Source organism: Lissotriton helveticus, chromosome 3_1 (assembly GCF_964261635.1).
Source record: "Lissotriton helveticus chromosome 3_1, aLisHel1.1, whole genome shotgun sequence".
In the NCBI taxonomy this organism is placed as follows: domain Eukaryota; kingdom Metazoa; phylum Chordata; class Amphibia; order Caudata; family Salamandridae; genus Lissotriton; species Lissotriton helveticus.
In genome coordinates, this window is record NC_136061.1 from 1,722,609,874 (window position 1) to 1,722,888,482 (window position 278,609).

Consider the following 278,609-nt stretch of genomic DNA (forward strand, 5'->3'; position numbering starts at 1 on the left):
TGGCATTGTTATTTGCAATGCCACTAGCTTTATCTTTCGCAAATGACACCCACAAACACCTACAGAGAGCCCCCCAACACACACACACACAGAGGATGGATGTATGGATGGAAAGATGCAAGGGTGGATGGATGAAGGATGGATGAATGAAAGTGTGGATGAAAGGATGCATGGAAGGATAAAAGGGTGGACGGATGAAGGACGGATGGAAGAAAAGGTGGCTGGATGTATGGATGGATAAAACGTTGCATGGATGAATGATGTATGGATGTGTGAAAAGGTGGTGGGATGAATGATGGGTGGATGGATGAAAGGGTGGGCATATGGATGTATAGATCAAAGGGTGGATGGATGAAGGATGGATGTATGGATGGGAGGATGAAAGGATGGATGGATAGATAAAACGTTGCATGGATGGATGTGTGAAAAGGTAAGTGGATGAATGATGGATGAAAGGGTGGGTGGATGGATGTATAGATGGGAGAATGAAATGTTAGATGGATGTATGGATGGAGAAAATGTTGCATGGATGAATGATGGATGGATGTCTGAAAAGGTGGGAGGACGAATGATGGGTGGATGGATAGAAGGGTGGATGGGTAAAGGATAGATGTATGGATGGAAAGATGAAAGTGTGGGTGGATGGATGTATAGTTAGGAGAAAGAAATGGTAGATGGATGGATAAAAGGTTGCATGGATGAATGATGGATGGATGTGTGAAAAGGTGGGTGGCTGTATGATGGGTGCATGGATAGAAGGGTGGATGTGTAAAGTATGGATGTATGGATGGAAAGAAGAAAAGGTGGATGAAGGATAGATGGATGGAAGGATGAAAGGATGGATGGATGGATGTGTGAAAGTTTGAGTGGATGAATGGTGGCTGGATGTGATGAGGTCTAACAGGCGCATTTATGGTTGTCAAAAGTTGATGAGGAGTACCAGTTTCTAGAAACTTTTGTTGGAAGGGGGTCCTTATGCCAAAAAATGTTTTACAAGTGTGTCTCGGCATCAAAAAGTTTGAAGACCTCTGCCCTACACACACTCACACAGAGCTCCTCACACACCCACACAGAGCTCTTTTCACACTGTGAGCTTTTTCCATACACTGTGAGGCACACACACTGTGATGTACTCTCACACACTGCGAGCTCCTCTCACATACGGGGAGTCTCCACACACATTGCGAGCTCTACAGACTGCAAGCTCTACAGACTGCAAGCCCTACACTCTGCAAGTCGTACACACTGCAAGCTCAACACACTGTTTGGCATTGTACATGAGGCCCTCAGAGTCTATACAGCTTTGGAGAGTTATTTTGCAACTGTTTATTATAAAGAATAGATTCTTTCGTAATTTTACAATAAAATGATATTGAAAGACACTTTCAGTTGTAAGTCTTTTTGAAGTAACTTTTTTTCCGACTATTTTCTTTCGAAGCTCACAATGCTTATTGTTGACTTGAATTGCCCATATTACAAATGTAATGTGAGACAATATATCTTATAGGAGTTCCAATGAACTTGTGATTTGTAAATTTTGTTACTATTCACTCAGAAGTTAGAAGACAGATGAACTTGCTATAGGATATACAATGAGTGCATTTGTTATAGCTTAAAATAAAATATGTTTGCACAGTAACATATCTTATGCAGTTCGTAAATAGATATGGACTGTAAGTGTTCCAATGTAATACTATGGCAATTATTTGCGTCACGTTACTGGTTTGTATGTGAGTTTAAAAATATAGAAATCTGCGCATGCACTTAGTGAAAATAAAACAAGGAATGTTGTCAGTGTTTTATTTCATTTCTCGCATCGTCCAAAGCACAGTTTGTGAACTAAAGTTGTAACTAAACATATATAAATGTGAAAGATTAGTCTTACCTGGACATATGGCCTTTTGTCTATCCCCAAAACTATGTAAAAGACATAAAGCTCCCCACGGTACTAAGACGCTTCCGTTTTTGGATATCTTGGTATGGTATAATTGTCGCTTATAGTCATCATTTCAAATTTCTCCTTGTAAAGACATTAACAATGCGACTATATTCTTACATAGACATTTTTTTCTAACTTCAAGCGTCTTATATTCCAAACGCTTAATAGAAGTACTCCGCAGCAGACTGCGCGCGGATAGCTCTTCTATTACGACTACATTTTGCACATCCTGCGGTTCACCGCCAACTCCAAGGAGTAATTAATGGGCAAGTGCCGCGAGCCACCTTACTCTTGAACTCGGCTGCACAGAGTTATTTTAATATGCCCGTAAAGCTAGCAATGTTAGAATCTGCCAGGCCCAAGATCGAAGCACAAAAAAAATAAATATAGCTTCGCACAGAACGTCGCCGGATGTCACTTTATCATAACAGACTTTCATGCTCTCACTAACTCTAGAGTTGACACGAACACATGCGTGTGCCCAGCTGACTCTTAGCCCCACGATTAAAACACGAGAAAAGAAACAGGTCGGGTGTCGCCTTATCATAACACACTTTCTTGCTCTCACTAAATTTGAGTATAGTAAAGGTAAACTAAGCAATGTTAAAAAGAATGTCTAACTACATTTTGCGTTGACATGCATGCAATGTTTAAGACTACAAAGCTTACATGCGCAAACATTAACATCTTAAATGCACAGTTTGCCGATGTCAAATAAATTACCCAAACGCCATAACAAAAACTATTGAAGTCTATAAAGCTTACATGCGCAAACATTTACACCCTAAATGTACATATTGACGATTTACAATAAATAACAGAAAGGCCTTAAAATGTAAGCATTTGTTAAAATCTGCCAGCCCCAGGATCTAAGCACAATAAAAGAAATATAACTTTGCACTGAAAGTCGTCGGATGTCACCTTATCGTAACGGACCTTCATGCTCTCACTAAATCTAGAGTTGACACGAACACATGCTTGTGCTCAGCTGACTCTCAGCCCCACGATTAAAGCACGATAAAAAAAAATCTGGCATCGCACAGAAACAGGGCATCCTAAATGTACATATTGACGAATTACAATAAATAACAGAAAGGCCTAAAGCTTACATGCGCAAACATTTTCATCTTAAATGCACAGTTTACCGATGTATAACTTTGCACTGAAAGTCGTCGGGTCTGACCTTATCCTAGCACCACGGAGACGGAGACAGCGAGCCAAAGGGACAGTATTATTTTATTTACAAAAGACAAAATCGCTTACCTGAAAGTCCTTACGCCACGGAGAAGGAGACCCGACACGTCACGGCAGGATCAAAATTCCACCAATAGCAGCGCGTCCCGAGCAGGAAGGCAGGTGCCGGCAATGCCGTACCAGATTCAGGGGCGTTCCCGAGAATTTTTGGCTTTCGGCTGACGTAGCGTGACGTAGCCAAAAGCCAAAAATTCTCGGGAACGCCCCCGAATCTGGTCCGGCATTGACGGACAAGCCCGTCTTCCAATGGCTAGCCTCCATTTATGGAGCTAGCCAATGATAGACGGGGGCCGTTCCTGTCTCCCCTACTATAGTCATTAGGATTTCGCCTGCGCGAAAAAGCTGCGCAGAGCGCAGCTTTCGCCAGGCAAAACCTAAAAAAGAGCAAAGATATCTACACCTCATTTACTGAGAATGAGATCCTGATGACACCTTGGTCCTCACACGTAGAAACTTGGTCGGATTTCAGCCCCGAAAACTTGTTTAATCTACTGCAAAGAATTCAATCCGCTCCCCCTTGGATCCCCTCCCGGCTAGATTCTTTAAAATATTGGCCCACCTGCTTAACCCCTAAGTAAATGTGCTAGGGAATGCTTCATTGAAAACCGGCACTTATCCGTCTGTGTGGAAAACAGCTCTCATCCAACCCATCCTCAAAAAAGAAAATGCAGATCCGGCCATTCTAAAGAATTTTAGACCCATTTCCCTTCTGCCAGCCTCAGCCAAGGTTCTTTAGAAGGAGGTACAAAAATGGCTATCTAACTTCCTGGAAACCAACAAGGTTCTGCATGATACGCAGTCCGGATTCAGAGCTGGCTACAGCACTGAGACGGTACTATTAGAAGTTACGGAAACTATCCGAGAAACCCTGGACAAAGGGTGCTGTGCAATGCTGGTGCTGCTTGACTTGTCAGCAGTATTTGACACGGTGTCCCATAAGATTCTTCTCTATCAGACTCGGGCAACTAGGGATTTTGGGGACAGTGTTAGCTAGGCTTCACTCCTTCCTTGAAGGACGAGTCCAAAGAATAACGTTGCAACCGTACGTTTCATCGCTCCGCCCTTTGATCTGCGGAGTCCCCCAGGGTACGGCCCTCAGCCCCACCCTTTTTAATATCTACCATGCCCCCCTGGCCCCACTTATTGAGCAACACGACGTCAGTGTCATTTCATATGCTGATGACACACAGCTGATGTTCTCCTTTAAAGATCATTCAGAGGCAGCTTTCACCAAATGTCAGCATTGTCTGACAGATATCTCCACCTGGATGACTACCAACTGCTTACGGCTTAACGCCAATAAAACTGAAGTATTTTTTTTAATCAACCTTCACCCCCTAGAACTGACCTTTAATGGCCTTCAGTGCTCAATCCACCCACTTGCCCTGTGACATCAGCTAGGAATCTGGGATTTAAAATCGACAATACATTGTCGTGCAAAACCCAGATAGGACATGTTTCCTCTACATGTTTCTGGAAACTAAAGGTACTGCGTAAATTCCTCTACCTACTACCTATGGAGTGCAGAAAAACCATTGTCCACGCATTAGTGACATCCCAACTAGACTATGCTAATAGTCTATATTTGGGCCTACCTGCCTATCTGTTCATAAAGCTGCAAACAATACAGAACGCAGCTGCAAGGCTTATAAGAAATATCACCCTAAGACATCACATTTCACTACATTTACGCAGCCTTCATTGGCTACCAGTGAGAAAACGAACGGAATTCAAGGCACTCACCCTTGCTTACAGAGCGATAAATGGCACCGGCCCCCATTACCTAAGGAAAAGAATTAAAAATCACACCACACAAGAAATCTAAGGTCAAATCACCAAGAACTTCTTGTCACCCCCGTTTTGCCAAGGCCAGACTGGGTGGACACTCATTCTCAGTCAAAGCAGCCATCCTCTGGAATTCCCTACCCCTACAAATCAGGAAGGCCCCATCGGAGCCTAGCTTTCGTAAGTTACTGAAAACATAGCTCTACAGTCTCCCGTAGATTCTCGTGGGCCCCACAGTGCTGATTCACTCACTCCATCTTCTTCGCTTAGCGCCAGGACACTCCCATTGGGGGTAGCCGCACGCTCTATAAGATACATAATAATAATAATCAATTGTCAATTACACCTATACTCGGCCCCCTGACTTCGTAGAAGTAAAAGGAGTATTTGGGTTTGGCTATCCAGATCCTTGTCTATATCACAGAAAGCCACGAGGCATGGGTTATCCAGGTTGTGATAACAACACTTATTGTGATAACTTCTATATGGAAAAATAGAATGTAACTCTGGTGGGTTACCAGTATAAGGAGTTGACAGTTCCCAGAGAAGCTGGTTATTACCCTGCTTGTTGTCAATTCTCAATTTTACTAACCTCATATTGTATGTCAATTGTTCAGGGATAGTATTGCGTAACGGAATGCACTCTTTGGTAGATCCAAAGGACCCTAGTACCTTTGAGAGGAATTCCAAGTATTCTGCTGTGGATTATGATAGACCGATTTATGCACACCCTGGATTTTTCTTCTTGTCTAATGGGACTTACTTGAATGTCCATAATGGTACACAGGATGTGGTACTTGGGATGGTGCTGACTTTAGGTGTGCCTTGCAAACACACGAAGCCTAAAGTGAGATGGGTTAAAAGGACATTGACTGGAATTACAGATCTCAAAGTCAATAATTATAGCAATGGTATTACTTTTGGATATATTCCTTCCTCCGTAATTACATTTGGGGGAAATGCTACGCCCAGGGGCGAGGGAGCTAGAGAATATTTTGGATGTAAGCTACAAGTATTGTCTAACTCCACAGAAGCAGCTTTGAGTGACATCACAACCCATTTGGAAAGTTTGCGAACTATTCAGAGCAGACTAGATATGCAGTTGATTTCATCTTAGCTAAGAGTGGTGATGGGTGCGCAGTAGTAGGGGACCAGTGTGTAGTCGGGATCACAAATATGGAAAAGAATATCACCCAACACATTTTAGACATCCTGGAAAATGTTAAAGGAATGGAAAGTGGGAACTGGAGTTGGTCCATTTTTGGCAGCTGGGGTTGGATCTTTGAAAAGGTGATTTATTTAATCTTGATTTTGGTCTCTTGGTTGTGTTTTGGTTCAATGCCTTCCCTTCTGTTGTTCTTATTGCACCACTCTTCTCACTCCTAAGAGGAAAATATAAATTTATGACACCAATGCTGCAATTATGATCCAGAATGAAATTGATGACCTAATGCAGATAGATGAGGGCATCTTAGAAACTTCTTCCCTCCCTACGGTCTCTCTTGCTGATGCTGAAAGTATGGAGTGTTCCTAAAAAAGTCACCTATGATCTTATTGATTTATATGTTCTTTGCTATCAATCAATCAATCAAGACATTTATATAGCGCACTACTCACCCGTAGGGTCTCAAGGCGCTAAGGGGGGGGGAGGGGGGGTGCCGTTACTGCTCGAACAACCAGGTCTTGAGCTTCTTCCTGAAGGCGAGGTGGTCTTGGGTCAGGCGCAGGTCGGTCGGGAGGGAGTTCCAGGTCTTGGCGGCCAGGTAGGAGAAGGACCTTCCTCCTGTTGTCGCTCTTCGGATGCGGGGGACGGCGGCGAGGGCGTGGCTGGTTGATCTGAGGTGGCGCTTGGGAGCGTAGAAGTTGATTCGGTTGTTGAGGTAGCTCGGGCCTTGGTCGTGTAGGGCTTTGTGTGCGTGGGTGAGGAGACGGAAGGTGATTCTTTTGTTGACGGGGAGCCAGTGCAGGTCTCTCAGATGTCCGGAGATGTGGCTGTTTCGTGGGATGTCGAGGATGAGTCTGGCTGAGGCGTTCTGGATCCGCTGGAGTCTCTTCTGGAGCTTGGCGGTGGTTCCGGCGTAAAGGGCGTTGCCGTAGTCCAGTCGGCTAGTGACGAGGGCCTGGGTGACAGTCTTCCTGGTCTCGGTGGGGATCCACCAGAAGATCTTCCGTAGCATGCGTAGGATGTTGAAGCATGACGAGGAGACGGCGTTGACTTGTCTGGTCATGGAGAGGGAGGAGTCCAGGATGAAGCCCAGGTTGCGTGCGTGGTCCGTCGGTTTGGGTGCGGTGCCCAGGGCGGGGGGCCACCAGGAGTCGTCCCAGGCGGAGGGAGAGGAGCCCAGGATGAGGACCTCCGTCTTGTCTGAGTTCAGTTTCAGGCGGCTGGTCGTCATCCACTCGGCTACATCTCTCATCCCTTCGTGCAGGTTGGCTCTGGTGGCGGCGGGGTCGTTGGTCAGGGAGAGGATCAGCTGGGTGTCGTCGGCGTAGGAGATTATGTTGAGGTTGTGTTGGCGTGCGATGGCCGCGAGGGGGCTCATGTAGACGTTGAAGAGGGTGGGACTCAGCGAGGATCCTTGAGGGACGCCGCAGATGACTTTGGTGGCCTCTGACTTGTACGGCGGTAGGCGGACTCTCTGTGTTCTTCCGTCGAGGAAGGAGGTGATCCATTCCAGTGCCTTCTCCTGGATTCCGATGTTGCCGAGGCGCTGCACTAGGGTGCGGTGGCAGACAGTGTCGAATGCCGCGGAGAGGTCCAGGAGGATGAGGGCCCCTGTTTCTCCGTTGTCCATCAGGGTTCGGATGTCATCGGTGGCCGCGATGAGGGCGGTCTCGGTGCTGTGGTTGGCTCGGAAGCCAGACTGTGAGGGGTCGAGGGATCCATTTGTCTCGAGGAAGGCGGCCAGCTGTTTGTTGACGGTCTTTTCGATGACTTTGGCCGGGAACGGGAGGAGCGAGATGGGACGGTAATTCTTGAGTTCGGTGGGGTCCGCTGTAGGTTTCTTGGGAAGAGCGCTGAGTTCTGCGTGCTTCCAGCTCTCCGGGAAGGTGGCGGTGTCGAAGGAGGTGTTGATAATGTCCCACAGGTGGGGTGCGATGACAGCGTCGGCCTTGTTGAAGATGTGGTGAGGGCAGGGGTCAGTCGGAGATCCGGAGTGGACGGAGTTCATTGTGCGGATGGTGTCTTCGGTGCTGATCGGAGTCCAGGCGCGGAGGGTGGTGGTGGGTGGCGTCGCTGCGGTTGTGGCGTGCGTTGGTTGGATGCTGAAGCTGTTGTGTATGTCCGCGATCTTGTTGTGGAAGTAGGACGCGAGGGAGTTGCAGAGGTCTTGCGACGGGGTGATGTTGTTGTTTCCGGCGTTGGGGTTGGAGAGCTCTTTCACGATGTTGAAGAGTTCCTTGCAGTTGTGTGCGTTGTTGTCCAGCCGGTCCTTGCATGTGTTTTTCTTGGTGGCGCGGATCAGTTGGTGGTGTTTCCGGGTGGCGAGCTTGAGGGTGGTCATGTTGTCCGTTGTTGGTTCCCTGCTTCACACTTTCTCGAGGGCTCGGCAGTTCTTCTTGGAGCTCTTGAGTTCGTCGGTGAACCATGGGGTTTTTCTGCTGCCGGGTCTGCTGGGCGGGGTCCTCAGAGGGGCGAGTTCGTCCGCGCAGTTGCTGATCCATTTCGTGAGGTTGTCGGCGGCCTGGCTGGGGTTCGCTGAGCCGGCAGGAGGGTGCTGGCTCAGGGAGGCGGTGAGCTGGTCGGCTGTGATCTTGTTCCAGCTTCTTCGGGCAACCTGTTGCTGGTGGTGGTGGATCGTCGTTCTTTTGAAGGTGAAGTGGACGCAGCTGTGGTCCGTCCAGTGGAGTCCTGTTGCGTGGCTGAATTATTAAAAAATGTGTAGCTCATGCTAAACGGAGGATCTGTTAGAATTGAAAAATTCATGTTTGCGCATTGTTCTATGTATGTTAGCATTCACGGCGCCATTTTGTGTTATAAACAAAACTTATACTACGCTATTTCTGAGAAAAGGCATCTGTTAGGTTATGTTTCTCCAAGGCCAGGTTTTGCTTTGCTAATGAATACACTGTTCTTATTAGTGCATACCTTTCCCTCTAGATAGAGGCCTTCTCACACTTGTCTAGTGGCGGGCACGGGCAGAACGACCTTGGATAGTAGATAGTGTATGCCCGGCCTCAGAATCGAAACTTAATTTTTTGTACTTCACTGTTTTGCTTCATCTGCTTGGAAAATTCCATTGTGGGCGTGCCTTTGTTGGTTCTGAAAAGTACATAATGTATCTTTATGCTTGCTGATGTCAGTCCCTCTGCAACACTCCTAGTGACTGGGAAAACTGGGCTCCACTCTGAGTGTAACTGAATATACAGATATTGGTTTGTATTCTCCACTGTCTGACCGACTCTTCATTTGGTATGGAAGGCTGAGAGGTGGTCGTGAGTGACCATAAATGGGCCACTTCCCTCACATATGTCTAATTTGTATCTACCAGTTGTTAAATATACTAGTGCCATGCATAGGTCTATTCATTAGGTCTTTATGAACCTGAACTCTGCTTTTGACAGAGTTAACAGATTGAATAGGCAAAGATGAATCCATTGTTAACTTATTACGTCAGTTGCAAAAGGATTTCATAACTAGGGTGGGATATTGTCCCAGAGCTGAGTGTACAGATCATTTTAATTTAAGCAGGGGGTTCCAGCAAGGCTCTATTTTAGTACCTTTTCTTTTTACTTCAAATATTAGTGGTCTAAGTCATATTTTGGCCAACCAAGGAAAGAATATACTTTTAGTAGGTTTGCACCCCTAATCCTGTGTTGCTTTATGCTAATAACATGGCCTTAATATGCTTTTGGATTGCTTTGTTGCTTTTATGGCCCAGCTTGAACTCTCCGCCAATTTTACAAAAAATGTTACTATGGTATGTTGGACACATTCTAGTAAAACTAGATTATACAGACCCAGTGAGAACGTTATCAGTAAGATTAATGCATTCTCCGATTTGGTAATTGCTTTTTATACTCAAGACGAATGGAATCATCATCTCTCCATAAGAAGACAAGAGTTTGCAAAGGTGTTTGGGGTTGTTTTTGACTTTGTATCCAAATTATCCAAATTAGGTATAAAGCCTTTATTGACTATGCTACGCTATGAGAGGCTCTGCAACGCCAGTCAGAACCAGCACTTTTTGCCACTGACCCTACCCACGGTTACCAGACAGCTGCACTTTCTTACGGCCCCTGGAGGTGGGCAGATAAGAACACAGAGCTGGTCACGCATCACGGCAGACCGCTCTGCAACATCAGCCAGCACCAGCACTTTTTCCACTGTCCCTGCCGTCGGCCACCGGACAGCTGCACTTTCTCACGGCCCCTGGAGGTGGGCAGATAAAAACACAGAGCCGGTCCCGCATCGCGAGTGTGGTATCTTGGCTGTGAGGCATCCATCTGGTCCCATGGTAACTGGATGATGCCCCACAGTAGGATTCCAGAATGATGTGTACAATGTCAGTTGGTGGAGAGTTGTAGGAGAAGTGAGATGTTACTGCTTGCTTGGCAATAAAGAATACTTTATCTTCAACTGGTATCCTTCTCATTTTTACATTTTGGCGACGAGGATGGGATTCGAGAGACAAGCAAGCAGAGGATTATATTTAACCCACGCAAGTTTATTCATATTTTTTTTTATTTCCTTACTCTGTAATTGGAATTTTAATTTCTACTTTCTAGACTGATAAAATTCTCACTTTCTCCACATGGTTACAATCTCCTCGAACATGTCTCTGGGCTCATTTCAACTTTCTTGGAAATTTTTTCTTGTGGAAATCTTAATTAGACTCTGGACCCTGTTGCTACGCCTGTGAAGTCCTATCTTTCATTTTCTCTGGAATTTAAATACTGTACAGCGCCAGCGCTACACTGGCTGAGTGGTGATCGACTGATCTATCGTTGGTTCCGTCGAGTATTTCTCCCTGTGTGCACAAGAGTATTGTTTTGGAAGACTATACTGCCCATGCTTTGGAGAGTTGATCGGATTTGCCTTTGTGTCGAATCCTCCATTCAGCGCACCTTTCATTTTTCAAACTGTGTTTATACAACTCGGATCATTTTTCGGCTCTGTCCGCTGTCTTAACGCTTTCAACGGCTCCCCTGCATTTTTCGAGGAGCGCCATCAATCTAGCCTCGAGGCACGCTGCATTTTTTGAGGCTGCTGGACGAAGTAGACAAAGAGTTCTTGGACAAAATTGTTAAGCAGTTTCCTAGAGTCTTTTCTGGTGAAATTGGAAAACTTATTGGGTTTTCTCACAAAATTGTTCTTAAAGATGATTCTCAACCAATTTGCCTCAAAGCTAGAAATATTCCATTAAGAGTTACGGATGATGTAATGAATGAATTAGATATCTTGGAAAAGAAGGGTGTCATTGAGCCGATAGAAAGTGCTGAGTGGTTGGCCCCATTGGTCGTAGCGAGGAAATGGGACGGCCGTCTCCGCCTATGTGTGGATTTGAGGGACCTTAATAAGAACATTTTAATTGACAAATTTCCTCTTCGCAAAATTGATGAACTTTTATCACACACCTGTGGTGTAAACTGGTTTTCAACAATTGGCTTAACATCGGCTTACCACCAGATTCCTCTGCATGAGTCCAGCAAATGCCTGACAGCCTTCATCACCCCCTTCGGATGTTATCACTTTGTCAGGATGCCGTTTGGACTGGCTTCAGCGGCTGCTGTCTTTCAACGACTTATGCACAGGTTATTCAAGAACATCAAAGGAGTCACCTATTTCCAGGACGATATTCTTATTATGGGAAAAATCAGGGAGGAACATGATGAAAAACTTTTTTAAGTGTTGAGTGTGATTGAAGAGAAAGGGTTAACCGCTGAGCTAAAAAAATGTAAATTAGGCATGAATTCCTTAACCTACTTAGGTCATGAGGTGAGCAGTTCAGGCATTTCCCCTAAGAATAAATGAATTTGTGCAATTGAAAACGCTCCTATCCCAAAGTCTAAGGATGACTTAAGGTCATTCTTGGGTATGGTTGAGTGCTATTCTAAATTTATAAAAAAAATTGCAAGTAAGACTTTTAATTTAAGGCAACTTCTGAAAGATAGACAGGATTTTCAGTGGAATGAAATTTTGCAGTGTGATATTGACAGCATAGGAAGGGATCTGGTTTCTGCTTTACCCTTGCACGCTTTGATTGCAGAGCTCATAGTGTCATCACTACTGATGCTGATACTGAAGACTTTGCACCCCAACCCCCGCCGCGGACAGCATCAACTTCCTCATGCAGACTGACGACCACCCACACAAGATCACCTCACAGAACCCCCTCACAGAGAAGGAAACAGTGACCATCATGAGATCCATCCAGTCCACAGCCCCTGCAGACCCCTGCTCGCACCACACTGTCAACCTCAGCAATCAACTCACCAGCAATCACCACAACAAGGTCCTCAACTCCTCGATCAACACAGCTCACTTTTCCCAGAATTGGAAACATGCCAATGTGAAGCCTTTGGTGAAGAAACCAACTGCGGAACCAGGAGAACTGAAGAACTACTTTCCCATCTCTTTGCTCACCTTCCCAGCCAAGGTCATTGTTAAGGCAATCAATAGCCCTCTCACTAGATATCTGGAGAACCATGACCTCCTAGACCCTCCCAATCCAGCTTCAAAACAAACCATAGCATGGAGACAGCTCTAGTTACAGCCACAGATGGCATCCACATGCTGCTAGACCAGGAAGAAACAGTGGACCTCATCCTTCTCAAACTCTCTGCATCTTTCAACACTGTATCCCACCACACAACTATCAACAGGCTCCACCAGATTGGAATCCAAGGAGCAGCCCTCAAGTGGACTGCATCATACCTCACAGGAAGAACGTAGAAAACCATTCTCCCTCCCTACTCCTTGCTCCCTAAGAACATCACCGGCGGTGTACCTCAAGGCTCGTTCCTCAGCCCAACCCTCTTTAACACATACATGACCTACCCACCCCCAGCCAACATCGTCACAAATCACAGACTCAACATCCTCTCCTACGCCGACGACACCAACTCATCCTCTCACTGACTAACAATCCAAGAACCATCACAGACGAGTTCCAATGATGCATGAAAGAGCTTGACAACTGGATGAACAATAACTGTCTCAAACTCAACAAGGTAAGGATTACTGCTTTTACTTCTCCCGAGGCGGAAGCCGGGAGACTTTTAATCGAACTGCGCTTTTAAACTTTGTACTCTGCTTTTGCTGTTGCCCCTCTGTGTCCCCTCCCCCCCCCATTGTCTGTCATCAAGAGCCTGACACCTAGAGCTCACGGATTTTAGCGTGACGCTTTATTCATTATCGTTTACCTTTCCTTGCCATGACACGGACCCCCTAGCACCTTGCACTTTCCGCCGACTATTACCATTATTTCCCCTACTCACACACCTCAGGCGGTTCTCGGCCGATTGAAGGGCTGAGGCTCCGGGGCTGTGTGGATCGGCGGCGGCCATCTTTCATTGGGCATTCTTCGGTCGGCGCTCTAGTCGCCAGTACTTAAGCAGCCCTCGGAGTGCAGGCGAGAGATTACTGCTTTTACTTCTCCTGAGGCGGAAGCCGGGAGACTTTTAATCGAACTGCGCTTTTAAACTTTGCACTCTGCTTTTGCTGTTGCCCCTCTGTGTCCGCTCCCCCCCTTGTCTGTCATCAAGAGCCTGACACCTAGAGCTCACGGATTTTAGCGTGACGCTTTATTCATTATCGCTTACCTTTCCTTGCCGTGTCACGGACCCCCTAGCACCTTGCACTTTCCGCCGACTATTACCAATATTTCCCCTACTCACACACCTCAGGCGGTTCTCGGCCGATTGAAGGGCTGAGGCTCCGGGGCTGTGTGGATCGTCGGCGGCCATCTTTCATTGGGCATTCTTCGGTCGGCGCTCTAGTCGCCAGTACTTAAGCAACTAGTCATGACTCCGCGGATGCGTTCAACGGGCGCGCCGCATTCGCGCTGGAGTCGTGCCAGAGTCCTGCCCGTCTGCGCTCGTCCGCGGCCAAACGGGGCGAGGGGCCGGACCCCCTGATCCTCATGCTCTCATTGATAGTGATAACAACAATAGAGAAAAATTCCACTATACTACTAATGATCTACTTGCCCTCCGTCCAGATTTCAAAGACAGCTGTTGTCACACACTGTCAGCGGACCTACCATCGCTTCACTGCACGCCTTGCAATTTTTTCACCCGAGGGAGGAAGAGCGATGAACGAATGTCGATTAATACAAAAATGACATTATTAAACTGCAGATCCATGAAAAAGCACAAACTAGAGATACACAATCTGCTGCAAGAAGGGGGCCCTGATGTGCTCTTTCTAACAGAGACATGGTTAGATGAAGCCTCGATGCCCGAAATTCTGGAAGCGGTTCCCCCTGGTTACTGCCTGCTTAGAATTGACAGAGTAGGGCAGAAAGGCGGGGGACTGGCACTTATCTATAAAAGTGATCTACAATGCACTTTGGAGAAGGTAACACTGCCCAACAGTGAGAGTGGCTTTTTTACGATAAAAGTCAACCCTACAAATATCATCAGTGGGTTCCTTCTATACCGCCCCCCAGGCAGGAATACACAGTTCTGTAACCATTTGATTGAACTGGTTACTCAGCCGGCACTCCGGTACAAAAAATTTCTCATCTTGGGAGACTTCAACCTCCATTTTGAGGACATTAACTGCGGGGAGGCAACGGCTGTGGCTGATGCATTGAAATCCCTGGCGCTTAACCTTCAATCAATGTCCCAGTCGCATCAACTGGGTCATCTCCTGGATCCCGTATTCGCCAATTGGGAGGGTATCAAAGTTTCCCCTCCGATCAGAATAACATGGTCGGATCATTTTATCATTCCCTTTGAGATAGTAGATGTCCTACAGGATATCAGGATAATCAAGCCCAGGCCCCAGAAACGTAGAGACTGGAAGAAGTTCAATCAGGATACCTTTAAAGCCGCCTTGCTTAAGGAACCTCCCCCTCGTAGCGACACTCTGTTGAAGGCGTGGGACGGCTACGAAAAATGGATGTCCAGGGCTCTGGACACAGTCGCGCCATGGACACTTAACCCCCCCCGCCAGAAAAAACAAAAACGCTCCTTGGTTTTCCAAAGAGCTTAAGGAAGCTAAAGTCAAATGCAAAAACCTCGAACGAGGCTGGAGGAAAAATTACCACCCAGATTGTAAGCTCAAATATAAAAGTGAGTTAAAAATATACCACAAACTCGTGAGAGCAGCAAAGGGCGCTCATTTTAGGAAACGCATACAAACCGCTAATAATCCCACTAAATAACTTTTCTCCATTTACAGAGAGCTCACGGTCCCCTTCAGACTGGAGGCCCAAGACACCTTCTCCAATGAGCTATGTGATGACATTGCAGATTACTTTGTAAACAAAGTGGACATAATACATTCCACTTTTACAGGCAGCACGGACTTGCCGATTAAACTCACGGAAGTGGGAAATGACTCTACCATCAAACCCCACCTGACTTGCTTTAAAGTACCTGATAGGCAAGATCTGCTTACTATTGCGAACAGCATCCAGTCTGGCTCTCCCAATGATGTGATTTCTCCTAATCGCTGCAAGGGAATCCTAGAATGCATGATCGATCAGATTGAACATCTGATCACCCTTTCCTTTCACGAGTGTCATGTGCTTGACGCTTGAAAAATGGCCCAAGTCATCCCCTTGAAGAAAAAATCCAACGTACATATCTCCCAATTACAGAACCTCCGCCCCATTTCCCTTCTGTGGGAAAGTGGTGGAGAAGGTGGTTAACAGCCAACTCACGAAATACCTGGAGGAGGAATCCCTTCTCCATCCCACACAGTCAGGGTTCAGAGCAGGCTCCTCGACGGAGTCTGCTGTTCTCTTTTCCACAGAATGCCTCAGACAACTAGCGGATGAAGGGCAGACAGCAGCGTTGGTTTTATTAGATCTTAGTGCAGCTTTCGACACTGTGCTGCACACGACGCTGCTGTCTCGCCTCTCAGATATGGGAGTGGAGGGATCTGCCTATGAATGGATAAAATATTTCCTAGAAAACAGGAGTTTTCAGATGCACTGCCCTCCTTATAAATCCTCCCCCCGTAAGCTGAGATATGGGGTTCCACAGGGCTCTAGCTTGAGCCAACCCTGTTTAATCTTTACATGGAACCCCTTGCCCACATTGTGGAAGCTTTCGGAGTGGATATCGTCACATATGCTGACGATACCCAACTGATGATTAAACTTACACACAATCAGTTGAAAGATGCCACCAATTTTTCCAACTGTATGCTGGCTGTGGCAAGGTGGATGAACGACAACTGCCTGCGCCTTAACGGCGACAAAACTGAACTGATGGTTGTCGGCAAATCCCCCTCTGCCTTATCACATGCATGGTGGCCCAATGAATTGGGCGCGATTCCCTCCCCGGCGGAATCCGTCAGAAATTTGGGAATCATGCTTGACACGCAGCTCTCTTTTAAACAACATGTCAGTAAAATCACGGGAAGATGTTTTGGCATACTCAAAACTCTTCGCAAAGTCCTTGACCTTCTCCCCATCAGCGCCAGGAAGACACTTATTCATGCCCTAGTCACACCACATCTGGACTACGGCAATGCCCTACTCTTAGGCTTAAGCAAAAAAGGTATACACCAACTGCAGGGCGTTCAAAATGCTGCCGCTCGCCTGGTACTCAACCTTCCGCGTAGAGCATCAGGAAAGACGGCACTATCTAAACTTCACTGGCTCCCTATTGAAGAACGCATTAAGTTTAAAGCGCTCTGCTTTGCACATCGCATTGCCCAGGGAAAAGGCCCAGGTTACTTGCGAAAACATCTTACCATCCATCGCCCTATCCGGAATTTAAGATCGGCCGGAGCGATGCTGTTTCAACTTCCTCGCATTTGCAAGGCCAGGATGGGAGGTCGCTCCTTCAGACTTTTAGCAAGTAAACATTGGAACAAACTTCCACTAGATCTACGTATGGAACCTTCTGAAACCAGATTCAGACTGAAACTGAAAACCCATCTTTTCCCACGGGAATAAAGCTTCCAGGTTCCTTCGACCCAGGCCATCCACTGCTGGTCCTCTGTCTCCTGGGGAGTAGCAGTAATTTTAGCGCGGGGACACACTGTCTTGAGTGTAACCAGACGCTCTAAAAATGGTTTTATTATTATTATTATTTTTTACACACACTGGAATAACGTATGGTAGCCCCGGAGCTGGGCCCAACCCCAATACCCACAGAACACGCCCGCCACCTCTGCATCATCCTCGACAGCCAGCTATCCATGAAGAAGCAAATCTGCATCGTCTCCACTGCCTGCTTCTTCACGCTCTGAATGCTCAGGAAGGTTTTCAGATGGCTCCCAACCAACACCAGGCATTCTATCACGCAGGCTCTCGTACCCACCAGACTCAACTATGGCAACTCCCTCTACATAAGACTAACAGTCCAACTAATGAAGAAACTCCAGAGAATCCAGAACACATTGGCCAGACTTCTCCTCGACCTATCGAGATGGACACACATAACCTCTCACCTAAGGAAATTCCTCTGGCTACCAGTCATGAAGAGATGCCTATATAAGCTACTCATCCATGCATACAAGGCACTGCACAACGAAGGACCTGCATACTTCAACCAACGTGTGACTTTTCACCAGCCCACAAGGAAACTCAGATCCAGGTCCACCCCGTACCTGCCACCCGTCACATCATCCGGACTAGCAGCGGAGGCTGCTCTGTCTCCCATCTGGCAGCCTCCCTCTGCACCTCAGAGCCTTACTATCGCTCCAACAATTCAGGAAGGACCTCAAGACCGGAATGTTCAACCAACAGGAGAACAAGCAGCATGGTCTGACAGCACCACAAGACCCTCACGGTCTCGTGGTGCTGTCAGATCAGCATTGTCAGTGCAATACAAATCCTGATTGATTGAAAACATAGGGCAGTTTAAAACGCTAAACTGGATTTTCAGATAACATGTAGTGACAACTCCTTCTGTCACATAAGGTTTCTGGAAAAAAAGCCTTTGCATCCCTTTTAAAGTTTTTGCTAGATACAGTGCAAGCATTCACTGTTTTGGTCCTACCTAGAGTGGACATTCCCAGTGGAGTCTGCCTGTCACTCCCTAATTGATTTCTTTAGACAGCTTCACCGACTAAAAAATGCTGTCTTGCGCTCCCTAAACTGATTGCCAGTGCACTAAATGATTAATTGCTAGGAATAAGTATAATTCTGAGATCTTGGTTATCTAACTTTAATATGTCAGAATGTTTACCAATATTGTCCAGGTGACCCATGACATTGGCAGACCTCCTGACTTGATGATTCCATTGCCGAAAAAATCCCATGCAGGAAGTCGTCCTCTCCTGTTCTTGCCCTTCAAGCACAGAATGCTCTACCGGAGGACTCGGAATGAAGTGCTTCCTAGCGATAGTCTTCTTGGCTCCCTCTATCAAGATTTGTGAGCCAGTCTGGGTTCTGGAAAATACACCAACTGGCAGGAAATTAGATCTCTTTGGATCCTCACAGATGGTGCATATTTACAAGCAACTTGCGAAGCCTGTGTGTCACTTTTATTGCCGTACTGGCAGCATAGGCTGCAGGTCCATATCTACGAGGCCACGCAAAGCCACTTTGAATGGCTTTTGTTGGCCTAGTACATAAGGCTCCCTTTCACAAATTACTCTGCGTGAAAGGGGCATTTCAAGGGTGCTGCTGTGGGTGTTACCAAGCAACACTCACGGATTGTGACGCATTCCCAGATTTGCAAGGTTTCATAAATCTGGTAATGCATCCGATTCCTACGCCTCCCAGGGGAGGGGAAAGGGAGGCGCAACAAGGAGAAATACCTTTATTTCTTCCCAATTTTTCCTTTTTAGTTCAGGCCTAGGCAGCATGCATGCGCTGTCTGCAAGAACTGTTGTAATCCTAAAAAAGGACTTTGTACCCGCCTGCTGCTTACCATAGGTTCACGCTAGTGTTGCTCTTCATTCTTGCCTCCTAACTTGGTGATACCTCACTTCCATTCGAGGCTGAGGAGCACCGGCCAAGTACAGTTTCCAAACTCTTTTTTTAATTGTTACTTTCTGCCTGTCGCTGCTTGTTCTCATTAGCCTGTCCCACTATTAATTTAGTTTTGCTGCTTGTTTTCATTAGTCCGTCCCTCTTTGAATTTGCTTTGTCCATCATTGGTTGAGCATAGAGCTTGGCCCGCTTTTCATTTGCTTTTGCTGCTTGTTTTCATTAGCCCATTCCACTTGTCATTTTGTTCGTATGCTCCTTTGTGTGCACTTGTTTTTTTTTATTTCCCTCAGTTCATGTATCAACACAGCACGCCACCCACTTCATGGATGCCACGCTTCATGTTTGGCCTAGCAGGAATGTTTTATTTATTTGTATAAGTTTGCTCACAATGCACGTCTTGTTTCCACTCTTAAAAAATTCAACCAATCACATGGATTTATCTGCCTCACCACGGTGTAAGGGCCCTGTTCTGAATATGACGGAGCGCACCACACTTATCTTACACCCTACAGTGTTCACTCCTCCTGCTCTGCCACCTGCATCCCCCTCTCTTTCTTCCGCTTCCTCTTATTCCCTCTCTTTCTGTCTCTGTCTCGCTCCTCCTCATTTGCTGAAAACCGTGACTTCAACAAACAGTTCCTACTCTCTCTTTCTTCTCCTTTCCTTTATTTGTTCCCCTCCGAAATTGATCCAAAAAACAAAGAAACAGTTTTGAAGCAAATGTCATCTTTTTCTGACACTTTTCTATTTCAAAGTGCAGCCTCAGGAAGGAGAGAAAAAAAGGTTAAAAAAACAAAAAATAAATAAAGCAAGACTGTGTGGTTGCAAAGTTGCCAGATTGGTTTTATTCACATTTACACCCACACACATTAGCGCCACTTTAGTTTTCTCGTCTTTCTTTGAACAACATTGTTTTCCCTGGGTGGGGAAATGCACCAGTCCTGGAGCCACTGCAATACTTGGTGGATGCATTGAGTGGAAAAGGTTTAATGTGATCCATATCAGCTGCTTTCCTTTAGCGTTTGTGAAATGTGTTACGACAATCTGCTTACTTAATGTTCCCTGATCTGCACAAGCTTGAAGCTCTGAACACCCTCATGCTGCATACATGCAGTAATCCCCTCACTTTGAAACAGTAAGATGAGTTTTAGGCACTGCTTCAACAGCGCCACAGAAATGAGGACTTATGCCTTCTCCATCCCCAACCCCGCCTTCTCTACAGCGTTAGATTTTTTTTTTTTTAAGGCTGTGTCGTGGTAACAAATGAAAAGGGTGCTGTAACCGTTGTTATTCCCCCCAAAATGTACATGTGACTCGTTAACAGAAAAAAAGAGGCAGAAACTCTTAAATCCACAAGCAAGAATGTTTTATTTATTTATTTATTTAATATTTATCTACCTCACCACAGTGTAGGGGCCCTTCTAAATAATTTGAGCCCCACTTCCTTCTCCTCACCACACTCATCTTACACAGCTCACCTCCCGACAGTGTTCACTTCTATTCTGCCGCTGCCCCCCTCTTTCTTACTCTAATTCCTTCTCTTTCTGTCTCTCTCTGGCTCCTAATCACTTGCTGAAAACAGTGATTTCAACAAACTGCTCTTACTCTCTCTTGCCTCTCCTTTCATTTATTTGTTCCCATGTGAAATGGATCCAAAAAAGAAAAATATATTGCAAATGTCGGCTTTTTCTGACATTTTTGTATTCCATAATGCAGATTCTATTATTTTTAATGTTTTGCTAGAATCAAAGTTCTGTATAAATCAATATTCGCTTCCAATCCCAACACAGTTCTTCCTTTGTGAGCCTATCACATTATGGCACCTGATGACTCAACAACCAATCCCAGCGCAATCCTTCATACCAGTTGACCTATTTCAGTGCAGTACTCTCTGCTGAAATTCTCACTCCTCGCAGTGATTCACCCTTCTTTACTATATTCACGTACACTACATTTCACAACTTTAAGCAAGCACAATAAACAAATAACTTGTCTGCTCCACTAAGGAATTCGAAGTAACTCATTCACACAAGGAGCAGTCCGAAATATCACCTTGTACCTTCTGCACACACACAGGGATGAAATCATGACCAGCAGGAAGTCACCCTGACTGATATAGTTTCCCCTTTGTGCAATATGTTCACTTACAACCAATCACTATTAGTACAATCACAACAATTGTGTGATCGGTATACCTCACAAACTGATACCACAAAACCTCAGCAGACAATTAATACCGCAATATTTCTTATTTATCTATGTTATCTTCTCATAGGATCTGGGCCTGCACCGAGTCCGATAACAACTTAAACGGCTCAACAACTAGCACATATGCAAATGTTTACAACTAAACCATAGACATTTGTGGTAACTGGTAATTTATTAATTCACCCTCCTCATTAGAATGTATTTGGCAGCAGCTGTTCCAATTAAGAATGTTATGTTTTGAAATGGTACCGAGGAGTTGGAGCAGCTGCGAGGACGACGGCTGGGTTTTTCTCCTGACTCAATAAACTACATGAAAATCTCCACTAAAGTATTGGTGATTTCTGAAGGCGGTATCCTGCTTTATTTCACTGGGGGCAAGGAAAACAAAGACTTATCAGAAAAACATATTCTTATCGAGATGAAGCAGTTTGGGAGTAATTCTGACGAGATCCTTGTGTGGAGCCTAGAGTCTGAGATGCAGCGTGAGCAAATCCTGTAGTTCCAGTGGTGTCCCTGGTGTAGTGTAGCGTTACAAACATCCCTTTATTTATATTAGTATTCAAGGGGAGAAAACCCGTGCACTACTAGCCCTCTTGTGCTACAAAGCTTACAGCCACCTATCACACGCACTCCTCACGCTGCAGCAGCTGCACCTGAAAGATACAGTTACCTGCTGAACGCTTTCCCTGTGCTACAGAGACTACCTCAGGTGGAAAGTTCACAGGCTTTCATCCTTGCGGGTGCAAATGTGTGCTGGTTGATAAATATCACGTTCCTAAGATTGCTGATATGTTGACTTCTTTGAGTGGTGCTGAGATATTTTCGTCTATTGACCTCAAGTCAGCTTATCACCAGATTAAATTGGATGAAAAACCTGGAGAGTTGGCTGCTTTTGTTACACCACTTGTAATGTTTAGGTATAAAAGAATGTCTTTTGGGTTGGTATCATCAGCCTCAGTTTTCCAACGAGTAATGGAAAGAGTGTTGAAAGGTTTAAAAGGCATCAAGCTTTATCAGGACAAAGTGTTAATGTTTGGATGTGGCATGGAACACGATATATGGGTAAGGGAAGTTCTCAAGAGATTGAGTGAAGTTAAGTTTGGACATCTGTTTGAGTAGTTGGGACATAAGGTTTCAGCGGAAGACATTAAACCCAGGGCCAGCTTGGTGGATGAGTTCAGTAGGTTAACTTCACCCATGATCAAGGAGGAGCTCTTAAAGTTTTTGGGAATGACGGAATATGACAAGTTTGTTTCAAATTTTGCCGTAAAGAATCAAAGAAGGACATGTCTGTTGAAAAAGTGAGTGGAATTTGTGTAGGATGATGTATGTGAATGGGAGATTAAAGTAATTGTTATATGCTGCTTGCGTGCGTTCCAGCACGCGAGCTTCTGGAATATAGAATGTTCCACTCAGCTCTGGTCAGTTGGAGCTGGACTGTCCTTGTGGGCAGTTGGTGGTTGTCAAGCTGTTCTCCTTACTTGGAATAAACTTATCTGAAGACTGCGCTTGGTGTGGACCTCTCATCTTTATAACATACTGGCGACGTTGGGAGCAACCTTTAAGGAAAAACGAGAATTCAAGGAGAACAGCGTTCACATGAGTTCCAGCTGGAAGTAAGACTTTAAAATTTTCTTTGTTTACTAAAAGCGCACTGATAGCGCCAGCGGCGGGTTACGGAAGGCATTACGTGCACTGATAGCACCTGCGGCAGTATTAGTCGTTCGTGACAAATTTTAAGAGCGAGCGCCTGTGTCCGTGTTCAAAACGGGTGATGACAAGTGTTCACGTTTGAATTCAGCGGCGGTTTACAATCTGTGCACTTGATGGCACCCGCGGCTGGTTTTCGAGTGTAAAATCACTCAATAAGGGAACATTTAACTCTATGGGGAGTGCGCAATTGAAGAGGAAAAGAAGTTGCTACTCACTTGAAAGGCTCGAGCGCATAGATATTTTAACTGCGCAGTAGAACGTTGAAGTAGTCCATTCTCTCCCTACTCAACACGTCAGCATCAGCTCTCCGGACTATCGTCTCTGTCGAAGAGCATTCTGGGAGTGACGTGTCATATTTCCTTTGTCTTTCGGCCATTTTGGTTTGGGAGAGTTTGAGGAGCACACCGTGCAACATTTAATTATACAGTCAAAGGGTGTTTAAGTGACATATGCAGCAAATTCGAATTCCACAACGCAGTAGTGCCTAATAAGAAATATTTATCTATTTTAAGAAAAAAAAATTTTGCTTTAAAAAAAAAAAAAAAGGAAATTTATTTAATTATTTTGGTCCATAACTCTAATAGCAATGTCTAATATTATGGTTCCACCACATTTTTTACCAGTGGCAGGAGAGCCGAAAATGGATTGGGATTTGTGGTATCCCATGTTTCTGGCCTATGTCAGTGTTTTAGAGGAGGAAGGTTGTTCGGCCAAAAGAAAATTAGATTTATTACGCTTGTCTTTAGGTGGACAAGGACTAAAGGAGTTATCTGATTTGCCTCCCTTGGAAGACTCTGACTCTGAAACAGATGTTTTTGAAATTGCAGTCAAGCAACTTACCATTAGATTTGGGAAAAAGGTAAACACAGTAATGGAACGTTTCAAATTTTATTCAAGGGCGCAAAAGGATAACGAAACCATAGAGAACTATATTTCTGCGTTACGTGCTCTTGCTGGTTCCTGTGCCTTCGAAACAATTAATTATGAACAGGTGCTTAGGGACCAGATAATGATGAAGACTAAGAGCAAGAAGATACAGGAAAGATTGTGGTTAGGGACGGAAACTTCACTAAAAGCAGTAGTCAACATAGCCAAAGGGATCGAACAGTCAGAAAAGTTTGTGCCTGAAATAAGAGGTCAAAGTCAAGGCATGTCAGTCAAGATCCAAGAAGCCGTACCTGAAGTTTCCGTTGTCAGAGGTCAAGCATTTCAAAAGAAACCTGTTGTTTCCAATTTTAAAAGGGAAGGTTTCACGAGAGATAACAGGTTTAATGAAGGTTTCACGAAAGAAAATAGGTTCAACAATAGACGCTCTTTCATAATCTGTTACAGATGTGGAAGTTTTGAGCATGTGGGGAATTTTAAAAGTTGTCCTGCCTTAAATAAGATCTGTGTAAAATGTAAAAAGACTGGTCATTTTGGGAAAATGTGTCGTTCACCACAAAAAGTTAATTGTATTTCTGTAGACGAAGAAGAGTTTGATGCAGAATTTAGTGAGTTCAACTGTATTTCTTGTGTATCCTCTGACGAATGCAAAAGTTTTCCTTCTGCTTTATTTCATATAGACGGAAAAGAGATTTCCATGCTAGTAGATTCCTGTGCCTGGTATTCCATAATTGGGAGAGATGTGTTTGAAGAATTGTGGCCTAATAGAGAATTCACGAGTCCTGATATCAAACCTGGCAGCTATTCTGGTCACAAGATTGAATTAATCGGTTTCTTTTGGGCAAAGGTTGAATTTAAAGACAGATTCACTCAAGCCAAAATATATATTGCCAATAAAGGGGAATCGCTTTTAGGCTGGCCCCATCAGAAAGAGATGGGCATTAAATTAGATCCCAATGCCTCACCCCCTGTGTATATTGACCCAACCATTCCATGGCCAGTTTGCATGGTAGCCCCTAATGACAGTGAGTTTGTAGATAGCATCAAGAAGGAATTCCCAAAAGTATTTAATGAGAAGTTAGGCGAGTATGCCCAATTCAAACATAAGATCATTCTTAAGGATAATGCGGTACCTGTAAGGCATAGGGTTAGGAATGTACCCTTAGCCTATCGTAGTAAAATGAAAGGGATTCTTGATGATCTAGTCAAATCCAACATCATTGAACCTATTGAGTCTTCTCCTTGGGTTTCCCCTATTGTTTTGTCTTTAAAGGCCAATGGCGAGCTCCGCTTATGTGTGGACCTTAGAAGCCTTAATAAAGAGATATGGTCTGACATGCATCCCCTACCCAAAATCAATGAGCTTATTTCCACCCTCTCTGGTGCAAGTGTATTCTCAACATTAGACCTTGCGAGTGCATACCACCAGGTTGTCTTGCATGAGGATTCTAGGAATCTAACAGCCTTTGTCACGCCTGAGGGTATGTTTCGCTACTTACGGATGCCGTTTGGCCTTGCCAGTGCTGCATCAGTGTTTCAGCGCTTAATGAAGGAAGTGTTGAATGAATGTAAAGGGGCTATTGCATTCCAGGACGACATCTTGGTTTTTGGCAGTAATGTTCTGGAACATGATAAGAATCTCAAAGCTGTGTTGGGAGGGATACAATCTAAAGGTTTGACCCTCAAGTTGGCTAAGTGCAAATTCAGACAGGAGAAGGTAGATTATTTGGGACATGAGATTTCCAAGGAAGGAATAAGACCCAAATTTGATCATATTTCCAGCATTTCGAAGGCTCCTCCTCCTACCAATAGGGATCAATTGTTTTCTTTCCTTGGTTTAACTGAATATTTTAGCAAGTTTGTGAAGAACTATGCTTCCAAAGTGGCTGCTCTTCGACTGTTACTTAAAAAGGGTGCAAAATTTGTATGGGGAAATGAACAGCAACTGCAATTTGATGTGTTAAAAAAGGAAATTTGTTCTGCTCCTTTCTTGAAACCATTTGTTGTGGGTCAAGAATGCATTGTTTCTGTTGATGCATGCAATACTGGGTTGGGTGCAGTTCTGATGCAAAAATGTATGGGTGAAGAAAGTATTGTCTCTTATGCTTCAAGGACATTGAAAGGTGCTGAGTGTAACTATTCGACGATTGAAAAAGAGCTATTAGCGTGTACCTGGGCAGCCCAGCATTTCCGACAGTTTTTGTGGGGTACAAAATTTGTGCTTAGAACTGACCACAAGCCGCTAGTAAGTATGTTGGCTGCGGGTGGTGGAAGGATTCTTACAGCCCGTTTGGCCAGATTGGCGGCCAAACTACAGGAGTATCGATGTACCGTGGAGTATATCCCTGGTAGACTCAACGTGCATGCCGACTGCATGTCAAGGTTAGCTTTACCCCATCACGAAGTTGAACACTCTGATGAGTGTGACGTAGCCTACACCATGAAAGACATCAATGTGGATGATTCAGAGGTCATCAGTGAAAATCTTTGGGTGGAAGCAATGTCTGAAGATAATACTTTAGGTTTGGTCAACACTTATCTGAAATGTGGTTGGCCTGAAGAAAGGAAGTTGTCAGGTGATTTAAGTTCATTTTTTAAGGTTAAAGATGAGCTCATGTGTTCTAATAACATTATCACTAGGGGTGACAAAATCATTCCTCCTATGTCAGTCAGGGAAAAACTGATTAAGATTGCTCACGAGGGTCACATGGGCATGTCCACCACCAAGAGGAGGTTAAGGGAGTACTATTGGTGGCCCTCTTTAGATGCCTTTGTGGATAGGTGGGTCAGGAATTGCGTTTCTTGTTCCAATAGTGACAAAAGTGTTAAACCATTGTCTTCCTCGATCACTCCTATTGAGTATGCCGAAGGGCCGTGGAGGAGGTTAGGGATCGATATCATTGGTCCTTTTAAATTTGCCTGGTTGCAAGGAGGTCTACGGTTTAGTTCTAATAGACTATTTTTCGAAATGGCCAGAGGTCAAAATTGTTGAAAGAATCACCTCCAGGCAGGTCATTGATTTCCTTAACAATGTTTTTAGTCGGGAGGGTCTACCTTCTGAGGTTATTTCAGATAATGGAACGCAGTTTACCAGCAGTGAGATGGAAACATTTTTTAAAGATCATGGCATATCTCACAAGAGGGTTTCCAATTATAATCCTCAAGCCAATGGCCAGACCGAGCGCTTTAATAGAGTGGTCAGAGAGTCTATTCAGCTAGCGGTCAGGAATGATTTGAATTGGAGAAAAGCCTTAAGTGCCACCTTGCTTACATATCGCACGTCACCCAATTCGGTGACGGGTTGTTCCCCTTTCGAATTATTAAGAGGTCGCAAACCTGGTTCTAAGTTGTTACCTTGGTGGTTGAAATCCAATGGTCCCGTTGTGTCTGCTTTCAATGCCAAGGAAATGGGTGAACGGATCAGGATTTATCAAGAGAAAATGGGTAAATGTTCTATGAAAAGTGTTTCACACCACAAGGTCAAAGTTGGCGACCTTGTGCGTGTGAAATTTGGAAGTTCAACTGCCAGGAATTGGGCTAAGTGGTCGGATCCTGTCAGAGTGATTGAAGTTTTTAGTAAGGCTGTACGTGTTGAGGGGGGGAAAATTTTGAACTTCAGACGTGTCTCTGTTGTTAGATCTGAGAAGTTGTTGATGAATCATAGGAAATGTGTTTCTCATGCCTATGCTGAAGATAATGAACAATTGTTTTTGGATGAGTTCAATACTATGCAAAACTCACAGGTGTCCTTGCCTATTAATTCTGATGCACCGGTGGTTACCACTCTTGGTCCGCAGGAGAATTTTAATGACTCTGATTGTTTGGTGGATGTCGTTGATTTGGAACCTGCGGTTCAAGGTGAGTGTGTGCAAAGAACTGCAGACGCGGTACCCAGGAGGAGTGCACATGTCTCGCGTCCACCTGCAAAAATGAAAGATTATGTTTGTTCTTAGTTTTCTTTCTTTTGCGTTTGTGTGTTTGGGGGGGGGAGGTGTGTTATATGCTGCTTGCGTGCGTTCCAGCACGCGAGCTTCTGGAATATAGAATGTTCCACTCAGCTCTGGTCAGTTGGAGCTGGACTGTCCTTGTGGGCAGTTGGTGGTTGTCAAGCTGTTCTCCTTACTTGGAATAAACTTATCTGAAGACTGCGCTTGGTGTGGACCTCTCATCTTTATAACAGTAATAGAGGCTGAACTTGCTTCAGCCACTAATCTAAGATGTTTCACCCGGCTCAAAAATCTACCTTGTTTACTGACGCAAGTCTGAAAGGGGTGGGTGCAATTTTGGTGCAAGGTGAAGGAGAAACCGAAAGAACTATAACGTTTGCTTCACCCAGCTTAAAAGGACGAGAGATTAGCTATTCTGTTATTAAAAGGGACGCATTACCTAATGGACCCCGAGACGTTACACACTATTTTATACTCGGCGCGGTTGAGGAGGGGGCTGCCCAGGGCTACCCAAGTGGTCTTTCAGATCTGGCGACAGTCGTTGCGTCATATGGGATGGTGGGGTAGGCTTACGGAAGAGATCCCGCTCTGGCATAATGGGCGGCTGCCGGCACTGGCGGCGCTGCGGGGCTTCCGAGGCTGGGATTCTATAGGAATCTCCACACTTGGACACGTTCTGAAGGGCACGTCGCTTAAATCCTTTCAAGAGCTCATGAAGAATTTTGTATACCCCGAACGCAGTTCTTTAAGTACCTACAATTCCGCCATGCCCTTGCACCCACGTTGGAGGGACTGGACTCCTTGTCTGAGTTTAGTCCGATAGAGGCGAAGGTGTTCATGGGAGACCTAGAGGAGAAGAAAATATCCCGTATCTACCAAACACTAGTCACGCATTGCTCATCCTCTCTACAGACTCTGCGGGACTCCTGGGTAAGGGATGTGGGGGAGCTAGAGGAGGAAGACTGGCGAGAAGCCCTCGAGGCCCCTAGAGGAGCGGCTATTGCAATGCGCCTGAGATTCATCCAGTTCAAGTACCTGCACAGGGCCTATTACACCAGGGAGAGATTGTGGCGGGCTGGTCTGATTGAGTCCCCAGCATGCTTGAGGTGTGGGCATGAAGTGGGCACTTTCCTACATACGGTATGGGGATGTGGTAGTTTGACGAGATTCTGGACTGGGGTGTGGGACTGCTTGTCTGAGGTGCTGGGTTGGGACCTCCCTCGAACCCCCAAACTAGGGCTCCTTCACGTCGTCGAAGGAGTTGGTGGTAATATATATAAGCGACATTGCAAAGAGGGATGTGGCTCAGGCATGGAAAGACCCCCGGGCTCCCAAGGTGATGATGTGGAAAAAGGGCCTTGATTTATGTATGGCGTTAGAGCGGCCAGTTTTTGAGGCCAGGGGCTGCCCAGGAAACACTACAAAATATGGAAAAGATGGGCAGATTACAGGGGACTCTGGATGGAACCGCCAGCATTGTTAAGAGATGCAGAGGGGCAGACATGATGGGGACATGGGGGCGACCTGATACACACTGCTATATGTATGCAATTCTTTCCACAGGAATAAAGAGACATTGTGCTGGGTGGGCATGGGGGGGCCCTGGGTTGAGGGTGGGGAGGGGGGCTGGGGGGCTGGTGGGGGGGTTTGGGGTTATGTTTTAAGAAACTATATGGATCGCTGATTATGGTATGATATGCTTGTTGCAGTTCCTCTGGGGTACGGAGTGCTGTGTCTTCTGTGTGATCTATCAATAAAAAGAGTTTAAAAAAAAAAAAAGGGAGGCGTTGGCCATTTATTGAGCAATGAAGAAGATGAAAAAGTTCCTTTGGGATTGTGAATTTACAATTTAACCCGAGTGTGACCCTTTAAAGAAATATTTAGCAAGAAAGACATTGATGCTGTCTGGAGCAGGATCACTAAATGGATGATCGCATTACAGAAAGTTAGGTTTGGGCTACAGTACATTCCTGGAGATAAAAATCTAGTTGCGGATACTTTGTCAAGACTGGTATCTCATGATGATGATGGTGATGATGATTTGATAGTCGAGACTGAGATGGATCTGTGAGGTTGAGAGAGGGATGATTCCTGAAAGTAGGTGGAGAGTAGTGATTGAAGCAGATGGAGTAAGAATAAAAAAGTGTGGAGTGTGGAAAATGTTGGAATGTGAAGGATGAATTGTCTGAAAAACAGGGTTTGCTTTTCAGAGGAATGAGATTGGTTCACATGTATTGAAACCTTGGACTCAACCCATATTGGTTTTGAATTTGACTAAGGGGCTATGGGAAAAAGTACCTTTGGATATATCGGGTCCCATACATTCCACCGGCGAGTCAACATATACGATGGTTCGGATAGATATGTTTTTTTGGCAGCTGGCTATGGCTTTACCAGCAGGATTGCTTCTGACGAACCTTACAGGGAGAGGAGGAATACCTGAAGTTTCACTTACTGATAATGGAGTTCGATTAGTTTCTAAGGAGATGGAGTATTTTTGGGGGGAAAATGGTATCAAGCACAAGAAGTGAGCCTTGTCCCAACCCAACGGTATGGTACAGCGTTTTAATAGTATTGAAAGAAACTATACAGGTTGCCAACATTTGTGGTTGGAAATGGAAAGATGAAGTGAATAGATGAGTTAAAATGTACTGTTTGACGCCATGCTCAGCAACAGGTGTGACTCCCTTGGAGTTATTTAGGAGGAGGAAGCTGAACAGTGTAATGTCTCCTGCATGGGTGAATGTCAAATGTGAAAGGAGAGTTAGTAAATATGAGAACTGGTGAGAGAGAGAAATGAGAAAGGTAAACAAAATGGTTTGATGAGAAAAAGAAGGGTAAAGGTGACAAAAATGAAGGTTGGAAATTGGGTAAGAATTAGAAAACATGGAAATGTTCAAAGCGTAAAGCTATCAAGCCCTATGCAGATTCTCATGTTTGGAATTTGAGCAGGGTGAAGGTTGTGACATCTACGGAGGCAAGATAGCCGCGGACTGGTCAGAGGAGTGAGTCGCACTATCCTCTCTCTCCTAGCAGAACGGGAGAATGACTGCAGGATTTGGAAGAGATGCGGAAATTTGAAAGGATAAGAAACATTGTTACTTATGTTCTGGTGCGGATACAGTACACAGTTTATCGCAAGGCACTGCAGCAGTGCTCGTGGTTCGGTATAAAAAACTCAGTGAAAGCTGGTTGCAGTAACACGGGTAGCTTAGAAATGCCGCCGCGAGGGAACAAGCTGAAGGAAACTGTGAAGGAGACGCCAAAAGTGGTAGAAGATGTGGCGAAACAGCCCGGAGCCCAAAGTCATGCTATAACCAGGCAACAAACGGCAGTAAAAAACATGGGTTCAAAGGTGGACTCTGCAGCAAAAATGAAAGCTAAAGCGGTTAAAGAAGGAGAGGCCGGGCAGAGAGCAGAACAGAAAGCCGAGCAGAGAGCGGCTGTCAAGAAAATAAAAGATACAAGTTGTAAGACGCCCAGGGGCGCTAATTTGAGGCAACCTACCTTGATTGAGGCTTTTGCAGGTGGACCCGTGATCGATTCGGTTGTTGGTAGCAGCCCAGAGGGGTCGGTGCACAGCCAGAGCACTGCGGCAGAGGTCGGAGCATCTTCAATATCGGAAGCAGCGCGCACACACAGAGCGCTGAGCAGGGCAGCCCAGGATGAGCTACTGACAGAGCAGCTGCTACCAGAACAAGCCCCACTGACAGTAGAGGGGAGGAAACCGACGGACCAGAGCGACGGTTCGACAGGGGGCATGGAGGCGCGCAGTAAGGTAAGCCGCGCGGACAATCTGGCAGCAGACATTGGCAGTGAGACAGGTGGGAGTACGGCAGGAGCTGGAGGTGACACCGGCCCATTAAGAGAAGCCGCTGAGGGAGAAGGCCTACAGGACGGGCAAGTAGTCCAAGAGGCAGGCTTCAGGGGCAATGACTCCAGCGGGCAGGAAGTGAACACGCCTGCAACTATGTCCTCATTCAAGGACGGGCTAACAGTTACAGAAGATGGGACAAGGGACGAGGTGGCTGGCTCTTTGAATATTGTTGCGGAAGAAGCCCTTGCGATAGATCAAGAGCAGGGAGAGCCACAAGAAGGTCTAAGTGCCCACGGTGCATCAACTATGTTTATTGTAGAACCGGGGTTGATAGCAACTGGCTCCCCGAATGACAAGTGTTTTTTCTCGGTTAACGATGAAACGGAGGCATCGTCTGGGAGTGGGGGGGTCGGAAGAGAGCGCAGTAGAGAGCTCCGCTTTAACCACAGACTCAGATATATCAGTCTCAGAAGAGTCAGAGGCATCGGAGGAGACTGTTCAGCAGGGCTCTTCAAAACAAAGGAGACAACAGAAAAATCGCCAGAGACATAGCAAGAGAACCCCTATCAGCCCTGCACTAGGGGATATGGCCAAGAAACTAGTTTGGGACTATTCAGAAACCTCCAGCCTATATTACGAAGAAGGAGAGGTGAGAGAACAGCAGAACAGGCCGCGAGGCGCACAGGACCAAGCCCCCACAATGGATCTACTTTATGCTACCCTAAAGCAGATGCAGGGAGAAGCTAGAACTGAGAGTAAAAGAGCAAAGCAGGCCAACAAAAAAATTCAAGGCTCTCTCAGCAAAATGAATAAACTATACCCAGAAATGGCAGGAAGAGTGACAGAAGTGGAGGAGAGAGCAGGAAAATTGGAAGATGAGGTGACACGTTGGCAGGAATTTAAGGAGGCCCAACAGAAAGCCACAGAAGACATTCAATGGAAGCTCGAGGATTTCGTGAACAGGCAGAGGCGTACCAATATCAGACTCTTGGTGATTCCGGAGGGAGCAGAAGAGCAGGACGCCAGGGCTTTCGTGATCACGCTCCTGAAATGGGCATTTCCAGAGAACGAGAACTGGAACTGGGATAGTGAGGTACAGCGTGCACATAGATTCTCTCTGACACAAAAGAAGGTGTATGGTGCCTCACAGACAAGTCGGCCAAGAGCTATGCTGGTGTTCATTGGGAACTTTCTGGCCAGGCAGGAGATCATGGATAAATCTAGACCACAGGACCGTCGTACATTTAAAGGGATAACCTTTTTTGCACGTCCAGACTTCTGCCACGTTACCGTGGAGAGGAGGTAGAGGTTGAGGCAGATGATAGACCCTTTTAAAAGAATAGGATGTGAAGCATATCTGTTACTTCCGGCAAGGCTCAAGGTAATACTGGATGGACAGATTAGGATGTTCTTCTAAGAAATGAAGGCGCAGGCCTTCTTGAATGAGCTAAAGGCGGGAAAAAAGAGCCACAGATATGCCCGACCTGGCGTACTAAGACCTTGATAACGATAAACGTTTAATGTTGCACAGTTACGGACATAGTACACAATGTTTTAAGCAATAATGGTGTTAGGGTTTGAAGTTCTTTTTTATATTTTCTGTCTTTCTTTTTTCCGCACTAATAAGGTTGAAAATAGAGTCTAGAAATGTATTAGCTTCGATTTCATTGGGAGAGAGAGGGATGCGGCACTTCAGGGGCCAGGAAACAGCCACACATAGGTCAGGATTGAGCTATTTGCCTGTAAGGGGGGGGCGAAGGGTGGGGGGGTGGGGCACAGGGAGGGGGGGAGCACAGGACAGTAAGCAAGACCATGGGTACAACAGCACAACCGACAATACAGGAGAAATGGCCGATACAATTAGTCGAGGTGATCGCGGAAAGATTGGTGGGAAGACATGGTAGGGTCACTGTGGTTTTGTGGTGCCAGGCAAAAAGAAAGGAGCTATGAGTGCAGCTATTAAGATCCTAACGATAAATGTATGTGGGCTTAATGACCGGCTTAAAAGGCAAAGGGTGGCTTTACTGTTGAAAAACTCTCAAACAGATTTTATATGTCTCCAAGAGACGCATATAGAGGGGAACAAACCATTCCTTCTAGAAAAATTGGGGCTGCGGCTCTTGGCATATTCAAGACAAGGAGCTAAAACAAGAGGGCTATTCTAACAAAATTGTACAAAATCAACACAAGGAAAAGGCTTGAAGACCAATGGGGAAGGTGGGCCCTGATAGAATGTCAGATTGGGGAGGAATGGATCACAATAGGGTCAATATATGGCTCAACGGAGGATGACCCAGAACTGTTTGATTTTTTGGATTTAGAACTAGCCACATGTGCACCTAGGATAATTCTTGCAGGGGATTTTAATATAGATGGTACTACAGGCCTAGGTATGGATTCTATGAGACAATATCATGGAAGGAAGAAAAGGGTTTGTAGAGCCATACTGAGTATGGCAGGTAATAATGCACTGGTGGACGTATGGGGGAGATTAAAAACAGGAGAGACTGGTTTTACTTACTACTCGGCTCCACATAAAAAATGCGTCCGGCTTGATTATTTTTTTGTTTCAGGATCAATGCTAGCTAACCTAAAGGTGGAACGACTCCCACGCATCCTGTCAGATCACAACCCGTTGATTTTAACAATAATAGGCGGTGGGTTAAAGAGGCAGCCAAGATCATGGACATTTGAAAGAGCACTCCAGACAGATGAGGACTATATCACACACATGCACTCATGGATAAAGGGGTTTTGGGACATTAATAAGGGGGAGCACGACTGTAGGGAATGACTGAGACACTTTTAAGGCAGGAGTGCGGGGCGAGACACTTAGTTTTAGCATTACAAAACAAAAGAAGGAGAAGGTTAGGGTGGATCAGCTAAACAATGCCCTGATGGAAGCGGAGCAGAGGTTAGCCCAAGCCGCACTAGGAGGGAGCGGGGTGGAGCAACGGCTTAGGGAAGTTATTGTGGCCAAAGTGGCGGCAGAAGAAAACATAGCAGTAAAGGCGGCTAAAATATTCACTGGACAGAAAGAGAAGTGCTATGAATATAGCGAAAAGGTGGGTCATACGTTAGCAACACAAACTAGACAGAGGGCAGCAAAAGGGGAGATTAAGGAAGTAAGTGATAGCAATAGTAATTTGATCATGGATTCTGAGGGAGTTATGAATGTCTTCAATGGATTTTTACGAAAAACTGTATATGGAAGATCAAGAGAGAGATCAAGCAGACATACAAAGATACTTGCAGGATATTACCCGGTAAAGTATTACAGGAGGAAGATAGGATCGCGTTGGACGCCTCTCTAGGAGCAGAGGAAATTATGGAAGCTATGCTGGGCTTGCCATTAGGCAAGGCGGCTGGGCCAGACCTAATCCCAGGGGAATTCTATAAAGTTTTCTATACGTCTATTAAAGAGGACTTAGTAAGGACGATCAGAGAGGCACAGTTAGGATTATCTATCCCAGCCAGTTGTGGAGGGGCTGATATTATTCTAATTTTAAAAAAGGGGAAACCACCAATGCAGCCGGGTTCATACCGCCCAATAACACTTATTAACTCAGATTTGTAAAAAAATTCAAAAACTCTAGCCGCAAGACTTTCTAAGGTGATAGGGCATCTGGTGAGCAAAAACCAACATGGATTTATACCACACAGGGGCACTACACAACACATTAGGAAGATGATCACCTTATTTGACGCACAAGGGGTAGGGGGGAACCCGATGGCCGCCATGCTATTAGAAGCCGAAAAGGCATTTGATCGAGTAGCTTGGGAATTTTTATGGGCCATATTAAAAAGGAGTGGGGTTGGGGTAGGATTCACGACGGCAATACAGACATTATATAAGTTCCCCACTGCATGCATCAGGGTCAATGCTGCCCGCACGGCCCATATTGCAATCACCTGGGGAACTCGGCAAGGATGCCCATGCTCCCCTCTTCTTTTTGCAATGTATATAGACCCACTGATTTTTAAACTAGAACAAAACAATTTAATTTGGCCACTAGACACTACACATGGGCACCGTCAAAGTTCTAGCATATGCGGATGACGTGACGGTCATCACACCTTCTCCCACTGAGGCCATTGTGGCAATAGAGCAGGAGGCAGCACAGTTTGGACAGGTAGCAGGATACGCTATGAATAGGGCTAAGACACAGATTATAAAGAATGCTTATGCAATCTGTACAGATTCACGGGTGAGCATGGAGGGGGTTTATCTGGGGGTGGTTATTACAGCAGACCTGGATAGGTTGGTAGAAATAAACTTAAACCCAATAATAAAGAAAGCAAAGAAAGATCTGGACAGGGTCCATAACCTGCACATGTCAATAGTAGGTAGGGTAAATTACATAAAAATGAATCTGTTATCAAAATTTCTATACTTATTCAGAACAATCCCTTTGTTTTTTAATTGTATATGGTTTAGCACAATAGATCATCTGGCAGATGCATCAAGCAAAATATCTCTCGGTAAAATAGCGAATCGGTAAAACAGGTCGATACCGAACGCAAAACCTGAAAATGCAATGCATCGACCCAAAACCCTTAAAAAATAAAGAATCGCTAAATACCTCCCGCGGTAAAATACCGAATCGCATAATAGTGAATCGGTAATACCGAGAAAGAAACCAGCCTCCGGAAATACCGAATCGCTAATAAAGAATCGCAACGAAATGCATCAAAACTCGCAAATACCGAAAATGCACAAAATCGCGGGAATCACAAACTGGAGGTAAAGTCATTGAAAGGTAGAAAAAAGAAAAAAAAATCCAACACAGGTGCAGCCAATCATAAACCCTTCAAATATGCCTCTGGAGACCCTGTAGGTCTTCCAAAATGGCTGCCCCCTACGTGCTTGTCAGGAGGAGGAGAATCAACGCCCTTGCACAGCGCAGGAGGATGATCCAGGACAGAGTCTTCAGGGTGCGCATCACATTGCTGGGCCAGACAGAGGAACAGATCTATGACAAGTACAGGCTCGACAGGGCCATGATCATGCACCTCATTGCCGACCTTGAACCACTACTGCAGCACCAGACACGTAGGACCAACGCCATCCCAGCCCATGTCCAGGTCCTATGCAGCCTGCACATGCTGGCGTCAGGAAGCTTCCAGGGGGTCATAGCAGAAGCTGGAGGCGTGTCGCAAAGCACACTATCACGATTCTTCCACAAATTCCTAGATGCCATGCTGACATTGATACATCACCACATCACCTTCCCCACAACCCCACAGCAGTTGAACCGCACCAAACAGGAGTTCTACCAGGTGGCACAATTCCCCCATGTGATAGGGTGCGTGGACTGCACCCATGTCCCCATCTGTCCCCCCTCAGCCAACCAATACGTCTACCGCAACCGGAAGTCATACCATTCCATCAACGTCCAGGTTGTGTGCAATGCCAAGCACATCATTATGGACATCGTATCACAATTCCCAGGAAGCACCCACGTCGCATACATATTCAGACACAGTGGCATCCACAGGCGCCTGATCAACGGGGAATTTGGAGAGGAACACCTACTCGGTACATACAAATACGTCCAAATGAACACCATCCTCACATATGTAAATGTATCCATGCAACTAACCCTTTGCTCCCCTCCCTGCAGATGACAGCGCCTACGCCTTGCGTGAATATCTCCTCACTCCCTACCTCAACCCTGCAACACCTTAGGAGCAGCGGTACAACGCAGCACATATCAGTACCAGGAATGTGGTAGAGCGAACCTTTGGCATCCTCATACTACACAAGACAGGAGGTGCCTTGCAGTATGACCCAGTTACCTGCTGCCGGATAATAGCAGTCTGCGCCATGCTGCACAACATTGCCACACGAAGGGGGATACCAATAGAGGTGGACGGAGAGGACAACTTACGGGCGCAGCAACCCCCCCCAACACCAACAGGCACACGTGCCAAATACAACTGAGGGACAAAGGAGGCGGACATACATCACAAGACATCACTTCTGAGACAGATATGAAAGAGCCAACACAACATGTTTATGTTTGCAATTGTTTAATGCACATGAGTACCTGTCAGGTGCATATGTATGATACGCCAACATGACGCAGAATCAAATAAATGAATGGAAACATGTCCGTTGTCATCACGGGTATAACATGTTGCTGTATAGTTGGCCCATGGTTAGGTCACCATGGCCAGGGAGCCAATGAATCATGGCTATTTGCGCCTGCCCCGTACCCCCAGCCTCCTGTCCCGTGACTCGGCCACACTCCGCCATGTGTTTCTGTGGCTGTGGTGCTGCGAGCACTGCGCCTCCTCTCGCTGGCCTCCGGCACAGAGACGCTGCTCACGCTTGAGGCAGCCTCACTCCCCTCCTCCCCTCCCAAACTGCTGGCACTGAAAGTCCCAGACTACAGATGCTCCACTGCAGTGGTCACTCTCTCCAGGGACTTTGCGACATCTCTGCAATAATGGCCCAAATCGACCTGCAGGGACACAGATCTGCGCGACAGCACAGCTATGCCGTTGCACAGCTTAGTGATGGCTCTATTGGTGGCATTAGTACGGACCATGTTCTGCCGATGCCTACGGCGCTCGCTTAGCCTGCAATTACAGCACGTGTGAGTTCCTGCAGGCACAGTTTGATGTCTCTGTTGCCCTCAGCAACGGCTGTGGTCATCTCGTGCATTGCATATGTTATGGTGCCCATTTTGTTTATCAGTTTCGCAATGTTGATATTAATTGCACCCATGTGTCTCCCCTGCAGGCGCTGGACACGCAGCATCCGTGTCTCCACCACTCCGTATCCGTGTGCTGGATCATCTGCTCTCTCAACAGCTCTACCTAGGTCCCTGGCCCGCTGCCTGACTCAGACACGTGCTGCTGCTTGGGTGGTTGGAGCAACGACTGTCTGTCGTGGGACAATTGTGTCAGCTGGCCTCTGCTCTGACTCCATCACCTGCAGGGAGGGGACATTTGCCCTGCGGCTCTGTGTAGTTGGCCGTGGTGGTGGTGATGGCGGTGTTGTCCGCCGTGGTGGTGGTGGTGGTGATGTCCGCCGTGGTGGTGGTGATGTCTGCCGTGGTGGTGGTGGTGGTGATGGTGATGTCCGCCGTGGTGGTGGTGGCGGTGATGGTGGTGTTGTGGGTTCAGGTCCCTGCGGGGTCTCAACATCTGTCACCACTGGTGTCTCTGAGATGACGAGGCGTCCGCTGTCATCTGAGTCGAGGGGTGATGCATCTGTATGTGAAACAGTGCATAGTTATTATTTTGCCATGATGTATCTGTGTTGCATAATTTCAACTACATAAAGGAGATTTTGCACTGACATATCGCCATGGCAGCTGGTTTCATTTCTATTACATCAGGGGTCAGACATGCATTCATTCATGATATGACTACAACTCCCATGATGCACTACTCTGGTGATGGGATATGCATTAGGCACAGCTACATATGCACTGTGATTGGCCTGGGGGGATGGGCATAGGTGGACAACACACTGCATATCTGCGCTGGCATGCATCTTACCTTCTCCTCCTGCTGCTGCGCCGGATGTGTCCAATTGAGTGACCCCCAAAACAGCTTCCGGCTCAATTGTAGCCTCGACAAGGTCCTCAAGGGCTGTGTTTGGAGTCACGTTGGATGTTCCCCCTCCTGTGCCAGCTGCATCCCTCACCCTTTCGGCAATCCTCTCCTTTGCCCTCTTCCTGAGGTCATCCCACCTCTTCTTTAAATCGTCTATGCTGCGGTGGGTGACTCCTACAGCATTGACTCTGTCTTTAATGCGCAGCCACAATTTGCGCTTCTCTGCCTCTGGAACTTTGTGGGACTGCCTCCCAAACACCCTGTCGTGTTTGCTGCTCACCCCCTCGATGAGCAGTTCGAGTTCCTTATCTGAAAATTTTCGTTTTCTCTTCCTGGGTGCCTCCTTGTTCTGGGGTGCATCCTTCTCCATCCTAGTAGTCTGCTCTGAGTTTGTTTTGTGTTCTCACTGTCACAATCCTCTGCTCCTGTGCTCTGCCTCCTCCTCTGAGCTCCTCAGGGCACTGAATGAAGCATGGGCTGTGTTGCTTCCTGGTTGTGATGTCATCAGCCTGCTTCCGATGCAACTTTTCTTTTTTAGCGGAATCGCTATTACCGAAATCTCAAATACCGATTCGGTATTTGCTAATCTTTGAATTGGTGTCTCACAAACGTGTTTACCAGATATTTAACGATTTATAGCGATTCAATATTAAATACCGAATCTGTTGATGCCTCGCGGTATGCGACTCCTTATTAGCGATTCCTTATTTTTCGCTAATAAGGACTCGTTTTACCGATCTTTGATGCATATACCCACATATGATTAACCGGTTCGTCTGGTCACAGGGTAAAACAAGGAGAGAGGCAAGGTTTATGGCATTGCCAAGGGAAAGGGGGGGATGGGCGCTACCAGATCTAAGATTATACTATTGGGCAGCAGCACTACCGCAAATGGCAGGTCTGATGGGGGGAGTAGATATGGAGGTGGAGGTGCAACAGAGCTCTTTGGCTATATATGGATTGGTTCTCTGAGAAGAGGTTGAGAATGTTTTTTTGAAGTATACAGAACCAAGCTACTACAAGAGAACGAGATTTAAAACAGTAGATGCGGCATTTCGAGTATGGAAAGCATTTAAAAAAGTGTTGGTCTGGGTAGGTTTAACGCATACACTAGATTGGACAATAACCGTACATTACCACAAGAGATTTTTTCTGATTCAACATTTAAGGAATGGAACCGGCTCGGGTTGAAAAAAGTGGGAGACCTGATAGGACCAACTGGGGTGCGTCAATTCGCGGAAATACAACAGGAATTCGGTATTAGCTCAAGGAGCTTATTCAAGTACCTGCAGGTGAGACGTTTTTTAGCTAGTAAGACAGGAGGATTGCGAGGGTTTAAGGAGAATGCAATACTGAAAATATTTGAGGCGAGATTTGGTTGTACCATTAAAAGGCTATATGCGGAGCTCATAGCTAATAGAGAGGATGACATAGAAAAATGTGAATCAAAATGGATGAATAAACTAGGGATACAACAGGGAGTGTTTGAAAAGTCACTACGGCTAGGACAAGAGGTTCTATGTTCAGCAACCCTACAAGCCCAACACTACAAAACTATCTATAGGCTATATTATACTCCAGCTAGAATTGCACAGTGGGGGGGACACAGGGGATCACATGCCCACGATGTGATAGCACTGATGGTGATTTGGTACACATATTTGCGGAATGCCCTAACTTGAGCCCCCTATTGCGAGCTATTGAAGCCTTTTTGGATAGATCATTGCAATGTAGAGTAAAACTAACAGCGGAGTTGATATTATTAGGAGTGGGGTGGGGTACGGTAGAATCACAGTATGAATACTTCCTGTTTGTGGCCATGGCGGTGCTACATTTGTGTATCGCCTCGGCATGGCGTGATAGATCCCCACCCACTTTACAGCAATGGATGGCAAGATTGCTACATATCCATAACCTAGAGAAAGAGTTATATGCAAAAAAGGGGAAAAGAAAAGAATACTAGGGCTGCGTATATGGGATCCAATAGCAGAGTGGAAAAGTAGGGCTGAGAGGTCAGAATCCTTGGGGAAGGGGACCGTCCATAGTTTCGTCAAGTTTATATAGACTATGCATACATCTATGTGGGGAATGTATGTACATACTGTATTTATATATTGTGCCTATCTTCTCCTTTTTTTAATTTTTCTTTATACATATGTCAATTGTCCTGTGCCGGGGTGGGGGAATAAATGTTCTGAAAAATGGGAATAAAAAAAAAAAAAGGAATTTGAGCAGGGTGATGGTGGTTCAAAGTAATGGAGGATTGGGGACAATGAGTGATGGGAATAACAGTGATACAAAGGGTGATTGCAATGCAAAGGGAGGTTAGTTGGAAAGGAGGAAAAGCCAAAGAGTTGTAAAAGCACTGAGATATTTAGAAGCTACACTAGAATGTAGACAGGTGTTGTACTATTGGTTATAGTAAGAGAACTGTACTGCAGTTTTACTTGAATGGCCACGTTATGGTATTATTAAGTATTTTATAGTTCTGATTTAATATTTATATTGCACACTACTTTATCCTTGTTAGCTCTGGTGTATTGGCCTATGCTGTTCCACATATTATGAGTCAGAATTTAGCTGTAAGAAAGTCTAGGGAATGATAAATAAAGTTTTTTGTTTTGTTATTATAATTTTCTTTACTGGGTGTAGATAGGGGGCTTTTTTGTGTTTGGTAAAAGAGGGAGGTGTGTGGTAACTGGGAATTTATTATGTCATCTTCCTCATTAGAATGTGCTGGGCAGCAGCTGTTCCAATTAAGACATTTGTGTTTTAAATTGCGGAGGAGTTGGAGCAGCTACAAAGACAATGGCTGGGTTTGTTCTCCTAACTTTAAACTACATGAAAATCTCCACTGAAGTATTGGTGATTTCAGGAGGTGGTATCAAACTTTGTTACAACATTACTAAAATGCAAGACAAATAACGTCAACACCATAACGCAAGCTCAACATAAACAATTGTGATGCACAACCCTATTGATATACAGTCCTCTGCCACTGGAAACACCGTTGGTTCAGGCTATGGACTTTAGCGACAAGGGCAATTCTAAACTTTGGCAATTGCTTTAATTTTGAGCTCCTTTTCACCTGTGACATTAACCTTTACTCTACTACCACTTGCCGTAGAGGGGATTCTTGTATTTCAGTCTTTGAGCGTAATCATTAAATAACCCCCACCATTACCTTTTTTACCACTGACCTTTTTTCGTAAACAAGGAGAATTTAATCGAAGCAATCAATTTTATCACACACCATTAACGGTGAAGTCTATTTGGGCCTTAAAAAGAATCTAGAGACAGTTAGTGTGAGTTAAAGGGTTTATTAAGAATTAATTCAGATTGATTTATTGATTCAGTAACTATTAATAATTAGTCATCATCATTGCAGATTCAAATAATCCATTAGTTGGCATTTCACAACAAGAGAAAATACCACTTTAGTAAGGATTACAAATGAAATAAGAAAATACGAGTGTGTTCCATGAAGGAATTCCACAATTGAAGTTAATAGAAGCTTAGGCATGAAAATGGCAATTTCTTCAATAAGCAAGGAAAAGGTGTCAGTTTCAGAAATCTAAGGGAAAAGTTCTGATGAGAAAATTAAAATACATACACATTAAGCCTTCGCCCTTTAGCAATAGGAGAATTTCTTAGCTGGAAAGTATTCTGTGCTATAAATCAGCAGGCGCATATAGTCTCTGAATGTTAAAGGGATGGACTAAAAGGGGTCTCCAATTCAGTCCTGCTCCAACCTAAAACTAAAGAACACACACTAATATAATTCTGCGAAAGCAACTTTGGGAACAAATATTACAATCCCCGTACATGATAACCAATCAATTATCCACCAACTTCTTGGAGCCGGTGAACTCCCATGTCTCTCTCATCTTCACAATTCAGCCCAGTGTTGAGTCATTGAAATGATACTCTAGCAACGTCTTGCTATTCAGACAGTCCTTCCCACGAGTCACGTTTCCTGCCATCTCCTCTCCTCCTGGTGTGACCCACACTATCAGTTGTCTAATTCATAACAAATGCATATTCACTAGCTAATAGAAGGCTTCTTTAGAAAACACATCTTTTGGATGACAAAACTTTATTGCAAAAACAGGCCTTTTAACCCTAATGTGAAAAAGCAACATTAATAAGTAGTACATTATGTAACTTCGTTTGAGCTTACAATGCATGTGTATGATTAACTACAACAAAAATTGCATTTATTACACGTGTTATTTAGCATAACATTTTGCACTTTTAAATTAAATGTGACACAACTAGGAAATGGGCTCTATCAACTCCCCCCTCTGGTGGCTACAAGAGCCATCACAATGTAGCACAAACGAATCTCTAAGGTGCACTTTTCTTCTTTGCTGTGTCATCTAATTTACTCTCCTTCAACTCTTTGTAAGACTTGCTCTTTCTTTCTTCCATTTTTATTTCTTCTCTTCGTTACCCTTCTTTATTTTTCTTTCACATGACATAACATCTACATCCTTTACACATTGCTAATAAGCATATAAAACAAATGACAATAATCAATACAGGCTTTAACATACTGAGTAAAAATCCACAACTAATATGTCCAAGCCAGCTGCTTATAGCAAGAGCTCCTTTCTCAAAGGTTCCAAGCACACCAGTTGTTTCTAAGGTTTCTGAATCAGGCTTTAAGTCAGCAATTGTTTTTGCAATCCTCCTATCATCTTGCTCTTGTCAGGCATGTATGAACAACAATGTTGTACTTGCAACATCTTACAGAGTCTGCCTTTCTCTGCCAGCAATCTGTCTCATGCCAATCTATCATGCAAAACCATTGATCTAATGGCAACTCATTGTGTATGGACTGCCAGCAAAGCACCATATGTACAACAGGCTAACTTATCAATTACTGTCAAAAGCTTTCTGACTCATCATTCAGAACCACTTCAACTTGAGGGAATGATTGCATCAAAAATACCTTTTACTAATTGTGTCCCATCAATTGAATTTCATTTAGGTCTGTGAGATGGATTCATTGTTAGAGCATCTATACTATTTATGTAATACATTTTAGGAAACAATAAAGCTAAATAACAAACACTCTCCCAATCAACATGTAATTGGAAAAAAAATGCATCCTGTCCACAAATGAAATATACTTCAGGAATAAATGGGTCCTCCACAGTTAATATCTGAAAGGTCCTCCAAGAACTTCAAATTTATGTTTGCAATTACTTATCCCCATGAGTCTAGTTCTAATGTGATTTCTCCGTTTGTAAAAGTATGCTGCCTGTCTAATTTTAATTTGGGATATATAATTTTCTTTTTATATTCATCGTCTTCTTTTCACTCACTAAAAAACACAATGAGCTTACATATTGTAATTGCTGCCAAATAGCCATGGTGTGCGTGACACGTTATTCAGTCATGGCTTTTAAGTTCAAGGCACTCTACATAGAAGGATATCATGTAACTTTGTGTTTATAGTGTTTCCACCAGTCAACAACATACCATTTCACCAGGACACATATTTACATTCCTGGGCAATAACTGTTGGCATATACCATTGGTTACACTGAAGAGAACTCAAACCATACCCTACAAGACATTATGTTGTCAGAAGAATGCCCTGACTGAAAGTAGTGTAATTATGTGCTGACATGGAGAGATCTGACAAGGAGCAGAGGGCTTGTTTAATGTAGAAATTGTGGCATCCATAATAAGCAAGAGTTGTGGATGGTTCTTTGGAAAGGGAGATAGTGGTTCTCTATCTTCCAATATAATTTACATGATGTTGTATCCTATTGGTTGATTGCATAGCGTCTTTCTTTGAACCGAGTCTGCTTCTAGGCACTAAGAAAATGACAGGTGAGGACATGAGAGGGAACACAGGGTGTGAACCGATTTGATTTAGTCCTATGTTATCTTGCCAGGACTCCACGGTGTCACTTGTAAATGTTACTTCGCATGCACATTTGCATACCAGTGGATTATCAACTCTGCAGATCCATAGTTGGGGTAGGGTGGGAGTTACCTTTGCGTTAGGCAATTTGAGCCCCCAGAACGTTTAATTGAAATCCGACCATGGACATAACCAGCAAGTAGAACTAAGATTTGGCTTTTGTGCTGGGCAGTACACAGCCTATGAAGTAGCCCGATCTGGACAGAGGAGGGGGTATACCTTGATAAAGATTATCTAGACTTTCTGCCTCCAGTCGCAGGAGTCTGATGTTCCCTTTCCGTTAAAATTTTTCTGATTAGTCTGCAAACAAAAAACAGACAAAAGAGCAGGCTGGATTGTTTAGAGGTGGATCCTTCTCTAAAAATTGGCTTTGCATTTGGTGTTGAACTGACCTTCAAGGCAACTCACGAAACAAGATAATTCTAGTTAGGAGTCTGGGGCAGCCACACCACTACAATGTTATTAGTTTCAAGCAAAACATAGTTTGTATCGAGTTTCTGGTTTATTTCCCAAATCCTGCTGCATATGAAGCCAAATCTTTTCATTTCAGCTAACTTCCACATTATTATTTTAAAGTCTTGGAGTGTTAACTGCATGTTTACGCAGTCAATAAATCTTGTCAAGACAGTGGAGCCCAAAGTCACTTGAATCAAATTAGTGTTTCCTCCATTTCCTCTGTTATACTCGTGCATGGATAGTGCTGGGTCCTAAAGAGTTAAAAGGTATGAGCAACTGAGCAGTGTAAGATTTAAGCTGTGCCCAATGTTAATTGTCAAAAAAGCTGTAGCAACACAAAAAGGTGATGAAATGAAAGCAGTCGTTGAGTGGATGATGAACAGCCAACTGAAGCTAAACTCGGACAAGACGGAAGTCCTCATCCTCAACCCCACCCCCTCGGCTTGGGACAACTCCTGGTGGCCGACTGCACTGGGAATAGCTCTAACACCCACCGACCACGCACGCAACCTAGGGTTCATCCTCGACTCTACTCTCACCATGACAAAGCAGGTCAACGCCGTCTCGTCCTGCTTCAACACCCTCCGCATTGTCTGCAAGATCTACAGGTGGATCCCCACCGAAACAAGAAGAACTGTCACCCAGGCCCTAGTCAGCAGCAGGCTAGACTACAGAAATGCCCTCTACGCAGGAGCCTCGGCCAAGCTCCTGAAATGACTCCAGTGCATTCAAAACGCCTCTGCTCACCTGATCCTCAACATCCCTCGCTGCAGCCACAACACACCCCACCTGAGAGACCTGCACTGGCTCCCCGTCAACAAAAGGATCACCTTCAAGCACCTCACCCACGCACACAAGGCACTACATGACACCGGACCAGCATACCTTAACAGACGACTCAGATTCTACACCCCCAACTGCCAGCTCTGCTCCGCCGACCTTGCCCTCGCCACAGTTCCTTGCATTCCGAAGAGCGACATCCGGTGGCAGATCGTTCTCCCACCTCTCTGCCAAAGCCTGGAACACCCTCCTCATCCTCCTTCGGCAGACCCTGGACCTGCTAACCTTCAGAAGACTCCTCAAGGCCTGGCTATTCAAGCTGTAGCAGCTCCCCCCCCAAACCCCTCGCCCCCTTGCGTCTTGAGACCTTCACAGGTAAGTAGTGCGCTTTACAAATGTCTTGATTGAGTGATTGATGGACGGAGTGCTAAACATTGTCAAACATTCAACCCCAGTCACAGATCTGGGTAAAATTGATTGTTTTTCTGCTCACCTTGCCACCCCAGTTTGGACCCAGCCATATGCAAATCAGACTTGATCCTGCTCCCCATGGGAACAGTCCAGCCCGAACTGTCAGGCCAGGTCCTCCCTGAACCGGAAAGCAAGCATCCTGGGACCGGTTTTGGGATATCACCCCATATCAGCCAGGCTAGCTTGAATAAAGTAGCACGGGGCCCATGTCTGGACATACCCATGCTACTACTAGGGTGACTATAGCAATACAAAAATATGATGGATGGTATGCTGAACATTGTCAAACATTCACCCCCTGACTGGAAGTGAGTGTTCGAAATGTTTCAGCACTCTGCTCCTCCCTGTTCATCCATTCAGCCATTACTTGACAGCGTTCTCCGATTTCAGTACTCAGTATTTGCATTCTCGATTGCCTCAAGGGTATTGAGAGTACCCTAGCATTTTAAAGGAGTGGTGAAAAATGATTTGTCAAATTTCCAGTGTGACAGTACATTGTTGCAGTATGTCGATGACATATAAATCTGTAGTCACAGACAGCCGAAGTGCAAAAAAAGATATCCTATATCTTCTAATGACTCTTGCTCGGAGAGGATACAAAGTAGAGAGAGACAAAGTCCCGTATAGTCAGAAGGAAGTCCATTATTTGGGACAATTACTGTCAGATTCTGATCGACGAGTAACCCCTGAAAGAGCAGCATCCATACGTCAAGTGACTGAGCTAGAAACGGAATGCAAAAGTTTCTTGGCCTCTGTAATCATGTATGACTGGGTTTTTGCTTACAGCACTTTATTAACGCCTTTGCTCGCTTCTATCAACTAAGCAAAAGACAGAAATGACAAGATAACATGGACACCAGAGATGAGAGAGACTTTTCAAAAATTAAAGTCGGAGATAACAAATGCCCCAGTTTTGGGAACTCCTGATTACACCAAGGAGTTTTATCCCTTCTGTCATTGCAATGGTCAAGTGATGACAGCTGTCCTTAAGCAGAAATATCCTTTAGGACACAACCCATTGCTTATTTTAGTGGACTGTTGAATTCAGTAATGAGTGGACACAATCTTTGAAAGTAAGCTCTCACCACTGCAGCCTTTGCAGTGCAGAAGAGCACAAACATTGTTATGTGGGCACCATTGACACTCTATGCAGAGCATCAGTGTTTCCTATCATTCAGAAGGCTAAGACTACTCTAACTACATGAAGAATGGCAAGCTATGAGGTGATACTGTCACTAGCGTCTTTGAAGGTTGTGAAGTGTCATATAGTGAATCCTGCGACATTATTTGAACATCCTATATTAGACTCTAAGGATGATGCACATCACTGTCCAGAGATTGATGGGAAAAAATGGTACAAAGTACTGATATGGCAACATAGAGATATGTAGAAGTACAGTAAAACAGAAACGATGCAATGTCCGCCACTGAGTGGAAACCAACAATCAACAGGGTAACATACTAAGGGTAAGGGTTCAAGCGAAAGAAACCACCAAGCACAAGTGCAGTTGTACGTGACCTCAAATGCTGAGACTAGAAGTGTTCATAGAAAACGTAGTAAAAGGGCTACAGGCGGCAGTCGGAACAAAAGAGGGATTTTGTAGCAAATCAATCCGTAAGGTAATAAACTGGCATATATATATATATATATATATTGTATATATATTGTATATAGATATAGAGATCTACAAACACACCCACTACAGACATATATGGGGAGCAGCAATCGAGAAATGCAAGTCTCTGCTATTTCCTCGTAAGGACATGAAAAGAAAGGAAGTGTTACCAGAGGAACAGAACCTATTGAGAGAAGAAGAAATCCAGTGGCTTAGCCGGGAGGCATAATGCCTCAACCCTAAATACTAGTAAAATGTTTAATATCGACATTGAGGAGGGATATTGGATGATATGAATTGCATTGTTGTTTATCCTTCCCTAGCTAGGGAAAACCACTATAGCTGTTGTCAACATTGAAGATGAGATCGATTCGGGCCTGAAATTGAGTTGAAGAACTGGGTCAAGATTGGAGCCAGGATGTGGCAAAATGTTTTTTAAAAGAGAGCCTGGTATCCATCGGGTTCCGGTGACTTCAAGGGTTTCTGGCGGGAGATGGCGGAAATAATCTCCGTATTTCGGATTAGGAAGTCTAAGGAGGCTGCTTACTCCGAGGAAAGCCGCATCATGTCTGCCCCTGAAGATATTCGGTTGGATACTCCAAATCGTGGGTTTGCCCCAAATAAAGCTCTAAAGTGGAAGATATGTGGATCTTCTCCACTAACTCAGTGCCATTTGGGTCCCTGAAGAGCGTGTACTCCCTGCTGCTTGTCTTTGAATTCTCTATCTGTTGGTTAAAAGTCGACCGCTTTTGTCTCCCCTACACGTAAAAAAAGTGTCGGAGACGAAGTGCTGCGTATTCAGCTTTATCTAGGTAGATACCCGCCAACTGGGAATGGGCTGCCTCAAATTGCCTCCATACTCTCGGAGCGCCTGTGGATTGGTGAATGTGCTCAAGCTCTCTCACTTGTTAAGACAAGTGGTCTCTCTTTTCCTTACAGAGCTTATCGTCTGCAACAGAAACCATTGCCAATTCTTCTCTTATTACAGCCTTTAAAGCCTTCCACGGTGTAGTGATAGAGGTGTCAGGTTGTCATTCATTTCTAAGATGGTGAATATTGCTTTGTCTGTCTGGGTCAATACCTCTGGTCTATGAGGAATGGTTTCCCGCATCCTCCATGGCCCGGTGGGGCAACTTACTGGGAGAAGCGCAATAGAGAGGGACACTGCTGCATGATCAGATAAGGCTCATGGCCATATCTCAGATGCTGGAGTTGTTGTATAGCGTTTTAGGACCCTAGTGTAATTTTCCCAAATCATGCCCTTATATAGGTATAAAATATCGTATCCTTATATAGGCATAGAAATCATAACCATATTAAGACGTAGTTCAAGTAGTCCTAATACGGCTTGGCTACTTCCACTAGTTCCAAAAATCTACAACGATTTCTTGGAAACAGTCAGGGACGTCCCCCTGCATGAATAATAATTTATCCAAGAACTCATGGAGTTTTCAGAGAATTAAGTCTCTAATGACGTTAATATGTCCAATCTTACGTCAAACTCGGCACCTTCAAGGTATAAATATGCCCACACTTGTCCAAACAAACACATGGTGGTTTGGAGCAGTTCGCCTATCTACTTGCCCGTCGCGCCCTGCTGCAGCAAGTGCCGAAGGAAGCCGACCCTCCAGCTGACGCACTGAGAGACGCTGTACTTTCTCCTGCCGAGAAATCCAGCTCCAGTGTTTCCAGGCTACCCTTGATTAGATTATTGGCAAAGAATACTAAAACTAGGCTACACCTTACTTACTTCTTCCCTTGTACTAGACCTAGGTTAGGTACACCAGGGTAGGCGTATTTTAGAAGCACCAGTTGAGTACTTTTAGTCATTATTTATCACTGTATGTATTTGATGCATTTTAGATATTTTATGGCTTAGAAACCATATCATGCTTTTACAATATTATTTTATAATACTCTTCGTACTGTACGCTTTGTACTTTACCGCAAGTATTACGATTGCAGAAGTTCATTTCTTATGCTTGAGAAAGAAGACTGTTCAATAAATATATTTTATTGAAAAAGTCCGTCTCTCTGTTTCTCTGCACCTCTGGCGAAACGAAGCATGCACGATTGACTGAGTGAAATAACTATCTTTTGTTTCCGCAACTCTAGAGATATATTTCTTATTCTTGGGAAACAAAGTTGTCATGTTTTAAGCGGCTGTCAGAAACTAATCCCTTCTTGTTCATTCGAGAACGTTTCTAGTGACCTCTGAGCTAGCTGGAACACACACAATTAAGTCTAGTATATTCGGTAGAGACCTAGTCGACTTCAGTCCTACGTCTAAACTTCAGGATACACTATTCCAATGTGCAGAGCCTATTGGGAATATAGGAACTACACTACATGGCGCCCAATGTTTGGTAAGGCGATAATTTAAAGCTAGATACTAGAGTAACTCAGTCGTGCTTTTCACACAGACCCCTTTTTCCCGTAAAATACTCCAATAGACGTCTGGAGTGGGTTAAAGGATAAAATATCCGCTTTAAACTAAGTAGGACGGGAAAAAAATCCTATGTATTAGTTTTTAGTTTGTTGAACGTTGAAGGATACAGTGTTCCAAAATATTGTGCACCTAATCTTTGTTTCCTTGAAACTTGCTCTGCAAACTTTCGGTCAACAAAATGACGGAAAGTGAAGACGAAAGGGATAGAGCTGCAGCAGCAGATCAGGCACTTTTAGACGACACAAGTCTCCAACAAAATGACCCGGATGCTATACTCATCCCGGCAAATACAAGGAAAGCCATTACTATAAAACTTATAGAAAATGGGATATCACCAAGCGGGGGTAAAGTAATATTTGTAATAGAGGCACATGAATATCGGCAGACAGAGGTATTCTATTCATGGATTCTGTTTCCTGCAGCAAAAGCAACAACACACGAGTTCCACTACTATAAATTAGAGGAACCACCAACAGAATACGTTCCTTTCGAGGACGTTGAAATTCCACTAACTTACCAAAAGCATCAGCTCTGGTTTAATGGCGCCCTACAACATCAAAATTACATTACCAGGCTCGGTCCACTAGGTAGACCAGGAGCCACATGGCTGTTACTAGCCAGCTATACACCACAGGTAGAGATAGTTTGGGTGGGAAACCATTAAAACCCCAACTAACTGAAATTCCTGAAAAAGTTTCTATTAGAAATAATCTCACTACTCCAAAGAAGTGGGAAAACACCAAACAGACACTTCCTAGAGAGAAGCGTTCACAGTCCAGAGGAAGGGCTCCTCAACAGGAGCCCAGAAAAAAGATACAACCTTAGAAATAGGGATAATTTGAGAAAACCTGATAGATATCAAGATAATGATACACGTTCCTCTCGTACCTTTCAGACTTCCTCGCAGAAATCCGAAAGAAGAGGACGTTCAGAACAAAAAGAAGAACGAGTGAAGTCTAAAGACTAACAACACGTTCCAAAAAATAAGAAAACTCAATTCACCAAAAAGAAGGTAGCAAGTCTAAAGATCAGACATGCTGAGGATCTTGAGGACACAACTCAAGAACGGGGAGTGGGCCCAAACAATGCTAGACAGCGCAGCAGAGGTAACCATAGCTCGCAAGATCCTGAAGGATCATCTGGAGACAGTGGACTTGAATGAAAGCATCCAAGTTGAAACTGCAGATACCAGGGTTAGTGTACCACATACGTTATATGAAGTAACACTCCGGATGGAGGGTGTCAAACCAAGAAAAATTAGAGCACTCTTTTGGGAGAAGCTCTCTAAAGGTTATGTCATCCTTCTAGCTGAACAAGACTGGCCACCTGAATTTGTCAGGGAGTGCCCACATGGCGAAGATATAATTATGCCAGCCTTCTCAAATCACATTCCAATTCATAAAAAATACACATATGCCAGGAAATGGGCTGTGGCCCAGGCCCCAGCATTATACAAAAATCATGTAGGATATGATGAGGATTCCCCTCACCATAAAATCCAGTTGAAAACTCAACCAACAATGCAAAGGCAATATCCTGTAAAACAGGAAGCTAAAAAACAGGTCAGGGAGGTTTTAAATCAACTTGAATATCAAGGGGTGATTGAAACATGATATGATATGAAAAATATTTCTATAGCGCCTAACTACTCGGAGGCCTCGTAGCGCTGAGGAAAAGAAGAGCAGAGTGGAGTCAGTCCGCAAAGCTATGCAAGCATTCCAAACAGGTGGGTCTTTAGAAGCTTACGGAAGGCCAACAGATTGTTGTTCCCGCGCAAGGCATGGGGGAGGGAGTTCCACAATTTTGCAGCAGTAAATGAGAAGGAGCGTCCACCCCATCAATGAACAATCCTTTGTTTCCTGTCTCCAAACCAGACAATTCATATCATCTAGTTTTGGATTACAGACATCTAAACCCTTGTTGCAAAACTTTTGCAGTACAAAATGCACATAGTGCAGCACTGATGAATAACATTGTGCGCAAAAAATATAAAACTACATTAGATATCTCAAATGGTTTCTTTTGTCAAAACATTGCACCAGAAAGCAGGTATTTGACCGCTTTCTCCATAATGGAGACACATTGACAATTTTGCCGTCTCCCCCAGGGATTCAAGAATAGTCCAGGGTTATTTTCACTAAGAGTAACGGAGTTACTACAAATGTACGATGATGAGGCATTGTCCTATGTCGATGACATCTATCTTACAGATGATGATTTGGACGTACACTTGAAAAGAGTGAACACCATAATACTTGGATTCGCTTCTGAAGGGTACAAATTCAATTTTACGAAATCACAAATTGCCCACCTCAACGTCCTATTTTTGGGATATGAGTTATCAAGTGAAGGCAAAAGCCTGGCAGCAAACTTTTAGAGAAATGTGCGCTGCTCCATCCTCCAAAAACGATGAAAAACTTACAGTCAATTCTAGGTTTCCTGAATTTTGGAAGAACTTATGTTTTAAATCACGCAGAAAGGGTTAAACCTCTCTACGAACTAATCAAACCTGATTTCAAACCTACTAATTGGACACAAACACACACAGAAATGTTGCGTTCAGTGCAAACAGACATGTTAGCAAAAACACAGTTACAAACACGCGACAACGTGTGCAACCTAGTGATCCGAATCATCCCAGGGAGATGCGGATTCACATACCTAACCTTTAACGAAGATGAGACGGTACCAATAGCATACGAGTCACACTTGTACACACAAGCTGAAATGAAATTCACTTCAACAGAAAAGATACTGACAGCGGTTCAGACTGCTGTAGCAAAAGAAAGAGCCCTTGCACAGGGTAAACGCATTAAAATCCTTACACTTGTACCTGCCTTGGAGGCAGTGACAAAAGCAAGCATTCCAAATGCAAAAGCTCTACATCCGAGATGGATACAATGGGTTAATTCTCTTGCTGCAACAGACGTTGAATACATTTTTGACCCATATTTAAAAACACAAGAATTCCTACAATACGAATTAGAATGTCCTCTGCCGACTGAAATTCTGCCACTTGAACATTATGGCTGTATAATATATACAGACGGATCAGCACAACCCGCAATTGGGGGTAAACAGGCTTACAGTGCTGCGTGCGCGATTGTTAAAGGTCGCTGGCGCGAAGGCAAGTTTAGACCTACGGTCACTAAAACTCAATCACTCGGGGTCTGTACAGCTCAGCGAGCTGAGCTACAGGCTTTCAAGATGGCGCTTGAAAATACAGATCGCGAATTCCCCACACTGATAGTGTGTGATTTGTATTACTGCGTCCAATCTTACAATGAAAACTTGCAGAACTGGGTTCAGAACGGCTTCAAAGACGCTATAGGTGGCACAATTAAGCATAAACTGCTATGGGAACAAATAGTTCTTTTGCAAAAGACCCACAAAAGACTCATGTGATTCATACACTGAGTCATCAGCGTGATGGCGTTCACGTTGAAGGGAATTCATTTGCTGATGAGGCCACAAAGGCAGCTGTGCACACGGCTTCCGTAGCTGCAATCACTTGTTCAAAAACGAAAATAGACAGCGAAACAATGCAAGCTGTCACTGCTTTAATAAAAGACAGTGGTAAGACACTTCCGAAAGGCTTTCCAGTGAAGTACTCATATATAACTGATGCAAACAATGTTCCTTTTGCTCGAATGCCGGGAGTGGGGGTCAGGGCAATACCAAACATGGAACATAGACTAGGACTAAACTTAGCAGCACATGAAGGGCTTGCCTCTGCACACGCAGGAGTTTCCGCAACAGTATCATTGTTAAAACAGAGATACTGGTGGCCCGCATGAGGAAACAAACTAGAAACTATGTTCTAGAATGTGAAATCTGCCAAAAAATGAAAGTTTCTACAGTGAAACGACCTGCGCAGAGGCCCCTTCTAATTTCAGATAAACCATTAGCGTGTGTTTACCTGGACCACTGTGGTCCCTTACAGAGGGATGGTAACTATAAATATATCATGGTCGCAGTAGATTCCTGCAGAAGATTCATTTGGATGTGGCCCCAGCGCTCGGCTGACGCCAGAACTGTTATAAAAGATTTGCGAGTCTTTATCGGCACATACACAATCGGCACGCTACATTCTGACCAGGGTCCTGCGTTTAGCTCTCGAGCTTACAAGGAGGCCATGGCCAGCTTGGGCGTTGCATTGCGGTTTTCGAGTCCCTTCCATCCTGAGGGAAATGCGGTAGTGGAAAGAAAAAAACGTGACATAAAGCAATCTATAACAGCTAAGGTAATAGGTTCAGGTGACGGGTGGGTCAGACACCTAAATAGTGTCCAACGTAGTCTTAACAATCTGCCAAGAAATTCTTTGGGGGGAATCACTCCATATGAATTATTATTTGGTAATAGAATGCTTATCCAGGATCTTGATTGTCGAACTTCAGTGGTGGAACAGAAACCCTTTGATATCAAAGACCGTTTGGCTGTTTTACAGGACTTAAACTAAACGAGAAGAAGTCTGAGTAACACAACACAAAGCCCAACGATCACTGAAGAAAAACCACCTGTCCCAGCAAGACCTGTCTGGATTCCAAATATTGGGGATCTAGTCAGGGAAAAGATCGTGGTAAAGAAGGAATTTGGGCCTTCTTATAGAAAAGCAGTACCTGTCTTAGCAATTCTTGGAACATTATCAGTGTTACTACCGCCGCTTGCTGGAAAAAGGGAGAACAGAACAGTGTCAATAAGAGTAGGCCCTGTGGGGATCCCCGAGGCCGCCTACAGTGACTGCTTGGAAAGAGAGTCTGGACTGGTGCATGTTTCGAGAGAAAACAGTGTATATCGCAAGAGGCAGGCCCAAAAAATGGGGGAAGATTTGGAACCCTTGGAACTCATACCGTGGAGATATTTGTACGCCCCCGTTCACCGCTATCCCGAGTCCTTCCCAGTCGCCCTGACCTACATCCCTTCCAGCTGTGATATACTGTGCTATTCATATGCAACTCTGCCTCTGCCTCCCTCCCCTCTTCTGTATTCAAAGCATTTTTCTCCTGCTATCTTGTGTCTCCCGTCTTCCTTGAGCACAGACCTAATGGCTGTATTATTATTGTACTGCCTTGCTTGTTTGTTCGATGTTGTGTTTATTTATGTTTCAAATAATAAAAAGTAAAACAAAATAATAATAAGAGTAGGCCCAGTGGACTCCCAAGAAGTAGCAGATGACCAAATCTGGCTACTATTCAAGAGGTTCAAACTGAAAGACTTATCACCTTTGATAAACCTGCAGTGAGAAAAGAAGGACTTTGCAACACAGCCATGGAACTTGCCCCTCTTGATACCCAAATATCAGTTCGTCAAGAAACTCCTGTCTACAATGATGTAGCATTTGACTATACAAACATGTCTAAGGAGGAAGCAACTCCAGTGATCTCAAAAAATCCGGATGCAATACCAACTATTGACAGAACTGCCTCTGGCTAGTTTATCAACTTCGATAACTTTTCTGAGCATCCCAGTGAACCAGAAATAACTGCAGCAAATAAAGAATTTAAAGAAAAAATAACAGAACTCTATCATCAACTTGCTCCTGCAACCTTACAAGTCATCTCATTGTGAGTGAAGAGAGCTGTCATCAGTGAACATCACAGCCGTTCCTATACCTGGTGGTATGGCATGGGACACAACTGATTATGACATTTATGGCCCTGTGGAACTGCTGAAAAATCCACCCCAGTTCAAGGTCTATTTAAGTGATTTTGTTTCATCAAGCACCTTTTCTGATGATTGGGACTTTGAACACCTAGAAGGTTCAACAAGTTATGAAGAACTGTATTGTTATAATCATTATGGTCACCATTATTTGCACAAATCTGTAAATCCTAGAAATGTTTTTATTTACAATCAATGGGAACATTGTCCAAAGCCGCCAAAAGGCAGATCTAAGACATTTTATGACAAATTTCCATACTTTACAGGTTTTAATGTCACAAACCCAGAAACGTTTTATTTAAAAAATGTGAATAAGATAGGAATGAAAAACATGTTGACCAATACTAAACAAATTTATTCTGCAAACTTTTATGCTCAGCTGTCTACATTAGGGTACAACTTTTGGAGAGACAATATTGAGACAAAAACTGTCTGGGGCACAAAATAATGACAGGTGCAGGGTTTAGAAGCCTTGTTCAGAGCCTGCATTATACCAGAACAAATCATATTTTTGAATGACACTGTTCAACAAACATCATGCCTTGGCTTAGCTAAGATAAAAGATTTAAATAAACCGTCCATACCTAAGGCCACACCTGACAGTAATGGCACTGCAGATGAGGTGGTAGACGTGAAACAGATTTTAAAACACAACAGAACCAATCCTGATTGGAAACAATGGTTAATCTGGCCCATAGGCAGGAATAACTGTCAAGATAGATTCATGAACAAAACAGAAGGGTTCACAATGAATAGGCCAGATCCAAGATACTCCCAGAGACAACATCCAGGGATAGTCACCACATACAGTGAAGGAAAACTATGCGTTAATTGGCTACAGAAATCCACAATTGCAGAAATTAAACAACACTTGACTTTACTTAAAGAAGGCGTTGACTTACGAGACTTCTTACTTGGGCCTCGTAAACAACGTCAAAAATGTTTCATATACGCCGGTATATACTCTGCTTACTGTGGAAAAGTAAATTTTGCCATGTTCTGTGTCCCTACGTGTCATCCATCATATGTTATGTGTGCATGATTAATATGCATATGTTATTCCCCATGTTCGATTAAAGACGCAATTACAGTTGTGTCCACCTCTAGTATGCCAGTTTCCAGTTCTCGTGAATAATACGAGTATTAGGCCTATGTAAAGCTACGCTGCCACGTTTCTCAGTGAGCACGTTATTCCATTGTAAAGTCCCCGTTTCTAGGCCTCAAAAGGGCCCGGACACCAGATTCAGCTCCTGTCTCCTGAAGCCCTCGCTGAGGAGCGACACGGCCCCCACCTGTATCCTCGACCCTTCACTTACTTCCTGCCTCGCAGTGCCCGGTTCAGCCTGGCTCTGCCTCTGAGTCTGCCAAGACTATGTTATGATTCCAGTTATCAGTTCAGCCCTCCTTCCCTGCATTCCTAAGCTACTGAATCGCATCAATAGTTTCCGTCATTGTCTAGCTTTTACGTCTCCATGTAAGAGAAATACTGCATTTAATGGTCATTTAATATTCTTCATCACGCACTACATGTAGAATAATGCATGCTCCAGTCTTAGAGTCTGTTAGCCTTTCCCCTCCTGACTTCTAGTTTATATCAACATGTTCCCTAAACATCAGATACTAGATAGGGTTTAGGTACATGTCGCCCTGACTCTCCAGACTTCAGTCTCTGCTCCTAGCACAGAGTTCATAGCCCCCAGCTTCTCCTAGTAACACGTCATTGCCAGTTTGCGCGCACCATCAGGTAAGAGGTCCCGGCTCCTTAGGTAGCCCCCTCCATGGTTTCCGCCCCATTCATGACATATTCTGTTACGTTTGCATCACATGTCTATGTATACGCCCTGTTACACCTCTTTTCACCCTTATCTTTCGCGACTGCTACGCGTCACGCCTTCTGCTCCACCCACTGCTACGCCTATTGCAATGTAATGCTATGTGTTTGCGCTATGTATATATGCTCATGTACTGTTATTAAAAAGTTATCCGTCGTTCCAGATTCTGCCCCCGGCAGCTGCCGGGCCTTGCCATTCTGTTCCCGTGCAGGTTGTCCCGTTCCTGTCCTTATGGTGTATTAAACCTGCAAAACTCCTACTACCTCGAATCTTGACTCTTATTTATTGAGCTATCTGTTATTCATTTATGCATTCAAAAATAGGGTATTATTTATTTATTTACCACATAATGGCGCCCGAATAGGGACTTGCCCTTTCCCCACGCGTCGGTGAAGCCACGCCGACCCCCTGACCCTCTGCAGTCGTGACGGAACTCTTCTGCGCACCGGCAGATATTTCTGCTTCAAGTATCCCTCAGGCCCACGGAGGAGACGGAGGAGGCGGTCCAGCATCCAGACGAGACGGTGGAGGAACGCGGCGAGTCCCGACCAGAGCCCAAGCCGAGAGTCCAAGGTCCGAGGTATCCGGAGGTCCACCCGTAACTAAAGTCCGAAGTTCGTCGTCCGTCGTCGTAGCAGTCCAGTCCAGTCCGAGGCCTTCCGTTCTTGCTGCCCGGTGAGTACCATTACTGGGGTGGTATCTAGACAGGGTCAATCTAATTGACTCTGGTCTGTGGGTTGGTGGTACACAGACTCACAAACGAAGTGTCCTCTTCGGTGGATGCGGGTCCTGAACGTGTCTCTTTATGAGACCGGTAAGTTTCGTACTGTTTCAGCAGTGCATCTAGTCTCTGTTCTAGTCAGTTCTGTTCTCGAGAAAATTCATGTGTTCTGTTCTCAGTATTCCAGGTAGTATTCTGTTCGAACTGTTATTTTAAATGTTCTTCATGTATTTTAATGTCGTGGTATGAATGGGGAATAAGTATCGTGTTCATTGTGTATTGTATTGTGTCTAGATTACAGTTCAGTCATGCCCCTGTTTTCCAAGTTACGTCAGTTAAAAACTAGAAAGGGTCTGCTGGAAGCAGCAGTTCCCGTCCCGCCTAGGGACAGTCCAGGTCATTTTATGTATCAGAAGCATGGCATAAGTGCCATATTATATCTAGATTTATGGGTAGAGTATACCAAAGAGTTGGAAGAAAAGTATAGATGGCCCGTATCAGGTACGTGGGATGCCGAGTGCATCATGAGAGTAGAAGAGGCCTTATGGAAAAAGAAAGCCAGACAGTCACAGAAAGATGCCATCGAGTTATGGCGCAAAGAAGCTCATAAAAGAACCGAAAAAGAAATCAGAAAGTCAGAATTAAGTAGAGAATCCCAAGAGCGAGCCCAAGAAAAAGAACTAATCGAGATAGGCGAACAAGTTAAAACTGAACAGTCAGACAGACGGAGGAATGCCCTTATTAAGGGTATGTACCCTCTTCTTGCCGAGGGCTTGCCAAAAGCGACCCCGGAGGCATCCAGTAATTTCCCGCCACCATTGGTTCCGACCAAGCTATGTCATAAACCGACCGCAGCTGATATTTTTATTTCGTCCTATTTGGACGACACAGTCCCGGAATATGCAAATCCTGTTCACGCTCCGCCAGTCCCTGTAAATCAGGCCCTTCCTGCTCCTCCAGACACCGGGGCACCCCTTGCAGTACCTGCTACGGCCCCCCTGGTTCAGCCCGCCATGCCAGTTCAGCCCACATTTCAATTTCCCGCTACACTAGTACGAAGAGGATCAGTCGACGATTCTAGTTTAGGGGCCGCAGGAGGAGGTCCTCCTCAGACCCCGCCGCCACATAAGCGTTTAACGTCAGCCGAATTACATGCACAAGCGTCACAGCGTACGCCCAGACACCAGTCTGTTGCAGAAATCAGAAAATCCCTTGATGAATGCGGCTATGATCCAGTCCCAGGCGAGGATAATATGGTTTTATATTCATTACGCGTAAGAAGGGTGGCCGAGTATCTAGTCACCCTACCGAATATGAAAGAAGATCTAGACAGAATATATCGTTTCATCCGTACAGGGGATGATCCAGAAAGCATTGGCGAAGCCATGTCACAAAGGAAAGCTGAGATCCAGCTTATGTTATTGAAGTTTCTGATCAATTGTCTAATAAGAGAACAAGATTACCCGTCTAAAGATCCAGTCGAAATGAGGACCCTGACAAGGTGGAGTGATAATATAGCCGAGGGTAAGCACAGGACCATCAGTGCTATGGAGAGTATGTACAAGAAAATCCGTAAAGAAATAATAAAGTTACACGAACAGCGTAAAGCAGCACAAGTAAGCGAGAAAGAAAGTAACTCTGATCCTGAAGAGTTAGATGACGAGAATTCCGCCAGAATAGCGTATGTAGGAAAATCTAGGTTTCCAGATCGCCATTTACGCCTAGAACACAAGTCTACTTTCCATCATCCAGCACCAGAACAAGGTTCTCTAGAACAAGTGTTTCAAGCTACCGATCACATTCTGAAATCACGAATCGGTTACAGTGAGTTAAGTACTATGCATGAACAAGAACTAGCCCGATCAGCAGTCCGATGGGTTACTGATTCTACCACTTTTCCAGACGAAATAGTGGCACAAATGTTTCTGAAACTGCCCCCAGCCGAGCAGCGACTGGTGGGTATGTATATGATCCAGCACCTCATTACATTGTATGAGGGTCAACACTCTGATCCAGGTCCGTTACATGATATCCTGAACGAGCTACTCCAGTATAGATGGAAAGGTCTAGGTACCGATTTAATTAGTGTCATTCTAGAACAGCGCCACAAATATAGAACGTTTCTGAACCCGCATTTTGTTCATGTCTCACCCCCAGAAAGAAAACCCTTTTACATAGAGAGACAGAATCCGTTACGAGAAGTCCACCCAGTTAGAGGAACGGGTGGCGAAATGCAACGAGTGTTTGTTTACACTCCGATCACAAAGATGGAACTGTTAGAGATGAAAAAATTAATTCCCTGTCATGATAAAGATCCAGCAGGGTTCCATAGAGAATTAAAAGACATGCTCCGTATGGGAGAATACACGTATCCAGATATAATTAAAATGTTAAAAGTTTTGTTGCCCGCAGGGGTGTATGAAAAGCTCAAGGAAAAAGAGTGGGAGGTGGGGGAGAAAAAGATAGATTGGGCAGTTCTAGAAGCTGAAGATAAGATACGAGTACCAGGTACCGGTCTTGGAGATAAATGTAAAGAATTGCCAGAATTATTGATTCAAGTTTTACCCAGATTGTTAACGACGAAAAAGGAAGACTGGGATGCAATCTCAGCCTGTAAGCAGAAGCAAGATGAGGATATCAGTGATTTTTATTCTAGATTTGAGAAATGTTTTAGCATCAACAGTGGCCTCAAGACAAGTAGTGAGTCATACCCTCATCTTTTTGTTACTAAATTAGTCGAGAATTCAAGTCCACAAATTAAGAATCGAGTTTTGAAAGTCGAAAGTACCTGGCAAGCTAATACCCCGTCCCAGATGTTGCAGATGCTCCAATACCACCAGAATAGAATCAGGGAAGAACAAGAACACAAGAGAAAACGTATGAAAGACACGAAAATGAAAGTACTAGTTGCGCAATCTGTTCCTCAAGACAGTCAGAAGAGGGGTCCGAATCAAGCCAGTCATCCTGCAGCTCCCGTTAAAGGGAACTGCAATTATTGTAAACAGCCAGGTCATTTTATAAACGAGTGTGCAGTTCTGAAACACAACATAGCTACCGGTAAGACTAAAGAAAGACCACGTCCGCCTAGACAAGAACAAGTTTCACAGACTTCTCAGCCACAGAATGCACAACAGACAGTTACAGTACCGCAGCCTATCGCTGCAACACAGCATGTTACACAGCAAATGTACCAGTATGCACAGTCCGAGTATCCAGAGTACCAGCAGTATTCATGAAACAGCCTAGAGAGGGAGGTAGGCTTGCCTCTCATCGAGATACCTGTAGATCAAGAAGGTCCCTATGTTCATAGTCAAGTATTAGGGAAAGACAGAAAGTTTTTGATTGATACAGGGGCAAGTAGGACCACAATTAGCCACGCCGAAGTTCCAGGGGCTCCGCTCTCAGGCTCTAGAAATGTTTCCCTTGGATTTTCAGGAAAACCTATCGTAAATGAAATTTCAAGGCCAGTTACTCTAGAAGTAGGTCCATTGTCCCGTACTACTGATCTGCTACTTACTAAGTCATGTCCAGAAAATCTATTAGGCATTAAAACACTGAAAGAGTTAGGTGCAGTTATATGTTGTTCCCCAGAGGGAATACGTCTGTTCCTAGGTGCCTTTAAGGGTCACTATGTATTACGAGATTTTGATCCAAGATTGTCTAATGTTCCGCAGCATTTATGGGCGCAAGGTCCAACTGATGTAGGGTACATGCAAATCACACCACATCGTGTGACTCTCAAGCCAGGTGTAGTGTTACCACGAATCAGACAGTACAGATTACCACCTGAGGCTGTAGCAGCCTTATCCAAAATTATTGACGAGCTCATCGCTCAAGGAGTGGTTGTAGAAACTGACTCCAATGTATGCAATTCTCTGATCATTCCAGTCATGAAACGTACTGATCCAAATGCACCCCCAGTATATCGATTAGTGATTGACCTACGGGAACTTAATAAATGTATTATTCCTCAGTACCCAGTTGTCCCAGACATTTCATCACTATTGACAGCCATTGATTCCGAAGCCACATTCTTTACTGTAATAGACCTCAAGAACGCATTCTTCAGTGTTCCCATTCATCCAGACAGCCAGTTTCTTTTCGGATTCTGTTTAAATGGAAGGAGCTATATGTTCACACGAGCTCCTCAAGGTTTCACAGAAAGTCCTAGTATTTACAGTCAAGCACTTAAGAGACAACTTGATAATGTTCACATGCCAACTGACACTGCCCTGCTCCAGTATGTTGATGATCTACTGATCACAGCCCGTTCTGAACGTGACTGCGAGCGAGCGTCACTGACGGTTCTGTATTTTCTAGCCGAGATGGGGCATAAGGTGTCCCCTTCGAAGCTTCAATTCTGTGTCCAGCAAGTGGTATACTTAGGACACTTACTGTCCAAGAGGGGTAGGCAGTTGACACCAGACCGTATCCAGTTAATAGCGAGTCTTCCTCAGCCCAAGACCCAGAAGGAGGTACGTGCTTTTATCGGCCTTACTTCTTATTGTAGACAATGGATTCCTCAGTATGCATTTCTAGCCAAACCACTGATACAGTTAACGACACAGGAGGCAGCCGCACCGACTGTCCTCCCTTGGACGTCTGAACATACACTTAGTTTCAACGAGTTAAAGAAAGCTTTATGCCAAGCTCCAGTTCTAGCTACACCAAACTACAGTAAGCCTTTTACACTTTTCGTCACAGAACGTGAAGGTACAGCATTATCTGTTCTCACACAAGATCAAGCAGGACAATACAAGCCATGTGCTTATTTTTCGAGCACATTAGATCCAGTAGCCCAGGCTCTGCCTGCGTGCCTCAAGTCAGTTGCAGCCACAGCACTAGCTATCAGACAAAGTGATTCCATAGTATTAGGACACTCCCTGACAGTACAAGTTCCACACTCCGTGGAAGTTCTTTTAAACCGAACACAAACTCAGCACTTGACAATTGCACGTTTAACAGGTTATGAATTGACACTGTTTCAGCCACACATAGAAATCAGACGCTGCAACATCCTGAACCCTGCTACACTGTTACCATCAGTTAATTCAAATTCTGACACACACGACTGTGTGGAAGTAGTTAACATTACGACAAAGCCAAGACAAGATCTGACAGATATTCCGTTACCAGACCCCGACCTGACACTTTATGTGGATGGTTCATGCATGAGAACAAGTACAGGAGAACTAGTCGCCGCGTATGCAGTGACTACTGACACCGAAGTTATTGAGACACACCGTATTGATACCCTGTCCGCTCAAGCAGCAGAGCTAGTTGCTCTGACACAAGCCTGCATACATGCCAAGAACCTGAAAGTTAATGTTTACACAGATTCACGCTACGCATTTGGAGTCGTACACGACTTTGGAGTGCTCTGGCAGGAGAGAGGTTTCATGACTTCTCATGGAACCAGGATTCAGCATGGTCTCCTTATTCAAGCTCTGTTAGATGCCATACATTTACCGACATCCATTGCTATCATGAAATGCAAGGCACATACGAAAGTCACTGACATTATTTCCCAGGGTAACGATCTAGCAGATCGCACAGCCAAGCTCACAGCCCAGACTCCAGACATTCCAGTTAACACGACACTGATACACACTCCAGATCCGACTACATGTATGACAGTTAAGGACCCTACTCAAGATGTCATAGATATCCAGTTACATGCTACTCCTGAAGAAATCAAGAAATGGTCCGAACAAGGAGGGGTCCAGACAGATCAAGGATGGGTGACGAAGGGAAAAGCCACATGGTTTCTCCCCGACTCTATGGTTCAAGTCATTATCAATACCGCACATAGTCCAGCACATTTAGGGGAAAAAGCAATGAAAGACAGTATCCAGAACATTTGGTTCAACAAGCATTTACGAGCTGCAGCCAAGCAGAAAGTCCGTACCTGTATGATATGTTGTCAGTTTAATCCAGGTAAAAGTGTCCCGGTGGAACAAGGGGGATTCCAGCCTCCTGACCACCCTTTTGAAGTCCTCCAGATGGATTACATTCAGATGGAGCGATGTCGAGGTTTCAAGTATGTTCTTGTAGTTGTATGCGCTTTGTCCAGGTGGACAGAAGCATATCCAGTCCCAGATTACACAGCCGCGACCACTGCCAAGCAGCTGGTTCATGAGTTCTTCCCCCGTTACGGACTCCCTAGAGTCGTATATTCTGATAACGGCCAGCCATTCTCCTCAGAGTTAATGAAGCACGTTTCCCTCTTGTTAGGATACCAGTGGAAGTTCCATTGTGTACGCCACCCTGAAGCAGCAGGTCTCGTAGAGAGACATAACCAGACCCTGAAAATCCGCATCGCCAAAGTTTGTAAAGAGAAAGGTGTGGACTGGCTAGTAGCTCTGCCAGTCGCTTTATTCTATATGCGCATGGTCGCACATTCCAGATCAGGTCTATCCCCGTACGAGGTCGTTTTCGGCCGCCCCCCTAATATGTGGGGTACTCCTAGACCCCGAAGTATTACCGATGTTTCAAGTAATATGCTGACAGATTACCTAGCTTCCTTGATGTCTGCCCTCAATTCTTGTCGTTCACAGGTTGCCGCCGCATTTCCAGACAATACCGAGGTGGCACCGCATGAAATCGTTCCAGGATCCATGGTTTTAATTCGCAATTTTGACCGCTCAAGTCCGCTGGAGCCTCGTTGGAAGGAGCCCCGACAGGTCCTCCTCGCCACCCGTACAGCCGTGAAGTTGGAAGGTCGCAAAGGCTGGGTGCACCTTTCGCACGTGAAGAAGTTTTATGGACTGAAACCCGTCTCAAAGAACATTTCCCAGGATCTGAAGGATTGCCAAAGTACTATTTTTAAGGACTGTCCCGCAAAGAACAATGATACTACACCCCCCCCGTTAGAGAAAACTCCGCAGCAGGAGTATAAACTGAAACTCCGGTCTAGTAAAATAAGTCAGCCAGTTTGATTGTCTAAGTCCTCCCCTAGGTGAAACGGTTAGACTGTTTCTGACATGTATAAAATAGACCCCCATAGTGAGAGAGTTAGTCAAAACTCAATCCGATGTATCGTTTTTCTAAGTTTCGTTTTATTTCTCAGCATTATGATTTCCTGCACCAGTTATGCATTTTACCTGTATCTTCCAGTTCCTCATGTAAATAAGTCTTCTAATGTTACAGCAGAGCACACGTTTAGTGATCTGCCTCCTCATGAACTCTCTTACCGCCTCGCTATGCGAAATAATTCTTTTATCCGCATGTTACATTATTCACACCAGACCAGCAATGCCACTAATTGTTGGGTATGTGGTCGACTCCCCCCTTTCCAGACACCAAAGGGAGTTCTGCCACTCTTTCCTTATCCTTTTTCACATAATGGTTCGTGTGGAGCATGGTCCACGTTAACGTCATCCTCAACAGATATGTCTTTTCTTAACAATACATGTTTTCCAGACAAGCAAGGTCTTCCCCACAGAACCGGGTTAGATCTAGAGAATGAAGTTTACAATTTAGGTAATTATTCTTCGAATTTCATGGTCCTGAATGTTCAGTCTGATACTACTCCAGACTTACCTGCTATTTCAGTACTACCAGTCAAAGGCGAATTATGTGTCCGAAATAATGGTTCCGTACATGTAGGACATAGTGATTGTACTACTATTGTCAAGTATAGTGACAGTGGGAAATCTATTTTCAAAGCTTCACGTCATTCATATTTTATTTGTGGTCAGACCGCATATGTTCGTCTGCCCCTCGATTGGGAGGGAACCTGTTACATTGCCTTCCTACTGCCACCAGTTTTCCTAGCCCCATCTGATTATCATAGAAACACACATCTAGTACACATTAGACATAGAAGGGAGATCGAGTCCCCAATTGTCGATTATACTGAAACTGCTCTAGAACAGTATACAGATTTCAATAGAGGTTTCTTCTTCTTTATAGGACCTATCCAGAATAGTAAGCTAATCCGCAGGTTAACCAGAACCCTTGAAGCTGTAGTAAATGAGACTGCCTCTGCTCTAGGTAACTTAACCGAAGAGCAATCTGCTATGAGATTTGTAGTTTTGCAAAATCGTCTCGTCCTTGACGTCATACTGGCCGATAGGGGCGGGGCATGTAGAGTCATCGGATCTAGTTGCTGCATTTTCATTCCAAATAACGCGCCGTCTGTTTATTCAGCTATAACCAGACTTCATAAAATTGCCCATCTGTTACACCAAGATCCAGGCACCTGGACATGGTCCGGTTGGTTCTGGAACATAGTTTCCGCCTGGGGATGGAAAGTCTTGTCCTTTCTAGGTATTGCAGTAGCGATTATATTCAGCTGCTGCCTCTGTATACAATGTGGCCCTGCGATTTGCGGCATTTGTGCTACCTCTTGTATTCCCAGTCCCAAGCCCCGTTCTAAATCCCGTTCAAAAAGAATTCGAGACGAGCAAATGATACTGTATGAAATGATAGATGGTATCATGAATATTGATGTTTCCTGATGGAAACGTAGTGACAAGGAGGGAATGTGGAAAAGTAAATTTTGCCATGTTCTGTGTCCCTACGTGTCATCCATCATATGTTATGTGTGCATGATTAATATGCATATGTTATTCCCCATGTTCGATTAAAGACGCAATTACAGTTGTGTCCACCTCTAGTATGCCAGTTTCCAGTTCTCGTGAATAATACGAGTATTAGGCCTATGTAAAGCTACGCTGCCACGTTTCTCAGTGAGCACGTTATTCCATTGTAAAGTCCCCGTTTCTAGGCCTCAAAAGGGCCCGGACACCAGATTCAGCTCCTGTCTCCTGAAGCCCTCGCTGAGGAGCGACACGGCCCCCACCTGTATCCTCGACCCTTCACTTACTTCCTGCCTCGCAGTGCCCGGTTCAGCCTGGCTCTGCCTCTGAGTCTGCCAAGACTATGTTATGATTCCAGTTATCAGTTCAGCCCTCCTTCCCTGCATTCCTAAGCTACTGAATCGCATCAATAGTTTCCGTCATTGTCTAGCTTTTACGTCTCCATGTAAGAGAAATACTGCATTTAATGGTCATTTAATATTCTTCATCACGCACTACATGTAGAATAATGCATGCTCCAGTCTTAGAGTCTGTTAGCCTTTCCCCTCCTGACTTCTAGTTTATATCAACATGTTCCCTAAACATCAGATACTAGATAGGGTTTAGGTACATGTCGCCCTGACTCTCCAGACTTCAGTCTCTGCTCCTAGCACAGAGTTCATAGCCCCCAGCTTCTCCTAGTAACACGTCATTGCCAGTTTGCGCGCACCATCAGGTTAGAGGTCCCGGCTCCTTAGGTAGCCCCCTCCATGGTTTCCGCCCCATTCATGACATATTCTGTTACGTTTGCATCACATGTCTATGTATACGCCCTGTTACACCTCTTTTCACCCTTATCTTTCGCGACTGCTACGCGTCACGCCTTCTGCTCCACCCACTGCTACGCCTATTGCAATGTAATGCTATGTGTTTGCGCTATGTATATATGCTCATGTACTGTTATTAAAAAGTTATCCGTCGTTCCAGATTCTGCCCCCGGCAGCTGCCGGGCCTTGCCATTCTGTTCCCGTGCAGGTTGCCCCGTTCCTGTCCTTATGCTGTATTAAACCTGCAAAACTCCTACTACCTCGAATCTTGACTCTTATTTATTGAGCTATCTGTTATTCATTTATGCATTCAAAAATAGGGTATTATTTATTTATTTACCACATTACAATGAAGCTTGGAAAATAACACAAATGAAAACTGCAGAAAAAATACGAGAAATTGATCATATTAATTTCCCCTGCTGCCGCTGCTTTCGGACTGCCCTCACGGTGCCGGTTCCGTCCTCGGACGCTACATTGGCAGGTCCGAGTGTTAAAACGGGTAGTAGCTTGAGGAGAGAAAAGGGGTTTCTTATAAATGCGAGGTCATTGATTAAGAATAATCTCGCATGTAAGGATTTTGTTCTGGCCAGAAAACCCTCTTGGGTTTTTATTACGGAAACGTGGGCCAAAGATTCCTCGGGACCAGATCTGCTGGAAGCAGTACCAGAAGGCTATACGCTGGTGAGGGAGGACAGAGTGGGACGTACAGGTGGAGCGTTGGGTATCCTTTATAGAGACTGTTATTCCTGCCTCATCACTCCATTATCAGAGCCTCAAGACGCTTTTCAGGCCCTTCAGTTTTCGATTAACAGATCATATGTGGCTCCGTTCAGGGGCTTTCTCATTTATCGACCCCCGGGGACTAGAGTGGATTTTGGCCATCACATGCTCAACATTCTAGAGCCTCACTTTGGCTGTGAGCCCTTAACTGTTCTGGGGGACTTGAATTTCCATTTGGAAAATCTGGAGTCCAACGAAACTCTATCCCTATTGGATACTTTCTCTGCTTGTGGGATGAAACAGCTAGTCAAAGGTCCCACTCATCAGGCGGGTCATACGTTGGATGGGGTCTTTTCGAATGACACCCGGCTGACCATTGAGACTCCTATCCCTTTCTCCTGGTCGGACCATTACGCTGTTCCTGTAGAATTAATGTTAGCCACTGTTAATAGCAAGGGGCATGAGCCAAGCAAAATGGAACTGAGGCGTAACTTCAAGAGCATAACTAATGATGCGCTTGCCCCCAGATTGTCCAGTTTGGCCATCTCCTCGGAGGAGGATGTTGGTTCGGCAGTACTTAGGGTGGATAGTGCCATTTAAACAGCTGTTGACGAACTTGCCCCAGCCACACTGCGTTACTCCGCCAGGAAAAGTCCATCGGCCCCATGGTTCTCGGAACCGTTAAGACTTCTCAGGCAAGGAGTTCGGAGACAGGAACGTCTCTGGAGGACTAGTTGGGATTCGCGGGATAGGGAAAGTCATAAAACCCTCCTGAGGAATTATGAGGCGGAGGTGATAAGGACTAAGCAAGAGTATTTTACGATCCGTACTACCTCGCTCACCTCGCCGAAAGAGCTGTTTAAGATCGTAGACACGCTCACCTCTTTGAAGGTGCCAGATCCCGTTGTCAGCTCACAGCAGCTCTGCAATGATGTTGCACAATTCTTCCAGTCTAAAATTGTGGACATATATTCGGCGTTAGAGCTACAGAGGACTTTACTATCTACCTCTCTGTGTCTACCTATCCCCCCGTTAACATCATCTGAGAAGTTGCCTTTGGGGTGTTTGTCCAGTTTTCCACCCCTTTCCCTCCAGGAACTTGAAGCCCTTCTGAATAAGACTAGGTCTGGGTCTCCCCTAGACCCCTGTCCACTGAAACTCCTCAAACAATGTAAGGAGACTCTTTTGCCTCCGCTATTAGAGATCATGAATAGGGCAATGAGGGAGGGGATTTTCCCCTCACAATGGAAAAGAGCTGTGGTTAAGCCACTGTTAAAAAAGCCCACATTAGACCCTGGGGTTTTTAAAAACATCCGCCCCATTTTGCTGCTCCCAGCCCCTGCTAAGATGCTGGAAACCCATCTTAACCAGCATCTCGCAGCCTTTCTGGAAACCTCTGGCCTTTTGGATCATTCGCAGCATGGATTTCGGAGAGGGCATAGTACGGAGTCGGCCCTTGCCATAGTGCTTGATAACATCCGCACCAGAGTTGATAAGGGCCAGACTACCCTCCTTATCCTGTTAGATTTTACGGCTGCGTTTGATACTCTGTCTCCCTCGGTGTTAACATCTCGGCTGAGGGAGATAGGGGTGGAGGGGTCCGCGCTGAGTTTGCTGGCCTCTTTCCTGGACCAGAGGGAACAGAGAGTTAAGCTGGGGGAGTTCCTATCTCCATCCCTTCCTGTGCATTGTGGGGTCCCTCAGGGGTCGGCATGAAGTCCGACCCTTTTTAACATCTATGTGACCCCACTTGCCAGGCTTATTAGATCATATGGGATGGAGGTAGTCTCCTATGCTGATGACACTCAGATTCTGGTGTCTCTCGCCCAACCTGTCATTTCTGCTGCCTCCAATTTTAGACACTGTATGGAGGCAGTCGCTCAATGGATGATCTGCAATTCATTGTAGCTTAATGGCGAGAAGACAGAAATTCTGGTGTTTGGAGGAAAGTAGGATATTTGGTCTGTGGAATGGTGGCCTACATCTTTGGGAGTCTGTCCCGTACCCACTGCCCTGGCAAGGAACTTAGGAGTCATGATTGACCCTACCTTGGGGATGGGTCAGCAAGTTAACAGGACTATCTCCACATGTTGGGGTATAATAAATATCTTGCGGAAGATTTAGCACTATCTGTCCCCACAAGCCAGAAAGCAAGTTGTAGTAGCACTGATAGGTTCCAGACTTGACTATTGCAATGCCTTATATCTAGGTATAAACAAGGGCCTGTTACTGCGACTTCAAATGGTGCAGAACGCTGCGGCCAAGTTTGTACTGGATTTACCTAAGCGTGCCTCAGCCACTACTGCGAGAAAGACATTACATTGGCTTCCGATTGAGGCCAGGATCTCCTTCAAGTCCCTATGTTTGATCTATGGGGCTCTGGCTACAAATAGGTCTGGAGGCATAAGAGACCTGCTGGTCCCTTATACCCCTTCCAGAACTCTGCGCTCCGCCAATAAATCTCTGCTATCAGTCCCCCGCGTTCGTAGAGCCAAGTGGGGTGGCAGAGCTTTTTCGAGCCTTGCTCCGAAGTTGTGGAACACTTTGCCGGCGGAAATTAAGTCCCTACCCTCAATGCATGCTTTTAGGAGGGCTCTTAAGACCTGGCTATTTGCCAAAGCCTACCCTTAGCTCTGGATTTTGCCTTTTATGATTCCCTTTTTGGTTAGGCGCCTTGATGCCTTCGGGCTTAGTAGCGCGTTATAAGTTGCATTTTCATTTCATTTCATTTCATTTCAGAGAAAGCACTCTCTGTAGTGGACAATGGGTTAACGACTCTGTCCTCCAGAATTTATTCTTTGGACAGCATTGTACCATCTGCCATTGACATAATAGAACAGGATTTGCTAATGTTACAACGTGACCAGTCTCAGTTGCGTTCTGTAATGCTAGTATGCTGGATGTTGCAAAATCTCCGTTCAGGCTATGTGCCATGGCGTCTAATCAATACCACGTCATTGTTTACTGTCTTTAACCTTACAGATAAGCAAATCTTTCTGGCACAAAGAGGAGCAGACTATACGGTGCTGAGCATTGAAAAACTGGAAAGATTACCATTAACTGTTTCTGAGAAACCTGTTGTCGAATGGATAATACATGGGACCATCACGATACCAGTGACGATTTTCCAATTTCAGTACTGTCTACAGCATATACCAGCAGGCCTGTATGAAAGGTTGGGTAAAGGATACATTAAGTCAACCTGGAATTGACCATACACACACAAATGTTGGAGTGGGGTAAAGGAGGTATTTCTTAGTACAAACAATTGTAAAAATTCACTAAGCGGTACACTTTTATGTGAAGGTATTAATTTACATGGAGCCTGCGAAGGTTCTTTAAATACCCTTTCTTGCCACATGCACGGTAATCCAGCGGCCGTGATAGACTCGATTTTCAGGCAGCTTTCCAATGGGAGTTACGTTATGCTCAATGATCACAGCTGTTGTGGCATGTTGCCAGGAAAAGCCTATCTAGTTAGTGTGCTGGGCAAGGTCACTTGTTGTATGCAAGTATTGTATCCAAAAAGTAATACAGAGAGGGAGACGGCGTTATGGCCTTCACTGAATATCTCTTCTATATGAATTGATACTTTAAGCAGAATGAAAGGGGAAACACCCATTACATCGATGTCAAAACCTCGCGGTGCCATCGCACCGCGACTTTTACATCGCAGGATCGATGGCATCGCATGCATTCACAACGCATGCAACAACGGCGCGATGCCATTAACATCGCATGCGATTACAACGCTACAAATACACTACGGTGCGGACTTTCATGAAATGAAATGAAATGTAATGCCTGCTTTGTCAGCTTTGATGCAAAAATAAATGGTGCTACAGCCCGGACTTTCATAATAATGCCTGCTTTGTCAGCTTTGATGCAAAAATAAATGATGCTTCGGCCCGGACTTTCATAAAATGTAATGCCTGCTTTGTCATCTTTGACGCTCGGACTTCATAAAATAAATGATGCTACGGCCCGGACTTTAAAAAAATGTAATGCCTGCTTTGTCATCTTTGACGCTCGGACTTCATAAAATAAATGATGCTACGGCCCGGACTTTCATAAAATGTAATGCCTGCCCGGACTTCTTGTCTGCTTTGATAAAATGTGATAAAAACCAACGGCGCGATGCCCGGACACAAGCACGTACGATTACTTATGCCAAGAGGTTGGATTATGCAAACTAAATAAATGCCACCTAATTGTGCGTTGGATAACTCGCTTGCAGCTTGAAAGGGCTGCGGGGCTGGTGGTGTGTGGGTGGTGGATGTATGGGGGGATAGAAGCATGATGTGTGGGTGGTTGATGTATGGGGGGATGGATGCATGATGTGTGGGTGGATGGATGGGTGGATGAATGGATGCATGATGGATGGGTGCATGGATTGCTGGCTGGGTGGTGGATGCCTGATGGATGGGAGGCTGGTTGGTGGATGCATGATGGGTGGATGGATGAGTGGCTGGGTGGGTGGATGAATGGATGCATGATGGATGGGTGCATGGATTGCTGGCTGGGTGGGTGGATGTCTGATGGATGGGAGGCTGGGTGGTGGATGCATGATGGATGGGTGGATGGATGGATGAGTGGCTGGATGGATGGATGGGTGGGTGGATGTGTGGGTGGATGAATGGATGCATGATGGATGCGTGCATGGATTACTGGCTGGGTGGTGGATGCCTGATGGATGGGAGGCTGGGTGGTGGATGCGTGATGGATGGGTGGATGGATGGATGAGTGGCTGGGTGGGTGGATGGATGGATGGGTGGGTGGATGGGTGGATGGGTGGGTGGGTGGGTGGGTGGGTGGGTGGATGGATGGATGGGTGGGTGGGTGGGTGGATGGATGGATGGATGGATGGGTGGCTGCATGATGGATGGGTGGCTGGGGGTGGATGCATGATGGATGGGTGGATGGATGAGTGACTGGGTGGTGGATACATGATGAATGGGTGGGTGGATGGGTGGCCATTGAGTTGGATGACAACAAACATCTGTTACTCATCTCCAAGATACGTTATGTTGATGATTGGAGCAGGCAGTGTTTTTCCTGCTCCGGTGTGTATGCTGCACCAGACATGGTGGCACTGTATGACCCTGTGCTTTGTGTGGCACTGGCCTGCTGGTGTTTGTGGGCTGGGCAGCGGGTGCAGGATGTTTTTCCTTATATAGCCAGACATGAAAACCGTCCAGTCTAGCAGAAGAGCGCCGAACTGAAAGCAGGGTGGGCAGTGCCAGAGCAGGCCTCCTGGCAGGCGCCCCAGCCTGCAGTCCGTCTGCACCCCCAGGGTCCAGCTCTCTGCTCAGTCGGTATTGTCTTTGATGGAGTAAACGCTGAGTCAGTGCTGTTAATCCTGAGTTGGAGCAGGGAGTTAGCAGGTAAAGATTCTGTCAGGCTCGAAGCACTGCACAATACAAGCCCGCAGCACTACTGGAAGGACCGTGAATCCAACAGCAAAATCAGTGTTTTTTTAATTTACACAGATGAGTTCCCCTGAACCCCCGACCTGAGCCAAAGACATCTGCATATGGTCTCCCTACTCAATTATGCATCGTTTAATATTTTTTTCAGGATGCAGTGACTTAGTCCACGCATCCTGTAAAAGAAACCATAACATTTTTGCTGAAGTTGTGTGTGTGTCTCTCTGTGTCCGTGTCTGTGTGTGCTCACATAATACCTTTCAAAGCCTGCTGTATTTTATCAAAGTGTGCCCATGAACATTTGCATGCCTGTGTTTGTAAATGTGTTTGCCCGTCCTTCCCAGGGAACTTTTATTTCATATTTGTTCAGTGAGGGAAGGGGCAATGGGTCGCACTGTACTGATAACATTATCACTATGACGTCATCTGTTCAGCATCTGAGAAATGGGGAGTGCAGGTACTCACAGAATTAAGTTACCTGCAGACAAGAGCAGATACTCACTGTACCAGTGAGTTGCAAGCAGTCCATATTTCCAAATATAGGCGGCCCATGGCGAGCTTTGTATTTGATGTTAATAGTTTTAAATTATAATTACTTTTTGGGTATTATTTTTGTCACAGGTAGAGGTCTTATATTTTTTACATCCTAACACGTGTCAGAGTTTATAAGCATTGTCTCTCTGCTATCGAAAATATATTTTTTATACCCGTCAGAGCTGTGTTTTATAAAAAGGAGAAATCCCTGTAAAAGTGAGTGACTGCCTATTGGCTTTGCCAAATCTTGTTCGCCTTTGTTTTTTTTTTTTAAAATGCGCCATTGCAGGATGGCAAACGAGCAACTTGGCCCTGGCACGTTAAAGTAAAAGTAGCCAAAATGGTTTCAAAGGCGTCACGACGCACATATGCACTTGCATTGTGACACATGTGCACCTATGTCTGCACACAACGCACAAGCGTGCGTGCAAGACTGGCCAACAGCCATATTTTACTTAACCATTTCAACATTTCCGCCTGCCATATCCAAAGGGTTTGCTACAGATAACAAGATAATGCGCAGGGAGGGGGAGGGGGGGGGTTAATAGTAAAGAACGTGGCTGGTATAATTTTCCGTCTGACAGGCCCTGCAAAAAAACAAAACGTGACAAGAAAATGCAGGATGGGGACTGGTGCGCGTGGGAGATGGAGAGATTAGATCAGGACAGGTGGAGGCAGTGGAGAGAGAAACGCGTTGTTACAGCGTGCGATTTCAGGGTATGCGATGTGATGTTCTGCCCAATAGAAAGCAACGCATTGGCGTTGCAACAGCTCTCGGTGTAACAGTTGACGAGGTAATGTACCATGCGGGGTAAAAGACGCGTGGTAAACGCACGCGATGAAAAGGTGCGCGATGTATCGTCATACATCCAATGAAAGCCATTCTTTTACAACAAACTGTGCAACTGACCTCATCTAGAGAAACGTATGATCTGCAAGTTGCAAGGACTTCTGCAGAGATACATGCCTTATTATCAACAAACTGCGCAGTACATTTCACAGAAATGTTAGGTCAAATCTTAAACATGTCTGATACCATTGGCATCGCATTTGTATTTAAGACGATCTTTTCAGGACTGTTAACACCATTCGAAGCACTCCTTGGCATTTTTCTAAATTTCGTGCACTCTGTGTTCGGGTGGTCTGCCTCTATTTTTGGGACTCGTAGCAGGAATTCTATTTTTGTTTCTCCTGCTCCGATATGGCAAGTCCAGTCCCCGACGATACCCAGATTACATTGGAACGGGCTCTCTTGGCCATGCGGAATTGTGACAGAATTACACAGATTCTTGACTTGGCTCGTTTAAGAGATCTGAATACCACTTGGTTCCTTTCATTCAGACCAATCTGGCAAGATTGCATCTTACCTGTTCTACGATGCCTGCTTTGCAGAGAAGAATGCGTGTTAGACATCTGTCTTACACTTCCATCAGCACTGCCAACGGATGTTGACGCCTTGCTAGGTCCGGTAACGACTCATGCATCGTGTTGCCCCCAATGGCTGCCAATCCTGATGACGGCATTCATTGAGATCTCACCAGCGAATCCAGCTATTGGTGAGGTACGTGGAACAACAGGCACACAGGTACCATCTACATCGTACATTGCTAATGCGACTGACACTGACGGCGATGCTTCACATCTATTCACATTTGATCTACTTGATGAAGTAGTTCCACTTTAACCCACTGTGGTAGACGGTTTCTTTGCCAGCTTAGATGATTTGATGTTTTCTGCTGACACCGAGAATAACTTTTGAAAGTGCACACAGCGTTCCATGAACTCTGAAATTCGGCCTTCGGTTTTTCAAAACAAACCCTCTAACTTGGGAACTCTATGTTTCTACGATCTACATTTGCAAAAAAAAAATTCTCTCCATCCCAGAATAGAACTTTTTTTCAATTGGCACAACGTAATCTGCTTAAAGTAGAACTATTCTTAGAGAACAAGAAATTCATTTGACAAGTTAACAGTTTATATTTTATGCTAGGGAATGGTCTCGACCTTTTTTCTTCTGTAAATTTAGAGCTATTTCATGACTGTCATTTCATGTTTCATTTAGATAACATTTTTTAATGACAGCTATTGCTTATAAAATACGTGCAAGAAAAATACTCATGTATATGTATGTACCATATTTGATGTATTTCATGTATTTTGGGTGGGATTATGAACACATGCTTTAGTTATGTTTTATATGCTTATAGATTTAGTAATATTAGACATAATACGTGGAGTGAGTGTTGTATAGCGTTTTAGGACCCTAGTGTAATTTTCCCGATTCATGACCTTATATAGGTATAAAATATTGTATCCTTATATAGGCATAGAAATCATAACCATATTAAGACATAGCTCAAGTAGTCCTAATACGGCTTGGCTGCTTCCACTAGTTCCGAAAATCTACAACAATTTCTTGTAAAAACCCGCCTTCAGCAGTCAGAGATTTCCCCCTGCATGAATATTAATTTATCCAAGAACTCATGGAGTTTTCAGCGAATTAAGTCTCTAATGACGTTATTATGTCCAATCTTACGTCAATCTCGGCACCTTCAAGGTATAAATATGCCCACACTTGTCCAAACAAACACACGGTGGTTTGGAGCAGTTCGACTATCTACTTGCCCGACGCGCCCTGCTGCAGCAAGTGCCGAAGGAAGCCGACCCTCCAGCTGACGCATTGAGAGACGCTGTACTTTCTCCTGCCGAGAAATCCAGCTCCAGTGTTTCCAGGCTACCCTTGCGGGAGAGAGAGATACCAGACCTCCTACATTCTAAAAACCAAGGTACGGAGATGATTAGACCCTACGAAAATTATTGGATTAGATTCTTGGCAAAGAATACTAAAACTAGGCTACACCTTACTTACTTCTTCCCTTGTACTAGACCTAGGTTAGGTACACCGGGATAGGCGTATTTTAAAAGCACCAGTTGAGTACTTTTAGTCATTATTTATCACTGTATGTATTTTATGCATGTTAGGTATTTTATGGCTTAGAAACCATATCATGCTTTTATAATATTATTTTATAATACTCTTCGTAATGTACGCTTTGTACTTTACCACAAGTATTACGATTACAGCAGTTCATTTCTTATGCTTGAGAAAGAAGAATGTTCAATAAATATATTTTATTGAAAACGCCCGTCTCTCTATTTCTCTGCACCTCTGGTGAAACGAAGCATGCAAGATTGACTGAGTGAAATAACTATCTATTGTTTCCGCGACTCTAGAGATATATTTCTTATTCTTGGGGAAACAAAGTGGTAATGTTTTAAGCGGTTGTCAGAAACTAATCCCTTCTTGTTCATTCGAGAAAGTTTCTAGTGACCTCTGAGCTAGCTGGCACACACACAATTAAGTCTAGTATATTCGGTAGAGACCTAGTCGACTTCAGTCCTACGTCTAAACTACAGGATACACTATTCCAATGCGCATAGCCTATTGGGAATATAGGAACTACACTACAGAGTTAAAGCATGTAAGTCCCTTGTCTCTAGGAAATAGACCAGACAGGTGTACGTTTTATGAGCATGAGAGTAAAAGCTAAAGTCCTGGGTGTGCGGATGCTGTTCCCGCCATAGGACCCGTATCCCTATCTCTTGCAGCTACTATGTCCCTCCCCGTGATAATGCTTCCTTCTGATCATACAGCTGTGCTGATCTGTCTAGGCCATTGTTGCGTACCAAGTTGAGGGCCCCCCAACACAAGAGTATCAGCCGTTCCGATAGTGGAAAATACCTCTGACACCGCCCTGCACAAAAAGCTTTCCTGGGCTTTATTTGGGGTGTAAATAGAGCCCAGTGTAAAGGTTTAGTTATCGGTAGAGACAGTGTATGCAAGGAGTTTAACCTTTATTTCAGAGACCTTGATCCCACTTTGCCCTGACAGGGGCGGTACACTAATATGGATACTCCTGCTATCTTGGGAGAGGCAGAGGAATGAAATTGCGGAAGGAAGGCTTGTGATCTTAGCCGGTGCCAGTTACTAGTCCCCACATGCCAGTTATTAGTCACCAGGTGCATCTCCTGGAGGAGGCAGATATCTGCCCCAGATTGCCCAAGGGAGGATAGGATCACACTGTATTTTTTTTTATTTTATTTATGGCATATCAAAAAGAACAGGCAAAGAAAAACAAAAATGTTTTACAATCGGTTTGGCATTAACATCGACAGACACATCAGATTAAGGCAGTACTACGTTGCAGCCTTTGTGCAGTATTCTTGACAACAAACGACCTCTCACACTCAACATGCGCAGCAGTACCCAGCAAATCTGTTCTTCATGTGAAATGCAAGATATGCAGCTTCAGTGCACAGCCCTCCCGCCCATCCGACTCTAATTAGCTCCCCAGTCTGCCCTCCAAAAAGCAAGTGCAATCTACCACAGATAGTGTGACATTATTTCCTGCGGTAGGGGTCACTAAACATTGTCATGGCCTATTCACTCCTGTGACGAATGTGTCAGTGTGTCCGGTGTTCATATATTGTCCTCTTGCGCCTCTGTCCCCAAGTCTGATCGTGTGTCGGCAGTGTCAGCAGTGTCTGACACGGGCCTCTTCTCCAGATAAAGCGCCCAGTAGTTTTTTGGTCGATTTCGAGGGGGTAATACCTCACTATACAGGCCTGTTTGAGTGCAACAATATATCATATCCCTAGTCCACATATGTAATGTCGGAACGGGCCTCCTCATCCAGGTAAGTGCTATGCACCGCCTGGCCACTAGGAAGGCTATATCGATCAAACGGCGAAATTCCAGTGTAATATCTTTGGAATATCCCAGTAGCGCAAGCAGCGGATTAGGGGCCAACGATAACTCAGCAACTCTGTTTACTTCTGAGTAGACCTCTTGCCAAAAGGTAGCTACCTTCGGGCACGTCCAGGCCAGGTGGAAGAAATCAGCAGAGGGCGTTCTGCATCTTACACAACTGGGATTGTCTCGTAACCCATATCTGTGCAGGCGCTCAGGCGAGTAATATACCCTGTTTAAGAATTGAAAATGCAGTAATCGGTGTCTGCCATTTAGAGATACTCTCCTGACGTTGGCGCAGCAGTATTTCCATTTGTCCTCTGGGAGATCAATCTCCAAGTCAGACTGCCAGGCTAGTCTGGGTTTAGCGTAATGTGTTGTTCTCTCCGTAAGTGTGTCACTATAAAGACGCGATATTAGGCGCGTCGGAGATTTAGCTGTGACCACGTAGTCATATGTCTGTAACGTAGGTGGCTCCTCCATGTCTTCCCCAAGCAGCATTCTCAAGGCACTCCGCACCCTGTGGAACTGGAACCGAGCCAGAGGATGTGCACTTGGACCGTCCTCCGCATTCACCTCCTCCCACTTTCGGACCTTGCCGTCAAGGAAAAGATTCCCCATGGTGGTTAAGTTTAATTTTGCCAGTGCTGATAGCACACCCCTGTCTCTGCATGGGCCCAGCCATGAGCACCATTCTAGTTTGGCCCCTGGCGTATACAACAGTGAGCAGGCTTGAGCGTCCATAAGGTGGTACCAAGCGTGAGTGACCGCATTAAGGGAATCTAATAGGCCCGTACATCTCTCTCTGGGACGAGCCATAAGTGCCGGCAACGGGGTTGGGTCAGTCACTATACCCTCTATAAGGATGTGGGGGGCGTTAGCAGGGCCGTGCATCCAACAGTACGCATGTGCGCCCTGAGCGGCTCGGTAATATAGTTTTAGTTCAGGAGCCTGTAAACCCCCGTCCTCATAAGGTCGAATAAGGATATCCCAAGCTACTCTGGGTTGTTTACCGGCCCAAACCGGTCGTAATATCAGTGTATGCAGCTGCTTAAAAAACGTGCTAGATAACACCATGGGGATATTACTGAACAGGAATAAGAAGCGGGGGAGTACTATCATCTTAAGCAGCGAGATGCGGCCGACTAAGGAGAGGGGAAGGCCGATACATTTCTCCACATCGTCTTCCAGCTTGGAGACAGCAACACCATAATTTTCCCTTAGTACCACCTCCGGGTCCGTGTGGAGCTTTATGCCTAAATATCTGATGGAGTCTGTGGTCCATTGTATAGGGTAATCCGAGTCTACTCTGCTGGTGGCCGGGGTGAGAGGGAACATCACTGTTTTGTTCCAGTTCACCTTGATCCCGGATAATGATCCGAATAAGACTACCTCCCTCAAAACCCTCGAGAGTTTCGTATCTGGGTCTCGCACATATAGGAGAGTGTCGTCCGCGTATGTGGAGACTATTAGGTTGTAGCCAGGGAAACGGATACCTCGGTGTCCGTGGTATTCCCGTAGGGCGCACGCAAGGGGCTCCGCCACTAGGGCGTAAAGCAGAGGGGAGAGGGGGCAGCCCTGTCTGGTGCCACGCTCAATGCCAAAGGGTTCCGACGTAAACGATCCTATGCGGACACGCGCTGTTGGTGATGTATATAGTGTGCTTATTAGTTGTATGAACAGCTCTCCAAACCCCATGCATTGCAATACTGCACGCAGAAAAGGCCATTCGACAGAATCAAATGGCTTTTCCATATCCAGGAACACCGCAACCGCAGGCACTTCCTGTCTCGTGTGTTGAAAGGCCGCAAACACTGTGCGCAAATTGTAGGTCAAAGTGCGGTGGGGGATAAATCCCGCCTGTTCGGGGGCCACAAGTATCGATATCAGCGGACTAATACGATTAGCGACTATTTTCGCAAAGATCTTGGCATCCACATTAATAAGAGATAGTGGACGATAGGAGGCACAGTCCTCCGTAGGCTTACCCGCTTTTAGGAGAGCAATAATGACCTCCACACACATGGTCGGGGGTATCCGCCCGTCCTCTGCGACCTGTTCCACTAGTTTCAGCAGCTTAGGAATCAACAGCTCGGAGAATGTCTTATAAAATGAAGCAGGGAAACCGTCACTTCCCGGCGCGCTACATGCCCTCATAGACGACAACGCCCAGACAATCTCCTCCCTCTCCAATGGACGCGCCAGGAACTCGCGGTGAGTGTTGGTGAGCCAAGGTAATTGAATATGCGTAAGATAATCCATGATGTGCTCCTCCGACATCGGACCCCTCGAGGCGTACAGTGCAGCATAGTAGTCCCGGAAACGGGCCGCCGCCTCTGCATCGTCCATCCCTTCTCCAGTGAGAGGGGAGCTAAGAGCTGTCACCGTGCCATTCTGTCTGCGTTGTTTAGCCATCTGGGCCAGAACCGCACCCGGCCGTTCTCCCTCACCATAAGACCTGGCAATAGCATATTTACCAAGATACTTTACCTCGGCATCCGCTTCTTCGTTATATTCTCGAATCGTTTGCGCTAATTCCTGCGTCAGGTCTGCGGTATGATCAAGAAGCCGACGCATTTCGCTGTCTGTAAGTCTGCGCTCTAAAAGCGTCAGACGGTCACGAATAGATTTGAGGACTCCAGCGTGTTTAGAAATAAGGATACCGCGTATGTACGCCTTAGAGGCCTCCCAAACTGTAGGGAATGAGTCTACTGAACACTCGTTCCTATCAAAAAAGTCTCCTATTGCGGCAGCCACCTACTCTGAAAAGCATCGTCAAGCACTGCATATGGAGGTAGACGCCAGGAAAAAAGAGGCGGTCGGCGCGCCGGGCCGCAAACGGTGACCAGCACCGGGGAATGGTCTGAATAAGTACGTGGTAGTGTCCTGCACGCTCAAACCCTAGAGAGGAGGCATGCAGAGAAAAGCCAGTAATCGATGCGGGTATGTATGTCGTGTTGTGACGAGTAGTGTGTGTACCCCCTTGTGTTGGGTATTTAGTCTTCCAGACGTCCTGTAGTCCCAATCTAGTCATCTCCGCGTCTAGGACGCGAGAGGAGGCCGAGGGGCGTCTGCTAGGTCCATCCGACCGGTCCATGGCGGGGTCCCTTGTCAAGTTTAAGTCACCACCCCACAGAAAATTTTGGGGCCATATGTGTTAATCACATGAAATTTCATGCCTTTGCCGGTACATTTCGTAATCACATATCTCCCATCAGGGTCCGTTACAATCCGTTGAAATGTAATATTAGACTTTGGGTTCACCCATGTCAGCACTCCCCTGGCGCTAGACGTGAAGCCAGCGGCATGGACTCGGTTATGGAGACCCCTGTAGCGTAATGTCAAGCTATACGTCCGCAGGTGGGTCTCTTGCAACAGTGCAATGTCCACCGCATGTCTCGAAAGGTACTGAAGGACCTTTCGCACCTTTCTGTGGTCGTTCAGCCCCCTAACGTTCCAAGTCAATAAAGTGATAGTGTCACCATCTTGTGATCTTTGTGTCGTTCCAGGAGACTGTGGGCAAGGAGGACTCACGCCATCACCTCGTGCAAGATTGGTCATAGTGTGGGTAGTGTGGGTGTACATTAGCAAGCACTACACAATTTTCCATAAAGCATCGCACGTATTGGTCAACATCACTGCCAAATAGAATTACTGGTGGATACTGAACAAATAAGCATACAAACATTTGCATTAACGACAACAAGAAAAAATCCTGCAACCGCACCCATCCCCCAACCCACGCATGCCCAACCCCAACCTGGCCGCGTTCCGAGTTCCTGCTTCCCCCGACCCTCAACCCCTTTCCCAGCCCACCCAGAGATTTCCCCGCCACCCTCCCTCCCACCGCCCACATCCCCTATTCAAATGCAAAAAACAAATGACTTTAACTGCGCCAAAAATAAAAATGCCCTCAGAATGGAGCATAGGTAGCTAGCTCTCTCTTCACAAGTCTATGACAATAGATGAGAAAGAATCTAAAGAAATTCCCCCCGCTTCACACCGCCACCCGCCCGAACAAGTCTAGTATTAAGTGATAATCGGTGCCCTCCGGATTGTACATGGTATGTCCAGCATCAGTGATGAGTGCCACCTATTCGTCGTGGCTATCTTGACTTGCAGTTTAGCCCCTTCTCCCCATAACGCATGCAATAGAAGCATATATGCCCAGACTGGCGAATGACTTCTGAGTTTCTATCTGTAGCAGGGTCGCAGTTAGGCCACGCATGGTACAATAATGGGCAAATATTCCCCACAGCAATAAGACTCTATCACTTACCCACGTAGTGAAATTGAAAAAATGCCCCTTGCTCATATCACCGCCAACTCACTGCCGTTCTGCGGTGCCTCAGCAGGCCAACATATAGCCACTGTGCTGCCATTGTACAGTCCCATCGCCGCAAGGCAACGCCAGAGGCTACAGAAAGATAGCAAGACACATGACGGTTGCTGCAATAAATTTGTGCATTTGTGAATGGGTCTTAGGGTCAATCTTGTTTGTCCAAGGGACCTCCCGATGCCTCCTCCAATGGTTCATCTTCCGCCAAGCGTTGTCGGTCCTTCTTCCTGCCCGTCATAGCTTTCTGTAGTGCTTTCGGGTCTGTGAAAATAGTAGCTCTCCCCTGCCTGTTGATCCGTAGTTTTGCGGGGTACAGCATTGCGTAGTCTACCCCGAGCTCTCTCAGTTGACGCTTCATGGGGACAAATTGGCATCGTGCCTCCTGTACTCTTGGCGCGAAGTCAGGAAACAGGGAGAGAATGCTTCCTTCGTACTGCAGAGGTGCCTTCTCTCTAGCCAACTTTAGAGCCACGTCACGGTCTCTATAATTTAATAGTTTTGCTACAATTGGGCGGGGCGGAGCCCCCGGTTTCGGTCTTGGGCCCAGCGTGCGGTGCACCCTCTCCACCACGAACATCCCGGAGAATGCGGTGTCACCCAACAGTTTCTTCAGGAGGGCCTCCACAAAGAGTTCCATGTTGCCAGTAGGAGTGCTTTACGGCAGGCCAGTAATGCGTATATTACATCTTTGCGACCTCGCCTCCAGGTCCTCGGCCTTGTCCTGCAATAGTTGAATTACTTTACCTAGCTGTTTGTGCTCTGTGTCCAGTGTCGTTTGGGCCTCCTCCACTTCGCCAATGCGTCACTCCCACATATCAAGGCGTTCGGCATGTTTATCTAGTCTCTCCGCCATGCGATCCATGCGGTACGTTAAAGCATCCATCTTCGTACCCAGAGACGCAATGCCGCCCTGTAAGTTCTTTTCCACGGCGAGCGATATGTGGCGCAGATCCGGCTCGGCATCCGCACCCCCGACGCCCTTTCTAGTACAGCATCGTCTTCGTGGTGCGGGTTGTCCGCGGTTTTTGGTTTTCTACTAGTGTCAAATGAAATCTTAGGCTGTGTTCTATCAGGGCGACCCATCTGGGGTTTCTAGAGTCCCACCGCCGCCTCCGGCTGTGCCCAGTCAGGCCTCACAACGTCCGCAACAGTCACCAGGCGTTAAATGATGGCCAGCGCAGTAGCACTTCAGTCCCCTTCAGCTCGGGAGCCCACAGTCCCAAAGATGTAGACTCACAGCATCCGCCGCTCCAGTAGTAATAAGGTGCGGAGGGGATTGGTATCACACCAGCGGCCAGGCAAGCCCAACCGCAGGCAGCGTAGGGGCGCAATCTATACCTCCGGACACACTTCACCAGTCCAAAAAAAAGGGGAAATGGCGTTGCAAGGAATGCAGCACCCCGGGCCAGCTTGCCAACTTTCAAAGTGGTCAGCCAGTACTAGTACAGTGATGCGCCAGTCTGGTGTCTGAGAGGGAGGGAAGGGCGAAGGGGAAGAACCAGACCTCTCTCCTTGTCCGGGCGCACCGTGAGTACTCCGGTAGGCAACAGCACACTATCTGGGCCCAGTGGGGGCAAGTGTTGTGGACCCCCGGCGTGGGCAGTCTAAGGATTGCGTCTCGTGGCCCGGGGTGCCCCTCCCCCACAGCAGAATGGCGTCACAGGAGGCTCGCCTCTCCAGGTCGGGTCACTGATCCCCGTGTAGCCAGTCAGCCCCGTTGTGATGACGCTTCGGTACAATGCTGGTGATATAGAGTAATGGCAGAGTGGGGGGATCCAGATCTCGAGTGACTCACCCCTCCAAGGTCATGCTTCTCTTGAGTCACTACGGCAGTTAGAAATTTGCAGTCCGGGCACAGCAGGGGCAAGATCACAGCTCCCCCAGTGTCTACAGGCTTCTCCGCCCCACGGGGTGTGGAATCCGGTTCGTCATCCCTCATGGAGGCCAATCGGCCGCCAGCGCCCCCGCGGTCAGCAGCTGGCCCCATTTGGGATGTAGGGCCTAGCAGCCCCTCCGAAGCCGGGCGCTCGCGTGGATAGCCGGCGCCGCGGCAGGGCACCAGGGTCCGGCGCTGCCCAGCCAAGCAGCCGCTCCCCGCTCCTGAACTCGTCCGCTCACCACTCGATCGCCTGTGTTGCCGTGGGGGTGGAAAGGAACGCAGCCGCGGCACCTCCGGAGCGCCCTCCCCACCGCAGGTTACCAGGATACGGCGGCTTTGCCGCGCAGCTCCGCAGTAGGCCTCGGCTCCGCAGTAGGGACCGCACACAGAGGCGGTCCAGTAACAGCACTTCCCGGGCTTAGAGCCGGTCGGCTCCGAGCTGGTGTCTGCTCCTCACCGCCCGGATCGTTTTGCGGGTACGTGCAGCTCTCTTGGGCACCCTCACAAGAAGGATAATGTAATGAATATGTGATCGGGCAGAGGAGCAAGCGGTTCAGGTGGCCATCTTCGACGCCGGCTAGCTCCGCCCCCAATCACGCTGTATTTAACGGGGCTATTGCCCGTTCGCATTTAATGATAACCTTTAAGGTAGAACGTATCATATGGATAAAAGATATGCAATGACAGCCCTAAATCTCGGCCTCCAAGATGTACCCCCCCATGCCATCCCTGTCTAGAACTGAGTCACTGTATAGATGAGTCAATACTGTAGTGTGTCATCTCATATGGTGAGTACTCTCCTCCGATAACAACAACATGAAAGAGCAACAACATAGAAAACATAATTAAGTTCAAGGTTTCAAGACCAAACCTACTGTCCCTTCTGGAGGTAGAAATAATTGGTCAGAATTGTGGTTCAAGGCGGCCTCCGGCTCCCTGTCCCCATTCCCGCTCTGCCATATCAATAGAGAAAACAGTCCTCGGAGTCCCGCCGATATCACATATCGTATGTCTTGTCCAGCTCACGAGACAGCGACTCCAGCACAGCCTTTCTTTCCATTGCTATGGACTCTGGGCATGCCTCAATCTCCCAGCTTATGATGTTGCCACCATGGCGCTCTGCTGGTGCTTCGTTATTGTGAGCCAGGCTTTTGGTCTCCGGCAGCAGAGTCATCAATACCAAGTATCCGACATTCGTCTGCCAGCTTTAGTAGATGGTGCCGCTTACCATCCAGACAGAAGATGAGCCGGAATCGGTGGCCCCTGGAATAGGAGATGCTGATGCTTCACAGGTGGGAGGTCACAGGGCGAAAGTCACAGCGTTTTCAAAGTTATGGCTGCTAAGTCTTGGTATAACATAGGTGTGTGCCCTTTGAAGTGCACTGGATGTTTATCTCGAGCCCTGCACAGAATGTCTTCGTTCAACTGGTAGTTGTGAATGCAAACCAGGTTATGGGCTGGAGGGGCAGACTCTGGTCTCGGCAGGCCAACTCTATGCACTCAGTTGAGTTTGATATCTTTGTCTGGCAGGGCCTCTATTATGTGAAGGAAAATATCTCTGCCACAGAGCCTTAAATCTGTACCCTCCGCATTCGTCAACACACCTTTAATGTAGATGTTATTTCACCTTGACCTATTTTCAGGTCGTCTGCATGGGCTTGCAGATCAATCTGTTGCTCACGAAGGCGGAAGACCTCATGTTGCAGCTGTTTCATGATCGTCAAATGCTGAGACCAGTCTCCAACAGCTTCTAGGTCATGACGAACCTCTTTAAGGTCATTTGATAGATCACTCTTTACCGCATGTAAGTCGTCCTGGAGAGATGCAAACAGGTGCACAAGAAATGTGTGCGCTACCAGTCCCTCTGAGTCTTCAGTCTCAAGTTGGTTACCCGGGCCAGACGTCGATGGCTGCTCTTGGTGGGGTTCTAGGAGGTTTATATAGCATGTCCTTCAGATTGCAATATTTCTTAGCCGGGGCTGATGCCATATCCCTCGAAGTTCAGGGGAAGGCTCCATAGCCGCACTCCTACCCTGGTTGTTGGCAAATGCACTTCCGCGAGTGGGTATGTTACAAGGAGGTGGCGCTGTAGTTGTCTAGGGAGCCTCATTTACGTGCCAGCGGGTGCTGGTGAGTCTAATTGGCAGCATAAGCGGTTCAATGTCTGTTTCTCCCTGTGAGATCTCGCTGGTTTGTCTCAATGCCTGCTACCTCTGTGCCCTGTAGCTTTAGGTGGGCCTTGTGCAAGCTCTGGAGTCATCCCTGAGTATCTGAGTGCGTCCTGGTGCAGCTTCAGTGACCAATTGCCTTATGACGTGCATAGCAAACCTAAAGTGCTGAGCTAATAGACCAGCTGGTGATGTGAGGTAGCACTGGGGGATCGCAGTCTTCACCCCTCATGGCAGTGTAGTGTCTCCTTACTGACCCAGTCAGTTGTTCAGGGTTACTCCCTGCCTTGAATGCTAAGGTCCTTAAATGAGGCAGTCTATGTGGGGGGGTGACGCTCCCCCGCTGTCTATCTGACGTTGGTCGCTGCCCCAGGCAGTGTGTGAGATGCCGAAGGCCTCCAGTGTGGCACTGCAGGATGATTCGGGTGCAGGGCAAATCAGACCCTGCCCACTACCGCCTAAGTCAGATCAAACAGAGCAGTAGCTAAGTTTCAGGCCTTAGCTGCAAGGTAGTGGGGTAGGGTCGGTAGCAGCAGGTGCTGAGAAATGGCTGCAGATATCCCGGGCTGGGCGCGTTTAGGCTCACCTCCGATGCAGTCTTGAGGCGGGCGTAAGGCACTGAGCTCATGATGCCCAGCCCACTACAGGTGAAGCTGGAGCACAACTCAGGCACACGGAGCAGCTGCAGAGGTTCAGGGCCTGTTGGCAGGGGAAGCACGTCTGGGCCATGCTCAGCAGGTCTAAGATGTTAGCCGGTAGCAAGTCTGGGCCATGCTGATCAGGTCTCAGATGGCAGCTGGAAGGAGTTCACGTGTGACGCTGTTGGGCTCACCTCCAATGCAGCTGTATTGTAGGTGGCGGGTGCTTCAGCAATCGACCTCAGACCCCGCCCAGGACCCCCAGAAGGGAAAGCAGCATGGAGATCAGTGCCCAAGTCGTGCAGTGGAGGATTAAGGATGGGCCGATCTAGCCCTGCTCTTGGTGGCAGCCGCCATGTTGAGGCGTTCAGCTCTCCTGTAGTCCCGGCCCCTTGCCAAAGCTACGGCTCAAGTGTAGGGCTACTCCACCTCTCCATGTATGAGTGGCTTAGGCCAGTGGGGAGGATGGTGAGACAACAGGGCACATCCTACCCGTCCGCCATCTTGGCCATGCCCCAAGGAACTCACTTTAAAAGCGAGATTATGCAGCTACTATGTACATCCCAAGTGATTGACCAAATATTCTACTGTAGTTACAGACCAGAAGCATTAGGAACTGTAGAGCGGCTGAATGGGACAATCAAAGCTAAGATGCATAAAGCTTGTGCTTCCCATCACTTAAATGGCCTTTTTCTCTTCCTTTAGTGCTCCTGAGTATCCGAAGTGCCCCTTGTAAAGAACCAAAGTGTCTCCTCATGAAGTGTTGATGGATCTGGTGGCTCAGTGGACTAAAGCAGCCAATGCAGGGGCCTATGTTCGACCTCATGGTCACAGGTTCAAATCCCGGCAGGTCCACTCAGCCTTTCATCCATTTGAGGTCGATCAAGGAGTACAATTGACTTGGGTAACAATAAACATCTGTAATTCAGCACCAGGACACGTTCGGGTAATCGTGCGCTTTACAAATACACCTGTTATGTTATGGGAAGATCCATGCAAATAACTGTCCCGGCAGCTACCCATGTGAATATCACAGATGACATGGTCCTCAAGTACTGCAGGAAATTGCCTGATGTGGTGCGTTCGATCACTCAGCAGGTTGATATCGATATCCCAGATGTTCGAGAATCTCCAGGACACAGCTCAAACCCTGGTGACTGGGTCCACATCAAGAAGCAAGTTTGAAGTCTTGTGTGGAGGAGTGCTGGCATAGTCGCTACCAAGTGATCCTGGTTACCAGCACTGCTGTCAAGTGTGCTGGGCTGCAAAATTGGATTCACGCTTCTCATACCAAAAGGGTAAGGATCTAAGGGGAAGAAGCAGAGACAACATCTGCCAATTCTTTGGGACGCCCCAGGTTTGAGGTGCCAGAGGCTTCAGAAGAAGACTAAGAAGAGCAGAATGGAGATTTGAAATAACAATCGGAGGAAATGTATGCAGAACTAGAGACTAACAAAAACGCAACCATTCCAGCAACCTCTGTGATACCAACGACTGGATTGAGAGTACGCATTCATCTGGACAGTGAAAATTCATGGAAGGCCAAGACTAACCTGTCGCAGTCACTTCCCAAAGGAGTGGAATCTGGGACAGAAAACAAAATTCCTCATTGTAGAGTGAATTGGTCTCATCAAATGTAGAAATCTCAAGCACCTCTAAGGAGGTTTGGCCAACAACTACTGTCACTTGAAAAATGCTGTTGACACTCAAGACTAGACCAGAGACGAATAGGGAAGATAGTGAGTTAGAGGAACCAGAACAACTGGACCAGATTGACATGACAGACATACGTTTGAAGTTGAGCAACACAAAATGCCCCAAAAGAGAGAGAAAGATCAATCAAAATTATTCAGCTTGATACTGGGCATATCTCACAAAGATCAAGTTTGATGCTGATGACTGCTTGTCTGACTCTATTGAGCCCCCCTGAGATCATGGATTTGTGATGACAGGAACCTTCCTTACAATGACAGCTGACAAAAGTCCAAAGGAAGAATAGGTTAGGGTAACGGTCAGAGGATGATAGCACCCTTAGTTCTCTGGCTAACACAGAATAAAAAATCCAAGTAGACTTCGAGGTAGGGTTGCAACAATACGTTATTAATTAGAGGACTAACCCTTTAGAGATTTACTTGATCTGAATTAAGCTCAACATGGTACAACAATGCTATGGAGATATCATTGTAGGATTGGCAGTTATATTTTAGTTTCTTCATTTGGATGGCTGTTGGGTGTTTACTTGCTGGGTGGGAATGACATTTCCTTCTCACCTCATTTTACTATTACTCCTGGAGATAGGGTTCTCTCGCCTGAAAGGAAGTTCCTCACCTTCCACAGCATAAGAGTGCGTACAGCTATAATGTATACAATCAGATGTTATCTGAATAAGTAAAGGTCATGGAAGTAGAGGATTGCTACAGTTGCTCATATCTTCCCGCTTCAGCAGCTGTGGGAGCAGCATTCTTTCATTTGCCTATTCATTCTCCTGCTCAGTCTTCTTGAATCTATTTCACCAGCAGAATCTATTAAACTGTTTTATTCCGATTTTAATAATCCCAAATGTCAATGGGGAAAATCTGTATCTGTGTGCTACTAAACACATTTCTTGTTTTCACCAAGGGTCAATCAGCTTCAGTATATGATGAAATTCTTTACACCTGTGACTAACATGAGCAGTACTAACCATAGCCTACATGATGTAACTTGAAAAATTAACCAAGATGAGTGGATGTTTATAGACAATTTCAACGAAGGGATAAGCATAGATGAGGAAAGGGGAGAGGGAAAGACAAACACAGAACATATTTGGAAATGCAAGGAGATTTTGAAGGAACCGCCTCCAAAATTAAGTACAGAAGTCACAAAGAAGGGAAGTTTATGCATAATACAAGAGCCAGAGGGGAATAAGACAGTTGAGAAAAATTGTGACGGAGTGAATGTGAGCATAAATATTTAGTGATAGGGAAAATCCTTTCAAATTTAGAAGTTAGTATAAAATGTATATATTACGTGCATGGATTGTCAGCTTATTTTCAGCAACCACATAATTGGGTGGGTTGTTGCTGTGCAGCTTTAGTTTTCCCCAGGATCTACCATACTAATGAGTTAGACTTCCCCCTTGAACAATACATTACGTGAAGCAAGCACAGCTTTAAGCAGATTCTTAGCAATATCTTTGGAGCACTTATAACATCTATTGCCATAGCACTAAATGGCGTAAAGATTGGAAAACTCTCTACATTAGTCGATCGGCTTGCAACTAATACCTCAGGTTCACTGACTGTGATTAATAAGGAGTTGCTTGCAATGAGACTAATGATTATGCAAAATCGCCTTGCCTTGGTTTTGCTCCTCACAAAGGAAGGCAGTCATTCATGCTCTGGAATGCTGTGCATACCTTCCTCGCATAGATAAGCAGCTTGACAGCTAAATTATTAACATTACGAAGATAGCGCATGAATTAACTGAATTGGAAGAATCAGGTGCTGGAAAGGAGTAGGATCATTCTTTGGATCCATAGGTAAAGGGTTTCCCAAGATAGGAGAAGGATTTGGTAGTGTAGGAGGAGGAATCCTTAAGTTGATATTAACTCCTCTTTTGATTATACTATTCCGAATTGCATGTGGGTTTTTTTCGTTGAAGTTTTGCAAGATAATATCATTTCTGAAGGGGTTGAATTGTGGGTATAAGAAGCTGTCAGCAATGAAAGGAAGGAAGCAGAAAAGACTCAATGTCAAAGTTGAAGATGTTGATATTGATAAAATCGATGCCAATGCCTATAATGATACACTTAGTTATACGAAGGAAATCGCATCACTATTATCAAATTCCCCCATCTACATCAACCCTGACTCAGAAATACGTAGTCAGGCAGGCTCAGCAGCCTGGGTCCGAGTTAACTGATTGACAGGTCACAGGTGAGGTTGCACGTAGTCAGCAGACAAACACGAGAACATGAAACTCAGGTCCATCCCCCAGATAAGTGCAGTGACACCATAAAGGCCCAGGGAGATTGGCCCCAGTAAAGCACACATGGCTAGAGGGGTGCGCATATTCCCAAAACTTCAAGTCAGATGCCACTCAAAGTTAGGAACACATAGCAAATCAGGACACAGTACACGCAGTGATCACGTGCCCCTCATGTCGGACATCTGGACAAGTTACCCACTGGCCCATACTGTGTCCGTGCAAGGTTGAAGCCCACCTGCATTTATTATCAGGGGCCTTATTTATGACTCCACGGACAAGGCCCGCATTCTTTTACCAAACAAGGATCGGCTGAAGTATTTTTATGATATCCAAAACCTGTATAAAAACTCGTTCAGATTGATTGCATTTTGAGACAGTCCTCAGACCTGCTTCTGTAACCGTGCTCTGGGCCGAAGTGTTTAATTAAACCTACTGTTCCTGTTTTGCCAAACGCCTCTCGTCTTTTGTTTTTTCAAGGTAAATTCATATTCAAGCAACAAAGTGATGCAAAGCAATCTCTATAACACTCCAAAGAACTTGGGAGAGGACAAGCAAAAGAATCAAAAGTTGATGACGAATGTATTGTAGTAAAGAATTTAAGTGAGGATTAAAATCATCGGGGGGGACTTTGAGAGTTGATTTTCCGTTAATAAAGAGCATCGCTTATGCTAATGTTAGGTTGTGTTTACACTGTTCTCCATTTTTGCCTCAACGTAACAGTATACAACATAATGACTACTGCAGATTTCCGTTCTAAATAAAGTATTACTAATATTTGCATGACTTGGCAGAGAGTGTTTTAAAAGATGTTCCTCACCATACTGTATCATGGAGTATCCGATCGTCTCCCGCTATTGCCCAAACAATGTATCTGTTCACTTGTTCAACTACAAGTTGTGAGAACGACCGAATCTCAATGCATTCCTATCCTGAGAGAATTCTCGAATGCATTTTGTAGTAAAATGTTTCTTCTAGTCTGTTCCCTATTGGTACAAATCCTGAGAACCATATACTCCTACAGAATGTGTGTAAGTCTTTGACTGAAGCCCCATAAAAAGATATGGATTTCTGTAACAAGATAGAGACCCATTTCCTGACATTCAAAGGTGAAACTATGCTGGATTTTACTCCAAACTAAACTGAGTTCTATGTACTTAGGATTTATATCTTTGTTGCTAAATCTTGCTTATGGCATGCTCATTGTAATTTGCCTACCATTTTTAGGTGTCGCGTGGGCGTGGCAGCGAAGCTGCTCCGCCTATGCGAGAGATATTGCTAGAACATTTTTTGTAAAGGGGACTCTAAGCCCTGCCTCTCTTTTCCATTGGGTAGCGTCAGCGTTTATGGTACACGCTGGCTTCCCAATGGAAAGGAGTGTTTTTTGGGTGCCACCCTGTCAGTTTTTCAGACAGCCCCTCCTGACACCATGGCCTGGTTTGCGGCTGCCGTGAAGACTTTTCTTATCTGCTTGTTTATTTTAACAAGCAGATAAGAAAATTCTTCACCACAGCTGTGAAGCAGGCACGGAGCTAAGGCACACGGGTTCACAGGGAGAACAGTGGGATCCCGGCAGACTCTGTGTTTTCCTGCCAAGGCAGCAGCGTGTTCATTTTTGCATCCCGCTTTCACTTTAAAGCGCGATGCAAAAATAAACACGCTGCTGGGCTTTGGCAATTGCTGCGCGTGTTTATTTTTTGCATCACGCCGTGCCGCCATTGCCAAAGCCCCTGTCCCGCCTGCGCAGGTTGTCCTGTTGTTTTCTATTGGAAATGCCTAATAAAAGCATTTAAATAAAAAAAAACAGTGTCATCTGGATAGAAATGAACTTTATTTTTCTGAAGAGACTCTGAGGTAAAGTTAAAATAATCGGGGTTACTCAAGTTAGTCGGCTGTATTTTTTTTCTCGCAGTATTAAAAGGGGTAATGATTGATACGGGCTAAAATAAGTGTCGTTGTCTTGGGAAGTGTGGACTTCTGTAACATGCTCGAGAGGTCCTGTGGAGAGGGCAGTGGGCCCCTGCAGCTCCTCTAGTGCCTCGAGTGCGGACAGAAGCGCTCCTCAAACACCCCTAACTGTGAGGTGACAGTGCCCGGGCCCCCCTAAGGCAGCCCCTCCCACCCCCATTTGCATTTCATTTGTAGAATGTCTTGTTAACTCAGCTGAGGCCTCGAACGCCACTCAGCAAAGCAAACCTCAGCCAAGGGGAATTAGAAGGGCCTGCGAAGAGGGGGTGTCGTACACATCCCATAGGCTCGCTATGGCCTCAGATGTGAGGGTCCGTGCTGAGGGTCTGGAGGGCAAGTTTCGTAGCGCTTCACATGTGAGGGCAGAAAGGATTCCGTCTCGGAGAAGGGTCCGTGAAAGGGAAATAGCCAGCCCACCAGCCTGGGGCTGCCCTGCCCTCAGAAGTGAGGAGCCAGCCTGAGGGTCAGGAGGGCAAGCCTCGTAGCGCTTGAAATGTGAGGGCTGAGAGGAATCAGTCTCGGACTGAGGGTCGTGGACAGCCATCCTCATGGAGCTTACAATGTGTGTGCGAGAGGCCTGTGAAAGAGAAGATACAAAACCACTGCCAGGCGTGGGTTGCAGTACCCTCAGAAGTAAGGGTGCCTAGGGCTCACAAAAGAGAAACACATAGTATGTGCAGACAGCGGACACCTTCTGAGAGAATAGAAGCCTGTGAAAGGAAAAGTGCAAACTTCCAGCAGCATGAGGTGGATAGTGCCCTCAGGAGGGAGGGTCCCGGGAAGCAGAAGACAGTAGAATGCGGTGGCAGATAGGGACAGACTCTGGGAGGGCTCTGTGGAAGGACAGTGACCACCCCTCCCGCGCAGACAAGGGCCAGCCTCCGAGAAGGGTCTGTGAAACGGAGGGTGTCACACTTTCACCACCCTCGCGGTTAGCACTGCCCTCGGAAGTGAGGGTTGCGGTCAGCTGGAGGGTGCCACGTCATTACCAGCCTGGATGTTGGCACTGCCCTCAGAAGAGAGGGTTGCAGGCAGCTCGAGGGTGCCACATCATTACCAGCCTGAATGTTGGCACTGCCCTCGGAATTGAGGGTTGCGGGCAGCAGGAAAGTGCAAGGCATCGCCTGCCTGGATCTTGGCACTGCCCTCAGAAGTGAGGGTTGCGGGCAGCAGGAAAGTGCCAGACATCGCCTGCTTGGATCTTAGTACTGCCCTCAGAAGTGAGGGTTGCGGGCAGCAGCAAAGTACCAGACATCACCTGCTTGGATATTGGCACTGCCCTCAGAAGTGAGGGTTACGGGCAGCAGGAGAGTGCCAGACATCGCCTGCCTGGATCTTGGCACTGCCCTCAGAAGTGAGGGCTGCGGGCAGCAGGGTGCGAGCCCTACAGAATGGCAGGGCATGCATGGGCACCTCTTGAGAGTATTCTGTTAAAAAGAAGGTATAGACATCACCGGCCTGAGGTTAGCACTGCCCCAAGAAATGAGGGTTGCGGGCAGCAAGCAGGTGCCAGAAATTACCGGCCCAGTACTTAATTTGTGGAAAAAAAGTGCAAGGTCCGTCGTCAAGAAGCCACTGCAGCTTGCACCACACATTTGCCCGGGCAGCGCTGCCAATCCCAGTACCAACACAACTTCTACCATCAAATTCCTACAAGTGTGACAATTTCCACTATTCGATACTCCAAAGATATAAGGGTGAGTGGGAGGCAGGTGTTAGTCATTTTTCATGTATATTGAATTAGTAAACAGCTTTTGTGCTCGTCTCTAAATTGGACAAACGGTGCCACCATGTGAAAGACTGTCATAAGTGCTGACAATTAAGTGCTGGTCCCGAGCACCGGAAACCACTGGCTCAAATTAAGCACTGTGGCAGGCTTGAGGGTTGGTGCTGACCCTCAGGAGTGTAAGTCCAGGACTGTGCCCTCCGTGGCTTTTGTAGTTTGGTTTGCCCTGTTCCCATCATGCACTGGGACAGGAACAGACTAATTTGCATACAGCCAGGTTCTGAAACTGGGATGGTGCATTGAGCTAAAAAACGGTGTTGGATCTAGCCCTGATCTCTTGACTGGGTGAGAGTATTCTGCTTAATTCAGAGACTCTGTCCCTCACCACCCCTTGTTGTAAATATTTTTGTCCACCCTAAGCGTGGAAGGGTATACTCAGACATGAGTCCCTTGCTCATTGCACCATCAGGATTCAAGCAAGCCGGGCCGAAGACGGCTGTAATGCCAGAAACCGGTCCCCGGAAGCTTGTTTCCTTCCCAGTGTAAGAATTGGCTTTCGTAGTTTGGTTTGCCCTGTTCCCATCATGCACTGGGACAGGAACAGACTAATTTGCATACAGCCACGTTCTGAAACTGGGATGGTGTATTGAGCTAAAAAACGGTGTTGGATCTAGCCCTGATCTCTTGACTGGGTGAGAGTATTCTGCTTAATTCAGAGACTCTGTCCCTCACCACCCCTTGTTGTAAATATTTTTGTCCACCCTAAGCGTGGAAGGGTATACTCAGACATGAGTCCCTTGCTCATTGCACCATCAGGATTCAAGCAAGCCGGGCCGAAGACGGCTGTAATGCCAGAAACCGGTCCCCGGAAGCTTGTTTCCTTCCCAGTGTAAGAATTGGCTTTTGTAGTTTGGTTTGCCCTGTTCCCATCATGCACTGGGACAGGAACAGACTAATTTGCATACAGCCAGGTTCTGAAACTGGGATGGTGCATTGAGCTAAAAAACGGTTTTGGATCTAGCCCTGATCTCTTGACTGGGTGAGAGTATTCTGCTTAATTCAGAGACTCTGTCCCTCATCACCCCTTGTTGTAAATATTTTTGTCCACCCTAAGCGTGGAAGGGTATACTCAGACATGAGTCCCTTGCTCATTGCACCATCAGGATTCAAGCAAGCCGGGCCGAAGACGGCTGTAATGCCAGAAACCGGTCCCCGGAAGCTTGTTTCCTTCCCAGTGTAAGAATTGGCTTTTGTAGTTTGGTTTGCCCTGTTCCCATCATGCACTGGGACAGGAACAGACTAATTTGCATACAGCCAGGTTCTGAAACTGGGATGGTGCATTGAGCTAAAAAACGGTGTTGGATCTAGCCCTGATCTCTTGACTGGGTGAGAGTATTCTGCTTAATTCAGAGACTCTGTCCCTCACCACCCCTTGTTGTAAATATTTTTGTCCACCCTAAGCGTGGAAGGGTATACTCAGACATGAGTCCCTTGCTCATTGCACCATCAGGATTCAAGCAAGCCGGGCCGAAGACGGCTGTAATGCCAGAAACCGGTCCCCGGAAGCTTGTTTCCTTCCCAGTGTAAGAATTGGCTTTTGTAGTTTGGTTTGCCCTGTTCCCATCATGCACTGGGACAGGAACAGACTAATTTGCATACAGCCAGGTTCTGAAACTGGGATGGTGCATTGAGCTAAAAAACGGTGTTGGATCTAGCCCTGATCTCTTGACTGGGTGAGAGTATTCTGCTTAATTCAGAGACTCTGTCCCTCACCACCCCTTGTTGTAAATATTTTTGTCCACCCTAAGCGTGGAAGGGTATACTCAGACATGAGTCCCTTGCTCATTGCACCATCAGGATTCAAGCAAGCCGGGCCGAAGACGGCTGTAATGCCAGAAACCGGTCCCCGGAAGCTTGTTTCCTTCCCAGTGTAAGAATTGGCTTTTGTAGTTTGGTTTGCCCTGTTCCCATCATGCACTGGGACAGGAACAGACTAATTTGCATACAGCCAGGTTCTGAAACTGGGATGGTGCATTGAGCTAAAAAACGGTGTTGGATCTAGTCCTGATCTCTTGACTGGGTGAGAGTATTCTGCTTAATTCAGAGACTCTGTCCCTCACCACCCCTTGTTGTAAATATTTTTGTCCACCCTAAGCGTGGAAGGGTATACTCAGACATGAGTCCCTTGCTCATTGCACCATCAGGATTCAAGCAAGCCGGGCCGAAGACGGCTGTAATGCCAGAAACCGGTCCCCGGAAGCTTGTTTCCTTCCCAGTGTAAGAATTGGCTTTTGTAGTTTGGTTTGCCCTGTTCCCATCATGCACTGGGACAGGAACAGACTAATTTGCCTACAGCCAGGTTCTGAAACTGGGATGGTGCATTGAGCTAAAAAACGGTGTTGGATCTAGCCCTGATCTCTTGACTGGGTGAGAGTATTCTGCTTAATTCAGAGACTCTGTCCCTCACCACCCCTTGTTGTAAATATTTTTGTCCACCCTAAGCGTGGAAGGGTATACTCAGACATGAGTCCCTTGCTCATTGCACCATCAGGATTCAAGCAAGCCGGGCCGAAGACGGCTGTAATGCCAGAAACCGGTCCCCGGAAGCTTGTTTCCTTCCCAGTGTAAGAATTGGCTTTTGTAGTTTGGTTTGCCCTGTTCCCATCATGCACTGGGACAGGAACAGACTAATTTGCATACAGCCAGGTTCTGAAACTGGGATGGTGCATTGAGCTAAAAAACGGTGTTGGATCTAGCCCTGATCTCTTGACTGGGTGAGAGTATTCTGCTTAATTCAGAGACTCTGTCCCTCACCACCCCTTGTTGTAAATATTTTTGTCCACCCTAAGCGTGGAAGGGTATACTCAGACATGAGTCCCTTGCTCATTGCACCATCAGGATTCAAGCAAGCCGGGCCGAAGATGGCTGTAATGCCAGAAACCGGTCCCCGGAAGCTTGTTTCCTTCCCAGTGTAAGAATTGGCTTTTGTAGTTTGGTTTGCCCTGTTCCCATCATGCACTGGGACAGGAACAGACTAATTTGCATACAGCCAGGTTCTGAAACTGGGATGGTGCATTGAGCTAAAAAACGGTGTTGGATCTAGCCCTGATCTCTTGACTGGGTGAGAGTATTCTGCTTAATTCAGAGACTCTGTCCCTCACCACCCCTTGTTGTAAATACTCCGTGGGGCTAAGGCACAGAATGTGAGGGCAGAAAAGACTGTGCTTCCCAGCCCAGCCAGTTCATACTGGCCAAGTCTGTAAGCACTATTTTCTGTAATGCGTTTCTCCTACTGCAAGCATAAAATGCTTTCCTGCAACATTCAGCACACCATGAGCGCTTTCACTTTCTAGGCAGCCGGGAACAATGGTGGCTGCTTCTTTGAATAGGTCTCTCATTTATATGAGTTTGAGCTATTGGCATTGTACATGATAATGCCTTTTATTTATGTGTTAATTATCAAAACATATAAATAAAAGGCATTTTCATTTACAATGCCAATAGCCTAAACTCTCGCAAATGCGAGACCTATTGCATTGCAAATGCTTGTTTATATAAAGCTTTCAAATGTCAATCTTTGGCATTCTTCAGAGAATATTTGGCAGATTCATATGAAATTAACTAATCAGAGAGACGGCTTCAGTTGGTGAGCGCCAAAGCCCTATCGGGACTACACCACTGCCGTTCCTAGTCGTTGGCGTGCTGTAGTGACTTCAAACTCGATTAAGCTGTGCGAATTCCTTCTTTATTGAGCAACCTCATACAGCTTGAAGAACTAGTGCAGGAACCAAAAAGCACAGCATCATCTGCCTTCAACATTCTACTATATATACCGAGAACCTACTAACCCACCTAGTTATACATTCTACATGACACACTACAATTCTACAAGCAAAGTTCAATAGATAAACCTTCCGATTACTACATATCCCTCCCCTTTGATAAAAATAAACATATTACTACAATGATAAATGAATTACATATAAAACATAACAATGTAAACAAACCTACATTATACAGATAAACAATCTTGTATGTACTATAAAGATAATCCTCTAACTTTCTATGTTTCCTAATGTATCTGCTAAAGGGACTTTTACTCATTGTACTCATACCCTCTACACAACGACTATAACGGTCATTGCACACATTATAATTTTCAGCAACAAGACTCGCACTCCTAATATCACTCTGTTTCTTCTCCCTTCTTACACACATCAGTCCCTTCCTGCATGTTCTGGTTCACAACTTCTTCAGTCACACTGGCTAGATCAATATTTTACCACTAATGTTGGTGATCCAATCACTTTCGCCATATCCCCCTTCCACTTTACTATTACCATTGCACCTAGACATTGCCTATCTTCTCATATGACAACTGGTGCCATCATCCAACTCCACAGTATTGGTCATCACTTTCACAATTTGTTTGGAGTTGCTGAACTTGCTTTTTCCCTGAGCAACTTTCCTAGCAGATTTTACCTGTACCCATTGCCCTACCACCAATTTTACATTACATGATCCATGCTTGGAATCAAAAGTAAATGTTTTTCTTCTCCTGTGATGCCAAAATGCATTTTTTTACTTCTTCTACATCCCACAGTACTTTCTTTCCCTTTTCATACACCTGGGATTGGCTTTGGAATGTGGAAAGCAACCCCTCATTATTTCAAATGGGCGTTCCCCTACAGAATCATGGGAAGCCACTCTATATGTCCAACCATCTTCCTCAACTCCATTTCCAAATTCTTCTTTCCTTGACTTGCTAGGTGCCGAATACCCTTTATAACCCACACATTCAATGACATTTTTCATCTCCTCAGACTTGAAATGAACTCCATTATCTGTGACCAAGGATTTAGGAAAACCCTCTCAAAAATATGTCATCTAAGAACCTAATTACAGTCTTAGTGTCCGATTTTCCAACCACTTCTACTTCAAGCCACATTGAAAAGAAATCCATCATCACTAAGATACCTATGTTCCCCGTCACTACACATAATGGGTCCCATTACGTCCAATGCCACATCTTCCCACGGCAAATCAGGACATCCTAGAGAACTAAATGGAGGATTGAGCGTTTTCTGGGATTTACCGGCCCACACACACACTCCATGCATGATCTGACAACCCTTTCAGTTTCAGTGTCTAATTTGGCCACCAATACAATGCTTTGACATTCTGCTTGGTGCGTGCTATTCCTGCATGCCCCTCATGGCAAAGAGAGATACAATTTTACTCCTCATTTTGCATGGCAGTATCACTTTATCACCTCTCACCATAAACATTTCTTCTACTACCAACTCATCTCTGACCTCCCAGTATGCCTGTATCTCCCAAAGCAGCTCCGCCTTAACACAATCCACCCAACAATTTGCAACTTTTTTCTTTTACACTTTTTAAAATATCATCCCTATCATGTGCTGTCATCCACTGCTCCTTTGGACCACACTGTTTGTAAAGATACCTGAAACACATACATCATTCCATGGACTATTAAACACCTCCGTAAGAGGCACTGATAACCTGCTTATCTGTCATTACATTTTTTTTCCAGGCACATACAGGATTTCATAGAGAAAATTCTGTAAGCAAATGAATAATCTCTCAATTTTTGCAGAAGCTCTGGATAAGCCTTCCGTAGTTAAAAGTTTGGTCAAAGGCTTATTGTCCGATCTTATAATAATTTCCTTCCCCAAAAGAATTTGCAATATGCTCCAGCACCTAAACACATGCCAATGTTTCTCTTTCTATCACAGAGTATTTTTCCACTGTAGGTGATAATGATTGTGAGGCAAAAGGTATAACAATTTCACCACCTTTTGAGTGTACACACTCCCCAAACCTTTCCCACTGGCATCCATGGTAACAAAATTCTCAGCAGTGGAGACAAAACCTTGCAAAGCAGGAGGTCTGCCGATAGCTTACTTAATTTCAAAAATGGAGTTTTAGCACTGACTGGACCACTCAAATGTACTTTCGTTTTTTGACAAAGTATCCATCTCATGTGTTTTTCAGAGAATTTATCAACAAACTTTGAATAGGATTCAATTCAATTCAATATTTATTAAAGATTTGGGACTCCAAGGAGGTCCACATAAAATGCAAGCATATTATTACAAGTAATAAAACAAGACAAGCACAATCCATACACCATCATTAAAAATCAAAATCTGAAAATTCAATTTCAGCTAGAAAATCAATTTAGAAATAGCAGCAAGAGAATGGGAGTAACAGAACATCACCTAAACAGTATAAAAGGCAGAATGAAATCACCACGTCATATGCAATAAACACCAGAATTCAAATTCAAAAGAGATATTCGATTTGGAGTTAGAAAAAGAAGAGGAAGACTAGGCATATCCAAACCTGTGCACAAAGCAATTCAATAGCAGCCAGTTCATGTGCAAAGTGCCTCCTGGATCCCACTGCAGTTGAGTTTACAGATTATCAACAGACACATAGTGGGAAACCATCGCAACCCGACCCTAATGTAAAAATAGCTGTAAATAGCTGCCTATCAATGTGCAGATTATGAAATTACTAAAAAGCTGGAAACTGGTAGTTCATATAAGAAAAGACAGGCTAAAAGGATAGCTGCCCAATTTTAAAAAGTAGCTAGAAAAGTTTTAAATAATTACATAAACTTCTTAAAGTAATTAAAAAGTTTTACACACACTGCTTGGTTTTTTGGACAAAGAAGATAGTCTCGGGCTGATACTACGTTTTTCACACTGTTTTGCAAAAACATTGGTCGAAGCCAAAAACGACGGCTCAGTACCAATGCTGGACAGACAAACAAAACATTGTCCAGGGTTTGAGAGCTCAGCATGCACAAATTGCAAGTTTTTCCATTGTTCAAATTCTGGGACCAGTTTGCAGTAAGGTCATTTAAAGGCAGAAGGTTCATATGACCTAAAATGAGGAAACGTCAGATTCCATGTTCTAAATTCCAAAACAACGTCTTTTTGCGCAATTCTCAGAGTTTGTCCTGGTTATTAGCTGTAATCTTTTTTTTAGGTTGTTTTTTTTGTAAACAGAACAATAGTAAGCTATTCCATTAACTAAATATAATCTGGGTGAAAATAAGCAATAACCACGTGCTATAACATTATTCAAAATAGGAAAGACCACATGACTTTAGAGAAATATATTTTCAATTTATTTTTTATGTATGTAAAAAAAAGTTTTATATTTTGCTCAAGACATAGTCAAGATATTTGTGATTACCAAAAAAGTATGTAACAAATTCGATACATACAATTAGATATTAACAATAGAAAAATAAATATCCTGATATCCTGTATCCTTTTCTTGATCATACGTTGATTTTGATAAAATACGCAGAAGATGATAACTTGATGAGGGCAAGCGGTCGATGGGAACTACGCGTGTTTCGGCACTACTGCCTTCATCAGGGAACCGTCTATTGCAAAAGAATGTGATGCTTCTAAACTAAACAGTTGGTATGTGATGTTGACTGTTGCTCGACAGTATAGTCAAAAGTACTGAAACTTCAATGAGGCGAGTTATATAAGGATCCTGCTGATGACAGAATTTTTGGGCTACCGCTGCAGAGACAATTGGTTTTGAAAAGTGGGACAGGAAATGAGATGGGGCAGACCCCAAATTCCAAGATGGTCATTGGTAGTCCCACGCAAAGGTGTCCACCATCTTGTGCAACATATACTAGAGTTTGATTAATTCTATCATTACCCCCACCCTGGCACACGTGTGAAACTACAGTCAGACATGCAAGCACCATTTATTCATGTGCAAATACCTTGAAGGCAAGGGAGCACAGCTATGGGAGACTTTGAAGACTTTGGGTCTTATTACGACTTTGGTGGTTCTACAGCAGATGGTAAAACACACCATCCTCTGTAGGACCGCCAAAGCTGTGGTTCAATCCTGGATCGGGAGCTCCTAATCTCACTTGTTGTGATGGAAAACGAATTTTCTCCCACAAGCGGATGAGCGTGCCCGGTATGTGCTCTATGCGGAAATCGGTTTAAATCCTAGGCTCAAAATTGAGGGGAAAGCGCTGTTTTACGCGATACCTAATCTGGTGACGATAGTGTACTATAATGCAGGAATAATCTTCACCACGGCGAGGTTAATGCTTCGTGATGCTAAAGCTTAATGTTTTTGAAGATCCCAGTCATGGTAAAAACGATATGCGTCTCGACCTTAAAACGCCATCCGTCTCATAATCATTTTTTAGAGTTGCAGGATTTTATGTCTCTATGAAAACTAATTTTGCCACTTAACGTTTTTAAAAGAGACTTAAATCATGATGACGGAAGGGTAAACGCTAGTTCTTCTTGTAAACCAAAGGTTTTTAGTGCCAATGAAAAGTCACGAAAGAAAGAGTAATTGCCTGCCTTAGCGCCAAAGATTTCATGGCACAAGACCCCTCTTAGTGAATCTGGCTCGCTACGTTTTAGCAGAAAACCCCAACTTAAAACCCTGGACAAGTCTTGAATATAGGAGCTTATCAGACCGAATTCCAGTCTAATTGCTGCCAATGGAACTAATGTGTTAAAATTACATATTTTACGTAGTATCTGACCTTCAGACCTATCCAAAAAACTCCATTCCTTAACAGGAATTGATTCAATTGCATAGAGCAGGGTTGGAGGAATTTTTGCCTTAAAAACTGTCAGTAAGTGTAAAAAATGTCTTCTACCCATAGCACTGTAAAAGATACGCAAACCATCGGCGTGGAATGTAGCTTTACTAGTGCAGTGTGCGATATGAGGTTTGATCTTCGAACTGCCTGTTAAAAGTTTCCCAAAGTAAAGGTATGAGTCTACCACCTCCAACCTTTCAAGACCAATTTGCCAATTAAAGTTATTTGATTTTCTACTTTTAACGCTTTTCATTTTTTGTTTGAATATGTTTATTGTAGTTTGTCATAGTACAGAATACACATATGCGGTCATTGCGAATAAACAGTGCTGTTACATAAGACAGGAAGCCCCAGGCTCCGCAAATCACCACCCCCGTGGAGGTATGACAGCAAAGGGGCAACTTAACAGGAGCACGGGTAAACAGCATGACAGATTCATATATCTCCAGCACATGCACAATATATTAACATCCAGTAGTGGCAGTGTCTAACGTTGATGCGAAGAACCCCTGAGCAGTAGCTACATAGCCCAGTTCCATTCCATATAGCACTCAAGGCATACCATGACTGGAAAAGTAGGTCAATTGTTTATATTGTCAAGTAATTGCACATTCAAAATTGTAATCGAAAACTATCAACCATAAGGAACAACCCTAAACATATAGGGAACCATTAACCAGGCGGTGCTTAACTGTGATCGCGTGTGTGCGTGTGGAGCTTGGGATACTGAGAGGAGTGTGCCTAAGTATGACGTAGTGACGGGAACATGGTGAGCTCTGTAGACTTCTCATGTATGGCAGGGCATGTGGGAAATGCCGTGGTGAGAAAAAGGGGGGGGGAAAGGGAGCAAGGGGGGAGGCAGCATAAGGGGAGGGGGGGGCGGGCGCGAGAGCAATGACAACAATGGCGTTGGAGAGCATGGGGAAGTCACTCATGCAATCTCATTCTGCAAAGACACTTGGTGATAGGTCGTCAGGATACCATCCCACTCCAGCGCAATAGGATAAATCCTGAGCCCTGCCGTTTCCTCTCGGTGCAATGCCACACTCTCAGCTCTCGCCCAATTATCCAGCGAGTGCCGCCACTGCACCGTTTGAGGGGGCACATGATGCTTCCAACGCCTAGTAATAAGACGTTTCGCCGTGATCAACCCCAGATCCCAGAATCTCATTTGCACCCTCGTCTGTTTCGTTCTCCTAAATAACCCCAACAGACAAGCTTCCCAGGTGGTCGGCAGTGCGCCCCCCGTCGCTTTCGCCAAGGTAGTCGACACTGCAGACCAGTAGGGCCGTAGCGATACGCAGGACCAAAGGACATGTAAAAACTGTGCGTCCACAAGGCCACATCTAGGGCATGCTGTCTCAGTAAGTCCGAAGTACCTAATAATTTTGTCCGGGGACAGATATGCTCGGTGGATCACGTAGTATTGTATAATCTTAAAACGTGCATTACGCGGGACATGCTGCGATCCAGCCAGTACTCTCGCCCATTCTTTGTCAGTCCAGTCCCGTCCCCTGTCAGTCGTCCATTTGTCCCGCAGGCGTTGAGGGGAGACATGTGTATGTGCTTGCAACGCTTGAGCAATCCAGTGTACAAGATGAGAGCCGTGTCCCATCACATGCAAGTATTGGATAAGCAGGTGAATCGGTGGTTCCTCCGCCAGGGGCCCCCAAGCTCTTGTCAAAGTACTTTTAACGCTTTTCATAATTAAAATTTTACTTTTGGAGACGTTTATTTTCAAAAAGTGGCCCACAGTATATTTTTGTAGGGAAGCCAACTTTCTATTCAACCCAAAAGGAGTTAAATCCATTACAACTATATCATCTGCATATAGTAAACACGCAAAAGAGTGGGTACTTATTTTGGGATTATCTCCATCAAATTGAGAAAAGCAGTCAGGTAAATCTGCTATATATGGAGAGAATAGCAGCAGTGCTAGCAAGCAGCCTTGTTTAAGTCCATTTTCAGTAAGGATTACATTTGATAATTCTTGATTTCCACCCATTAGAATCTGGCACCAAGTTTGCGAATGAAGTGCTATAATTAGGGATAGCAGGGGGAAGGCAAACCCATTTTTTGCAGTTTTCTCCATAAAAGAGGTTGATCCACCTTAGCGAAGGCTGTAGCGAAATCATTGAAACCAATAAATACATTAGAATTACAATAGAGTGTATATTTTTCCTCAATTAATTTTAACATTGAGATATTATCTAGCGTAGAATACTTTTTTCTAAAACCTGCTTGCTCTAAGGGAAGGACTTTCTTCTCTACAACCCATTCCGTAAGGTGATCAAGGATAGTATGTGCAAATATGTTTCCATCACGTCTAATAAAGCTATTTGCCGGTAGTTCCCAGGGTGTGATCTAAGACCCTTTTTATAAAGAGGAATTCAAATACTCCCCGACAAAGATGGAGGGATCTTCCCATTGGAGTAGCAAAAATTAAATAGTGGGGCTAAATAAGAGGCCCACAAAAAAGGCTCCTTTTTGATTACCAACATGGGAATTTCTTCGGGCCCATTGCTCCGGAGGATCTCATTTTTTTAATAGCCACGATCACATCGTCGATAGAATGGACATAGTTGGACACTGAAATTGTCGACTGATTCAGTGCCACAAAATCAAATCTGCAAGAATTAGAATTCGCAGAATATAATTCCAGTAAAAAAAGTTTCCATTTCTTTTCATTTATGGTTATTGGGAGTGATTTCACCCTAGTGCCACAGCAATCGGCTATTATTTCCCAATACCTTTTGGAGGTATTTTTTTAGGCTGCCTCTTTTAGCTGAATCCATACGCCATCTTCCTTTATTTGCCTTAGGGAGTGTTTTTTCCCCTGTCTAATCCTCTTTAGCAAGTTTATTAAATTACATCGCTCATACGAGAAGTACCGAAATTGAGCCCCCTCTGATTTATTTCCCTATTTAAGGTAAGCAGAGGATTAAAATGTGATCTCAGATTAACAGGAGCGTTGGTTGATTTGCCAGAAATAGCCAGGAGGCCAATGTTATGGGAGAAGGCTTCAAGTATATTGCAGCGTTGAGATTGGCAGAGGAGTCTGGGAGCTTCCTGTTCCTTCCTGCTCCTGGAGTGATGAAGAGGACTGAGAGGCGGAGGACGGCCGTCATGCAGGTAAGTGGTATTTTTTTTTCATTTACCCCCCCCTTCCCACTACCCATGTTACGTAGCGGCTGCCACTAGCTGACGTGCACCTCGACGAGCATGACGCTGACAAAAAGGCATCTTTAAACAAAGGCCTGCAACTTGAATTCTCTTCATGTGGCGATGCCGCGACTTTCAAAAGCGGAACGGAAATGGCATGGAGTTGCTCCTCTTCACACAGCAACTTTCACCAGTGGGGTCACATGATGACAAATATTAGAGAAAAAATGCCCAAATCCTTAACTTATCCCCACAAATAGACTTACGCGAAAGTAGGTTATGTGAGTCAATACATGCCACGGCAGGTACACAAGCTTCTCTTCTCTTCACACGGCAATGCCACGACTTGATGGAGGAAGGTTGCACACGAAAAGCGACTTACTTGGATTAAGACCTCTCAGAATAACATTACTTTTATTTATTTATTTATGGTATTTGTAAAGCGCTCTGCAACCCTACGGGCATCCTGGCGCTGTGTACATATGGCTGAAAAACGCTGTGCATCAGGGGTGGAAGGATGGCATTAGATTCTGGTAAGTTAGATTTTCGGGAAGAGCCATCTTTTCACCTTTTTTCGAAAGGCCATCAGTTCATTTGTTTTTCTGATGTCAATAGGTAAACTATTCCACAGGTGAGCTGCAGCTATGCTGAAGGCTCTGCCACCAGAGGTGACTTCCTTGATCCTGGGTATACTTATGAGATTTGAAAAGGAGGATCAAAGAGACCGGGTAGGTTCATACCATTTAAATTTGTTTTGAAGTGGTCGGGGGCCTATCCCATGCACTGCCCTAAAGACAATGCATAGGGATTTAAAACAGATCCTCTGGTGTACAGGCAGCCAATGTAAGTCCGCCAGAGCAAGAGTAGTAGAAGATCTTCTCCCTCGAGAAAGTGCCAGTTTTGCTGCAGCCGCCTGGATACTCTGAAGTCTGGAAATCAGGTAGGCAGGGGATTCCAGTAATAGGGCATTACAGTAGTCCAGGCGGCTGAGAATGGTGCTCCTAACTATAGTGGCTCTAACCTGTGTTGGTAGAAGGGGTAGCAGCTTTCGCAGTCCTCGCATTAAAGCAAAGCAGCTACTCACCTGCGTGTTAACATTGGTCTCTAAACTCAGGCTGTCATTAAAAGTGATTCTGAGGTTCCTCACTGATTTCACTGGGGTTAGAGATTCCCCTAACTCCAGGGGCCAGAAATCCGTGGGTCACTATTGAATTGTAGTGAATTCTGATTTAACCAAAGTGTCTTTTCCAGCATGCAGGAGTGGAAGGTCTCAAGTGAGTCTGCATGGGCACCATCAAGAGAAATCATCAGCTGCGTGTCATCCGCATAGTTGATCATGCTAATGCCGTGAGCCTTTATGATGCCCATCAGGGGTTGCATATATATGTTGAAAAGTATCGGGCTAATTGCAGACCCCTGTGGGACCCCATGTGGAACTTTAACAAACTCTGACTGGAATGGAGGGATAGCTACTGCCTACCATCTGTCCGTCAGGTAGGAGTAAAACCAGTCGAGCGCAGCTCCCCCGACTCTGATGTTTCTCACTCTTGTCAGCAGGATGTCGTGGCTCACCGTATCGAATGCGGCGGACAGGTCCAGCAGGATTAGAATTGCTGATTCTCCCCTGTCCGCCATCATTCGTAGGTCGTCCAGAACTGTCAGCAGAGCTGACTCAGTTCCGTGGGCTGGTCTGAAGCCAAATTGCTCCTCTTCCAGGATGTTGTTAGTTTCCAGGAAGACGGTGACCGTCACATAGTTCTTGTGAGGGCTTGATTTGGCTGTTAGCACAGGCAGGATGGGATAGCTCTTTGATTATCCTGAAGGTATCACGGGATTTATTAGAACTGTTTAATATTAGGTCTGCGAAGTGGTTTGCTTTGGCTATGGTAATTTATTTCTTATACTGTACAATTGTAAGCCTCCATATCAATTTCTCCTGTTCCTAGTAATTTTTCCTCCAAAGCTTCTCCGCCTTTTTACAGGCACTTTTCAGTTCTTTCAAATTATCCGTATACCAGGGCGCGGAGGGTTTACCTCTTTTCCTGATTGTTTTCAGAGGTACAGTATCGTCAAGTTTCTTGGTTATCTCTTTACATAAAGAGTGGTAATTTGTGGTGACATCGCTCTCTGAATTAAACGAAGTCCCAACTTGACGGAAGTTGAAATTTCCTTCCTCTTTCCTTTTTTGCAGGCCCTTCCAATCACGGCCAATAAAGGTCCTAGTCTGCGTATTTGTGGGTCCTGTGTTAATCAGGGTGTGGATATTGAAGAGAAGGAGGCGATGGTCTGGCCAACCTACTGGTAGAATTGTTCCCATAGTGATTAGATCCTCCGCAGCGAATATTAAGTCCAGTATATTTCCTTGTTTATGTGTAAGGGTAGTTATCCATTGTTTCAGCCCTAGATTGTTACAAGATTGAGTGATGTTATGAAAGGCCGTGTGTAGTTGGTCGTTATCCCATAAGTTAAAATCACCCAGTACCAGCAACCTGCTATGTGAGATTGACATGTTATTAATAACAGCGATCAATTCTTGCTGTTGTGTTGCATTGATGTGCCCCGGTGTCCTGTAGCAGATTAGGCCCGTAAGGCAATGGCCTGAATCATGTCTAATCGATACCCCGAGGATTTCGACGCATGAGACCATGTCGACATCCAATGTTGCAATATTTAACTCCTCCTTGAAAATGATTCCTATTCCTCCTCCTCGTCCTATAGTCCTGGGTTTATGAATGATCTTATATCCTGCTGGACATGCTAGCCCTAGCTCTGATTCCATTCCCGCAGCCATCCATGTCTCGGTTAAGAATAAAATGTCCAAGTTATTGGATTTAATCAGTAACTGTATTTCAGTGGCATGTTTCGGGAGGGATCTGGCATTTAATGTACTAACTAACATGTTTAGTCATATTAATATTGCATTACCCGACATTTCTAGTATCTAGGGGAAGCTTACCTATGTGCTTTTACTAACTCTAATCCGCTTGCATTAAAATGGCTGCGGCTACGCAGGATTTTTTACTGTGCATGCGTCTGTCACACTCACGCGACATGACGTATTACTCTGCTTGGTGGGAAACTTTTGCTTCTGCGCACTAGAACTAAGATGGCTGCTCTGTGTCTTAACGTGCAAGAGGCTTGCATCGCTGCTTTTGATAAGCTGTTCGTTCTGCCTAATCCATAATGCAATAGTTAAAATAAAGTCATGGGAATAGAGTGGAAATAAGTGGTAGACAGTGCATTCATGTATTCTGTTTCTCTTCTATTTTCGCATGTATCGCATTTGGGCCTGAAATGTACTTCTGCACTCCATCTTTGGAGGAACTGCGCCTGCGCAAAGAAACTCAAGTTATCGAAGCCATGGCATTGAACTGGTGCCAGCATCAGACATGAACTGTGAAAACTATGAGAACATAACCTCTTAACCCTGCCAGAGGAAGCTGAATTGTACAATTTGTTAAAAAATTGTATTTTATTGATACATTCACTGCCGGGTGGAATAAAAGTGCATGGGAAAATAAAGTTAAATGGGAGGGAACGTAATTTGAATACAAAATACAAGTTACCTCATATCAATATGGTGTGATGACCTCTCCTCGTCTTTTTGAACAATTAAATTGAGGGATTCACACATTTGCAACATTGGGGGGTGGTACACTGCCCTGGAAAATGGTATATCTAAGGTAGGCTTAGCTAGTTAGATTGTCCGACTTGTCCGAATAGCTGACCTGTCACTGACCCAACGCACTCAATAGGCGATCGAGAGCAGAGGTGCTGGCGGAGCACTCTGTCAGAAGATTCGATAACCCAATCGGGGTTCTGGAAAGGAGTTCGATAACCCAATCGGAGTCCGACTGTTAGCTGCAGAGAGGGTTTACAACGCTGACTAGGATTGGTAAGTCAAATGGTATAGGTCCCGAATGGTTAAACAAAAATTGATTGAGTGTAGGTTTACTTGTTCAATGTGTATATAGTTTTATGGGCCCAGGCGAGTATGGTAAAACGAGCAGATGAGCCCGCGCTCTATCAGTTAATTTGGTAGCAGCAGTATGGTTAGGGTTTAGTTAAAGATAGGTAGTTAGTTGTAGTTAGTTGGTTTATTGAATTGCATTTAAAATTATATAGATTTTTATGTATTAACCAAATATGTTCGTACCTGTTATATGTTTGTTTTGGAATCCCCGGGGGAAGAATAGCGGGTGGCAAATGGAAGCAACACTGCAGTGAGGTCACTTGCCTGTGGAACTAAGTGCATTGTGAGGTAAAACCGCAAGCACTATTTTAGGGATTTTCTGTATAAATGTGTGAATAATTGATAGCAAAGAGTTCGCTAGTGAAACTTTAGTGCGATATCACCTAGAAAGGGTCACACTGAAGAAGTAACAGGTCTTTCTGAGCTTGATTGACACAAAGGGGTTCGCTGGTGAAACTTTGGCCTTATATCACCTAGAAAGGGTAAGCCCGGAGGAGTAACAGGTTTACAGATGCTTGCGTGAAAGGTAGACGGAAGGGATCTACTTGTAGTGTATGAAGAGTAAACGGAAGGAGTTCCTCACAGTGAGTGCAATTATCTTTCCTTTGAATTGGTTACTCAGGCACAGTGGCAAATGTTTTTACGTTGTTAAAATTAATGAAATGAGCATTTAAAAGTGAATAGAAGTAAGCTCTCGTATTACCTTGCAAAAGAGGGAGTCAGTTGCGGAGCTCCACTGACGTCACTTAGAGCCGCGCTGGTATTGGTTGAGACAGCGGGTGTGTAGCTGAGGTAATCCTGTAAAGGAGGGGTGAGTACAGGAGCGTGAGAAATTGTCTCACGAGAAAAGTTGCGCATCTATTGGTTGGATTTATTTGAATTCTAATTGCTGATTGGTCATTGAAAATTAGGAAACGTGCAGGTATTGGAAGTCTATTAGTAAACAAACGAGTGTCTTTGTAAATTAAAAGCGGCATAAAATTACATGTGGCATTTAGACCCAGCAATAATAGGAAATAGACCCGATAGGAGGTACTTAGGTTTTGCGCAAGAACAATACATAAGAGGAAGACCTCATATCATATACGGAGATAAAAGAAAAATGTTGGTCATTAAGAAAGTCAAAAATTTCTTTAAAAAGGATAAACCGATTAAAACCAGAGAAGGGATTATTATTCCACCACCGAATACGCCCGCATCATACATGATGGTTGTTGAAAGGGGCTATCACACTTGTGTGTGGTTAGAAAACTGGATAGAATATACAAAAGATGATGGAGTTTTGGCATTTACAGAAAATGGTACCTTCAATGGTAGAATTTTGTACAATTTAAGAACACGCATGAATGAATTAGATCCTAGACCTAGATTAACCCAGTACGAAGCATTAGAGGAATGGGAAACAGAGGGGTTTGAGCGAGATAGACCCAGAAACGACAGAAAGTGGAGTACATTTTATCCCAGATTTCCCAAAGAGACAAGAGATAAGCAGATGAAACAATAGAGACAATCAATGCTAGTGGAAGGGTTATATCCGGTCCGAGCCTTAGCGGAACAAACTGGGAGTAAAAGTACTGAGAAAACTAAAAATCTAATGACAAGTATTGATCCAGAAGATGATTACCTAGAGGATTTGCTAATATAAAATGCGCCACCCTATAATGAGGAGTCAAATCAAGTTAATCCTAGTGTACAGTTCTTAAAGCCACCTTTGGTTCCACAGTTGTGCATGAAACCTCATTAGAAAAAGTGTTGCAAGATAGATAACGAGAAGCAATAAATAAACAGAGAAGTGAATTAATTCAGAAAATTTCACAGTTAAATACAAGTCCTGAAGCCCTAACGGTTCCAGTGACCATAGGTCCTGTTGTTCCCTTATACGGAGATAAACAGACTAGTCCTAGACCTCCTGTTTTAGCGACACCTGTGGTGCAGCCAAGAAAAGAGACATTAATAGTGGATGATTAAGCAAGTGAGTGTGAGTCAGAAATTTCTCTGATGGATTTACCAATAAGAGTACCAGTAAGTAGCTCGGCCAGGAAAACTACTCCTGTAAATTCTAGGGAGGTACAAATGGAAACATCCTCAGGTACGAGAAGTAGTACTGTAGTTACCCCAGAAGAAATTGAGAGATGGTCCCGAGAAATAGAAAAGCCAAAAGCACAGCCAAAGACATTGGATATTTTTTAATTAAGAGTTGAATTGGAAGAATTGCTTGCTGAAAATGTGGGGTTAGATAGATTGAATACATTGAATGAAGATGAATTGATGTTTATATGTCGAAGTATCACTCGAAATACAAAAACATTTCATGAAAAATTAACAAACTTGGCTTCTGAAATGGGGAACTGATATTGGTAAATCAAAAGTGTTACAAAAACCATATCGAGCTGAATTTACTAACAAAGATCTAGAAAATATGAATGTGTCAGGTCGCAAATTGCAAATTAAAGAACTACTATCACTATTGCAAAAATGGGGTGATTTAGAAAGGTGGAAAGCTAGATGGATAAAGAAAAAGGAAGAAGCCTAAGGAAAAAGAACTGAGTCTGATTGTGTTAAAAGATTCAGAAAGAGTAGAAAAGTTGTGCCCGATGAGAGAAGTGCCAGGAGGAGGTTATGTACATGTCCCATGGTCCCGCCAGGATATTTAATCATTTACGAATGATTTCCCAAAACTTAGAGAAAAACCTGTAGAGTGGTACAGGCAGGTCGAAAGATTTATAAAGGTCTCGAAAGTGTTGCTAAAAGATTTGGATGGGTTATTGCCGGTTAGATTGGCCGGCTTTATGAGCAGAAATAGCTGGGATCTATCTGCATGGGGTTTAGAATTGGGATAGTAGGCTCGTTTTTTTAAAATCTGTATTTATTTATTGCTTGGAGTACAGTACAATTATCGCAGCAAGGCCCCGTTCCCAGCATCTGAATGCTAAGAACTATGTGCGAGTCGGACGTGATGCACACGCACATATGCTCACAGCGAAAAAAAAAACTGACCCTGCCTGTTGATCAGCGCCGCGCGCTAGTATGCAGACTCCCCCTGCATTCCACAGAGGCGCGCGACGCGATCCGGCCTGCCATGCATGCCGTGGAGACAAGACCTGGCCACGCGCACAACGTTATCCTATGGAAAAACGCTGCGCGCGGCCAGGTCTTGTCTCCCTTCGGCGTCTCAGACTGCTGAGACGCCGACAATAGTTCTCGGCGAAAACGCGCTTTCAGCGCGTTATAGCCGAGCCCTAAAAACTAGTACAGGCCCTAGTAAGCACGGCATCATCTGCCATGAACATTCTACATCCTACTATATATACTGGGAACCTACTAACCCCTCTCTACATTCCACATGACACAATTCTACACTCAAAGCTCAATAGATAATACTTCCAAATCCTACACGTACTCCGTAAATTACAGGTTGTTGATTAAATTGTGCGTCAACTCTTATATTGAAGCTGGGGCAATTTCGGAGCCAATTCAAAATTCGTAGCACTCCCGACTGAGTTGGGTCGATTGGAGTGTATTATTTAAAATTATATTTAAGTATGATGTCTGAGCCTTTGCAGAACTGTAAAAAGGGAACAAATGGCCAGCATTTTTCTGTGGAAAAGGCAACAAACTCACTAATGACTCCATTTATCTACTCGACATGTGGTACACTCGATCAACGATACGGTCATGCATTATTGTAATTACGAGCGTTAGCTCTCTAAAATATCTTTTGACCGCCTCGGTATAATATTTACTTCGTTTGGCCCACGGAAGGCAGCCCCCGGACACGAACGCAAAAATATACACCTTTGTAACATAGCCATCCCTAAACGTCTTCGGCTATTTGCGCGCGGTCTTGTAGTATTTCGTCTCTCTCCACAACGTTTGGCTTTAGTCTTTTTTTTCGTTCTTCTCTGAAATTTACTCGCTACAGTGGTCTGTTGGAAGTGCGCATGCGCCACACTGTCTTTGCCATTGGTGAAACGTCCTTTCCCGACGTGCCTTCGGATTTTGGCCGAGTGGTTTGTACACAAAATGGCTGGAGCCCCTAATCCGATCAAGCCCTTTTTCGACTGCCCGACCTGGTGAGTCACGGCGCCCATTGGGAACCGCTTTAAGAAACTGCAAGGCTCCCCGTAACCTGTTAACAATAGTATTCAGTTTGCACTGTAAGCTAGACTTTGACCAGGCTGCCAGATCCCCACCTTTAGCTAAGCTCATCCCCTGCACATAAGCGCTATCCTTGCCCATAAGCGCTATCCTTGCCTTACAGGGCTGTAGTCAGCCTTCGCTGTTTATTATCGCTTCCAAAAGTAGCCTGCTTCTCGCCTGTGAATCTCATTAAATTGCCGTTCCAGGCCTGTGCAGTGCAGGTCCGTATCCTCAAAGGTTTACCTTCATTCGCCCCGTGCGTCCCCAGCTTGAACCTACCCGGTGCATCACCATGCAAACGCCTCGTGCCACGCCTTGCATCCCTCCCAAAAAGTGCTGCTTTTTAGTGCAGCTTGTTGCCTACACCCCCAAATAAGCTCATCGTACCTGGTGCTATATCTTGCAAAAAATGTTGCCCTGTGCCCCTGAGAAGGTTGCCTTCATCTTATCAAAATCGCGGCACTATCCCCTGATTTATTTATGCATTTTTCATATAGCGCGGATATTACCCAGAGGTGTCAGAGCGCTTTACAAAAGAGGCAATAACGTTACATGAGAAATTGAGAATAATAGGGTAGTAGGCGACGGTAGGTAGCTACTGTGGTTACTCATGAGTTACGTATTTACAAATGACCTCTTCATTACAAATTTCATATTTAGAAAGTTTAATGCGATTAAGGTTACACAAAACCATATTTACAGAGTTGAAGCGGAAAGGTCGTTATAACTTGAGAGTGTGCTGTATCAGTCTGGGTCATTCCATTAAATATGAGGGCATATGCCTGGTGGGGAGCTTGGCAAGGAGAGATTATTGAGAAAAATGTCTTTGGAAGTGGAGAGTTTTAAGGTCCTTTTTGAAGATCGATCCAGAGAAAAGGTGGTTGTGCAAAAGTTTGGAGGTAGTGATTCCCAAATTCTAGTCGCATTACTTGAGAAAGATTGTGCCATAAGCCTTTCTTGTTTGAAGGTTCGAGCAGCAGATTTTCAGTATTTCAAGATGGTCTAGAACCACCGGGTATCTTTAGTTGATTTGCTATGTAGAGAGGGCGATGAAGTGTGAATGGCTTTAGGAGTGATACAAACAGTCTTGCATAGGTTTCTAGCTTCAATAGGAATCCAGCGAAGAGTTGACAAAACATGGGTGTGATATTGTAATTTCTTTTGGCCATGTAGACCAAACGCACTGCCAAGTGGGGGACAGATTTTAAAGGAGATAAGTGGGTCTTAGAGAGGCCTGCTGGGAGAGAAATACAGCAGTCCAGTCTTGAGAGTATCATAGATTAGACAGGAGTTTTCAGGTCTTGTTTAGGAATGTAAAGTCGGATCCCCTTGAGGAGGCGCCTTTGGAAGATTACATTCTTGGCCATGGTGTTGATTTGGGAGTGAAGGGTGAATCTTTTGTCCAGTATGACACCTAGGGATATCGCACTGTCAACGATGGTGGGTTTACTGTTAAGAATGGTCAGATTATCCATCCATTCTTGAACATGAATTGTAGAGTTTGAGATAGAGATGAGAAGGAATTTGGTCTTTGAGGGATTCAGTTTTAGTTGGTGAGACATCATTCATTCTGGGATGGAGTTGAGGATGGTGGCGAGAAGTGAGATGTTGTGTGTGGAGGATGCCTTTAGGTAGAGTTGGTTGTTGTCAGCATACAGGTGATAAAGGATCCTGGCTGCTTTTAAAAGGGCACCTGGCGGTTCAATTTAAAGATTAAATAGGGTCAAAGCAAGGATAGAACTTTGAGGGACACCTTGATTTGACCTTTTGAGTTGACAGTTTTCATTTTTAAACATCGGACATCTACCTGTGAGGTAAGATTCAAACCACTTAAGTACTACGCCTTCAATTCCCATTCTTTGTTTTAATGTGTTAAGTGTGCAATAGCTTACGATATCAAAGGCTACAGGAAGGTCAAGAAGAATCAGGAGGCAGGATCTGCCTGAGTCTAGGACTCGAAGGGCATCATTGATAACCTGTAGCAGTGCTGTTTCGATGCTGCAGCTTTGACTGAATTAGAATTGAAATTCATCTAATAGATTGTTCTTGATATGTTGGGGGAGTTGCTCTGCTACACATCTTTCACTGCTTTTTGTCAAGGAAAGGGAGATTGGCGATAGGGCGGAAGTTTTTACGACCGTTCACGTTCGAGGAGGGTTTATTTAGTAGTGGGGTCCCCTGACCAGTTTCGAGGGCATCATGAACGGATCCTTGGCTAAACAAGCATTTGCAATGCAATAGGTCTCGCGTTAAGAAAGTTTGAGCTATTGGTATTGTAAATGTAAACATTTTTATGTATGTGTTCGTTTGAAAAATTGCGAAATTAATAGCTTTGTCATTTACATTGGCACTAGTTATAACTTTTGCAAATGTGACACTTATAGCATTTGTAATGCAATGTGTTGTATTTTCGTGACTTGCATGTATTGATATAACAAATAACATTGGTTTTTATTTTTTTAATAATGAATAATTAAATAACATTTATTGTAATTTATAATGGCAATAGCTTAAACTTTTGTAAATAACTTATGAAGATTATGTTCAGTGTATTTTATTGTTACGAAAATCCAAGAACAGAAGTGAAATATTAACATCTTTTTGCGACATTTGTAATAAAGCTTGAAACATTGAGAGAACATATTTGAATCAGTTGTTGAATGGTTGCACAGATTGATGCTGTGGTGGCGCAGAGTGATGTTGTGGTGGTGACGAGTGATGCTGTGGCGTTCAGTGATGCTGTGGTGGTGAATTTGTGCCCCGCTTGAGGAGGCATATTATACTTGTAGTGTGAGTTCTGCAGATTTATGCTGTATTAGTAATGCCTAATGCAGTGCTGGTGATCAAAGATGGTGTAGTGGTGGTGAATGATGCTGTGTTGATGCTGTTTAATGATTTGGTGTGCTGAGTGATGCTCTAGTGGTGTTGACTAATGCCGAAATGGTATAAATGATGCTGTGTTAGTACTCATTGACAATTGTGTGTAACTTGAGGGGAGGGGAGAGAAGGGAGAGTGAGGAAAGAGGGGAGAAAGGGAGGAGAGTGGGGGATAGAGGAGAGAGGGTAGAGGAGAGAAGGGAGAGTGTGGAGGGAGAGATGGGAGATGGTAGAGGAGAGGGGGGGGAGAGGAGACATGAGTGGTGAGAGGGGAGAGAGTGGTGAGAGGGGAGAGAGTGGTGAGAGGGGGGAGAGTGGTGAGAGGGGGGAGAGTGGTGAGAGGGGGGAGAGTGGTGGGAAGGAGGGGAGAATGGGGATAGAGGGGAAAGTGATGGGAGAGTGAGGAGAGAGGGGAAAAAGAGGGGAGAATGATGGTGAGAGGGGAGAGTGCCACATGGTGGCGCTGTTCGTGTAATTTTAAGGAAGAGCAAAAAAAAAACCAGTTGCTTGTTAATTTAATATACATTAAAAAAAGCAACTAATACCTGGCACCCAGAGCCATTCTTAAAGCTTTGGTGGCCTCGAACAGTCAGAATTGTCACACTTGTAGCCGTGTGATGGTGGCCATGTGTGGTGCAAACTGCGGTGGCCTCCTGACGAGAGCCCCGGCACTTACATTTATTTTCAAATTAAGCACTGTCCTAAAATCTACTGTGCTCCAAAACAATCATCCTCAGATGGAAAACGCTGCTGCACTTGACAAACGACTGCGCCATCATCCAGATAATATGCTAATGTTTGAAGAGGAGTTAAGTGCCCACATGGAGAACATATTTCCTACTCTGCCGCTTTTTTTGTCACACGAGGACGCCTGAGGCGAGCTCTCGTGATACCATCGGCCACATCGCAGCAGCAGGAGCGCACGGCGGCCGGCGTGCCATTTACATGTATTGCTTCCTGTAAGCTTTGTGTGCCCGTCCTTCATTTCCATGACCGGCCTTTGTGTCTCGCGATCTGATAACCACGGCAATCCATAATACAACAATGCCGGCCTCCTTCAAAAAAAAATGCACACCGTTACTATAGTGCTTCCAGGGAGGCTTACAATGCGACTTTAGAAATTGGCAACCTGTAAAAAAGCCCAGTCGAAAATTACGAACAGCTGGAGATGACAGTTGTTTTAACAGCTGAGCTGACAGGATTAATTTAAATTCACTGAAATCAAAAGTAGATAACACCTGTTTAGTCTTCCAGGGCTATTCGGCAAGGTAGGCCCGAGGAATAGAGCTCAGCCAGAAGCGCATGCCAGGGCAATGGAGTGAGAGAGAGCCCGGGAGAGAATAAAGAGAGAGTCCGAGAAGAGTAAGAGGGAGAGGGAAATATAGAGAGAGGGGTGTGGGGAAGGGGAGGGGTAAGAGGAAGAGCAGAAACGTAAGGGACAGACGCCTGGAACAGAACAGAAATAGGGAGGGGGGGAGGAGAAATGCGAGACGCGGCCGTGGAAAGTGTGACCGGCCTTTGTGTCTCGCGATCTGATAACCACGGCGATCCATAATACAACAATGCCGGCCTCCTTTAAAACAAGCAGTTACGAAAGTCGAGCTTTTACTTTCTACAGCACCTTCTTAACAGGGACGAGGGACGCTTTGAAAGTGAAAGTGGCAAGAACGAGGGACGCTTTGAAAGTTAAAGTGGGCATGGCATGTTGTGCGGGTGAAAGGCACGGCATGGGGCGGCAAAGCAGTTTCAATCAAAGAGTGGGAGGGAAGGAGCGAGCATATGGAGATGAGGTGTGAGTGAGGGGGAGCAGAAGCCTTTGATGTGGTGTGCAAGGCCAAGCTCTCGGAGGCAGGCGGCTCGGGGAGCACGAGCACATGCACTCAACGAAATCCGCGATGGTTTCAGAGATTGTTTGAGCCTCTATACTCTCGTCCATCACTTACGTGATAGAATAGGCGAGACCTAAAAATGAGGGTAAGTGATTTATCCAGTAGAGTGTGAAGGTCTATTGCAAGGTTGCTTGGGACAGGGTCCGGACTCAGAATTGTTTGTAGGTTTCGTTTTCAAAATGTTTTTTAGGAGGGCATTCTCGGCGATACTGTGCCAGGATCCATTGGTTTTGCATACCTCATGTGGGGTTGGATGTGTGTTGTGATCAAGGAGCAATTTCACTTTTGCATCGAAGAATTGTACAAATTCTTCTGCTTTCTTGGATGGGTTGTCCAATTTGGTGTTTGAAGATGAGGGGGGTTGCTGGTTGTTTTGGTTAGGTCAGAGAGTTTCTTTGGCCTGTTCTTGGCAGAGTCGAGAAGGGTTTTAAAGTGATTTGATTTTTCACTAATGATATATTTGTGATAACACCGATCTTGCATATTGGAGGTATGAGAGATTATAGACGGAGGATGGCTGTCTCCATTTCTTCTCCATGATTATGAGATTTTTCTTTTAATCAGAGTGACTTATTAAGCCATGGGGCAGATAGTGTTGGACTTTTCTTCTTGTTTTGTAGTGGAGCTACATTGTCTATCAGGACAGACTGGTAAAACATTGAGCAGTCAAGTAATTGACGTCAGAATTGGAGCTGATGTCTGCTAGTACCTTCTTAGCAGTGTTGTTGAGAGCATTGAAGTCGATGTTCTTTGTATTGCAAAACCATGTAGTTAAAAAAAAAAGTTATTACATTTTTATTGGTGCATATAGAAAGTGCACAGTACAGGAGGCAACCCAGTGTAATGGCAGCATTTTGAAAGTATGCAACATTTACACAGACGGTAAAGTAGACCACATAATGTAACTCTCCATCACAGTGACATACGAGGCAAAAGCATTTTGGGGTCAGGGGGCCAAATTATGACATGGTGTGCGTGTCAAGGTGGTATAATAGGTGTCCACACCGGGCAGCACATGGCATGGTGGAACAGCCTAGATATCTGCAGGAGTAGGTGGGAGTTGCTATGGGAGTACCATGCTGACGCAGATATAACAAGAGTGGGTCCCAAATGTCTATCGGTCGGCACCTTGGGGGCATACGGTCCCAGTAGGTAGTGAGCTGTGCTTGACAGTGCACGGCATCGCTCAGCCACGCCTGCACTGTGGGCGCCAGCCCCAGTGTATCACCACTCTGCGTTTATCTGATGTTTCTTTAACATATCCTAGTAGGCACGTTCTGGGGTCTGGTGAAAGGGGATCGCCCGTAATGTCAGTGATGATAGTGCACACATTCTGTCTGTAGTGTGCTACCCTTGATCACGTCCAGGTGCGCAAAAGTAGCAGGTCGCGCAGAGCAACGCACACACGCTGCATCCTCAGCCAGACCGATCCTGTGGCGGTGTGCGGGAGCAGATATTAAAAGTGTATCAGGCGTAACCTGTAGTTGGGAGATATGGCTTTATTGCTATAGCCAGACCAAGCACCTAGCTCCTCTGGTATGTCCAGGCTTGAGTCCAGTTCCCACGCCCTATGCGCGCATATGTTGTCCAACGGGGAAGTCGTTTATGCCAGGGAGTAAAGGCGGATTGATTAGCTTACGCTGTGATGTGGTTGTACATATTCAAGTGCAGTGCGGACTGGTGGAGGAGCCGGGAAGGTACAGTGCTTGTCCTTGCTGGTTGCCCTAATATGGTAGTAAAATGATGTGTCGCCGTGTGATTGGTCGTTCAACGGTGCAAAAAAATGGGGGGAGAAATTGGTCAACTGGGTATAGGTCCGTAAACTTTCTGATGCCTAATGTGCCTGCGCGTCGGGCTGCCCCTTTGTCCTGCAGTGGGGGAAGGCGAGATTATCCGCCACTGTGGCAGAAGGAGCATAGAGCACGACAATACCGGTCTGTCTACGGATACCGTACCATGCCCACCGCACACATTCCACTGTGTTAATTTTGCTCTTGGTGTTTTGTATGGCAGAAATGGTGCGGTTTTTAGCTGCCCTGACGCTGCATGATTGTACTCGACTGCCACATACCGTTGAAACGGCGTGGGGTGCAACCAAAAATGTCTGAAGCTCGCCTGGGCGCAGTAAGCGTATAGTTTAAGATCCAGCGCACCCAAGCCGCCTCGTGACTGGGGTAATGTGAGGATTTCATACGATATTCTAGGCTGTCGGCCTGCCCACACAAGTCTGATCATGTTGGAGCGCAGCCTTTTGAAAAACTGGGCTGTGGTGGGGAGTGGGACATTGACAAATAGGTATATCAATTTCGGTGAAATTATAATTTTTGCTATAACGATACGTCCGACAATGGATAGCGGTAGTTTGTTCCACACTGTAATGCGTGCCTCGAAAAAGTACACCACCTGCCTATAATTTGCTTACTAAAGTTCCTCCGGATCCCTGCTCAGCCATATGCCCAGGTATCTAGTCGGTTCAGACGCCCATTTGAATGGACAATCAGTCTGAAATGGACATGCCGGGAACAGTATAGATTTGCCCCAATTGACTGGGAACGCCTGAGTAGCATCCAAAGCGAATTATCTCTCTTGTCAGAGGCACGAGAATCTCATACGGTTCGCAGATATATATGACGATATTGTCCGCGTATGTAGTGACTACCAGACCACGAGTGGTGAAGCAGATGCCTGGTTCAGCATGGTGTTGGCGCAGTCTAGCCGCAAGCGGCTCCATAGCCACTATGAACAGCAGGGGGAAGAGAGGCAGCCTTGCCTAGTGCCACGTGTAATAATAGGGTCTGAGATGTGGCCATTAAGTTTAACTTGCGCTGAAGGGAGAGTGAATATAACAGTCACACAAGGGTGACTGAGGATAGTTTGCGCTGGGAAGAAGTAGTTATCAGTTTGAACACAATATTTGGTAAGCTCCAAAGGATCGGATTCTGGTCACCCCACCAGAATCAAAACCTGCGCAGGGCTCGACAAATCCACTCGCCCGCTCGCATTTGAGAGGGAGAATGGATAAGGACGAGCTATTTTTAGGTCCTACTCGCCCTTTCTGGCGAGTAGGAAGACAAATCAACTTTTGTCCTCTGTCTTTGAAAACGGAGCAAAAGTGACAAGATAACAAGATTTAAAGGCACTTTTATTGCTCTCAAAAGGACTGAGCAATAAAGATGCCATTAAATCTTGTTAAGTTGTCACTTTTGCTCCGTTTTCAGAGACAGGGGTCAAGTGGGTTGCAGTTGGGTCGAGGGGATTTTCCAAGTTACTAGACCTGCAGGACTAGTACAATTTTTCAGATTTGTCGAGCCCTGCTGCGACACCATGGGGCCACAGTTAAAGCATTATAACACATACAATTGATCCTGAGCTAAAAGAGATAGAATCAATTCAAAATATCAAGTCCCAAATGTATTAGGTGCTCTTCATTTTATTCTTCATAAGACATTTTTTTTTTTTCTTTTGTTCTTTGATAAAGTCCAATCTTCACACAAAAGGAAGAAAAACAACCACTGCCAACACGTGTTTCGTCTAGGTCGTCAAGACCACTAGACTTCGTCAGGGCTGTAAATATTACAATAAACATAATCAAAATCACATTCCACTAAAATAATACTGTTATAAGATAAAAGCCTGTCCTATTTACAGTTTTTATAAACAAAGTGGCAACCGTTCAACACAACAGTTAAGTTTATATAAAGACTGAAAACACAATTTGAGTAGTTTACAATAAGAGCTCATCCAAAGTTTGAAATAATGCCTTTTGTTGTACAGACAATAGGAGTTATAGGTCTACTATTGCACAAATATAGTGTTTGGGAAAAAAATTTTTTTTCATTTTCAATTCTTACATTCTTTAACATGCTAAGATGAATATGGAGAGAAAGATAGGCCAAAGGTGCAGGTAACCACAGAAAAAACGCCCAAAGTCAGAGTTAAATCAAAACGGATAGACCCAAATTCACACCCAAATCAGTGACTCACGTATCTATAAACCCAAAAAGGTTTGTCAACCAATATATGATTAAATAATCAAAAAATGCTCACCAAAATTTCTCATCAGACAGCCAAATAGGCGAAATGCAGACGTTATATTCTAGCTCAATATCTGCAACAACATTGAAAGTCATGAGCACGCAAATAGTGTGATCACTACTCGCCTAAGTCTCAAAAACAGCCTTTCTACATAGCAGTCCAAAAAAGGTGACACACAAGTGGTACACTCACTTAGTTTCCATAAAGCGTCCTGCTCCAAGTGTTTATTCAGAGAAAAAAACGTCCAATCCTTTTAGTAAATAATCTGTGGCACCCAATCCATAAAAAAGTATTCAAAATAACCTACGAAGCAAGTAAACGTAATATCAATAATATGCAATCTCACGAGTGTTTTAATGGGTCGAGCACAGTAAGTTGAATTATTCATCTCAATAGTTTGCTTGAATTGACTAAAGTCATAGTGCGAACAGCCTCTTTATAATTAATCGGCTGGTCAGTTCATAGAAAAACATTCACCCAATGTTATACCCGGATCACGAACCAAAGCAAAAACAAAATCTGCCTCACTCGTTACACGGTAATACACAAGTCTATTAAGCCCTTAAATGTCCACTAACCAAATCCGGAAAGAGATCATCGAAAAAACGTACCTCCGAGTGCAGGGTCATGTAGAGAAGGAGTGTATTCCTTCGCGTATACCGGCGTTCAGCACAGGCGCCATCTAGTCTTGCTCCTTATCTTCACCTAGCGCGTGGGTTTCCATGCAATGGAAATAGAGATAGGACTATCGTACAAGCTATTCTATGGTCGCCATCTTTTAGTAATCAAAAGAGTATTAGAAGCATAGTTTAAATTCCATTAGTCCCTTCAAAACGATTAGACATATCTCAGGTAATCCGGGCAAGTACCTGTACTTGCGAGATGTATTAGTATAGCATGAGAAGAATTAGTATTGGTGCATGCAAATCTTAGATAACCCCAACCATTTCAATATCCGATAAGGCGGGAGAGTGTCACCCAAAATTAATAAATGTGACAAGTGGGTGAAGCGAAAGACCATACTAGTGGCCTCCATTACGAAAGTTGGAAGGTCAAAAAAAAAAAAAAGAGATATATATCACAGTATATAAAGAAAAAAAGGATCCATCATATCTTGGAGGCATGAATAATCTTCTGACTAACGATGACATTATACATTATACCAGAAAGAATTGTAATTCATCTTCAAAATTCAAACCCCGCTCCACTGCATGAACCCGCATTATCCAACGAGCTTCCTGCTGTCTTAATCTGAGTTCGTGATTCCCACCCCTTATGTCTATGGGCATCGTCTCTATGCCTATCCTTAATTAAGAATAGGGACAACAGAGTTCCGATAGCTGCGCATGCCATGGACTGCCCGGCGCAAACGGAACATCTAACCATGTCCTTCCTTGGCATAGAGACGATGCCCATAGACATAAGGGGTGGGAATCGCGAACTCAGATTAAGACAGCAGGAAGCTCGTTGGATAATGCGGGTTCATGCAGTGGAGCGGGGTTTGAATTTTGAAGATGAATTACAATTCTTTCTGGTATAATGTCATCGTTAGTCAGAAGATTATTCATGCCTCCAAGATATGATGGATCCTTTTTTTCTTTATATACTGTAATCAGAAATTGTTCGGAACATGTACATTTGAATCATGTATCTCTGTATAATTCATTTGGATGTGTTCTTTCTGTGTTTTGCCTAAAACAAGCTTGGCTTTGACTGTACTACTTTTAGGACACTGTACCTATAGTTTGTGATATATATCTCTTTTTTTTTTTTTTTTTTTTTTTTTTTTTTTTTTCTTTTTGACCTTCCAACTTTCGTAATGGAGGCCACTAGTATGGTCTTTCGCTTCACCTACTTGTCACATTTATTAATTTTGGGTGACACTCTCCCGCCTTATCGGATATTGAAATGGTTGGGGTTATCTAAGATTTGCATGCACCAATACTAATTCTTCTCATGCTATACTAATACATCTCGCAAGTACAGGTACTTGCCCGGATTACCTGAGATATGTCTAATCGTTTTGAAGGGACTAATGGAATTTAAACTATGCTTCTAATACTCTTTTGATTACTAAAAGATGGCGACCATAGAATAGCTTGTACGATAGTCCTATCTCTATTTCCATTGCATGGAAACCCACGCGCTAGGTGAAGATAAGGAGCAAGACTAGATGGCGCCTGTGCTGAACGCCGGTATACGCGAAGGAATACACTCCTTCTCTACATGACCCTGCACTCGGAGGTACGTTTTTTCGATGATCTCTTTCCGGATTTGGTTAGTGGACATTTAAGGGCTTAATAGACTTGTGTATTACCGTGTAACGAGTGAGGCAGATTTTGTTTTTGCTTTGGTTCGTGCTCCGGGTATAACATTGGGTGAATGTTTTTCTATGAACTGACCAGCCGATTAATTATAAAGAGGCTGTTCGCACTATGACTTTAGTCAATTCAAGCAAACTATTGAGATGAATAATTCAACTTACTGTGCTCGACCCATTAAAACACTCGTGAGATTGCATATTATTGATATTACGTTTACTTGCTTCGTAGGTTATTTTGAATACTTTTTTATGGATTGGGTGCAACAGATTATTTACTAAAAGGATTGGACGTTTTTTTCTCTGAATAAACACTTGGAGCAGGACGCTTTATGGAAACTAAGTGAGTGTACCACTTGTGTGTCACCTTTTTTGGACTGCTATGTAGAAAGGCTGTTTTTGAGACTTAGGCGAGTAGTGATCACACTATTTGCGTGCTCATGACTTTCAATGTTGTTGCAGATATTGAGCTAGAATATAACGTCTGCTTTTCGCCTATTTGGCTGTCTGATGAGATAAATTTTGGTGAGCATTTTTTGATTATTTGATCATATATTGGTTGACAAACCTTTTTGGGTTTATAGATACGTGAGTCACTGATTTGGGTCTATCCGTTTTGATTTAACTCTGTGGTTACCTGCACCTTTGGCCTATCTTTCTCTCCATATTCATCTTAGCATGTTAAAGAATGTAAGAATTGAAAATGAAATTTTTTTTTCTCCAAACACTATATTTGTGCAATAGTAGACCTATAACTCCTATTGTCTGTACAACAAAAGGCATTATTTCAAACTTTGGATGAGTTCTTATTGTAAACTACTCAAATTGTGTTTTCAGTCTTTATATAAACTTAACTGTTGTGTTGAACGGTTGCCACTTTGTTTATAAACTGTAAATAGGACAGGCTTTTATCTTATAACAGTATTATTTTAGTGGAATGTGATTTTGATTATGTTTATTGTAATATTTACAGCCCTGACGAAGTCTAGTGGTCTTGACGACCTAGACGAAACACGTGTTGGCAGTGGTTGTTTTTCTTCCTTTTGTGTGAAGATTGGACTTTATCAAAGAACAAAAGAAAAAAAAATGTCTTATGAAGAATAAAATGAAGAGCACCTAATACATTTGGGACTTGATATTTTGAATTGATTCTATCTCTTTTAGCTCAGGATCAATTGTATGTGTTATAATGCTGATGGGAGAGTGTACAGTAAGCTTATTTTCTGGATTAAACTGGGGCTAAAGCCCAGGGACCCAAGAAAGAGAAAGGAAGGACCACTCGAGGGAGTCTAACGCCTTTGTGGCATCCAGGAGGGCCACCACTGTCGGCAGAGAGGGGTGAATGTGGTGCATAACTAAAAAAACGGTATGGAGATTGTGAGATGTGGCCCTCCCCGGCATCAACCCAGACTGATCCGGCCGCACTATTAGTGGCATGAGAGGCAGCAGAAAGCTAGGATTTTCGCATAGATTTTATAATCTACATTTGTAAAAGATAGAGGCCGATAGGAATCTCAGAGTTAGGGCGGGTTCTCCGGCTTCAGTATGGTTATGATGATGGCTTCACGAACAGTAGCGGGTGGCAACCTACCAACAAAGACTTGTGGTACATTTCAATAAGATGGGGAATGAGTATGGTAGCGTACTCTTTGTAGAAGGCGCCTTATCGCCAGGGAGGCGGAAATAACCCTCCGCTCCTCCTCCAGCGTAATTGGAGTGTCCTTATGGTCACGATGTGCAGGAAGCCAGAGCAACTCAATGGAGCCTTTTGTATCATTGTAGGGATTCCGGGTCACTCACCACCCCCGTAGAGTATAGCAGGGCAAAGAAGGAGGACATAACAAAGGGAAGTTTTTTGTAGGATGCTACCATTTGGCCCTCACTATCCCGCAGCTCGGACACATACTCTGAGGCGTGTGGCCTACGCAGCAGTCCAGCCAGTGTATTGCCAGGGCAGTCGCCCTCGCCTTGACAACGCGCCTGCATTACTTGTTCGAGATGCTGGACCTCCCACTCCACTACAGTCTAGTACTCCGTAAGTTTGGCTCTTATGTCGGCCTCTAAGCCTAATTTGGGGTCCTGGTTATATGCCAGCTCCAGCTCCTGAACCTCAGACTCCAGTCTCACTAGGGTCCCCCTTATCGACTTGGTCGCCCGATTTATTTTGGGCTACTCACGTACCACGAATTACAACCTTGAATGCCTCCCAAAGTGTAGGTGGTGATTGCACTGACCCAGCATTCAAGGTGAAATACTCGGTAATGGCTTGTCGAATCTCTTCCCTGGATGTCGCATCCTGCAGGGCATGCTGGGGTAGGGTCTTTGAAAGCTGGATAACCAGCCGTACCGGCGAGTGGTCGGAGTGTGTGCGTGGTAAGTCTTCTACTGGCATGGTCGAGGTGATTGCATCCCTGGATATCAGAGAAAAATCGATGCAGGACCATGAGCCATGTGTGGAGAAGAAGCAGGTGCTGTCCGGCTTAGTGTGATGTGTGTGGTGCCAGATATGTAGCAATGCATTGTCAGTTATAAGTGTATTAAGGGTCTCCCTCGAGTGTGGGTATTGTAGCTTTTTGCTTGAACAGTCTAAGGGGCCCTGCAGCCCCACGTTATGGTCGCCATAAATGGCGACCATGATCATGGGTTGTGCATAGAGCATGCCCACAAAGATGACGTATCTACCTGCCTTATCAATGACTGGGTGCGTTGTGCGCCTCAGCAGCCCCTTCTTGAGTAGTGCTGCTACGCCAAGAGCATAATCGGAGTAGACTGAAGAGTAATGTTTTCCCCATCAGCGGGCTTGGCGGCGGGCTGTGTCACTTGTCACAAGGTGCGTCTCCTGCAGGAAGCACACGTCCACACCATTACGGGCGAGGTATGCGTGTACCAACCTGGACATACGATGTTCCAAGTTAAACATGTAATGTTCATTAGAACGCCGGGTGGGGAGTATAACTGGCAAACTGTTTCATGTTGCATAGCAGGTGTTTTAGAATCTGTTGCGTCTGCCTACAAGTGCTAGTACTGATGTCTGGTCTGCTCAGAGCCAAGGAAACAAACATGTCTAAACAGAGCAAACATCTAAGGAATGACCCCCTATACCCAAAAAAGATATTCAAAACAGCCCACAAGCGGGCGAACTGTGGTTCCCCCTTCCTCCCCCCCCCCCCACAAGCCCTGCCACCCATTCCAAAGCCGCCCCCCCCCCCCAGGTTGAGTCCATGTCCCTTCCTTCCCCAGGAGACACCGACCTAGGACCACACCGGGTATGTAGGGAATTATCCTGTGGGGACATGGTCACGCCAGGCAGGCACCCCCGGCATAAGGTCAACCCCCGGCAGAAGGTCAGTGTGGCCGAGTGACACATTTTCGCTAGGTGACCGGCGTAGGTCCATAGCCTCACCCGGGGCACAACAGAGCAAGTCATATCAATTTGCTTTGTGGCACAATGCCCTCATCTAGCACAACAGCGCTGCACTCCTTAATAGCTATGCTGCAGAGCGTCGGTTAGTCATTGTCGCTGGTCCAACCCTCCTCCGACATATAAGGCGTGGGAGAAGACCTCTTCCTGTCCTTGCTGATCTGCTTCGCATACAACAGTGCAGCCTTAGGATCCGTGAAGAATTGTGGTTTGCTGCAGCGGGCAACTCAGTTTGGCCGGATATAAGAGGGCATAGCGAATCTCCAACTGTTGGAGGGTACTTTTAACAGGTTGGAATTCCCTCCTTGCGGTCTGCAGAGGTAAAGTGAAGTCTGGAAAGAAGGACAAAGTGTCGCCCATTTCTTTGGTTTTACGCAGGATCACGTTCCGGTCAGGGTAATTCAGGAGGCGGGCAATTATTGGGCACGCCAGGGCCCCAGGCAGAGGCCATGGGCCCAGCGAGCAGTGCGAACGCTCGACAATGAAGACCGCTGACAGTTCCATGCCAAAGAGGTCACGGAGCAGGGATTCTAGGTAGTCCTCCATTTTGGAGATCACAGTGGATTCAGGGATGCCAATGATACAGAGATTGTTTAGTTAGGATTGAGATTCTAAATCCTCATTCTTTGTTCAGATTAGTTCCAGCACTTTATCTATTTGTAGCATACGTTGACGATCTCCTGTGAGCATGTCTTCGAGTCCGATACTCTAAACTCCAGCTGTGTAATCCTGTTTTCATGTGAATCTACCCGCTGTTTCGCCTGATCTAGTTGCGCAGTAAGGGGGATCCATTTTTGTTTCTATCAACTTTAGGCTGGATTTGTCCTCCATTAGTATAGACCGGATATCATCTTCTTGTCCATTTATATCTACTGTCTGCGTGGATTGCTCCTCCGCCAAATGCGGCGGCTCGGCTATGCGGACTGTGCGTCTGCCCTCAAAGGAAATTTTTGACTGCTTGGCGTCTGACTTCTCAATGGCAACAGTTAGCTTCTCGCCCAGGCGTAGGGAGAAGATTCAGCAGCTATATTTTGGGGTTAGTGCAGATGGTGCTGCGGTCTGGCAGTGTACACCCCGTCCCCGCCGCTGACCAGCAAGGCCACTACTTAAGTGGGTCTTCAAGGCACAACCTACTCTCAGGGGTGGGGGGGCACAGCGAAGGCCCACCACGCAAATGCCACGTGCCTCCAGATGAACCCCGAGTAGAAGGTCTGATGATGCCGCAAATGGCAGGGCGAGGTAAAAAGGCCAAAGAGGAAGAGCGCAATGGTGGCACAGTCTGGGGGGTGCGGGGGGTTGACGCCACCTGTCCACGCCTGTCAGCAGAGATCAGCGTGGGCCTATGGCCTTTAGCGCTCTCCCCACAGGGTCCTCCAGGGAGGTGACCCTTAATATGTGTGCACAGTCTTTAGCGGGGGTGCAGAGAGGGGGGGACCCTTGCGTGTCTGTAACAGGCCTCGCCAGGTCCAAGGACTGCCCCCACCCCGGCAGACCCATGCCCCCTTACTACCAGCCCACACCTGGGGACATGCAGGAAAGCTCCACGCGCTCCGTGGCAGGTAAGACGGTACGGCCCCGGCCAGGCACGTCACCAGGGCACAGGCAGCACTAGCCGTAGCATGGCGAGGGGCAGCGACAGGGTCACAGCGCCACGGTCCACGAAAGCGCTCTGAGGCAACACCGCTCCCAGCCTCCGTCACAGCCCACATGGCTCGGCCAGCGCCTGCGGCCCTCAGCTGGGAACGACAGCACTATGGTAGATAGGGGGTCAAAGAGGCCACAGAAAGTGCCCCGTTGATCCGGCCAGCCCACACGCGATATTTCAGATTAATCTTTGCATTCACCTGGATTACGGCGGGTGATTCGCTCGGCCAGCAGAGCCCACTCAAGGTGCGGCCATCTTGCAGCTGGTGAGACCACGCCCCTTGCAAAACCAGGTAGTTGGCCTTTTTGGATATCCCAGGATTACCACATGAGCGGTGAAGTGAGAAAGGGATGAGGTAGTGTTCGGACCCATTTACTGGTATAGAATGATCTGCTGTGAGCAGGGCATCTTTAGAAATAATAAGGCAAAGCGTGGAGCTCCTGGAGGGTTAGTTTAGAGTTGTGTTGTGAAAGATTTCTGGAGAGAAATGTGGCAAGCAGGTTGTCAGCCAAGTCTCGTACAAAGATCAGTTTATCTCTTTGTGAAGATTGGTCACTTGCAAAGTCAATGAATTGGGACTGCTTCCTGCCTGCTCAGGCGACTATGAACAAACGACCGATGCAAACCTTTTGTGCCCTCTGGTACAACCGGTCTGTTCCTAGCTTTTGATAATTAGAATAACCTTTTGAACGATATTAATTTTAGAAAGTTGTATTTACCGAATCAGTAATGCTGGGATGTACGATCTGAAGCAGTTTGTTTACACTAGGGCTATTTGTTATTACAAAAGGCGCACTACCTCTGAGGATCTTCGCTCGTAACTGAGGCGGGAAAATGGCTGTTAATCGGGCATGACTTATAGGAAGATATGGCCTGCGTCTGTTTATGACCTGACTGCTTTATTTTGCCCAAATAGTGTATTTTTGGGCGAGTCGCACCATCTTCATCTGCCTGTTTTGTAACCTAGGTTGTGAATTCGACGTACTCACTTGAATTAAAAAACATTTTGTGTTTCTCTTTAGGTCACTACATCGCCATGTATATGGGAAAATATCAGTAATATAAAAATACAGTGTAAAACTGTTGTTTCCTCATCACATTATTTCTGTAATATAGTCCATTAAGAACCTGTACTATTATGTTCTTAGTACAGCAGCGCTAATGCTAAAACAACAAACCTATTATCCTCCAAGTGCTCGGTTGCTCTTTAAATGCTAGGTCCGCATTGTATCCAATACCTACCTTGGCTTTTATATAGGAAAGGTTGTCTAGGATTCTAAATGGCGGTTTAGGATAACATGTACAGAGAAAGTTATTTTTTAGTTAATTGTAAAATACATACTTTTCTTAGGTCTGTCTACTGGCAAAGAATTGTTGAATGCGATAGCTTTAGCTTAAGTCATCAATTCCTTAAACAAAGAAATAGTGAGTGCTTAAGAGTCACACACTTCGGTTGTTGTCTTTCCTGCTTTTATCCACCTTGAGCATTGTTTGAATGGCCCAAGTGGCATTCTTTAGATGGACATTCTCCCTTTTCCTCTGTAGACCCCTGCCTGTATCTGTCTCTGCAATGGGTGAAGAAAGAAACCTGAGGTGAAGACCTGGCATTGATGCTGTAATTCAGATCACTGCCCTCCTTAATACAGCACCTTGTGTGAGACGCTATGACCCAGCACAACTCCACAGTAAAGGAAATGAACCACTTCACGGCTTTTACAGTGTGGTAGCTGTGCAATTTAGGCCCTAGCTCATCTGCCACTCCAAGAAAAAAACTACCAATCCAAGACATCTTTGATCGCTAGACACCTAGGACAGTCAGGATCGTGACTCATGTCGATCCCACACCAGATTTGTTTTTACTCCAAACGCCTTGCAAACCTCAAACTTTGGCTAGCACTTGTTTTACGGAATTTCTATTAAAGAAAGTTCTGTAAGCTGCAATGACACTATAAACGTTCAGGGTGGTCTGGCTTTCGTGCATCCCCTTACTGTTTCTTGCTCTCAGTGCCCTTCAAACCTTAAAGTTTAGCAAAAAACAACCATGTTCCTCCCATTTCTGTGAGATAAAGTTAGGGAATCTGCAGGGATTCACAAATCTCCTATTACTCCGCGTTCTCACACTTCACACGATAAAACACTTCCCCCACTTGTGTGGCTGGACTCAGTGCCCGCAACATGAATGAGTCAAGCCAGGGACCATGCAAAATCAATATTGTATTCGTGTTGTCCCTGGTTTCATCTGTCCATGTTGCGTGCGCTAGACCCATACACAGATGGGCGCCTATACATGAGCGGGTGAGTGGATGGATGGTTGAATAAGTGTCTGAATACATAGTCAGGTGGGTGGGTAAAGATGAGTGACAAGGTGAAACTGTTGTTGCAGTCGTAGCCTGCAGGAGTCTATTCTCCACATCTAGTCAGTCGTCCAGTTGCGTACCACTTCGTTCAGCCCCATCCGTCACTAAACGTCCACAGTCGATGACCCACTCATTTCTACAAACCCACTCTTAAATTGTAATCATGTGGACTAATAAAAAACACAAAGGTGTTGATATTGGCACAGTAGCACTTTATTTAAAATGCACTTGCCAGTTTGATAGAAATTTGTCTTGACCTTAAGCTAACCGACTGAAGTTGCTGGCCATAATGAATGGTGTGATTGTTATTAAGAAAACATTCATCTACCTTATCTTGCTCTCTCCTGTGCAATTACAGGCTAGAAAACCTAATCTGCCACATTTATAGATGTAATGCTGTGTAGTGGGCTCTTGAATTATTATGTTAATTGATTTCACCGTCAATTACTCTCTGTCGGTGCTCTTGATTAACTGATTTGGTGCTTAAAAAAGTGTTTTGGAAACGACTTTTTTTAAACGAATGCGTTTTCCACATATTTCCCATTAGTTAGTTGTCCCCAGAAGATCAATTAGCATTACCCCCCCATTAATACTGAGCGTAGAGTTGCCTCCCGGGAATACTGGGATGGTTATATTGAAGTTGGAAGATTTTCTAAAGCTCAACAGCTTTTGGTGGCATAATACAGTATTGTCCGTTAAATTTGTTTTGGCCAGATTAATTCATTCCTCTTCATCAGGACTAAATGTTTCTAGTATTCCTCCGTCTCTCATTTGTAGAGGAATGTATAACTGCAAACCCTCCTCGGCCAGGTACAGTAAATCTTCATTACGGGCTTTAAACCCACTTCCTGTTGGCATCTACGCAGCAGAAAGCCACATTAATCAAATAGTCTTAGCCATGGCGTTAGTGAGACACAACAGGGAAATTGCAGAAGTCCCTTACGCGCCCCCTTAAAGCTCATCATTGTCGTCGACATAATAAACGGATATCTTACAGTAGCCTCTGTTATTGGGCATAGTCTAACCGTTTTGTGGCAGCGCAACTACAACGGGCCACTCTGTTTTGGTGTGATCTGATTTTAAAGCACATTCACGTCGTCCATTCTGGAATAGAAAGTAATGTAGGCCTGCCCATGAGAGCATTTATGGCTGTTATTGCGTGTGTTGTTATCCCTCACCCTTAGGGTTATATTTAACTCTCCTTAAATGGCCTTAAACCAGTCAAGATAAATGTGCCTAAGACTGAGTGGGTAACAATTATACCAGCTACTCGTGTGCGTGCTCTAGTTCATTTTGTGATTTCAAGGCACTCTTTAGCTCGGCAAGCAATCTGTTTAAAGTTGATTGAGTTCATGGGAATGAGTGTATACACAAGTTGGATTTTTTTTGCCTGATTTCTTGCTTAGGCATGTCCGTTGTCTCTGTGGACCCACCAGTAGCAGTGGTGTTAATAGGCTGCTGACATCTCTTTTCTTGTAGTTGTCTACATACAATATAGCCCGGCTCCCATCTTCACATTCACAGAAAATGCACATATGGACAAAATGTGTGCAAAGTCCACTGACTTTGTTTTAACCCCTTCGCCGCTGGCAGGATTCCCCCGCTGTGCTGGGGGCGCGTACAGCGCCCACATGCTCATGACGAGGTCAGCTTGTCATGAGCCCCGGTGCTGAGCTCGTCATGACCGCGCCCGTTCCAATGGAACGTTCAGCACAGCAGGGGAATCAGCCCAGCATGTGAGCGTTCCATCTAATGGGCGCTGTCATGACGAGCTCAGCTCGTCATGAGCACTGGAGCGCCGTGGCTCATGGCGAGTTGAGCTCGTCGTGAGCGTTCAAGAGGTTAAAGCTAATGACTATGAGTTCCATGTAACTAAACTCCGTACCTGTACTTGTCCCAGTTTACAAAACACACTTCTTTCCGTAACTTGAACTTCTCACATGTGCATGGGCCTATGTGATGCAAGGGTAAGGAGAGGAGTTGCCTAACTGCTAGGGTGGGCGACCTCGAATCTGGGGAACCGGATAACAGTTTGTTTGGTGTGTTCCCAGTCTATTGTATCAAGTTGTTTCTCAGCTGATTAATGAGGAATAAGAGTAGCGAAGGGGGGGCCTTGGGGTGGAAGTGGTTGTTGTTTATGGGTATTCTGTCTTCGAGATTGCATACAAAGAAAGTTAGATATAGTCAAGGCTTTCCACAGAACTGTAAGAAAGATCTGACTTTTCTGTCCGGTTTGCCGTTGTTCCTAAGATTAATGCTAACTATTCATGTTTTCTTGTCTTTATCTTTTTTCCCCAACAGGGCAGGCAAACCTCCGCCTGGTTTACATCTTGATGTAGTCAAAGGAGACAAACTTATAGAGGTATGAAATTCATACTTGTGTTTTCTAAAGTAGATTGTGCACTTGTTGAAAGTTTTTCACACTAGTATGTATTTTCCATGTCAATATGGTGAAAGAGGGTGATGTTAAAATACAGTGGCAATGATTACTTTGCTTTTTTGCCAATTGCTTTGTTCTTGGCACAGTAGCACTGTTTAAAAAGGCCCAATAGTTGCTTGTAGGCAATGGGGTTCTATGAGGGAAGAAAGAATAGTAGTGCGAGATGGTAGACGAGTGGTGTTCTGTAAAGGGGTAACTAGTGTCACCGTGCATCACAAATGGCACAATGGGCTCTGTGGTACCAAAAGTATTTGAGTTACGTAAAACAGGAACATCAACTTAACTATTTTGAAACTCCAGTAAATAGATTTTTACAATAATGTTCACTGGGTGCCAAACTGTCAGATGGAGGTGGCATCTCCAACCTTTTCTTTAATAAGAGCTACTTATGCTCAATCATCAAGAGCTACTAATATTGTTAGTGTTGTAATGAAGACCGCACCAGACAAGATTACATTAGTGGCTACCTTATGCTATATTACTGGTAGTGGTCACCACAGTGCAGGGCTGCCAGCAATGATCAATTCCATGCATTACATCAGGCAGGGTTGCCAGAAGCAACATAAAAAGGTTTTGTCAATTTGGAATGCCTTAACATGGGTAATACATAGCAGCGATAGCTGCAACCCCTGGCACAAAGGCAATTACATTAGATATTTTTCCCCGGGTGCCACACGATTTATCACATATATTTTAGCATCATATGTATTTTGGAAAATAAAACATTTATTTCCAAACAAGCTTAAAAGTTCTGAAAAATACACATCTTATTGTCTCGGATGAACACATTTCAATTTTGGAATATATGTATTAATTCAGCCAAGCAAAAGCTTCAGATTTAGTTAACTGGAATGCTCACAGGAGAGCTACTTTTAAGTAGCTGGAGAGCTACCAGTAGCTCACGAGCTACTTATTGGAGAATCCTAGAGGTGATTTACCATAAAAGTCACAAATGCCCGAAGCACTGACTGATGCTTATCTATTTGCTGTAAAAGAATGACTGTGGTCTGAAACTGTCAGCGTTTGTGAAAAGGTAAGCTGGATGCTGTTCCAGATATTTTTGCATCACCCTGGTTTTCATAGTGCAGTGACACCAAATTGTGTTGCTAACCCCTCCTTGTACTTACCCACCCTCACCCTCCCTCTCACCCTCCCTCTCGCCCACCCTCTCGCCCACCCTCTCGCCCACCCTCTCGCCCACCCTCTCGCCCACCCTCTCGCCCACCCTCTCGCCCACCCTCTCGCCCACCCTCTCGCCCACCCTCTCGCCCACCCTCTCGCCCACCCTCTCGCCCACCCTCTCGCCCACCCTCTCGCCCACCCTCTCGCCCACCCTCTCGCCCACCCTCTCGCCCACCCTCTCGCCCACCCTCTCGCCCACCCTCTCGCCCACCCTCTCGCCCACCCTCTCGCCCACCCTCTCGCCCACCCTCTCGCCCACCCTCTCGCCCACCCTCTCGCCCACCCTCTCGCCCACCCTCTCGCCCACCCTCTCGCCCACCCTCTCGCCCTCGCCCACCATCTCGCCCTCGCACACCATCTCGCCCTCGCACACCATCTCGCCCTCGCACACCATCTCGCCCTCGCACACCATCTCGCCCTCGCACACCATCTCGCCCTCGCACACCATCTCGCCCTCGCACACCATCTCGCCCTCGCACACCATCTCGCCCTCGCACACCATCTCGCCCTCGCACACCATCTCGCCCTCGCACACCCTCACGCCCTCGCTCGCCCTCACACACCCTCTCGCCCTCACACACCCTCTCGCCCTCACACACCCTCTCGCCCTCACACACCCTCTCGCCCTCACACACCCTCTCGCCCTCACACACCCTCTCGCCCTCACACACCCTCTCGCCCTCACACACCCTCTCGCCCTCACACACCCTCTCGCCCTCACACGCCCTCTCGCCCTCACACGCCCTCTCGCCCTCTCGCCCTCACACGCCCTCTCGCCCTCACACGCCCTCTCGCCCTCACACGCCCTCTCGCCCTCACACGCCCTCTCGCCCTCACACGCCCTCTCGCCCTCACACGCCCTCTCGCCCTCACACGCCCTCTCGCCCTCACACGCCCTCACACGCCCTCTCGCCCTCACACGCCCTCTCGCCCTCACACGCCCTCTCGCCCTCACACGCCCTCACACGCCCTCTCGCCCTCACACGCCCTCTCGCCCTCACACGCCCTCTCGCCCTCACACGCCCTCTCGCCCTCACACGCCCTCTCGCCCTCACACGCCCTCACACGCCCTCTCGCCCTCACACGCCCTCTCGCCCTCACACGCCCTCTCGCCCTCACACGCCCTCTCGCCCTCACACGCACACGCCCTCTCGCCCTCACACGCCCTCTCGCCCTCACACGCCCTCTCGCCCTCACACGCCCTCTCGCCCTCACACACCCTCTCGCCCTCACACACCCTCTCGCCCTCACACACCCTCTCGCCCTCACACACCCTCTCGCCCTCACACACCCTCTCGCCCTCACACACCCTCTCGCCCTCACACACCCTCTCGCACCCCCCTCACCCTCGCACCCCCCTCACCCAACCTCACTCACCAGCATAGCATAACAAAACATAGCATAGCAAAACAAAACATAGCATAGCAAAACAAAACATAGCATAGCAAAACAAAACATAGCATAGCAAAACAAAACATAGCATAGCAAAACATAGCATAACATAAAACAACTACGTCCCGAGGCTTCCCGACTGACCCGGAAGGACCTTTGAAGATACTGGAGACTCAACCCCTGGTTATCGCAATTCTCGGCATTGCCCTTGACCGCCTACTCCTGGTCCGTGATTCTACTTGTACACGGGACTACAGACGCCCTACAGGTCACAACCGGATTCCAACTTCCGATTGAGTCGACACCCTGGAACACCCCTTTACATTTGACAGCACTGTTCCATTCTACAACCCTGTCCTGAGGATGATCCCAACTTGATTAGATCGAAACGTCGTCGACTCCCCAACCCATTCAAAAGGCGCTACCTACAACGTGACCTCCTTCGAATACCAAAAACAATGTTTTTCCTATCTAGGATCTAGTCACACTGTATCACTGTAAATATTGTACACTTTTATCTGTTGCGCCGTTCACACTGAGCATGTTTGTCACTTGCGTCGCTGTCGTGCACATCACTTGCACCATGTTTGCACCAAGTACAACTTGGGTTGTGTAATTTTAACTTCCAGTGCTGATAATACTATCTTTTCTAAATTGTTTGTTCATTTTTGATGCCACTGGCACATATAAACGGATATACTGAGTCTCTTTTGTCGGACAATGATAATGTTTCTGCATATCTTTGTAATTGTCTAAGTAAATGATACCTGTTGGGATACTGTTTGTTTAAACACATATTCTTACCCCAATACCAACGCGGTTGATGGGTTGTACTCCTGTTTTTTACACATAACCTAAAACAAAGCATAGCTTAACAAAACATAGCATAGCAAAACAAAGCATAGGATAGTGAAACAAAACATAGCAAAACACAACGAAACATAGCATAGCTTAACACAACAAGACATAGCATAGCAAAACAAAGCATAGCATAATAAAACACAACAAAACATAGCATAACAACGCATAGCGTAACAAAACAAAACCTAGTATAACATAACACAGCATAACAAAACACAACACAGCATAACAAAACATAGCAAAACACAACGAAACATAGCATAGTTTAACAAAACACAACAAAACAGCATAGCGTAACAAAACATATAATAGCACACCAAACACAACAAAGCATGGCATAGCAAAAGAAAGCATAGCATAACAAAACACAACAAAACATAGCATAGCGTAACAAAGCATAGCGTAACAAAGCATAACGTAACAAAACATAGCGTAACAAATCAAAGCATATGATAGCATCGCATAGCATAAAAAACCAAAACCTAGGATAGCAAAACAAAGTATAGCATACAGCATCACTCCGCACCACCACAGCATCACTCAGGGGCATCACACCACAACATCACTATGCGCTACTACAGCATCACTGAACGCCACAGCATCACTCGTTCGCCATCACAACATCAATCAGCGCTACCACAGCATCCATCTGTGCAACCATTCAACAACACCTAGTTCAAATATGTTCTCTCAATGTTTCAAGCTTTATTACAAATGTAACAAAAAGATGTTAATGTTTCACTTCTGTTCTTGGATTTTTGTCACAATAAAATACACTGAACATAATCTTCACAAAAGTTATTTACAAAACTTTAAGCTATTGCCATTATAAATTACAATAACTTTTATTTAAGTATTAATTATTGAAAAAAAATTAAGCCATTGTTACTTGTAATATCAATACATGTAAGTCACGTAAATACAACACATATTGCATTACAAATGCTATAGGTGTCACATTTGCGAAAGTTATAACTATTGGCATTGTAAATGACAAAGCTATTCATTTCATGAAGCTTTATTCGGTAAATGATACACAATGACCATAAAAGCACAGCAAAATGTAATACATTTGTTAAAACAGGTGAGCGTTTAAAATATCATGCTTTTCCTAAGCTGAATTGATTTACATCAAAACGTAGCGGTATAAAAACATATGTCCGGAGAATTCATGTTAAAAGTCAACTTCATGGCATCGTCCACATTATAAATACCGTACTTTATAAACATTGGTTTCAAATAAGCAACCCTTACATTCAGATAGAGGTTGCATATTAACATAAAGTGCAGTGTGCTCCGTTTCGCAAGACTATCACATTTGCAGGGTCCAGCTGGATGCTTCTTTGGTTGAGGGAAAGCCACCAAAACATGAGCTATTCCGAGTCTAAGTCTAGATAGAACAAACCTATGGGCTGGTCTTGTTACAAGGCTCAAATACAGCTGGAAGCCTTCACTTTCAATATGTTTATTATAAAAAATTAACTGAAGTGAGGCGACCATTGACAACTAGACGTTTTTGGGCTCTATACGTCATGAAGATATTTTTCATGTCCTGCTTGGGAAGGTTTCCGGCGGAACATGGGTCGACCAATATATTAAGACCGTAGATAACTTGGAAACTGTCGACAATATATTTAAGCCAGGGTATTTTGGCATAATTATCCAGATCGAGACAATCCCTGATGACACACTGATTAAAGGCTGTCTCCTCCTTATGCCAAATTGCACGCCAGATCATTAGAGGCCTTAGTAAAATGAGGTCACTTAAGTGGGCACTTCCCACTTCCCTAGGGATCAAATCAGTTGAGGCTGATGTAGGTAGGCATAGAAGTTTTTTGATGAAGTTATTTTCTTCCCTCTGCAGGGAGCCTACATTAATGTATCCCCACAGCCCCGCCCCATATAATGCAATAGAAACACTCCTTGCCTTAAAAATTTGCATCATATCCCTGATTCGTCTGTTGCCGATCTTAGAGGCCTATTTAAATATACCATAGGCACTTTTAACCATCTTGGACCTGACATTTACTAGTTACTGAGTCCAACTACCATCATACATAAAGGTAACACCCAGATAACAGAATTTTTCCACCTGCTGTACTTTCCCCCCCCATCAATAAAAAAAGCATAGCTTTTGTTGCTGCTGCCACCACAGGTCATGGTGTGGGTTTTACTCTTGTTGATTAGCAGCCTCCTTTCTTTAATAAAGTCAGAAAACCGATTCATCAGACGCTGAAGTCCTATGGGGGTCCGGGACAGAAGCACAGCATCATCTGCATAAAGCAGGACTGGCACACCGGACCCTTTAACCTGTGGTGCATCGGCTTGGACTGTTTTTAAGACTGAATTAACAGCATTAATAAAAAGGGTAAATCACAGAGGGGCAAGGACACAACCCTGTCTTATTCCGCGCTTGACGCTGAAATTTGGGGTACATTCCCCACTTGCCCCGAAGCGCACACATGTTTGCATCTTGTCATATAGTCTGGCTAAGAAAAAAATAATAGCCTCTGATGCGCCAAGTTCCAGCAGGACTGGCCATAGTATCGAGTGGTCTACCAGATCAAATGCACTGCTTAAATTGGCAAAGAAAAGATATAAAATACCAGGCTTGGCCTTAGTTTACTTGCCGATTAGTAGTTCTAAATTCAGGCATTGATCTAGTGTTCCTCGGCCCTTCCTGAAGCCATATTGAGAACTCGCAAGAATCCCACATTCATCCGCCCACTCTTCCAGCCTATACAGCAGCACTCTACTCGTGATTTTCACCGACGAGTCGAGCAAGCTAATAGGACGGTAATTACATGCTGCTGACTTGTCACCCTTCTTATAGATAGGGACAATGATGGAATCCCCCCATGTAGGTGGAATCAGGGTTGTAACTGCAGCATTTAATACCAGGGTGAGTATAGGTCCCCGCAGCAGTGGGACGGTCTTAAATACATCAATGGGTACTCCGTCAGGTCCTTGGGCCTTACCCCCCTTACTGTTCTTGATGCTAAACTCAACCTCGCCCAAGGAGATGTCTAAAGGGATTATAGGCCAGCATCTATGTTCCTCATCAGGGGGGCCTGTAGCTTGGAATATAGCTGAAAAGTGAGTAACACAGGCCTCGCTACTAACATTAGAAGCAAGTTGTGGGACTTTGTCATCCTTAAGGAATGGGGAATTAACCGTAGACCAAAACAAGCAGCTATCAATAATCTCGGCCGCCTGCGACAGGTTATCCCATGCTTCTTGCTGAAGCTCCCGCTTCCTTCTAGATTGTGCCATTTTATATTCGTGTCTCAGGTTTTTCACTATGTTCTTATCCCTGGGTCTAAGTACGAGGCATGGTCAAACCAACCCTTTTCACGGGCAGCCTTGCCATTACTTTTTCCAGTAAATATGTCATCAATTATATTATTTATATTAATAAAATAGTTCACAGTGAGGACCGAGGCATCACCTGATGTTAGTAAACCTTCGATATCCGCCAAGGATTTTGATATGATGGACGTCATTACTGTTGCTGATTTTTCCCCCTTCGACCTTAGCCTGATCCCATTTGGCCTAGAAGGCCCAACATTACATAAGGTTCTGGACACAAAGCTATTAATTTAGCTATTTTCAAAAACAAAACATAAATAAAGAAATTGTTATTTACAATACCAATAGCTCAAACTTTTCTAACGTGACACCTATTGCATTGCAAATGCTTGTTTTTCTTAATGCGTGATCACTTTAATAAGTAGTACCTTATTATGTGCGATGCCCACATATCACCCGATACTGCTGAGTATTTTTCAACCTGGAGTTTTTCGCCTCATTAAAACTCCTTGCGGCGCTTCATTTTCCGGTATGTTTTGCTTTCCCATCGAAAAGTTGGGGCTCACACAATACCAGACAGCACACCCTATATGTGTATCTTTTTTTTAGATTTTTTACATATCGCTGGAGACTGCTGAGCTTTTCGTGGTGCCGCAATATTATTTCACCGGACACTGCTGAACTATTCGCAGCGCTATGTTCTCCATGGTCCCCGTGCTGTGCCCTGGGACTGTGCATCTGCCCCTGCAGAGAGCAAAGCTTGAGCTGCCGGTCACAGCTCCACGGGGTGGGGGCTCAGTGGTGCATCCCGGCGTCCAGAACAGGACGTCCTCTGGGCCTCCCCTTCCAGCAGTGCAGTGTGTCCGACAACCCCAATAGCGCATACATGCACACAGACAAACGCTGCATACTCGTGTTTTTTGTCTGTCAATATTTTAACAGCTGTGACTTTACACACTTTCCCATGAGGCCGTGATCGCAGTAGGCACAACTGCATCATTCTTTGGGTTCGACAAAGAGGCCAAGGACTGGATGAGCAGGTAGTGTGAATGCCTTTATTACAGTGACTGGCAATGTGAGACACTTGACCACTTTTAAGTTAAACTGCAGAGCTCGCTCTCTATGTGCGTGCCCCCATGCATAGTGCGAACTGAGTGCAGGCACCCTGAGGCCTCCGCTGACTTGAATTACTTTCAGGATTCTTTGCAGAGAGAAATCATTCTTTTTAGGTGTAAATTTCAGGACATACATTTAGAGCTTTAATATATTACTACTTACTGCCCGTGTTGGGGCCCGCAGAGCGCAAGACAGGCAGATTTAATTAGTTTGTGTGTACTTGGAACACATTAAATGAACACTGCAAGCTTCGGTAGGATGAGGTGAGCACGTCCTGTGATTCTGGGCAAATCTGTTAATCGCTCCATGACTAATGTGTTGTTGTGTAATGTGACTGGTGTTTATGTAAAACGCTCCAATACATTCTGGTTGAGCTAGCGCAATATAAACAAACATTTGCAATTCAATAGGTCTCGCATTTTCAAAACTTTGACCTATTGGTATTGTAAATGAGACTGCCTTTTATTATTGCAGGTTATTTAAACATAAATAAAAGGCATTGTCATTTACAATGCGAATAGCTCAAAATGTCACCAATGCGAGACCTATTGCATTGCAAATGCTTGTTTAGATGTATTCTCTGCTCAGGAATTCCAACTGTGTCAATCAGAATGACTAAATGAGAAGTAGGACTGCATGGTAGTCGGACCAGTACGTTTTGACCCTTCAGGTTTATATTTGACCTTAGTTCATCATGAGTTTAAACAAATAAAAGCATTTGTGAACCCTGTTCACCATATAGTTGTTGCACCTTTTGGCACTTATGTGTTTTGATTCTTAAAATATAAAGTAACTGATGTTGTAATTTTTTTCTGATCAGTGCTGTCTGTTGCATAAAGTTTTAAAGTAGAAAACGTAAGCTATATTATGTGATTTTTACATCTTATCTATTAGCAATTTAATTCCCCAGGGCCCTCTCAATATTTAGCATTGCACTTGATACTAACCTAGTTACTTGTTGGTGGTAACTGGGTCTACGGAGTGCAAGATCAAAACAAGCCCTAAGAATTTAAGCCTGGGGTATATAGAAACGCCCTGGGTTATCTCTTGGTGTACATTTGTCTAAAATACATTTTATGTGTGTGTGTGTGTATATATATATATATATCTCCAGCATTAACACCACTGTACTTCGGATTTTTGAACATTTAATGTTGGTTGCCACTACCCCTTTGTCTACAATTGGTTTGTAGCAAACCATTCAAAATTTGGACCTTCAAGCATGACCCCTTTAGGGAAGATTGGTTGGGGTTTATGGGTTACAAGAGGGCCCAAAAACATGGTTTTTACATTTTACGTGGAAATTCCTAAAGGGTTTATTGTATCCCTTGACTTGCTCAAGGGCAGAAAGGGCCCGGGGAGCCACCACATCTTGCCCAACTACAGCTTTATTTTTTTGCTTTTTCGGTTGTCTCTTTCCCCTGTGGGTAGAAAAATTAAATAAAACCGGGAAAGCAGTTTTTTTTTCCTTTAAAAAATAAAAAAAAAGCTAAAAACAAACCGTTGCTCGTGGCTGTTGACGGGGCCCTCGTGCCGAGCGTCCCAGGCCTCCTTCACTGTTGCAAAAAATTAAGGTGCAGGGGATGCAGTACTGATTATGGCTATCCACATTGCTGTTCGCAGATGCAACCAGAACAGTTGTCAGAGGCCTGGGCCCTCCTTCACCTGTGGTATAAGTGACACAGTCAAAATAGTTCACGATTGTTTCACTGCCCTGTGTGTACAAAGGGAAAAGGTGCATTTAAGCAACTGTACCGGCTTTTTAGAGGGCAATCCCATTAATCTTGGGAAAGGGGGAAGATGGAGCGCTGTGGGAACACAGACACCTCCCTAAGATTGGGTAAAGCATGGGGACTACAACATCCCTTTCCCTGCTGTTGTACGAGGTATAGGGCCCATATATCAAATTGCCCAGGCCACTGCATTTGGGCACTATGCAGTGAGGATAGCTAAGAAGTACCTCCAATCTTTCTAGCAGCTAGTAGGGTGGTTCAGAAAATGCTACCAACCCCATTCTTGAGCAAGATCTTTGGGCCGGGTAAAGAAATGCCTTTCTTCACTCACAGGCAAAGTTGGAGAGCATACTACCACCCGCCCTTAAACAAAGGTTGGGGTTTGTTACACATGGTGGTCTCTTGTTGGCAGAGGTATGCACCTTGTCCAAGTAGAGACTCTTGCTTCTAGTCCAGATAAGGGAGTTACACACTTTAGATAACCCATGCTTACCCCTTGATAGAGTGGAATGAGCAGACAGGCTTATTCCAAAGGCAATGTGTAAAGTATTTGCCCCCAGACTCACCGTGAAAACACTACAAAGGGACACCGCACCAGTTTAGAACAAGCATTTACAATGCAACGGTTTCGCCTTTTCAAAAGTTAGAGCTATTGGCATTGTAAATGAATTTTTTTTTTATTTATGTGTTGGTTTTGAAAACAGATAAATAAATGGCATTGTCATTTACATTGCCAATAGCTTAATCTCTCGCAAATGTGAGACCTATTTTACCCTACTGGATGAGCTCAGCAGACAGCAATTACTACCACACACACACACACACCCAGAGCCACAGACACCCAGAGCCACACACACACAGCCAGCCACACCACCCAGAGCCACACACACCCACCCAGAGCCACACACACCCACCCAGAGCCACACACACCCACCCAGAGCCACACACACCCACCCAGGAGAGCAAGCACAGCGAGGGGGCAGGGAAGCAAGCACAGCGAGGGGGCAGGGAAGCAAGCACAGCGAGGGGGCAGGGAAGCAAGCACAGCGAGGGGGCAGGGAAGCAAGCACAGCGAGGGGGCAGGCAAGCAAGCACAGCCAGGGGGCAGGCAGGCAAGCAAGCACAGCCAGGGGGCAGGCAAGCAAGCACAGCCAGGGGGCAGGCAAGCAAGCACAGCCAGGGGGCAGGCAAGCAAGCACAGCCAGGGGGCAGGCAAGCAAGCACAGCCAGGGGGCAGGCAAGCAAGCACAGCCAGGGGGCAGGCAAGCAAGCACAGCCAGGGGGCAGGCAAGCAAGCACAGCCAGGGGGCAGGGAAGCAAGCACAGCCAGGGGGCAGGGAAGCAAGCACAGCCAGGGGGCAGGGAAGCAAGCACAGCCAGGGGGGCAGGGAAGCAAGCACAGCCAGGGGGGCAGGGAAGCAAGCACAGCCAGGGGGCAGGGAAGCAAGCGCAGCCAGGGGGCAGGGAAGCAAGCGCAGCCAGGGGGCAGGGAAGCAAGCGCAGCCAGGGGGCAGGGAAGCAAGCGCAGCCAGGGGGCAGGGAAGCAAGCGCAGCCAGGGGGCAGGGAAGCAAGCGCAGCCAGGGGGCAGGGAAGCAAGCGCAGCCAGGGGGCAGGGAAGCAAGCGCAGCCAGGGGGCAGGGGAGCAAGCGCAGCCAGGGGGCAGGGGAGCAAGCGCACCCGCCTTCCCTCCAATGGAAGTCAGCCCATTCCACCCCCCAAGAAGGACAATGAACTTGGCTCTCATGCCCAGCGTGTCGCACAGACGGCACCGAAGTGCTACCACAAATAAACAGTTGTGCAAGAGCTCCCCGGAGACCCATCCACTGAGCCGCACACAAGCTGTCCCGGGCCGACCCAGCTCCACAACTACGCAACCCGGCTCTGGCCGCAACGCACCTCCAACCCCAATGCCGCTGCCTTCCCCCTGCCCCCCTACCCACTCCCCCCCCCCCCTCAACAGGGGCAACAAAACATGCAACAAAACACAACCTCCGGCCTCGGGGACTGCAGGTGAGGGGGGAGACAATGCCCGGGCACTCACCGCAACATGCCAGCGTGTCCAGCAGACCATGGCATCCACAAGGGGGGGGAGGGGACTCACCGCCAGAGGCGCCAAAGGCAACCACTGACCCGACGCGTGAGCGACCTGACCATGCGACGCGGACCCTCGTTGAACGAACGAGAACGAGAGCAATGGAGGGGGTGTGGGAACGGAGACACGGACAGCGGGAGGGGGGGGGGCGGGGGAACATCCACAACACGGAAACACTGATGTTAGCCTCACAATCTGGAGAAACCCGAGAGTGAACTTCACCTACCGCCCCAAGAACACCAGGCTTCTTCTTTTACTTTGCTTCCAACTCTAACCATCGCCAACCAGAGAGAGATAATTGGGAAAGCTGGGTTTCTTGAGATGGACAGGCCAGGACGCCGCGCTGGGAGTGTCTGTCTGGCTGCACCTCCCGCCAAGCTCCTGCGATTGGTTGGAACGAGCAGCACGGCCAGCCAATACTGAATAAAACAACCACCGCTGCACCGGAAGAGGTCGCAGAACTGCCCCGGAAAACATCGCTCAGCCTCAAGGGGACCGACACTCCACAACTGTGTGTCCTAAAACTTTGTAAACCGAAAACCTGCAGCCAGCTGCTTCTGGCAAAAGGAGCGTGAGAGCTGGCTGGCGCGGGAAGATACAACTCCAGCATCAACGAGGGAGTTGAATTCAGCATGCTGGCAGAATCTAAAGAAGCGCTATAGCTGCAGAGTAGAGCGGAGGCATGTGCCATATTAATATCTGAGAAGACGTCAGTGTGTTTTGGGGCACATGAGTGGCCGGCAGAAGCCCATGATCTGGCAGGAAGTGCCAGTTCTAGCGTCAGGTGGTGAGCATGTGGCTGGAGGCGCTCCAGAGTCTCAAAAAGAGCTCCGGGTAGGCAAAAGTCGGACTGCAGTGCTTTAAGTGTGACCAAAAGGGCCAAGGGGACAGCGTTGGAAATGGAAATGGAAAACAATGTACTTCCAAAGAAAACAAGATGATTATCTCCAAAGTTCGTTGAGGAAAACACAGAAGTTTCGGACAAAAACTGGAAACACAGTGATCCGATTTGAAGTTTTACACAACACACAAAAGTAATTGTAGTAAGAGACCACGTTGAAGGAAGACTAGAGAATTCGGGGGGGTGGAATTGCGGGAGGGGAGACGGCACACGGACGGCGGGAAAAGCACGGACAGCGGGAGTTTGGGGGGCGGCGGGAACGGCCAGCACTCACCTGGACCTGGACTTCCGGCGGCGGTCGGCCACGGAATGGCCCAAACAAATTTGCACAAAAAAAAAATAAACCCCGCCCACGGCCGCATGACGTTGTCAAAGGGGCAGGATGAGGAAAAATGGCCGGAACGCCCCCGAATCTGCTCCGCAATTGACGGACAGATCGCTCTTCCAATGGCTAGCCTCCATTTATGGAGCTAGCCAATGGAAGAGAAGGCGGGACCAAAGCCAGTATTTTCTAACATGAGATTTCGCCTGTGCGAACGCTGCTGCGCAGCTGCGCCAGGCGAAACCTAAAAATAAAGTATCTTTATCCAGGGATGTGGAATCCCTATAGCCCGATGCCCTGGACATATTATTTGGGTTTAAGGGCAACACGTTTTAATGTGTATTTTGTCCTTGGGACAAGTAGGCCCAACCCCCTGCAGCACAAACCCTTTGATTGCCAGTTTGCAGTACAACATTATGGATCAGGGAAGGGCACTGTCTGCAGTTAAGGTAATATTTTTGTCCATGTTAATGCTGTTCAAACTTGTATTTATGGTTCATTAACTGAAAGCCTTTATTATCAGGCCGAGCTCTCGAAGTAAATGTTGTAAGCTCTGACTGCACTACTGACAGTGGTTCTAGTATAAAAATGTGTACACAAGTTTTTAAAGTTTAGCAATATGAGGCTATGTATAATGCTCCGATAATGCTCTCTGGTTTGATGCAAATATTTGCAGAAGCTTGAAAGCAAGATTGATGATGCTTTGCTTTCAAAATAAAATGTTCATAAAAAAATTAAAGAAGGAAAAAAACATTTAGCTAAACTACTGCAAAATTTCAGGTACCATTTCTTTGCAGCATAATTTAGTAACATGTGTTGATGCATTCTCGTATCGTAATGAAACCTCAGTGTAACCAATTTAAATAAGATTATAGGACACAAAATAAACCAGCATTGGCAAAGCCAGTAGGTCTGAAATTGACGGTCAGCTTTTTAGTTTTGTCAATGTGTGACTTGTTTTGGCATGATTTTTGTAAAAACGTATTGGTGTCGTAGCTACCGGGCTCTCACCATTATAAAAAAACATTGGCAAAAGCAAAACATTTTTTTGGTCTCAAAAAGCAAACACTGCCACTGTAGTTACTGGAACTGAAAAAGACTAGTTTGTGTGCCAATATGCTCCTTGTGAAAGAGTATAATGCTGTGAAGCCAGCCGATAGAGAGACAATTTTAATAAATGCGAAAAGTCATGGCCAACACCAGGCCAAATTAGGGGCCCATTATTAAAGAGTCCCAAAAGTGAACCCATGATATATGTCCTTGCATTAAGGCTTTCGTGAATTCCCAAGAATTTACAGACGTAGGACAAGAAATACTACCCATAGAAAATATTTGTGGATTGCATTTTAGCATGAGCAAATGTGCATGTGTAGATTTGCTCATGCAAAAGTCTTGAGTGTTTCCAAGTTCACTTTCCCTCCAACCACTTTTTTCCCAACTCGAAGAAGGTTTACGCCTGCCATTGTCAGGAGTAAATTTCCAACATTTCTCAGCATGGGAAAATATTAGAGAAGAGTTGTTGAAAACCCTTAAAACATGCAAGTTAGTAGGATTGCACAGACTCAAAAGGGCATTCTAACCCTGGAACTATTGCTTACCACACCCTTCAGCCCTAGTATGTAGATCTGAGGAAACGTGAATCAGAGAGGCTGTATCAGAGCTCCTACATAATGAGATTGCTGCCATAATTTGTCGCGTGGTGTGGAGTGCAAAAAAGCGATGGATTTGGGCCCAGATCTTTTGACTGGGGGAGTGTGTGACATTGATCCACATTCAGTCCATCACTTGTTGTTTTTATAATTTGTCGCTGCACTACATGGCACCAAAGGGACAAGTGGATTTTGTTACAGGTCAAGTAGATTTATGAAGCAACCTGCCCCATGGACAAGTAGATATTTTATTAAATTCCACAACCCTGATCTTATGCGAGGATTACTGCAAGCGTCCCACGGGAAGAGTATGCTGCATAGTAGAGGAGATTACAGGAAAAGACAAAGAACTTCGACCACCTGAAGTGGCATCAAAGAAAGACTTCCTTTCCTAAGTGAAGTGGTCAAAATCGAATGGAAAACAGTAAAAATCTTGCAGAAGAAAATGTAAATCACAGCACCAAGGTACTGGAGGTATTGGTGAAATGCCACCAACTCATCGGGATGAATACAAGGAGGGCTATAGTAAAACCCAGATAGTCCTCAGTGCAAGGAGAAGGTGCACTACGTCAAGTCTCTGAGAAGGCAGTTGCATTGACGCAGGAAGGCACACCTAATGGAACTGTCTGCAAGGGCTTATAAAGTTGTTAGAGCAGGAGATGCCTCACAAGATGGCATCCACAAGAGGTGCAAGGCATACGCTAAACAAAGCGGGCGTTATAAAGGAATCATAGCGCCTTTTGGAAGTTACATTTTGTCTGACTGTGATAATGCTTTCATTTTGAGAGAGCTCTGTTAATACACCCGTGTCTTTTTAGTGCTTGCAAGAAGATTGTCAGCAGTTTGTTATAGTCGCTCTGTGTTAATGTTTTATCGAATATTAGGTGTAACTGAAGTGCAGTTTCTCTTTTCATTGAGAGACCTAATGTTGGGTTGGTATCAAATGACTGCTTCATGCATCGTCTGGTGTAAAGTCATCAGTTTTTAGGTCTTGTGTTTTAATAATCAAAGAGCGGGCTGAATGGGTCCACCATCTTCAAACATTAGTTTGCTTGGCTGATCCCTCTTCAGTCCTTATCTTGAGAGATTGTCAGTCGCATATTGGATCGGGCAAGAGGGGACATTTTAGTCTTACTGTCATACTACTTGCTGTTTGGGTGTATACTTCTCCCTCCTGACAAGTGCTTTCTTTGGGGAACTGTGAGGGTCTATTTTAGATATAGAGAAGTTCACTCAATCATTACACTTCTTGTCACATTCAGCCTCATACATGTATTGTACATATAAAGCAACCCTTTTTTTTTTGCTCCTCACTGTAAAACAAATTGGTGCATTTGTCGCAAACCAAATTAATTGCTGTGGTTGCTTTAGTCCCATATATCTAATTGTTTCTTTTAGAGGAAATACCCTTAGACATGCCAAGAAAAAAACAGTTGTCTAACAGCTGGAATGATTCAACTTGCCTAACATGTTACCTTCTCCTGCCTACAGGTCACTGATAAAATACAAATTGTGTCTCCCTAATCACTTTGGCAAAGCCATTGATACTTCTTATCACTGAAACAGCGCCTGAGACTATTGCCTTTGCTATTGCTTGACATTGTCTTGTAGAGCATACATCTCTCACCTGCACAGACCTATATGAAACTTGCCATGTCGACCTTTAGCTGGATTTCATGTTAATTTGTTTCAACATTTTTAAGGAAAGCAAAACCTACCTTTAAAAAATGTAAAATGAAATGTAACCAAAAGCGTAAAGTCAATATCTTTTAATGGTTTTTATATTTACTGAAAAAACAGTTACAAGTAAATTACAATCCAGGAGGTGCGAATGTCAACCATCCCTTGGTAAAATAAAAAAAATCAAGAATTCGACTGAAAAAATACATTTTAAAGGACTCTTCTGGTTCAATTGCATAACCTTAAATCCCCTAATATGCTCCAATTCTATCAGAATCACAGCTTGCACCTGTGGCAATGTCACATGAAATCTGGGCACATTTCTGCGTCAAGACCAGTGAAGTACCCAACTTGGTGTTTTAAAGGGTCTAATTGCTGGTCTTGGACAAATATCCACAAAAGTATTCTCCAGAGTCTACGGGCTACTTTCCAGTCCTAAGTGATGTGGCAGCAACTAGGCCACTGACGTTGGTAAATAGGCTCTCTGTGATGGCTCTGCTAAATTCTGCTTTTTGAAGACGAGTAATAATAAAAACCTTTTGCCCAGAGGTCTGGCATTTGCCCAAGTCTGGGAACACTGTTGCAAAGCCACAGCAAACAATTGTGTGAGCTTTCTTAAAATTTTACATTTTCCATCATTCAACAAGAAATTAATTTCCCTGTTTTCTTCATCTCCCTGGGTTTAGCAGGCGAAGGTTGGACTGGATTAGAACCAGTCAATATAGTTTGTAGATCAGGAACAGGCAACCACAACAGCTTTTCAGTACAGTATGCGAAAAGAAAGGATGTTTGACTGCCCATAGACATTTTCCGCCGTAGGTGAAGGCAGAAAAGGTCTGAAACCCTGGAAAACCCATAACTTGTCGCAAACCAGCAATTAACTTACAAATTGATATGAGGGCGCAGTAGCCACCTTGTATCCTGGTAATGGTCAGTACCTTCAGTGGCACATTTTGTTCTGGTGGGATTTCTGTCCCTATGATAACTGCTTGCGACAAGTTTACCCTGGATACAGTTTATCATGGCAGGTTCAACACATAACCATCTTCTGAATGTTCTGCAGCTAAAGCAGCTTAATGTTTTGTCAGGTATGAAAGCTGTTCGCACAGGACTAGAGGAATCACTACCACTAGCCTGTAGTTTCCACATAGCCTATTTTTAGTGCAGCTTTGTATTGGGGAAAGTCACCGGTTTTTCAGCAGATAATGGAAGAAGCAAACAACAATACCAATATCTAGATACTTTGTTAAGTTACTTGACCTGCTCTGTAAAAGGGTGATTACTGGTCATTCATCATGCATGGTGCTTATTTCCATACTTATTTCCAACGATAAATCAATGGTGCACTGGCAACACTGAAGTATGGCAGCAAAACAAAGAAATGCACAGTTCTCCTAGATCCTAAACCTAAGAAGAGGCAGTTGAAAAAATATTGGTAGAAAGTGAGTGAATGCACGCGGGAGGGAGTCCTCCTTTTCGGAACTAAAGACCTCACACACCCAGCAAGCTAGGTGCCATGCTTCATCATATGGCCTTGCCCCTCGTCGGGTCGGCGGTGCAATACCTGACGGGCACCCATAAAGGGGCTCTTTGGCGGGGATCTTTTGTTCCTGCTGTATGGTGCTGTGGGTGTGAGGGCCCTAAAGGAGTGGACGCGAGTGGTGTAGCTGTGTTAAAGTGATGTTAAAAAAGGTTGAGTAGTCCACGGGGAGAATTTTATTAAAGTGGTAACCCACCTTGTTAAAACAAAAAGTGATTGCTTGGTCAGGCTCAAAGGTCCATGAAAGCAAACCTACTCAGGCGTGGTCGACATGTTTCATGCTATTTTAGTTCAAAGCGATACTCCGCATTTCCTCAGGACCAAAAGAAAGGAACTATCTACACTGCTAGAATCTCATGATGTAGATCTAGTTTACTAAGTTTCTGGTTTTGCCAAGTGGGAACCCGGGAGTTATGGAGCAGGCACTGTCACGGTTTCCCCCAGCGCTAAAGACACCACGTAGTTGATCTCCTCTCCAAATGTGGAGTCGCGCCAACCTCCTAGGAGACGCCCCCGCAGAGGAACCGGTCAACCTTTTTTGGGGCAAGGCCATATGATGAAGCATGACACCTAGCTTGCTGGGTGTGTGAAGTCTTTAGTTCCGAAAAGGAGGACCCCCTCCTGCGTGCCTTCACTCACTTTCTACCAATATTTTTTCAACTGCCTCTTCTTGTGCATTTCTTTGTTTTGCTGCCATACTTCAGTGTTGCCAGTGCACCATTGATTTATCGTAGCTTGAGTAATAAAATTCAATTATTCCTATTTCTAGATTTAGTTTAAAGTCTGCTGAAGGTGGCTTGTAAATTTGTTGCTGCATGCCTGACTGCTTTCTCATTGAAAATGTCATCACCTTTCTCAAACTCGCTTCTAACCATTTGAACAGGATGTTTCAATAGGAGGATATTGAGAAAAATAGTTTCAACAATATCTAGATAATTCAAAACAGAGGGTTGTTATTTTAAAGAAGACCTCAATTTTCCTGTTTATAATCTTGCTATTAACTCTGTTGGGAGTTTTTGCAAAAACAAACCTCCATTTTTTTAACCAACAACATTACGTGAAGATACATCCTTGTATTGTGAATTGCACATTGTAAATACTGGGTGTTGGGTAAAAGCTTCCTTCAAAAGAGTGTTTATGAGCCGCTTAGATGAACTTGACAGGTTAAAAGGCCTTAATAAGTTAGAGAATTCTTCTCTGTTTTCGATACATTACAGTGCATGGAAAGAGCTCCATGGCCCAGTTTCACTACTTATGAAAAAATATTTGCATTGTTCACTGAAGTAATGTTGTGTTTAATTTGATGTTTCAACTGTCCCCTTTACAGAAGCTGATCATTGATGAGAAGAAATATTATCTGTTTGGGAGAAACCCAGATATGTGTGATTTCACCACTGATCACCAGTCCTGCTCCAGAGTCCACTCTGCCCTGGTATACCACAAGCACCTTAAGAGAGTCTTTCTGATTGATCTCAACAGCAGTGAGTACTTTGCCCTTTTTACTACTGTTGCGAACTGAGCTGTTGGCTGATAGTGAAGGTTTGGGGGAGTCTACTTTGTTACCTTTTTTGTGACATATGTTGAGCTTTCCTGTTTCACACAGTGGTTTTGGACTTGGTTGTTGCAGACCTTTCCTAACTTGGGCTATCTTCTATTATCTTCGGTTCCTGCTTAGTTTATTTTAAACCATACATTATTCTGTAATAGTTTGATTTGGAAGTAAATAAAGTAATTTCAGGTTTTTCCTGCAGACGGCCGTGGCTGTACTCTGGCAAAGGACCTATTGTGGACAATACCAATACTTACCGTGGGCTTTTGGTCGTCCCTTTTCTTATCATTGCTTGGATTTCTATTTAACCCCTTCGGGGCGGATGACGAGCTGAGCTCGTCATGGGCGTAACCTGCGCTACGCGGATGACGAGCTGAGCTCGTCATGTAACGCGGTTTTTTTGAAAACGCAGCGGGAAAACCGCTAGCGCGCATGCGGTTAACTACATTTCCTTTCTTATGATTGTATGGCTGTTCTCCTTTTTAGGTCTAGCGTACAAAGTGGATGCGCGGTGCTGCAAGATAATTGTTTAATATTCAGTGAGCTTACAGCCCTCTTACATCATACCATTAGTAATTTTAGTTGTCCCTCTCATTTACAAGCATTTGATTTCTTAACACCTGCAGGCTTCCCTTCCTTTCTTGTGTTAACTTCTCTCTGTGGCATGGGCCAAGGTCATGTGTTCTTTTTCGTCTTTGTTCTTCCTCTTCTTTTTGCAACACACCTTTATCTTATTTTAATAAGCGTTTCATATTACTTCTGAATGTGCTTTCCTTCTTTTAGCACATGCATACAACTTATTTGTTTTTTCACCCTATCTGCCATCTCTATCAGCTCTTTAGTTACTTACACGCACAGCTGTACTATTCAAAGCCACTCCTCTTGAAGCCACACATGCCACTGTGTACCACTCTACTGCATGCCACTCCACTCTACTGCATGCCACCCCACTCCACGCTACTCTTCTCTACTGTCACTCTACTGCACTCAGTGCCACTCCACACCAATTTACTCTGCACCTCTCCACTGTACAGCAATTGTAATCTTTGCCAATCCACTCCAGCCTGATCTGTGCCTCTCTGCTCTGCGCCACACCACTTTTAGCCATGCTGCTGTAGAACTTGGCTAAAATACCTTGTCCAAGCCAATAGCTCTCACAAAGCAGGACCTATTGGTTTGCTAATGCTTGTTTTGTTTGTTCCTCCCTTAGAGTATAGTTGTTTGGCAGTATTTGATTCAGTGAATTATATCCTTTCACTTTGTGTGTTCCATTTCAGTGCAATCTTTCTTTGCTGCCAGCAGCATATTATATATCCGTGAGCAGTGTATTGTTCAAACTATCCATATTCTACAGTCTCATCCCTAGTATTGTATCGTTCTTGGGTCTCCAGTTATTTACCAACTACTTTTCTAATGTGACTTAGGATTTCTTTCCAGTAAGAAGCTAGTTCTGGGCAGCTCCACCATATATGTATATTGTCTCCTATTCCTCCAGTACTGCATAACTACCCCTCGGAATTCTTAGGTAATCTAAATGGTGTTCTTTAGCAGTTACGCACAAATGTATACATAGTCTATCTATTTTGTACACTTAGAGTCACTTTATGTATCTCTTCCAGTGGGCTTTATGGGGTTGTTACCAGCGCTTTCACCCAGGTTTTCATGTATGACCATTGTGTTTTTGATTTTGTTAGCATTCTATAAATAGTGGATAATAAACTTTTTGCAGATTAATACGTGCAAAAAAACACAAGTTCTGTTGAGTATCTTCTCCTTGCTTCTATCAGTGTAGGTGTGGAGAGCCAGGTACAAATTCGTTTTTTGTAGTGTCATTCCCTTTTACATGGAAGTCTTTTTACGTTCTTTGAGTATTTAAATTTTTGCATTGTGGAACATGTGAATTTCTGGCAGTCTGACATTTCCCTTAATCCTAGTGTTTGAATATCATCCATTTTTTCTTGCTTGTTCGAAATCATAGTTTCTATAAATTGGTGGAAAGGGTGATGAAAAATGATAGCAGTGCTCTTTGAAATGTCCTCCCGTGTTTCGATTAGCATGCCTGTTCATTCTGATACATATGCTGGCAAACATAGCAAGTTCCATAAAGGGTGCCCCAACCATGCACTTTACATATTGGCCTTGTGTGTATGCTTCCTTTCATTTTGTAGCATGTTGTGGTGGCTCTCGCTATATTAAGTTGTTTGATCACCCAATGCTTCTTGAAATTCTTGCGTCTCTTGTTTAGGTATGAAAATGGGTATTGCTTGGAATACAAACACACTCCAAGGAGGATACATTTTAAAGTGTAGTCCCTCTTCTCAGCAAAGCTATAAATAATGGTTACCATAAAAAGACCTCTTTATATCTGACTGTATGGATGGGTATTTGACTTTACAGAGCCCCCGGATGGTTTGTGTTCTGTTAATACCCAAATATTTGGCTTTTTTCCTCGTTCATCAGAATGGTGATAATTGTGTTTACATTTTCCATCAATGTTTGTGGTAGGACAGTCCCCAGCTTTTTATATTTCTGTAGATTGACTTTGAAACTCAATATTACCCATGGGCATTTGAGAATTCTCGTTAGCGCTGGTGTAGATGTTACCAGCTTGATCAGTCACATCAGTATTATACGTGCTCAATTGTATATTTTGTGTTACCCACACCAGAGTGCAGATCCTCCAACTATTGAGCAAAGAGTAGTAGCGAGCGGGCCTTGCTCTGGCATGTTTCTCTATATAGTCTGAATTCTTTGTTCTGCTCCATTCATTATTGTGGATTGATGTTGGGTTAGTGTAGGCTTACCTAAATATATTGACTCATTACGGGCCAGTTCCAAATTGTTTTAGTAGTATTTAAAGGAATGTCTAATCCTCTCGATCAAATGCTTTCTCAGTATCAAGTGAGAGTACAATGTTAGATTAAAAAATAGAAATTGGGTGAAGTTTAATGCTCTCCTCATTGTTGAGGGTTTATCTGGCTTTAATGAAACCTGGTTGATTGGTTTAATAAAACCCATTCAAACTGGGTATAAGTTCTTAAAGTATTTTGGCAAGATTTTTTTTAATATGTCTAAGGAAAAGTAGTGCTATTAGTCTGTAAAATCAACAATATTCTTTTAATTTGCTATATTTAAGTAATGAGAAGATATTGCAAACTCCCACGGTTTGTGTAACATCTCAGGTTTCTCTAAAGCAGTTCTGTCAGCTTGAGTGTCAACCTGGAGGAGAATAGTTTATAGAAGTGTGCCATTTGCCCATGTGGGTCATGCACTTGATTTAATGGAAGGTTTTTCATTACTTTGAAAGTAAATGACTCTAACCTACCCCCCTGGGGGACAGAAAGACTTTTGTTGAGGGGAGGCAGAGATGTGGAATTCCTAAAGCCCAACGCCCGGGACATATAGTTTGGGGTCACGGGATACAAGTTTTAATGTGCATTTTGTCCTTGGGACAAGTAGGCCCAACCCCCTGCAGCACAAACCCACATTGTGGCTCAGGGAAGGGCATTCTCTACAATTAAGGTAAAGTGTGTGTTATATGTAATATGTGTGTTAATGCTGTTCAAACTTGTATATATGGTTCATTAACGCAAAGCCTTAATTATTAGGGTGAGCACTAAAAGTGAATGTTTTAAGCTCAGCCTGCACTACTGACGGTGGTTCCAGTATAAAAGTGTGCACACATTTTCGAAGTTTAATAATATGAGGCTCTGTATGATGCACCCAGAATGCTCTCTGATTATATGCAAATATTTGCAGAAGCTGGAAAGCAAGAGTGATGATTCTTTGCCTTCAAAATAAAACATTCACAAAAAAATGCATGTAAGAAAAGAAAACATTTAGCTAAACAACTGTAAGATTTTAGGTACCATATCTTTGCAGCATCATTTAGTAACATGTTGATGTATGTTAGTATTTCCCAAAAATATTCAGAATGGAATATCAGTGTAACCAGTTTACATAGTGGAGTGGTGTGGCTCACTGGTCAGAGGCGGCAGACCCGGAAGCAGAGAACGGCCCGGGACCAGGGTTCAATTCCCGACGCGGCAGGGTCGTGGACCAGGGTCAGCGGACTCGATAATTCTCGCCTTGGTGCCTACTCTAACCAGGGATCACACTCTGCAACTCTGGGCATTAGCTTGCCTCATCTCTACAACGGCCCCCCACATTCGCCGGGGATGCCTGGTTTCACCTTGGAGATGCCCAGTTAGGGACCATCTCACAGGGATAGCCAAGACGGGTTCCCCAGCGGTCTACAGCGCCACGACGCCTCAGGGCAGCAGTGCGCTTTACAAGACCACATACATACATACATACATACATACATACATACATACATACATACATACATACATACATACATACAAATATGGAAAACAAGAACAAACAAGCATTGGCAAAGCTAGTGGGTCTGAAAATTGGTGGTCAGCCTTTTGGTTTTGTCAAGGCGTGGCTTGTTTAGGCATGGTTTTTGTAAAACCTTATCAGTGTGGGAGCTGCTGGGTCCACCACATTCTAACAAGCATTGGCAAAAGCAACACAAAAAAAAGTTGGTCTCAGCACACATTGCCACAGAGGTTCCGGGCACTGAACAAAACTACTTTGTGTGCCAATATGCTTCTTCTAAAAGAGCAAAATACTGTCACTTACCGGGAAGCGAGCTGATAGACAGACGGAGAGAAACAGAATAAACAAGCATTGAAAATGCAATAGGTCTCGCAATAGAAGAGTTTGACATTTTTCGTTTTGCAAATGGATGAGTGACACCTATAGCATTTGGAATGCAACATGTTTTGTATTTACGTGACTTATATGGCAGCTCTGGTCCATATGCTACATCTCTAGATAGTTTTATCTTTCGCAAATGTGACACCTATTGTAACACAATATGTGTTGTGAGGGTGAGGGGTTGAGGGTGAGGGGTTGAGGGTGAGTGAGGGTGAGGGTGAGTGAGGGGTTGAGGGTGAGGGGTTGAGGGTGAGTGAGGGTGAGGTGTTGAGGGTGAGTGAGGGTGAGGGGTTGAGTGTGAGGGGTTGAGGGTGAGTGAGGGTGAGGGTGAGGGGTTGAGGGTGAGTGAGGGTGAGGCTGAGGGGTTGAGGGTGAGTGAGAGTGAGGGTGAGTGAGGGGTTGAGGGTGAAGGGTTGAGGGTGGGTGAGGGTGAGGGGTTGAGGGTGAGTGAGGGTGAGGGGTTGAGGGTGAGTGAGGGGTTGAGGGTGAGTGTGGGTGAGGGTGAGGGTGAGTGAGGGTGAGGGTGAGTGAGGGTGAGTGAGGGTGAGTGAGGGGTTGAGGGTGAGAGGGTGAGGGTGAGTGAGGGTGGGTGAGGGGTTGAGGGTGAGTGAGGGTGAGGGGTTGAGGGTGAGTGAGGGTGAGTGAGGGGTTGAGGGTGAAGGGTTGAGGGTGGGTGAGGGTGAGGGGTTGAGGGTGAAGGGTTGAGGGTGGGTGAGGGTGAGGGGTTGAGGGTGAGTGAGGGGTTGAGGGTGAGTGTGGGTGAGGGTGAGGGGTTGAGGGTGAGTGAGGGTGAGGGGTTGAGGGAGAGTGAGGGGTTGAGGGTGAGTGTGGGTGAGGGTGAGGGGTTGAGGGTGAGTGAGGGTGAGTGAGGGTGAGGGGTTGAGGGTGAGTGAGGGTGAGGGGTTGAGGGTGAGTGAGGGTGAGTGAGGGGTTGAGGGTGAGTGAGGGTGAGGGGTTGAGGGTGAGTGAGGGGTTGAGGGTGAGTGAGTGAGGGGTTGAGGGTGAAGGGTTGAGGGTGGGTGAGGGTGAGGGGTTGAGGGTGAGTGAGGGGTTGAGGGTGAGGGTGAGTGTGGGTGAGTGTGGGTGAGGGTGAGTGAGGGTGAGGGGTTGAGGGTGAGTGAGGTTGAGGGAGAGTGAGGGGTTGAGGGTGAGTGTGGGTGAGGGTGAGTGTGGGTGAGGGTGAGTGTGGGTGAGGGTGAGGGTGAGTGTGGGTGAGGGTGAGTGAGGGTGAGGGGTTGAGGGTGAGTGAGGGTGAGTGAGGTTGAGGGAGAGTGAGGGGTTGAGGGTGAGTGTGGGTGAGGGTGAGTGTGGGTGAGGGTGAGTGTGGGTGAGGGTGAGTGTGGGTGAGGGTGAGGGTGAGTGTGGGTGAGGGTGAGTGAGGGTGAGGGGTTGAGGGTGAGTGAGGGTGAGTGAGGGTGAGTGAGGTTGAGGGAGAGTGAGGGGTTGAGGGTGAGTGTGGGTGAGGGTGAGTGTGGGTGAGGGTGAGTGTGGGTGAGGGTGAGGGTGAGTGTGGGTGAGGGTGAGTGAGGGTGAGGGGTTGAGGGTGAGTGAGGGTGAGTGAGGGGTTGAGGGTGAGGGGTTGAGGGTGAGGGGTTGAGGGTGAGTGAGGGTGGATGGGGGTGGGTGAGGGTGGGTGAGGGTGGGTGAGGGTGGGTGAGGGGTTGAGGGTGAGTGAGGGTGAGTGAGGGTGGGTGAGGGGTTGAGGGTGAGTGAGGGTGAGGTGTTGAGGGTGAGGGGTTGAGGGTGAGTGAGGGTGAGGGGTTGAGGGTGGGTGAGGGTGAGGCTGAGGGGTTGAGGGTGAGTGAGAGTGAGGGTGAGTGAGGGGTTGAGGGTGAAGGGTTGTGGGTGAGGGTGAGGGGTTGAGGGTGGGTGAGGGGTTGAGGCGTTGAGGGTGAGTGAGGGTGAGTGAGGGTGAGTGAGGGTGAGGGGTTGAGGGTGAGTGAGGGTGAGGGGTTGAGGGTGGGTGAGGGTGGGTGAGGGTGGGGGTGGGTGAGGGTGAGTGAGGGTGGGTGAGGGTGAGGGGTTGAGGGTGAGTGAGGGTGAGGGGTTGAGGGTGAGGGGTTGAGGGTGAGTGAGGGGTTGAGGGTGAGTGAGGGTGAGGGGTTGAGGGTGAGGGGTTGAGGGTGAGTGAGGGGTTGAGGGTGAGTGAGGGTGAGGGGTTGAGGGTAAGTGAGGGGTTGAGGGTGAGTGAGGGGTTGAGGGTGAGTGAGGGTGAGGGGTTGAGGGTAAGTGAGGGTGAGGGTGAGTGAGGGTGAGGGGTTGAGGGTGAGGCATCCTGATTGTGATACAAAAAACCATAGTGATGTACTAGTGAACGCCACGCACCTGAGTGCACAATGAAACCAGACTGATGTACTAGTGAGAATAATAGGACATGACGGGATGCTGGTAGCGGACCACATTGAGTTAAGATGGCACTGACCCATGACCAGGTTTTAAGATGGCGGATGAGGGCCCCTTGTTCGGTTCTGCAGGGGTGACGAGTTTAAAACTCCCCACTCCCCTGTTGCTCCAAGGGAGACCTGGTTCACTAAATTCAAAATTGTACCACTATATTACGAGGAAGTTGACAAAAATAACACAAAGAAATATACAAACAGCATCTTTCAGTGATATCACAGGACAGTCAGACGGCCTGACCTCTGACCCGCGCCCTCCCGGACACGTGACTCTTGGCTTCACGTTCGTAGCCCGCGGCCGATAAAGAGTTAAAAAAAAAATCAAAATATATATATATGGGCAACACATTGTGTCCAAATGGGTGCCAATGAGTTCCAGATGTGAGAAGCTGCGCTCCCAACCCCTGGCTGCTCCTAAATAAAGGAAAGTATTCCTGCAATTCAGCTGCAGCCGCCGCTGCCAAGAACAACTCCCAGATAGGGTGGGGAGAGTGTTAGGGAACACGGGGCGGGGGGGCTGCAGAGACGCGTCTGTGAGTGGAGACAGAGAGAGAACGAGACAGCGGGCAGAATGAGAGTGGAGATAGGTAGAGCATTGGGGGGGGGGTGAGGGGTGAGGTTAAAAAGCACGTGAGATGTGTGAACACCTGAAGGGGCTAGGGTAGAAGGGTGTTCTGGGGATATCGGGGTTGGGGGCGGGGGAATCTCGCGGGTGCAAAGTTGAAACTGCATAGCTGTGTGTGTGCGGGGGAGGCTGAAGTATGGAGTAAGGGTGAGGGTGGGGTGGGGGGTGTCAGATCCATGGGATAGCGGAGAAGGGAGCGTGAGAACAGGAGCAGAGAGGAAAAGGGGTGAGAAGCATTGCTGGTGAGAAGTTATGGGAAAACACAGGCGGGGGAGGGAAGTGAATGGCAGGGCCCGAGAGTGCAGGAGGGGACACACAAGTGTGAGAAACAAAGGAACGCAGCTAAAGCTAGAGGCGATCCTGTGTGTGAGAGGAGCGGGTTGTAGTGAATCGTTGACCAACGAGAAGCGGAAAGGAGAGAGAAAAGGAGAGAGAGAAACAGATGGTCGAGAGGAGAGAGAGAACCCGAAGGGAGATGAACTCTACACACAAGGGAGAAGCTTAAGAGAGAGAAATCATTGCAAGATTGGAGGAGGAGAGGGAAACAGGAGACGAGGGAACCTATAGCGGCGCCACTCCGATTACCTCTTCAAATTGTAAAACAGACGGAGGGCATTGCTGTGGGGAGGGGGTGTAGGAGAAATGCACACGGCGGGCAGGGGAGGGGGCGGAGCGGGGAGAGCGGCATGTGGGTGTGAAGAAGCCGGGGCCTTTGAAGTGAAGCTAAGCTTCACGTCAAAAGGTGTCTGAGGAATGCGGCTGAGGGAACAGACGGCGATTGCGGCTGAGGGAACTGATGTGCACGCGCTTTTAAGCTCAATGCACATGCGCATTGAGCTTAAAAGTCACGGGCACTGCAAGGAATCGCCACGATTCCTTGCAAGTTAGTTAAAGAGTGGTTAAGCCGCAATAGTCTCGCAAGCTCGATGCGCATGCGCATCGACAGGCGAGACCTAAAAACAAAACAAAAGGTCATGGTTAACGCCAGGCCTAATTAGAGGCCCAATTATTAAAGAATGTCTCATAAGTGCATCCATGGTATAAATCCTTGCATTGAGTGCATGTGTACAGTTTCCATGAATTCACAAGAATTAACAGAAGTAGGCCAAGAAATAGTACTCCCAGAAAATATTTGTGAACTACATTTTAGCATGTGCAAATATGCAGGTGTAAATTTGCTTATGTGAAAATCTGAATGTTTTCAAGTTCACTTTTTCTCCAACCACTTTTTTCCCAACCCTGGAAGAAGTTTCAAGTCTGCCACTGTCAGTAGTAAATTTCCAACCGTTCTCAGTATGGGAAATGATTAGAGAAGAATTGGTGAAAACCCTTAAAACATGCACGTTAGTAGGATTGCACAGACTAAAAAGGGCATTCCAACCCTGGAACTATTGCTTAACACTACCTTCAGCCCCAGTATGTAGACCTGCAGAAACATAGCTGCATAAGGGAATTGCTAGTATTCAAACACTACTATGGTATGAACCCTGGCATAATCAGAGGCTATATCAGAACTCTTATATAATGAGATTGCTGCGTAATTTGTTGCTGCATTACATGGCACAAAGGGGACAAGTGGATTTTGTTACAGGACAAGTAGATTTATTAAGTAGCCTGCCCCATGGACAAGTAGATATTTTAATAAATTCCACACCCCTGGCCCTTGGAGTGCATTAGCCCATTGCCAGGGGCACTGCCTTCTCCAAATCTACTCCCTTGTAGGGGGAGGGGGTAGTGGCCTTTTGTCCTCGTCCACCCTTTGCTTCCTGTGGCCTGGAGTGGCAGATTGGAGAACATCCTCTTTCTGCTCCTGAGGAGAGGCGCAGATAGGCTGTTGGGGGGAGTCTGGCCGGCGGAGCGTAGCTGGCGGTTGTATCTGTCGGGATCCATCTGTAGATCTTGCGGAGCATGTGGAGGGTGTTGAAGCAGGAGGAGGAGTCGGCGTTGACTTGCTTGGTCATTGAGAGCGTTAAGTCTTCACCCAGTCGGCGACGGTTTTCCTTCTTTTCGTGGAGGTTGGCTTTGGCGGTTATGGGGTCCTTGGTGAGGGAGAGGATCAGTGTCTTCAGCGTAGGAGATTATGTAGAGGTCGTGCTGTCTGGCTAAGTGTGCGAGCGGGGCCATGTAAGTGTTGAGCAGCGTCGGGCTGAGGGAGGATCCCTGGGGTACGCCGCAGATGATCTCGGAGACTCTGGAACGGAATGGGGGAGGCGGACGCTCTGGGTTCTGCCGGAGAAGGAGGTGGTCCAATCCAGAGCCTTGTCTCAGATCCCTGCGGCGTTGAGGCGTGCGCATAGTGTGCGGTGGCAGACGGTGTCGAAGGCGACAGAGAGGTCTAGGAGGATGAGTGCTGCGGTTTCGCTGTTGTCCAGCAAGGTCTTGATGTCATCGGTGGCGGCGATGAGGGCAGTCTCTGTGCTGTGGTTGCTGCGGAACCCTGATTGGGAAGGGTCCAGGATTCTGTTTTCTTCAAGGTATCGGGTTAGCTGTCTGTTGACGGTTTTCTCGATGACCTTGGCCTGGAAGGGGAGCAGAGAGATAGAGCGGAAGTTTTGCAGCGTGAATCTTTCTGGATTCACTATGCTGTGCATTATTCCGCGGTCTTGTGGTTGGGTCCGGATTCGTAGTCTTTTCTTTGTTTTTTTTTTTTTTTCTTAGCCCAGGTGGGCGTCGGCGTCACACCCCCTTGGGTGTATTTCCGGTGACGTCGGCATGCTTCCTGCGGAAGCTCCCACTCTTGGGCGCCATCTTCAGATTCTTTTTTTCCGCGGTCGGGTCTGGATCGTTCCCGTTTGGGCTCCAGACATTTTTGGAGAAAGAAGAAAGAAAATACAGAAAAGACGAGGAGAAGTCATCTGAAGACTCCAGGGGACTTCATCGACGAGAAACCAGCAAGGATAAGGCGTTTTCCATCAAGATCTTCGACGACCGTCGACGAACACGCGACCAGAGAGGCCCTGGACGCTCGAGGATGGACAACACGCCGTTCAAGTTCTGCCGTAACTGCCACCACAAGTACGCGCAGAAGGACCAGCATCCGGTATGCAACCTTTGCCTACCGGTGGACCACGAAAGCGGAGACTGCAACGCCTGTTCCGCCTTCACCCCGAAGACCCTTCGTGTGAGAGAGAGGCAGAGGGTAGCACACGCCGCCCTGCAGGGGAAGGCCCCGACTCCGTCACTCTACGAGCTGGGGATGTCCTCCGAGGAAGAAGACAACGCTGCCGCCGAAGACGACAGCTACACGGTCGTTGAGACCGATTACACGAAGACTTCTGACAAGGTAGGAGACTCTTCGGCCCCCAAGAACCCGAGAGACTCTGAGTCTAGAAAGATCGAGGGCAAGACCCTGAAAGCGCCGACGCCAAAAAAGGCGGCGTCCGCGACTACTCCCAGGCCCAGCGGATCCTCCGAGAAGGAGTCCCCGGCGCCGAGAGCTGCTGATCAGCACAAAACGTCGAAAATCGTCCCCGAAAAGGATCGATCGACGCCGAGGGAGAAAGACCAAAAACTGACGACGACGACCAGAGAACCGAAATCCGGTTCGACGTCGACTCCGAGAGGCACGGCGACGAGCCTTCCGCCGAAGAGAGCGGCCGACCCATCCGACGCGGAACACGCGGCCGAGATGGAAAAGAAGAGAAGGCGCCTCGAGGCAGAAATGGAGAACATCATGCACATCATGCAGCGGAAGAAAGATTTCGACGCAAAGATGAAAGCCTTCACGATCCCTCACAAGAGCCAAGCCACCGGTGATGGAGCCGGTCGAGGAGGAAGAGGAGATCGCCGAAGTCACCGAGGAACAAGACCAGGACGTCGAGGTGATCGACGACCAGGAGGAGTACGAGAACCCCTACGATAGTTACAACTATGGGGAGGAGGAGGAGGGCAGGACAGACAGAGTCGGCACCCTCGGACCTTCAGGAGGTAGATTACATCGATGTCGACACCGACAGCCCGGAGGAGGTGGTCGACACCTACCCCTCGAGGCCCTCGCCGCCGGACGACATCGGGGCCTACAACTCGGTGATACAATCTGCCGCAGCAGCTTTCAAGCTCAAGCTCGACGAAGAGAAGCAGAAAGCAGACTTCCTTCTAGAAACATTGCTCCCAACACAAACGAGGAGCCAGTTCCTTCCAATGCTCGAGAGCGTCTTGGCTCAGGGGAAGGAAGCTTTCAGGGAGCCCGCAACATGCAAGGCAGTAACTCCCAGAACTGAGAAGAAGTACAAGCATGCCACAAAGGACCCGGCCTACATTCAGGGCACGGTCTCCGCAGACTCCATTATCACGGCCACGGCAAGGAGGAGGGCTAACGTACCCACTACCTCGGGGCCACCACCGGATAAGGAGAGCAAAAGGATGGATCTGGTGGGCAGAAGGATCGAACGGAATGCCGCGACCCACTGGCGCATGGCTAATTCCAACGCCCTGATAAACAGGCACATGTACCAAATCATGGAGGGACTAGGGCAGTTGGTGAAGGACTTGCCCCAGGATGCCAGGCAGAAAGCCGAAAAGCTGGTTGAAGAGGGAAAGAATGCGGCAAATTCTTGCCTTAAGACGGCCCTGGATGGGGCAGACACCGCCAGCAGGCTCATGATGATGGGCGTCACGGAAAGGAGGCACGCCTGGCTCAGAATATCCGGTTTCAAACCGGAAGTGCAACACAGTATCCTGAACACACCGTTCAACGGCAGCACGCTTTTCGGACCAACAGTGGATGAACAGCTCAGCCAACTGAAGAAGGATAACGAAACAGCAAGATCCATGGGAGCATTGCAGTTCAGAGGGAACAAGAGGGGCACCCCGTCACGGAGGCCCGGCGGGAGAGGCGGAAACCAGCCAGGTACATCACACCAGGCTTTCCAGCAAACGCACCAGGCAGACTCGCAGAGTCAGCAGGGTCATCAGAAGCAGCCCTGGCAGTACCAACAAAGAGGCCAGTCCTTTCGAGGGAGAAATGGACGGGGACAAAATAGAAGAGGGGGCCAGCAGCCCACCTCCAAGTGACTTCAAAAAACTCTGTGTGCCCGCCCGCAAAAAAGACCCCAGGGGGCAGCACGTACAGATGGGTCAAGACAGACTAGACACCTACGACCACAGGACACCAGTGGGAGGAAGATTAAGATTCCACCTCCAAGAGTGGAGAGAAATCACATCGGACAAATGGATCCTCAACATTATCCAATTCGGATACTGCATAGAGTTGGAGGCGAGGCCAACAAGCAGAAAACCAAAAAGAAAGCCACTAGCAAGCAAGCAGCTGCAGTGCCTTCAGGAAGAAGCAAAAGAACTCCTGCAGAAGCAGGCCATAGAACGGGTACCCTTCAAGGAAAGAAACACAGGAGTATACTCAACGTACTTCCTGGTACCAAAAGTAGACGAGACAATGAGACCCATTCTCGATTTACGGTTCGTGAACAAATTCATAAGAACGCAAAAATTCAAAATGACCTCCCTGCAAGAGGTGCTCCCACAGTTGCAGATCGGGGACTTCATGGTCGCTATAGACCTCAAAGACGCATACCTGCACATCCCAATGAACAGAAAGCACAAGCACATGCTCAGGTTCACCGTCGGAGAAAGCCACTACCAGTTCACGACACTGGCCTTCGGTCTAAAATCGGCACCAAGAGTTTTCACAAAGTGCCTCGCAGCTGTCGCAGCGCACCTAAGAAGGCAGGGAATACACGTATACCCTTACCTGGACGACTGGCTGGTGAAAGCAAACTCATACCAGAAATGCAAGCTGCACGCACATACAGTGACCAGCATGCTCATAAACCTGGGGTTCTCCATCCATTGGAAGAAATCATCAATGGAGCCAGAACAAGTGAAGATCTTCCTGGGAGCACAGATCAACACCTTACAGGGCAAGGTGTTCCCCAGCGAGAAGAGGGCGAGGGCGCTGGTGAAGGAAACTCGCCTCTACGGGAAGGGACAAGCTCGGACAGTGAGGACTGCGAGCAAGATCATGGGGATGATGGCATCATGCATCCACCTGGTACCGAATGTACGACTCCACATGAGACCCATTCAAGAATGGCTACAGGAGCAATGGTCACAAGCTACAGGCAGTTGGGAGGATCTAGTGGTTGTAACGCACGCAGTGCAGAAGGAGATGACATGGTGGACCATGGAGAACATAGCAAAGGGAAAGCCTCTAACGCCCCCAACGCCAACAGTGACCATCACCACAGACGCATCCCTGAAGGGATGGGGCGCTCACATGGAGGAGCTCAAGGTGAGGGGACTGTGGACACCGACGGATGCCACAAAGCACATCAATTACTTAGAATTGAAGACGATCTTCCTTGCACTGAAAGCCTTCCAAACAGGACTGTACAAGCACAAGGTGTTGATACAAACAGACAACACCACTGCGATGTTCTACATCAACAAGCAGGGGGGCACCCAGTCGGCCCCGCTTTCAACGCTAGCGCAGGAGATATGGAGATGGGCCATCCCTCTCAAGATAGACCTGCTGGCCATACACCTGCCAGGGAAGGACAACATACAAGCAGATTGGCTCAGCAGGCAGACATCGGCATCCCACGAGTGGGAGCTCAATGCTCAGGAGACAAGGCGCCTATTCGACAGATGGGGAACTCCATCGGTGGACCTGTTTGCCACACGCCAGAATGCAAAATGCCGAAACTTCGCATCCAGGCAGCCCGAGGAAGGGTCACTAGGGAATGCCCTATGGATAGATTGGTCAAAGACATTTGCCTACGCCTTTCCCCCGATACCACTGATGCACAGAGTACTGAGCAAGTGCAGAGCGAGCAACATGACACTGATACTGGTCGCACCACAGTGGGCGAGGCAGACATGGTACTCGCAGATCATGGAGATGACACAGTGTGCACACCACAGATTCAGCAGGCGAAAAGACTTACTCTCCATGCAGAACGGAGAGGTGCTACACCCAGAGCCAGAGAGCATGAGCCTAGTAGCGTGGCTCCTGAGGACATAGAGTTCGCACATTTAAGATTGCCAGAAAGTACACTGAAGGTCCTGCGGGAAGCAAGAAGGCCTAGCACTCGGAAGTGCTATGTGGCAAAATGGAAGAGGTTCACAATATGGTGTAGACAAGAAAGACTTCACAATAAAATGAAGAAGGATTCCACAGTGCTAAAGTACCTGACGCACTTGCTAGAGAAGAACCTTAGCTCATCCTCCTTGAGGGTTCACTTAGCAGCGATAGTCGCCTACACAAGGGGTGAAACTTGCAGGAGTTTCTTCACGTCACAGGTGGTGAAGAGATTCCTAGAAGGGGCGAAAAGGATCGCACCGCCCAAGCGGGTGCCGCCACCGGCATGGAACTTGAACATAGTCCTAACGGAACTCATGAAAGAGCCCTTTGAACCGCTCCACAAGGCGTCCTTAAAGATGCTAACTATGAAAACAGCTTTCCTGGTTGCAATAACGTCCCTACGCAGAGTAAGCGAGCTTCAGGCTCTGACGCTACAAGAACCCTACATACAAATACACAATGACAGGGTTGTGATGAGGACTGACCCAAACTTCATGCCGAAGGTGGTATCTAAATTTCACATGAACCAGTCTATACAGATACCGAGTTTTTTCCAAAAACCAACAACTGCGGCAGAGCGAGCTCTGCACACCCTGGACGCCAGAAGGGCAGTCATGCACTACATCGAAAGGACGAAGGGACACAGGAAGACAAAACAGTTCTTTGTGTCATTCGCCAACAGTTACATGGAAAAAGCAGTAACCAAAAAGACCATTGCACGATGGATCGCACAGACAATCCAACTCTGCCACAAGCGGGCAGGACAAGAGCTAGCAGAGGGGACACGTGCCCACTCCACTAGGAAAAAGGGCGCTACAATAGCCTTCCTGGCTAACACACCCATACAAGACATATGCCTGGCGGCAACATGGGCTTCGGTGCACACGTTCACGAAGCACTACTGTGTGGACATACAGATGAACAAGGAAGCTCAAGTTGGACAGAAGGTGCTACAGCACATATTCAATACCCAACGCTCATCTTCCACCCAACCGCCACAGAAATCAGAAACCGCTACAAAATCTATGCACAGCATAGTGAATCCAGAAAGATTCACGCTGCAAAACGAATAGTTTTCTTACCTGTCGGTGTAGTTTTGCAGCTTGAAGATCTTTCTGGATTCACTAGCGAACCCACCCACCTCCGCCAGAAAGATGAGGCTGGAGAGAGAAGAGGTGGTTAACAAAAGAAAGGATATTTAAAAAGTACAAAGCGGTAAAATACCAACTAATTAGAACATTGCCATTACTTCGGAAACGAAAGAAACACGGAAAAAAAGAACCCGAAGATGGCGCCCAAGAGTGGGAGCTTCCGCAGGAAGCATGCCGACGTCACCGGAAATACACCCAAGGGGATGTGACGCCGACGCCCACCTGGGCTAAGAAAAAAAAAAAAAAGAAAAAAAGAAAAGACTACGAATCCGGACCCAACCACAAGACCGCGGAATAATGCACAGCATAGTGAATCCAGAAAGATCTTCAAGCTGCAAAACTACACCGACAGGTAAGAAAACTATTCGTTCATGAGGTCTCCTGGGTCTGCCTTAGGTTTTTTGAGGAGGGCGTTGATCTCGGTGTATTTCCAGATCTCTGGGAAGGACGCTGTCTCAAGGGAGAGATTGATGACGTTGCGCAGGTGGGGTGCGATGGAGCTGCTTGCTCTGTTGAAGACGTGGTGCGGGAATTGGTCTGACGGAGAGCCGGAGTGGATTGTGCTCATGGTCTTGATGGTGTCATCGATGCTCACGCTGGCCCAGGCTAGCAGGGGGTCATGGTCGATGGTGTGCGGAGGGTCTGTTGTGTTGCTGTCTGTTGGGGCTGTCTGGGTGTTGAAGCTGTCATGGATGTCTGCTATCTTGCGGTGGAAAAAGGTGGCGAGGGAGTCGCTCAGGACTTGCGACAACAGGATGTCGGTGTTGGACCTGGGGTTGGAGAGTTCCTTCACGATGTTGAAGAGCTCCTTGCTATTGTGTGCGTTGTTGTCGAGGCAGTCTTTGAAGGAGGTCCTCTTGGCCGCCCTGATGAGGTGGTGGTGGTTGCTGATGGCGTCCTTGTGTGATGCGTAGCTATCCGGAGTTTGTTCACTGTGCCACTTCTTCTCTAGTTTCCGGCAGGCTTGTTTGGAGGCTAGGAGTTCTGGGGTGAACCAGCTGGCCCTCTTGCTGGTGACTCGGTGGGGGGTTTCTTCAGCGGGGCGAGGGTGTAGGCGCAGTCCTCGATCGAGCGTCTGAGGCTGTGGGCAGCATCAACGGTGTTGGAGGGTTCGGTGAGTAGGCTGAGAGCGAGGTTTGCGTGTAGTTGGTCTTCGGTGATTTTGCTCCACCAGCGGTGGTCGGTCCAGAGGAGTTTGGTGGTGTGGCTGACTGAGACGTGCGGGCTTGAGGAGAAGACTGGGTCGAGCGTGTGGCTTGTGGAGTGGGTGGGCATTGTGACGAGTTTCTTCAGTACGAGATTGGCGAGGTTATCGATCAGGGTTGTGGAGTTGTTGTCGTTGTTGTTCTCAAGGTGAAAGTTCAGATCTCCGAGGAGGATGTAGTCGGTGGAGGTCAGGGCGTGCGTGCTGATCAGGTCAGAGATGGAGCCGCTGAACTGGGGGCAGGGTCCGGGGGGTCGGTAGACGAGGGTGCCTCTGAGGGTGGAGTTAGGGTCTGTCTGGATCTGAAAATGCATTTGTTCGGCGGTTCTGAGTGCGTCGTCTGTGCTAGTCGAGACCCTGATGCTGTTCTTGTGGACGATGGTGATTCCTCCTCCGACTAGTAAATAGGTTTTAGAACCGTTTGATACATCTCCCAACTTATTAAAAACCTTTGTATTCACCTTGTCAGATGGGGGTTTGATACCCGCTGGGAGTAGTGATAAGGAACCCTCATAGCCAGTTACTATCCTGCCTCCTCCCCTGGAAGCACCCCCTTCCAGTTAAATGCTGTTTAACCATCTTTTGGTTATGTATGACCATATCTTATTGTGTGTAGTCTAAAAGTAAAAAATATCCCGAGATCCAATTATTCTGTGTCATCTGTCTGTTTTGATTTAATTTTCCACCATTTATTGCTTTCACCCATAAGCTTCTATTTAGAGTATGAAGACGTGGTTGTTCTACATTATGTTCTACAGGAGCAATTGTTTTTGTTTAGGTCGAAGCCTAGCGTAAGACTGCGAACTTGCGCAGTCTCGCTGTCGAGATTTAGTTTGTGGTACAACGAATAAAATGCAAAACACATCCCCTGTAATCTTCAAATGAAGATATAGGTACATTTCCTATGGGTATCTACACATCGCTAAAATATGCATGTATATGTACCCTGCAGCAGACTCAAAGGAGGCAGGCACTCAGCAATTACAGATATCTGCTTTCCCCAGAGCAGCCTGGGATGCGATCGATGCACGTTGGATGTGCCCAGCTGTGATGCCCCTTCCGGCGGCTGCAGGCAGCTCCTAGTCCACGGTCCTCTGCTCGCCCCTTGCCCGTCCCAGAGTCCCTCTCATCCTCCAGGCCTCGCCGAGGCTGCCTGAGATATCTCCCGGGTGCGGAAAAGCCCGCGTTTCCCTCCCCAGTACGGTGGCAGCTTCTCCCAGTCTCCTTCCTTTCAGGCTAGAAACACATCCCGCTGCGGTGGGCTGGCTCAGGGTAGAGGGGTGCAGAGCAGAGGCGAGCGGGAGGGGGGTTAAGAGGCGGGCAGCTGCTGCCTCGTAGGCACCTCCCTTTCTGTCTCCTGCTCTGACCTGGGAGCAGCATCCCCCAGCGGCCGCCACCTGTGGCAGCCTGTCAGCCGGGCGAGCACCGTCTGCTGGGAACTACCTGGACTCGCTCCCGCTCGCCCAACCTGCTTTAATAAATAACAATACTGCTCCTGCATGTAAAAATGCTTATTTGCCTGTAAGACCCCGTCTTCTCCTTCCGGAATCGAAGCGGCTATGGTGGACGGTGTAGGGTGTGTGGAGTGGTATCGTGGGTGTGGGTGGATAGTCGTAGTGAGAGGTGTGTGCAGGCAGCAGTGTGGCGATTGTTACCAGAGCAGGCACAGACATGTATGTGTGTACTCATGGGCAAAGCATCCTTTACCAAGCTGCAGTGTGAAAGGTGGGCACCGCCACCCTGTTGGCTCAGACTAGAATTTGCAGCAGGGGAAAAATGTCAATACGAACTGCCCTTCTCCTGACTGAATACTAACGAGAGAAAGCGAACACTTTTGTGTACACACTGCTTAGCAAACAATCTTTGGTCAGTGCATGTTTATCTAGAAGACGTTCACAAACCTTAACGATCTGTTGCCTGTCTCCGGTGCACCAAACAGAGGCACCACTTTTACCTGAAATAAACAACTACAGGCCCTACTAAAATGCCATACTCTGCACCATCACCAGGTGGCTGACTGCGCATGGTCCCGCCCCCTTGTACCCGCATTGCCCGTCGCCTGCTTTCTCCTGAGGACTGCAGTTTGCTTTTTACACACCAGGCTGCTCCCTGCCCTCGTTCCTCCGCACGCCCACACCTCTGTGATGACAGCAGTGCCATGCAGGGCAGAGGGAGGGAGGAAGTGGAGGGAGTCTCAGTAAGATAGTGCAGCTTTGGGCAACCCTGCAGTGGCTGCAGCCTGGGTTCTGCCCTTTCAAACACCAGCCTCCCTATCCAGGGAAGTGGGGACCCGAAGAAAGCCGAGCCCCGAGCAATCCACTAGCATGTTTTTGAAACATTTAAAATTTTGTTCAGGGTGCATCTTATCTCTTGAATTTGACCTGCCAAATACAATTTGTGGGTCATCTTCATACGTAAACTGTGAAATCCATTTGAATAGGCCACCCGGTGCTGATTTGGTCAAAGATTCTGTCTAAATGGAGCCATTGATGGTGTTCAAGTCCGCTAAAAAATGTAATGGCACCAGAGTGCTAAAGCAACCCTTATCAACTTTGAGGCGTGTGTGATCAAGGATCGAAAGAACCACCTGGTCCCTGCTGTGGTCTAGATCCAACTTGAAAGGGGTCTTAAGAGGTTATTTTCTTCCATAACTAGTTTTTCTATTATTTAGCCTAGAAATGGTGATTGCCTTAAAATTATTAGGGTCTTAATGAGCCAGTGACTTTTAGGGCTCGCTGGTGTTGGAGCGCGAAGCGCTCCCGCCAGCAAAATGTATTGTCACTGTGACGGCTTGCAAGGGAGTACAGACCGGGCCACGTGCAGATTGTGGAATGTGAACGCGCAGATTGTCAGCGTGCGCGTGCTCCCTTCCTGGCTCCGAACGCGTGCCACTGGGGACAGGTCCGAGACCGTCAGGGGGAAGCTGCGTCTGAGGTAGGAGCGAGGCACCGCCGCAGAGGAGGAACCAGGCCGGCTGCTGGGCACTGAGCAGTGAAAAACCCCGGAGCAGCAAGGCCCCACCTCCCCCCACACCCCCGGAGTCCAGTTCGTTTCATTCTTGTTTTTATTCTCAGACAGCCGAGCTGGTAATGCTAAAAAAAAAATGTAGCAGTGCGAACTTTGGCCTTCATGCCTTGCCATCATACGCAGTTGATGGGACCGGGTGTGCGTCAGGGACTGCGCGTTCGCAGCAGGGCCTGCAACCTGACGTGCTGTTTGCCTTCCGGACTCAATGTCTCTTGCCTGCAGAAGGGACATGACGGTGGCTGTTGGGAGCTGCTCAGGGCCTTCACGGAGATTGCCGTCCGTGCTGCCCCACCGCAGGCACGAGCTCGGTGCGCCTCAGATGCGGCCCAGTGCCGGAGCCTGCTGTCTCGTGAAGGTGAGTTAGCCGATACAACACCTGCCCTACCAGTCACTTTCCAAGACCTTTAGGCCGGCGGATCATGGAGGGAGCTGTGACGTGTTCCTGCATGCTTGTCTCTCCACAGCAGGCCATAGGGAAGGAGGCAGCTGAACCCGATCTGCAGACAGTATTTGTTTCCCGAGCTACAGTACATTGCTGTATTGCATGGCCTCCTTGGTAAAGGGAAGCAGCGTCATTTGAGCGCTCACGGGTGTCTTCAGCTCTGCTCCCTCCATGACTCTCAGGTCCTCCTTTCTTTTACTTTTTAAGAGGACCCTCTGCTAATGCCGTGAATCCCACAGACTCGAGGTATGTAATGGGGGGATCTGGGTATAGTGGCTAATAAGGGAATGTGCTCTGATACAGAACTTCAAAGTGAGGTCAAACAAAGCACTAGGAAAACCTGAAAGATTGTCTCACAAACCGATAGGGGAAACATTCTCGCCAGAAACATCGGCCTCAAAATCAAATGTGATTAACAAACTGTTAGGTTAAAAGCTATCATTAGTTCAGTTCCTGCATCCTGCGGGTTTGATACGCTGTAATTTAGCAGCTCTTTACATGGCCTGCATCCCCCCACAGGGGCCTCTTTGTGCCGCCATCGCTACCGAATGCTCGTATTTGAAGTCTTTGTCACAGGAATGCGCAGCTTCGCTTGCAGACAACCACTGTCTCTGGAGGGGAACCATATGGTCTTATAAACCATTGTGCCTTAGAAGACTAATTGTAAAATGGTTTCAGACTTGAAAGTCTAACGCTGCTTTTTGTTTTCTCGAATATAACCAGCCTTACTCTGTAGCTGGATAAGACATGGGTGCCCAACGTCGGTCTAGGAAGGCCGGGTCTGATTTTTGGTTTATCCAGGATCAATGTAAATCATTTAGACGGCTCTTAGTTGTCCTTAACATCTGACAGCCGTCCACCCCATCCCTCCACCACCCGGTTTAAATTGGTTGCCAGCCTAGAATAGAACTGTATGTTACCCTCTGTCCGAACCTATTGCTCTTTAATATCATTACCCGTCCCTGTACCTCTGATCGAGCTGTTACCTTACGCCCCTGACCCTCTACTCAGCCTTCCATTTTGTTTCTGACATTTATTCTCTTTTCTTCTGGCTCTCCACCGCTGCCCCCTCACCTCTCCGTCTGATCTTTACTCTCTTTGACTGTGGATCCACTGGTCCTATTAGCATGTGCCCCGTTTGTGCTGCCTCTCGCCACCAGACCTCCTTCCCGGTGAAAGTTCCAATTGATGACTTGCAAAAAGTTGCTTCTTGAATCCACCCTGACAGAAGAAAGTCTAACAACGGACCCCCTAGGCTCAGCAGAGAAAACAAGGGGCATCTTTACTGTTAAAAATAAGATGACAACTGAGACCGACAGATGCAAGGAGGCAACAATAAGCACTTCCAGTCTCGGCAGGCGCTGTCACCATAGCAGCCGAGTGGATCTCCAGAAACACACGTTACAGTCAATGGATCCAGTATCAGGTATTTGTAGTTGGTCACTTGTGATTCCCATCGGAGCTGTTCCGTTCCCCGTGCAACCTCACACCCCTTCCACTCCTCTGCCTAAATTATGGGCCCAGGCCTCACTGCTGCCCCCTGTGCCTCCTCAACGCCCTTCATACTTCATCTCTGCCCTTGTTGGATCTCTGTACCATGTGCATACCCAGTGCCCCTGGCGGCCCCTGTTTCCTCTCTGAACTCCTGTGCCTCCCTGCTGCCCTTAATGCCTCCTACCTGAACCCCGTGCATCCCCCACTCCCCGATGCCATTGATGCCTCCTACCTGAACCCCGTGCATCCCCCACTCCCTGCTGCCATTGATGCCTCCTACCTGAACCCCGTGCATCCCCCACTCCCCTTCATGCCTCCTACCTGAACCCTGTGCATCCCTCACTCCCCTGCCTCCCTGCTGCCCTTGACGCCTCCTACCTGAACCCCGTGCATCCCCCACTCCCCGCTGCCATTGATGCCTCCTACCTGAACCCCATGCATCCCCCACTCCCTGCTGCCCTTCATGCCTCCTACCTGAACCCTGTGCATCCCTCACTCCCCTGCCTCCCTGCTGCCCTTGACGCCTCCTACCTGAACCCCGTGCATCCCTCACTTCCCTGCCTCCCTGCTGCCCTTGACGCCTCCTACCTGAAACCTGTGCATCCCTCACTCCCCTGCCTCCCTGCTGCCCTTGATGCCGCCTACCTGAACCCCGTGCATCCCTCACTCCCCTGCCTCCCTGCTGCCCTTGACACCTCCTACCTGAACCCTGTGCATCCCTCACTCCCCTGCCTCCCTGCTGCCCTTGATGCCTCCTACTTAAACCCTGTGCATCCCTCACCCCTGCCTCCCTGCTGCCATTGATTCCTCCTACCTGAACCCTGTGCATCCCTCACTCCCCTGCCTCCCTGCTGCCCTTGATGCCTCCTACCTGAACCCCGTGCATCCCTCACTCCACTGCCTCCATGCTGCCATTGATGCTTCGTACCTGAACCCCGTGCATCCCTCACTGCCCTGCCTCCCTGCTGCCCTTGATGCCTCCTACTTAAACCCCGTGCATCCCTCACTCCCCTGCCTCCCTGCTGCCCTTGATGCCTCATACCTGAACCCCATGCATCCATCACTCCCCTGCCTCCCTGCTGCCATTGATGCCTCATACCTAAACCCCATGCATCCATCACTCCCCTGCCTCCCTGCTGCCATTGATGCCTCATACCTAAACCCTGTGCATCCCTCACTCCCCTGCCTCCCTGCTGCCATTGATTCCTCCTACCTGAACCCCGTGCATCCCTCACTCCCCTGCCTCCCTGCTGCCCTTAATACCTCCTACCTGAACCCGTGCATCCCTCACTCCCCTGCCACCCTGCTGCCCTTAATGCCTCCTACCTGAACCCCGTGGATCCCCCACTCCCCGCTGCCATTGATGCCTCCTACCTGAACCCCGTGCATCCCCCACTCCCCGCTGCCCTTCATGCCTCCTACCTGAACCCAGTGCTTACCTCACTCCCCTGCCTCCCTGCTGCCCTTGACACCTCCTACCTGCACCCTGTGCATCCCTCACTCCCCTGCCTCCCTGCTGCCCTTGATGCCTCCTACTTAAACCCTGTGCATCCCTCACCCCTGCCTCCCTGCTGCCATTGATTCCTCCTACCTGAACCCCGTGCATCCCTCAGTCCCCTGCCTCCCTGCTGCCCTTAATACCTCCTACCTGAACCCGTGCATCCCTCACTCCACTGCCTCCCTGCTGCCCTTAATGCCTCCTACCTGAACCTGTGCATCCCTCACTCCCCTGCCTCCCTGCTGCTCTTGATGCCTCCTACTTAAACCCCGTGCATCCCTCACCCCCTGCCTCCCTGCTGCCCTTGATGCCTCATAACTAAACCCTGTGCATCCCTCACTCCCCTGCCTCCCTGCTGCCATTGATGCCTCCTACCTGAACCCCATGCATCCCTCACTCCCCTGCCTCCCTGCTGCCCTTGATGCCTCCTACCTGAACCCCATGTATCCCTCACTCCCCTGCCTCCCTGCTGCCCTTGATGCCTCCTACCTGAACCCCATGCATCCCTCACTCCCCTGCTGCCCTTGATGCCTCCTACCTGAACCCCATGCATCCCTCACTCCCCTGCCTCCCTGCTGTCATTGATGCCTCCTACCTGAACCCCATGCATCCCTCACTCACCTGCCTCCCTGCTGCTCTTGATGCCTCCTACCTGAACCCCATGCATACCTCACTGCCCTGCCTCCCTGCTGCCATTGATGCCTCATACCTAAACCCCGTGCATCCCTCACTCCCCTGCCTCCCTGCTGCCCTTGATGCCTCATACCTAAACCCCGTGCATCCCTCACTCCCCTGCCTCCCTGCTGCCATTGATGCCTCCTACCTGAACCCCATGCATCCCTCACTCCCCTGCCTCCCTGCTGCCCTTGATGCCTCCTACCTGAACCCCATGCATCCATCACTCCCCTGCCTCCCTGCTGCCATTGATGCCTCATACCTAAACCCTGTGCATCCCTCACTCCCCTGCCTCCTTGCTGCCATTGATGCCTCATACCTAATCCCTCACTCCCCTGCCTCCCTGCTGCCCTTGATGCCTCATACCTAAACCCCATGCATCCCTCACTCCCCTGCCTCCCTGCTGCCCTTGATGCCTCCTACCTGAACCCCATGCATCCCTCACTCCCCTGCCTCCCTGCTGCCATTGATGCCTCATACCTAAACCCTGTGCATCCCTCACTCCCCTACCTCCCTGCTGCCATTGATGCCTCATAACTAAACCCTGTGCATCCCTCACTCCCCTGCCTCCCTGCTGCCATTGATGCCTCCTACCTGAACCCCATGCATCCCTCACTCCCCTGCCTCCCTGCTGCCCTTGATGCCTCCTACCTGAACCCCATGCATCCCTCACTCCCCTGCCTCCCTGCTGCCCTTGATGCCTCCTACCTGAACCCCATGCATCCCTCACTCCCCTGCCTCCCTGCTGTCATTGATGCCTCCTACCTGAACCCCATGCATCCCTCACTCACCTGCCTCCCTGCTGCTCTTGATGCCTCCTACCTGAACCCCATGCATACCTCACTCCCCTGCCTCCCTGCTGCCATTGATGCCTCCTACCTGAACACTGTGCATCCCTCACTCCCCTGCCTCCTTGATACCTCCTACCTGAACCCCGTGCATCCCTCACTCCCCTGCCTCCCTGCTGCCCTTGATGCCTCCTACCTGACCCCCATGCATCCCTCACTCCCCTGCCTCCCTGCTGCCCTTGATGCCTCCTACCTGAACCCCATGCATCCCTCACTCCCCTGCCTCCCTGCTGCCATTGATGCCTCATAACTAAACCCTGTGCATCCCTCACTCCCCTGCCTCCCTGCTGCCATTGATGCCTCCTACCTGAACCCCATGCATCCCTCACTCCCCTGCCTCCCTGCTGCCCTTGATGCCTCCTACCTGAACCCCATGCATCCCTCACTCCCCTGCCTCCCTGCTGCCCTTGATGCCTCCTACCTGAACCCCATGCATCCCTCACTCACCTGCCTCCCTGCTGCTCTTGATGCCTCCTACCTGAACCCCATGCATACCTCACTCCCCTGCCTCCCTGCTGCCATTGATGCCTCCTACCTGAACACTGTGCATCCCTCACTCCCCTGCCTCCTTGATACCTCCTACCTGAACCCCGTGCATCCCTCACTCCCCTGCCTCCCTGCTGCCCTTGATGCCTCCTACCTGACCCCCATGCATCCCTCACTCCCCTGCCTCCCTGCTGCCCTTGATGCCTCCTACCTGAACCCCATGCATCCCTCACTCCCCTGCCTCCCTGCTGCCATTGATGCCTCATAACTAAACCCTGTGCATCCCTCACTCCCCTGCCTCCCTGCTGCCATTGATGCCTCCTACCTGAACCCCATGCATCCCTCACTCCCCTGCCTCCCTGCTGTCATTGATGCCTCCTACCTGAACCCCATGCATCCCTCACTCCCCTGCCTCCCTGCTGCCCTTGATGCCTCCTACCTGAACCCCATGCATCCCTCACTCTCCTGCCTCCCTGCTGCTCTTGATGCCTCCTACCTGAACCCCATGCATACCTCACTCCCCTGCCTCCCTGCTGCCAATGATGCCTCCTACCTGAACACTGTGCATCCCTCACTCCCCTGCCTCCTTGATACCTCCTACCTGAACCCCGTGCATCCCTCACTCCCCTGCCTCCCTGCTGCCCTTGATGCCTCCTACCTGACCCCCATGCATCCCTCACTCCCCTGCCTCCCTGCTGCCCTTGATGCCTCCTACCTGAACCCCATGCATCCCTCACTCCCCTGCCTCCCTGCTGCCATTGATGCCTCATAACTAAACCCTGTGCATCCCTCACTCCCCTGCCTCCCTGCTGCCATTGATGCCTCCTACCTGAACCCCATGCATCCCTCACTCCCCTGCCTCCCTGCTGCCCTTGATGCCTCCTACCTGAACCCCATGCATCCCTCACTCCCCTGCCTCCCTGCTGCCCTTGATGCCTCCTACCTGAACCCCATGCATCCCTCACTCCCCTGCCTCCCTGCTGTCATTGATGCCTCCTACCTGAACCCCATGCACCCCTCACTCACCTGCCTCCCTGCTGCTCTTGATGCCTCCTACCTGAACCCCATGCATACCTCACTCCCCTGCCTCCCTGCTGCCATTGATGCCTCCTACCTGAACACTGTGCATCCCTCACTCCCCTGCCTCCTTGATACCTCCTACCTGAACCCCGTGCATCCCTCACTCCCCTGCCTCCCTGCTGCCCTTGATGCCTCCTACCTGACCCCCATGCATCCCTCACTCCCCTGCCTCCCTGCTGCCCTTGATGCCTCTTACCTGAACCCCGTGCATCCCTCACCCCTGTTCCTCCCTGTCCATGATTTTGCCTTCTTATACCTCGTGCATCCTTCACCCCTGTGCCCCCCTGCTGCCCTTGATGGCTCCTTGCTGTACCCCATGCATCCTTCACTTCCATGCCCCCCTGCTGCCCTTCAAACCTCCTTGTAGTACCTCATAGATCCTTCCCCCAGTGCCTCCCTGCTGCCCTTCTTCATTCCTGTACCCCTTGCATCCCTGTACTCTAATGCTTCCTTGCTGCTCTTGAAGCCTCCTTCCTTGCAACACTTACATCCTTTCATCCTGTGCGCCTCTACAGCCCTTGATGAGTCCTTCCTTGTACCCATGCATCCTTGCAACCTTGTGCCTCCCTGCTGCCATTGATGCCTCTTTCCTGTAGCCTCTACTACCCTTGATGCTTCTTTCCTGTTCCTCGTGCATCCTTCATCTCCATGCATCCCTGCGGCCCTTGATGCCTCCTTCCTGCATCATTTCACCCAGTTTCTCCCTGCTGCCCTTGGTACCTCATTCCTGTTCGCAGTGCACTTGTTCACCCCTGTGCCTCCCTGCTGCCCTTAATGCCTCCTTGCTGTACCCCCTGCATGCTTTCACCCTTGTGCTTCCCTGCTGCCCTTGATGCTTCCTTCCTCTACCCCGTGCATCATTTCACTCTTGTGCCTCCCTGCTGCCCTTGATGCCTCCTTCCTCTACCAAGTTCGTCCTTTCTGCCCTGTCCCTCCCTGCTGCCCTTGGTGCCTCCTTCCTGTCCCCCTTTCATCCTTTCACCCTGTCCGTGATGCGCTTGATGTTGCTTTCCTGTACCCCCTGCATCCTGACACCCATGTGCCTCCTTGCGGCCTTGGTGCCTCCTTCCGGAACCCCCTGCATCCTGAAAACCCTGTACCCCCCCCCCCCTGCTGCCCTTGGTGCTCCCTTCCTGCACCCTGTGCATCCCTTCACCATGTGCCCCCCAATTGTCCTTGGAGCCTCCTTCCTGCCCCCTCTGCATCTTTCACCCATGTGCCTCCCTGCTGTCCTTGGTGCCTTCTTCCTGTACCCCCTGCACACTGACACCCCTGTGCCTCTCTTCTGCCCTTGGTGCCTCCTTCCTGTACCCCCTGCATCCTGACTCCCCTGTACCTCCCTGCTGCCATTGGGGCCTTCTTCCCGCACCCCATGCATCCTTCTCCCCTGTGCCTGCCTCCCTGCTGCCCTTTGTGCCTGTACCCTCTGCATCCTGACACCCCATGCCTCCCTTCTGCCCTTGGTGCACCATGCCTGTACACCCTGCATCCTGACACCCCTGTGCCTCTCTTCTACCCTTGGTGCCTTCTTCCAGCCAAGGACCCTCCATCAGGCCAGTGCCTGGCAAACATGAAAAGCCAGCAGCACATGGCATCCCCAGACGGTCCCATATCCAGGTAAAAACCAAGCCCGACGCTGCTTAACATTGGAGATCAGACAAGATCAGGTGCCACCAGGGTGGAATGGCCGCAATGCAGGAAAGACCACACTGGTCAGCCAGGAACTCCAGGGGCACCACCAAGACCGTCCCGAGTCGCCTCACAGCATCAATAACACGTCCTCCTGATCAGCCCAGCCACAGGAAGATGGGCCGGGACGACCGGTGCCCCAGCCACAAGGGGTCATCCGCCAACAAACGCGGCTCCCAGCAGGCCAGGAGACTGCGCAGCCGGACGTTGGACAGAGGACAGCCCAGTAGCCCGACTGCATCCAGAGAACACTGCAGCAAGCAGCAGCAGGTAAGTCAACCAGCACCCACGTCCCATTCTGTCAGCAGACAGAAACAAGCATTAAAAATGCAATAGGTCTCTGCTTTCATTAAGTTAAAGCTATTTGCTTTGCTATACAATACCATTAGCAAAGCAAATGGCTTTAACTTAATCAAAGGCGAGACCTATTGCATTTTCAATGCTTGTTTTTAAGCAGTTATTCATTACAGTTTTCCAGGTAACTGGGAAAGTCATTGTCTTAAACTGCAGGTAAAAGCGTTCAACTAATGGAACTTGTAGAGCGGACATCAGAGCTTCATTAATTTCACCTGGCAAGAGACTAATGGGGAGCAAGTTGTACGAAAGTTTGCATAGTTTGAGCATGAATATCCTTGCATATTTGCTTAATCTTGTTGATGAAAAAATGCACAACGGTTGTAAAGATGGTGAAAATGTTCAGGAATAACTGAAGAGGCTCCGAGGACTTTTGTAGTTCCTCTTGTGTAGGTAGCAATGAGGTTGACAGTATCTCATTGCTCATTGTACTTCCCGCTTAAGTGATTTCTTTTTTAAAAACACATTTTTATTAAGTCGGCAGATAAGACATGAACATTTCCGGAAAAGGAAATACAATTAATACTCATCCGTATTGTTAGAATCAGACTGGTGACTTCCATATGACATTTACAGAATAAAGAGATAAACATTTCGGGCTTGTGAACAGCAGCCCATAACTTTACAACCAGGTGTGCCATGTACAAATGCAGTAGTCCATTTATCATACTTTTCAAGCCAATTCATATACAACGCAAATCCTTGTATCAAATCTTTTCCCAATGATTTGTCATCAAGAGGTTTCCACATCAGAATTGCGTGTTGGGGTGGGGGCCTCCGAAATGAGACCTCGAAAGTCTGCCCAACGTTTCCATACTTTGAAGTCTTTCTGCGGGCAACCCTGTGCCTTAAGTGTAGGTTGCTCCAGACCCATGCACTAATCCAGACCCGCCTTCCATGCCGATACCTTGGGCAAGGCTGGGTCTTTTCATGCCCTAGCTATATCCCTTTTAGCCAGGGTGAGGCCCAAGAATAACAGATTACTTTTGAAATGGTTTCCCCCAATCTCTTCTGAAACAGTAATAAAGCAGGTTTGGGAGACAGGGGTATTTCTCACCCCAGTACTTCTGACAGGCAGGTCATGACCCAAGTCCAAAATCTGCTAAGTGCAGTGCATTCCCTAATGGTGTGTATGAACGTGCCTTCCATGCTGCCACAGCGGAAACATGTAGGGGAAGCTATTGGGCCTTCCCTCCACAGCCTATATCTTGTAAAATAAGCGCGGTGTATGTATTTCAACTGAATAAGTCTTAGGCGTGACCTTGGTCTAAGTAGATGAAATTGCTTTATTGAAATTGTCAAGGAGAAGGTCAGATGCAGACTGGCTAGCTTTTGTGTTTGTCTTGGCAAATTACTAATTTAAAATAGAAGCTTCTGTGGTCTGGTGACGAAACTGCAAATATCTGGACAGTTACTAGTTGGTACAGGTGTGAGGTAGAGGATTTGAAATTGTGACCTCTAGTGATTGGTCCAGGCAAATGTGATATATTTTTTCATAGAATTAAGTTCGGAACAAAGAAGGGGTCCAGTCCAGTAAGTGGCCTACAACTTGAATGTGTTTAATGCCACACTTCAAACCATTTAATTTCTTTAAATGTTCTATTAACCTCATCACTGCGGCGCGAATTCCGCCTCAGTGCTGAAGATTCTAATCGCGGGCGTGGTCATGACGGCTCTCGGCCGTCATCCGCACACGCCCACCATGACTCATGATGGCCGGGAGCCGTCATCCGCGTCGAAGAGGTTAAATGGCAGCAGTTGTGTCCAATCAATATTAAAGTGATCTGGTTCTTTTGCAGATTTTGACTTGTTTCTCAGATGTTCGAGCTGGAGGGAAGCCTATAGTAGGCTCATACATGTACACAAGAGAACAGTGTCTGTCATATTTATGTATATAGTATTTTGTAGTGTGTCCCAAGCAGAAATGAAGCAGAAAGCTGTACTTGTGGTAAAATTTGCGAATAGAAGTTAAAATTGTCACACTGGTTTTAAAATCTTAAAATATAACAATTTGCCATGTATTTTCAATCGTTTTAAAATTCATCAATTTGCAAAAGTTAAAAAGATTATTCTGCATTCAGTCTTAAAACTTAGTTTTTCTTTTATGTACTTGTATTAGCACATGGCACCTTTTTAGGTCACATTCGATTGGAACCTCACAAACCCCAGCAAGTTCCCATTGATTCAACAGTCTCTTTTGGTGCATCTACGCGACTGTACACACTCCGTGAGAAACCACAGACACTACCATCTGCAATGAAGGGCGAAGAGAAAACTGGGATGGAGGATGAAGAACTCAAGAGTTTATTGGGGCTCCCAGAAGAAGAGACGGAGCTAGATGTAAGTCCAATATGGTCATTTGAGTGTCCATTACATTATGTGAAGGTGATACTTGTAGTTGTCATGTGATGTTCCTTAGTTATGCCTGTAAGATCTCAGGAAATTTATTTGCCAATGGATGTGACAGATGGAAAATTGAAAACTGAGAAATCACATTGGAAGAAACCAAATCATGGAAAACCAATTTTAAGGAAAGACCATTTTAAGGATATACAAATATATTTAAAATGAAAGGAAAACGTTTTAAGGAAAATTATTTTAAGCAGAAATCCAAAATTACATAAAAAAAATCTGGGGAGTTCAGAACTAGTTCAGGTTTGGTTTTTGAGTTCAGGGATGAGTATGGTTTAGGGGCTTTTAGGGCTCGGGAATGGGTGGTGTTCTGGCATAGGAAGGGCTTTTAGCATTTGGTATGTGTGTAGTTTAGGGCTAGTGAGGGCTTTTAAGCTTCAGTGAATGGATAGTTTAAGGAGGTTAAAGTCTAGGGTGGTGAGGTGTTTTAAGGATTCAGGGATGGGCGGAGTTGTGGGGTTTGGGGTGGTGAGGGGTTTTATGGTTCATGGATGGATAGTTTGCTGTTGATGTGTATTTAGGGTTCATGGTTGGGATTTAGGGGTGTTAAGGGGTCAGGAGAGGGTGGGATTCAAGCTTAGTAAGTGTATTTAAGGTTAAGACATGGATGGAGTTTCGAGGTAGTAAGGGGTTTTAGGGTTTAGAGATGTGTGGAGTGTTGGGGTAGCTAGGGCTGTTTGGATTCAGGAATGGGTGTAGTGTTTCTTTTAAGTTTCTGAGGTGGGCAGAGTTTAGGGGGTAGAAACTGCTTTTATGTTTCAGGGAAGGGTTGAGCTAAGGCATGGTGAGTGGTTTTCTGGGGAGAGGCTGGATGATGTTTAACGGTTATGAGGGGTCCGGGATGGATGGTGTTTAGTGTGGTGAGGTGTCAGCTAATGGAAGGTATCCAAAGTAATTGTTTGCCAGTGTGAAAGCTATAAATCTAAAATAATGTCTCCTAAAGAAAGGACTGTTATAAATACCTCCGACAAAACTGTTTCTGAAACTAAGACCTGCAACCACTGCACTTACGTCTTACAAACTGAGCATGTAAACAAATACATTTCGAACTCGAAAGATTTTCTATGAAATGGTAAATGCTGTTCATTCTGAAAATTCCCATTAAACGGTTTAGGTGAAATGGTTTCTCAGTAATGGTGTTCTGTGGAATCTGTTTTCTATGAAATCGAATACAACCAATGAGTGACCTGATGTTTATAAACCACTGGGTATTCCCTATGGCTGCATTCCATCATATTTGTTACAGCATTTAGTGATGCAGTGGCTAGAGAGTAACTGTGTTCCAGTGATGTTTGACGAGGGCTAAAGAAGTAGTGAAGAGATCAACTGCATGACTGCATCAGCTACCCTTACCCTCATGCAAAAGATTGGTTACATTGCTATGCATCCTCCCACAGTGAACATCGGATATGTCATGTTGTTAGGAGGCTTTGGGCAGGCCTTGAATGACCCCCCCCAAGAGGCAACTAAAAGATTTGTTTTCGAAAGCCTGGTTTGTTGTCGGTGCACAATATTTTATAAGTGTTCCTTGTTTTATACCTGTATTTGGTGGCATATTGGCAAGATGGTGTGAGAAGCCCATGTGTTAAATTTAAACAAAAACGGAGGCAAATGGAATAACCCACTGCTATATCACTTGCCGACCTGTCAGCTCATTTGTAACCGTTACTGCCATTCTATAATTCTTGCTGTGGAGTATTATTTTATTGTGAACATGACTTTTTTTTAATAATCTTTGCGAGTATTTTGCACCATTCACACTTTTATTACTTAGACTAAACGGTTCCACATTCTTTATGGCACTATATTTTTCTTTAAATAAATAGTTTACTTTTATATCAATAACTTTATTTAAGAAGCAGGAGGAGATGTTTTCTTGGGTTTTGAATCACATTACCCTTTGTGCAAATGCACACTTCGTAAATCTTTTGGTTGCAGACGACGAAGGCATCAAAACAATTCAACTTGCTCTCATATTGGCTCTTGGCAAACTCAAAAAACTGATAAAATGATAGTATTATGTGAGAACGTGCCCTCTTTCTGCATGGTCGCCCCCACTTTTTGCTGAATTGCTGATGTACTGTGACTGAGTGTGCTCTGGGCTCCTGCTAATCAGGAACCCAGGGCTTATGTTCTTTCCCTAAAACTGCATTGAAGACTAAACCCAATTGACATCTCTGGCCACAGGTCAGCCCCTGGTAAATGGTACCACAGGTACCCAGGGCACTGTGACCAGAGAAGGCCTCTAAGGGCTGCAACACTTACTGTGCTACCCTTATAGTTCCGGTACCATCATACTCACACACTGCCTTTGTAGGCTGCATGTTTTGGTGCAGAACAAAGTGAAGAGTCGACATGGTACACATCCCTGGTAGCACTAAGGGACCGATGCATAACACAGCTGGAGGTATTAGGAAAAGACGTATTCTTCTATATAAATACGCCACAGAGACTACCACCTATCTACATATATCCCTTGATGCCTGCATTCTATATTAATCGAACAAGTCAATATTCTCCTTGCGCCTAATGATAGACGGCCATTCCACCTAGCCAAAGAGACTTCCCGGACAACAGTGGGCTACTTTAACCATAAGAGCTGATCGTCTATGAAGCATTGATCGTCTTCCTCTTACCACACGGAAGAACGTGTTCCTGAAGGTTCGTGAACATTCTTTATGGAATCTCTAAGAGGACAGAGACCTACTTGCTCCTCCCCTTTCCCACTTGTTTAATATTGGTCATATCTCTTGACAACCTATAAAATTACGGTGATTACTAGGATGTAGTCCTGATAAAGGCAATGCAGAAACGTGCGTAGCTCGCCAACACACCCCAAGTTTCTGCACATCATAATACTGTGGTCTTAAATGTTAATTGACCCTGTCAAGAATTCCAAATAATGGAAAAGATCGAAACAAAGATATTGTTAAATGATGATATGCTCTGCCTTAATCCTGTATCAATATATGTATGCAATCGCTGAAGGACTAAGACTTAACTGCCTAACGGAAATGGCCACATGGATGGCAGATCACTGCCTCAAAGTAAATGCAGTCAAAACCGAGATTCTACTCTTCTGTGAAGCCAAACACATATGGGACAATTCATGGTGTCCCGCCACGCTGGGAGACGCCCCGGCACACAAGCACTCGGCCACAAACCTAGGCGTCACGATTGACGACACACTATCCATGCAGGCCCACATTCAAACCCTATGTGGGGAAAGATTTGCCACTCTGAAACGTCTGAGAAGGCTCTTCCCATGAATCCTCCTTGAAAGCAAGAAGTCAGTCACACAGGCCCTACTGGTCAGTGAGTTGAACTACGGCAATGCCCTTTTTGTGGACATACCAGACTGCCTATTTAAATGACTAGAGGTAATACAGAATGCCGCAGCTAAGCTAGTATGCAACAAAGGCAAATACAGCTATGCCAAAGAATGCCTAAAACAACTTCACTGGTTGCCCATGCGCCAAAGAGCCTGTTTCAAGCTCATTGGTCATGCCCATAGGACACTCAATAACACAGGACCCACGATTCTTCAGAATAGAATACACTTCTACTCCCCCGCTAGACCACTAAGATCACAACACCTCGCTCTTGCTAAAACAAAGAAAATAAAAAAAGACCAAGGCAGGAGGACGTACCTTCTCCTACTTGGCTGCACGACAATGGAATGAACTCCCAGTGTAACTCAGACTAACCAATAATTACAACATCTTCAGAAAGAAACTCAAAACACACCTCTTCCCCAAAGAATTATTCCTGACATCTGACCAACCCATAGATCCCACCTACTACTGTAATCCTCAGCGCCATGACATCCCTCGGGATAAATGTTGCGCTCTACAAATAAATAAATAAAGGAGTATTAGAATGACTTTATTTTAAAAGATATTTGTATATATCTGTAATCATATGTATCCCTACTAAAAGAAAGTTATATATTTTATGATCTAAAACAAAAAATATATCAATAACAGGGATGTGGAATTCCTATAGCCTGATGCCCAGGACATATTGTTTGGGGTCAACGGCGACAAGTTTTAATGTGTATTTTGTCCTTGGGAGAAGTAGGCCCAACCCCCGGCAGCACAAACCCTTTGATTGCCAGTTTACAGTACCACATTATGGATCAGGCAAGGGCACTGTCTGCAGTTAAGGTAATATTTTTGTCCATGTTAATGCTGTTCAAACTTGTATTTTTGGTTCATTAATTGAAAGCCTTTATTATCAGGGTGAGCGCTCGAAGTAAATCTTGTAAGCTCTGACTGCACTACTGACAGTGGTTCCAGTATAAAAATGTGTACACACGTTTTTAAAGTTTAGCAATATGAGGCTATGTATAATGCTCCAAGAATGCTCTGATTTGATGCAAATATTTACAGAAGCTTGAAAGGAAGATTGATGATTTTTTGCTTTCAAAATAATGTGTTCATAAAAAAATGAAAGCAGGAAAAAAACACTTAGCTAAACTACTAAAAGGTGCGGTTTCTTGAAATGAGTGGTGTTCAGTCGAGAACACTGTGTGCATTTTTAGAACTGTTTTAAATTGTTTTATTATTTTTTAAAACTGTTGGGGGGTAATTATGTGGCTCGCACTTCCGCACTTTATTCTTCGGACTCCCGGGAAGCTGTGTTCTAGCCCCAGGGGTCGCCATTGCACGCTGACATTTTTGGGGAAATTAGCATTCTAGTACTCTCGGCACTGACTCACACGCCGACGTCTGTGCGCAGCCCAACTTTATAAGGGGCTGAAGACACGGCCGCGCCGAAGGATCACTTAAAGCAAGCCTGTCTGCGCCCGACTGGTCCCAGGTGCCCAGACCTCTGCTGGTAGACGAGGGAAATGGTCTTTTATACTGCAAATCAACTCCAGTACAGAGGGGCAATGAGGAATAACTGTGCCCACTCTATCTGGCCCCACTGTAAGGTAACTCAATGCCCCCACAGCTCCTTTACCTTCTGCCCACCATCAAGGAGGACACCACCCAGCCCCCTCTGAGTGTTTTCAACATGCTCCTACTTAATTGTCGCTCGCTGCCTAAGCACACCACGGAAATTCGGTTATTGTTGGAGGAGGAGCACCCAGATGTTCTGTTTTTGACAAACCTGGTTATCGAGCGTGGCCGACCTGGCCTTTGTCCAAGCTCTTCCCCCACCCCCATTCAAAGAAGTGGTAGAGAGCATATCAGAGGAGGTGGAATAGCAATTGTTTATAAAATTGGATTTAACTGTCTCATGTTGGCGATTTTTGTACCTGACTGCGAGAGTTTTTCTATTGGTTTCATCCATACCTGCACTTTCTCTGGGATTCTGATATACTGTCCCCCTGGGTCCTTGGGGCAATTCGGCAAAGATTTACCCGAGATTACTGCCAGGTTAGCCAGCCCCCTATCCAATTTCTCCCTACTAGGAGATTTTAACATGCGTTTTGATGAGGCTTTATTACCCTCCACACGTGAGCTAACTGACAGTATGGGAGCCTTTCAATTCAATCAAAAAGTAAGAGGCCAGACCCATTCCAAAGGCCATCTGCTGGATCCCATTTTCTCTAACATGAACGACTTGCAGGTGGGAAGCCCTATTCCCCTGCCCTGGACAGATCATGGTCTCATTTCTTTCTCCTGGGCTCATCAATCCATCAGCAGGCCAGTGGTAAAATCCACTAATTTGATTCGCTTATGGTCCAAACTCCCAACAGAGCTTTGGGCAGCAATACTTAATGATACCAGACTGACCCCTGATTCTTACCCTTTTATAACGAATGATAATTTTGACAAATGGCTTGGATCTTCCCTAGATATGGTGCTCCCAAAAAAGCAGATCAGTGATGGGAGAGGAGCAAATAGAACAGCCAAATACTCCCCCAAGCTTCGCACACTTAAGCAAGCATGTAAATGGTCTGAAAGAAAACTGAGGAAAAATTTCTCTGCAGCTAAAAAGGTGATCTATAGGGAAGATATAAAAATATATAAGGAAGAAATTAAACGTGCCCAGGCCCTTCATTATGAAGGTCAAATCCTTTCAGCCGCTAACTCGTCTCCCGAAACATTTTGTATACTGAAATCTCTTCTTAAACCCTCACCCCTTCCCACTTTCGTTGATGACACACTATTTCGTTGTAATGAACTGGTAACCTTTTTTTCCCAATAAAATTCAAGATATTTACTCCTCCTTTCCCCAGGCCTATGCACAACCAAATGCTCCAGTAATCAGCACTGGAGGTTACACTAGCGATTGCTTTCTAACTGAAATTCCTCCTCTAGATCAGCTTACTTTGCAAGGTATTCTTCGTCAGTTGAAATCAGGTTCCCCCAAGGATGTAGTGGCACCCCCATTCAAAAGCAAGTTTTTGATACTGTAGCCCCTGTCATCGTGGGCACGATCAAAGTACATCTTCTGCGGGTCTGGTCCCTCCTTTGTGGAAACGAGCGATGAAAAAAGCTCTTCTAAAAAACCCAGATCTAGACCCTGAGGCACTAGGGAACTACCGTCCCATATCATTATTGCTGGGAATAAACAAAATGGCTGAAAAGCATGTGAACCTCACACTCTGCGTTTCTCGAAAGCAATAAGTCTTCATTCTTACCAAACTGGTTTCAGGCCCCAACAGGGTACATAGACTGCCCTTTTGGCAGTGGTTGAGGAAACCAGGAAAATGTTTGATATAGGAGACTGCACTGCTATTGTGCTCTTGGATCTTAGCGCAGCCTTCGATACGGTTAACCACTAGCTGCTTATTCAGAGACTCAGAGAGGTAGGAGTGACTGGTATGGCCCTCAAGTGGCTTCACTCCTTTTTGGAGGACCGGTCATTTCAGGTGTTCCAAGATGAGTTTATCTCCAAACCCAAGCCACTTAGCTATGCTGTGCTATGCCAGAGACAGTCTTGTTGCCATCGGTCTGTCATCTGGGTCTTGTGAGGTTCCGCGGGTGGACCCCCTAGGCGGCCCCCTTTCATGTGGTTGTGGGCGGTTCAGTCTTCCCGCCCCACTAGGTAGGGGACTTAAGGAGCGCGTCACTGTGGCTGCCCGTTCATCTCCCTTTATCAGCATCTGGAATTTGAACGCAAGGTCGCTGGTAAAGCACCATTTGGACATGGAGTGAGGTGGCCTTTAGAGCTGCATTACCAGATGCCATCTGTAAGCTGGCTGTTGGGTGCTCCAATTTCTCCATTATTGGGGATATGAATCTGCACTTTGATAATCTTTCTAGCCCGTCGGTGGCTAGTTTTATTGCAGATTTGGAGTCGCTTCAGCTGGCCCAGATGATCGCACAACCCACTCATATAGGGGGACATACTCTCGACCCATTTTTCACCAACTTGGCGGAAGCCAGCATCACTAGCCTCACTCCGCTGGCATGGACTGATCATTATTTGATACAGATCCAGTGCCCCGTACCCGTTATGCAGTCCAAACCAGTGGCATGTCCAACCCCTAGACGGCGTTGGAATAAACTAAAGCTGGACGAATTTTACCAGCTTTTATCGTCCGACCCACTAGACATAACTGGTACGATAGATCAAGGATATGATGGCTTCTGTAATTGGGTGACTAGGGCATTAGATTCCCTTATCCCCACAGTTTGGTGTAAATCCGGGGCCAGAAATACTAGCCCATGGTATGATGATGCGCTGCGGGTACTCAAGACCTCCTGTAGGCGTGCAGAGCGGGCATGGCGTAAAACCTATAACAACCAGGAGAAGGCCGTGTACCAAGCCACTGTTAAACTCTACCATCGAGCAGTGTGCAGAACCCGCGCTGCCTTTTACGCCTTACAATTTCGGACTAGCGACAATCCCTCTAAAACTATTTTCAAGGTGTTGAAAGATCTTACCACCAAAAAGGTGACTGCTACTCTCCAGAGCTCTGTGGAGCATTGTGAAATTCTGGCGGAAATTCTGGCGGATTTTTTTGTGGAGAAGGTGAACGCTATCTATCGGGCTTTTCCGCCGGCCAGTCCACCTGCAGATTCACCTCTCAAACCCTTGACGGTTGAGGAATTGTACTCTTTTCCGATTTTAACAACTGAAAGCCTTGGCAAACTGGCTTGTCAAGTGAGGTCGGGGTCTCCAGCAGAACCGCTCTGCCCGGCTGTGTTCAAAGATCTGGCGGTGCATGACATCTCACCGCTATGCTCTTTAATCAACACGTCGCTTACATCCGGCGTAGTCCCACTCAAGTGGAAACAGGCCGTGGTGCGGCCTATTCTCAAAAAACCAAGCCTGGACGGAAGTAAGCCCGAAAACTATCGGCCAATTTCACTTCTGCCGTGGCCTGCCAAGGTGACTGAGGCGCATGTCAACGCGGTCCTCTCGGAACATCTTCGCCAAGCCGAATGGGTTTCGAGCGGGCCACAGCACGGAGACGGCTCTGCTGTATATGGTAGAGCATTTGCGCTCCGTGCTCGATGCGGGTCAAACGGCGGCGCTGGTGCTATTAGATCTGAGCGCCGCCTTTGACACCGTATCTCATCCCATCCTTCTGCGTCGATTAGAGGAGGTTGGTGTCACTGGCATCGCTCTTCAATGGTTCCGGTCTTTCCTAGCCAATCGGACCTTTAGCGTGACCGTCCCTCCTTACCAGTCCAAACCCCATCTGCTGGATCTGGGGGTCCCCCAAGGCTCCTCGCTGAGTGCTACGTTGTTTAATCTATACGTAAGGCCGCTGGCTGAGGTTGTTCGTCAATGGGGTATGACAATGGTGTCATACGCCGATGACACCCAGCTAGCGGTCACGATCAGCGGGGATGCCGATGTGGATGCACCCAGATTCCAACATGGACTGAGGGCGGTCGCTGGCTGGATGACGTCTAACTGCCTCCAGCTGAACGCTAGTAAGACCGAGGTCATGATTTTTGGGAAGCAACCGGAACCCTGGGGAGGCAGATGGTGGCCGGGGGAGCTGGGTCCTACACCTCTCCCAGTCTCCGAGCTTAAAAACCTCGGAGTCTGGTTGGACCCCACCCTTACGTTTGTTTGTCATACTAAACGTACGGCGGCCTGCTGTTTTGGCATTTTACGGGGACTACGTCCGGTGCTTAAGTTTTTTGATGCCGCTACCCGGCAACTTGTGATCCAAGCGACTCATCTCTAGGCTGGATTACGCGAACTCTTTATTTGCTGGCTTAAACCAAGCAGAAATTGGTCGTCTGCAGCGGATTCAGAATGCCGCTGCGAGAGCGGTGGTTGGACTACCTAGATCTTGTCCGACCTCTAGCACCCTGCGATCGTTGCATTGGCTACCGGTGGCCCAGCGGATTCAGTTTAAGATCCTCTGTGTCGCCTACAAAATACTTAAGGGATCCCCAGCCATGATCTTGTCCAAACTTCTGGCCCACTACACCCCTGCACGAGCATTAAGATCTGCTGATCTGGAACTAGCGGTTGTCCCTCGTGTCAAGCGCAGCAGAGCCGGCGGACGTTCTTTCCAAGTCCGCGCGGCTACGCTGTGGAATTCCCTCCCCCCGGCGATTCGCGCCCTTAGGGACTTGCTCTCATTCCGCAGAGCGGTGAAAACTTTCCTGTTCCCTTAGTCCATCCTCACTGTTGTTTTTATCCTGTTGTGTTGTGCTGCTACCTTGTCGCGGCGCCAGGACGCTCCTTCGCTGGTGCAGCTGTGCGCCTAATAAAAAAATGCATAACATAACATAACTTAGATGTAGATTTCCCCAGGGATCTTCCCTGAGCCCCTCTCTTTTTAATGTTTACATGAGTCCTCTGGCCAGTGTTGTGAAACCATTCGGCATTCAGATTATTACATATGCCGATGACACGCAGCTGAAAAAGTTTAAGCATGGATGGAATGTTCATATTTGAAACTCAATGGGTCCAAAACAGAATCGAAGATTCTAGGTAAACTTCCTTCGCCTAATGTAAGTTTACCATGGCCCAGCTGCTTTGGCCCCAGCCCCTCACCCAAGGAACAGATTAAACACTTGGGGGCTTGGCTTGATCGGAATTTGGGTTTTAAGGAGCAAGCACGGAAGGTTGCAGGTAGCTGTTACCGGCTGTTGAGGATGTTACGGAAAATTCTCCCCTTCCCTGCTAGGAAAAGGGCGGTCCAGGCGCTCATACTTCCCAGGCTTGATTATGCTAATGCCCTGTATTTAGGAGCACCATACACTACTTTCAGGAAACTTTAGATTGTACAGAACTGCGCAGCGCGTCTCCTTCTGAACATCCCCAATCGACAGTCAGCAAGTACTGCTCTGACCACACAACACTGGCTGCCAATTCAGCAGAGAGTGCAGTTCAAGGCGTTATGCATTTCACATTAGGCAATGGCCTGCATATTATTCAGTCCATTATTTCCTCCTACCACCCGAAAAGGACTCTGCGGTCAGTTGGCGACTGTTCCTAAGATCAGGAAAGGGGTTATCTCTTTTCTTATAATGCAGCAAGGTTGTGGAGTCTTCTCCCCCTTGCCATTCGTTGTGAGACCAACCATCTGGCTTTCCGGAAATGTATAAAAACGTTTCTATTTCTATAAAGTCTGCACCTAGTTTGAGTGGCTGTCTTTAGCCCTATGATGTCTCCGGGTAACCACGCGCTCTACAAGTTTTTTATTTACTTACAGTAACATTTCAGGTGCCATTTCTTTCATAGTGAAACATCATTGTAACCTGTTTAAATAAGATTATGGGACTCAAAAATAAACTAGCATTGGCAAAGCCAGTATGTCTGAAATTGGTCATCCGCTTTTTAGTTTTGTCAATGTGTGACTTGTTTTGGCATGGTTTTCGTAAAACCTTATTGGTGTGGGAGGTGCTGGGCTCTCACCATTATCAAAAACATAGGGAAGAGCAAAACATTTTTTTGGTCTCAAAAAGCAAACCCTGCCATTGTAGTTACTGGAACTGAAAAAGATTAGTTTGTGTGCCAATATGCTCCCTGTGAAAGAGTATAATGCTGTGAAGCCAGCCGATACAGAGAGCGAGACAATTTTAATAAATGCAAAAGGTCATGGCCAACCCCAGACCAAATTAGGGGCCCAATTATTAAAGAGAGTCTCAAACGTGCACCCATGATATGTCCTTGCATTAAGGCTTTCGTGAATTCCCAAGAATTTACAGAAGTAGGACAAGAAATACTACTCCTAGAAAATATTTGTGAACTGCATTTTAGCATTAGCAAATATGCATGTGTAGATTTGCTCATGCTAAAGTCTGAGTGTTTGCAAGTTCACTTTCCCTCCAAACACTTTTTCCAAACTCTGGAAGAAGGTTTACGCCTGCCGTTGTCAGGAGTACATTTCTTACATTTCTCAGCATGGGAAAAGATTAGAGAAGAGTTGTTGAAACCCCTTAAAACATGCAAGTTAGTAGGTTTGCACAGACTCAAAAGAGCATTCTAACACTGGAACTATTGCCTACCACTCCCTTCAGCCCCAGTATGTAGATCTTAGGAAATGTGGCAACATAAGTGGATTGCAAGTATTCAAACACTATTATGGTATGATCCCTGGCATAATCAGAGAGGCTCTAGCAGAGCTCTTTTTTTATTTATTTTTTAACATATTTTATTAATTTTTCAACTTCAGCATCATATATGGGAGAGAATCAAATAAACATTTTGTATTCGTCAAGCTTCTTCAGGCCCTTAATCACAAATACATCTTAGTGGTTCCACAGACAATGTATCAGACAATTTACGTTCCACTTAGTCACGCTAGCCAGTGCAGTCGGTCTGGGTTGTGCATTCATAGTCTCTGGTAGGCTACTGAGCTTTGTTACGCTTGCACGTGGATGCCTGTGAAGGTAGGATAGAGCTGTACAACAACAAACAACCCACCCGCCTCCCCCCTAACTTAGCTGACCATGACCCATCCCTGTGGTTAAGTGTTACTGTTTCTGCTGAGCCCACCCTCTCATGGGCTGTGGGCGTGAGTGTTATCTGAATGTAGTGTAGATTTCGTACTGCAACATGCATGCTTGGTTTTCGTTCGCCATGAGGGGAGGGGGAGACTGGGCTGGGGAGAATAGAGTGGGGAGACCTAGGAAGGGAAGGGGGCAGCACACCTATTGGTCCTGCGCTACAGGAACTGGCGCCGGGGCTTGCAGCTTGAATGCTTCCAGTATGGTATCCCACTCCATGGACATTAACTTTTTGCGCAGCCCGCGGGCTTCCTCTTGTGTAATTGATGCACTTTCTGCGCTGCCCCATCTCACTACCTTCCCATGCCAGCCATGGAGCGGCGGGGGTTTAGCTGATTTCCAACACATGGTGATGGCGCATTTAGCTAGAAGCAGGGCTAGATTTGTGAAGCGAAGATGTACTTTCTGTGCTTTGGGGCATCGGGTGAGCCCCAATAGGCAGTTGGCCGCCGTGCACATCACAGGGTACTCCGTCGCCGCAGCGGTGACTGACACCGCCTCTGCCCAGAACTTGGCAAGCGTTGGGCACTGCCAAAGCATGTGTATCAGGTCTGCCTCTTCTGCCTTGCATCTGGGGCATTAGTGTTGTGTATTTGGGAATATAAGCTGCAGTCAGTGTGGTGTTGGGTATGCCCTGTGTAGGATCATGTGTTGGATAAATTTACATTTGGCGTTTCGTGGGATTTTCTTGGGGTATTCTAACATCGAGTCCCATTCTTTGTCTGTCAGTTCTTTGTCCAGGTCCCTGGACCATCTAGTACGTAAGTCCGTGAAGGTGGTGCCCGCATGTGCTCTGATGCTTGATCCAGCCATTTAGTGAGATGTTGGCCATTGCCCATGAGATATGTCGTATGGACCAGTTCGTGTAGGGCTGAGGCTTCCCTGTGTGGAGCCCAATGTTTCTTCACATAGTTTATAATCGCAGCGTGCGTGATGTATAACTGGTCCGTAACCCCATTGTGCCTGGCAAAGTTACCGTGGTGCATAAGGGTGCCCGCATCAAACAGTGCTCCCACCGTGGTTGGCTTATCCGTAACCCAAGTCTGAATCCGCCTTTTAGTAATGAGGCCGGTAGGGGTGGGTAGTCCCACTAGCGGTGTGTTATCAGACTATGGGGAGCAATTGCAGGTGTAGTGTAGAGATTGTTTCCAGTATGCAAGTGCGGTACACAAAAGTGTCAGGCGGTAAGGGGCATCCTGGCCCGTGGGAGCGAGAGTGTATGCAATTCCCCTCGATCGAGTTCTAGGGTTGTGTAGCTTATTTCATGCAAGTTACGCCCTGCAAGCCAGAATGATAGCCACTGCAGTTGGCCCGCGTAACAATAGGCGCGGAAGTCCGGGACCCCCAGTCCGCCCTTGTCCGTGCTCTTATATAATGAGATTGCTGCCATAATTTTTGCTGCACTACATGGCACCAAAGGGACACGGGGATTTAGTTACAGGTCACGTAGATTTATGAAGCAACCTGCCCCATGGACAAGTAGATATTTTATTAAATTCCACAACCCTGAATACATATTTTTTTTAATTCATCATAAATAATATTGTGATCACTATTGTATTTGCCTTGGAACTGTCTTGCCTGCACAAGTTGTTAATCACCTAGCCCAGGTGAGTCTTTTCATGCTACACATCCCTGTGTGCCATGCCTACAACCCACTACCCTGGCATAGGTCAGTCACCCCTCTAGCTGCATGCACTATACCAGTGGTGAGGGTACAGGTGCATGAGCCCTGTACCCCTAAGTGTCTAAGTCCATTCTTAGACATTTTAAGTGCAGTGCTGCCATTAAGAGTATATGGCGATAGGAGTTTGTCATTATGAACTCCACAGCACCATAATGGCTACACCGAAAACTGAGAAGTTTGGTATCAAACTTCTCAGCACATTAAACCCACACTGATGCCAGTGTGGGATTTAGTGAAAAATGCACAAAGAGGGCCATGGGGTTTTCATGGGGCATCTTGGAGATGCCCCATGGAAACGAACCTACTACTAGTGTTCAGGCTGAGTGACTTCTTTCAGCTGCCACCACCAGACATGTTTCTGGACCCCTGGGTCGAAAGCCTGCTGCTCTCTGGGGCCTGAAACAATGTACATCCTGGGACGAGGTGCCAAGCCTCCTCCCCCAGGATGGGCACGGTTCACAAAGGGGAAGCTTCAAAGGCTTGCCGCCTTTTTGAGCTTCCCCAGGCCACTTGCTGCTCTCAGCGACTACTCCCCAAAGGTTCTGACCCCCCACTTTGGGCGGGAGAACCGGCGGGAAAAACAAGTGAGGAAGAGAGTTGTGTCCACCTCTGCCAACTCTACCCCTTTGGTGGGGGAGGCGAGGTGAATCACAACTCTCAGTCCACGCCATCTTGTAGATGGGGGGAACACAGCAAACCAGGGACAGGCTCATGTCCCCCTCCCACTGGAGGGTAGCATAATGGGGGGTGGGGGTACCCACCCCAGTGAAGGGACCTATTGGCCCCTGCCTTTTACCTACCTGTAACACCCCTAAATCTAGTATGTGGAGCACCCCTGAACCTTGCTTCCTCAGACAAGAAGAAACTACAAGAAGAAGAAATAGAAGGGCCGAACAACTGTGCAGTAGCTAACAGGAGGAAGACGCCCACTGACTTGGCCCCAGCCCTACCGGCCTGTCTTCCCCCATGAACCTGCGAAATCCCAATGTGTCCTGCAGCCAGCAACCTCGAAAACCGCGGAGGACCTGCCTTCCTTCAAGACTTTGTCTCCCATGAACTCTGGATTTGTTCATCTGCATTCTCTGGCCTTGGCCGGAGACCGCGAATCTGCACCACTCTGCACACGTTGTCCACGGCCCGAGCTCAAGTGGGCAAACACCACGAGAAGGTCACCCTGGCAATCCTGACCCGAGATCCAGCGAACCCTGACCTGCCTCCAGCAGATGCCTGCAGTCTAAAGCCAGAAGACACCCCCCCCCCGCCTCCTAACCGCGACCAGGAGCTATTAAGAAGATCCGACCACAAAAGGCACCTCTGCACCCGATGCCCCACGGCCTTGTGTGCCCAACCCCTAACTTCCCAACTTACCTCTCGAAGTGGTGGTGGCACCCAGAAGACCTTCATCCCCAAGCCTGCAGTGTCTTTGTAAACCGGAGGTTCTCCATTGAAAACAGGGCGTCTGACGTCGAAACTGCACCCGGCCGCCCTAGTGCCGCTGAGGGTGCTCCTTTGGTGCTCATTTGTTCCCCATTTGCCCTGAGCTAAAGTCCAGGAACTTTGCTCCCACAGCCAAGTGGCCTGCTTCCCAGCAGCCACTAACCGGAGGTCCCCTATCCCCCATTGGATAAATTTGGGCCTCAGCACTCTGCACCCGGCTGCCCTAGTGCAGCTGAGGGTGTAACTAGAGTGCATCATTGACCTTGGGGGACCCCTGAGTCTACCCCCAGAACCTCAACTCCCACTACCAAATACTTGCCTCAAAACCGATAACACTATTTTCCTCCAAAGGATAACATTGACTGTTTTTCTGTGTAAAGTTTCTAAGTGTAGAGTTTGAAAAACTAAAGTAATTCTTTAAAATTGCATAATCTAACAAAAACGATTTTACCTACCTGTTTTGAGGCAATGTCCCAAAGTAGTATCTACGTATACTACTCTGTGTAAGCCTAGTAATCTCAAAAGTTACTTACCTGCTATTTTACTAAAACGCCTATTGAAGTATATGTACTGCATTTACTAAGTATTGCATTTCTCTGCATCCATAGTGTAAATCAAACCAAAGTGCATTTACAATTATCATTCAAACTGTTTTTCAATTGCATTACTACTGTAAAGTACTAATTGCTTACCTGTGCCAGGCTTGCTTGGTTCTAAGAAATAAAATAACTAAAAGAATATTTTTATACAAAAACATTTGATCTGAAGTTCAGTTTTTGAGTGTGTGAATTAAGAGTGTGTACAACAAATGCTTAACACTGTCCACACTACCACAAATGGAGAGTAAGGTTCTATCTAATGTTACCTCTGCCTACCTTTGAGGTTCCACTGGACTGTGTGCACACTATACCTCACTTTAGTTTAGTATATACAGAGCCAGCTTCCTACATATTATTAGTCAGCTACAAGTGCTGCTCAGAGTCGTGTTGTTCGGTATCCTCGCTTACCCCAGCCATGAGAGGAGGCATCCTTGATTCTGTATGCACCTGTGGAGTTTTGAATAAGCCTTGCTAAAATGACCAGAATGCAAATGTTATGACTCCTGCTCTAGGCTGCTGACTTTTAAGTGCCTTGCCAGGAAATGGATTTAATATCTTGTCTGATCTGTTGATGTATTAAGTCATGAAAAAGTGTATCTGGGACTCCCTTATAACAAATAGGTACGTAATTGTAGCCTAGAGTGCCCTATATACAAAATGGTTCTTTAGCCTTAGACCTACAGTGTTGAATGTAGGCAAAAGGAAAATGTTACCATTAAAAATATTGTAAACGCTCTTCCGTGTACGTATTTGTGCTTCCAGGTTTGTCATTTTTTTTTCATTTTGTTCTGTCTCCGTGTCCAGACGAGGAGACAGAACACAATGAAACAAGCATTTGCAATGTAATAGGTCTCGCATTTGCGAGATTTTGATCTATTGATATTGTAAATGACAATTCCTTTTATTATTGCAGCTTTTTTAAACACATAAATAACCAGCACTGGCGTTGCCAATAGGTTTCGCATTTGGAAAGTTGGAGCTATTGGTTTTGTAAATGACATTTTATATTTATATATCGTTATTGGCATTGTCAATTACAATATATAAATATAAAATGTCATTTACAAAACCAATAGCTCCAACTTTCCAAATGCGAAACCTATTGGCAACGCCAGTGCTTGTTGTGACTTGCAAGTTACACACAGGTCTCAGAAGCAGGCACATTAACCCAATGAGGTGTTTACTGAAAGATGGCCCCGGGTTCCTGCGGTGGCTGGCTAATGTCACTCCTACCGCCTTGTCTTGTTGCTGCCCGCAAATCAGCCTGGCAGGATGGCGGGCATACAGCAGTTGTATTCTTTTTACAACAAAGTATGCATAATTCATAGTGACTGAAGAGGGCCTACGGAGGGTGCGGATGGGAGAGAAGGGGAGGGAGAGGGGGAAGAGGACTGAGACGGAGCGGAGTATACAGACAAAACGGGAAAGTGGTGGCGAGAGAGAGAGAGCGAGGTGTGGGGAGGGGGGGTGTACGACAAAAGGGAAGGAGTGAATGACAGCAAAAAAGGACATGCGAGGGGCTGGGGAAAGGCGAAGCAAGCAGTGTGAGACTGGAGAGAGAGAAGGAACGCAAGACTGACGAAGTGAGCAGGTAGAGAAACTGGAAGAGATGGAAAGACCATACAAGTGTGAGAAAGAGAGAATGGAAACACGGATGAGAGAAATGCAGAAGACTAAGCGGAGTAAAAAAGGAAGGCAATGTGAGAACCAGAGGAGGTGAGCGAGCAGGAAAGAGAGAGCACGATAGAAAGGAAAACAGTGAGGAAGTGAAACTTAGACGTAAAGAGAAAGAGAAATGAAGAGACCTGGAGCAAAAGATAGCGCACCAGAAGAGATCCACAGAGAATGAAATGGGAGGGGGGGGACAGGAAAAGAGGCCGAAGAAAACAAAATGTAAACAAGACGCATGGAGAGCAGCAGCCTTTGATGTGCCGGTCGGTAATTAGGGGAGGAGAATTGCCGGCCTGAGGTGCGCGTGCTTGTGTGGTCACGTGACCCGCTCACATGCACTGTGAAGAAACCGCAGTGGAAACCGCAGGGGTTTGACTAGTTCGATCGAGCCCTTGAATTTTTGCCTATTACATTCGCAAGCGAATGATAATTGCCGAAACCTAAAAAGCATTGCCATTTACAATACCAACAGTACCAATAGCTCACAATCTCGCAAACACAACACCAATCCTTAGTTCCAAATAACTGACTAACCTATCCACCACTTAAAATGTACTTGCATGTATCACTATATTTACTCAACACTAATCCTCTAAGGGTCCCGGAGTAGCGTGCTACTCGCCGAAAAAGCACTTTGACGCCTCGTATGGGGTAGTAAGCGCTATAGAACTGCAATTACAATGCAATTGCATTGCAAATGCTTGTTTCTGTTTACAGCTCTGACCCCTCTATATGTAAGGTAAACGCACTCCCAAATGAATGTACAAGCTGGCTGCTTACACAAAAATTACTGAAAAGAATCCCTAGTTGACATGTTTGTAATACCTAAAATGTCGAGTGACAATAAGATGTCAAAGACGAACATTAGACCAAGACGAGGCACCGTTGATGAAAACATTTGGATACTAGGTCAGCATTACGAATGGCCAGTAAATAGGGCCTACAGTGAAGTTAAGATAAGGTATTGGTTCCGGTTGTAAAGTAATGTCCATTTGCCAACAGAGAATGGCAAATAGTGCAAATATGTAATTCCCACATATAGTGCTCCCAGGTGCTGTGTGAGGTACGCACTGATCTAGCAGCATGAAGTTACAGGTTTCGTTCAGAGGCTTCTCCTTGCCCATGTGGTGCAGTGCTCGGCGGGCTCCTATTGGAGTGACCCCGGGGCCTCCAGGGGATACGCTCGATGGCGCAGTGCCACTACAAGGTCTGTTTCGCGGCGTGATCACAGCAGCCAATCAACAACATTAGAAGTAAATCGCACCCCTAGCCCTTGTTCGTTAACAAGTTGTATTGTTGCAAAAACCTGTGTCGCCGAACCACCCCAGGGACTGTTTCAGGATGCGCCAACAGCAGGGCTCTGGGTTATATGATCCCGACATGGGGGCCTGACCGAGTTTACTGCACTCATAAACAGCGTTTAGTGTAAACTTTGTCCCTAACCCTTTTTTTGCTCGATAGGAGGGAGTGTCTAATCGGCAAGCACGACTTTCGTTGGAATTCGCCAGGGCAATGTTGAAGAATTTATTTTTTAATTTTACAATGACAATTCTTCACCGAGCCACTAGATGGCAGAAAAGAAGCTCAAATACGTGGACAGTCTGTGATTCTGTACAGTGTATTTTCCCTCCCGTATGTCAGTTCGCCCTTATTAGCGGAGCATAGTCTGCAGTATTTTTTTCTGTACACCTCGTGTGGCTCAGAGGAATGAATAAATCTGAATCCAAGAGAAAAGTGGCTTTGATTGAGTGCTTTTTCTACAGAGATACTTGTGTCCCTCTGACAATTGTTCTGTAATACATACCTACTACTGTCTCCCTTGTATTATAACGCGCCTACGGATGTTGGTAGTAGTAGTAAGAGGCACTCGTTGCATTCATTGCTTAGAAATGTCGCACCTTCATTAGCCGACAGACCGCAACTGAGTCTCTTTCTCAGGGCCAAGTCAGGCGTGTCTGGAAGAGACGCCGTGCGCGAGCTAACTCTCCAGTCCGGTGGATGGGGCCTAAGGGCGACAGGGCGGATACCAACCCTGCTTCCAGAGATGCCAGACACCAAACCAACGACAATAAGTCTCGCCAAGGCGAAGCAGCGCATGCACTGCAACTCAGACGAGACCTCAAAATGACAAGCTCCTGCTGCTTCTCCACAACCCACCCTTTTTGTGCTGTCACCATAGTTCCGGCAGCTGGTTTCATGTGCCATGTTTTTTACACTCTGTAGAATATGCTTTCTTTCTTCCACATATCTCACTTGGGGATGCTTACTATAATGTAGGGCCGTTTGTGCTGCTTGATAGTCTCTGCCAGTGGGGCTCTTCCTCTCTAGACTGCACCCATCAGATTGAAGACATGTTTTGTTTATAGACATAGTCCGCACAGACCATTCTTATCTGTGCAGTGCACCCTCCCCTGCAGACACAGTCTGTGCTTGAGGAATAACACTAAGATGCCAGAAACCAAAACCGATATGCTATGTTCAGATCCAGCACATCTGTTTATATGCTGGAGTACAATGTTTGTTTCCAGCATTTTGTGCAATACTCACTGTAAGGCTGTGAGTATTGCACAGTCCAGCAAATTCATTTTTGAATAAACTCCTTCATTTGTCATACTGTAATATTTCTGGTACAGAATCTGTGGTATTGCATGCGATCTACAGTTGAGTATTCCTGCGGCAGTGCTGTTGCGCATTTACAACTGTGTAGTAATTCTTTTTGTTAGGTATTGTATAGCGCCATATTCAAGTTGTGAATATATCTGCCATGCTTGTATTAGTATGCAAGCTCGGAAGTCACTTGGGGTACATATAGAGAGAGGTCTTTGTATAGTGTGGATAAATTCGAAATATTTGGAACTTTTGTAATTCTGTTGCTTAGCTCAGTAAAGAGCACAGTAGCAGCCTGCATCTCGGAGACACGCCAAAAATCTGCCATGCAGTCTCTTTTCCCCTGGTGAGATTTAGTGTCTCCTACACACTTAATGGGGCCATCTTTGACACATTCTACTTTAAAATATTTAAATCTGTCTCCTCCATCAAAAATATTTCCTCCTACTCACAAGAGCTCGATGTCCATATACCGTTGAAATGTACACCTACAATAGCATATCAGCTCAGCTTTGGTTTTAAATCCATATTAAGCACGCTGGATCTTGAACGGACGCTGAGTGACAGAATAGGTAAACACCTTGGAGACTGGCTAAATCGGATGAAAATATTTGAAAAATTAACATTGTGGATGAATTGCCAGTTAAGTATCCCTCAGCAGTTTCAGCACCTAGACACTTTCAGTTTATTTCTGTGGCATACAGAGACTGGAGCTGAAATAAATTAAAACTGCCATGCCTGAACTGCTTTAAATATCTTTAATATGCCTTTTGAAGCTTTCTGCCAAAACTGTCCTTAAAATAAGCCAGGCAAGTGGATGTCGTTTATCATTGCCCATCTGTGCAGGAAGTGGCATCTCTGGATTTCCCAGCAAACATCTACACAGTAAGGGATATCACTGGTTTCCGACCTACAAGACCCTGCGCTCTTTCCTTCTCCAAGGACCTATTTAATGGCAGCTGCACTGCGAACTTGTCGCTGGTGTACCAAAAGAAACCCTGTGTGTGCCTGGACTGTGCCAAGCGCCAGGAACCCTGGCTCGGCTCATACCCATGACTAACCTGCTGCTCTCCTCTACACTTAACCCCAGGTGCCATTCGCTGCACTGCTGTTATACCACACTAGACAACACGGAAGGACCATTCACAGACGCCTCCTTAAGTTCTCATGCACTCTTCCACACCAGTAAACCAGCCACTCCTGCACCAACAGCACCCCTTACTCACACATAAACAAACAAGCCACCTACTCATGCAGGCCAAATATCACCAAACACGACACACTTGCCTGCATGCTCCTCAACACCTCTTGCTCTCCAAACATGGCATGGATAATTGGGACCTACAGTTCAGCCTCACTCAAGACCTGCTCTTTCTGGCGGAAACGTGTCTAAACCCAACCTTGGCCCTGGACATCACTAAATCCATCCCTGCCGGCTACAAGATCACCAGGCAAGACCATCAGCACAAGCCCGGAGGTATAATCGCCATCATATTCAAAGATACCATCAGCATGATCTACATACAAAGACACCCACACCAGCTAAAGCTTCATTGCACCCCTCATCAAGGCAGCACATTCATCCTAGCAAGAGTCCTTAACTTTCACCTAGAAGTCCGTACTTTCCCAAACTGTGGCCCTTCTGAAAAACCTTGAAAACTTGATCTCCCTCACCCAGCACATTACCGAACCCACCTACACCGTTGGACCCCTACTGGACCTGATTTTCTCCTGGCGGTGGAGGGTACTCATTCCTGGAAGGCCGGGGGGTAGGCGCCCTCATGTCTTCCCCTACGTCGATGTTTGCCTGATCAATAGTGCAGGCAGGGAGGATTGCCTAGCCGCACTCAAGCTGCAGTCTCACTGCTCCACAACCTGGGTTCACATTAAAGAACACTGAATCCCATGTTCAATCCATACATGTCCAGCTCTTTTCAGGGTCTGTCCTAAATGTAGTCCCAAGCGAATCCTACCCCAAACAACAGAGGGTGTTAGCATTTCAACAACTGCTGCCTCTTTTTCAGCCATGTAATCAACTTACGGTCAGGATGAAGATGGCCCCCATACATTGCCATGGAAGCCCACTCCAGGAATACCTCTTGGCGAAGTGGTCACAAGTCGCAGGTTTCTGGGAAAATCTTGTCTTGGTAAAGGCCAGCACCAATCACTCTCTTCATTAGCTGTCTTTTTTGCGGGCAGGCCTTTCCCGCAGTTGAGATTACCCAGGATTTCTCTGTCGCAGGCTATGGGGCACATCTTGTCCATAGGGCTGCAGTGACTGTGGCCCACTCAATACCAGGGATGTCCCATCATCTACCTTGAGCTGCTGCTCTAAAAGTCTTCTGTCTGGTCACACATGGCAAGATAGTTTTCGCCAAAATTGACAACATGAATACAATGTATTACCTTAAGAAACGGGGCAGCACACACTCCTCGTTCACTGTCAGTACCACTACAGCATACATCTACTAGCTGAGTACCTTCTGGAGGGTTGAGAACGACTTTGTGAACCTTATCAGCAAGCTCGTGAGCAGGAACTCCAATCACCAGCCCCAGAGCAGAGAATTTCTATCCTACAGATAGACCTGTTTCTCACCACCAAAAACGCAAATCCCCAAACTGCGCTTCCAGGTACCCACACTTAGAGTTCATAGGCAGTACGCTGTGGGTGACCGGGTCAGGGATCCTTGCCTATGCTTTTCCTCCTCTCTCCTTTCATATTTGGTGATGAACATCCCTCAGGCTCCTCCTGGTGTCTCCTATATATCTATTCTAAGGTGAGGAATCTGCGGCTAGAAGTCTATCAGATGAACAAGTTTTGTTTTACTTAATAGGGGTCTTACAGCCTGTCTATTGCTTACCATTGGTTGGCTTAATCATCACTCATTTGCTTGCTTCTCTTTGGTCAGTGCATGGCTGCTTCTTCCCATCTGTTTGACGCTCCCCTGGCCTTGCCAAAGTACTTGCGACCTTCCAATGTTTACCCATGTAACGCCTTATCTGGTAGAGATTCTATCTAGCTGCAGATTCCTTACCGACCATCACAGCACCTCAAACAAGCTATGGCATAGGGCTTCGCTTACGAGGCCTCCCAAAAAACAACCAGCTCCCCATTCAAAATTGGATCAAAGACCTTAATGCCCTCAACTGCCCCTTGTCCCTAGCCACCTCAGTCAAATCCTTGGGTATTTTCATTGATAACCGCCTATCTCTGCCAAAGGAGCCCTCTTTACCCTCCGTAACCTTAAAAGAATTAAGCCCTTCATCCCAATTGATGATTTTAAACTAGCAGTTCAATCTCTTGTTCTATTGCGCATTGATTACGGCAATGCCATCCTCACCAGAATTCCCAAAACACACCTGACACCTCTAAAATCAGTGCTCAAACTCGCGGCCAGGCTTATCACAGACTGCAAACGATTTGACCACATCTCTCCCGCCCTCAAAACCCTCAAATGGCTCCCTATTGAAGGCAGAATCACTTATAAAACCGCCTGCATTACGCACAAAATCCTCCACAAAAACACACCGACATACCTTGCTATCAAATTGACCAAAGCAGGCTCCACGCGATCCCTGAGAAGCTCGAACACCCTCCTACCTATCCCCCCCCTTCAGAAAAAGAATTCCACTCAGTCACGCTCCTTTTCAGGCAATGCCCCTCTTATTTGGAATGCCCTCCCACCAGACCTCCGTTGTAACCCGTCCTACCCCAGCTTCAAAAAAGAACTCCAACTTCTTCTCCTTAATAAATACGGGGGCTTCTAATTACCTCCAGAGTGGCCTCGCCTTCCTCAGCATCCCCCCCACCCAGCTTCTCCGCCTACGGCTAGTGAACCCCCTCCGGCCCCCCTTTCCTTCCCTTCCCCTTCAATCTTATCACCTTTCCTCCCTCCCTTGCCTCTCCTTTACCTCCTGTTTCTTACTACACCTTATGACCTTCAGTTTTTCTTTCACATTTTTGTCCTTCCTGCTCCTAGGTATATTTTATCGAACCTTCCCGCCAAACTGCGACCTCTATATTGTATATCTTATTGTGTTTAGCAATTGTTTTTTTTTTTTTTTACTTTTTCATCTAGTTTAACCTTTATCCTATGTGAACTGCTTATTTTTGAATCAACTTTCTGTACTTATACACACTGTACCTGTATTTAAACACCTTTCTGTTACAATTGTAAAGCGCTCTGATACCTCTGGGTCCAGCCAGCGCTATATAAAACCTCTAAAATAAATAAATAAAAATAAAAGAAATGTTGCATACGAGGTAGTTCGCATCCTTTGTGGCTCCGCGCTACTGGTATGGGAATGTGGTGAGATTAAAAGGTGGTCAGTGCACTGGAGTGGTGCCTCTACAGGCAATGCGCACATCCCTTCTGGCGCGGGCGCTGCTGAGACATAGCCGAACGACACCACCTAACGCAAGGCTACTGCTCAAGGATTTCCGGATCAAGACTGATGCCTGGGGATAATACTAAGGTAAGTAATCTGCAGCTACACAGTCCCTGCCATACAAGACATTGTCAAAGGTAAATCACTTATTCTTCAGTATGACCCCCCCTACAGAAAGTCATCCTACTTCTGGAGTGGTGTAATTTAATGATGACTCTTGATCTTTAAAAAAAAGAAATGCCTACTTCTGTATTCCAGTTCTACCTAGTTGGCAGAAAGTGTTTGTCTCCAGAAGTTAAACGTGCCCTCATATGCTATATAGAACAAAACTTATACGCATTATCGACCTTTTTGTTTCCTCTGCACCCATGCACTTAAGACTTTCTATATCTAAGAGAGATATCTCTGGTTCGAAGTTTAGGTTGCCTCCAGGTTTGCTATACAATTGTAAATCTGTTTCTTGTTAACATTTCTCATCATCATTCCACATTCAAGAAGGGAGCTGCTATAGCCTTCTTTGTAATATACCCCATATGAATATCTATGTAACCTTTTGTTGACATTCACACTAAGAGGAGGACAGGTGGGTCAGCCAATGTTGAAGACGGTTAACCACCGTACCTATTGCTTTTCGTCACTCTCCTACATAAGAGGAAGCAACGCTGCTGTTCAGTTGGTGCACACCATGTGGTCTGCAGCAAAACATGCTACAAACGGAAAAACATTCATTTGGCTTGCAGCTTGTTGTGTTATAGGTTCACACGCACTTCCACCTCTCCTGAATGAAAAGCAGTAGAGTTTCTGGTTCTAACCTTTCATTCTTTACTTCACACCGATACATAGATAACTGTTGCAATGTGGGAATAATTTGTAATCTATGGAATCTGCATGCTGATCTATTTTGTCTTTCTAGAACGTGATCACGAGTCATTCTTGAAACAGAATAAAAAACTTTAAATAAAAACAAGTTTGTTATAGTCTGAACCAAATGTAAGTGGCCAGATAGTTCACACCATGTGATCCGCAATGCAACAATCGACAAACAGATTGTTAGAAGTAAAGCTTTCTTTGTCCTTGTGCAGGATAGGGTCCGGGTTAGTGGCTGTGGATTGAGCTACATTTGTGTTTGAACATCTTCTATATATTTAAATACATTTTATTCTGAAGATGCGTGTACTTGAACACTGTATATATTGTAATATTTTCATTAAGTTGGTGGCAGAAGCAGAACATCTAGACCTTTTTGTGACTATTTACTAATTTATGGGAATAACCAGCGTGGACAATTCTGTTGATTTTAGAACCTGACAGAGTTTAATACAGCCCACAACAAGCGAATATCCACGCTTACAATAGAAGAAGGCAACCTGGACATTCAGAGACCCAAACGAAAGCGACGGAACTCGAGGGTCACATTCAGTGAAGATGATGAAGTTATCAATCCCGGTGAGTGGTTGACATTTTACTGCCTATCTATTTGGACACTGAAAGACTCTGGCATACTTTGGGGCTTGTTGCGTACCTTTAATTGTCTAGTTTGGGGAAATCTCCGCATTTAAACTACATTATTTCATTATTGGCCCTCTCTACACTTTTCCCTGTTTGAAGTCTTCCTACAACAGGTATAGATGTCTGTTGCAGACAGCATTCCTTACAATACAAGACAAAGTGGGCTTTGAGTGTCAATTTGATGTTTTTCTTGTCTCTCAATTCCCTCCTCTCTATTGGATCAATCAGAGTACTTGTAGAGCACGCTACTTACCCGTGAGGGTCTCAAGGCACTGAGGGGAGGGGGTGCTGCTACTGTACGAAGAGCCAGGCCTTGAGGAGTCTTCTGAAGACGAGTAGGTCTTAGGTCTGCCGTATGTGGGTAGGGAGGGTGTTACAGGTCTTGGTGGCGAGTTAGGAGAAGGATCTGCCGCCGGAGGTTGTTCGTTGGATGCGGGGGACAGTGGCGAGGGCGAGGCTGGCGGAGCAGAGCTGGCGCGTGTGGTTGTTGAAGCTGAGTCTGCTGTTAAGATAGGCTGGTCCGGGGTTGTGGAGTGCTTTGTGTGCGGGGGTGAGGAGCTTGAAGGTGATCCTCTTGTCGACAGGGAGCCAGTGTAGGTCTCTCAGGCGGGGGGTGATGTGGCTGCGGCGGGGGACGTTGACGATTAGTCGGGCGGAGGCATTTTGGATGCGTTGTAGGTGTTTGGCTGGGATTCCTGCGTAGAGTGCGTTGCCGTAGACCAGTCTGCTGCTGACGAGGGCCTTAATGGCTTTACTTCCGACTCCTGTTTTCCTGCTCCTGGAGCAATACCTTTAGTTTTGATTAGCTAACGTGTTTTGTACCACTGCTAGCATCATGGTACTAAACTTCTTGTATTTTCCCTTAGATAGCACTCCATGAGAGTACCGGTCCTGCTACCTACTTTGTTAGTTGTGACATTCCACTCTATTGCTTTCCCTCATTCCGCAAAACCTCCCAATCACATCTCTCCCATCCATGCACAACCACTACTCTATAATGCAGTAGGGCATCTTTGTGATGCCCTGGAGGTCATCCCACATCACTTTACTGTGCTTCTTGCCTCTTTGCTATAATCTTCTCTCCCTCCCCCATTCTGTCATACTGGCCTTTTCTATTGTCTTTACTAATCCTGGGTGCTTTTAAAATATGCTTGTATTGGCTGATCCAATAACTGTGACCAACCATCTACAGAGAATATGGTTTCTACATTTTCAAGATGGCTGTCACATTCCATGATTCAGTTCGGCGGAGATCGTGAGAGTATATAAACCAATGTTTTCATACTTTTAAGGTGGCTGCCGTATTGCGTCCCCACTTTGAAAGTTTGAAAATATCACTTTCTTAACTGACAAGGTGGCTGTCTCATTTCATTGGTGGGTTTCCTCGCACAATGAACCCACTAGCCTTTTGTCAGATTTGGGAAGCTAACAGTTTGCTACAGTCAAAAGGAAATCGAGCTTGCCTCAAGTTTGCAGTGGCATATCACAAATTCTCAACCCCTGCTGAATTTATATAAACATCAACAGTGGGAAAATATTGAAGATCTTTTCAATACATGCTTGAGTAACATAAAAGAAGGCCACATCTAGAGACAAATGGATGCCCACTATGAAGCTGGTTGGTGTCATTTGTGGATGCAAATAATAAAGGAAATTATGAGTTTCATAGATGTTCTCTTGATTATCTGCTAGTCCTACAGAATTAACCAATTAACGTGCTCTTGATGCTGCACTTGTCCTTTCCCTAGTGTGACTAAATGTGAATTGGTAGTTTATTTAATCTGTCAAGGCACTGCCGCTAGGTATTGCTATTTAAGACTCAAACAGTCATACACTTCTGTGATTTAAACCAGACTAGAGAGTAATCAGTAATAGTATTGTAGGTCGCTCCAGTTACGTTTTATTTATCTAGTGAATGTGGAGTAGCTTTAATCGCATCAGTAGACCTTGTTATTCCTTGTAGTTTATATAATGCCTACTGTTTCTCGGATATATTATATCCTGCGCCAGGGGATGCTTTTTGTAACCGAATTCATTCTACAAACAAACCTAAAAATATACGCTCTGTATCCATTAAAACACGACAGCATTTGATAGTGCGGTGCTACTACTAACCCTGAGCGTAGTTCGCGAAGTAGCGCTACGCGTAGTTGGGCGAAGTGCACTTCGCACTACGCGAGCTACACATAGCACTACGCGAACTGCGTAGTACCCTGTTCGCACTGTGCAAGATGCCGTTTTCAATGATTGCACAGTGCGAACAAGCATCTGGCACTGTGCAATCATTGAAAACGGCATCTTGCACAGTGCGAGGTGTCGTTTTCTGCCGCTCGAGGAGATTTTTCTCGAGCGGCAGCTTTCTCAACGCGGAGTGGTAGTTTCTCATCGCGAGCGGTCGCGAGCATATGTGACCACTCGCAGTGCGAAACCGGACCTCCCCCCGTTGAGAATCTCGCCGGGAGGTTTATTTTCCATGCTCGCGATCGGCAACTTGATGTTGCTGACCGCGAACAAGGAAAAGGTCTCGCCAGGATGTCATTTTGCTTGCTCGCGGTTGCCAACTTGACGTTGAGGACTCCGAGCAAGAAAAAATTACTGCTGTTCTAATCTACGCTACGCGTGTTTGCACTGTGCTACATGCAGTTCTCGTAGTTGCGCAAACTACGCTAGCGTAGTGTAGTGCTTTGCCCAAGGTTAGTTACTACATGTCAGTTAACCCAGATGTTAGTCAAATTACAAGGTGTCTATACAGGTGTTCAATTTCTTCCAGTTGACACAGAATTTTGTTGATCACCAAACTCATGTTACTATAAAGTGCCTGTTTAATTGCAGTAAATGCAAGATAAATGGCAATTAAAAGAACGACAAACCCCAAGTCATGTTTGATATGTGTTCGTACAGTGCTTAAGCTGCAAGCGTCTTTTGTGAAACCATACGATTTACAACCCTCAAGTTATCCCTAACATGCAGTAGAACAACCTGCTCAAACAGTACCTGCAGCGCACATAGAGATTGTGCGCTCCATTGGAGGGGCTCTCTAGGAACCAGCATGATTTCCATACAACTACATTATGATGCCAGCATGCTAATTGCAAACTAAGAAAACACTTACCAAGAATTAAGTTACACTGTACTTAACGGTGTCACCAACCGTGGAATGCAACTGTATCCCTTGATTACAGTTACTCAATAGAGCACAGGGATGCCAAATACACCAACGACCTCTACGTGAGTCGCATAACATACGAGATACGTTATTTGTTGTTGGAGTAGTTGAGTGTAAAGAAGCGTATAGTGGCATACACTCACAAACATGCAGTGTAAACTAAAGAACTAGCAAACTACAGAAATGTCAAGCATGGCACACTTAAAAAGTGAAAACAGTGTGTATTAAATGTGCTTAATAAACTTGACCCTAAAAGCATCTACAATGGAACAGTCTGTAGGACAATCCATGGAGATGTGTTCATGAGGTGCCACAATCAATCACTTATTACCATGAGGGGCTGTACCTTGAATGGCGCATTGGCGGATCGTCACATTCAACTGAAATGCAAACAGTTCTGCCGTGAGTCGGTTTTAGGTCTCGCCTGAGACAGCGCATGCGCTGTCTCTTCGAGACATTTAGTGAGTGGCTATTAAAAGTGCCACCAGAGGCTTTTGCTGGCCTCAAACTTGCTGTTACGCAGCCGCCAGCTTTCAGCGCCTGATCGCGATCAGTTTCACTTTCGCACGCACACAACTCCCGCTCTTCACCCCCCTCCCCCAAAGATCGCGGCCGCTCGCGTGCGGCCAGTTTGGTTTTGGGTATACTCTGTTATTTAAATACCATCAGTGTTCTCTGCTGCTACCCTGATAACTTTGTTTGACTTTCCCTATGTCTCGCTTTCCACGCTTATTCTCCCTTGCGCTTTAGTTGCTGGTCGTAGACCATGTTCAGAAATGGAACCAGTGGCATCAATATGCAGGCTTCTTTGTCACCGAAGAGACACACTAACACATCCAAAAGCAGTTTGTAAGTCAAGGAGGATTTTCTTTACTTTCCTTTCTCCCAGAGGAAGGTTTTAAAGAGGACAAGATGGCTCTTTGAGGTCATCAAACTGCTGTGGCTCTCCGTGGGCAGTGTATTTGAACCAATGCAGGGGAGACTCAACCTTTCGTTATTACCCGTTAGTTTGGTAATAGTAAAACATGTTATAAGTAAACGCACGTCTCACCAGCTTTCAGCACCTGATCGCAATCCGTTTCACTTACGCGTGCACACAACTCCCGCTTCTCACCCTCCCCCACCACGGATTGCGTATCGCGGCTGCTCGCGCACAGCCAATACTTGTTTGGTTTTGGGCATACTCTGTCATTTAAATACTATCAGTGTTCTCTGCAGGTACCCTGATAGCTTTGTTTTACTTTCCCCATGTCTCGCTTTCCACGTGCATTCTCACTTGTGCTTTAGTTGCTGGTAGTAAACCATGTTCAGAAATGGATCTAGTGGCATCAATATGCAGGCTTCTTTGTCACCGAAGAGACATACTAACGCATCCAAAAGCAGTCCGTAAGTCAAGGAGGAATTTCTTTACTTTCCTTTCTCCCAGAGGAAGGTTTTAAAGAGGACGAGATGGATCTTTGGGTTCATCAATCTGCTGTGGCTCACTGTGGCAGCGTGTTTGAACCAATGCAGGGGAGATTCAACCTTTCGTTATTACCCATGAGTTTGGTAATAGTAAAGCATGTTATAAGTAAATGCACATCTGTGGTAATAAGCGTTCTGAAAGGAGGGCAAGTCATTCATTTTCCAGGTCTGGACACATCCATCGACACCAGACTGCGTCTGTGTGCCACTCATGCCTGCCCTGTGGGTTGGTTTGTGGAAGCTCCATGATAGGTCATCATTATTCTAATATCCCACCCTTCTTCCCACTGCAGATCGATTAAGACCGCGATTCTTTCGGCTAAAAAGTTAACAGCAGGTCTCGAGGAGCATGTCGCTGCCATTCACTAATTGCCCAATAATTGTACCTCCTGCTCCCCTGCCCATGAGCTACCATCCTCGCAGGGTGCAGCTGCATGAAGCATCCTGAGTGCTCTTGTCTCTCCAGCACATTGAGGAGCAAAACTCTGGGGCTGTTCTGTTCATTATCTTCTAAATTAAGAGCTACATTTTGGTACCAGCCACCATATATTTGAGATTAAATCCGTGATCTACTCCATACTCAAGATTTAAATATCCATAATGATTCCTAGGCAATACACACATTCTTCATTAATGTGAGGTTTCAAATGTGCTTTGGGAGCCCTCCGGGGGCTTTTCATGAGAGCTCTGATCGGCCTCCCCCATGACCAAGGTGGCATTTTGGGCTTCTCATCTAGATGTGCATCGCATCACTTTCAGGAAATGCAGTGGTGGGCACTGTGGTACTTTCAGAGGTACATTGTAAAGCTCACCAGGGTAACACGGAGCACATTCCTAGTGGAATTCCTTTAGGATTTGTCTGTTTATCAGTCAAACAAAGCTAGTGTCAAATATACAAAGTGTACACACCATGCTATGAGTCACCTGTTTTTATAGTAGGCATATTTTAATTTGTGACTGAGAATGGGGGGGGAGGTCCCTCAATGCACAGCGTGATGTCTGTTGATTTAATCGGTTTCAAGCAGGTTAATCTGTTTTCAGAAATTGAATATATTCGCTTTGAATAAAGTTTGTTAATCCACATTGATTCGATAAGTAGTGAACTTGGAAAAGGAAAATTAAACTGAAAATTCCAAGTTCTATCCCAATGTGGTAGTCCGAATGCATTTTGGGCTGCTGGAAGCCCTTTATTAGGGGAATGTTAACCTCCGATGTGAATGGTACGGGAGGTTCAAGGATTACTTCTCGCCTGGTAGTTCCTGTCTTGCATATTTTAATTTGTACCATCTCTATGGTCAGTAGCCACATTTGTGAGTTCCTAGCCTTCTTATGTTGTACAAGGCAATAGGTTTCTTCGAGCTTTGAGAATCCTCTGTTCTTGTATTGCCAACAGACAAGTGCACAGTTTATACCCACAACTTTGACTGGCATAGCCAATAGGTCTCGCCTTTGGGACCTTATAAGTGTTTAGCCATGCAAAAGTTGTTGCACCAAGGATATTGTGCTGCATAACTAAATACTTATAAGGTCTCAAAAGCGAGACCTATTGGCTATGCCAATGCTTGTTAAAAGTAGCATGTTACACACAACCTTCCGTGAGTCTGTGATTAACAAACAAGCCTTTGTGGATAACATGACCTCTCCAACCAGTCATTTAGACCCTTCGGTTGAGTGGAGTCCAATTGTTTTACTTAAAAAAAAAAATCTCAATGTAAGAGCTTTTTAGCGCTCTTGATACTGGGACTCTCCGTCTCAATTTCCCAAATTTTGAGTCGAAGCTGAGAAACACCGTCCCTTTGCAGAATGGGTAGTCACCGTCTATTTTGCCAGTTGTCTGCAGATAATACATTTTGTATTTTGAAGTATGTATTTAAAGCTTCCTTTCTTTATTTCTGACCTAAAGTAAACCACATGGGGATTTTGCAACACAAATGTAATGCAAGAATACACTCATTTTTAGGTCTAGCCTGAGACCGTCCATGCGCTATCGCTTGCAAAACATTTTGTTTACTTAACAGGGGCTTACAGTAAGCCTGTCCATTGCTTACCATTGGTTGGCTTAATCGTCACTCATTTGCGTTTGGTCAGTGCTAGTCCGCTTCTTCCCATCTGTTTGATGCTCCCCTGGCCTTGCCAAAGTACTTGCGTCCTTCCAATGTTTGGTCTGCAGGAGCCACTTTTTTGTTTCGCATTTTGGAAGCACTCAGTGAGACGTTTACCTTGAATTAAACACTTTTGTATTGATTACTCTCCATAAGGCTGCATGAGTTTCACTTGCTCCCTTTATCTCTGTGTCCAACAGGTTTCCAACTTTGGTCCATGAGGGACAGCACCATATTTTTATACGTTATCCACATGTTACAAAACTACATTTAGGAAAGCATTCATTTTTGGCAAAAAAAATACATTAATTGAACCCAAGCATTCAGTGAGACGTCCAATGTAAAATTAAACTCTCTTGTGTTTAGTGTTACTCTCCTTACGGCTGCGTGATTTTTTTTTCTTCTCTTGCTCCCATCAGGTCTGCTTCCTTCCTCTTGTTCTTATACGCACGCACACACAATCCACAATTAAGAAACAAGAATCGAAATTTGCCTAGCTTATGTAACGGTAAGTTTCAATTCTATTAAGGACACGGAGGCGAGGATTATGCTATATTCTTCCTTCGCTTTATTACAATATTGCACACAGCAGCTCAGGAAAAACTAAATGTTCAACCATGCTCAAAGGAACAAAGAGCATCAAAAACAACTTGTAAGAACCAAAAAACTACAAGTCCCATGATATTAGTCCTGGTCATCCAACGTAGTCCTTCCACTATGTCCGCTACCAGGGTAGAAAGCCAGTCCTTCCTTCGACTTCCTCCTCTTTCTTCGCGCAGATCACACCTTTCTCTCACTGGTCCTGTTTGACACCATCGTTTCCTAGCAGAAAAACAACAGCGTAAACCGGGTGCCACAAACGTGTGAACAGAGGAGCATCGTAAGACTGGCACAACAGAACTACAATGTAGAACAGTTCGTAAACGCTTTACTTACTTCCATACGGGTGGGTCCCGACTATGGAGGGTCAGCTGGGTGGGATAATCCTCGCCTCCGTGTCCTTAATAGAATTGAAACTTACCGTTACATAAGCTAGGCAAATTTCGATTCTATGTCAGGACCGGAGGCTTCAGATTATGCTAGTTCAAAGCTTACTCACCACCAACTGGGCTAGGTCCACTACTGGTTTGAAATAGAACCTTTTAAACGTGGAATCCGAGGACCAATCCGCTGCTCGCATGAGATCCTCTAAACGAGCTCCCACTGAAAAAGCCTTCAAGGCCATGGCCCCCCTGGCCGAGTGAGCCCCAAAAAGTTTCGTATCAATGCCTGCCTCTTGCATGACCCAACGCACCCACCTTGCAATAGTGGGGGAGGAGACTGCTTTGTGTGGTTTACGCAAGGCAATTAGTAACTGTCGCTCGCCTGCCGGGCGAATGTCTAAGGTAATGTCCTCATAAGCTTTCAAGCAATGCACAACACATAACTTCGGGGTGTCCACGAAAGCCGGGTACGAAATAGATCGAGTTGCGGACTTCGTGCGACGCCCCACCGTGAAGGTAACCCCATCCGGAGAAAAAACACGCGCGGAGACATCCAATGCGCGTACATCTGAAACTCGCCTGCAAGATACCAGGCATAGAAGCATGGCTAATTTCGCCGAAATCTCTTTTAAGGACAAGTAACGATTAGCCGGCCAGGACAAAAACAAATTCAAGACCACGTTGACATCCCAAAGAACTGAATACCTGGGTTCCGGAGGCAACGTCAGGCGAATACCTCGCAAGAGCCTACAAACAAAGGGGTGCTCCCCCACCGGGGAATTCTCCACCGGTTGGTGACCCGCAGAAATCGCAGAACGCATAGCATTGATCGTCCTATATGCCAGGCCTTTCGTCGCCAATTCAGCTAGGAAATTTAAAATGGGAACAAGGCCTGCGACCAGGGGATCCAGGTCCCTTCGAAGACACCAACGCATCCACCGAAGCCAAGCGGATTTGTATCGCTTTGTCGTGCTATCAGCCCAGGCTTTTGACAGGAGGCCCTGAGCTGATCCCGAAAGGCGACCAACGGCCCCGGAAAGCCTCCACGCCATGAGGCGGAGCGAACTCCGAGTGATGAGAGGATGCGGTTCCCGACTCGGATTCAGCAGGAGGTGAGGAAACTGGGGGAGTAGGATTGGAAAATCCCAAGAAAGTTCCAGAAGAACCGGAAACCAGACTTGCGATCTCCAAAGTGGCGTGATCAACACCAAGTCCGCCGCCTGGCGGCGCAGCTGCGCTGCCGCCCGGACCACCATCGAGAATGGGGGAAAGGCATAAGGCCGGTCCCGGCTCCAATCTTGCAGGAAGGCGTCCGTGGCCTCCGCTAGAGGATCCGGCCTCCAACTGTAGAACCGCGGTAGCTGGTGGTCCAGGCGGGATGCAAACAGGTCCACCGTAAACGGACCCCACAGGTCGGCGAGCCACTGAAACACACGGGGATCCAACATCCACTGGCTGGAATCCCGCAGATGTCGGGAATGCCAATCCGCCACCTGATTGACTCGGCCCGGTAAGTATTCCGCCGTCACCGAAATATGCCGGGACAGACAATAGTCCTTGCCAAATTCGCCAGCGCTCGAGAGCGCGGACCTCCCAGATGGTTCACGTAGCGTACTGCCGAGACGTTGTCCATTTTCAGCAGGACACAGGCTGTCGCCGAGTCCTTGGTCCAGCAACGGACCGCAAAGGACCCCGCTAGGAGCTCCAAACAGTTGATATGTAACTGTTGTTCGTCGGAAGACCAGACGCCGCCGGTGGAGAAATCCCCGCATCGGGCGCCCCAGCCCGACCTGCTGGCGTCGGATTCGATGACCAAATCCGGGACCGATCCGAAGATCGCACGCCCGTTCCACGCCTCCATGTGCGTGAGCCACCAAGACATCTCCTCTTTCACTTCCTCCGTAAGGGGCACCATCTGGTCGTAGGACATACCCCGTCTCAGATGGTGGGCCTTGAGGCGTTGAAGCGCCCTGTAGTGCAACGGCCCCGGGAAGATCGCCTGGATGGAAGACGACAGGAGGCCCACCACCCTGGCTATGTGACGCAACGACGTCCGATTCTTTGCGATCGTCTGTCGTAGCAAATGTCTGATCTTGGCGGTTTTCCTCGAGGGGAGACTGAGCGTAGCTTCGACTGAGTCTATAACGAAGCCTAGAAAGGTAAGTTTCTGAGTGGGAACCAAAGCAGACTTGGGACCGTTGATCACGAACCCCAATCGCTGTAGTAGGGAGACGGTTTGCCGAAGCTGACCCGCCAGGACCACTGGACACTGGCCCATCAAAAGAAGGTCGTCTAGATACACCAACATCCGAATACCCTGACCTCGCAGGTATTCCACCACCGGGTGCAACACCTTCGTGAAGCACCACGGAGCTGAGGAAAGTCCGAACGGAAGGGCGGTGAACTCGAACACCGCGCCTTTCCAACAGAACTGCAGAAAACGACGGTGTGGAGGGTGGATAGGAATCACCAAGTAGGCATCCTTGAGATCCAACCGCACCATCCAATCCAGAGGGAGAAGCACGTCCCGAAGGAGGTGGATCCCCTCCATCTTGAAATGCCGGTAGACCAACCACCCGTTGAACTCCCTGAGGTTGATCACCGGACGTTTGCCCCCATCCGTCTTGTCCACCAGGAACACATTGCTGATGAAACCAGCGGGGTGGCGCGTTGATCGACAGATGGCTCCCTTGCGTAGCAAGTCCTGCACCTCCCCGTCGATCAAAAGCGCGTCGGGTTCTGAAAACACAATCGGTCGAGGCAAACATTCCTGAAATGGCTGATCGTAGAATTCTATGTGAAAACCACGGACGGTTTGTAAGACCCAGGCGTCGGCAATGAGCGATGCCCACTCCTCGTAAAAGGTTGCCAGCCTCCCCCCTATGGGAACCTGATCCAAAGAAAGGACACTCACCATTGGTATTGTTGGGTCCTGGGTTCTTGCGGAAGCCTCTGCCGCCAAAGCGCTGTCCTCTTGTGGGATAGAAATTGTTGAAGTTGGCAGAGGTCTGGTACTGTCCTCTGCCGGAGCCTTGACCTCTGTTATTGGCATTCTGCCCTCAGCCGGGCGCGCGGCCCCTTCCGCGACCGGCCCCTCCAGAAAAACGCTTGTGAAAAAAGCGTTTAATGGTGGACTGCGCCTTGTCCAACGAGGTAAAGGTAGAGACAAATTTACCTAATTCCCTGATGAAGGGCTCCCCAAAAAGACCACCCTGGGCTACCACTCTTGCTTCTGACGAAGCCAAGTCCCCCAACTTGGGATCCAGTTTAATGAGGAGGGAACGTCTACGTTCAGTGGAAAGGGCGCAGTTAGCGTTTCCAAGGAAAATTATCACCCTCTGGGCCCAGTTAGACAAAACCTCAGGGGAAATGACGGTACCATTGGCTTTCGCCTCCTCCGCCATGTCAAGAATCTTCGTGGCGGGCCCGACCGCGTCAAGCAGCTTATCCTGGCATGACCGCCAGGAGCGGTCAATGCCTTTGCGCGGGTCTTTCATAAACTTGGCCAAAAAAAGTGGCCTTTTTCGCATCTAACTCTGGAGTCAGGGCTACCTTGCCCTCTAGAGAGGGCCTCGGACACTCCCCACGCAGGCAACCCCTAGCCTCTTTCTCTAAGGGTTTGCGCAGGCGACCCGCTACAAACTTAGCCACGGTCTCACCCGGTGTCCAAGCCGCGGACCTCGGATGCACTAACTCATCCGGGTCCAACATGCCCGAACCAACCCGCGGTAAGGCCACAGCCGAGCCAGAGGGGCGCCACGAGCGCACAGATTCTCCATCGTCGTCCGTATCGGGAGAGGATAGCACCGGAGACGGGGGAGCAGTCCCCGCGTCCAATGAAGGGTCAGGGCCCGAGAGTGGCGCAGGGGAGGCAGAAGACGCGTTAGCCAGGAAGGCATCCCTGAGGCGTTCGAACGCATCCTTGTCCACCCCCTGTGCCCCCGACGGAGCACCTTCCCTACGTGGCATTTTAGGGGCCGGAGGGCCCTCACCTGAGGGACCCGGAAGGGTAGAAGAACCTTGTAAATGGGCAGACGCTAACTTCTGGCACTCCTCTACAATACGTGCTGATAGGCGGTCCTCCATGGGCCCCACTATATCAGTCACGCAGCGGTAGATGGAATTATCAACCGCCTGATAAAATTCATCATCCTGGAAAGAGGGGTTAGACTCCTCAAAATAATTATCCTCCTCCATCCTAGCCTTGTGAACCCAACTAGGGAGGATGATCGAACTGCCTACCCTACCGGGTGTCTGTGGGCAGAGTATGGGCAGTCCCTAGGGCTGCAATTCAGTTATGGGCCAAGGGACCTGGCAATCGGGGCTGCACTGTGACCCCCAAACGCGCAGACCCTCTCACTGGACTGGGTCTAAACCACCCCCACAGCGCGTTCACCACACACACAGGCAAATGCAGTGCATAACTCGCCTTCCGGCGTTCCACGCGGTCCAAGCCGCTGTACAGACCCTTAAGAGGGCGTCAGAATACAAATGGGGTAGAATACAGACCCGGGTCTACCGGGCGTGAAGGGGTGGCGAGGGCAAGGCTCCGGCGCTGACTGACTCCTCCGCGCGTCTCCCAGAGTGAGGAGAGCGCCGAGGAGCCAGCGAGACGTGTGGGCGCCCTCTGGCGGGCGTCTACCACACCGCAATAACACACGGGCAAAAACCGCGAAAGGAGCGAGAAAGCGCTCCCGCGGTCGGGGCTCTGAAAGGCAAACAACGCCGCGACAAGCCCCCAACAAGCGCTACAGCAACGCGCAATGAAATATTAAACATAAACCCAAATAATCAAGAAAATCAGGAAGAGCACTTAACTGGCTGCGTGAGCAGCGAAGAAAGAGGAGGAAGTCTAAGGAAGGACTGGCTTTCTACCCTGGTAGCGGACATAGTGGAAGGACTACGTTGGATGACCAGGACTAATATCATGGGACTTGTAGTTTTTTGGTTCTTACAAGTTGTTTTTGATGCTCTTTGTTCCTTTGAGCATGGTTGAACATTTAGTTTTTCCTGAGCTGCTGTGTGCAATATTGTAATAAAGCGAAGGAAGAATATAGCATAATCTGAAGCCTCCGGTCCTGACATAGAATTACCGTTCTAATGGTATTCAACTGGTGCCTAAATTTGATCTATGCAGGACAGCACCATATCATGTTTTTACGCTAATACAGTTACAAATAATACATGTTACAGAACTACATTTAGTAAATTACAGCCATATATTCTTGTAAACACCGATAATGGAAAGACCTGTTGCTTTTGCCATTAAGTAGAGTCATTTATGCTCATCATGGCCATTAAGTGAGTGACACCATATGCAGGAGACCAAGGATTTTGCTTTATTTGCTTTCTGGTTCCATGGGAGTAATGTGGGGAAAACTAGTATCAAATGATCAACGCATGAATCGTGGCAAGCTCTGGCTATACTATCAGTTTTATATGAAATGGACTTGGTGAGGTTTAGTATGTGGTCAGCAAAATACTGAGATAGAAGGTTCAGTTGACGTATCCATCCACTCTAGCTCTAAATGCAGGTGTCTTCATCAGAACAAAGGAGGCACTTGAAGTAGCACCTTAAGAAGTAATTATCTGAAGTTGGGATTTACGGTATGATATTGCTATAAGTCCAGTCAAAAGGGGGGTGGCAAGGAAAGTTGCACAACATAATTAAGATAGTAGTAAAATTGCTAAAGGAGCAAGGAATCAAACACTCAGAAAAAACGGACCATAAAGAAAACACTCATTAGTATGAAAAGTGAATTAGCGGCAAGCGAACTTGGTGAAGAGTACATTTACTTACCACCTGGCTAAGAAAGCACACTGCTTTAGGGAATAAACACTAAGGAGAAAAGATTTATAGGGCACGACACCTATAGTGTCTGTAGGGAGCAAGTGGAGTAGAGGAGCTCATCTCTGTTGACTCAAGAGTCCAGATATGACCAGGAAATCTCGGAGTAGAAACTTCCTTTTAGGCTGCAGGGGCAAGGGATATATGATAAATGAGACCGTGTAATATTTGACTACTTGGAGGTAAAAGAAAACAAGCATCTGCAATGCCAATATATTGTGTCCCACAAAGTATTGGCTTTGTCAATTTTTGTTGTACAGCAGCGCAGCTGGGAATCTCAAGCAACAGACAGTAGGGAGGGTAGGGGCAAAGGAACACGGATGATGGGATGAGGAAGAACATAAGCTTTCAAGCAACAGAAAACAGAAGGTCTTGAAGAGACTATGCATGCGCTGTCTAGGTGAGACTTCAAAGTGACTGCTCGGACCCGTGAAAAAATGGGCTTCAGATAAGGTCCGCAATGGAGGATTTAGAAATAAGCTTGTAAAAATTGAATGAAACAAGTTAGTTCTGTGGTTAGCAGCACTGATTCAACAATAGTGTAAAAAGTACATGAGTGCAGGGGATCTGATATTCAGGGAGGAAAGTCGCCCTAATGCATTTCCAGAGACTTAATAAACAGAGTTATGTGTAATCTATAATGCTAGTGCTCATGGATTAGTGCTCCAAAAATAAGAGATTGGATGTCCCAAAAGAAATTGTTTATTATAATTTTAAAAAACGAAGTTCAGACGTTACCAAATCAAATGTGAAACAAATGGAACCATTGTCTGAGCTCGTTGAAACACGTCCATAAACATGGTAAATATACATTTGCTGTTCTTCTCTGTTTTGCTACATACCATTCAAGTGCATATTGCCATTCTATTCATGTTATAGAAGATGTTGGCAGATATAATGTAGTATCAAATAGTCAAATAAATGGCCGATAGCTTGAATGTTGCACAAATGTACATATGTTGATGACCTGTAAAATATCCAAACAGTCATTGCCCTATTTGACAGGACAATGTAAGATTGTGAAGCCAATGTACATGTAAATCAACAAGGTTACAGAAATGAGTGGGTGACACAATCATCAACTGAAGGCACGTGTAAATCCAGCACAACAATTATGACTTTTGGGTGATGTATATCAAGAATGAGCACATTTTAAAACGGCAGTTAATGAAACTATCCTGTTTGGATTTACTTTTTGGTCTGTGAGTTAAGGGCCCTGGTTATCTGTATAGTGTGACAATTGTATTTTCTCTTTAACTTATAATTCTGGGTAAAAGCCATTTAAATGAGTTGAAGTTCTTATATCACAATGTCAATAATATCCACATTTAGCAGTCATTTACTGCAAATTCTAAACAGTATTTTCTTTCTCTTTGCAGAGGATGTTGATCCATCAGTTGGTCGGTTCCGAAATATGATCCAGACAGCTGTAGTGCCAGTGAAGGTACAACGCTTAAACGAAATGTTTAACCAATATTTGTTTTTAGTGGCAGTGAGCATTTGCAGCTGTCGTGCCTCCAGTGTTTGCGATCAAAGAAAATAATTGAAAGCATTTAATGTGGAGAAACAGTTTAGTCGTAGCCTACTCTTGCCTCAGATTTCTTTTTTCTATTTTTTGATATTTTTGCAGCGAACGTTCATACTTGATTTTACATCAATTATCTCATAGAAGAAAGCGGGCAACCCAGTATTCCCCTCGGGGTTGGGTAGATAAAGCGATCAATAAACCGGACCCACAAAGGATTTGTTCATACAAAATGATTGATTTAGAAAAATTCAAAATGTCAAAATAGGAGTTCCATACATCACTGCAAATGTATTCAAGGAAAACAATTTGCGAAGGAATATTACTCTTCAAGCGAAAATAATTTAGTGGCAAGTGTAGTTATTCAAGGTTTGATATTACATTTTTAAATTATACAACGCCTTGTCTTAACTAAACTCTGACCGCCAGATCTCGTGTCTTATGTAAAGTTTGACCCCAAGATTCCGTTCTGTATTTATTAAAATATGAATATTTGACGTGTACCAGTTGAGAGAGGTCCCTTTATATCCTTTTGAAAATCGGCAGTCCTGTAGATGGTCTCGCTGACTTGTTGCTAAAGAGACCAAAACGCCGACGCGTTGTCCAATTTCCATCTGAATTGGTTGATCTATGCTATTTTATAATTGACAACTTTGAGTCCATTTCAAACTTTAAATAGAATCTGGACATTTAAACACACTAATTTGTGGTTCTGAAAATTATGTAAAATTAAATTATAACCTAAGTGAATGTGTTTTCTCTTACACTGATCCAATTTTGAACCCAGTTATATACTTTTTTATATATATTAATAAATATTTTTCTGAATATCAAACATTGAATAACTACACCTGCCACTGAATTATTTTCGCTTGAAGAGTAATATTCCTTCGCAAATTGTTTTTCTTAATTCCATTTGAAGTGATGGATGGATGTCCCATTTTGGCATTTTTAATTTTTCTAAATCATCAATCATTTTGTATAAACAAATCCTTAGTGTGTCCTGTTTATTAATTACATCAATTATCTCCGCATCATTCAGTTCTGTGCATGGAAAGATTTAAATTGTTCAGTGCCCTAGTGAGGTTTGTTTTTTCAGGAGCAGCTTAAGTTCACGTACAGGAACTTTGTTGTAAATATTCACCTAGTGGAAAAGGTTCTAAAAACAATCCTTTGTTTTCAATCAGTTAATGTGATTAATGTTCCTGGGCAGCAGTTTGCCATGGTACGGGGAGGGAATATTCCCACTCATCCCCCGTTCAAGTGTTTCCCCAGAAATGGCCTAACTGAATTTTGCTACACCAGCATGGGTTTATGATAAATTCTGAAGCTGTGCCTCATCCTGCCAGTTTAGTAGCAGAACTCAGAAATGTTACTTTTTCCCTAAGAAGTTGTAAACTGTGAGTACATCATAGGTGTGTCTACTGGGACTCCTTTGTGTGGACAGTAACCTCGCAGCGTCACAGGGCTATCTCCAGATCGTTTTTTGTGTGGTTCCTGGTACAAGTTGTAGAGTTGGAAAATATTATGTATAAAAAAGCATAAATTAGGTGAATCGTTGATAACGTGGCTTATCGAACAGGTAGTGTGAAAATTTCACTAGGCATGCACACAGTAATAGTGAGTCAGCATATGCAAAGTATGGAAGCCTTGAAGAAGATTAGTACACCATACAGAAATAGGTTAATTAATCTGTATGTTTCTCACCTAGAAGTAAAGGGAAAAAACCCAAACCCTTTTACATTGGACCTCACTATTTGAAATTTTACAGTACTTAGTGCTTTCAGTCCTGAATTCCTCTAGCCACACAGCTCTAGAAAGTCATAGACCTCAATGTGTTCTGTCGTTTCCGTGGATGGAAATACAGGGAGAATGATTCACACAAAAAAAAGTAATTTCTAAGATTTCCTTTCTGACTGGACTGTGCCTTTACACGTTTTTGCGATTCACAAAACTTTCCCAAGATACTCCTGGAAAGCAGCATTCATTCTTGGATTTACTGAAAACACCTGGTAATGCTATCTGACGTTTCAGGTTCAATCTGAAATTGCCAGCAGATGGACATTTGTTTGGGCTTTCCCCATCAAAATATTGATCCCAGTCCTTTACATTCCCACCAATTGTGGGATTTTTCTCTGCCCCTTGCCACCCTCGAAAGGGATTTATTCACCCTGTAAATAGGAGACAATTTTTAGAGAGGAAATGGGTTGGAGCGGAGTTTGTGAATGCACACAAACGGACTTATGTTATGTGGGGATTCACACATTCGCAATTGTCGTTTCTTAGTAATGCCCGTTAACCACTTTTAGCATGAGATGTAGTCCTTAATTATGTATAGTTGTGGCGTGCAGTTTAATGATGGTAAATGTTTTTAGGTCTACTTAATATCCTGTTGTCCATAACGTGGAGGTGACCGTTAATCTTTGTGTATTGGGCTTAATTTTGCGGCCAAAAATGGCTTTGTAAATTAAGCCATACATATTCTAGTTGAGTTTTGTAAGCAAAACTTTACCAATAAGGTGACTGGCGCAGAGTCCAGCGTTAAATGAATTAATAATTTATTCATGCAGATGGGGTTTATATAATTTCCTAAGAACTCTTAAGATCACTCATAGAGCACAACTGAGTAGGAAGCGGGTCCCACAACCTGGTTGCTTCATAAGAAAATGAGCAACCTCCTTGACAGACCCTCTGTATTTTTGGAAGCCTCGGGGGCAGACGAACGATATGTGTAAATTCCATACTGGTGTGTGTGTCTCAATCGGGTCCTTCACAAACTTAAGGAAAGGTCTGTGGATGGCTTTTTAACTCCTAGTGAGTACTCTTCGCTTATTCCTCTTTTCACTTAGCTGCCATTGTAATTGGTCCGGATAATGAGCCACAAATGTCCTTGATGGTAGTTTCAGCCTAACTCTCATTGCCATATTTTGGACAATCTGGAGTTTGTGCAGAATACATTTGGGGAGGGCCAAGCATTGTGGGTTGCAGTAAACTTAGCTTAGACCCTTGTGTTGCTTGAATCAATTTGAATTTCTATTCAGAAGGCACAACTTCAGTTATTTTTCGGAGTTGTCTCTGGTGGAAAAAAAGAAGGTACTTTTGCAATTTGTGCTGAGCAGTTCTGATCTGTCAAATGTGAAAACCGAATTAGGCCCGGAATTCACTAATGCTGGACAGTTTCCTAAGGAGGATCGCCACCACAAGTTGGGCCATGGCGAATAAGATCCTCCTATATTCAGCATCTCGATGGTATCCAAATTTAATTTAAAATAGTTATCACTCATATTCCTGCCCCTGATGTAATCTATATTTTGTGAAGTTAACTGGTGGCAGTGCCAAACTGTCTTATGATGATTTATGTATAATTAGAATAGATAATAACAATCTAACAAGACCTATCAATGTAGCTACATTGATTAAAGTTGGACTTAACCAAGACACTGTGAGATTTCAGACTCCTACCCGAAATCAGTGGCCAAAAAAGGAAACATTGATAATGCTGGAACACAATTCTGGAGAGAGGATTTCAGGCATTCAAGGTCTTATTTTATTCAAATTTCAGATTTGTGAAATGAGTGACCTGAATCTCACCTGCAGCTAGTTTGTTTTGTTTGGAATGAATGCCAAGCTTCGAGTGCAGCGTGAAGGATGAGCGCACATATGACATTAAAACTTCAGACATTTGCAGTGGGGTCTAGCTAGTATTCAGCAGCTTGAGTATTTCAAGAGAATGCATAAGCTGAATTCTTGGTGGTTAAAATGTAGCAAATTGTTTAGTATCCGAAGCAAAGCAAATTTTTGGAAGATAAGTGAAATACCCAATTTTTGGAAGGGAACCAACAAAAAGAGGTAAAGTGATTGGACAAGCAATGAGTACATGGAGCCTGAAGTCCACAAGCCTCCCACATTCGGACACTGCGATGGAAAGGTAACAAGCGTTTGGCATCTACGGAGCTGGTGGTCATGGGCATAAATTCAAGGCCATGGAAATCAAAGCTCTAAATACAAACACAGCATGCAACACTTAAAAATCACTTTTAGCAAGAGATGGAAGAACACCGGCGAAAACAAAAAATAGAGAAGGTACAAGAAAAAGACCCACCAGTGAATCAATTTAATGTACTTTGTTCTACCAAAACTGGGCCAAACACCGAGCGAGATTCTGGACCGCTGGTTCTTGAAGAAGGTCCATAAAGACCCAAAACTTTAAGATGACTCTTCAGGAGGCCATTCTGTAGCGGAGGAAGGAATAATTGATGGACAATAGACGTCAGGCTCCTATCTGCATGTGCCAATGAAAACGAAGCACAAGAATGCCCTTAGATGTTTTGTGAACAGGGTACACTATCAGTTCAAGGTATTCCCCTTTAGGATAAATCAGCATCCAGGCGGTTTAGTTTGTTTGGCCATAGCAGCCTTTGAGAAGGCAAGGAATGTATGTGTACCCCAACCTAGACAATTGGCTGATAAACAGGATCTAGTTCAGACAATCTCAAAGGAGCATTAACACAGTCGTACATACCCAACACAAACTGGAGTTTTCACTGAACTTGGACAACACTTACGCCAATACCAGAGGTAAGACTTTTCTAGAAGCAAGTCTCAAATCCAGGGAATCCAAAAGATTCCCTACAACCAAAAGGGCCATGGCGTTGACAGAGCAAACTGTCTTCTACCAACGGGGATAATCAGACAGTTTGAAAATTGAGAGACATGTTTGCCTCATGCGTTCCTCTAATTGCCCATGCCTGGCTCCAATGGAGACCAATTCAGGAGTGGCAACAGAAACAATAGTTACAGGCATACTTACACGCAACTGGGAGAGGGGAGGCTCTGATGGTTGTTAACAAAAGGGTACAGAATGATAGCATGATGACATTTGGACAACATAGCTGTAGAACAGCCTTTCATACACTTATCTCTCTCGGTGACAGTCGCCAGAAATGCATCCCACATGGGGTGCAGACCACACATAGGAAATCTGAACTGCATGGGTCTGTGAACTGAAGAGAGTTTTCCTGCCACTAAAGCCTTTTTATGCACAGGTAAAATGGAAAATAGTACTAATCCAGACAGATGACATGACTTTATTTCACCTGAACAAATCTGGATGGGCAAGGTCATATGTACTGTCCTTGGTGGCTCAAGACATTTGGAAATGGGCCATTCACATAACCCTAATAGCGAGGCACCTACCATGCATACAAAATGTAGAGACAGACAGTCAAATCAAGCAAGGAAGTGACTCTCACAAGTGGGGATTAAACCACAAATACGAAGTGTTTTAGTCCTGTTTGCAACTCTAGAAAATGCAAAATGCCAAGACTTTGCCCCCAGGCACCCCCACCCACCTGTCTCTGGGGAAATGCCTGATCAATAGACTAGTCAGAGAAATTTGCATACAGGGTTCTCACAATTCCATGAATGAGTGCAAGTAGTCTTCCATGATATCGATTTTAACAGCTCCACAATAGGCAAGACCAATATGGACATGATGGTAATTTTTCAGCAAGAAAACAAAGCTGCCAACCTCAGATCTGTTAACACTTCGAAAGGAACATTTATGCTGCCCAGAATCAGCCAGCTTTTGTGTGGTAGGCAGCCTTTGGAAGATTTTGTTTGGACATTTGGGACTCATAAGAAAAGGCAGAAGATCTAGCACACAATTAAGTTATTGTACAGAGTGGAAGAGGTATGTCCACTGGTGCAACAAAGGGTTCATGGACAATAAAACCAGTCACAATAGTCATTTGATGCATAACTTGATGAACATCTTACCTCTACATCACTTAACGTCCACCTATCTGCAGTAGTGGCATACACAAGTGGACTCCTGCTGCTTCAATTCACCCGTCATTATAAGATTCCTAGAGGGAGCAGAAAGGACAATACCACCCAGCTCAACACCCACACCCATGTGGAATCTAAGCATGGTGCTTGCTCATGAAATGAAAGAACCTTTCTAGCTATACAAGGCATGATTCTAATCCTTAACACCCAAAATAGCGCTATGTACAGACAGTGGTAGAAAGAGCCCTTCACACTAGACGTCGAGAGGGCACTACCTGCAAGAAAGTAAACCAATTAGGAAAGGGAGTCAGTTCTGTGTTTCCTTTGTTCCAGCAAGAAGAGGCTCACTGTTGACCAACGGAATAATCACATAATGGATAGCATAGATAATCCAAAAGCAGGAGTAGAACTATAGAACAAACTAAGAGCCCACTCCACTAGGAAAAAAGGGCCAGTCGTCTCCATTGTGAGTTATATTAGCAACATCTGAATGGTCATCCATAGTCGCCTTCACCAAACAGTACTGTGTGGGGTCTTAAAATCAAGCCAAGGTGTGACAGAAGGTATCCAAACATCTGTTTGCAAGCACAAGCTAATTTTACCTCCTCCTCCTATGAGAGAAGGATACTGCTTCAAAACCAGTGCACTGCATGTAAATACAGAAAACATTCATACTGCAAAATGAATGGCTTTGTTGTGAGGTTTACCGGGAAAGATCAGTTGGTAGATTTGTTTTCGACTTCGTCCCCTGCGAAGTGCAGGGCATCTCCTGTTCATTTATAGGAGATTTTGGGAAACCCTTTTCTACGACTGTAAATTTGCATTAAATCACACTGTTCATATGAGACGGAGCTTCAGAAGTATTCATGTATATCAAAGAGGGCACAGCAGGAACACTCATTGTGGTATCATATAAGCTGGGCCACTGGAATCCCAAATCATGTGTCCGGTTTGATTAAATTATGTACAGCTTCCTTATAGTCACTTTTTGGAGGTTAATACTCAATGGGCAAAGGCTATCCACCATTAATATCAATATTGCCTATATACAGCAATCGGAAAATAAAAAGTGACCTTCCTTCCACTCTGCGGCAATTTGTAGTACTGCTTTTATTCATTTGAGCTAGAAGCACATTTTGTTTGTTAAAATTAGCAAATTATGGATTATGTGGCAAATGGGTCATACCATTTTTATGCAGAAAAAGACACAACCACAGTGTCATATTTCCAGGGGCACTGCATGCAAAACAAGGAGGGTGTTTGGTGTTTCAAGTCATTGGCACTTGGTTTGCCAGCCTAAGAGGCTAACTTGCAGAGTGGCTCTTCTCTCACAGCTGAAATTTGCTTGCCCTCAGGCTTTGTTTGTGATATAGAATGTAAGAATGAAGATTTTTTGTTTGAGAAGATTACCAATGTCACCCTGACCTCTCTGAGGTGAGGCCGATGGCTGAGCTATTTTACTGCATAGTTTACTAGAAATGTGATCCTTTAAATGCAAAGCTTTTATTAGGTCCCAAGGCTCTTCAAAGGGTTTTTCGTTAGTCAGCATCAGCGCTTCCAGGTAGACATGCTCAGCACCCCTACTTTTCTTCCTCTGCACCACATGGAAAGCTGCTTTAGTTTGCCTTTACGATAACACATTGCCTGTTAGAGGAAATACGTTTTTCTTTTAGCAGGCATAAAAGGCCAATACATCGGACAAGTAGGTCTTTCAGATCATAAAAAAGGGAGGATTCCTTTCCACCAGGCACCAACCCTGCCACAACCTGATCCTCCTTTCTCCACAGTCCTTTCCTTCAGCGGCTCTCCCAATTCTGCAACAGGGTGTGGTGGCCCTGTTGTAAAAAGGAGCTGTGTCCTGCACAGGCGCTACCTGCAACTTGTGGTAGGGCCATCTTACTACTAGTTTGTAGTCTTCCAATTCGGTCTAACATCAGCAACCAGGGTGTTCAAAAAAAGTGATGTTGGTGGTTGCTGCACATCTGCGTAGGTCGGGACCTCTGTTCCCACACCGCAACGATTAGCTTCTCAAGGCAGGCTCACTACAACTTGTCAGACCACTTGAAGGTCACAGTGTCCTTGCTATTTGTCCGTGGCTTTTCCCTCATTGTGCCCAGGTCTCACCAAGAGCCCTCTTAGTGCCCTCCCCTTCCCTGGGCCTGTACTAAAAACTGCATCTTTGGGGATTCTGGTTTTTCAGGAGTGTGTTCCAATCGTTTGCTAGGTCTGCTGGGAACCTTCCCGTACACTGTTGCAGAAGGGGTCTCCAATGGGACTTAAATGTTTTCTGCACAGTTAGTCGTCGACCAAAGTGTTCCTGAAAAAGACAGAGCTTATTCCATCAAGTAGTATTAAAGAGTGGAAAACAAGTGCACCTAAAAGCAAGACTTCCCTGATTTGGGGAATTATTCCTGATGCATCTGCACATGCTGGAAAATACTAATGTTGGAATGTAGAATGCCTTGGCAGCAGATGAGGTAAACGTCATGTGAAGTGTGAATCTGTATTCCAACCACTTGTGATAGACTGAAAACAAGGCATGCCAGATCTATATTATCTTGTGAATATCTTTTTATTTTATTCTCAAATTTAAAATGAATGTTTTGTGTATTTTGCATAAAGATTAAAAACATCATTGCAAGTCTCCAAGTAATTTATACTTTTATATTACTTGAAAATACTGCTTTGTGTTAATACCAAAATAGTGTAGTTTTTGTGATTAGATTTAGACTTTGCTTCTACTGTTGTAACGGCTTTTTGCTTATAAGTTAGTGTGTGTGTGTGTATATATATATATATCTTTGAATCTTATTTAAATGTGTTTACTAATTATTAAACTTGTTTGCATTTAAGCAAATGTGTTTCAACCGTTTAAGATGCAGTCAATTACTGTCTTCTTTTAAAAGAAAACTATCAGCATAGCTGTACTTTTTCTTTACACATTGCATTTTTCTTTCTTTACAATTTAGAAGAAAAGAATGGATAGCCCTGGCTCACTGAGCTTGGACGATTCCGTTGGGAAGCGCATGCAGAATTTCCCATATACTGGCGGATTATATGGTGGACTTCCTCCCACTCATGGCGAGACAGGTGCACAACCTCACAATGTGCATGGGACAGCACTGATTGGAGGCATGCCATATCCCAACCTTGCTCCAGAGGTGGACTTAACTCCAGTCACGCCAGTGACTGTGAACCTCAACCCAACTCCAAACCCAGGAGTCTTCAATGCTGAAGCAGTCAATGAGCCCAAGAAAAAGAAGTATGCCAAGGAAGCTTGGCCGGGCAAAAAACCAACTCCTTCGTTACTCATTTAATATGTTGTCATTTTTTATGGCAGTGGCTGGAGCAGAGTTGAAGGACTAAGTCAGCTATGAACTTTTTCAGCGTATTGTCTTTTAAAGTGTCTGTTGGTACCAAACGTCCCGAAGATCTTTATTTTTTTTTCCTACTGTCAGTTGAAGATGGGTCTTCAAAGGTTTTCTACCATTATGTAATATATATATATATGTATATACTTCCTGTCCTTTAAATCGTAAGCAGTTAGCATACAGTGAAATGTGGCTGCGATATACTTGGTCTCTGAAGCCGTATGGTATGTGGTCAGTCGGTTTGATCCCAATAGTCTTTCCTGAATAGTAGTGTATTTTTTTGGGGGGAATGGGGTATAGGGGAGGTAACCTTGCCCTTATGGTATTTGAAAATAGAGGAATCCTTTTTCCCCAACATTAATTTCACTAGCTTATTCACCAAACAGCCCTAAGACTGTTCTCTTGAAGTGTGATTGCTGCTAAATTTGAGATTAGCAAAGAAAGGCAACACCAAGTGTGCAAATGACGTCTTCCCCACTTCTGTTACAGTGTTGCGTAAAGTTGGGCATTCATAATTCAGCTTGTTTTATTTTTGTGAAATTCATTAGTTAAATGGGCTCCACCTACTCCTCAAAAAACAAATGTGGACAAGAAGTTCTTTGCGGTCCAATTAATTTCCAAAATTCTAGAACATTGCTGGTTATATTTTGATATCAACTGGAATTAAATATTCCCTTAGTAATGATTGTGGACTTCCTAATAATCCCATTTGTCTTGGATAATGAAGAGTGCTACAGATTTGTCACAACAGTTTTTAATGCTTTTGTAGTACAGATGTTAAATAGTTTAAAAAGAGGTTAGTGCAAAACCACCCACAATATTGTACATTGTGTTTACATCCCAAATCTACAAATATATTTGTGCTGTATAATGTATTAAATTAATTTACTAAGACAATGTTTTGTATCTTAAATACAACATTTAATGACACAGTTATGGGTTTAAATTGTGTGTGGGAATTTACTTTTGAAGTGCTGAGTATTTCAAACTTAGAGTTCATAGCATATGTTGCTGTAGGTACACCTGCTTTGCATACTCCTGCCATCTAGTGTTGTGTCCTCCACTACAAGGTGTATTTCTTCAAAACCGTTTAGTCACGAGGTGTAGAGTGACCTCCCTTAGTCCACAATGTGCATAGGCTTTGGCCCCCAGATGTTTTTCTTTTTTTTCACCCTCTGGTTCGGATGTGACAAATAATTGCTCCAATATCATCACTGTTGTGCGCTAAGACTTTAGGCCTCCGAAGGGCGAACCACACCATGCAGGGGCAATCAGTCACCATTGGATCCATCCAGTCCGCTTCATAGGCATTAACCAATCTAACAGCTTTAAACAAATTTCAAGGACTCTGCTGCCGAATGTAGACAGATAGTGTGGGCTCCCATTTGATTCTGCCTACATAGTATCTCCAAATATGCTTGGTCCAGCCAGCACAGGGTCTGTAACCTCTGCTTCTCTCTTGAATTACAGCTTTTGCCAAGCTTTCAGATGCCAATAGACTCTTGGGTATACAAGAGATAGAGAGAAGAGATGGACAAGTTGGGCGCACTCTAGGTACAGCATCAAGCCATATCTGGCAGCCCTGACTTTTTCAGGGAGCAAGATCCCCTCAACATCAAGGAAGAATTGCCGGGACCAATGGAGCCCCAGGTCGCAAAGCTGTGAAATATTATTCAACAAAGGCCTCTGACAAAGAGCAAGACCTTCGGTGTAGACGTAAGCAGGACCACCTACACAAAAGACACTGAGGTCCGTGAGTACTGGTCCTGCGCATAGAGAAAGAATGCAGTACAAAAGATTTTACCATAGGGAGGAGCACTGCTCCTGAGAGTCTGTCATCTAACCCTCACCAACTAAAGAGAGACTTGTAGATACACTGCCATCTTCAGGTCCCGGTCAGAACAGGGACTAAGAATCCGAGCTGAGAGACTGGCCACAGTCATCTCCCACACAGACCTCTCCAAAGAGACACAAAATGCTCGCTTCAGTGGAGAAAGCGCCACAGGCATACTCTGAGCACAGATCAAAGTTGAGAGGACTTTCAGCGCAGAACTTGGAGACCTGGGAAGCTTTCATATTAAAAAGATTTTTGGAAGAGCTCAGTGCTCAACAGAAATTGGTCTATTCACCTGGATATCCGCAAAATGTCTACAAAGCCTCCACGAAAGAACAGAAATTTCCAAATTATGTTTTGCAGCTTGAATCTTTTTAGATTCACTATGGTGTGCATTATTCCGCCATCTGGTGGTTGGGTCTGGAATTGTAGTCTTTTTATCTATTTTTTATTTTTTTCGTGGCCCAGTTGGGTGTCGACATAACATCATTTGGTGTCCTTCGTGACGTTGAAGCGCTTCCTCCGGAAGCTCCTAACTTTGGTCGTCATCTTCAGATTCTTTTTCCGCCGTTGGGTCTGAATCGTTGTTGAGGAGTTCCAGAGTTTCGGAAAAGGAATCGACGGAAAACTGGAAAAATTTACAAAATCGAAGGTTATAATCGCACCCAACTACAGGCCAGGTAGCCGAGACTACTAAGCAGAAGAAAATTTCGAGAGAACTCTGCGTTCATACGAGAATGCACACAGGGGGTTCCCTGAGCGCAGGAATGACCAAAACACCTTTCAAGTTTTGCACCAATTGCCACCACAAATACGCACATTAGGACCAGCATCCAGTGTGCAACCTCTGCCTGCCGCTCGACCACAACCGCGAGGACTGCGTCCCGTGCTCTAGGTTCACACCCAAGACCCTCAGTGTAAGAGAGGGGCAGAGAAGGGCGAACCACACCATGCAGGGGCAGTGGCCACCTCCATCGCTCCGAGGCATGAGCCTCTCCAGTGGAGAGGAGGACCACATCGCCGAAGGACCAGAGGACTGCATGGCCCAAACACTCGACCGGCCCTCGAAAGAGTGAGACAAAGTCCTCGACGGGAACAGTGCAGTCGAAACACTCGAAGAAAGCAACTGCACCCAAGGACAAAGAGCCCAGCGGATCCTTTGAAAAGGACTCCCGACACATACCCTTCGAGGCCTTCACCACCAGACAATATAGGGAACTATAATATGGTGGTCAAGAATGCTGCACAGACACATGGGGTAAAATTGGAGGAGAAGAAACCCAAGGCTTGCTTTATCCTGGAGATGCTCTTACCCACACAAACAAGAAGTCAATTACTGCCCATGCTCCCTAGTGTGCTGGACAAGGGCAGAGAGGCTTTCAGGGAGCCAGCTATATGTAAATCTGTGACCCCAAGAACAGAGAAGAAGTACAAGCACTCCTCAAAGGACCCTGCATACATTCAAAGAACAGTGCCAGCCGATTCAATAATTTTGCAGCGTGAATCTTTCTGGATTCACTATGCTGTGCATTATTCCGCGGTCTAGTGGTTGGGTCCGGAATCCTAGTATTTTTTTTAATTTTTTTCATAGCCCAGGTGGGCGTTGACGTCCTCGATTTGGTGTCCTTCCTGTCACTTGGGCACGCTTTCCCCGGAAGCTCCCACCTTTGGGCACCATCTTCAGATTCTTTTTTCCGCTGTTGGGTCAGGATCGTCACCGAGAGGATCCAGAGTTTTGGGAGAAAATGAGAAAATTAAGACCGAAAAACACCGAAAAAATTCGAGAATACATCTCGCAATAAAGACCACTGAGCCGGGACGACTAAGAAGGAGGAGAGTATCGAAAACTTTGACGTCCAACGCAGTATGCGCATACAGGGGGCCCCCTGAGCGCAGAAATGGACAAAACCTTTTAAATGTTGCCGTAATTGTCACCACAAATACACGCAGAAGGACCAGCATCCAGTTTGCAACCTTTGTCTGCCGGTTGACCACGAGAGCAAGGATTGCAACGCCTGCTCGGGATTTACCCCGAAGACACTCGGGATAAGAGAGAGACCGAGGAGAGCCAACTGCAACATGCAAGGCCAAGGTCAACCTCCGTCGTTCCAGGACTTTGGCCTCTCCAGTGGGAAAGAGGACAACACCGCCGAGGGACCAGATGACTACACGGTCGTAGAGACCGATATGAAATCCACAAAGGAGGTAAGAGACGTCGACCCCATAAACGCCGACAGACTCTTGTAAATCAGAGTCAGACTCTTGTAAATCAGAGTCAGACTCTTGTAAATCAGAGTCAAAGTCCTCGAAATGAGCACTGGCGCCGAAACATTAGACGGACGCAGCTACATCCAGGGACAAACAGCCCAGCGGATCCTTCAAAAAGGACTACCAGCCTGCGAACACCCAATACAAGCCTAGGTCGTCTAAGCACGTCCCCGAAAAGGCACGCTCGACGTCGAAGGTCCCAAAGTCAACTTCGACATCAAAGAGATCGGCCGTAAAAATCGACGCCGAACAGGCCGCTGAGATGGAGTGGAAAAAGAGAAGGCTCGAGGACGAAATGGACAGTATCCTCCAAAGGAAATAGGAATTCGACGAACAGATGAAAAGATTCACCTTCCCGTTGAAGCCGACGACAATCGGTGAGGTTGAGGACGAAAAGGAGTTTGACGCAGAAGAGCCACCGGAAACCCCAGAGCCCCAGGGACAGCAAGAGAAGGGGGGGAAAAGCAACAAACAAGTTTGGGGTCAGCATCCTCGGTGGCGCAGGACCTGGATTGGCAGGACCTAGACGCCGAAAGCCCGGAAGAGGCCATAGAAACGTATCCTTCGAGGCCTTCTCCGCCAGATGAAAGTCATGAAGTCACCAGCCACCATTATGCCTGTGCTTCCTCGTCTGGAAAAGAAGTACAGCGCTCCAGATGACAGCCCCGCTTGTCTAGTCAGTCAGCCGAAACCGGATTCTGTAATTTCACAAGCGGCCCGGGGGAAATCCAAAAATCCAGCTGCACCTCTTACCACGCCACCAGATAAAAAGGGAAGAACGTTGGATAATGCCAGGAAGAGGTTCTCTTCCATGTCCAGCCTCCTGGTCAGAGCGGTCAATGCCTTGGCTATTCTTGGACGATATGATCGGCAGATGTGGTGTGATCTGTCTCCTTATCTGGACCAGCTGCCTGAAGAAGCTGAAGCTAAAAAGATCTTACAGGAGGGAGAAAGAACATCTTCCGAGATAATGGACTGTGCAATGTGCATTGCCACTACAGCTTTCCGCTCTCTCGCAGGGGCAGCAGTCCTTCGAAGACAAGGTTGGCTTCGTGCCACTTGGGTCCGGCCTGAAGTTTAGAACAAGATCCTGGATCTTCCCTTCGACGGTAAAATGTTATTTAGGAAGCACATTGATGATGCGCTGCAAGACATAAAGAAAGATACAGATACTGCAAAGTCCCTTGTGACTCTTCAATAGCGCAAAGTCCCTTCACGTGGAGCGAGAGGCAGAGGTTTTTCATCATAGAGAGGCCGATACCAGCAGCAGCGTTATTCCTCTTACTTGCAGCCTTCTTAATCTTACAGGCTGCAATATTCTCAACGTCAAGGCCAGTCATCTTCTTTCTCTCAATCATTCTCTAGAGGAAGGCTAGGGCGCCAGGCGTGGGATTCCTCTAAGCACCAGTAGCTGCTTCCCGGCTCTTTCTACTGTTCCTTTGTCCCCTGTAACACCAGTGGGGGGCAGGATATCCCAATACTTCCACAATTGGCAGCTTATAACATCAGATCGGTGGGTTCTCAATATTGTCTTGTCAGGCCATACTCTGGAATTCCAACATCAACCACCATCCAAAGCCCCTTTTGCCACCGAATCCAAACATCTGCACTGTCTACGTCTAGAAGCCCATCAACTTCTTCTCAAGGGGACAATAGAACCGGCTTCCCTATCTCAGCGGGGAAAAGGATTCTATTCCCCTTTCTTCCTTGTTCAAAAGATCATAGAAAAATGGCACCCAATTTTAGACCTGAGGGAGCTAAACACCTATCTCATAAAACAATTTTCAGATGGTCTCTTTACAGGACATCTTACGGCTTCTCAATCCAGATTACATGGCCACCCTGGATCTCAAGGATGCATATTTCCATGTCCCCATCCACCCGGCCCACAGGAAGTTTTTACGCTTTACAGTAGCCAAGAGCCACTTTAAATTCAAGGTCCTGCCTTTCGGATTCAGATCTGCTCTGCGGAATTTCACAAAGGTCCTAGCACCAGTCGCAGCCTTTCTCAGGAAACAGATACTCCAGGTCTTTCCTTAACTGAACGACTGGCTGGTAAAAGCTTCATGTTATCATGCAGCAAAGGACACGGTCAAAGAGTGCACTCAGCTCTTCCGTCACCTGGAGCTTCAGTTCAACATGGAAAAGTCAGTCCTATGCCCGGCCAAGTCGGCCAAGTTCCTGGGATCCATTCTGGACACGACTTGTTGCAAGGCGTTCCCGTCAAAGGAAAGACCAGCAAGACTGATGACCTCTGACCCTAGAAGGGACATGTAGAGGCGAACTGAAAGTGACCTCTTTTAGTAACTGGGCAATCTCGTCCTGCATTCCCTTGATTCCACATTGCGGATGCGCCCTCTTCAAGAGCAACTGGATTTGCAGTGGCGCCAAGCAGAAGGCTCTTTCGAAGGCAAGATCACGATAACGCAGCCTATGAAAGGCACTGCCAACTGGTGGACGGTCAGAGACAATTTCTCTTGGGGTCTCACCTTCAAGGTCACCACAGCTCCTCTAATAATTACAACAGACTCCTCTCTAAAAGGTTGGAATGCAGTCTTACAAGACCTTCAGGTGAGTGGCCGCTGGCTACCCCAGCATTGCCTTCTCCACATCAATCTGTTAGAACTCAGGGCGATTCGTCTGGCCTTACAGGCCTTCCTTCCACCGATCCAGAGATCCACTGTCCTGGTCCGTACAGACAACACGACGGCCATGCATTATGTCAACAAGCAGGGGGGAACAAGGTCTCGTCTTCTATCTAAGAAGCTCAGGAGATTTGGGAATGGGCTATCCGAGAGAAAATCTCTCTCGGTGGAGCATCTTCCAGGTGTCCTCAACATGACAGCAGACGCACTCAGTCGCCTCAAATCGGTAAGCCACGAGTGGGGATAAGACCAAGACACTCTGGAAAGTATTTTCAGTCTCTGGGGCACTCTGTCTATAGATCTCTTGGCCAACTCCAGAGAACAAGAAATGCCGACTACGCAAGCAGGGAGCACCATCCGGGATAATTGGGAAATGCGCTATCGATGGCCTGGTCAGGCGCATTTGTTTACGCTTTTCTTCCGATCCCGCTAATGCCCAGACTTCTCAGGAAGCTCAAGGCGGAACCCTGCAGGATGATTCTAGTGGCCCCGGCGGGGCCTCGCCAGTTTTGGTTTACAGAGCTTCTCCTTCTCTCCCTGGATCTTCCAATTAACCTGCGCCCAATTCCTTCTCTGCCGATGATGTCCCAGGGCCAAGTGGTACATCCAGGTCCGAGCTCGCTTCAGTTATCAGCGTGGCTCCAGAGCACCGAGAATTTCAGAATCCTACTATCGCGCCATGGTGTAGAGAAGTGCTAGCGCAAGTCCGAGCAACAAGTACGAATAAAACATCGCGTGAAATGGAAGGATTTCTGCCTGTGGTGCCGGCAAGAGAACATTCATCCTTACACTTCTGCTTCTCATCCGATTTTGCCGTACATTTTGGGATTGGCTTAATCGGGTCTCACTCACTCACTCTCTATCAAGGTGCACCTGGCAGCCATTTCTAGATTCAGACTTCCCTCTGGTCACCAAGGATTGTTAAACAATTTCTGAAAGGTCTTTTTAGAGTTTTTCCACCAGTTAGTCCTCCACCACCCCTGTGGCAGCTTCAGTTAGTCCTTACTCTACTCATGAGGCCACCTTTTGAACCAATTCATCGGGCTGACCTTAAATTTCCCTCATGGAAAGTGGCCCTTTTTCTCCCATTGACATAGGCCAGGAGAGTAGGTGAACTGCACGCTCTCACAATCAAGGAACCGTTCTTGCAGTTTAAAAAGGATGATTTTGAGGATGAATCCCAAATTTATCCCGATGGTCCCTTCAGACTTTCATTTGAATGAACCTGTGATTCTCAAGTCCTTTTTTCTCGACCTACTACTCCAGCGAGAGAGCTCTTCACTCTCTGGATGTTCAAAGCGGTTTGAAATTTTATCTCCAGTGTACCAAAGACTTCAGGAGATCTACACAGCTCTTGGTTGCTTTCAGTGCCCCTCGCAAGGGCTTCCCTCTTTCAAAACATGGGGTTGCACAATAGATTGCCAGTGCGATCCAATACTGTCACCAAGCAGCTGGTAAGCCCCTAGAAGGGCAAGTCTGGACGCACTCTACGAGATCCATGTCTTCTTCAGCTGCTCTCTTCACCGGAGTGCCGATGAAGGACATTTGCAGGGCAGCGACATGGAGCAGTGCCCATACTTTCACGAAACATTACTGCTTGGACTCCTCCACGTGTAGTGACACTGCAGTGGGACAGGCAGTCCTGAGGAACCTCTTTCAATAAGTGGTGAGCTTTCCCTACTAACCCTCCTTCCTTTTAATGGTTTTTCGCACATTTTGTAACTCATGATATTCACGGACTGCTTTTGATCACTTGTATCTTTGATGACTATGCATCGTGCAAGGTTTATAACAATGTATTGTTACACAAAAAGTGCGTTTCTGACTGTTAGCTATTTTAATACAAGCAATGGAAATCTATGAAAGTTCCAATACTGGAGTAAAAAAACAAGTTACTTACCTGTAACTTTGGTTCTCCAGTATTGGTAACTTTCGTAGATTCCCATGCGCCCACCCTCCTCCCCTGGTAAAGCTCAGCCTCTAGCATCTTCTGTTATGCTGTTACACTGCGGTTACGAAAATCTGAGGCTCTCTCAGGAAGTTTCTATGGGGTGAGGCCGTTCTGATTAGCTGTTCATTCTGTTTGGTCTCTTTTGCAAAAGGTGGTGGATATGCTACAAAATGAGATGAGGCCTAGGCATTTTCTTTCTTTTTTGTACCTATTTCTATAGTATTTTTTATTTACCAGGGACTCCCATCCAGACGACTGGGAATGATACAAGCAATGGGAATCTATGAAAGTTACCAATACTGGAGAACCAAAGTTACAGGTAAGTAACTTGTTTTCTTCTAGAAGGCGCAAAGGGAATCGCACCTCCACACAGAATGCCAGCACCAGCATGGAACCTCAATGTAGTGCTAACCCAATTGATGAAGGTACCATTTGAGCCTATTCACAGGATTACACTGCACATGCTCACGCTAAAGACAGCCCTCTTTTTGGCTATCACGTCACTACGAAGAGTAAGTGAATTGCAAGCGCTAACACTTCAAGAGCCCTACTTGTAAATAGACAATGATAGGATTGTAATGAGAACAGACCCACACTTCATGCCAAAGGTGGTGTCACAGTTCCACATCAAACAATCCAAATACCTATTTTTTTCCCAAAAAACAAGCACAGAAAGGGCGCTACCCACACTGGATGCCAGGAGGGCTCTAATGCGCTACATAGAAAGGACAAAGGAGTGCAGAAAAACAAAGCAGTTCTTTGTTTTCTTTGCCAGTAGTTTTTTGGGGTGACCAGTTACCAAAAATACCATTGCACGGTGGATTGCACAAGCCTTACAACTCTGCCACAAACAAGCAGGACAACTGTTACAAGGAGCAGCTCATGCTCCCTCAACAAAGACAAAATGAGCAACAATTGGTTTCTAGCTAACACACCAATTCAAGACATTTGCCAAACTGCAACATGGTCTTCAGTGCACATGTTCACTAAGCACTGCTGTGTAGATATCCAAATGAACAAGGAAGCGCAAGTGGTACAGAAGGTCTTACAACACATATTCTGTAACCAGGGCTCATCTTCCACCCAACCACCACAATAAGGACAAACCGATACAAAGTCTATGCGCAGCATACGCTGCAAAACGTATAGTTTCTTACCTGTTGGTGTAGTTTTCCAGCTTGAAGACTTTCTGGATTAACTAGCGAACCCACCCTCCTCCGCCAGAAAAATGAGACCGGAGGAAAGGGATTAAAACTGGAGAAAGACTTAAAAAGATTAACGGAGAAACAAAAGTAACACAAGACAAGAAAAAAGAATCTGAAGATGGCGACCAAGGTGGGAGCTTTCGGAGGAAGCGCGTTGACGTCATGAAGGACACCAAATGGTGGTTTGTCGACGCCCATCTGGGCCACGGGGGAAAAAAGGGAGAAAGAAAAATACAATCCCGGACCCAACTACTAGATGGCAGGATAATGCACAGCATAGTGAATCCAGAAAGTTTTCAAGCTGCAAAACTACACCGACAGGTAAGAAACGTTACGGTTTCCACTGCGAACCTTCTCGACACCCTAAACGCAAGAAGCGCTAGGGGCAGATATTACCTTTTCAGCCTGCACTTTCACCTATCACCCCAAACCAAGCACCACACACTGCACCTTTGCCAACTCATTCACCACAACCTTCTACACCACAGAGGCCATTCTCAAAACTGCCTCCTTTTTCTCCAACAGTCTCCAGAAGAATCTATGCAGTCCTTCTCTGACCCAGGTAGCCCATATGAGGAGGGGGAACCACATGGCTCATCACAGAGACAAGAGATGATCCATGGAAGGACTACAATGTAGAAGCCCTCCTCTCCCCCCTATCTACCCTCTCATCACTTAGCGGATCAGGACATTGACCTTTACCCAACCAGACCTTCTCCCCAGATGATGTAACAGCATACCATGCTTTAATGCATTGTGGCTCATTACCACAATGTCGCAATATCCATTGTTGAAGAAGAAACCCTCTCAAAGGCTGAATGCATTATTTGCCTGTGTTTTTTTGTTGGTTTTTTTTGCAGAGTTTTACATAGCGCGAACTAGACCTGAACTGAATTAGGTATCAGAACGCTTTACGTAGCACCAGTTACGTTACATGAGGACACGCTTTCATTTTAGGCACGGGGAGATTAAGTGATTTGCCCAGAATCACAGGAAGTTTTTGGCGTCGTTACCGAGACTCGAACCCAGATCCCCAGGTCCGAGGTCGAGCGCCCTAGCCGTTAGGCCAACTCCTCTTCCCTGTGTTGAAAGGTATGATGAAGTCTGCCCATTACCGCTTCAAAGATCCAGTGAGAACCAGTGTAATCACACCCACGTAGAGAAAAAATACAAAGCTTTGCCAAAAGACCGGATCTACATTAAGGCAGAAGTACCACCAGACTCTCAGGTAGTCCATACTATAGGGTACAGAGCACCTGTAAAAACTACCGGGGATGCCCCCAGATAAAGAAAGTTAACGCATAGATGCTGCAGGCAATCAAGTTGCTTGCTCTAGGGCAACTACCAACTGGCACACAGCCATTTCAGTGGCATTTTCTAGCCCAGGGACGTGGCTGGGGCAGTCGCATGGTTAGCTACGCTTTCCCTTCGTCCCCCCACAAAAAGCACACATTGCCACAATAGTCCCTGGCACTGAACAAAAATATGCTGCTTGCCAATACGCTCATTTTGAAAAAGTAGAATGAGGTCACTGACAGCTAAGCCAACCGATGAATAGAATTTTAATAAAAACAAAAGATCTCGGTTAACGCCAGTCTGCCTTTCCACTAATTGGTGGCCATGGAAGGGGCTTTCTACTGCATCTCTACCCATCCACCACTGCCAGTAAATTGCGCAATCTTTTCGTCGTCAAGAATTCAAACCATGTGGGACAGGTAGCAAGTAGCTGGGACATTCTACCTTTCACCCCCACCCGCCGCAATCTCTAAAACCCCCTTTAGCTTACTCTCCGACCATCATGGACATCCAGTTGGGGGCACGATTCGCCATCACCTTCACCTCTGGAGGTCAGTAGCATCCAAATGTTGAATTTTGCAGCTCGCCCAAAGGGGCAACTCCCTCACCTTTATGACCAACCCCCTCCCCCCACCCATGCCATCTACTTACAATCTTGACCATCTGACGGAGGACCACCTCTCCTTGCTCCGTCATGAAGAGAAGTTTCCTACATCAGAAGTAGGCTGTGGTTGCTATTCCTGCTACTTCTGGTGCCCAAGAAGGACCAAGACTTTTGTTCTGTTCTTGACCTGACCCTTCTCAATCTCTTCCTAAACAAGCATTTGCAATGCAATCGGTCTTGCCTTTGGGACCTTATAAGTGTTTAGCCATGCATTATATTATCCCACATTACTGCAATGGACTGTATGGCAGTGATTATAAGTGTGGCAGTAGCTTTGGCACTTGTTTCAACAACTTCATTCTCTCAATCAACACAGCACCTGACACCGCTTAGAAGGCAAAGAGGGACACTCAAACAACACTCCATAAGTGGGTAAATCGTGAAACCACAGCATTAAAACCTACACAAACGTAACAGGTCAATAACCAGTTCAAGCAGTGCAACAAAACATTAGAAGCAGCAACTGCTTATTCTCATATATTCAATTGCTCCAGACAGAGTAATATAGAGGCAAGTTCATTAATCACAATAATAAAATGCATTTCAACATTCTATAAAACGGACCGCCAGTGCCTACAATAGGGAACAATTTTTAAACTCATATCTGTTGCACCCAAACACAGAACTAAAGCCACATAGGTGGCGACACTATGCCCCATCTGCACAACCCCACTACCCACAGAAATAATACTTGTAGATTCATAAAGACGCATTAAACACATGAAAGTTCATCCTCATGCCCATAGGACCAAATCCATGAACGCAGCAAGTTTTGGAGTAACAACAGAAACAAAGATACACTATAAGAATGACTCCAGTCAGATCAATGAACACTTTGTCCCAAATTCTCAGACTGATATAAGGGCACATCACTGGCACAAGTGAGTATACAAATGCTGAAAATATGGTATAATATAATCTAACTAATAAAGTAATATTCCAGACATCCACCCAGACACAACTGTATAACAGTCATTCACTAAAAGCACAATTTGGTTGAGAACATTTTGGAATTGAGAGATTCACTTTTCTTTAGGGCCACACAAAATGCAATGTCTACCAATCATTGTGCCCCGTTAAGATCCCTTGTGACCAAAATCATGACTAGTCAGTTGTATGTTAAGGCAACAACTATGAGTGACACTTGCTCATGAGCAAAATCAAGTGATGAAGATGAGGGAAACATAAATATTAGAAATTACACCCATTTGAGCAACGAGCCACTCGTTATCATTGAACTAAAGTGTGCTAACAGCAGGCAGCTAAAAACAGGGCAGAGTCAGACAGCGTGGTTGCACAGTTCTTATAACCAGTACACTACAGGCCAGGGGTGCAGGCAGCTCAGAATGATTGAAGCATTCATTTTAATGATTAATAACAGCCATAGGAAGTTAGCTGAACTACTAAAACACAGATGTGTAGCCAGCCTTTGCCCACACTGGGCCCGCTGGATCCTCCCTGCTGCCAGCAGTCAATCAACCAAATCAGGATGCAGAGCATCAGTGGCGGTATCCAGGGCCTTTCTTTCACAAGTGGGACCAGGCCCACAACATTAACATCTCTTCTCAGCTGCCTACTTATGAATCAACACAGTTAGCTGACTCGCATTGAAGCTCTGGGCATTGGGCAAGACTGAGACTGAGGTGCACACAGGCCCCCATAGGTTATAGCTGGCAGCCAGCGCTCTAAGGTGTTATTTTTTAAAAATTACTAAGTCTAACAGGTAGACCTCGGTAGGGCTGCGTACAGTGTATAGACGATGCAGCCAGTTTCATATACGGAGCTTGTAACTGTCATGATCACAATACTGAACAATTGCTCAGACAAGGAGAGAGTTTCTGCAGAAACAGACAACACAGCCCAAATATTGCTGTTAGGTTATGTGGTGGATGTGCTGTGCAGCTAATACGAGTGAAGTGTAGGCCAGGTAAAATATAGATGTAGGGTTCTGCCCCAAAATTTCAAGAAGGGCTGAGACACGCAACCACTTGCAGTGAAAGGGTGGCAAAACAAGCAATATTGCAACAGATTATAGCCGGACCTAACGAGGGGGCCCTTTCAGAAACTATTAGGCGGAGAGTATGAAAGCTGGAGCAGGTCCCACTTGAACGGACGTGGATTTTAAAAAATGATGTTTATATTTGTCTGCATATAAGGTATGGTGTTTGATAAAAAAAAAAACTAGCTAAAAAATGAGTGGTACTGCTCATTCCCGTTTAACTTCTGACCGGCAGTTGAAAGTTTGACCACCTTACATCAGCCCTTACTGGTCTTAGACGGCTCCATTCAAATATTAAAATTAAATTAAATTGCAAAGCTCAGCACACAGCCTCACACTCATCCAAGGATTCATGAAGCCACTCGTTGCTAATTCTGGAAGTTTCCATGTTCGGACTATGCAAGCATGATCCCTATTTTTCAGGCGCCGTGAAAACAGTTTAACTCCCTGCCTTCAAAACTTTGCACTCGCACCATTCATTTAATAATCTGAGTAGGGAAAAGCCCAAAAACTGGCGGCCCGACCTACTTACGACCACCCACCATCATACAAGGGTCTTGTTTTTGGATGTCAGTGAGTGAGGACCGGTATTGCTGCACCGGCCGTTGAATAACCGGATAAATGAACAAGTTTTTTACTAATGTGCTTATATGCGTTCATTACGTTTCTAGTGAGCGAACACCGAGTCTAAATGTTCACTCCGGCTTTGATGTGCCTTCTAAAAATAGCCACAGGTGTCAGCAGCACCTGAGCCACTGGAAAGGCTCTCTGAAACGCACCAGACAGGAAGACATTCGCCTGGCTAATTTGCCCCTTCCCAGGCCATTCCAAGGCACCCTGGTAGCATGGAGTCTCCAGGGAGGAGACTAAAAGCATTATAACACCACAGCCCGATCCCAGCCGCCACGGCACTCACCATCTCCCGCCATCTCCCGTAGTCATCCTTGCTGAGCCACAGGGCCAGCTTTATGGTCCCCATGAAGACGAAAAGAGCCCGAGAGCCACGGACAGGGTCACGATGGTCACGGTCCTGGGGGTGACCATGCAGAAGATGGGATGAGCTGGCGTGCAGGTGTGCTCCGTCAGGAGATGGTGGGGAGCCTCACCATTGAGCCAGAGCCCCACAGCGTAAGGAAGCGGAGAGACTAGCAGGCAATTGCACGGCGCTAGCTAGAAACCACACTATAAGTTAATTGCAGGCATTGTTAATGCGATACAAATGTTCACATGCAATGCGTGTGCATGCCTTTAAACACAAACCGAGCACAGCGTGCAGTTCAGTTTTCTGTGCAGTAAGTTTGAGGGGCGGGGGGGGCAAACCGGAGGGGCAGTTCAGGAGCCAGATGGGCCAGCAAATGGTCACCGGTATAAAAATCGAGCTGCGGTGGTGACGTTGTAAAGGAAACGGCCCACATTGTCCCGCTGCCTCGAAAGTGGGCGTGGCTGCTGAATGGAAGAAAAGTACATCGTCCTGCTTGACTTAGGAGAAACTCAATGCACGAGATCCAATGATAGAAGTCAATATCACACGTTTACCTCAGAGTAAAAAAAACAACAACAATTGTACGTGTTAGGAATCGGTGAGGCTGACGAGAACCTTGACATGTGTGCTTGTACAGGAATCCCCATCCTGTTATTTGTTCCTATCCCTAACCACTGTTAAAATAGGTGTTTTGTAGACGCTCCCTAGTGCACGTAAAGAGGCGCGTCGGAACGTAGCCGCTGCTTGGCTTACTGTTCCAGTACCATGCCCCCTTCCTACTTCCTGGTTTCCAGAACGCGATTGCCGTAGCGTCTTTGCAGCTCCCTCTTGGTGTTCCGTGACCTTTCTGGTCTGCCTCCTGTTTCCGGTAGCTAAAGCTGTGCCCCGCTCTCCCCGTGCTCTTTTGGCAAAGTCCTAGCCGGGTAACGGCATTTCTCCTTCGAAGCTCCCGGACCGGCGCTGGCCATACTCCCTACCTTTTCCCACGCATTCTGCGGGCGTCTTGCTTGCCTGTGATTTTAGCCTCTAACTCTGTGGCAAACGGAAGGCACTCTTTTTCTTCCCTTCTACATATTCCTTCTGAGAGTGAGCGCTCCGCCCTGGTTCTCTCTCGGGGCCTGGTGTCTCTCCTCCTGAGTATGTGACTGCTCCGCTGTTCTTGCCCCTGCACAGCCAGTCGGTACACCTCACTCCTTATTCATTTCTTTTGTTTATTTGTTTGTTTGGGTGTGTGAGTCCTTTGCGAGTTCTGGCCTGATTATTGGGCCTTCTGGAATCCCTCTCGTGCTTCAGAACTCAGCTTTATAGCAACCACGACCTTCACTTGGGGTAAGATTTCCTGGTGACAACCACGCATGTCAATGTTTTGAGAATTCCATGTATGCTTTGAGTATATGGTATATATAGTGCATCCTGTTCTTTTTCCTAGCCTGGACCACCACTTGAAGTACTTCCTCCTGTATGCTGACCCCCTCGTATGAGGAGAGTGGTGGACACTCCTTGGGTTATTTCCCTCATACTTTTAGGGGACAGTGGACAGGAGTGTGATCCCTATCACATTCTTGCTTCTGTGTCCTGGAGGTAAAGGGATTCTTCTTCGTTCCCGTGGAATCTGGCGAACTCACTGACAGAAAGCCAAGCCCACAATATATATTCCCCCTGAACGAAGATGAATCCCGACCCGAATCTAGGTGCTCCTGATCTTAACCTCCAGGCCCATACCATGGAGGACTTGGCAGGCGCTTTAGTAACCCTTCAGTCAGAGGTAGGGAGATTAGGTGCGAAAGTCAGAGGTTGCAAGCAGAGGTTCATCAGTTAAGGACAGCTGAACACATGACACATAGAGAAACTGGGACTATCCCTAAATCCCGCAAGAATTACATACAACCAGCCAGATTCACTATGGGTGCTGTAGATGATAAAGGGGCTAGTGGTGATTCTACAATGCCTCCTGTACATATTACAGTTCATACTCCTAATCCGGTTCCCCTAGCAATGCCAGAAAGATTTCAGGGGATAGTACCAAGTACAATGTATTTATGAATCAATGCCAGCTACAATTCTTATGTAAGGCAGCAGCATTTCCTGATGATTCTGCAAAAGTGGCTTTCATCATTTCCTACCTTGCAGGGAATGCAGCTGAATGGGCTGTACCACTGGTGCAAAACAACGATCCTTTGTTATATGATCTCTCCCTGTTTCAAGAGAAAATGAGAAGTCTGTTCGCCAAACACATCTACATGCAAGCCAGCGATACCGCCCTCCTAAACCTTAGACAGGGATCTAAAGACCTCCTTACTTATATCACCAGTTCTAATCGCCTGGTTTCAGAAACACATTGGCCTGAAGACAAAAGAACTTCCTTGTTTTACCGTGGTTTGTGCGACGAATTAAAAGATTTGCTCTCACAAATAGTAAACCCCCCTGAAGACTGTGCCTCTTTTATTGATCTAGTCGTAAAGTTAGATCATCGACTGCATGAGAGAAAAGGGGAGAAAAGGCGCAGTAGTGCACCTAGATACGTTTTGACTCGTCCTGAGAAACCACTAATAAAAGACACCTCTGAACCCATGCAAATATCGGGGATAAGAGGCCCTTTATCCACTGAAGAAAAGGATAAGAGAAGAAAGCTTACCTTATGCTTGTATTGTGGAAAAGGGGGACATTTTGCTAAGGACTGTCCAGTTCGTCCCAAAAATACAAGACTAACAGCTCGTAGCGTTTCCAGTTCGGAAAACTAGGAAGCTTGGAGAACAGAGAGGTCGATTCTTCAAGCTACAAACCCCAGCAGATCTCTACTAACAAACGACTACCACGTACAGTAGTAAAACACTTCACTGTACCCATCACACTGACTTACATGGATCAGAAGCAGTACAACATGTCTATTCTATTGGATTCAGGGGCTACCGGAAACTTTTTTGATCTACAGCTCGCTAAAAAACTCGGACTAACCTTTGTCCCTAAGGAACAACCTGAATCTATATGGGCTGTGGACGGTTCCGAGTTATCCTCTGGGTTGATAACCGATCAAACCCCGCCTATGATCATAGTCTTTAACAATGGGCATTCTGAGAGTATTACATTTGATTTAATAGATGCTCCCAATTTTGGCGTCATCTTAGGGGTCCCGTGGTTACAAGTACACAATCCCTTAATAGATTGGGTTAAAAGGACAGTCACTTTGAGTTCCCCGTATTGCCGGTCCCACTGTTACCAGGAAGCTAGAGAGCAAGAACTCCCTTTATACTGTGCAGTTCAAACTGGGGTTGAACTAAGAGTACCTGACCAATACCATGACTTTCAGGGAGTTTTTAGCGAACAAGAAGCCACCAAGTTGCCTCCACACAGGAGCTACGACTGTCACATCGACTTAATACCTGGGGCAGACCTGCCCTGCAGTCGCATTTACGCCTTGACCCCCTCCGAGACTGAGTATCTAAAGGACTATTTAGACGACATGCTCAACAAGGGTTTATTCGACCCTCTACCTCGCCTGTGTCATCTCCTCTGTTTTTCATAGATAAGAAGGAAGGCGGGCTTAGAGCATGTTTGGACTACAGGTCATTGAATAAAATCACCATAAAAATAAATACCCACTTCCTCTCATTCCTGTCTTCCTCGATCAAATAAAAGGGGCAAAAATCTTCACCAAGATCGATCTCAGGGTTGCTTACCATCTGATACGCATCAAACAAGGTGACGAATGGAAAACAGCTTTTCGCACCAAGTTTGGCCTCTATGAATATTGCGTCATGCATTCGGATTGTGTAATGCGCCTGCGGCGTTTCAGTATTTTATCAATTACATTTTAAGGGAGTATATCGATATATTCGTCATAGTCTATATCGATGACATCCTCATATTCTCTCAGAATGAACAAGATCATGTGGAGCATGTCTGAAAAATCCTGAACAAACTGCAAGAAAACCACTTGTTTGCCAAGTTGGATAAAAGGGTCTTCCACACTACGGAAGTTGACTTCTTGGGGTTCATAATCAAGCCCGATGGCATCCAAATGGATCCTAAGAAGGTGGAAGCCTTGGTTCAGTGGGCTAGTCCTACCTCAATCATAGAAATACAGTCTTTTCTAGGCTTCGCCAATTTTTATCGGCGATTTATCGAACGTTTTTCTGGCTGTCAAAACTATTGAAAAAAGGGGTTCCTTTCGTTTGGTCTGAAGAAGCAAAACGGGCTTTCTGTGCACTAAAAGACAAGTTCACCACAGCTCCAATCCTGCACCACGCTGATAACACACAACCATTTTTTGTGGAAGCAGATGCTTCCCAGTATGCTGTAGGGGGAATCCTTTCACAGAGAGACCAAGAAACTGGCCACATGCATCCCATAGCATATTTCTCGAAAACCTTACTGCCAGCTGAGAGGAACTACACTATAGGCGAAAGAGAACTGTTGGCCATCAAATTATCCTTTCAGGAGTGGAGACATCATTTGCTAAGGTCCCCCCATGTAGTTACCATTTATTCAGACCACAAAAATCTCCAGTTTTTTTAAGTCAGCAAGAGCACTCACACCAAGGCAAATGAGATGGCTGTCATTCTTTAGTGAATATGATTTTCTTATCACCTATAGACCAGGGAAAGGCAGATGCTTTGTCACGTTTAGGACATGAGAAAGACACAGAACAACCCCTTCCTATTATTCCTGATAACAAAATACTGGGAGTAGGAGATAAAGATTACAAACTCCTGGAGGACATAAAAGAACTACTCCTCTCCATGTCATCTATAGACCGGTTACAAAACCCCTTAAACACCATTAGGGAAGGGTTGTATTACCATGAAGATAAACTTTATGTACCTACTCCCGCTCTTCAACAAAAAATCATAGAGTGGTGTCATAGCAGTACCTTAGCAGGACATCCCGGCAGTCGTAAAACGAATGAAATATGCCACAGGTGGTTCTGGTGGGAATCTATGTCTAAAGATGTATTAGCCTTCGTGCAATCCTGCTCCACGTGCGCGCGACAGAAGGCTTCGCATTGTGCGCCTACAGGGCTACTAAGAAATCTAGCCATCCCACCATCACCTTGGCACACCATAAGCATGGACTTCATGACCGACCTTCCCTCCTGCCAAGGGTACAACACTATTTTCGTTGTAGTGGATCTTCTGTCAAAAATGGCCCATTTCATCCCATTGAAAAAGCTACCTTCCTCTAAAGACCTAGCATTTGTCTTTTTGGATAATCTAGTGAAACTGCACCCTTAGTCATCATATCAGATAGAGGTCCCCAGTTTGTCTCCAAATTCTGGAGAGGGCTGTGTTCCATTCTGGGTATCGATTACAGGCTTTCCACCGCTTATCACCCCCAAACTGATGGGCAAACTGAAAGGACCAATCAAACCTTAGAACAGTTTCTGCGTTGTTTATTGACTTCCATTCCCTCTACTTGGGTTCAGGATCTTCCCTTAGCAGAATTTGCTTACAACAATTCTAGTCACTCAGCTACAGACGTTTCCCCTTTCTTCTTTTTACATGCACAACACCCTAGAATGATTCCTATTGTGTTGGAGCCGAATGAAACAACGGTGCCTGCGCTAGAAGAACACCATGCACACATTCAAGAAGTATGGGAATCAGCTAAGACAGAGCTAGGCAAAGCCAAAGTAGCCATGAAGAAACAAGCTGACAAACACAGAAGAACAGAGCCCATGTACACTGTAGGAGAGCAGGTATGGCTATCCACTAGAAACATTAGGATGGAAGGATCCAGAAAATTCCAACCCAGATTCATAGGACCCTTTCCTATTGAGAAAATCATAACCCCTGTCACTCTGAAATTGCAGTTACCCCATGCATGAAAATACATCCTGTATTCCACAGTTCATTGATTAAAAAATGCCTGTTCTCAGTTGTCCCTGACATTCCGCCCCCACCCGTACAAATCAATGGAGAAGCAGAATATGAAGTGCAAAAAATCCTAGATTCCCGGAGAATACCTCATAGATTGGGTAGGATACCCCCCGGAAGACAGATCTTGGGAACCTGCAGAGAACGTTCATGCAGCCAGATTAGTCAGACAATTCCACAGACTCCATCCCTCTAAACCAGGTCCCGGGAGTAGGCCTTTGGGGAGGGGTAGTGTTAGGAAACGGTGAGGCTGACGAGAACCTTGAAATGTGTGCTTGTACAGGAATCCCCGTCCTGTTATTTGTTCCTATCCTTAACCACTGTTAAAATAGGTGTTTTGTAGACGCTCCCTAGCGCACGTAAAGAGGCGCGTCGGAACGTAACCGTTACTTGGCTTACTGTTCCAGTACCACGCCCCCTTCCTACTTCCTGGTTTCCAGAACGCGATTGCCTTAGCGTCTTCGCAGCTCCCTGTTGGTGTTCCGTGACCTTTCTGGTCTGCCTCCTGTTACCGGTAGCTAACGCTGTGCCCCGCTCTCCCCCCATGCTCTTTTGGCAAAGTCCTAGCCGGGTAATGGCATTTCTCCTTCGAAGCTCCCGGACCGGTGCTGGCCATACTCCCTACCTTTTCCCACACATTTTGCGGGCGTCTTGCTTGCCTGTGATTTTAGCCTCTAACTCTGTGGCAAACGGAAGGCACTCTTTTTCTTCCCTTCTACATATTCCTTCTGAGAGTGAGCGCTCCGCCCTGGTTCTCCCTCGGGGCCGGGTGTCTCTCCTCCTGAGTGTGTGACTGCTCCGCTGTTTTTGCCCCTGCACAGCCGGTCGGTACACCTCACTCCTTATTCATTTCTTTTGTTTGTTTGTTTGTGTGTGTGAGTACTTTGCGAGTTCTGCCCTTCCTGGCCTGATTATTGGGCCTTCTGGAATCCCTCTCGTGCTTCAGAACTCAGCTTTATAGCAACCATGACCTTCACTTGGGGTAAGATTTCCTGGTGACAACCACGCATGTCGATGTTTTGAGTATTCCATGTATGCTTAGAGTATATGGTATATATAGTGCATCCTGTTCTTTTTCCTAGCCTGGACCGCCACTTGAAGTACTTCCTCCTGTATGCTGACCCCCTCGTATGAGGAGAGTGGTGGACACTCCTTGGGTTATTTCCCTCATACTTTTAGGGGACAGTGGACAGGAGTGTGTTCCCTATCACATTCTTGCTTCTGTGTCCTGGAGGTAAAGGGATTCTTCTTCGTTCCCGTGGAATCTGGCGAACTCACTGACAGTACGTCGGTACAAGATTAAACGTTCGAAGTCCATGAATATCATGTGCTTGCAGCAAAGTAAAACAAGCTTTCTCCTGGAGCAGACGGGGGGTAGGGGAGGGAGGGAAAGCGCGCGATGCGTGCATGCATTTCTCCTGTCCTGCGTGCGCGTAGACAGGGAGGGAGGGGGAGAGAGAGAGAGGGAGTGAGCTGAGCCCAACGGGGGGGGGTGGGCAGGCAAACCGCGAAAGTGAAAGCGCATTATGCTCGCACCAGCCTCTAGGGACAGGCGATGTGCGCGTGGCTGGACGTACGCGTCCACAGACCACAATCTGCGCGTGCCCCGGTCTGTCTCCCTTGGGAGGCATCACAACGACAATAGGTCTCTCCGGCGAGACCTAAAAAGGAGAATTTCAGGTGCTCGCGCAAGTCCTGCCTGCCCTGGACCTAGGAGACTGGGTGGTACCGCTGGACGTGCGGGACACCCATTTCCACATCCCCGTTCCACCGGCCCACAGGCCTTACCTGCGGCTCATGGTCAGCCAAGAGCACTTTGTTTGCTGTGTTTCCCTTTGGCCTTACCACCACCCCTTGTGTGTTTACAAAAGGGATGGAAGTGGTCTTAGCTCAACTTGACGATTATCTGTTAAAGGCAGGCTTGCCACAGTCAGTCAACTCCCACCTCCAGACTACAGCAAACCTTCTGCCTTGACTGGGGTTCACCATCAATTTGCTGAAGTCACACCTGTCTCCCTCTCAGACACTCCCTTTCATTGAGGCTGTTTTTCAGCCACTGCTGTTTCATGTTTATCCTCTAAATCAGCGAAGGAAGGATGTTCAGACTATTATGCCGATGTATCAGACTCTATCCTGGATTTCGGTGAGAGTTACTGAGGCTGCTGGACCTTATGGCCTCCTGCATCCTGCAAGTGATACATGCTTGTTGGCATATGCAGACTCTGCAGTGGGACCTGAAGTCCCAGTGGGCGCAGCATCAGGGAAAGCTCTCTGACATGGTCCAGATCTCAGAGGGAACTGCAAAAGACCTGCAGTTGTGGCTAACAAACTGGTATTGGGTCAGTGGCAAACCCCTCTCCCTTCCACAACCAGAGCTGACTGTAGTGATAGATGCATCACTCCTGGGCTGGAGCATCCATCAAGGAGAGGTGGACATCAGAGTACTCTGGTCGGAATCCGTGCTCTATGTTAATCTACTGGAGCTTCCGGTTGGCTTTGAAAGCTTTTCTTCCTTCAATCAGGGGAAGGCTGGTACAGGTGTTCAAGGACAACACCAACGCCATTTGGTATTGCAACAAACAGGGCAGTGTGGAGATGTGCACTCTTTTGTCAAGAGGCTTTGTACCTCTGGACTTTGATAGAACACAGGGGCATATGTATAGTGGTTCAACACCTGGCGGGTCTGGTATCATGAGCTTGAGCACTGATCTGGCTGTGTCTTTGTTGAACATCTTCTGTCACAGCAGCAGGGCCTGGTTCTGCACCGAGCTTGAAAGCAATTCATCTTTGTGTGGCGATTGAGCAGTGATAGTTGACCACGTTTGACCTTCTGCCTGAAGTCTGTAATGTTATAATGGCACCCAGGCATCCTTCCACCAAGACTGTATATGCCTGCTGTTGGGAAAACTTTGTGTCCTGGTGTGCCAATGTTCCCTTTAATTATTCTTCCTTGCGTGCAGCAACTTAATGTGTGCATGCACACGTTTCTAGCTTGAGTGCGCAACAGAGTGATGAGCTGTGCAATTAGGAAAATTGACTAGCTATCACTTGAAGGTTGATAACCAGCATTGGCAATGTCAATAGGTGTGGCTTATATATGAAAGTCGCATTTTAGTCATTTATGGGTTTAGGTACAGAATAAGTCATCATAGGTGCATTCTGTTACTCATCCTTGCATTCATGCATCTATTCATCACTGAGTTACTATTGCGTTCACCCATTTACACAACCACAATAAAATGCATGCTCAAACTCAGCAACATAGGCAAGAAATTAAAGAATAAAAACAGAAAAAGAAAACAAGCTGTATAGTAAAATTGGCAGATATATGCTTGCAATAACAAAATTAAACAAAGTAACAGGTGGCCGTCTTGCAATGGTGCTGTACATGGTGTATTGTTTTACAGTTGCATCTGACTGCCACATTTAAAACCAACGTGTTGGCCATTTTGCAATGTTAAAAACAATGAAACCTTATGGACAATATTCTTCCATGGTGTTCAGGTGGTTTAGATGCAGTGGCTGTGCATGTTGCGGTACACTGCAGATAGAGTGAGCAGCAAGCAAGCAAGCAGCGAGTTAGAACTGTCTTTGGAGGTGTAGCAGGCTTTAATCATAAAAATAAAACGAGAAGAAAGAAATTAAGAGACCTGTAACTAGAACATGGAAAACTAAAGGACTAAACCACCAGCCTTGACACTGAAATGCACTCATTTTCAGGTGGCTGTGCACATGTGGCCAGGCAAATGTCATTCATAAGGCAAGAGAGTCAATGACTAAAGTTGTATATATGCCAGTATATATACCATTGGTATCCCTGTTGGACCTTCTGAAGAGATTCTAGAAAGAATTATTATAGTGCAAATCGTGTACCCCGAAGGTTTGTTCAAATGGTAATAAACGCAAAGGGGCAGATTTACTAAGATTTTATGCAATGTTTGCATCTCAAAGGTGATGCAAATCGGCGCACAATCTTTGTGTCTGATTTTCTTTCAGTGCTGGGAGTAACATGAAAGTAACGCGAAGCAGTGCATAGTGCTGCTTTGATCATTTAGCATCAAGGGTGCATACAATGTGTGGTGCATGGGCGTTCCCATGCAACCACCTAAGGTTTCTGATGCTAAACCCAATTTACTAAATAACGTAGACAAGGTTCAGCATCAGAAAACAGTGAAACCTTCAACCAGGCGCTAAGATGGAGAATGCTTTATTTCTTCTTCAATTTTACAGCACACATACAAAGTGGGAAAATGTTTAAAGTTCGTCTAAGCAGAGTATTTTGTACTGGAAGTGTAAGGGTATACTTCCAGTACAAAACCTATGCTTGACTCACAGAGACACCCTTGCACTATGGCCAAAGGTGTCTCTGTGATGCACGGCAGCTAATTTCAGCGCCGGCACTAAGGAGATTTGTGGAGAGTACCATATTTCTGTAAATTTGGTGCCTCCTGCTCTCTCCTCATGCAGGACAGCATTTATGGCTGCTGCGCTGCATGAGAAATTAGTAAATCTTGCCCCCAGTCTTGCTTAAAAATGAATCTGTGAGATTTCATGTGACAAAATACATCAGGAAGCTTTAACAGAATGCAATAACAACACATCTTTAATAACACACAGGTGTATTTGTAAAGCGCACGTTCACCACTACGGGTATCTTGGCGCTGAATAACAGGTGTTTGTCGTTACCCAACTCAATTGTACTCATTTTTATCGACCTCAGATGGATGAAAGACTGAGTGGACCCACGCGTGACCATGAGATCAAACACAGGCCCCTGCAGTAGACGCTTTAGTCCACTGAGCCACCAGACCCGGCAATGACCTATTGAACAGGTGTATTCCATAATAAATAAATCAGGTCTACTGCCTGTCAGATTGTTTCATAAGAGATAGATCAAACCTATGGTATATGAAATAACTTTTTCCAATAAACGTATCAGATCTATAGCTTTTGTAATTGGCTCATCACTGTAATGGAGGCAGGCTAACTGTACTGAGCATACACTTTACTACAAGTAAAATTGCAAAGATATACAAAATGACAGTTATCTAAGCAATAAAAAATAAATCTCTAAAAAGGCCTAACAAGCATTATCATAGTGCAAGCCTTCTATGTCCACAGTTTATTCGAGTCAGCTGCCAATACCAAATACCTTGCCTACTACAGTAATCTGTGAAATTCCATGTAAGTACTGTAATAATCCTAATATATGCCTATTGGCTTAACAAATGTTTTCACAATAATCAAGCCAGTCATACTGCCTTTGTCAAAGTCAAAGTCAAAAACAGCTTAATTCGATTCTGATAAAAAAGCAATCATAAAAGCACAGTAAGATTATAAAAATACATAAAAAGACATCTAAAAAGGAAGAGCCGGAATAATATTTACATGATTATGTACAGTTAATTCATGGTATTCCTGGATTTAAATACAGACTTTAGGAACGATGAAACAAGGTGCATGATAAGTTCATCTTCTAACATTTGTAATTTCATCAGAGCAGTCCTGCATTGCCTTAGACCCCAATATTTTAAAAGTGGAATAAAGAATCTTTTGCTTGGCAGAGTATAAAATTTGCAGAAAAGTGTGCAATGTAAAATAGACTGTTTTGACACATTGTCACAGGGACATAGAACCATGTCTTTAGACCAACAATTTTGCTCTGGGAATGTTATCAATCTGAAGAAAGTGCCCCTAAATCTGGTCAATAACATACGTGCATAACAGCTTTGCACCTTGATCAGGTATTGCTGTATGCCCTGCCCTTGACGAATCAGGTGATTCTCCATCACTGATATTTTACTTTTCTCGGATAACCAGCGTTTGCTCTCAAGAAAGTGCAGGCATGTATGCTCTAGTTTCTTCCTGGAAACTGAAACTAAGCACTCCGGGGAGTCAAAATATTCTGAGTGCCCAATGTCAGTCAAGAATCCCTTAACATAGCTAAGCCAGGAAATCCTTTTAACCCCCTCTAGGTCTAAGCAATCCAGTATTATGTCCCTGTTCAGACCTGTCTCCTCGGTTGACCACACTTTGTGCCACAATAGAATGGGGTCAACTTTGATTAGGTCTGAAATATAGTGTATGCCAAGTTCTTGATGGCACACAAACGTTGAGGTGTTACAGGGGACAGCTAATAAATAGCGTAGAAATTTATTTTCTCCGAGCTGTATTATATTAGGATCGATTATTCCCCAGAGGCCTGCGCCATAAGTCGCAGTGGACACACATTTCGCTTTAAATATGTCCAGGAGTACTGGAATTGGGCGTCCTCCCAGTTTATTGGCAAAATATCGAACTGCCCCGACTGATCTGCAAAATATCATATTCCTTGTCTCTATTGCCGAGGTCCAAGTCCCCTTTTTGTTAAAATTGATTCCCAGATATGAGAATGTCTCTGCCGTGGCTAACTTGGAGCCTTAGAGAAAGATCTTGCATTTTGGGGTCTTCCTTGTAGTGCAGCACATGGTGAAGGTCTTACTTATATTTATATTGAGACCTCTATCACACATGTACATGGAGAATTTATTCACAGCTCTTTGTAGGCCCATTTGTGTTCTGGCCATAATAACTGCATCGTCTGCATATAAAAGTATTGGTACTGGGGAATTCTTAATCCTGGGATAGTCGTACTGCTCTTCCTTGAGGTGGGGTGCTACGCTATATATATATATATAAAGATTGAAAAGATAGGGTGTTGAAAAGATAGGGTGCTTAGTATGCATCCCTGCCTAACCCCCTTTTGTATGTCAAATTTGGCGGTACATTCGCCCTTTATTCCGTACCTCACTCTAGCCCCAGCTCCCCTAAATAATTCCCTTATGAAGACTAGCAGTTCTCCTCAGAACTCCTAGTTGCGCTAATATAGACCACATTTTTTTGTGGTTCAGGCAATCAAAGGCCGAACTTAGGTCTACAAAACATAAAAATAAGTTTTCCTTTTTGGCCATAGTATACTTAGAAATAATTAATGCCAAGTACAGGCCTTGTTCTGTAGTACCGAGTCCAGCCCTGAACCCATATTGAAATTGTGAGAGGGCACCTTGATCTTCCACCCATGACTGCAGTCTGTTAAGTATGACTCTCCCCGCGACCTTCATTAGGGAGTCCAATAAAGATATAGGTATATAACATTTTGGATCACCGCGGTCGCCTTTTTTAAAAATCGGAATAACAATGGCCTCTTGTCAGGTAATAAAAGAAACCATTTAATTACAGCTGTTTAGGACGTTTGTTAAAAGTGGGCCCCATAATTCTAAGTTGGATTTATATACATCTATTGGTACCCCATCAGGTCCAGGGGCTTTCCCAGCGGCACTATTATTAATGGCCTGTTGTACCTCTAAAAGAGAGAATTTTACGTTTAGCGAGAAGGTTTTTTGGACAGTATCCTGAGCTCCAGATGTTCGCTCACTACTCTCAAACTCATTTAAGATGTCTTTCTTATACAGCTCACTGAAATATGTTACCCAAGTGTTCTCTGTAATTGCTACTTCTACAGTGTTTGAAGCTTTATCTGTGTAGAAGGGTGCGTTCACAGCCTTCCAGAATCCTGTATTGTCTTTTGTCAGGCAGGCTTTATGTAGTGCCTGCCAGGCTTCTTGCTTCAGCTCTCTCTTACGATTTTTTACTGCCTGATAATAGGCAGTTCTAGCAGATTTTATAGCTGTTTGGTTTCGTGGAGAAGTTTTTAGGGATAACATTAAGTGCGCGTGCGTTTTACTGCACTCGCCGTTAAACCATCTTTTTCTATACTCTTGTCAGATCTTTGTGGCCTTATAAGAAGGTTTTGAATTTCTTCTGTGATTTTAAGAAAGGCCTCACAGAGATGAGTCTTCTTTATCCTCAGAAAGACAAGTCGCGAACTCACTGTGCCTATTGTTAATAAGGTTTGTGAAAAAGGCTACTGGTTCTATTTTGTTCCATTTCAAGGAATAGCCATTTTTCTTTGCCAAAGTTAATTTATAGCTATACAGATTCTCGGTCAGGGTGTTTGTTTTGCCCCATGCCTCTGCGAGGATAAGGGATAAACTACTACATGGATGATGGTCACTCATGGCTACTTCACTTAGACTATAATTAAGAATGCGGCCAGAATGCCGCTTAGTAATAAGGGCGTAGTCTATAGTGGATTGGCAACCCCTCCCGATAAAAGTTGGCTTAAAAGGGACCGGTGTGGGGCATAATTCATTTATGAACCCCAAGTCTAATTCAGAAATTATATTATTAAAATAATTGCCCAAAATAGTATGGGGGAAATGTGCGCTGCCATCCTCTCTGTTTGAACCCAGGCCGTGTTTAAGTGGCTGTGTTGGCATAAGGAGGAGTTAAAGTCCCCAACCAATATGACACAGATATCACCTATCTGATCTACTTCAACAATACTACACAGGGGTTGAGATAGATCCTCTAGGATCCTTGAAGTCTCTGGTTTAGAGATATTGTTATAAAAAGTTACCAGGACAAATTTTTGTTTTCTACCATCAGTCAACGACAATATCTGATAATATTCAGACATTGGTTCGAATTTTATGGTTATGCCATCTAGGAGGTTTGATATATAAGTGCACAGACCCCCCCTTGTTCATACCCCTTGTCGTGTGGATTTCTGGTGTATGAAATGTACGGAAACCATTTATGTGAATTGGGTCCAATGCCCAGGTTTCCTGCAAACATATGATTGTGTGTTTTAACCGCATGCGCGCTAGTGGTTTTCCAGCTGCGCGCTGCGATTTTAAAAACCCCGCGTTACATGATGAGCCCAGCTCGTCATCCGCGTAGGGCACGTTACGCTCATGACGAGCTGGGCTCGTCATGAGCGCGGAAGGGGTTAAGAAAAGGGTTAGGCAGTCCGTGTCCTCAATCTTGCCCGATAGCCCCGCTATATTCCATGACATGAGGCTTAAACTTTCTGTCGTTTCTACATTTTTATTAAGTGGTCTATCTGTTCTCCGCATGGTAGTATCAGCAAGGATTCCTTCATTTCCTAACTCAACGGTCTTTGGACCCTGGTGCTAATATTTTGAATGCTGTTGTCAGGGAGATGACTCACGGGAATCTTGTCATTAATCTCGGTGCCTTATATACCTAGTTTATTAGGAGTAATGTAAGTACTGTAACAATCTAATATATGCCTATTGGCTTAACAAATTTTTTCACAATAATCAAGCCAGTCATACTGCCTTTGTCATAACTCTTTATAATAAACAGATCAGACATAACATCGGACATAACTTTTCCCAGTGAACTAATTGGGAGCCATATTCCTTTTCCTTAACCGGTATAGTGAGCAAAAGCTTATAACCAGTGAGAGTAAAGTTATAGCATTACAAATGTGATTACAAGCATCTGTTGATTCTCTCTCACTGTTGTCAATGTCATTAGAAATCAGAAAAACCACTGCAAAGAATTATTGTAATTATTGTACTTGAAGTTTTCCTAAGCATTTGCAGACCATAGACAGGCCTCTGGAATTGTCGGATATTTCAGTTGCAGCATTTTCTGCATATTTATGGATTTTCAATATTTGCCACATAATCAATCATCTGCTGCACAAACTACAGATGTTTACAAAAAAAGGATTATGTTTCTAGCGCAAACGGATAATAAGTTACTAAAAAGGTGGCGGGCATATTGTCCCACAGTGGAAGGTCCTTTGCAAAGGTTGACTGGTCATCTTTATGTTGCTCATTGCTGTTTTGGGTGTTGAGCTGATATTAATAAGGTGATCCCTTTTTCCAGACAGTGTTAACCTGTGCAAAAAATACCAAAATAAGGATGCAATCGTATCACAAAATTTGCTGCATTGTGTAGCATAATTTGCTTTTGTTGCATAATTTAATTAATGCTGACACATAATTTAATCTTCCCTGGCCACATAATTCCAGTGGCCCTGACTATAAGGAAATAGGAATGTGGTACTCCTTTCTGAAGTAGTAGGACTGGGAGGATTAATTGTAGTGATTATTTTTCAAACTATGAAATTCTGCAACAGTGAAAATCAGAGGAGTTCTGACTCACACTTTAACTTAGGAGCTACCTGATGGTACACTCCAGATTTGGGCCCTGGCACATCTGCTGGTGCTTCACAATTTCTACCCATGTCGCCCTTCAAAACAAGTGAAGTTTCAGCAATGAAAATACAAAGCCCTGTCAGCTGGTGAGTTTTAAGATTAACAGCGTCCAAAACTGATGGCTCTCATTTAGTTATGAAGTTTCAGCCTCTGGGATGTTTCTAGTGGCTGACACCTGAATAATGAATGTGCGCCCCAACTTTCAGACAGCGGTGGCTTCTCCATTAAGGCGGAGGAGCGTCGCCTCACTACCTCTGTTTACACATTAAGAACATGTAAAATAAGATGATAATAAAGTAGTTATATAATCCTTTTATTATTCATGCCGGAGCCAATTCTTGAGGGAGGGGCGATTGTCTCACATCGGCAGGGACTTGGAGGAGTGGTGACCACTGCAAGTGTGCATGACTGTTTGGCCGGGTATATTAGGATGGCCAAACCATCATGTGCCCTTAGATATCTCCAGGCTCTTGCATGGAGATACAGTAGGCGTAGGCTCCGATCTCTAGGCACAGGTTCCCAGTACATCTGGGAGCGTAAAACCAACCCGTTCTGCCCAATCCCAGTGCTTCTCTGATGTTGCGAAATAGTATTACCAGCATGAGAGCAGCGTCTGGATTGGCACATGGGGATTATGGACGCCTGTGAGCAGAAGAGCACTGAGGCAGCAGGTAAGTATTTTTTGTTAGGGGTGAAATAAATGTGTCACAGGGTACCACTTGACAGAAGAAGGGTGTGGGGGGTTAGAAAAGTCTAGAATAATGAGGAGAGGACTACATTTGAGATGCGGTTGTGACTGAGGGAGAACATAGAGCCTAAAGTTAACTTGGTGCGAAGTGAGAGCTCAGAACCTGAGTGGGATACCTGATTTCCAGGGGTTGGTTTATGATTCTGGTGCCACCAGTGGTGTGTGAGACATTACTAACAAGGGAAGTGTGCCACCCTTAATTCTGTACATACTTATGCAGTAGTATGCTCTTGTAGCCTTTTCCCTTCCAGCCTCTTCCAGAGCTCCCAAGCATCCCAGGAATATGCATGAGTAGCTCAGCCCCTCTACGTTTTTGGTTTGAATTCTGTGACTTGCAGTCTTGAAGTAATGATAGGATACATAGCACTGCAGGTCCCAGAATGCTAAGCAGAAACCATCCTTGATGTGCCACTACACATGTACCTGGGAAGCTTGAGACCTCCGTTAGTCACGTCACCACTGCACATCCGGAACTGACCCAACCCAACCCCACACAACCTCACAGGCCAGGACCGGGAGGGGCAGCCCTCGCGGGCTCTGTCGGGAAGTGCAGAGCCTGGGGTGAGACAGTTAGTATGAAGTGCAAGGCGTCAGAGGCGGGACAGCCCTTAAATATAAAACATTTCTCTGACCCCATTCCTTGTAGACTTTCCATCACGCATCAGTAGTTACAGACTGATGCTGCTGTCCATGTATGCTGTCTGAAATGCTGTTATTTGTTCAAATCTACTACTAGGAATTGTGTCATTAATAACCTTATCTGGTCTGAAGACAAAAGCATCAAAATAGAAAACGATTGACCAGACGGTTCATTTACAGATCTGTCGAAATATACAGAAACAATGCTGCGATTGCAAATATCCACCTGCTAAGAAAATATATTAAGAAAAGGCCCTATTCATAGTAGATGTCAAATCTGAACCTCAGACAGAGCTCGGGGTGTACAGGGCTGTTGTGAAAGGCCAGGGTTCACAAACCTCGTTGTCTGGCTCGGCACCTTCAGAAATCACCTTCATCAGCAAACTAGTGTTCCGCTGCAGAGGTCTCATAAACAAACTTTTTCAGCCCGATTTTAAGAAAGCAAGTGCCCCACAAACCACCTTTATTTCGTAGCACCGCCTAGTGCTTATGTATTAAACAATTTGGTAGTTATTTTGCCCCAAAAAGTTTATAATTGTCCCCCGCGCTGCCCCACAAATTATCCCTGCTGGCAGCTGCCACTGCTTTCAGAGTATGTTAACATCTAACAATTGCCATATTTCCCAAGGTATGCCTCAGCTAAAACTCTTGGGCTGCAGGGAAAGTTTGACTGCTCTCCTGCTGTTTCTGGACTGCCCCTCACTGCAGGTGTTTAAACATTCTCGAATAGCATTTTCAAAGACAAAAGACATCTTTGAAAATGCATTGAACAGCGCAGCTTAATAACTACGGCCGCATTTCAAAGGCTTCAATTAAGCACTTTATAAGTGCAGAGGAAACCTTTGTCGTGCGCAGTGTTTGTAGGTCTCTGCGCGGAGAGAAATCTAAGTGTTCACGCCCACTCAGGCGCGCAGCATGAATGGAACTAAGTGGTGTCCAGATACACATTGACTATCTGCACACCTTTCCCAGGTTCTTATTCTTACCTTAGCCCAGCAGGTCACTGCTTTGGGCATGTTAAAAGGTTCACTTTCTGCACTTAATGCATTTCTTCAGTTGCTGGATCAGCCATCCCTTTTCAAATCCCCTATTGTGCATAGGTTCCTGAAAGGTCTCCAGCACATGTTCCCAACAACACCTTTCATTATGCCACAGTGAGACTGAAGTAAGTGGCTGACCACGTCGTTGTGTAATAATTCTTTAATAAGTCACACAGCAGTACCCCCAAACGCTCCAGGTAAACAGACTGAAGCAAACCGCTATTCTCTGGAACACAGAGTCCCTGTGTTCCAAAAGAGAATGAACTCAATTAAAGTGATACAAACATAAGCCATGAAAACATGAGTAAGACATTACTACATTGAGTTTCCCCTTTTTAGAAGCACCCTTGTCTTAATACATCAACACAAAGAAATTGAGAGAAAAACAACCTTAGTGTGCGATAACAGAAATCGATAACCCGGCATACCATAAACAAGAGAAAACCTGAACAATACATTATATACATAACACTTATTATTTTATATTTGTTTAAAGAAACATGCTTTTTTCCCAATACAAAGGGGAAAAACAAACAAAAAACATGAGAACCATGAAGAAAAAAGAACGAAGGTACTTAACGGTACCTGCTAGGAATATTTCGAATTCTAAAGCTCTTCGTAGAGTTTCAACAGGAATCAAATCACATTCATTTTGGACAAACACCACAAGACGTGTTTGGAATCATCTGGGGTTGTCTCAAACTAGTACGAGAGATGGCAGATTTTTCATGACCACCCTCATCACTTTTTGGTACTTTAACATTTCTCCCTCCTGAAATTTGAACTACTTCAAAATTGAACTGTAGAAGTCTAGCAGCAAATCTTGCAATCCTGGGAGTGCTACTCTTGCAATTAGTACCCTTGAGAATTAAAACTAAAGGTTGTGATCTGTTTGCAAGACCAAACTTCTCCCCCAGAGATAACTCTTGAAATTTTCAATGGCCCACCAACAAGCCAAAAAGTTCTTTCTCTATTACAGAGTAATGTACTTCTGCCTCTTTTAAGACGCATGCATAGCCAATGGTGTATTCAGTGTGAGCATCCTTCTGAGTAAGCACAGCACCAACCTCAAACTTACTAGCATCAACAGTCAACATTTAAGATTGTAATCAAAAGGTTTTAGAGCATCCACACTGGTGAGTTGTTTCTTTATATCTGCAAAAGCAACAGAACATTCTTCACTCAACACAAATTCTGACCTGTCTTTCAACAATACAGAAATAGCCCTGGCTCTGGACCCAAAATCAGGTATAAAGCGTGAATAAAATTCACACATACCTAAAAATGATTTGACACCAGCTTTATCCTTAGGTGGAGGTGCATCAAGAATGACCTCAATTAAACCAGGCTTAGGACGCACGCCTTCCTCAGAGACTACATGGCCAAGATATTCTAACGAGGTTTTAACAAATTGGCATTTGTCTTTTCAGAACCACGCCAGCTTTGTCAAAAGTGGAAAGTACTTGCTTCAATATGTGATCATGCTCCAAGCGCGAACTTGCATAAATAAAAACGTCATCCTGAAAAACAGAGACATTGGAAATTCCTTTCAACAACGCAGACATCAGTCTCTGAAACACCGAAGCTGCCAACGCCAAACCAAAAGGCATGAGGCAGTACTCGAATGTCCCTAGAGGTGAAATAAAAGCAGTGAGATGATGTGATTCTTCTGCCAAAACCTGGTGAAAGGCAGACGTCAAATCAATCTTTGTGAAAAACTTGGCACCAGAAATAGTCAACAACATTTCACCAATCTTGGGAAGGGGATGAGAATCAATCTATATCTCTTTGCTAAGGGATCTAAGAGCAACACAAACCCTCAACTCAACATTCATTTTTTTTTTTTTTTGCTACAACTAATGGAGAAAGCCATAAAGATGACTCCACATGCTCAATTATTCCTTTAGTCTGCAAACACTCCAATTCCTTTCCTAAGTCATTTTGCACACTAAAAGGAACACCCCTCAACTTATGTTTAACGGGAATAGCATTGTCCTTAATCTTTATTTTGTGTTGAAAACCATTATTCTTCCCAAGTTCCCCTGAAAACACCTTGGGGAACTCATTTAATAAAAGTTCAATATTACTTGAGTCTCTAATAACAGAGACTTTTTAGTAGCAGGACAAAGTATCATACCGAATAACCCTTGGTGGAACCATCCCAAGATGTTCAGACCCTTGACCGCAACATAAATCTTGCCACAGATGCGTCTGCCTTCAAACATCGTGAAATCTTTAAAAAACCTGAAGCTCGATTTTTTTTCCCCTCATATGAAAAGGGTGACCTATCAGGTGGAAACCATGTCTGCTCAGGCCATTTTTGTTTTAAAAAACTCATGCATAGTCATGGTGATTCTTGCTCCTGAATCCACCAAAAGATAAAGTTGTTTGTCACCAACTTGAAAATACAGGTAAGGGTCAACACACATTTCTTCCTCCGTCTGTCCCATCTTGTCTTCGCCCACCGACACAACCATATCACATACTTCACTCAAAAGATTTTCCACATTAACCTCACACTCCTCGCTAACAGCTTAAACCCTTATGTTCTTGCGTGTGTTAGTTTGACAAACTTTTGCAAAGTGCCCAAATTTCCCACAAAGCCTACATTGTGCATTTCTAGCCGGGCACACCCAATTCCCCTTTTGATATCGAGGATAACCACATTTGAAACTAATCTTATTTTGCTTAACACAAGAGTTTTGTTGAGAAGGATTAACAAACGACGATCGTTGACTTGACGATGACGAAGGAGGCATTCTAACTACTTTTTCCTCATTGTTCTTGGTGGACACAGCATTAATCTGATCATCCGTTTTGTCCTCTAGTTCCCGTGCCGATTTGAAAGAAGTCTCAAGACTCTTGACAATCCGTATGGTTTCTGTTAAAGAAGCATTCTCTAACAAAAGGTATTTTTGCTTGATAGATTTGTCAATGCAGCGGCAGACAAACTGGTCACAAATCACCTGCTCTCCAAAAGTTTCAGACTGACATTCCACAGCCAATTTGCGTAGAGCAGAGATATGTGTCAACATCTTGTTTCGGCTCTCTTTTAAAAAACGTATGCCTGGACACAACTAAACTAACCTGTTGACAAGTTTCTTTACAGCTTCCTCATATACATCCAGTTCAAGCTCTCCTTCGACACGAACATCAGGTAGATGCTTAAATGTTGATGTCCCCATAAAGCCTAACAAGTGCAAAAGCAAATATTTTTTCCTCTCTGGTCTGCATCTTGATGCACCCATCACCCCAAATACGTTTCAAATGCATCATGCCACTTTCTCCATTTAATAGGTGGATCGCCAGGTGTCTCCAGAAAAGGTGGTTGTGGATTTACAGATTGCATAGCACTGTTCTGCGTGCTACACAATTGTAATAGGGAGGAGGTGTGGCGCCGCGGCCAGGGCGACTGACGCTGGAATCTGGGGATCACGGTTCGATCCCCGGCTCCGGCGGCAGGTTAGCCCAGCACCATGTGACTCTGGGCAATAGCTTGCTTAATCTTCCCGACGGCCCCCAGCGCCTAGAGACCCTAACGGGTGATTGTGCGCTATACAAATGTGGATTATTATTATTAATAGTACAAAATTAAAACACACCAAAGCATTTCTTGTCAAAATAAGTATGCTGTAAAATACTAATAAGTGTATATTTCCATATTAGTATGACTAGCTAACATAGACTGCATCCACCTAATGAGACTGTATAAAGAAATAAAAACATACGTTAGTTCAGCTAAACAAGAGTAATCCCAGTGATATAAGATGGCCGCTGGTTTTTCTTTTTGTTTCTAGAGACCGTAGGCACTTTCAGTTGAGGAACACAATAGTTTATACTTCCCAACTTCTTAAGATGGCCGCTGTGTTTCTCCTCTTGCTTTGAAATGCAATAGGGCATGAAAACACGAAACGCGTGTCATACATGTGAGAAAGTGCCATCTTTCTTGCATCGATGTGCCCCCACTTTTTGCTGAATTGCTGATGTGCTTTGATTGAATTTGCCCTGGGCTCCAGCCAACCAGGTACTCGGGCCTGTGTTCCTTCCATAAAACTGTTGAAACTAAAACCCAATTGGCATCTCTGGCCACCTGTCAGCCCCTAGTAAATGGTACCCTAGATACCCGGGGCATGGTGACCAGAGAAGACCCCTAAGGGCTGCAGCACTTATTGTGCCACCCTTAGGGGCCCTGTACCCTGGCACCCACACACTGCCATGGCATGCTGACATCCCTGTGTGCATTGCCCACAAGCTCACTGCCCTGGCATCCCTCAGTCACCCCTCTAGCTGGGCGCCCTATGCCAGTGGTGTGGGCACAGGTGCATGAGCCCTGTGCCCTTACAGTACCCAGGGCCATTCCTTGGCACTGTAAGTGCAGTGCTGCCATTAAGAGTATATGGTGCTGGGAAGTCGACATTACGAACTCCACAGTACCATGATGGCTTCACTGAAGACTGAGAAGTTTGATATCAAACTTCTTAGCACATTAAACCCGCACTGATGCTAGTGTGGAATTTAATGTAAAATGCACGACAGAGGGCATCTTAGAGATGCCCCCTGAAACCTAACCAACTCCCAGTGTCCTGACTGTGTGGCTACCGAGGCTGCCACCACCAGACATGTTTCTGGACCCCTGGGTCGAGAGACTGCCGCTCTCGGGGGCCTGAAACAATGCACATCGTGGGACGAGGTGCCAAGCCTCCTCCCCAGGATGGGCAGGGGAAGCTTCAAAGGCATACCACCTTTGTGAGCTTCTCCAGGCCACCTGCTGTACTCAGCAACTGGCCCGCGCCGGTTCTGATCCTCTCTATGGCGGGAAGAATGGCAGGAAATCCTAAGTGAGGAAAGGGGATGTGCCAGCCTATGCCAACCCCACCCTCAGGTGGAAAAGGCGAGGTGAAGCACGACTCCGGGCTTCGGCCATCTTGAAGATGGGGAGCCTTGCCCAATCACAGCTAGGCTCCTGCCCCACTCCCACAGGAGAGGAGCAGGCTAGGGGGGTGTACCCACCCCAGGACAGGGGCCCATTGGTCCCTGCCCTTGCCATACTTGTAACACCCCTAAATTTAATATTTAGGGGCACCCTGAACCTTCCTTCCTCAGATCCTGATTGCAACATCAAGAAGACCAAGAAACAAGAAGACCTGCTGTGCAGCTGCTAACAAAAGGACGACACCCACCGACTTGGCCACAGAACCCTACAGCCTATTGATCCTTGAACCTGCTCCTGCAAAACTCCAGCGTCTCCAGCAGAGAGCAACCTCGACAACCCCCGGAGGACCTGCCTACCTTGAACCTTCCCAAATGACTGGGACTCCCACGAGCAGTGGTTCTGCTCAAACAGCAATACCCCTGATGCCAGCCAGGAACCGCAAATCCAGCCCACTCAGCACCCGCCAAGCCCGTCCTGTGCCTGAGTGATCCAAGACAACGAGGACGTCCCCTCGGCGACTGGGACCCGAAGCCCAGTGCCCAAAGACCCTCCTCGACGACCCAGACGACACCTGCAGCCTCAGAACCAGGGACCCCTCAAACCGCGACCAACTGAGGGTAAGATTTCCCGACGGCAAGAGACACTCCTGCACCTGGCGCCCCACGGCCCCATGTGCCCTCCTGTGGGGTACCTACCTCTTCTCCAAGATCCCAACTTACCTCTCGAAGTGGTGGTCACACCTGAAGAATCTCCGTCCCGAGCCTGCAGCCTTTGTTCACTTTTTAACTTTCCCATTGGATAACATTGAGCGCCCGACGGGTCAACAGCACCCTGCACCCAGCCGCCTGAGTGCCGCTGGAAGTGCAACTACTACCCTACTCTACTTCCCCCACTCGCCCTGAGTAAGTGACCAGGAGCTTAGCTCCCACAGCCACGTTCCCCTGCTTGCTTGCAGCCACCAACCATAGGCTCCCTACCCACCATTGGATTGCATTGGGCCTACTCTCTCTGCACCCGGGTGCCCCTGTGCCACTGAGGGTGTAACAACTGTACCTTTCCGACCCTGGGAGACCCCTGAGTCTATGCCCAGAACCTTAACTCTACCAGTCGAATACTTACCTAAAAGCCGATAACTCACTTTCCTTCCATAGGTTAAGATTGACTGGTTTTAGCTTGAAATTTCTTCCAAGTGTGGAGTTGTGAAACTTTAAAATATTCATCTAAAATCAACCGAATAACAAATTCCGAAATACTCACCTGTGATCAGGAGAGAAGCCAGTACTGTACCTTTTAGCCCAGTACTGAACCGCAAAAGTAATCCTAACTGTACTTACCAGTAACTTGAATTTTCTTCCATAGGAAACCATTGACTATTTTTCTCGGAAATTTCTTCAGTGCGATTTTTGCAAACTAGAAATATTCCTTAAAAATCGTACCAACTACTAAAACATAATTACTTACCTGTCTTAGGTAGAGATCCCAGTGCTGAACTTAGGAGTCCAGTACTGGGTTACAAAAGTAACGAGAACGTACTTTACCTGTGACTTGAATTTCCTCTCATAGGATAACATTGGTGGGTTTTCACTGAAAAGTTTCCATGTGTCAACTTTGAAAATACATTTATATTCTTTAGAAATCACAATTGTAACCAAAACGTGTTTACTTAACTGTTTACAGCTTATGTCCCAGGACTGAATCCAGGATCCAGTCCTGTGGTTAGAAAAGTAATCCTTAAAGTAATCAACTGCATTTATGTAGAAAAACCCATTGAGCTCAATTTTAAATTGTGTTTGAAATGGTGTTGCCTATTGCAACCACTGTAGCTATTGTTCTTACAAAGTCTATTGCCTTTTTGCAAAGTAATTACCTAAAGGCACTCATATTGAGAAAAGTATATTTTGATACCTGTTGGTTCTAAAGTAAAACAACTATATCTTTTGATATAAAAACAATTGGCCTAGAATTCAGTTTGTGAGTGTGTGAAACCTTTTGCTGACTGAGTGTGTACAACAAATGCTTTACACTGTCCTCTGATACTGCTTTACTGCTCGACCACGCTACTACTTTAGAGAGTAATGTCATATCTGACTTTAACCTCTGTCATACTTCTAGGGACTAGGCACTCTATACACACTGTAACTTATTTTGGTCCAGTATCAATAGAGCCACTTTCTTACTTTGGTAGCAGCATTGTGATACAAACTTGCATTTGTTGGACTACTGGGTTACCATCTGATCACACGACCGAACACATAAATTGCCTTTAGAATTCTGAAATTGTTTTTTCCAAAATACTAAAAGTCTTGTCAGGGCCTTGCTTAAGTGCCTTTAGAATTTTAGAAAAATAAAAATCCCTATAGTCAAGTTTAGAGGGTTAGAACTGTCAGGTTAGAATGTCTCAACAGAACCCAGCTATTAGTGAAGATGACACCATGGACCTGGTTGAGGAGCTCGACCTCACACCTTACTTACACTTGTCTTTCAAGG

The 278,609-nt window shown here is 45.9% G+C and overlaps 1 protein-coding gene and 1 non-coding gene across 2 annotated transcripts; both read left to right on the forward strand.

Moving 5' to 3' along the window:
- Positions 1-116,270: 116,270 nt before the first annotated feature.
- On the forward strand, positions 116,271-238,869 carry PPP1R8 (protein phosphatase 1 regulatory subunit 8). The gene is made up of 7 exons (XM_078682503.1): positions 116,271-116,413; positions 137,326-137,386; positions 156,570-156,723; positions 187,650-187,870; positions 213,516-213,660; positions 228,666-228,730; positions 237,571-238,869. The coding sequence occupies exons 1-7, from the start codon at positions 116,364-116,366 to the stop codon at positions 237,916-237,918; spliced, it is 1,044 nt and encodes a 347-aa protein (XP_078538629.1). The 5' UTR covers positions 116,271-116,363; the 3' UTR covers positions 237,919-238,869.
- On the forward strand, positions 146,255-146,384 carry LOC144825874 (small Cajal body-specific RNA 1). The gene has a single exon (XR_013609640.1).
- Positions 238,870-278,609: the final 39,740 nt, after the last annotated feature.

Bases quoted from the DNA above. Each gene is read 5' to 3' on its own strand.
- PPP1R8 (XM_078682503.1), top strand. From the start codon at position 116,364: ATGGCTGGAGCCCCTAATCCGATCAAGCCCTTTTTCGACTGCCCGACC. The intron at 213,661-228,665 runs GTGAGTGGTTGA...TTCTCTTTGCAG, and splicing joins TGATGAAGTTATCAATCCCG to AGGATGTTGATCCATCAGTT. The intron at 228,731-237,570 runs GTACAACGCTTA...TTTACAATTTAG, and splicing joins CAGCTGTAGTGCCAGTGAAG to AAGAAAAGAATGGATAGCCC.